This window comes from Lissotriton helveticus, chromosome 3_2 (assembly GCF_964261635.1).
Source record: "Lissotriton helveticus chromosome 3_2, aLisHel1.1, whole genome shotgun sequence".
NCBI lineage: Eukaryota > Metazoa > Chordata > Amphibia > Caudata > Salamandridae > Lissotriton > Lissotriton helveticus.
Genome location: NC_136062.1, coordinates 472,102,405 through 472,390,762, shown reverse-complemented (window position 1 = coordinate 472,390,762; position 288,358 = coordinate 472,102,405). Strand labels below are relative to the sequence as shown.

The window sequence follows — 288,358 nt, the reverse complement described above, 5'->3', positions numbered from 1 at the left end:
TTGAGTTTTGTGTCGAGTATGACACCAAGGGATTTTGCTCTGTCGACAATGATGGGTTTATTGTTCAGTAGATTCGTCTGGTCCATCCATAATTGAACCAGAGGAGGAGAAAGTGAGGAGGAGAGGAGGAGGAAGTCCAAAGTAGAGCTTAGGACGGAGAGATCATGAGTGAAGGCAATCTTGAGGTAGATTTGAGTGTCATCTGCGTAGAGATGATAGTGGACCCCAGATTTACTTAGGAGATTTCCCAGTGGTTCCAAATAGAGATTGAACAATGTGGGTGCAAGTATAGAGCATTGGGGAACACCTTGACCCACCGCCATTGGAGATGAAAGACTGTCCGCTATTTTGATCATTTGGGATCTATCAGAGAGGAAGGAAGCAAATCATTTAGGCACAGTGCCCTCCATGCCCATTCTCTATTGAAGAGTGTTGAGGAGGGTGTTGTGATTGACAGTGTCAAAGGCTGCAGAAAGGTCAAGGAGAATTAGAAGACAAGACCCCCCCACCCCCGAATCGAGTATCCGCAGCGAATCATCAATCACTTGCAGCAGGGCTGTTTCAGTGCAGCAGTTTTGGATGAAACCGGACTGAGCCTTTGTCTGCAGAGTTGCAGACAGAAGAGACCCATCAAGAACTCCACCTTTGCTGTAGTTCCTAAAGTAAGGGGTGGGGTGGGGCAGGGTTCACTATGCCCCTGCACATAGGCAATCTGAAAAAGTGGTAGGTATGAGTCATGCATGATGCATAGCGCCTGGACGTGAGGCGACTGTGACATGGTGTTGTTTTCAGAGCTTTAACTGGGATGAAAAAACTAAGGGGGCTCTCCAAAAGGGTGTTTATGTAATTAAGGTGCGTGATTTAAAACACCTGAGCTAAAAATCTGTGCCCGACTGGTATTTTTGTTGCTTCTGTCATTGCATCTAGATATATAATACAAGAAGTTACGTTACACCTTGAACAAGTAACATTACACCTACAACAAGCCAGGACTATTGGCTTTGTCAGTGGTTGTTAGTTGCATAAAATAAAATAGCAACAACCATAGCTTCCTTGAATATAATAGTCCGTTCTAAAATGACGAGACTCTGAAAGAATTATAATCCTTTCCTTTGAACTTGTTTCACGGCCTTCCTTCGACTAACTGGATTCTCAGGTAGCAGCTCATGGGCGTTTTTGCACTTCCTGGTGACAGAAAGCCCTTCCCTAGACCGAGGCTGGAGGAGGCCACCACATTCTGTGCCAGCCCAGACGGACCTATTGTCATTCTGTAGGTGGCATTCAGTCGCATACAGAATGATAATGGGTGGGGCGGGGTGCGGCTGCTCTGGTGCTCAGAGGAGTGTGAGCCGGCCTCATCAGGGAGCTGAGGCCTTTCACAGGGGAACAGCTCTGTTCCCTGAAAGGCCCAAAATTAAGGACAAAAGGCATCCGTAAAAAGGACCCTCATGGACAACAGAAGGGAGGTCCAATTTACGGACGGTCCTTGAAATTTACGGACGGTTGGTCATCCCTATCTCTGTGTGGACCCATAACCATCATAAAGAGGGTAGTCCTCCCCAGATTTCTGTTTCTATTCACAAATATTCTGATACTCCTGCCTAATGTTTTCCTTTGGACCCAGCGTGGCATACTGGTGAATTTGGCATGGGCTGGCAAGCAGCCACGCATGCGCTGGGATATGCTCACGCTCCCGTATGAAATGGGTGGGCTCAAGGCTCCAGGTCTTGAAGCCTACTACAGGGCAGCACAATGTATGTTTGTCTTACTGGCTTCATGTACCATTGATGTTACCATATCTTAGTCTAGAGAGTGATGTGGCATCCCTCTATCGTTGCCCCGGTACTTATTTACTCCATCGGTTTCACATGATCAACCTCATAGGTACCACACAGAATCTTTGGAGGACATTGATGGACCAGCTAAAAAGACCCTGGCTATACTCCCAGTAGCTCCCTCTGGAATGGTGTGGGTGACTCCCGTTGGGGCAGAGGCAACACGAGGTCTTGGAATACGCCACATGGGTGACTTCTTGAGGACGGGGTTATCTGTGGCTGGGCCTAGCTAGGTGCACAGCGCAGGGCACCGTCTGTACTTGCGCAAATTCATTATCATCAGGTGCACCACAAGATGCGTACATTATTGGATGACTCCCTTGCAGAACTGAACCATTGGAGCTCCTGGCTACAGGTGACGTTACCATTATGAGTGACCGTAACTCTCTAGTCTTTCTCACAGGCAAGGCCGGACTGGCCAGCTGGGCAAGTGGGCAAATCCCCGGGAGGCTGGAGCCCCAGGAGGCCGGTATTGACCCTTGGAGGCTGGTTTCAGCCTCTAGGAATGATTGTGCTCATTACCGATCGTGGCCGCAACTTGAATGAGCTGCTCTTGTTCTATCGCACATTAGCACATCTACCCATGCGAGCTGAAATGTACATTTTTGCCAGGGCTGTTTTAAGTTTCCAGTCCGGCCCTGGTCACAGGAGGCCTGATGGTCTGGCGTCCCCAAAACTTGCCACGTCTGCTTGAGGACCGAGGAATAGAGATTAGCGAAACACAGTGGGCCTACTAGTCTGCTGTAACTCAAACCCACTCTTTGAACGGTCGTCATCGACTTGTACACTTTAAATATCTTAATCGGGTATACTATACCCCGGTCTGCTTGTTTCTTTACCACTTGCACGAGGATTCCAGGTGGTCCCGCTGTGGATGGTGCTGGTTTCGAACCCAGGGGCATATTATCAACAACTAGCGATATTTATCGCTAAATAAGCTTAGCGACATTTTTTTTACCAAATGTACTTGCCGCTTGGGAGGAGTGACTCCAGTCTGGAGGGAGAGTTGAGAGTTACTGAATGATATATCCTGTGTACTGACATTACTTGTTTAATGTGTGCTGGTTTGTACGCTGTGTATGCAGGTCAGTGCAATCACAGGTGTGGCCCCCTGTCCCGACAACAAACTTTCATCCACATTGGGGCAGTACTTGCCAGCTCCCGGAGGAGTCCGGGTTATATGCATGCTTCGATGCTATTTTAACACCTGTGATGGCTGTCACATGCTACCCTCACCCTATATATTCCACCTATGCTATATATTGTACTAGATTTGTTCCTGTACTGCAACGGTATTTGCATATTCTATAGTCTTGCTATTTATGTTTATGTTTGCTAAAATTACAATAAAGTTAAAAAAACATTTTATCATTGTCACCTTAATTGACCCAGTTTTGTTAATATCCAGTTCATTTTTTCACACTTCAAATTAAACATAAGAGAATATTACAATCCAGTGAGTAACATTAAAAAAGAGAATGAAAAGAATCACAAAAGAGTAGACTCATGACTTGGATCTGTAGGCTTGTTCAAGAAGCTTAAGGTACAACCACATGGCCAGGACGGCAGGAACGAGGAACCCTTAAGGAGACATCAGTCTGGAGGAGCTTGATAAATCCAGAGTAACGCGAGGCAGTGACAATCGACCACAGGGCCAGGACTGCAGGAACGAGGAACCCTTAAACATACATCAGTCTCTACAGTAACACGAGGCAGCACCAATCGACCACAGGGCCAGGACTGCAGGAACGAGGAACCCTTAAATAGACATCCGTCTTGCGGAGCTTGATAAATCCAGAGTAACGCGAGGCAGCGCCAATCGACCACAGGGCCAGGACTGCAGGAACGAGGATCCCTTAACCAGACATCCGTCTTGCGGAGCTTGATAAATCTACAGTAACACGAGGCAGCGCCAATCGAGCACAGGGCCAGGACTGCAGGAACGAGGATCCCTTAACCAGACATCCGTCTTGCGGAGCTTGATAAATCTACAGTAACACGAGGCAGCGCCAATCGAGCACAGGGCCAGGACTGCAGGAACGAGGATCCCTTAACCAGACATCCGTCTTGCGGAGCTTGATAAATCTACAGTAACACGAGGCAGCGCCAATCGAGCACAGGGCCAGGACTGCAGGAACGAGGATCCCTTAACCAGACATCCGTCTTGCGGAGCTTGATAAATCTAGAGTAACATGAGGCAGTGGCAATCGACCACAGGGCCAGGACTGCAGGAACGAGGAACCCTTAAACAGACATCAGTCTCAAGGAGCTTCCTAAATCTAGAGTAATGTGAGGCTGCGCCAATCAACCACAGGGCTAGGACTGCAAGATCAAATAGCATTTAACCAGACATCAGTCTTGCGGAGCTTGATAAATCTAGAGTAATTCAAGGCAGTTACAATCGACCACAGGGCCAGGACTGCAGGAACGAGGATCCCTGAACCAGACATCAGTCTGGTGGAGCTTGATAAATCTACAGTAACATGAGGCAGCGCCAATCGAGCACAGGGCCAGGACTGCAGGAATGAGGGTCCCTTAACCAGACATCAGTCTGTCGAAGCTTGATAAATCTACAGTAACGCGAGGCAGCACCACTCGACCACAGGGCCAGGACTGCAGGAACGAGGATCCCTTAACCAGACATCAGTCTCACGGAGCTTGATAAATCTAGAGTAACACGAGGCAGCGCCAAACGACTGCAGGGCCAGGACTGCAGGAATGAGGAGCCCTTAACCAGACATCAGTCTGGCGGAGCTTGATAAATCTAGAGTAACGCGAGTCAGCGGCAATCGACCATAGCTTGAATCCAGTGGCAAGTCTGGAGCGCTGAAACTTTTCACACACTCACCCCCAGTCAAAGATCTGGGTTGAATCCATCATCATTCCTTAGCTCTCTTTGCCACCTCAGTTCAGACCCACCCATATGCAAATCAATCTTGACCCTGTGCCTCATGGGAACAGTCCAGCCCGAACTGCCAAGCCAGCTCTTCCCTGAACCGGAAACAAGCATCCTAGGACCGGTTTCTGGGTAATACTCTTCATCAGCCAGGCTAGCTTGAATCCAGTGGCAACGTGAGCAAGGGACCCACATCTGGGCATACCCTGCCAACTTAGGGTGAACAAAGCAAACACAAGGAAATGATGGACGGAGTGCTGAAACTTTTCAGGCACTCACCCCCAGTCACAGATCTGGGTTGAATTCATCATCATTCTTTAGCTCACTCTGCCACCTGGGTTCAGACCCAGTTATATGCAAATCAGTCTTAACCCTGTGCCTCATGGGAACAGTCCAGCCCGAACCGCAAGCCAGTTCTTCCCTGAACCGGAAACAAGCTTCCTGGGACCGGTTTCTGGGTAAGACCCTTCATCAACCCAGAATTGGTGTCTAGTTAAAGAGAGATGCATGTTTTGGGTACCACTGTGAAGGTAGTATGAAGTGATGTAATCACATACAGGCCACGAGTGTTAGCCGGAAGTGTTACAACGGGAGCTTAGCTGATAATAGTACAGCAGGTGCAGTGGTACCAGCGCTCAGGGATCTGAGGGACCCACTGCACCAAAATATAGCTGTGATTTAGTATCAACCCAGGGGAAATTGGGCCGATTTTCCTTTCTTACATCAGAGCGCATGGCTCCCCTGCTCCTTGCAGCAGAGTATATGGGGGATTTGAAAGGCCTCTAGTGTGAAACCCGGACCCGCCTCCTGTGTGATTGACAAGGACACGCAAAGAGTACGCTCGGGCCCCGGAAGAGGCTGACGGTGACGCACGGAGAAGGTCTCTTCTCCATCACAGACTGCATCCATTGGGCATCACCGGTGACATCACACCCACAACACACTGGTGAAATGTTTGCACAACAGACATGCCGCCGATGACAAACTTATAGCATATGGCCATGTCTTCCCTGGACCAGAATCAAGCATCCTAGGACCGGTTTCTGGCTACCAGCCGTCATCAGCCAGGATAGCTTGACTCCAGTGGCATGGAGAGCACAGGACGCACGTCTGAGCATACCCGTCCCTGAACTGGGGTGGTGTGGTGAGCAAAATAACAATGGATTAAACCCAGATCTGTGACTGGGGTGAATGTTTTGCCAACATTCCGTCCATCAATTGTTGTTTTTGCACTAGAAAGGAAATCGGAAGAACTGACAGACATCTTGGGGACCGTGAAAGGCTGAGAGGGCTGGGGATCAGTCAGTTACTGCTCAGGAGCCGATTGATGCTTCTAAACCAAGCCCAAAAGCCCCTCCTGAGCCGCAGCTCGTCTCTGCAATGATGGGCATGCTGGTAGGTGTCCTCCTTGTGCTGTTCAAGAGATGCTCTTATCAAAGGGGTTCTCTTAATTCATGATAATCGCCTTTAATCTGCAAAAACGATCGCAATCTTACATCTTTGTGTTTCAAGTGCTTTCAAGTCCTTTCCTACAGTTCTCTCTGCTGAGAGCCCCGGATGTGTCAGAAATGAAAGGTTCTTCCTGGAGGCTCTATGGCTGCAGCTGGGAAAGGGCACATTGCTTTGCGCTGCACCTGGGAAATGCCACATTGCCACACGCAGTGGACTGGGAAAGGTCACATTGCCACGCGCTGCAGACTGGGAAAGGTCACATTGCCACGCGCAGTGGACTAGGAAAGGTCACATTGCCACGCGCTCCAGACTGGGAAAGGTCACATTGCCGCATGCTGCAGACTGGGAAAGGTCACATTGCCACGCGCAGTGGACTAGGAAAGGTCACATTGCCAAGCGCTGCAGACTGGGAAAGGTCACATTGCCGCATGCTGCAGACTGGGAAAGGTCACATTGCCACGCGCTGCAGCTGGAAAAGGCCACCATTGCCACTCCCTGTAGCTGGGGAAGGTCATATTGCCACGCGCTGCAGCTGGGAAAGGCCACCATTGTCACGCACTGCAGCTGGAGCTGGGAAAGGTCACATAGCCACGCACTGCAGACTGGGAAAGGTCACATAGCCACGCGCTGCAGCTGGGAAAGATCACATTTCTATGGCTGCAGTTGGCAAAGGTCACATTGCCATGCGCTGCATCTGGGAAAGGTCACATTGCCACACACTGCAGCTGGGAAAGATCATATTGCCACGCGCTGTGGACTGGGACAGGTCACTTTGCCACTCACTGCAGGCTGGGAAAGGTCACACTGACACGCGCTGCATCTGGGAAAGGCCACTTTACCATGCACTGCAGACTGTGAAAGGTCCAGGTCTAGGATCCACTGTGTAAGGGGGGAGAACACTCTTTGTCTTTTGTTGCCCTCACACACCCCGAGAGGTGTTATGATTCATCATTGGGGCATTTGCTCCTCGTTGGGCCGGCGTTGCAATGCCCAACAGGTCCCCCAAAGGGTCGCTTTAGCAGAGATCTTTTAAGAGAAACAGCCGTTTGATGAGTGCGTGTGTGTAGGGGGGGGGTCCAATCTGCACCATGAGTGTGTGTGTGATAGAAGAAATCAATCAATCAATCAATCAAAGACATTTATAGAGCGCACTACTCACCCGGAGGGTCTCAAGGCGCTAGGGGGGAGGGGGGTGCTGCTACTGCTCGAACAGCCAGGTCTTGAGCTTCTTCCTGAAGGAGAGGTGGTCCTGCGTCAGGCGGAGGTGGGTCGGAAGGGAGTTCCAGGTCTTGGCGGCCAGGTAGGAGAAGGACCTTCCTCCTGTTGTCGCTCTTCGGATGCGGGGGACGGCGGCGAGGGCGTGGTTGGTCGATCGGAGGTGGCGTTTGGGAGCGTAGAAGTTGAGGCGGCTGTTGAGGTATCCTGGGCCTTGGTTGTGTAGGGATTTGTGTGCGTGGGTGAGGAGCCGGAAGGTGATCCTTTTGTTGATCGGGAGCCAGTGCAGGTCTCTCAGGTGTCTGGAGATGTGGCTTCGTCTGGGGACGTCGAGGATGAGTCTCGCAGAGGCGTTCTGGATACGCTGGAGTCTCTTCTGGAGCTTGCCGGTGGTTCCGGCGTAGAGGGCGTTGCCGTAGTCCAGACGGCTGGTGACGAGGGCCTGGGTGACCATCTTCCTGGTCTCGGTGGGGATCTACCGGAAGATCTTACGTAGCATGCGCAGGATGTTGAAACAGGACGAGGTGACGGCGTTGACTTGTCTGGTCATGGAGAGGGAGGAGTCCAGGATGAAGCTCAGGTTGCGTGCATGGTCAGTCGGTTTGGGTGCGGTGCCCAGGGCGGGGGGCCACCAGGAGTCGTCCCAGGCGGAGGGCGAGGAGCCCAGGATGAGGACTTCCGTCTTGTCTGAGTTCAGTTTCAGGCGGCTGGTTGTCATCCACTCGGCTACGTCTTTCATCCCTTCGTGCAGGTTGGCTCTGGCGGTGGCGGGGTCGTTGGTGAGGGAGAGAATCAGCTGGGTGTCGTCGGCGTAGGAGATGATGTTGAGGTTGTGTTGGCATGCGATGGCCGCGAGGGGGCTCATGTAGACGTTGAAGAGGGTGGGGCTCAGCGAGGATCCCTGAGGGACGCCGCAGATGACTCCGGTGGCCTCTGACTTGTACGGTGGTAGACGGACTCTCTGTGTTCTTCCGTCGAGGAAGGAGATGATCCATTCCAGCTCCTTCTCCTGGATTCCGACGTTGCTGAGGCGCTGCACTAGGGTGCGGTGGCAGACAGTGTCGAAAGCCGCGGAGAGGTCTAGGAGGATGAGGGCCGCTGTTTCTCCGTTGTCCATCAGGGCTCGGATGTCATCGGTGGCAGCGATGAGGGCGGTCTCGGTGCTGTGGTTGGCTCGGAAGCCAGACTGTGAGGGGTCGAGGGATCCATTCGTCTCGAGGAAGGTGGCCAGCTGTTTGATGACGATCTTCTCGATGACTTTGGCTGGAAACGGGAGGAGCGAGATGGGGCGGTAATTCTTGAGTTCGGTGGGGTCCGCTGTAGGTTTCTTGAGTAGGGCGCTGAGTTCGGCGTGCTTCCAGCTCTCCGGGAAGGTGGCGGTGTCGAAGGAGGTGTTGATGATGTCCCGCAGGTGGGGTGCGATGACAGCGTCGGCCTTGTTGAAGACGTGGTGAGGGCAGGGGTCGGTTGGAGATCCGGAGTGGATGGAGTTCATCATGCGGACGGTGTCTTCGGTGCTGATCGGAGTCCAGGCGCGGAGGGTGGTGGTGGGGGGCGGTGGTTCGGTCGTGGCGTGCGTCGGTTGAGTGCTGAAGCTGTTGTGTATGTCCGCGATCTTGTTGTGGAAGTAGGAGGTGAGGGAATTGCAGAGGTCTTGCGAAGGGGTGATGTCGTTGTTTTCGGCGTTGGGGTTGGAGAGCTCTTTCACGATGTTGAAGAGTTCCTTGCAGTTGTGTGCGTTGTTGTCCAGCCGGTCCTTGAATGCAGTTTTCTTGGTGGCGCGGATCAGTTGGTGGTGCTTCCGGGTGGCAAGCTTGAGGGTGGTCATGTTGTCCGGAGTTGGTTCCCTTCTCCAGTCTTTCTCGAGGGCTCTGCAGTTCTTCTTGGAACTCATGAGTTCGTCGGTGAACCATGGGGCCTTCTTGCTGCCGGGTCTGTTGGGCGGGGTCCTTAGTGGGGCGAGTTCGTCCGCGCAGTTGCTGATCCATTTTGTGAGGTTGTCGGAGGCCTGGCTGGGGTTCGCTGAGCTGGCGGGAGGGTGCTGGCTCAGGGAAGCGGCGAGCTGGTCGGCTGTGATCTTGTTCCAGCTTCTTCGAGCAACCTGTTGCTGGTGGTGGTGGATCGTCGTTCTTCTGAAGGTGAAGTGGACGCAGCTGTTGTCCGTCCAGTGGAGTCCGGTGGTGTGGCTGAAGGTGATGTCTTTGCTGGATGAGAAGACGGCATCGAGTGTGTGTCCGGCGAGGTGGGTGGGGGTGGACACCAGCTGCTTGAGACCGAGGTTGGCGAGGTTGTCGAGCAGGGTGATGGTGTTGCGGTCGTTGTTGTTCTCCAGGTGGAAGTTGATGTCCCCCAGGAGGATGTAGTCGGCGGAGGGGAGGGCGTGCGGGCTGATGAAGTCGGCGATGTCCTCGCTGAATTGTGTGCATGGTCCCGGGGGTCGGTAGATCAGGGTGCCTCTGAGGGTGGTTTTGGGGTCCATGTGGATCTGGAAGTGCAGGTGTTCGGCGGTTGTCAGGGTGTCGTCGGTGTTGGTCTTGATGCGGATGGTATCCCTGTAGATGATGGCGAGGCCTCCTCCAGTCTGGTTTTCGCGGTCTCTTCGAGTGATCTTGTAACCCTCTGGGATGGCGATGGCGATGTCGGGCGCTGAGGAGTCGTTCATCCAGGTTTCCGTGAGGAAGGCGACTTCAGGTGGGTGGTGCTGGTGTTCGGCTTGGTGGGTGCTGGTGTGGCGTGGGTCCGGTTGCAGGTGAACTTACAGGAGTGGCAGCTGAAGGATCCGTGGGTGCGTCTCGGTGTGGCTCGGTAGCAGCCCGGGGTTCGGCCGATGTTGAGTGCGTTGAGTTCGGTGGCGTCGTAGGTCCGGCGGGTCGGCTTCCGTCGGTGGGGGCCAGGGGTCCTAGCACTGGGCGCGGTCCAGGCGCGGACGGGCGCAGACGGGCTTACCTTTGGCGCACCTTTGGCGCTCATTCGGTGCTCCCGCTGCGCGCGTCCGCTGCGCGGTCGCTCCGGGGGCGTCATAAGAAGGGAGCCAGTCGGGAGGGTCTGCGGGGAGGCGGGAGCGGGCCGACCAATCGGCTGGCGGGGGGCGGGGCCGCGGGCTGGCAGCGGCGGGAAAACGGGAGGCCGAGGCTCCGAGGGCGGCCCTACGGCGACTGGGGCAGCGTCAGCGGCGAGGATCAGGAGCAGCGGGCAGCAGGTAGGCAGGTAGGCAGGTAGGCAGAGGGGGCGACCAGGCCAGAGGCGCAGTGGTCGAAATAAAAATGGCTAAAGGGTACCTAATAGGACAAAGTTTAATGTGTTGGTCCCTTTGCCATGTTAAAAAGCCAAAAGGTTGTATGTTACGACTCCGGGCTATAATGTGCCCAAGGTAACTAAAAAGGTCAGGTCAACATGTTTCGCGCCCAGATGGTCAGAAAGATCCTTGGAGCTTCCTCAGGACCAGAAATAAATAATGTAGTGCTAAGTGCAACCCACGCAGAAAGCAGAGATTGGCTTCAGTGCAGACCAGCAAGGTCTGAAGGACTCACCACTTGGTAGGGAGTCAGGGAACGGCTGGAGCAACCAGGGAAGCCCAAGGAAAAGTAGAGTTGCCTTCAAGGGGACCTACCAGTCGACAGACCAGGGATCGCGAAGGAGCCTCGAGCGGAAATGCAAGAAGTGGGCTCACGGAACACTCATGGAGAGTAGGCCCAAAATCTTCTGTGCAGATGATGCTTAGGGCTTGGGCTACAAGTAACCCAAAGCACAACTTCAGGAAAGCTCTGGAAGTCAATGAACTAGCAAATGTGCACGGTGTCCAGGAATTCCGGTTCCATGTCACTCGTGAGAGCTGCGTGTCTCAGCTTTGCTGGGGACTCGGGTCGGCCTTCGAGAAGTCTGGAAATCCTCTTTCTGGGCTGCAAATGCTTCGGAGTACGGTGGGAGCTTCGGAGGTGTAGATCGGAAAATGCTTTATTGGTGCCTGTTTGAACAGGGGAGTACTCCTTGACCCCCAGGGAGATTCTTCCGTCCTCTAGTATTTAGTAGAGCGTCGAAGTTCCAGGATTTAGTTTCAGAGTTTCGTCCAGGTTTAATTAAAGTCCTGTTGCCTGGGTTCCCTTACTTATACTAAGAAAAGGGGTTGGGCATACTCTGGGGACCCACCTATGGGAGGGTCTGGAAAGAGGGGTGGTTACACCCATTTCCTTTGTCCAGTTTCACGCCAGAGCAGGGGCTGGTAGCCCCTGCAACTGGTTTGAACAGGGCTATGCACAGGGACATCAAATGTACCCCCAGTGCTGACTTCAAAGCACTCTCAGGGTGCACCCACCCAGCCCTAATACACTAAAGCCTGTCTGGGGGGTGGCAGGAAACCTTTGGTCCAGGCCTCCCCTGCTGGAGTTTCGTCCAGCAGCAGGAGGCCAGACTCGTGTCTGTGGCTGCAGCATACATTTTGTGATGCCAGTGCTCTTTTAAACTATTACGGGTTAGACCAGTGTGTACATGTCTCTCCCTCTAGAAGGGTGGAATTCTACCCCCACCGCCAGGACTGGCGGGGGGTAGGATTCCAAGGTATGTGACACCAAACACAACATGTTTCCATGCAGCCATTCCAAAGTTAACATTTAACGCGAGGTTATAATGCACTTAAGCGTAGATGTTCTGGCTGCATCACAGAACAGCCTCAGAGAATAGGCTCTGAATGCTGCAGAGGGGTCCTGCTCATGCATGGGCACCCTCTCACACAAAACTAAGCACTCTGCCTTCAGGATTGATAAGGCCTGCCATAGGAGTGATTTATAGGTTTATATTCAGTGATTAAAGGTAGATATAGGTAACCTATATCTGAGCAAGGGGTGCATGCACCAACTTACCCAGGCTGCAGTATCAGTCCTGTTGTGTCATTTTGGAAGGCTTCCCAGGGGTGGCATAATACATGTTTCAGCCCCTGGTAGGCCTCTGGGGTACCTATGCCCTAAGTACCTAGTGTACCATATACTCGGGACTTACAAGGGTATCTCAGAAACAAACTGGAGAGTACCTAAAGTACATGCAATCATTTTAGAGAGGAAGCAGCTAGGCTGGGGTCCTGGATAGCAGGGCCCCAGCCAGACTAACACCAGCAAAAATTGGGGGTAACCAAAGTAAGCAGATCCTACTCTCCTACACTCATCTCCAGCACACTCGACTACGGCGATGCACTCTATGCCGGTGTCACCCAAAAAAAGCTCAAGACACTACAGAATGTCCAAAAAGCTGCAGCCAGAATGGTATTTGTGCAGGAAGGGGCACCTTCCCGTACAAAAACAGAGAAACTTTTCCTTCTTTCTAAAAAGAAAGACATTTCTTCTTGTTACGCCTCACCTGGAGAGGCGTACGATTTTGGTGCTTTCCTAGGTTTACGAGTCCTTAACAATCTGGGAATGTTTCAAAAGCCATGGGAGTTGTGTGGGAACACCCATCTCCATGTCCATGGAATGCATCCTTTGCACAGACTAAGGCAGCGCAGCGATTTGCGCTGCTTTGCGTTACTCCAGACCTTTTTTAAGCCAATTATCGCCGGTTTAGCTGCCGAAAACTGCTGCTAAAGCGGCGATAATGGGCTTGATAACATGCCCTGGAGCATTCCAATAGAAGTCCATGCTCTGGTGTGAACCTTGGCTTCTATTGGAATTCTCCAGGGCATATTATCAAGCCCATTATCGCCGCTTTAGAGGCAGTTTTCTGCCACTAAAACTGCGATAATTTTAACGCCATCCTTGATAATATGCCCCCAAGTGTGGTGTACATGTAACCAAGCCTCTCACAAATATGCCCCCCAGGGGAGAGTTGTGGTTGTAACAGTAAGCTCAAAGCCTATTCATGCACAGCGTTGGGGCAGTTACAGCCATTCCCTATGACTGCCTTTCATATTTCATGTATTTAATGCAGTGTATATATACCAAAAAGGCACGTGTTGAGAGCGCGCGACGCGGCAGCCAAGATGGCCGCTCCTTTTTGAGCTCCGCAATCTCGGCAGCGCTTCAGACACGGAGAACCCGCTTCTGAACGGCGTATCTCCCTAATAGCGGTGGATTCGGATGTCCGAAGTCGTCCTGTGACTCAGGGTATGCTTGCTGCTCTCTGAGCTTACTTCTTCATGATGTAACTGGTGAAAAACTGACTTCTTCGTCAACGGCCGCCATTTTGTTTTTTCTGCTTTTATTTCTGCACCTTTGATTGCACTTCAGGGACGGAGGAACCGCTTTAGAACGGCGTTTCTTTTCAATAGCGGTGGTTAGCGGTGGTTTCAAAGGATGGACATACTCATGTGAGCCTGCTGCTCTTTATTTTTACTTTTTCGCAGATTTACATGCGAAGAAGTGATTTTTCGACAATGGCCGCCATTTTGTCTTCCTCATATTTTCACAGTTTTTTTTCCCCCACAATATTGATTGACTCTTGCTTCCAACCATATTGCAATGGTCTTTGTGTCCTCCTTCCTACTCCATGCTACATCCCTCTCACTGCTTTTTATGCTGCATATGGCTTCTTGACGGAGTTATGTCCTCTTATACTATTCCAGGAGGCATTTGATTTTCTTTGAGGCACCTTGAGGAATTCTTGTACTATTTTTGCCGTCTGTTTCCTGCCTCTCCCATCTACCTCAGCGCTTGCCTGCTTGGTGTATCACTACTTCATTTCTGAGCGCCACTCTCTGCCACGGATGAGCATTGTTCTCTTTTGGGGGTGTTTCTGTCTTCACTTTTGCAGTTCACCTTGGATTTTATCCGCCCCCACTACCTGGTAAGCTGCCTTGTTCTTTCCCTCACGCTGCTTTCCTGTCTCCGTCACCATGCAGCAGGTGAACGGCGCTAAAGCCTCCACCGCAGCTTCTTCCTCACGCAAGGATCCTGTATCTATGGGCAAGCGTCTCAAGACGGACCCTCCATCTCCTTCTAAATCTCCGTCTCCAGTTACCCTGGAGGACCTCATGGAGGAACTTTGTCTAATCCGTCCCTTTATTGCGGATACTACTGCCACCCTGCATCGGTTAGACGACAAGTGGTCAAGCCTAGATCAAAGGGTCACCGACGTTGAACATAAAATCAGCGACGCTCAAGATGTTGTTGCTAAGGTGGCCAGCCTCACCAAGGAAGTTCAAGTACTCAAGAAAACGACCGAGGACTTGGAAAATAGGAATAGGCCCAATAACTTGCGCATTTATGGTGTTCCGGAGAATTCGGAAGGATCCGACATCATCCTCTTTTTGAAGTCACAAGTCCTGCCAATAGTTGGGTTGCCTAAACATGTGGATCTGAATATTCAAAGGGCGCATCGTCTTGGCCCAAAAATTCCTCTTCTTCATCAAAACCTAGAGGCATCATTGCTTATTTTCTTCTTTATTCTGACCTCATGTCTGTTTTACATTAAGCCAAACAACACAAGCAACTACTTTGGTCAGGCCATAAACTTTTTTTCTCTCAGGATGTCTCCAAACAGACTGCGACGCGTCGTAAGGAATTTCTGGATATGCGGCCCACACTTCGTTCCATGAACGCCAGATACGGACTTATTCATCCCTGTTTCTTCAAGGTCACATATAAGGAAAGATCTTATATCTTCGAGGATCCGGCAGATCTCCGCAGATTCATCCACTCCCACAGAGAAGATCCCATGAAACAAAGCAACTCTTAATTTCATCATGTCTTCTTCTCTGTTCTTCGCTTATTGTCCATACTTGTACTGTTTATTTGTTTCACTTCATATGATCTCATTTGTTTTTGTTTCCGCTGTTTTCTAGGTTCGTCACCCTATGTTTTGGTTGTATGCCCCTACATCGTACTGTGCTGTCTTTGTCTCCATTTTTCCAGTTCGCTGTTGTCCTTGCTTAACTGTTCGGTAAGTCTCCTCCATTTGTTTATACTGTCGAGCTCAGTCCCGGGTTCTATTTTCTTTATTCCCTGTTCTTCTTCTTGTCTCTCTTCTTCTTATGTTCCTCGGACTGGGTTTTTGACATTTTCCCTTCTGTGCGGTCGTCTTTTTTTGTTGCTCCCGCTCTCACTTTATTGTCTTTTTTTCCGTTAATTGTTCTGTATGGCTGGAACCGTTTTGGTTTCCCTTGCCATCCTTCTTTCTACTGTCTCTTTTCGGGTAGCGTTCAGCTCCCACTTCCTTTTTCCCCACTACCCTTTTCTTTACTTTTCTTTTCCTTTTTGGCTTCTCTCATGCTTTCCCGTTTCATTTATCCTTTCTCTGACATTAATCCTTTCTCTCATTTTGTACGATGGTTTTGGCTCCTTTTCTCTTCTCTTTTCTTCCAATTTCTCTCTCCCTCTACAACTTAACGTGGCAGTAATGTATTGTTTCTCCCTATTCTCTCTCATTCATTCCCCTAGCTGTTTATTTCTTCTCTCCTTTTATTTCACTGGGCTTGTTACTAGATACCTTCCTTTATCTTCTCTCCTGTATCTCTTCATAGCTGCTGTAATTTATTCTCTCCTCCTTCTCTACTCTCTTCCTATGAAAGGTTTTAGACTCATTTCTTGGAATGTTAAGGGTCTCCGCAACCCGATTAAGAAACAACGTGTTGTGTCTCACCTTGCTCGTTTACAATGCCAAATTGCCTTTTTGCAGGAGACACATATTACTGTAAAAGAGTTGTCTAAGTTACGCAGGCAATGGGTTGGGGAATTTTCTGTTCTCCGGCTGTAAATCGTAAAAATGGTGTTGTTATTTTATTTCATAAATCTCTATCTGTTCAAATACACAAAGAAACTGCTGATTCTAATGGTAGGTGGTTGCTCTTGGATTGCACTGTTATTGATGTTCATCTTTCCCTTTGTAATGTTTATGGTCCCAATGGTGTTGACACGTCTTTCTGGAATGTTTTTTCTTCCCTTCTCTCCTCCAATGCCTCTGAAGATTTGATTGTAGGGGGGATTGTAATCAATTGATGGACCCTTTCCTAGATCGCAAATCACAAGCACGTTATGTTCCTAACAAGATGCAAAAATCCTTTCACAGATCCATCTCTTCTAAAGGCTTAATAGATTCCTGGAGAATTTCTCACCCCGACTCTTTGGAATTTTCTTTTTTTTCTCCTGTGCATGCCTCCCATTCCCGTATTGATTATATTTTTCTTTCCCACCATGCTTTCCAATTCATGACCAATTCTGAAATAGGCTCCATCCTGATCTCCGATCATGCCCCTATTATTGTGGACATGGACTACCCCTCCCCTACTCCCAAGACCCGCCGATGGCGATTTAACAATTCACTTTTACTGACTCCCACCTTCACTGATCATTTCACACACTTTATGGATGATTTCTTTACTAACAACTTGAACACCTCTTCTGATTTCCACTTTATTTGGGATGCCTTCAAGGCTGCTGCTCGTGGTTGTATTATTGATTTTGTTGCTCGCAAAAATAAGAAGGCGTGTGATCAAGCATCCTCTTTTCTTAACCGCATTAAAGAGCTTGAACATCTTTATTTTACCACCAATTCTCCTGACTCTCTGTCCTCCCTTCTTAAAGCGAAAATGGAATTCAACAAACATTCTTGGGATTCCGCCTCTAATCAGCTTCTCCAATTTAACGCTAAAATCTATGGTGGTCGTAATAAGGCTGGTAGGGCTTTAGCGAATTATCTCAAAATCAAGAAACAAAAATCTAAAATTGTTACGATCAAGGATTCGCAGGGCTCCCTTCATTCCTCAGACGCCAAAATTCTTGACTGTTTTGTCCAATATTACTCTACCCTCTACATGCCTGAGTCCAATCCTTCCGCTACACAAATTGATTCTTTCTTTCACTCTATCCCCAAACCTTCTGCCCCTCTTGTAGATTTCTCTTCCCTCGATGCCCCGATCTCGGAAATAGAAATTCTTACGGCTCTTTCTCTTCTCCCTAAGGATAAGACGCCTGGCCCAGACGGCTTTACGGTACGGTTCTTTCTCCACTTCAAAACCGTTTTGGTTCCTTACTTGCTCAAATTAATTAACCATTTCCTTACTACCGGTGAATCAAAAGGCTCCTTTACACAGGCAATGCTTGTCCTTCTCCCCAAAAAAGATAAAGATCCTTCCCTGTGCAAAAACTATAGGCCCATCTCCCTTATCAACACCGATTGTAAGATATATGCCAAGCTCCTAGCTCTACGCATCAACTCCATTGTTCCTGACTTAGTCAATATTTATCAGTCAGGTTTTGTCAAAGGTAGGTCTATCACTGATAACTCGAGGACCCTTCTCAATATTATTCACCTTTCTGCCAAAATGGATACTCCAATAGCGGCTATTACCCTTGACGCTGAGAAAGCATTCGATCGTGTTAATTGGGATTTTATGTTTGGTGCACTCCGTTGGCACGGTTTTAGCCCCGCTATCCTCAAATACATTAAATTACTCTATTCTGGTCCCACTACTTCCATTTGGGTTAACGGTACTCAATCTCCTTTTTTCCCCTTAACAGCGGCACCAGACAGGATGTCCGCTATCCCCTCTCCTTTTTATTTTGGCATTGGAACCCTTTTTGGAGAAAATTCGACAATCCCCCGCCTATTCTGGTTTTATTTATAAGGATATAGAAATCAAATTCACTGCTTACGCGGATGATATTTTGCTTTATATCTCAAAACCTGTCGTTGCCCTTCCTGCTTTTTTTTCTTTACTACGGGATTACTCTTCTGTCTCCGGTTATAAGTTGAATATCGATAAGTCGGAGGTCCTTCCCCTCAACAAGTACTGTCTTCCTCATATGTTTCATGGCTCTAGCTTTGAGTGGAATCCCGGCTATATTAAATGTCTGGGTGTTTTATACGCTAACACCATTAGAGAAACCATTAAAATGAATCATTCTGACATCCTTAAGAAACTCTCCTCACTCATAGACCGTTGGTCTCCTCTTTTCCTTTCCTGGTGGGGTCGTCTTTCCACCATCAAAATGATGCCCCTTCCTATAGTCAACTTCTTCCTTTCCATGCTTCCTGTCTCCCTCCCCCTTTTCTTCTTTAAATCTATCAATGGTCTCTTCTCTAAATTCCTCTGGAACAAACGTAAAGCCAGGGTATCTCTACTTCGCCTCAACAACCTAAACATCTTGGTGGTGTTAACTTCCCCAATATCTCTCGCTTTCACTCTGCTTTTTCCCTCAAACAGATTTGGCCCTTTCTCCAGGACTCTTCTTCCCCACCTACAACGGCTTGGAGCTCTTTGGAATTGGCTCAACTTCTCCCCTTCTCGTTTTTTACTGCTACCAACCTTACCCAGCCACCTCAAAAGTTTTTCTCTCCTATCTTTAAACACTCTAAAACTATGACACATGCTCTTTTTCATTCTTTCTCTTCGTCTTCTGACCTTCATTTCAACACTCCACTCTGGTATAACAAATCTCTCAAACTCCATAATCGAGCACTTTTCTGAAAGGAATGGATCGATAAAGGAATTCTTACTTATAGGCATCTCCTTTCTAATGGCTCTTTACTAACCTTTCAGGAACTTCAGGACTCCTTTGGTATTTCCACTAAATATTTCTTGCTCTTTCACACACTTCTCCCTACATTATCCTCTCTTATTTTTCAGGATGTCCCTTCCTTCCCTTCCCCCCCTTTACTTACCTCTCCACCAAATTTCCATATCCCTTTTAAAGCCTCGGCTATCTACAAGTTACTATCTCCCTTTCTCACGGATAGGCCCAAAACCAACCTTGAACTTAGGTGGGAATCAGACCTCGGTCACACTTTTTCCCCGCTCACCTGGGACTCCATTTGGTCTAAAATCCACTCTGTATCTCGCTTGGCTAGCACCACGCAGACCTTTTATTTTTTTTACAACCGACTCTATTACACCCCCACTGACCTGTATAAGTTTAAATTAATTGACTCCAGAAAGTGCTGGTCTTGTTCTTGTTCTACTAGTGACTAAATATGTTTTTTCTCTGCCCTAGAGTTAAATTACTGTGGTCCAGGGTTTGGTCCACACTTAACAAAGTTCTGTCCACTGTTGTTCCTTTTGATATTGTTACTATTTTCTTGGGTGGTTTGGCCCCAATTTGGGATGTTCCGCAGCACACACGCAAATTTATCGACCTTTCTATTGCTATTTCTCTTCAAATTATCACTGCTAATTGGAAAGATACTACTAATGTTACTCATAATGCTTGGTGGAATCTACTCTGTCACCATCATAGATTGGACCGTGCATATGCTTCGTCAATTCCTCTATTGATAAAACGTGATTTATTATGGTCCCCTTTAACAGAATTTTTGTCTAGGCACTCCTCATGATCATCTTATGTTATTTTCTTGTTACTGTTCTCGCCTAATTTTGTTATGAGATGATGTCTTCCCTTATGCACCTCTTTCCCTTCTCTTTCCCCTTCTCTTCTCACCCTCCCCCTTCCTCCCTCATTTCTTTTTGTTTTTCCTTCTCCCCCCCAAAAATTGAAAAGTTATAAAAGCATTTCTCATTGGTATATTTTTTACCCCTTATTGGGGTTTACTTTTCCATTTGCAATGTTTCCGATCATTTTTTATCTATTTTTTGTTGTATTCTTCTCTGCCATTGTATGTCATGTTTTACATTGTATTAATCTAATCAATAAAGCTTTTTAAACTTTAAAAAGGCACATGTTATATGCATCCTATATTTACCTGCAGCACCCGGCTGGGCTCTGCGGGGAGTGACTCATATGTTTCGGCTGCGTGGTTCGTCTGATGAAACAATTTCTGACAAAATCAAATCTTGTTACCTAATTTGCAAGAATCTTTCAGATTAAGTAATGGCAAGTCGTAGAGTGTGAATCAAGTAATTACCACCTTTGCCTGACTTTGTATATAATAATGTGCAATGTTCCTGTACACGCATGACAGCTTCTCACATTTTATGCTTCTCACTCACTTTCTGTGCAGCGCCCTGGGCTGAGCGTGCTGCTGTTTGGAAGTGCTGGGTCCTGGGCTGAGCGTGCTGCTGTTTGGAAGTGCTGGGTCCTGGGCTGAGCGTGCTGCTGTTTGGAAGTGCTGGGTCCTGGGCTCAGCGTGCTGCTGTTTGGAAGTGCTGGGTCCTGGGCTGAGCGTGCTGCTGTTTGGAAGTGCTGGGTCCTGGGCTGAGTGGGATGCTAATTGTCCTGGGTTGAGTGGGCTGCTGCTGGGAAGTGCAGGGTCCTAGGCTGAGCAGGCTGCTACTTGGAAGTGCTGGGTCCTGAGCTGGGTGTGAGGCTGCTTGGAATTGCATGGTCTATGGCTGACCGGGTTCATGCTTGGAAGTGCAGGGTCCTAGGCTGAGTGAGCTGCTACTTGGAAGTGCAGGGTCTTGGACTGAGCAGGCTGCTGCCTTGAAGTACTTGGTCCTGGGCTGAGCGGGCTGCTGCTTTAAAGTGCAGGGTCTTGGGCTCAGCAGGCTGCTACTTGGAAGTGCAGGTTCCTGGGTAAGTGGGCTGCTGCTTGGAGGTGAAGGGTCCTGGGCTGAGTGGGCTGCTGCTCGAAAGTGCAGGGTCATGGGCCGAGCGGGATGCTGCTTAGAAGTGCAGGGTCTTGGCCTAAGAATGCTGATGCTTGGAAGTGCAGGGTCTTGGACTGAGCAGGCTGCTGCTTGGAAGTGCTGGGTCCTGGGCTGAGCGGGCTGCTGCTTGGAAGCACAGGGTCTTGGACTGATCGGGCTGCTGCATGGAAGCGCAGGGTCCTGGGCTGAGCGGACTGCTACTTGAAAGTGAAGGGTCTTTGGCTAAACCGGATGCTGCCTGGAGATGCAGGGTCCGGGGCTGAGATGACTCCTGCTTGGAAGGGCAGGCTGTTGGCCTGAGCATGCTGCTGCTTGGAAGTGCAAGGTCTTGGGCTGAGTGTGCTGCTACTTCCAAGTGCAGGGTCTTGGACTGAGCGGACTGCTGCTGGGAAGTGCAGAGTCCTGGGCTGAGCAGGCTTCTGCTTGAAAGCGCAGGGTCATGGACTAAGCGGGCAGCTGCTTGGAAGTGCAGGGTCCTTGGCAGAGCAGGCTGCTGCTTGGAAGTGCAGGATCTTGGGATAAGCGGGCTGCTGCTTGAGGTGCAGGGTCCTGGGCTCAGCAGGCAGCTGCTTGGAAGTGCAGGGTCCTGGCCTGAGCGGACTGCTACTTGGAAGTGCTGGATCTTCAGCTAAGCAGGATGCTGCTTGGAGATTCAGGGTCCTGGGCTGAGATGACTGCTGCTTGGAAGTGCAGGGTATTGGCCTAAGAATGTGACTGCTTGGAATTGGAGGGTCCTGGGATGAGTGGGCTGCTGCTTGGAAGTGGTGGGTCCTGGGCTGAGCAGGCTGCTGCTTGGAAGTGCAGGGTCCTGGGCTGAGTGGGCTGCTGCTGGGAAGTGCGGGGTCTTGGGCTGAGCGGGTTGCTGCTTGGAAGTGCAGGGTCCTGGCCTGAGAGGGCTGCTGCTTGGAAGTGAAGGGTCTTTGGCTAAACCGGATGCTGCCTGGAGATGCAGGGTCCTAGGCTGAGTGGGCTGCTGCTTGGCAGCGTAGGGTCTTGGACTGAGCGGGCTGCTGCTTGGAAGTGCATGGTCCTGGGCTGAGTGGGCTGCTGATTGGTAGTGCAGAGTCCTGGGCTGAGAGGGTTGCTGCTTGAGGTGTAGGGTCTTGGGCTAAGCGGGCTGCTGCTTGGAAGTGCAGGGTCCTGGGGTGAGCGGGCTGCTGCTTGGAAGTGCAGGGTCCTGAGGTAAGTGGGCTGCTGCTTGGAAGTGTAGGGTACTGGGCTGAGAGGCTGCTGCATGGAAGTGCAGGCAGGGTCCTGGGCTGAGCGGACTGCTACTAGGTAGTGAAGGGTCTTTGACTGCTTGGAAGTGCAGGGTCCTGAGCTCACCAGACATCTGGCCTAAGAATGATGCTGCTGGGAAGTGCTGGGTCTTGGGCTGAGCGGCTTGCTGTCCGGTAGCGCTTGCCCAGTTCCTTGGCTCTGTGAGAAGAGGTCTACCAGCGAAGACTTTGCCTCTTCGATGGGCAGGGTTTGCTCTCTGGGGTAGGGTGGTCTCAGCCGGCTCATTATCAGGACAGAGTTGCACTATGATAAATCCGAGCCTGCCAGAGTGTAAGCGCGATCATGAACGCTTCAAGACATCTGCGCATTATGGTGAAAACTGCACATTGAAATGGTGTGTTTCATATTATTGTTTAGAGCTTCAGATTCCCATAAAGTGTTCTGTGTTAAGTGGAACTCACCAGGCAAGCGTAAAATGGCGTAAGTTAATTTAAATGCTCCACGTTAATGTTTGTGTTCAAAATTATTTATTGAGTTTTGCAATAAAAAAGGACAATACAGAGAAGAGTCCAGAAATAAGTATCTTGAAGAATCTTTCTATCAAGAACAATAAATATGGATATAAGAGATACAATATGGTGTGAAGAATAACATATTAAAAGGAAGGGGAAGAAACAGAAAATAATATTATCATATGATACAATTTTCTTATTAACAGAGGTACATATGAATATCATATACACGTTATAATTAAATGAAACAATAAAGAAATTATAGGTATGAAGTAATATAATCATCAATCGGTTGCCAAAATGAATGATAAGAAGGATAATTATGAACAATACCAGATAGAGATAAATTAGCACCTTTTCTAGTCAAAATAATCCATGACCAACAAACATGAAATGATAGTAAGGACACATATTTCCAACATGCAGTAATAGATTTTAAAGCAGACGACAATAAAAAATTCTAAAGTTTACAGTTCAAGTCAGACAGCTTTGTAGAAATAGCATTCGATTTGCAAATCAAAATATTAAATAAAAGCATTTCAGAAAAATTGAATATTTTTTTATGACATCCCAAACTTCTTTCCAACATGTATGAACACAATTACATTTAAAAAGCATATGTTTGGGCCCTAGAGCCAGCCCAACTGTTTAGAAATGGGTCCGAGTTTAGTATATTGTAAAGAGCAGATGAGGATTTATGCAGAAGAATTACCTGAGGCTGCGCGGCCTAAGGACTTTTGAGCTCCGTTATCCATGTATCTGCTCGGAGACCCTGACTTGCAGCAAGCTTAATGTATAATTGTTAACGTTCAAAAGACTGTATGCCATAGATACTATTCAGGATGGTTGCCAAAACTGAGATCTGAAAGTTGTAATATGTCCAACAACCAGATATTGTAGATTGGGAAATGTTGGGAGGGGGTTCGGGTTCTGCTTGTTTCCTGTATTTTGAAAATGCTTGCATATTATATAGACATTATATGATGGCTGGGTTCCTCTTCCGGAACTCTGGGACTATGTGTTGCAAGTTGATAAATAAAATAAAAAATAAAAAAGCATATGTTTTAACAAGCCTAGAAATAATTTACAATGCCAACAATTCAAAGTAGGTAGAAGCTTAGCTTGAAATACCTTTAACGGAGTCCATAAGCAGTTAAAAAGAATAAAGGAATTTGTTTGATATAGTGTTACAGCTAACCAGCCAGAAATATTATTTAACCATATTTTCTTCCATGCATCATGTGAGAAAGATGTTGAGAGTTCATCATTCCAAAACAATCAAATAACCTCAATATTGTCTCCTTAAAAATGATTTCGTTTTTTTATAAATTAATGAAACTGCATGAGACGAAGAAGAAACTGCATCAATACAAGTTGTGGAATCTGAATTAATTTTTAATGGGAAATGATTAGGAAAGGAATCTAGAATAGAATTACATAAAATTTTATATTTAAAAAAATCTGAAGAAAGAAAGCTAAATGTGTTACATAATTCATCAAATTATAAGGAAGTATTATTATGGTATATATCGTTTAAATAAAAAATACCAGCTTTGATCCCGGAATTCCAAAATTTTACTTAATAGATTTAAAAATAAAATAATTCTTAAGAAATATTGATTCATTAGACATTGTTAACAAAGTAAGTAAATGGAATTGCTTTATAAAATTCTTTTCTATAAGAAGCCATGTAGGGGTATTATTAAGATGGGAATGATTAAACCAAAGAGTACTTTTTTAAAACATTTAATATGAATGCTTTATGACAGTGAAAAAAATGAGCAGACCAAGCCCTCCATTACATTTAGCCAATTTTAATTTTGTGTAGCCTATATAGGATGTTTTATTATTCCAAAGAAACTTAGGAAATTGTTGATCAATAATTATATAAAACGGCATAGGCAATTGACTAGGAATCATAGCTAGGGAATAAAAGATTTTGGGAGCTATTACCATTTTTAAAGAATCAATTTTTCCCCACCCTGACAGATGTAATGCAGACCATTTGGAGAATTTTTCTTTAATAAAGTTTTAAATAGATTTGCAATTTAAAGTAATTGTTTTTTTAATAGAATTATATATATCAAATCTTTATTTCGGCCACTGGCCATCAAAGATGTACAATAAAACATACACTAGTCACTGTAAAATCATCGTACACAATCAGTCAATACATACTTATTCAATGAAAAACCTTAAAATTGAGTACTAATAAAATTACATTTATAAACTATGGACCTTTACATTAGGAGGGAGCTTGGGTCTTCAGAATACGGGTGCGAGTGTGCCACACATTGATGAGAAATTTTGTTATTGCAAACACAGTTAGGGTTGAAATGTCCGTTTTTAAAATTCTGTACATTGGGAGATACTCCCTACAACCCAGATTTCTGATCAAAGGTAGGAGCCAATACTTCCTCGCAGTCTCATATACTGGGCAAAACATGACCAAGTGTAAATCGGTTTCATCCGCACCTGCACAGGCCGGGCACTGTTTTGTCGAAGGGGGTGCTGACCAGGAGCTGGTAAAAGATCGTAGGGGCAGTGTACCATATCTGCATTGGAGGAACAGCTTCCTGGCCAGCACGGGGGAAATATCATCAAGGACCCTCTCCAGCCTGTATGAGTCTTTACTTTGCACAAATGCCGAGGTAAGTGACCCTTCACCCTGGCTATCCAAGGCCATGACTAATTTTTGTTCATGGTAAGCAGCGGCAAGAGCTCTCTTAGAGATGTTTAGTGACGCATCGGCGGGATTAGACCAGAGGTCAGGGAACCCTAGGGTCATACAGGATTTGTGGATATATTTTATCCAGGGGATCGATAGTGCTTTCGGGTGGGATAAAAGCTCCATCAATACTACCCTGTAGGTAAGAAGTTCTTCACTGCTCCATAGCCTTCGCCAAAAGGCTATGGGTCTCAACCCTAATTCGTCCACTATAGGTCGTAGACCCAGATCCAGCCTCAGGGGGAGGAGGGGGGTGCTAGGCGGAAGTGCGACTATCTGCCTGATAAAATTGTTCTTGGTTGTTGCCAAGCTGCGGCAGGGTATGTGTCCCCACAATTCCGCACCATACATAGTAGCACCCCTCGCCTGTGCCTTATAAATCTGGATGAGTGGACCCAACGGACGGTATGTGGAGCCGTTCATCATCCTGGTAATACCCCCTGTGGTCTGTACCAATTTAAGATTAGCCCTATTCTGGTGTGGTCCCCAAGTCATAGATTCATTGAGAGTTACACCAAGATATTCGAAGGTGGAAACTCTCTCAAGCCGTGAGGCTCCCAATAACGGATTCGGCCGCAGTTTTTGCCTAGGGTTCAGCACCATAAACTAAGGGCCATATGTATCAAGCCAATTAGCATTTGCAAAGGCCGAAATTCTGCGAATTTCGGCCTTTGCGAATGCTAATTAGACAAATGGTATGTATCAAACAAGTTTGATGCAAAATAAGGAATAGCAAAATTTGCTATTCCTTATTTTGCGATTGCACTTAAGGAATTGCAAATTTTGCGATTCCTTAAATGCAATGTATCAAACAAAAAATATGCAAAAAATGCCATTGAGGATTCTCAAATTACCACCAACTTCTAGTTGGTGGTAATTTGCGAATTCTTTTCAAAAAGCTTTTTTACAAAAAAACACAGGTGCCATATGACGCCCATACATGCCCTTAGGGCATGTATGTGCGCCATATGCCCCCAAATGTCTTTTTCAGGGGTGCAGCAGGGTGTTCTTGAGACACCCCTGCACCCTTGAAAAAATTCCTAATTTGCGATTAGCTAATTGCTAATGCAAATTGCACTTTCATTCCTATGGGCCTCCTGGCCCATGGAAATGAATGGGTAATTTGCGATTAGCAAATTGCTAATCGCAAATTAGGAATGCTAAGGAATCGCTATTGAAAAGCGATTTTGTACATACATACCATTTTGCATTTCCTAAATAGCGATTCCTTAAAATTCGCTATTTAGGAAATGCAAAATAGTTTGATGATACATATGGCGGTTAGTTTTGGTTGCGTTGATTTCTAAACCCCTGTCGGTACAGAAGGACACGAATGAGTCTAGGACCTCTGTATCCCCATAGGAGTTTTGGACAGCAGCAGGGTGTCATCCGCAAACATAATTGCAGGCACCCTGCTGCCGTTCAGTTTGGGGGCGTCAGTGTATTCAATGGCATTTAAGTGGGCGATTACCCCGTCGACAAAGAGGCAAAACAGGGTTGGTGCCAGCACACAACCCTGCCTAACCCCTCAGTCAACGGGGAATCTGTCCGTTAATGCCCCGGACCTCCCACACCTAACTCGGGCATAGTTGTTTTGGTGTAATCTCTGTAGGATTATCAGGATGTCCGGTGGGACGCCCATCTCACCCAAAACACTCCATAGTTTCCCTCTCGGCACTAGGTCGAAGGCGGCACGGTGATCCACAAAAATAGTGTATAGGCTGCCGCCCTCGAATATCGCCGCCCTCCAGTAAATAATGTTTAATCTAAAAACCTGGTCCACTCAATAGAATTGGTAAACTGAATCCCAAGGTATATAATTGTATCCATTTGCCAAATTATTTCTTGTAAAGGTAACATATCAGGTGTACAGAGAGGATTTAAAGGAAAAAAATCAGTTTTCCTAGCATTTAATTTATAACCTGAAATCGGTGAACATAATGAAATAATATCTATTAATGGAGGGAAATAAGGATTCGGGATTGCTAATAAACAAAAGTATATCATCTGCATAGGCTATTAATGGTAACAGCCTTAATATTTATACCAGTGATATCAATACATTTTCTAATTGTAGTAAGTAAGGGTTCAATAACAAGGAGAAATAACAATGGTGACAAGGGGCAGCTTTGTCTAGAACCTCAAAAAAGAAAAAAAACGTATTTTAAATTTGACCATTGATGAATAGGCTAGCAGAAGGGGTAGAATAGAGAGCAAATATCATATGGATAGATAGATCTCCAACTGTTAGAACTGGGGGGCTCTAGTTGGCAAAGGTAGATACCATTGACCAAATAGGGACCCTTGCGTCTAGTCAGGGTAAGGGGGTACACTTCTAAAATAACTCCTGCTCGCCCCCTTGGTAGCTTGGCACGAGCAGACATGCTTATCTCAGAGGCAGTGTGTAAAGCATTTGTGAACACATACAGTGATACAGTGAAATCACTACATATGGACACCACACCAGTTTAGAAAAAAAAGTAATCTTTACTAGACTTAACACAAGACCAAACGACAAAAATCCACAATGCTGTAATAAAAATATGACTTTAAATTGGTAGAAATAGCTTTATTAAATGTAGATGGTAAATGCGACACTTTACTCTCAAAGTACCTTGGATGCGTCACCCAAAACAAACAAAAGGGTCACAGGGAAGTTGATGCGTTGGTTCCTTGCTTCGGGGGAGGTGATGCGTCGGTTCCTTACTGCAGCGCTGGGGAGGTGATGCGTCGGTTCCTTACCCGAGCGGAGGTGATGCGTCGGTTTCTTACTGTGATCCGGTGAGATGCGACTATATGGCGCCTCAATGCGATGCGACGATGCAGTGCGATGCGACAAAATGGAATCTTTGATGCGATGCGACAACGTGGATGCGATGCGTTCACACCCGACGGCTGTGCGGCGAAATCGATGATCTTTGAAGCCGCGACAGGCCCTGCAACATGCTTCTCCGGGGAAGCGATGGTGACCTCTGTGGCGGTGGCATGCTTCTCCGGTGATGCGACGGCGAACAGCTAGGGCAGTGGCACGCTTGTTCGGCAATGCGACGGCAACTGCTGCGGCGGTGACACGCTTCTCCTCGTTGCATCGCTCCTCCAGCTCCCAGCATCAAACAGTGTCTAGAGGTCCTATACAGCTGCAGGCTCCTCTCTGTAGGTTCGAATTCCCAGCAGTAAAATTCAGGGGGAGCTGATGGTGAAGTCCTTGTGTCCCTGAGACTTCAAAATAGGAGGCAAGCTCAGCTTCAAGCCCTTGGAGATCTTCATCAAGATAGTAAAAGTACACACAAAGTTCCTTTTCTCCTTTCGTTGGCAATAAAATAACCACTGCAGGCCAATCCCAAAAGCACAGCACAGGGGCAGTCTCCTCCTTCAGCTTCCTTGGTTCTTCTCCTTGGCAAAGGTTTGTCTTGATTCCCAGAATGATCTAAAGTTCTGGGGTCTCAGCCCCAATATTTATACTGCAAAATAATGTGTCTTCTGAAGGTAGAGGGTGACTGTGTCCAGCCAAAACCAGTTCTGGGTGCATTCTGCCAGTGCACAACTTCTTCCTTCGTCAGTGTGGGCCAGGGTCATCAGATGCACCACAGGAGGTGGAGCCAGCATTGTGGAAGGCAGGCACGGCCCTATTCAGGCCCAGGTGCTACTTCTCCCACCACTCCCATTACAGATAGGTCTATTCAGCCTTGTACTGACTCACCCTGTCTCCTGGAGCCCCCCAGCCCCTGTCACTCACAAACCAGACATGGAATACACAACCTAGCAGTGACAGGCTTGAATGGTTAGGCAAGAAAATACCTACTTTCTAAAAGTGGTATTTTCAAACACAGAATGTTAAAACCAACTTCACTAAAAGATGTAGTTTATCATTCTGAGTTCAGGCATACTAAACTCAAATTTCTACCTAGTTCCCAGAGTGAATTAGAATTATAAGATGTTATAATAAAAACTGCCCATTCTGGCCTACAATTAACAGGTATCCTTGCAATAGTTAAAAATAAAATTGGCTGTAATTCACTATCAGGACATGCTACACACATCAGGTGTGCACTTGCCAAGTCGACATGGCAGTCCCAGACTGCACACAGGCTCTGCAATGACAGGCCTGAGGCACATTTTACAAGCTGCTTCTGTGGGCGGCACAAACAGTGCTGCAAGCCCACTAGCAGCATTTGATATACAGGCCCTGGGCACACATGGTGCGCTGTACTAGGGTCTGACAAGTAAATCAAATAAGCCAATCATGGAGTCACTAATCAAATACAACAATTTACAATAGAGAGCATATGCACTGTAGCACTGATCAGTAGTGGTAAAGTGCCCAGAGTCATAAAACCACCAACAACAGGTAAAAACAAATACAGGAGGAAGGCAAAAAGTTCAGGGATGACCCTGCAAAAAGGGCCAAGTCCAACACCAGCATTAAATGCAGATAAGGTATTAAATAAAGTTTGCCAATGAACTTTATCGAAAGCTTTTTCAGCATCCAATGCAAACACTCCAGCCTCGTAAAGATAAAGAGGACCCTTGTTTAATAGCATGCAGTAAGACTCTACTGTTATTAACTGAATATCTATATTTCACGAAACCAGATTGATCAGGACTGAAGTCAATCTGGTTGCAAGAATTTTAGTGTAGAGTTTACAATCTTGATTTATTAAAGAAATGGGGCAATAATTCACTACAAGGGTGGGGTCTTTTTTACGTTTTGGAAGAACTATAATCAAAGCTTTAGTAAAAGAACCAGAAGTTGAGCCCAAAGCACCAAAACTGTAAAAGGTTTAAATAAATGAGGAATAAGTTGCAAGGGAAATTCTTTATAAAATTCTGCAAGAATTCCACGGGACCTGGAGATTTAGCCTGTTTAAGGGATTTAATAGTCAATTCAATTTCTTCCAAGGTTATTGGTGAGTCTAATTTGTCTTTATTTGACTGCAGAACCTTAGGTAATCCACATTTATGTAAAAAATGGTCAATCAGGGAGGGGTTTTCTAAATTAGGTTTATTATATATGGTTGAGTAGTAATTCCAAAATTCATTAACAATATCCATTTGGGATAATGAAATCTTCCCATTGGAGCCATGAATTGAATTGATTTGATTTGGGTTTTATCTTTTTTAATAGGTAAATAGTTTGCCAAGAGCCTGCCAGATCTATTAGCATTAAAGCAAAACTTGCCTTTAGTATTAGAAAGTTGTATATCAGCTCTTTTGCTTAGTATTGAGTTAAACTCCTAACACAGCTTTTGTAATTTTGTTTTAATTTGGGGATCAATAGATGGTATGAAAAGTTGTTAAAATGTTGCAATTTGTTTGTCTAATTTTTTAATTTTAGAATGGAACAATTTGTTTTCATGAGAGCTGGATGTCCCATCTAGTTACCAAGGATGTTGAGCCTTCTGGGTTAAAATCATAATAATCTTGAAGTGCTGATAACATTTTTGGTTTATTACATTCACTAAGAACAGTATGTATATTCAGTCAGTCAAAAAATAACTTTATTTGGTTTTCACAAACCATAAAGCATACAAAACACGTTTCATTTAAAAAAAAAACTTTTCAGTTCATAAAAATTCCACTTAGTTCCTTTGTGGCACCGAGCCTTCAGTCTTTGCCCACTTTTATAAGTAAGCTTTCTACCGCTATCATAAGTTTTATCCCCCTACATATTAAAATGTTTGATGCTGCACCCATCCAACTTGTCGCCGCCTGTCTGCAGGTGCGGATATTTAAATCATTAAAAACTGTTCTCAGCAGCTTCCTTCTTTCTGATTTCACAGATTCACAGACACTCAGCAAGTGGCTCAGAGTTTCAATGTGATAACCGCATAAACGACATGCCTTTGTTTGATGCTTATTTTTCCAGGTGGGCACCAAGTCTAATGAACAATGATCTCCAAATCTGTATGCCATGAATGAGTATGTATATTCATACACCATCTGGATTGAGCTGGTTTAAGTTGTATTAAAGCCATAGAAATAGAAGCACGATCAGAAATATCAATATTATGAATATGTGGTATAGTAACTGAGTGAATTAATTGATGAGAAACTAGAAAATAATCTAATCTTGAGTGTGAGTTATGAGGGTTTGAAAAAAAGATAACATTTTCTCAGTAGGATGATGCAGTTGCCAAATATCAACAAACAGTTGATTTAAATAAATACTATGATGTAAAATAAGCACTAGGGGGTCGGTATTTAATTTGGGATATTCTGTCTATTAAAGGGTCACACATAAGAGTAAAATCTCCAGCAACAATAATTGGAACATTGCCTAACTTGTGCACTTCTGTGGTAAAGAGAGACCAAAAATTGAGGTATTCAGTGGTCGGACCATAAACATTAATTGAAAACAGGACTATGTTTTGAATTTTGAGTTTCACTATAGTATAACTTCCTTCGGAATCCGAAGATTTGCTCAGTATTTGAAAATGTAGGTTTTTTGCATAATGGATTGCAACACCATTTTTCCTATGAACAGCAGGAGAAGATATCACAGTAACAAACAGCAGGAGAAGATATCACAGTAACAACCATTTTTTTTCATATAATCTACAACTGTATCATCTATATGCGTCTCTTGCAGAAATGTCCGCCTTATATCCTCATAAATAATCTAACATTTGTATATGTTTCATAGGATGTCTTAAACCTTTAACATTTAAAGACACAGTATTAATATTATTGAAATTAGCCATGTTGAAGAAAAGAAAATATAGAGAGGAGAGAAGAGATGCAAAAAACGTTAAAAGCATGAAGGGATGAAAGTAGCTCTACTAATGAACAACAAGGAAGAAAGGAAAGTAAAGATACGTACAAAGATAGAAAAAGACAACATTTAAGCATTAATAGCACTTCTGAAATCACACATGCTTAGTAAGCATGACCAGATCATTGGTGCCCTGCAAAAAATGTAATAGATAGGTTAAAATTAATATTCAGGTAGCAGTTTCATGTGTATCCATGGGAATCTGTGGTTGCTGATCTAAAACATGACAAAGTTCTTCAGGATGCTGAAAGGACTTTGAGAAACCGTCTTTCCAAATTTGCATAGTCAGAGGGTCAAAAAGACCATATTTGAAGTCAAGACTTTGCAATCGTGGTCGGAGATCAAAAAATATTTGCAAATATTAACAGTTTCCTTTGTGAAGTCCTGATGTATGAAGATTTTGTTGCCATTAACCATTAAGGAAGGAGTTGATGACTTAATACTTTAAAAATCATTTGTCGCGGTCTATTTTGGTGAGGAGTACGATGAGAGGGAGTCCTTTGAGCTTTATCAATTTCAGGTTTTTCAGGAAACTTTAGACGAAGGAGGCCAGGTATCAAATTCTCCAAGTATAATCTACAATAGTTACCTTCCACATCTTCTGGTAATTTAAAGATATGTAAATTATACTGTCTATTAAGGTTTTCCAATTCAAGAAGAAAATTAGACATAGTAGGTATTTTTGCAACAAACAATGAAAAACTATCAATTGTGGCTTTGTTATCCTGAATTTTGATTGCATTGTCAGATGTTTTCATTGATAGACTAGCCATGTCCTTTCGTATAATTTCAGAGGCAATAGTATCTGTGCTGGAGCGAATAGCTTGAATTTCATCCAGGTGTAAAGCCAAAGAAGGTTCACTCCACCTATTTTGACTTAACTGGAGGTGGGAAAATATTTTGCTTCCTTTTATTATGTTGAACATGTGTGTTTTTGAACTCCATATTTCCTTAAATCAAAATTCTGCAGTAAAATGTACTATGTACTATAAATTGCAGAATATGAGTATAGTAAGGTGTAGTGTAGTTCCTATTATCCCAATAGGCTCTGAGCATTGGAATAATACCTTCAATAGTATAGGCCTAGACCAGACGTTAACTAGGTCTTCTACTGTCGATATTAGACTTAAAGTTTTGGGTTTGCCAGCTAGCTCAGAGTTCACTAGAAACTTTCTCGAATAGGCAAGGAGGAGTTGAACCTCCCTGGATGGACAAGAAGGGATTTAGTTTCTGACAACCATAGAACATGACAACTTTGCTCTCCCCTAATCAAGAGTGTATCTCTAGAGTCATGTGAAAACAAAAGACAACTTATTTTACTCAGTCAGTACGTGCATTCTTAGTCTCACCAGATTGTAGAGAAAAGGAAGAGACGGGCGTGTTCAATAAAAGATGGTATTTATTGATCAGTCTCTTTTCTCATACAAGAGAAATGAATCAATATTATCGCAATACTTATGGTTAAGTAAAGTGCATACAATAAAAGCAGAAGTATAAAATAATACTGTAAAAACATTTATATGGTTTCTCGGCCATATGGTGGTTTAAAATGAATAAAATAGATACATACATATAAACATTTGACTAATCGTACTCAACTGGTGTTTCGAACTACGCCTACCCCAGTGTACCTGACCTAAGCCTAATACGTGGGCGGGAATAAAAAGTAGCAGTTTAAGTTAAGTTTGTTTTGCCAAGTGACTGACTCAAGAATTCTCTGCAAGGGGTTATTCAGTTCTGTACCTGGAATCTAGGATGAATGAGGGATGGTATCTCTCGTCTCTGGTCTCGATATTCCAGGCTGCCTGCGAGGGCTACCCGGAAGCGCCGGAGCTGGATTTCTCGGCAGGAGAAAGCAGCGTCTCGTTCTCAGCGCGTCAGGAAGGCGGGGCTGCGCCAGCGGGGTCTGCTCTGCTCTGGGCTTCGGCAAGTCTGGCTGCTCCGATCTCGTCACCACCGCGTGTGTTTGCTTAAGGCAATACCGGTAATATTTATACCTGTAAGGTGCCGAGATTGACGTAAGGATGGACATAGATACGTCAATAAGGATGTCATACGAGCTGGTCGTTAGCACATTCTTTTGCTGAAGTTCTCGGTGAAATCAAAACAATGGCCGCAGGGTTTTTCCCAGGTTGTCATAGGTTTGATTTGTTTTGAGAACTCCGTATGCCTTATCAGGGGCTGGAGGAATATCGCTTGTCTAATTAGATTGCAAGCGTTATGACCTAATCAGATAACACGTTCCTGTGCCGTAGTGTGGCTTCATCAGATAACGGTTTCTGCATCATGGGATGGCAGCTAGTTAACTTGTTAACCAGAACAGGGTCAGGAATAGGGGGATCGATACAGAACCTATAGGAATACATCACACCCACTCCACGCTAACTATGGCCATATTTACGAATCTAGGCATAGTAAAAACATACTGTAGAGTATCGTGTATACCTTACCACCCCAAAATACATATAATGCATTTCGAAATTATCTAATATACGGAAAAAGCAGTCACATGTATTATATGCACTCACGCTGTAGAATAATTCTAAAGTAATCACGCATATGTATACACTATTGCTAAGTTGTATATGAGAATTTACACATGAAATGGCTCTTAATACAGAAAAAAAAGTTCGAGACCATTTCATCACAGAATAAACATAATTATGAACATACCAGCGGGCAGCTAATGTCTATAAAGTTTCTAAAAATAGAAATTTTAGTTCTCTAAGAATAGTTCTTACTTTAAGCAGATGATTAGTGTCCCGAAAAATCGTAAAAATATTTTGGGGCTGCTGAAAAAATTGCTGTCCGTGAACTGGAGGGGAAATTGTTCATGTTACTTTATTATTAAAGTTGAAGGCCAAATTCAGGGTGTTGGGAACGCCGTGTGCTAGCTTGCTCAAAAGTCTCTATTTCTGCTCTGGTGAGAACATCATATCATTTAGACTGTCAAAAAAGCTGTCAACAGCTTCCTGGGAGAGTTCCACTAACTCGGAAAAAGGTGTAACCATGCATTCGTGCGCATGATTGTCTCCATTGACGTTTTGATTAGTATTGCTGACAGAAGGTCGTACCTGATCGATGCTGCTTTCATCTTGAACTTCACTACCCCTTAATCGTAGTGGTGAAGTTTCCACGAATGCCGTCATCAGGATTGGTAGCCGTTGAGGGCAGCACAAAGCATGAGCCTTTATCGGACTCAACAATGTTTCTGCATCCATTGGCGCATCCGATTGTAGCGTCAGACAGGTGTCCAACACGCATTCTTCTCCGCACAGCAAGCACCTTAATACAGGTAAAACACATCGATGCCACATTGGTCGAAATGAAAGAAACCAAGTCATGTTCAGGTCCCTAAGCCGGGATAGTCCCAGGATTTTTGATATCCGTTCCCGGTATCCAATGGCTCGGATTGTTTCTTCCCTTGTCGCAGGTGTTTTGTCTGTGACACGGTTTGCCATAACGAAATATAAGGACTAAGAATAGGATTCCTGCAATTAGTCCCAAAATGAGGGGAAGTCCGCCAAAAATCGAATGGACGAAATCTGGAAAAATACCCAGTATGGCTATGAATGGTGTTAATGCCATCGAAAATACTGTCTTAAATACTTTTGAGACTCCACTGGTATCAGAAATATTTAAGATTTCATTCAGGATTTCTGCGAAATGTATGGGGGAATTAGTTGATAACAATGAGTGAATCTCTGGAGTCGTCCTTGCGACTAGGAGATCATACGTTTCTTTTGATGACGTGAGCCTGGTCGGCGTCTGAAGAAGCACTGTTTTCATTCTGCTTAAAGTATCTATTCGAATAGAAGTAATTTTCAAGTTAGGCCATGCCCTTGCCTCCCTGTCTGGAAAGGAGCTGGGGAACAATAAGCGTCCACAGCACTTGACCTTCGCAGTCGTAGTTACGAGATAAGGAGTCCCGGGCATAAGACTACAACATCTGCGGTCCACAATTAGAATGTATCTCCCATTATAGAGTCTTTGAAAAAATGGTTCTATCTCTGTTGCAGGTGTGCCTAGCTGGTGACATGAAAGGTTATTTGAGTTCCCTTCACAGGCTCCATGCAAACTAATTCCATTACACAGAAGTGTACCGCTTAGTGACATCGCACAATTATTGCCACTAAGAAACACTTTCTGTCCTTTATTACTGACACATGCATGTGAATAGGGCAAATTCCATGTTGTCTTAATGTACCCTTTTCCCAGTTTTTCGTACATGCCAGCCTGTATATATTTTTGGCAGTATTGAAACCTGAAGGTTGATATTGGAATATTAATTATCCCATGTATTATCCATTCACTGACAGGTCGTTCTGACATTGTCACTGGTAATCTCTCGAGTTTCTCAATGCTCAGGATTGTATAATCAGCACCCTTCTGTGCCATACTGATTTGTTTATCAGTAAGGTTAAAGATATTGAATAGTGACGTTGTGTTGATTAAACGCCAAGGCACATAGCCTGAACGCAGATTTTGTAACGTCCAGCCAAGCTGTACAATAGAACGCAATTGAGACTGACCGTGTTGTAACAACAGTAAGTCTTGCGATATTATGTCGATTGCTGAAGACACAATGCTGTCCAAAGAAAAAATTCTGGAGGACAGAGTCATTAACCCATTGTCCACTACAGAAAGTGATTTTTCCAAATTAATACGGTCAATTTCCCGTATACTTTCTGCTGTCTCAATTTGAGTAACCTTCCAGGCCTCGTTGTAAGCTGCATATACAGAGGCTGCTATGAAGCGTTTTTGACGCCGTTTGCGTGGTCCCATAATGAAATCACGCAAGTCAGCACCATCAGTAAGTAAAGTTAGGTGTTGCTTAATTTTTGTCAGTGTGGAAGTTTGTAGCCATTGAAGGCATAATTTGCCCACACTGTAGGTGGTTATTATCCCTGGGTGTTGTCTTTGGGAATATCTAGGGTCTGGCCTGGTCAATGTGAACCCCTGTGTTTTGTTCAGGAATCTATCTTGACAGTTATTAGTATCTGTGGGCCAGATTAACCATTGTTTCCAATCAGGATGTGTTCTGTTTTGGTTTAATACATAGTTTACGTCTATCTCTTCATCTGTAGAGCTATTGCTGTTTATAGTTGGCTTTGGAATAGACGGTTTATTTAAGTCTTTGATTTTGGCTAGGCCAAGACAGGTAGTTTGTTGAACAGTGTCATTTAAAAATATAATTTGTTCTGGGATCATGCAGGCTCTAAACAATGATTCTATACCTTGTACTTGCCATTCTTTTGTACCCCAAACACTTTTTACTTCAACATTTTTGTCCCAATAATCAAAACCAAAAGTATTCATTTGTTCAAAAAATGAGTCTGAATATATCAATTTCGTGTTTGTTAGCATGGTCTTTGTCCCTGTCTTATTTGAAAATTTGAAATAAAATGTTTCAGCATTACTTGTGTTGAACCCTGAAAAGTATGAATATTTGTCATAAAAGGTTCTTGAGCTTCCTTTTGGAGGGGTTGCACAATGTTCCCATTGATTATAATTTAAAACATTTCTAGGTTGTGCCGATTTATGTAGAAAATGGTTACCATAGTGGTTGTAACAGTACATACTATCATAATTAGTCGAACCCTGCAAATAATCATGTTTGGTAAATTTAGCAGACATCACTAAGTCAGACATCATATTATTTATACTTTCAAAGTCCCAATCATCAGCAAATGAGCTTGCTTTTACAAAGTCACTTAACGAGATCTTGATTTGGTGTGGATATTTCAGGATTTCAACCGGACCATAAATTTCGTAGTCAGTATTGTCCCATGCTACCCCACCCGGTATAGGATTGGCTGTGAAGTTGACTGAAGAAAGTTCTCTTTTCTCGACGTGTGAAGATGTGTGTGGTTTGAGGATCAAGTTGATTTTCTTACTTGCTGTGTCCATTTTAGCATATTTTCCCTCAATGAAGCGTCCCAAAGTTAGTACCATGATGAGCCAAAGTATGAGGATAAATGCACCAAAGCCCACCCAAATTCAATCCATGGAGAAATTAGATATGTTTCTTTCAGATGTTTCAAAAGTTCTTTAGCTTTATCTTTAAAGGTTTTTGTTGATGGCTGTGTTTTTGATTCACTGAGGTCTTCAGAGGAATCATCGAAGTTTATGAAGTAGCCGGATGCAGTTCTGTCAATTGTTCCACTTGCTTCAGGATTACTGTTTCTTGCATATTCGTTTGTTACTTCATTGTAGGTTGGTGTGTCTCTACTAAATGTTTTTATTTGGGTTGTTAGAGGTCTAAGTTCCATTGCATTGTTGCACAGTCCTTGTTGTTGTTCTGTAGGCGTTTCGAATGTGATTAGCCTCTTAGATTGAACCTCTGTGTTTGTAGCAAATCTTGGTGTTCTACTACTTATCGGGAGTCCACTTGGCCTACTGTTTGTTATCGGCCACATGATTGTGGTTTTACCAGGTCGATGGATACAACTCGGTTCTCCTTTTTACCAGCAAGCGGCGGTAGTACAACTGATCTTGTCCCGTTGATAGACAAGACAGGAACTGCTTTTCTGTAAGAAGGCCCAAATTCCTTCTTTACCGCGATCTTCTCTATGACTAGATCCCCGACTTTTGGAATCCAGACAGGTCTTGCTGGGACAGGTGGTGGTTCTTCAGTGGTTGTTGGCTGCTGTTTCAACTTTATGTTGCTCAGGTTTTTTCTTGTTTTGTTTAAGTCCTGCAAAATAGCCAAACGATCTTTGATATCAAAGCATTTTTCCTTCACCACTGAAGTCTGACTGTCAAGATCTAAGACTAACATCCTAGTTCCAAACAATAATTCGTACGGACTGAATCCCTTCAGAGAATTTCTTGGCAGGTTGTTTAGACTACATAGGACACTTATTAGATGTTTGACCCACCCAGCTCCCGAACCTAATATCCTTTCCGTTATAGATAGCTTTATGCCTTGGTTTTTTCTTTACACCATCCCGTATCCCCCAGGAAGGAAGTGAGAAGAATCCCGCTTCGCTATGCTCATTTGGCCGTGCTTTCCCACAAGCTTGAGGGCTAAAGTGAAAACATTGGTCAAACGTAGCATGCTCCTAGCGTATATGCCATTTAGACTCTCAAATCTTTGTATAACAGTCCAGACGTCAGCCGGGTGCTGGGGATCTACATTATAAGTGGAAACTAGCCTGTATATGTTAATCGGACGCTTTGCTTTTTACTGTTGATCCTTTCTGGAGTGAAACGCCACGGTAGTATACCGTTTCTCTCACCACTGCGATCTCTGTTGCAGTTTGGGCAGTTTTTTACAAAAATGTTATGATGCAGGCTCATGCCTGGCCTCCAGTACACTGATTGTAATTCTTCCAGAGAATCTTTTAGTTTGAGGTGTCTGAGACCCTCACCCATATGTGCGTCTGCTATTAACAATGTTCTCCTGTCCTTGTTTGGAATTACTCTATCCCCCACTCCAGGGATTCGAGCAAAAGGGACGGAGTTTGCATCGATTATGTATGTATAATTGAGTGGATAATTGATCGGTAGCGCTGAACAGTCGCCTTTTGATGACGTTTTCACCACCAGCACCGTTTCGCCGTCAATGTATTTCACTGTACGCTTTTTCCTAGCTACGGAAGCCGATTTAGTTGCTACCGCTGTGGCTGTCTCAGCCAATGAATTCCCTGCAACGTGAACGCCATCACGCTGATGACTCAGTGAGTGTATCACGTGAGTCTTTGGTAGTTCTTTTTGTAACAGAACTATTTGTTCCCAAAGCAGTTTTTGCTTTATTGTTGCACCTGTGTCATCTTTGTAACCGTTTTGAATCCATGTCTGCAAGTCGTTGTTATATGATTTGACGCAGTAATATGAATCGGACACTATGAGTGTCGGGAATTCGCGATCTGCATTATCTAGCGCCATTTTTAATGCTATTATTTCAGTCTGTTGTTCTGAATTAGTTTCTACTGAGTGTGTTTTTGTTAATAGAGGTCTTAGTTTACCTCCGCGCCACACTTCTTTTATAATCTCACATGTGGGGTTGTATGCTTGTTCTCCCCAAACGTAGGGTTGAGCTTGTCCGTCTGTATAGATTACACAGGCGTATTGTCGTAAGGGCAGAATGTCGATTGGCAGAGGGAATGTTCTTTCATATTCTAGATTTTTTAATTCCTTTAGTTCTGGATCAAAGTAGTAGTATACTTTGTCCGTTGTAATTGAATTCACCCATTGTATCCACTTTGGATCGAATACTGTTGTTGGTAAATTACACGGGGTTGTTAATGCCTCAAAGGCTGATTCTGCTGTTCTGACTGTAATACGTCTACCGTCAGCTTTATCTTTTTCTCTAGCTATTGCGGTTTGAACTGCGTGAACAATGTTTTCTTTAATGTTGAACTTCTTTTCAGCTTCTGTGTACAAGTGTGAGTTGAATGCAATCGGTACCTTTTCTCCCTCATTAGAGGTCAGGTATGTGAATCCGCATCTTCCTGGGATGGCTCGAATCACAAGATTGCGTGTGTTATCACGTGTTTCTAATTTTGTTTTTATTAACATGTCTGTTTGTAAGGATCTCAGAATTTCTGTGTGTATTTGAGTCCAATTGGTTCTTTTAAAATCTGGTTTTATTAGATCATAAAGGGGCTTGACCCTTTCTGCGTAATTTGCAATGTATGTTCTTCCGAAATTTAGGAAGCCTAGAATTGACTGTAGGTTTTTTAGTGTTCTAGGTGCTTGGAGTACGGCACATTTCTCTAGGAAATTTTCAGCCAGGCTTTTGCCTTCACTTGATAATTCATATCCTAAGAACAGGACTGTTAGATGGGCAATTCTGGATTTTTTAAAGTTGAATTTGTAACCCTCTGCTGCGAACCCAAGTATTATGGTGTTCACTCTCTTCAAGTGAGTATCCAAGTCATCATCTGTTAGGTATATGTCGTCGACATAAGATAATGCTTCGTCATCATATGTTTGTAGTAACTCTGTTACTCTCGCTGAGAATAATCCTGGGCTGTTCTTGAACCCCTGGGGTAACCGACAGAATTGTTTTTGAGCGCCATTTATTGAGAACGCAGACAAGTATCTGCTCTCTGGTGCTATATTTTGACAAAAGAATCCATTAGAGATGTCTAATGTTGTTTTGTATTTTTTGCGCACTATGTTATTCATTAGTGCAGCACTATGCGAGTTTTGCACTGCAAAAGTTTTGCAACATGAGTTAAGGTGTCTGTAATCCAAAACTAGACGATATGAGTTGTCTGGTTTGGAGACAGGAAACAAAGGGTTGTTCATTTGTGAGGTGCAAGTTTCAATCACCCCCTGGTATTCTAATTGATCTAGGATTTCTTTTACCTGTTTTTTAGCTTCTTGCTTAATTGGGTACTGTCTTTGTGCAGTAGGTTGTGTTTTTAACTGGATTTTGTGAGGAGGAGAGTCCTCATCCCATCCTACGTGATTTTTATATAAAGCAGGAGCTTGAGCTACTGCCCACTTTCTAGCAAGTGTGTATTTTTTATGAATTGGGATATGATTTGAGAAGGCAGGCATAATTATTTCTTCGCCATGAGGGCAGTCCCTGACAAACTCTGGTGGCCAGTCTTTTTCAGCTAGAAGGATGTCATAGCCCTTGGAGAGATTATCCCAAAATAGTCCCCTTATTTTTCTAGTCTTATCCCCTTCTATACGTAAAGTTATTTCATATATTTTGTGAGGTTTGCTAACTCTGGTGTCTGCAGTTTCCACTTGAAGGTATTCATTCGTGTCCACTGTCTCCAGATGATTCATAAGGACTTTGCGAGCTATGCTCACTTCTGCTGCGCTGTCTAGCATTGTCTGAGCCCATTCTCCGTTTTTCAGTTGTGTCCTCAGTATTCTCGGCATTGTTAACTACTTTAATACTGGCTACCTTCTTTTTTGGAAATTGTAATTTCTTTTTTAGATGAGCAGGTTCCTTGTCTTTGGACTTGGCGTGCTCTTCTCTTTGTTCTGATCGTCCTCTTCTTTCCGATTTCTGCGAGGAAGTCTGAAAAGATTGAGAGGGGCGTGTATCAATTTCTTGATATCTATCAGGTTTCTTTATATTATCCCTATTTCTAAGGTTGTATTTTTTCCCAGAGGGCTCACTTTGGGGAGACCTGTGTCCTTGGTTTGGAGATTTTTCTCTCCACCGAGGAGACCTTCCTCTGGACTGGAATTTCTTTTCTTTAGGATTGGATTGTTTGTTTCCATCCCAGTTCTTTTTTTGTGATGTTAAATTATTATTAAAAAATACTTTTTCAGGACTTTCAATCAGTCGGGGTTTTACTGGTATTCCACCTAAACTATCTCTACCTAGTTCCTCATAGGATTTTTCTATAATTCTGGCAATTTCAGCTGGTTGGTCTGCTATATCTGTTTCTTTTAACCTTTGGCGGATCGCCACGTTTGCTGCTTCTCCCTTTATGTTGGCTAATAGTATTGCCGAGACCTGCTTGAAGTCTTTTAGTAATTTCATACCAAGAGTTAAAGCGGGTTCTGGACCGTATTCATCTTGAATTTGTTTTAGCACATCTGGTATTACCGAGATGGATGGAACACCATGCGTTTTTGTGTAAATGGAAGCAAAGACTGTACCCCAAGTGTCACAGTCCTCCACGTGTGGTGCGATTCCCATTGGAAGACAGATAGTCAGAATCCTGTGTTTTTCCAACGGGGTGGTGTCTGGAAACACCGCCTCTATTTGGGTGATTTTTTGTGCTAACCAGAATGGTATTTGTTCCCGTTTAGCTGGTACTTTACCTAGGCAGGATTGTATGTTCTGTGGTGTAATTTTATTTGTGTTCCCCTGATGAGGGGTCAGCTGTGGAATTTTAATTGCTGGTTGGATTGTTGAAGTCCGCATTACATATTGGACTAATTGTCTATGTACTTTTATTAATTGATTTAGTTGTATTAAAAGGTTTGCTGCAGACATCCCATCGATGTCTGGATGTGGTGTGTATCCGGCTAGGACCGGCCACGTTGCTCCTGGTCTACCTAATGGACCGAGCCTGGTGATGTGATTATTATGTTTTAGGGCGCCATAAAACAAGAGCAGGTGCTCTTGAAATTTAAGTGGTACTTCCACCTCCTCGAAAGGAGTGTACTCATTAGGAGGTTCCTCTGTTTTGTAATAGTGGAAGACCTTTGTTACAGCGTTTGCTGCTGGAAAGTGTATCCATGAATAGAACACCTCTGTCTGCCGATATTCGTGTGCCTCTATTACGAATATGACTGTGCCACCTCTAGGTGTCAGTCCATTTTCTATAAGTTTTAAAGTTATAGATTTTCTTATGTTGACCGCGATGAGTATTATATTCGGGTCTGTTTCTTGCATAGTAATATCAGCTGCTACTAGTTCAGCTGCTATTCTAGCTGCCTCTCTTTCTCCTTCGCTGTCTGACATTTTACTGTCCAGAAGGTTATTCCGTTTGTTTGCAGATCAGGTTTCTTATGGAAACAAAGATTAGATGCACAATATTTTGGAACAGTGTATCCTTCAACGTTGACTAAACCAAGAACCATACATAGGAGTTTCCTCCTGCGAGGTTTGGCGGATATGACCTTTCACCCACTCCAGACGTCTTTGGAGTATTATGGGAAAAAAGGGGTCTGAGTGAAAAAGCACGACTGAGTTACTCTAATGTCTTGCGTTAGTTTTATCACATTTCCAAACGTTTGGGCGCCATGTAGTGTAGTTCCTATTATCCCAATAGGCTCTGCGCATTTGAATAATACCTTCAATAGTATAGGCCTAGACCAGACGTTAACTAGGTCTTCTACTGTCGATATTAGACTTAAAGTTTTGGGTTTGCCAGCTAGCTCAGAGTTCACTAGAAACTTTCTCGAATAGGCAAGGAGGAGTTGAACCTCCCTGGATAGACAAGAAGGGATTTAGTTTCTGACAACCATAGATCATGACAACTTTGCTCTCCCCTAATCAAGAGTGTATCTCTAGAGTCGTGTGAAAACAAAAGACAACTTATTTTACTCAGTCAGTACGTGCATTCTTAGTCTCACCAGATTGTAGAGAAAAGGAAGAGACGGGCGTGTTCAATAAAAGATGGTATTTATTGATCAGTCTCTTTTCTCATACAAGAGAAATGAATCGATATTATCGCAATACTTATGGTTAAGTAAAGTGCATACAATAAAAGCAGAAGTATAAAATAATACTGTAAAAACATTTATATGGTTTCTAAGCCATATGGTGGTTTAAAATGAATAAAATAGATACATACATATAAACATTTGACTAATCGTACTCAACTGGTGTTTCTAACTACGCCTACCCCAGTGTACCTGACCTAAGCCTAATACGTGGGCGGGAATAGAAAGTAGCAGTTTAAGTTAAGTTTGTTTTGCCAAGTGACTGACTCAAGAATTCTCTGCAAGGGGTTATTCAGTTCTGTACCTGGAATCTAGGATGAATGAGGGATGGTATCTCTCGTCTCTGGTCTCGATATTCCAGGCTGCCTGCGAGGGCTACCCGGAAGCGCCGGAGCTGGATTTCTCGGCAGGAGAAAGCAGCGTCTCGTTCTCAGCGCGTCAGGAAGGCGGGGCTGCGCCAGCGGGGTCTGCTCTGCTCTGGGCTTCGGCAAGTCTGGCTGCTCCAATCTTGTCACCACCGCGTGTGTTTGCTTAAGGCAATACTGGTAATATTTATACCTGTAAGGTGCCGAGATTGACGTAAGGATGGACATAGATACGTCAATAAGGATGTCATACGAGCTGGTCGTTAGCACATTCTTTTGCTGAAGTTCTCGGTGAAATCAAAACAATGGCCGCAGGGTTTTTCCCAGGTTGTCATAGGTTTGATTTGTTTTGAGAACTCCGTATGCCTTATCAGGGGCTGGAGGAATATCGCTTGTCTAATTAGATTGCAAGCGTTATGACCTAATCAGATAACACGTTCCTGTGCCGTAGTGTGGCTTTGACAGATAACGGTTTCTGCATCATGGGATGGCTGCTAGTTAACTTGTTAACCAGAACAGGGTCAGGAATAGGGGGATCGATACAGAACCTATAGGAATACATTACAAAGGCAAACCTGTTGGAAGAAGAAGGTGCAGCATCTAAATCTGACAGTGGGAATGACTAGGACACAGCCTCGCCCTTTCTTGAATGTTGCTCAGCCCCCTCTGACTGGAAAACTCGGCTGTATCTGCTCCAGAAGATCGATGGGGAAGCAGGAGAGAAAATGGACACCTTCCGCTGTGCAAATGAAACAAACCAGCACTTACTGGCAAGCCAATGCTTCAAGGAACTGCTACCACCATTTTAAGGTAGAAAACGGCGCCTTAACATATGAAATCGTCAAAAAACGGGCAGACGCGATGAGGAGCTCACCTGGGGCAGCCATCATTGCTCGCGCGTGCGAATCATCCACGTTAATGTTTGCAGTCTTTTTACATGAATATTAAGTGTTCTAGGTTAATATAAGGCGGTCAGTATTAATAGAACGTGTCCTGGGTTAAAGCCCATTGTCCCAGGTCAATCTTGATTGTCTCAAGTTAATGATAAGTGTTCTAGGTTAATGATAAGTGTTTTAGGTTAAGATAAGTGTACCATATTAACAGAAACTCTCTTGGTGAAGCATTAATGAGAAGCTACTTGGGTAAATGTTAAGTTTCAAAAGGTCAGTGTAGAGTGTTACGGGTAAATGAACACTGTTCCAGGTTAATGAGAAGAGTTGCTAGTTAATCTAAGAGTTTTTTTATGTAAGGTGCTCTGGGATTATTTTGTTTGCACCAGGCTAACAATTAGTGTTTCTGATTAATCACTGTACCTGCTGAACGTGATATAAACTTGGGGGCATATTTACGGCCTCTTGCGCTGCGGTAGCGTCACTTTTTGATACGCTCTGGTGGTGCAAATTACAAAATCTCATCTATGAGGACACACGAAACCACTATGCATGGGTCTGGATGGCCTTATAAATCTAGAGTGAGACAAAGCAAAGCAAATCGCTACGCTGCCTTGGTATGCGACGTTTACGACGCAACCATTACAACGCCGTTCCATTACGACGCAGTCATAACAACGAAAGTTGTCACAACGAATTGCGCTGGGGGGGCGCTCAAGGATAGTAAATCATTTAACCCCTTCCATGCTGATGACGAACCCCAGCCGTCATGCACTACGGTGCTCGTGTGCTAATGACGGCTGGGGTTCGTCACGGCCCGCCCTGTTCGTTTGTGTACAGCACAGCAGGGGAATCGCGGCCGCATGGAAGGGGTTAATTTACTATCCCAACACCTTCCCTACTATCCACGGGGACTGGTGTTGGATAGTAAATAAAAAAAAATTAATTTGCGCCCCCCAACGCAAGTTGTTGTAACGACTTGCGTTGTTACAACCACGTTGTAATGGAACACGTTGTAAAAGTGTGCGTCGTAATGACGTACATCCCGCTGCCTTACTCTGTGCTTGGGAGGCATTGCATGGGCGTTGCAGTTGGTTTTCCCACACAACATCCATGGATTTTGACAGTTCCCCAATTTACACAACCATGAAACCCTGGGGAAGAGCCAAAACATATACCTCCCGAGGTGAGGCTTAACAAGGAGATATATCTTTGTTTTCCGTCGTTTTTTCCTCTCGGAAAAACGCCTCTCATGATTCTTTTGTGAATGAAGATGCCCCTTCCTGCTAAAAAACAATCATGCTGACCACACAGGACCCTTTGCACCCTGTGCAAGGGTGCATTTGTTGGCACTAGGCTGCCGTAATGGCAGCAGCGCAAGGGGAAACAACAGGATGCACAGTATTGCAAAAATACAGTGCATTCCCGCCATTTCAATTTGGCGTAGAGCAGCACAGCAAACTGACTTGCCATATCGCCAGCGGAATTTTGCCGAATCCGTGTTACACTTGTATCGCAGAACTGTGGCCAATTTCTACCAATCGCCACGTGCCGGCATTATTTTTCGCAGATGCACCAAAATGGTACGTTTGGCGGTGAGAGTTGGCATCCCCTAGCTCGTTTGTCTGACTCTAAGAGGACATTCAGCGAGATTTTTCCCATTCGGGCGGTCGCATGTGGTTGTGACCGTTCGCAGTCAGATGACTGCCAGTCGAGTAGAAACTCTCCTTGGTAAGCCACAAAACAACTCAAGTGGTGCAGTTTGTGCTGCTTTTCTGTGTGGAACGAGCTCCCGGCACTAAATTACAGTGTGAGCAGCGCAAAGTGCCTATTTCCATCCATTGCGGACCTCCACGGAATCTTGTGTTTTTTTAACACTGCTAAATTCTATGTATTCAAATTCCATACTGTTTTGCCCACCCCTAATATAAAGACAAAAAGACCTTATGCATGAATGTGTGTGTGTGTATGTGTGTGTGTTAGAACTTTATATAATGGTATATGTATAGCAAGACACTCGCTGGGAAACTGTGAACACCGAACAGTGAGCCTCTACGCTGAAATAAGATTTACAAATATTTACTGGAGGTACCTTTGGAACCTTTTGTCCTGGGTAGAGTTCTGGCTTTGTTAAGAGGCCAAACTTTGTGACCCTGGGCCTGAAACTACATCTACAAATGTCTCTTTATCTTTATATGTCAAGGTGTGGAGAACTTAGTGTATCATTTGAGCCAGTGGTTTCCTGTGCTCAGGTCCAGCACTTAATTGTCTACATCTGCACTTATGACAGTATGCCACATGGTGGCGCTGTTTATCTAATTTAACGCTGAGCACAACAACAGTTGTTTATTAATTACAATGACTAATACCTGATGCCCACACAATTGGTATAGCTTTGGGGCCTGCTCGAATAGTCTGAGGCATTACAACTGTGGGAGTTTGATGGTCAGTAGTTGTGTTGGTACTGTCATTGGCAGTGCTGGCAGTAGCAATGGGTGGTGCAAACAACAGCGGGCCCCTGACGAGGACCTTGCCACTCATTGTTTTATTTTTACTAATGAAGCATTGGAAGAACTCACAAACAGGCTCAATGTTTGAGTCTACATCATACAATAAGTAACACCCTGGCCTGCAATGGTGAGACTCTTGGGGTGAAGGACTCCCCGAGGACTCGCGAGGAGCAAGAATGATCAGCAGAGGAAGAAATGCTTTCCCTTTCACAAACCACTTGTTTACCTCTGATTGACGTCTACTTCCCAAGGCAGGTACATCATCCTCTAGTATGAGGTCAGTCTGTCCTTCTATCCACCCTTAATGGTTTAAATGTGGGAGGAACATCACAGTCATCTCCCAGCTGACTCTGCACTCTCACCATTTCACCTCCTAGGACTCAAGCGCACCAGACCTGGTATATCTGCATTTACCACAGAATAATATCATTAGTAGAGCTCCTACTACTACCATTACTACTACTGCTCCTTCTCTATCACTATTAATACTATAAATAATACTAGTATATGTCATCCTCTTTTTTTAGCATTTTTGAAAAGTAAATGTTTTTAGATAATTTATTTATTTATTTAGCATATTTGCACTTCCCGAGTATGGAGTACTATAGACTGCCATGAACTAACCCCAGCTACTTGTACTTTTCTATGATAAATTAACATGATGTACATTCTCTCCTATTTTTTTTATTGCTACAATTTTCAAATGCATTGCTATGTTCTATGATTGTACTTTTTGAGGTTATGTTAACCGAAATAAAGTTGTTGTGATGATGATGATGATGATGACTATAAATAATACTGCTTCCTACTTTTACCACTGCTACTTACAGATACTATTACAACTGCTACTTATCTATTACTACAACTATTACTACTTGATACGATTACTACTGCTACTTACCCCTACCATTAGTACTGTTACTTCATTATTACTATTACTACTATGGCTTTTACTACTTCCTACTATTACCAGTGCTACTTACTGCTAACATAACTACTGCTACTTCATGATTACTATTACTACTAAAGCTATTACTACTTCCTACTATTACAACTGCTACTTACAGATACTGTTATAACTGCTACTTATCTATTACTACAACTATTACTACTTCCTACTGTTACTACTGTTACTTACTCCTACCATTAGTACTGCTACTTCTCTATTACTACTATAACTATTACTATTTCCTAATATTACTACAACTACTTACAGCACTATTATAACTGCTCCTTCATTATTGCTACCACTATTACTACTGCTACTAACTCCTACCACTTCTGCCTCTTTATTAATACTTTAGCTATTACTACTTCCTACTATTACCACTGCTACATACTGCTAACATTACTATTGCTACTTCTCTATTGCTATTATTACCATAACTATTACTACTTCGGACTATACCACTGCTACCTAAAGCTACTATTATAACTGCTACTTATCTATTACTATGACTATTACAAAGGACTACTATTACAACCGCTACTTACTCCTACTATAACTACTGATACTTCTCTATTATTATTACTACTAAAGCTGTTACTACTTCCTATTGTTGCCACTGCTACTTACAGCTAACATTACTACTGCTACTTCTCTATTATGGTTACTAATATAACTATTACTAATTCCTACTATTACCACTGCTACTTACAGCTACTATTATAACGGCTACTTCTCTATTACTGACTATTACTCTGTCTTAATATTAACACTTCTACTTACTCATACCTTTACTGCTGCTACTTCTATATTACTATCACTACTATAGTTGTTTCTATTTCCTCCTATTACCACTGTTACTTACTGCTAGCATTACCTGCTGCTACTTCTCTATTATGGTTGCTAATATAACTATTACTAATTCCTACTATTGCCACTACTACTTACACCTACCATTAAAACCGCTACTTCTACAACTATTATGGCTTCCTACTATTATTACTACTACTTATTCCTACCATTACTGCTGCTACTTCTGTATTACTATTACTGCAATAGCTGTTACTACGTCCTGCTATTACAGCTACTATTTACTACTACCATTACTGATGATACTCACTATTGCTACTATAGCTATCACTACTTTCTACTATTGCCATGCTACATTCTACTACCATTACTACTGCTGCTTCTCTATTTCTACTATAACTATTACAACTTCCTACTATTACCACTGCTACTAACAGCTAGTATTATAACTGATACGCCTCTATTACTTCAATGATTACTAATTCCTACTCTTATTACTGTTTTTTACTCCTACTAATACTACTGCTACTTCTCTATTACTATTATAGATGTTACTACTTCCTACAATTACCACTACTTTCATTACTACTGCTACTTCTCTATCACTAATACTACTATAGCTATGACTACATGCTACTATTACCACTGCTACTTACAACCATTATTATGACTGCTGCTTCTTTATTACTACAACTATTACTACTTCCTACTAATATTACTGATACTTACTTCTACCATTACTACTGCTACATCTGTACCACTATTACGACTATAACTATTACTACTTTCTACTATTAGCACTGCTACTTACTACTACCATTTCTACTGCTACCTCTCTATCACTACTATAACTATTACAACTTCCTACTATTACCACCGCTAATATCAGCTACTATTATAATGGATACTCCTCTATTACTTCAATGATTATTAATTCCTACTCTTACGACTGCTATTTATTCCTACCAATACTACTGCTTCTCTATTACTTTTTTAGATGTTTCTACTTCCTACAATTACTACTTCTGTCTCTTTAATACTACTTTAGCTATTACTACTTCCTACAATTACCACTATTACCATTACTACTGCTACTTCTCTATCACTATTACTACTATGGCTATGACTACATGCTACTATTACCACTGCTACTTACAACCATTATTATGACTGCTGGTTCTTTATTACTACAACTATTACTACTTCCTACTAATATTACTGATACTTACTACTACCATTTCTGCTGCTACTTCTCTATTACTATTACTACTGTATCTGTTACTACTTCCTACTTTTACCACTACTATTTACTACTACCAATACTACTGCGACTTCCCTACTATTATAACTATTAGTACTTCCTACTATTTGTACCGCTACTTATTACTACCATTACTTCTGCTACTTGTCTATTACTACTATAACTATTACTACTTCCTACTATTACCACTGATATTTACTACTACTGGTATGACTTCTACTTCTCTGTTACTACAACTATTACTACTGTCGGCTATTACTACTGCTACTTACAACTACCATTACTACTGCAACTTCTCTATACTACTATAGCTATTACTATTTCTTACTACTATCGCTACTAATTACTACTTTAGCTCTTTTAATACCTACTACTATTAGTACTGTTACTTACTACTACCATTACGACTGCTGCTTCTCTACCACTATTACTACTATATCTATTAAAACGTACTACTATGAGTACTTTTACTTACTACTACCATTAATACTGCTACCTCTCTATCACTACTATAACTATTACTACTTCCTACTATTATCTTTGCTACCTACTACTATTATTATGACAGCTAGTTCTCTATTACTAAAACTATTGCTGCTTCCTACTATTACTACTACTAATTACTACTACCATTACTACTGCTGTTTCTATAGCACTATCAGTACTGTATCTGTTACTACCTTCAACTGCTATTTACTAATACCATTACTACTGCTACTTCTTTACCACTATTACTACTATAGCTATTAATACCTACTACTATTAATACTGCTACTTACTGCTATTATTACTACTGCTGCTTCTCTTTTCCTACTATAACTTCCTCTGATTATCACTGCTACTTGCAACTACTATTACTATTACTACTTCCTATTATTAGTACTGCTACTTTCTACTACCAGTACTACTGCTACCTCTCTATCACTACTTTAACTATTACTACTTCCTACTATTATCACTGCTACCTACTACTATTATTATGACAGCTACTTCTCTATTACTACAACTATTGCTACTTCCTACTATTACTACTATGAATTACTACTACAATTACTACTGCTGCTTCTCTAGCACTATCAGTATTGTATCTGTTACTACCTCCTACTATTACAACTGCTATTTACTACCACCATTTCTATTGCTACTTCTCTACCACTATTACTACTATAGCTATTAATACCTACTACTATTAGTACTGCTACTTCCTGCTATTATTACTACTGCTACTTCTCTTTTCCTGCTATAACTTCCTCTGATTATCACTGCCACTTGCTACTACTATAACTAATACTACTTCCTATCTTTAGTACTGCGACTTGCTACTGCCTTTACTACTCCTACCTCTGTATCAATACCATAACTATTACTACTTGCTACTATTATCACTGCTACCTACTAATATTATTATGACAGTTACTTCTCTATTACTACAACTATTGCTGCTTCCTACTATTACTACTATTAATTAGTACTATAATTACTACTGCTGCTTCATTAGCACTATCAGTACTGTTTCTGTTACTACCTCCTACTATTACCACTACTATTCACTACTACCATTACTACTGCTACTTCTCTACCTCTATTACTAATATAGGTATTACTACTTCCTCTTATTAACACAGCTGTTTCCTACTACCATTACCACTGCTGCTTCTTCTCTATTACAATTATAAATATAGCCGTTACTACTTTCTACTTTTACCACTGCTAATTAATAAATACCACTATTGCTGGTGGCTCTTCTCTGTTACTATTGCTGCTATTGGTGTCACTACTTCCTTCTATTATCCTTACTATTTAATACTACCTTTACTACTTCTCTATCACTATTACTACTATAGCTATGACTACTTCCCACTATGAGCACTGCTCCTTAGTACTACCATTACTACTACTTCTCTATCACTATTGCTACTATAACTATTACTGCTTCCTACTAAGAGCACTGTACCTTAGTACTACCATTACTACTGCTACTTCAATGTTAATGGTGTTACTATAACTATTACTGCTTCCTACTATTCCCACTTCTGCCATTACTACTATTCGTACTACTACAGTTACTATGACTTCTACTACTATTAATAATGATACTTATTACTACTAATAGTACTAATATGGTTACTACAACCATCAGTACTATTGCTACTACTATCAATAGTGCTAGTCAGTACAGCTTATAACAATACTACTATGTTTACTAGTACAATCACTAGTTCTACCACTACTAACTACCACTGCTACTTGCACTCCTCTTTACTACTGCTAGTGCTACAGAGGCATAGGTATCCTTCTATAGGTAGTGCAGTGAGTACTGGGGTGTTTGTCCCCCGGGGCTCTGATGGAATCCAATAGACAACGAGGGTGAACCCCCAGTTATCTGTGTTGCTAGTCTGAACCCGAGGGGGGAAACAGGCATTCGCTTTTGACCTTTGTATAACATGACGTTATGCATGACCCTCAAAATCACCGCCCCCCCCCCCCTATTCAAATGCTACACAGGAGCAGAGATGTAATGGGGGTACATGCCCTCTCCTTACTGTCCCAAAGTGGGAAAACCCCACCCCAGTCACCCTCTGTGCCCACAGCAGCCACCCTCTGTGCCCACAACAGCCACTCTCTGTGCCCACAGCAACCACCCTCTGTTCCCACAGCAACCACCCTCTGTGCCCAGAGCAACCACCCACTGTGCCCACAGAAGAAACCCTTTGTACCCTCCCACCACAGGCTCTCAGAGAGCTCCACCACAGCAGCAAGTCTCTGTGCCCTCCAACCACAGGCTCTCAGAGAGCCGGCCACAGCAGCCACCCTCTGTGCCCACAGCAGACTCCCTCTGTATCCTCTCACCACAGGCTTTCAGAGAGCCCTACCACAGCAGTCACCCTCAGTGCCCACAGCAGCCACACTCTGGGCCCACAGCAGCCTCCCTCGGTGCCCACAGCAACTACCCTCGGAGCCCAGAGCAGCCACACTCTGTGCCAACAGAAGCCATCATCTGTGCCCACAGCAGCCACCCTCTGTGGCCACAGCAACCACCTTACTGTCCCAAAGTGGGAAAACCCCACCCCAGTCACCCTCTGTGCCCACAGCAGCCACCCTCTGTGCCCACAACAGCCACTCTCTGTGCCCACAGCAACCACCCTCTGTTCCCACAGCAACCACCCTCTGTGCCCAGAGCAACCACCCACTGTGCCCACAGAAGCAACCCTTTGTACCCTCCCACCACAGGCTCTCAGAGAGCTCCACCACAGCAGCAAGTCTCTGTGCCCTCCAACCACAGGCTCTCAGAGAGCCGGCCACAGCAGCCACCCTCTGTGCCCACAGCAGACTCCCTCTGTGCCCACAGCAGCCACCCTCTGTGCCCACAGCAGCCACCCTCTGGGCCCACAGCAACCACCCTCAGTGCCCACAGCAACCACCCTCGGTGCCCACAGCAGCCACCCTCTGTGCCCACAGCAGCAACCCTCTGTATCCTCTCACCACAGACATTCAGAGAGCCCTACCACAGCAGACACCCTCTGTGCCCACAGCAGCCACACTCTGGGCCCACAGCAACCACCCTCGGTGCCCACATCAGCCACACTCTGGGCCCACAGCAACCACCCTCGGTGCCCACAGCAACCACCCTCAGTGCCCACAGAAGCCACACTCTGTTCACTCTCACCACAGGCTCTCATAGAGCTCGCCACAGCAGCCACCCTCTGTGCCCACAGCAACCACCCTCAGTGCCCACAGCAACCACCCTCTGTGCCCAAGGCAGCCACCCTCTGTGCCCATAGCAGCCACCCTCTGTATCCTCTCACCACAGGCTTTCAGAGAGCCCTACCACAGCAGTCACCCTCAGTGCCCACAGCAGCCACACTCTGGGCCCACAGCAGCCTCCCTCGGTGCCCACAGCAACTACCCTCGGAGCCCAGAGCAGCCACACTCTGTGCCAACAGAAGCCATCATCTGTGCCCACAGCAGCCACCCTCTGTGGCCACAGCAACCACCCTCTGTGCCCACAGAAGCCATCATCTGTGCCCACAGCAACCACACTCTGTGCCCACAAAAGCCATCATCTGTTTCCACAGCAGGCACCCTCTGTGCCCACAGCAACCACCCTCGGTGCCGACAACAGCCACAGTCTGTTCACTCTCACCACAGGCTCTCTGAGAGCCCAGGCACAGTGGCCACCCTCTGTGCCCACAGCAGTCACCATCTGCGCCCTCTCAACACAGGTTCTCAGAGAGCTCCACCACAGAAGCAACACTGTACCCTCTCACCACAATGCTCTAAGGCCAGATGTAGGTAAATCTCATTTACCGATCCATAAATACCGAATTTTACCGATTCTGTATTTATGAATCTGTAAATGAGATGTAGGTAAAAATTCGGTATTTTTTACCGAATCGGTAAGATTCGGTATTTACCGATTCGGTAAATACCGAATCGGTATTTGCTATTGAATCCTATGGGCCTTGAAGCCCATAGGATTCAATAGTAAATACCGATTCGGTATTTACCGAATCGGTAAAAATACCGAATTGCTAAGGGGGACAGGGTGTCACTTTGACACCCTGTTGCACCCCTGTAACTGGCTTTTGCGCCATATGACACACATACATGCCCTTAGGGCATGTCTGTGTGCCACATGGCACAGGTGTACATGCACAGATGTGCATGTACACAAGAATTCGTAATTTACCATGCAATTGTATTGCATGGTAAATACCGAATTCTTAAGGCCCTGTAGCACTGTTAGAAGTGCTACCTACATCTCGAAATACATATTCGGTAATTTTACCGAATGGTAATTTTATCGAATCTGTAAACTTTACAGAACCGGTAAATTTACCGATTCTGTAATTTTACCGATTCGGTAAAATTACTGATTCGGTAAAATTACCGAATATGTCCGTTTTTTGTGCCCCTACATCTCCATAGCCCTTTACCGGTCAGAAACGGCCGAAAATCGGTATTTTCGGCCGATTCCGACCGGTAAAGGGCTACCTACATCTGGCCCTAAGAGCCCAACCACAGCAACCACCCTCTGTCACTTTCACCCCTCTCGCTCCCTCTCTCTCATCTTACTCTCATGTGAAGTCCCTTCTCTCTCCTCCTCTCTCACTTGCCCCCTCTCTGTCCCTCTCTCTCATCTACTCTCGTGTAAAGTCCCTTCTCTCTCCTCCTCTCTCACTTGCCCCCTCTCTGTACCTCTCTCTCATCTACTCTCGTGTAAAGTCCCTTCTCTCTCCTCCTCTCTCACTTGCCCCCTCTCTGTCCCTCTCTCTCATCTACTCTCGTGTAAAGTCCCTTCTCTCTCCTCCTCTCTCACTTGCCCCCTCTCTGTACCTCTCTCTCATCTACTCTCGTGTAAAGTCCCTTCTCTCTCCTCCTCTCTCACTTGCCCCTCTCTGTCCCTCTCTCTCGTCTACTCTCATGTAAAGTCCCTTCTCTCTCCTCCTCTCTCACTTGCCCCTCTCTGTACCTCTCTCTCATCTACTCTCGTGTAAAGTCCCTTCTCTCTCCTCCTCTCTCACTTGCCCCCTCTCTGTCCCTCTCTCTCATCTACTCTCGTGTAAAGTCCCTTCTCTCTCCTCCTCTCTCACTTGCCCCCTCTCTGTCCCTCTCTCATCTACTCTCGTGTAAAGTCCCTTCTCTCTCCTCCTCTCTCACTTGCCCCCTCTCTGTACCTCTCTCTCATCTACTCTAGTGTAAAGTCCCTTCTCTCTCCTCCTCTCTCACTTGCCCCCTCTCTGTCCCTCTCTCTCATCTACTCTCGTGTAAAGTCCCTTCTCTCTCCTCCTCTCTCACTTGCCCCTCTCTGTCCCTCTCTCTCATCTACTCTCGTGTAAAGTCCCTTCTCTCTCCTCCTCTCTCACTTGCCCCCTCTCTGTCCCTCTCTCTCATCTACTCTCGTGTAAAGTCCCTTCTCTCTCCTCCTCTCTCACTTGCCCCCTCTCTGTCCCTCTCTCATCTACTCTCGTGTAAAGTCCCTTCTCTCTCCTCCTCTCTCACTTGCCCCCTCTCTGTACCTCTCTCTCATCTACTCTCGTGTAAAGTCCCTTCTCTCTCCTCCTCTCTCACTTGCCCCCTCTCTGTCCCTCTCTCATCTTACTCTCGTGTAAAGTCCCTTCTCTCTCCTCCTCTCTCACTTGCCCCCTCTCTGTACCTCTCTCTCATCTACTCTCGTGTAAAGTCCCTTCTCTCTCCTCCTCTCTCACTTGCCCCCTCTCTGTACCTCTCTCATCTACTCTCGTGTAAAGTCCCTTCTCTCTCCTCCTCTCTCACTTGCCCCCTCTCTGTCCCTCTCTCATCTACTCTCGTGTAAAGTCCCTTCTCTCTCCTCCTCTCTCACTTGCCCCCTCTCTGTCCCTCTCTCTCATCTACTCTCGTGTAAAGTCCCTTCTCTCTCCTCCTCTCTCACTTGCCCCTCTCTGTCCCTCTCTCTCATCTACTCTCGTGTAAAGTCCCTTCTCTCTCCTCCTCTCTCACTTGCCCCCTCTCTGTCCCTCTCTCTCATCTACTCTCGTGTAAAGTCCCTTCTCTCTCCTCCTCTCTCACTTGCCCCCTCTCTGTCCCTCTCTCATCTACTCTCGTGTAAAGTCCCTTCTCTCTCCTCCTCTCTCACTTGCCCCCTCTCTGTCCCTCTCTCTCATCTACTCTCGTGTAAAGTCCCTTCTCTCTCCTCCTCTCTCACTTGCCCCCTCTCTGTCCCTCTCTCATCTTACTCTCGTGTAAAGTCCCTTCTCTCTCCTCCTCTCTCACTTGCCCCCTCTCTGTACCTCTCTCTCATCTACTCTCGTGTAAAGTCCCTTCTCTCTCCTCCTCTCTCACTTGCCCCCTCTCTGTCCCTCTCTCTCATCTACTCTCGTGTAAAGTCCCTTCTCTCTCCTCCTCTCTCACTTGCCCCCTCTCTGTACCTCTCTCTCATCTACTCTCGTGTAAAGTCCCTTCTCTCTCCTCCTCTCTCACTTGCCCCCTCTCTGTCCCTCTCTCATCTACTCTCGTGTAAAGTCCCTTCTCTCTCCTCCTCTCTCACTTGCCCCCTCTCTGTCCCTCTCTCTCATCTACTCTCGTGTAAAGTCCCTTCTCTCTCCTCCTCTCTCACTTGCCCCCTCTCTGTCCCTCTCTCTCATCTACTCTCGTGTAAAGTCCCTTCTCTCTCCTCCTCTCTCACTTGCCCCCTCTCTGTCCCTCTCTCATCTACTCTCGTGTAAAGTCCCTTCTCTCTCCTCCTCTCTCACTTGCCCCCTCTCTGTCCCTCTCTCTCATCTACTCTCGTGTAAAGTCCCTTCTCTCTCCTCCTCTCTCACTTGCCCCCTCTCTGTCCCTCTCTCATCTACTCTCGTGTAAAGTCCCTTCTCTCTCCTCCTCTCTCACTTGCCCCTCTCTGTCCCTCTCTCTCATCTACTCTCGTGTAAAGTCCCTTCTCTCTCCTCCTCTCTCACTTGCCCCCTCTCTGTCCCTCTCTCTCATCTACTCTCGTGTAAAGTCCCTTCTCTCTCCTCCTCTCTCACTTGCCCCCTCTCTGTCCCTCTCTCTCATCTACTCTCGTGTAAAGTCCCTTCTCTCTCCTCCTCTCTCACTTGCCCCCTCTCTGTCCCTCTCTCTCATCTACTCTCGTGTAAAGTCCCTTCTCTCTCCTCCTCTCTCACTTGCCCCCTCTCTGTCCCTCTCTCTCATCTACTCTCGTGTAAAGTCCCTTCTCTCTCCTCCTCTCTCACTTGCCCCCTCTCTGTCCCTCTCTCATCTACTCTCGTGTAAAGTCCCTTCTCTCTCCTCCTCTCTCACTTGCCCCCTCTCTGTCCCTCTCTCTCATCTACTCTCGTGTAAAGTCCCTTCTCTCTCCTCCTCTCTCACTTGCCCCCTCTCTGTACCTCTCTCTCATCTACTCTCGTGTAAAGTCCCTTCTCTCTCCTCCTCTCTCACTTGCCCCTCTCTGTCCCTCTCTCTCATCTACTCTCGTGTAAAGTCCCTTCTCTCTCCTCCTCTCTCACTTGCCCCCTCTCTGTCCCTCTCTCATCTACTCTCGTGTAAAGTCCCTTCTCTCTCCTCCTCTCTCACTTGCCCCCTCTCTGTCCCTCTCTCTCGTCTACTCTCGTGTAAAGTCCCTTCTCTCTCCTCCTCTCTCACTTGCCCCCTCTCTGTACCTCTCTCTCATCTACTCTCGTGTAAAGTCCCTTCTCTCTCCTCCTCTCTCACTTGCCCCCTCTCTGTCCCTCTCTCTCATCTACTCTCGTGTAAAGTCCCTTCTCTCTCCTCCTCTCTCACTTGCCCCTCTCTGTCCCTCTCTCTCATCTACTCTCGTGTAAAGTCCCTTCTCTCTCCTCCTCTCTCACTTGCCCCCTCTCTGTCCCTCTCTCTCATCTACTCTCGTGTAAAGTCCCTTCTCTCTCCTCCTCTCTCACTTGCCCCCTCTCTGTCCCTCTCTCATCTACTCTCGTGTAAAGTCCCTTCTCTCTCCTCCTCTCTCACTTGCCCCCTCTCTGTACCTCTCTCTCATCTACTCTCGTGTAAAGTCCCTTCTCTCTCCTCCTCTCTCACTTGCCCCCTCTCTGTCCCTCTCTCATCTACTCTCGTGTAAAGTCCCTTCTCTCTCCTCCTCTCTCACTTGCCCCCTCTCTGTACCTCTCTCTCATCTACTCTCGTGTAAAGTCCCTTCTCTCTCCTCCTCTCTCACTTGCCCCCTCTCTGTACCTCTCTCTCATCTACTCTCGTGTAAAGTCCCTTCTCTCTCCTCCTCTCTCACTTGCCCCCTCTCTGTACCTCTCTCTCATCTACTCTCGTGTAAAGTCCCTTCTCTCTCCTCCTCTCTCACTTGCCCCCTCTCTGTACCTCTCTCTCATCTACTCTCGTGTAAAGTCCCTTCTCTCTCCTCCTCTCTCACTTGCCCCCTCTCTGTACCTCTCTCTCATCTACTCTCGTGTAAAGTCCCTTCTCTCTCCTCCTCTCTCACTTGCCCCCTCTCTGTCCCTCTCTCATCTACTCTCGTGTAAAGTCCCTTCTCTCTCCTCCTCTCTCGCTTGCCCCCTCTCTGTCCCTCTCTCTCATCTTACTCTCGTGTAAAGTCCCTTTTCTCTCATCCTCTGTCTCTTTCACCCCTCTCTGTCCCTCTCTCTCATCTTACTCTCGTGTAAAGTCCCTTCTCTCTCCTCCTCTCTCACTTGCCCCCTCTCTGTCCCTCTCTCTCATCTTACTCTCATGTAAAGTCCCTTCTCTCTCCCCCTCTGTCACTTTCACCCCTCTCTCTCTCCCTCTCTCTCATCTTATTCTCATGTGAAGTCCCTTCTATCTCCTCCTCCTCCTCCTCCTCTGTCACTTGCACCCTCTCCGTCTCTCCCTCTCTCATCTTACTCTTTTGTAAAGTCCCTACTCCCTCCTCCTCCACTCCCCTCACATAGCGCCTTGTCTCTTCCTTCTCCTCCAGTCCCCTCATATAGCGCCGTGTCTCCGCCCTTCCCCCTCTAGTCCCCTCACAGATGTAGGTAATTGTAATTTACTGATTCAAAAATACCGAATTTTACCGATTCTGTATTTTCGAATCGGTAAATGCAATGTAGATAAAAAGTCGGTAAAAAATACCGAATCGTCAAGATTCGGTATATACCAAATCGGTAATTACCGATTCGGTAATTGCCATGAATGTCATTTACCGAATTGGTAAATACCTATTCGGTAAAATAGGGAAAGAGTCATGGGTGGCAGGGTGTCCCTTTGACACCCTGTTGCACCCCTGAATAGTGCTGGTGTGCACATGTGGCATAGATACATGCCCTAAAGGCATGTATGTCTGTCACATGGCACAGGTGTAAATGCACAGATTTGTATTTACAGAGGAATTCCTTATTTACCACCAACTAATAGTTGGTGGTAAATCACGAATCCTTAAAGCACAAAAGCACTCTTTAAAGTGCTTCCTACATCTCATTTACTGATTCGGTAAATACCGAATCGGTAAATGATGATTCGGTAAATACCGAATCGGTAAATACCGATTCGTTATTTACCGAATCGGTAAATATACCACCTACATCTGAAAAGGCTATGGCCCAGATGTAGGTAAAATAGATTTACCGATTTTTAATTACCGAATCCTATCGATTCGGTAATTAAAAATCGGTAAATCTAAGGGGTGGATATGTAGGAACATTCAGATGTTCCTTTTACCGAATCGGTAAATATCTGTATTTACCGATTCGGTAAATACCGACCGGTAATGCCCCATTCATTCCTATGGGCTTTGAAGCCCATAGGAATGAATGGGCATTACCGGTCGGTATTTACCGATTCGGTAAATACCGATTTTGACAAGGGTGCAGGGGGTGTCACTTTGACACCCTCTAGCACCCCCAAAAAAGATTCGGGGGCCATGTGGCAGGCATACCTGCCCTAAGGGCAGGTCTGCCTGTCATATGGCACAGGTGTGCTGCACACATGTGCATGCACACCGGAATCGTTTTTTTACCATGAAGTTGGATTTCATGGTAAAATACCGATTCTGTAAGGCTTGTGGGACTCAGAAGAGTCCCACCTACATCTCATTGTTACCGAATCGGTAAAAATACCGATTCGGTATTTTACAGATTCGGTAAATTTACCGAATCTGTAAAATATGTGGCCCTACATACCATTTTGTGAATCTCGGTCGGTAACGGCCGAAAATACCGATTTTCGGCCGTTACCGACCGACCTACATCCGGCCCTCTTACCGGCCGGTAACCGCCGATTTCTGTCCTTGTCTCCTCCCTTCACATAGCGCCTTGTCTCCCCTCCTCCTCCAGTGCCTTCATATAACGCCTTGTCTCCTCCCCCTCTAGTCCCCTCACTTAGCGCCTTGTCTCCTCCTCCAGTCCCCTCATATAGCGCCTTGTGTCCACCCTTCCTCCTCTAGTCCCCTCACATAGCGACTTGTCTCCTCCTCTAGTCCACTCATATAGCGCTTTGTCTCCTCTCCTCCTCCTCCATTAGCCTCACACAGCGCCTTGTCTCCTCCTACACTCCCCTCACATAGCGCCGTGTCTCCTCCTTCTCTATTCCCCTCACATAGCGCCTTGTCTCCATCTCCTCCTCTAGTCCCCTCACATAGCGCCTTGTCTCCTCCCCTCCTCCATTCCCCTCACATAGCGCCTTGTCTCCTCCTCCTCCATTCCCCTCGCATAGCGCCTTATCTCCTCTCCTCCTCCATTCCCCTCGCATAGCGCCTTATCTCCTCTCCTCCTCCATTCCCCTCACATAGCGCCTTGTCTCCTCCTCCTCTCCCCTCACATAGCACCTTGCCTCCTCCCCTCCTCCTCCCCTCCCTCTCTCCTCCCTCTCTCCCCCTCCTCCGTCCCTGCCTCTTCTCTCCATGTTTTCCTCCTCTCTCTCTTCCTCGCTCATACTCCCGCTCCCCTCGCGCATCCCTGTCTGTCTCCCCCCGCCCCTCCCCCTCCGTGCCCCCCTCCCTCGCTCCTCCCCCTCCCTCCGTGGCTTGGCGCACCGGTGGCTGAGAGGCTGCCCTGCTCCAGCTCAGACTGGCACCAGCGCAGCCGCAGGCTCCGCGGCGGAGGCGGCTCTGTCGGTGCCCCCGGGAGCTGTGGAGGCAGCGGGCAGCGCCCTGGAGGTGCCAGCGCACACGTGCCCAGCGGTGCCATCGACTCATCGCCCAGTGCTGGCATAGAGGCATCGCCCAGTGCTGGCATAGAGGCATCGCCCAGTGCGGGCATAGAGGCATCGCCCAGAGTGGGCACAGAGGCATCGCCCAGTGCGGGCATAGAGGCATCGACCAGCGGTGGCACAGAGGCATCGAGCATTCGTTCCATCGACTCATCGCCCAGCGGTGCCATCACAGCATCGCCCAGTGGTGCCATCACAGCATCGCCCAGCGGTGCCACCACAGCATCGCCCAGTGGTGCCATCACAGCATCGCCCAGTGGTGCCATCACAGCATCGCCCAGTTGTGCCATCACAGCATCGCCCAGCGGTGCCATAGAGGCAACGACCATTGGTGCCATCACAGCATCGCCCAGTGGTGCCATCACAGCATCGCCCAGTGGTGCCCTTAAGGGAACGCCTAGTGGTGCCACAGAAGCATAGCTCAGTGCTGTGGGTTCATCCATCGCCCAACGCTGTGGGTCTACTCTTTGCCCAGTGCTGTAGGTCCATCGATTTTGCCCAGTGCTGTGGGTCCATCGATTGTGCCCAGTGTGCCAGTGGTGTCGGCCCACGCATCGCCAAACGGCCCCTACATACGGATCTCGCCACGGTGCACGGTGGACGGTGGCACAGATTTGGCGGGTACAGCTGGGCACCCCTTTCCTTGGCCCGGACCCCTGATCCCTCTGCCATTCCCACCACAATCGGCTGGACCCGAAGAGTTCTTGGAAGGAGTCAATGTGAGGATCCAGCGGGGGGTCGCAGCCTGGCTAACATCACCCAGGAGGGCTTCTGAACCATTCGCCACCCCCAGGAAAGGGAGTCACCTGGAAGGGTCCCCGATAGGCACTGACAGGCAAGAACTGACCGACAGGGACACCCTGGTAAGGCCTCATCGACAGGCACTGACAGGCAACAACTGACTGACATGGACTGCCTGAAAAGGACTCACCGACAGGCACTGACAGGGACTCCCTGGCAAGGACTCACGACAGGCACTGACAGGTAAGAACTGACTGACAGGTACTCTCTGACAAGGACTCACCGACAGGGACTGACAGGCAATAACTGCCCCACAGGGACTCCCTGACAAGGACTCACTGACAGGCACTGACAGGTAAGAACCGACTGACAGGGATTCCCTAACAAGGACTTACCCCCAGGCACTCCCTTCCAAGGACTCACCGACAGGTACTAACAGGCAACAACTGACTGACAAGGACTTCCTGACAAAGACTTACTGACAGGCACTGATAGGCAATACCTGACTGACAGGTACTCCCTAACAAGGACTCACAACAGGCACTGACAGGCAAGAACTGACCATCAAGGACTCCCAGACAAGGACTCACCCACAGGCACTCCCTTCCAAGGACCCACCAACAGGTACTAACAGGCAACAACTGACTGACAAGGACTCCCTGACAAAGACTCACTGACAGGCACTGATAGGCAATACCTGACTGACAGGTACTCCCTAACAAGGACTCACAACAGGCACTGACAGGCAAGAACTGACCATCAAGGACTCCCAGACACGGACTCACCCACAGGCACTCCCTTCCAAGGACCCACCAACAGGTACTTACAGGCAACATCTGACTGACTGGGACTCCCTGACAAGGACTCACTGAAAGGCAATTACTGACTGTCAGGGACTCCCTGACAAGGACTCACGACAGGCACTGACAGGCAAGAACTGACCGTAACGGACTCCCTTACAAGGACTCACGACAGGCACTGACAGGCAAGAACTGACTTACAGGAACTCTTGATAAGGACTTACCACCAACTACCGTTCTCCAAGGACACACTGACAGGCACTAACAGGCAAGAAGTTACTCAACGACACAGGCTCACCAAAAGGAACTCACTGGTCAGGACTCACTGGCAAGTACTTACCACCAGGTGCTCCCTTCCAAGCATTCACCGGAAGGGACTCACTACCAGGGACTCACCCTCAGGGATTCAAGTCACAGACCCATCGACACAGACCCCCCACCGCCCGGCGGTGGCCCACGGAGGCGGCTGGAGCTTGAGGGAGTGTGGAGAGACGATGCATCCGGCCCAGAGGCGGCCGCCGCCAGCGCTGCCCAGGAGCTGACAAGGTATAGGGGCGGCACACGTGCCTGGGGGGCTGGCAGGGTTCGAGTGCTGACACCAAGATCACACACCGCAGCCACAGGCTCCTGGCACAAGAGAGACACAAACAGGCACGAGCGAAGGACGGCTCCAGCGCTCAGAGTGACCACGGGGCCCCCGCCCAGGGCGGGCACTAACAGGGGCGATGCTGGGGCTTTAACAGTGGGTAGACTGTGATATTAACAGTGGGTATGCTGCCCAGGGCTGGCAATAACAGGGGCGAAGCTGGGGCTTTAACAGTGGGTAGACTGTGATATTAACAGTCGGTATGCTAACCAGGGTTGGCAATGACAGGGGCGATGCTGGGGCATTAATATTGGTACACTACCCTGGACTGGCATTGACAGGGGCGATGCTGGGGCATTAATATTGGTACACTACCCTGGACTGGCATTGACAGGGGCGATGCTGGGGCATTAACAGTGGGTTTACTACCCTGGACTGGTATTGACAGTGGGTGTACTGTGATATTAACAGTGGGTATGCTGCCCAGGGCGGGCATTAACAGGGGCGATGCTGGGGCATTAACAGGGGCACACTACCCTGGACTGGCATTGACAGTGGGTGTACTCTGGTATTAACAGTGGGTATGCTGCCCAGGGCTGGCATTAACAGGGGCGATGCTGGGGCTTTAACAGTGGGTTTACTACCCTGGACTGGCATTGACAGTGGGTGTACTCTGGTATTAACAGTGGGTACGCTGCACTAGGTTGGCATTGACAGGGGCGATGCTGGGGCATTAACACGGGCACACTACCCTGGACTGGCATTGACAGTGGGTGCACTGCAGATATTAACAGCGGGGACGCTGCTTGTACTGTAAACTATGGTCTTAGCTGTGGGTCTGCTGCTCAGTGTTGACATCTATAGTGGGTACACTGGCATTAACAGCGGGTGTACTGCTCAGTACTGCCATTAACAGCGGTACACCGGGCCATTAACAGCGGGTATATTGCAGAGGGCTGGCATTATTGGTGGGCACACACTGGCAATAAAGGTGGATATAATGCTCAGTGCTGGTACTAGCAGTGGGTGCACGGTGGCACGACCAGCGGTTATGCTGCTCCAGGCTGTTATTAACAGTCCTTTGCTGTGGCCTCAATAGCTGCTGCAGATTGGCATTAACTGGGGTAAACTGCTCAGTGCTGGGCTCAGCAGCTGGTATACTGTGCCCCCCTGCCGAGAGTTGGCAGTGTGTGCAGTGGGCACACAGCTCTCTGCTCAGTGTTAATGGAGGTGGCACTGCTCAGAGCCTGCAGTATATGCAGCGGTCACACTTCTCAGTGCCCACTGTGTTATCCGTGGGTGCACTGGTCAGGGCTGGCAGTGTGTGCAGTGGTCACACTGTTCACTGCTCACACTGTTATCCATAGGTGCACTGCTCAAGACTGGCAGTGTATGCAATGGTCACACTGCTCCGTGCTCAGTGTTAATAGAGGTGGCACTGCTCAGAGCCTGCAGTGTATCCAGTGGTCACACTGCTCTGTGCTCAGTGTTAATGGAGGTGGCACTGTTCTGGGCTGGCAGTGTATGCCACTCTTGAGCAGTGCACCTATGCTCACACAGCTCTGCAGAGGTGGCAGTGTTTACAGAGGGTACACAGCTCTGCAGTGGTGGCAGTGTTTACAGAGGGTACACAGCTCTGCAGTGGTGGCACTGTTTACAGAGGGTACACAGCTCTGCAGCGGTGGCAGTGTTTACAGAGGGTACACAGCTCTGCAGTGGTGGCAGTGTTTACAGAGGGTACACAGCTCTGCAGTGGTGGCACTGTTTACAGAGGGTACACAGCTCTGCAGCGGTGGCAGTGTTTACAGAGGGTACACATCTCTGCAGTAGTGGCAGTGTTTACGTAGGGCACACAGCTCTGTAGTGGTGGCAGAGTTTGCAGTGGGCGCACAGTTCTACAGTGGCGGCAGTATTGGCTATGGATACATATCTCTGCAGTGGCGACAGTGTTTGCAGTGGGTACACAGCTCTGCAGTGGTGGCGGTGTTTACAGAGGGTACACAGCTCTGCAGTGGTGGCGGTGTTTACAAAGGGTACACAGCTCTGCAGTGGTGGCACTGTTTACAGAGGGTACACAGCTCTGCAGTGGTGGCAGTGTTTACAGAGGGTGCACATCTCTGCAGTAGTGGCAGTGTTTACGTAGGGCACACAGCTCTGTAGTGGTGGCAGAGTTTGCAGTGGGCGCACAGTTCTACAGTGGCGGCAGTATTGGCTATGGATACATATCTCTGCAGTGGCCACAGTGTTTGAAGTGGGTGCACAGCTTTGCAGCGATGTCAGTGTTAACAGAGGGCACACAGCTCTGCAGAGGTGGCAGTGTTTTCAGTGGGTAGACAGCTCTGCCGTGGTGGCACTCTTTACAGAGAGTACACAGCTCTGCAGTGGTGGCAGTGTTTGCAGAGAGCACACAGCTCTGTAGAGGTGGCAGTGTTTACAGAAGGCACACAGCTCTGCAGTGGTGACACTGTTTGCAGTGGGTGCACAGATTTGCAGCGATGTCAGTGTTAACAGAGGGCACACAGCTCTGCAGTGATGGCACTGTTTACAGAGGGCACACAGCTCTGCAGAGGTGGCAGTGTGTACAGAGGGCATACAGCTCTGCAGTGGTGGCAGTGTTTACAGAGGGCACACAGCTCTTTAGTGGTGGCAGGGTTTGCAGAGAGCACACAGCTCTGTAGAGGTGGCAGTGTTTACAGAAGGCACACAGCTCTGCAGTGGTGACACTGTTTGCAGTGGGTGCACAGATTTGCAGCGATGTCAGTGTTTACAGAGGGCACACAACTCTGCAGAGGTGGCAGTGTTTGCAGTGGGTAGACAGCTCTGCCGTGGTGGCACTCTTTACAGAGAGTACACATCTCTGCAGTGATGGCACTGTTTACAGAGGGTACACAGTTCTACAGTGGCGGCAGTATTGGCTATGGATACACAGCTCTGCAGTGGTGACAGTGTTTACAGAGGGTGCACAGATTTGCAGCGATGTCAGTGTTTACAGAGGGCACACAGCTCTGCAGTGGTGGCAGTGTTTACAGAGGGCACACAGCTCTGCAGTGGTGGCAGTGTTTACAGAGGCCACGCAGCTCTGCAGTGGTGGCAGTGTTTGCAGAGGGCGCACAGTTCTACAGAGGTGCAGTGTTTACAGAGGATACACAGCTCTGCAGTGGTGGCAGTGTTTACAGAGGGTACACAGCTCTGCAGTGGTGGCAGTGTTTACATAGGGCACACAGCTCTGTAGTGGTGGCAGTGTTTACAGAGGACACGCAGCTCTGTAGTGGTGGCAGTGTTTGCAGAGGGCACACGGCTCTGCAGATTTGGCAGTGTTTACAGAGGATACACAGCTCTGCAGTGGTGGCAGTGTTTACAGAGGGTACAGAGCTCTGCAGTGGTGGCAGTGTTTACAGAGGGTACATAGCTCTGCAGTGGTGGCAGTGTTTACAGAGGGTACAGAGCTCTGCAGTGGTGGCAGTGTTTACAGAGGGCAAACAGCTCTGTAGTGGTGGCAGTGTTTACAGAGGGTACATAGCTTTGCAGAGGTGGCAGAGTTCACAGAGGGTACATAGCTCTGCAGCGGTGGCAGTGTTTACAGATGGTACACAGCTCTGCAGTGGTGGCAGTGTTTACAGAGGGCACACAGCTCTGCAGAGGTGGCAGTGTTTGCAGAGGGCGCACAGCTCTGCAGAGGTGGCGGTGTTTTCAGTGGGTACACAGTTATGCAGTGGTGGCACTGTCTACAGAGGGTACACAGTTCTACAGTGGTGGCAGTATTTGCAGTGGGTGCACAGCTTTGCTGCGATGTCAGTGTTTGCAGAGGGCACACAGCTCTGCAGAGGTGGCAGAGTTTTCAGTGGTTACACAGGTCTGTCATGGTGGCAATGTTTACAGAGGGTACACAGCTCTGCAGTGGTGACAGTGTTTACAGAGGGTACACAGCTCTGCAGTGGCGGCACTGTTTACAGAGGGTACACAGCTGTGCAGTGGTGGGGTGTTTACAGAGGGCACACAGCTCTGCAGTGGTGGCGGTGTTTACAGATGGTACACAGCTTTTCAGCGGTGGCAGTGTTTACAGAGGGTACACAGCTCTGCAGTGGTGGCAGTGTTTACAGAGGGTACACAGCTCTGCAGTGGTGGCAGTGTTTACAGAGGGTACACAGCTCTGCAGTGGTGGCACTGTTTACAGAGGGTACACAGCTCTGCAGTGGTGGCAGTGTTTACAGAGGGTACACAGCTCTGCAGTGGTGGCACTGTTTACAGAGGGTACACAGCTCTGCAGTGGTGGCAGTGTTTACAGAGGGTACACAGCTCTGCAGTGGTGGCACTGTTTACAGACGCCACTTGTGATTCTAAAAACGTGGTATACTTACTAAAATGCACATGCGGACTCCCATATGTAGGAAAAACAGAGAGGAAGATAAAAACACGCATGACTGAGCATAAAAGCACTTTAAGAAACAAGACCACTAAAGCCCCGGTAGCCGCACACTTCATCTCTAACAATCACAATATCAGCCAGATCCGATTCATGGTTTTGGAGTGTGTTCCTGTGAAACAAGGTTTAGACAACAAGAAAAGACTGCTTCAGCGTGAAATGTTTTGGATTAATAAATTGAACTCTTGCAACCCAACAGGGTTAAATGAACGGCTTGAATAGAGTTGCTTTCTATAATTTCAATAGATGGAGCTTTCAGACATGCATTCATGATGGTTTGTATGACTCTCACACAGGTTGATCAGGTATCAACATTACAATATATTATCATGTACATAATATTCTTTTGCTTGTACACTTTACACTTATTTAATTTCAGTTTCCTTACGTTCTTTATCCACATTATGGGTGTTAGTTCGGCAGTGCATCCCCTCACATTTTCTCTCAACATGCACTTTGGTTATTATGGTCCTCATTCTAGTACCACACCCTTACAATATGGCCGCCACATTTACACACTATAACTTCAAGTTGGTGGTAATTTGCGAATTCCTTGAAAAATGCACTTTTTTGCATTTTTCTAATTGCAATGTGAGGCACATACATGCCCTAGGGCATGTATGTGCACCCCATGTGCACCCATGCTGATTTCAGGGGTGCAACAGGGTGTTCTTTGGACACCCCTGCAGCCTTGAAATTATTCTCAATTACCGAATCTCAAATTGCGAATCGCAAATTGAGAATAACTTCCCATTCATTCCTATGGGCCTCCTGGCCCATAGAAATGAATGGGAAAGTATTCCTTAATTGAGATTCACAATTTGCGAATCGCAATTAAGGAATACTAAGAAATCGCAAAAAAATTGCGATTTTGTACATACATCCCTATTTGCGATTTTCAAATAGCGATTTTTAAAAAATCGCTATTTGAGAATCGCAAATCAGTTTGATGATACTTGTGGCCCTAAGTGATTTGCCCAGAATCACACGATGTACAGCGTCATTGCCAAGACTGGAACCCAGTTCACCAGATTCGAGGTCGACCGCCCTAGCCGTTAGGCCAACTCCTCTTCCCGGCTGACCTACTGCCCCACACTGTACTCTGTAGTGGGCGAAGGAAAATGTGAATGACACAACAATAGACCAATGGATGAAGAGAGATGGCTGAAACCCCCTTTAAGTGTATTATACATATGTTTTAGTTACAGCAAAAGGTCTTGGCTAATGCCAGGCCTAGTAAGAAGCAATGATTTTGTTGTGAATGAGTAGAATTGAAAGTGTTTCCGTTCTGAGTAAGCATTGCTAAGGTTTCAGGAAGGATGAATGGTCTTTGGACTGTCTCACTCACTTCTGAACTACCCCTCACATTGATTTCCTCTTCAGTCCCTCGTTATGTTAGACACTAAGGACTAGATGTATGACTATTCCATTTTGCGAGTCGCAAATAGCGTTTTTTTGCGACTCGTAACTTGCAACTCGCAAAATGGAATGTACAACAGTGTCTGAGACACTGTTTGTAATTCTCAAATGGTATGCAAGGAACCTGCCTCATTAATATTCATGAGGCAGGTTGCAATTTGGGAATGACCAGCACTCACAGAGATGGTGGCCTGTTGGGGTCAGCAGACTACCATGTCTTTGTCGAATTTTTAAATAAAGCATTTTGTTTTAAAATGCAGCCAGATTTCCTTAAAGGAAAACAGGATGCATTTTAAAAAGAAAAGGAAAAGTTTCTATTTAATTTTTTAAGAGTAGGCAGTGGTTGGTTGGACCACTGCCTGCTCTTAAAAAGTATTTTCGCTGCCCAACCGAAAGGGGAAGGAGTCCCCTGGCGACCCCTTTCCATTTGTGAGTGGCTTATCACCTACTTGAAGTTTGTGGTAACTGCGGTCACAAAACAATCTACATACCAGTGCGACTCACTATTAAAAAAAAAAAAAGTTTGTATTGTTATCCTCTGCTCTTTTTGCTTGAAGTAATGTGCCGTGCCTTGTACGTAACAGTAAAAATCTCTAATAAAAAGATTTAAAAGATTTAAATAAAAAAAAGGAAGTGACGCCCTTGGCACCCCTCTTCTTAATAGTGACTCGCAAACCCTATTTTGAGAGTCTGTAATAGGTCATTGACTCGCAAAATAGGATTTGTACATGCCACTGACCTATTTAGCAAACGCAAACGGCCCAATGAGCCATTTGCCCTTACTCCCTTTGCTCCGCACTCATTTTTTAATTCCTCTATGTGCATATTTCAGACATAAATCACTCCTCTTCAGCGCATCTTTTCACTCTTCTTCTGCACCTCCTCAACTGCACCCCGACACACCTCACTCAAGCACCTCTAAGCACTGCATTTTCCTTTGTTGTGTACAAACCTCAGTTGCACACTTTCCCACAATTACAAATGGCACACCTATAAGACCTACACCAAACACGCTCTTCAGAGAGGCCAAGAATTGGATTTACTTGCTGTCTGTCAATCAATCAATCATTTGTAAAGTGCACTACATACCCGTGAGGGTCTCAAGGCGCTGGGGTGGGGGGGGAGGGGTGCTACTGATCGAACAGCCAGGTCTTGAACATCCTCCTGAAGGTCAGCAGTTCTTGGGTCTATCGTAGGCTCAGTGGGAGGGTGTTCCATATCTTGGTGGCGAGGTGGGAGAAGGATCTCCCACCGGTGGTTGTTCTTTGGACGCGCGGGACGGTGGCGAGTGAGAGGTCAGCGGAGTGTAGCTGGCGGTTGAGCATGTAGAAGGAGAGCCGTCTGTTGAGGTAGGCTGGGCCGGTCTTGTGGAGTGCCTTGTGTGCGTGGGTGAGGAGCTTGACAGATATCCTCTTGTTGATGGGGAGCCAGTGCAGGTTTCTCAGGTGGGGGATGATGTGGCCGTGGCGTGGTACTTCGAGGATCAGTCGTGCCGAGGCGTTTTGGATGCATTGTAGTCGTTTGATGAGCTTGGTCGGGGCTCCCGTGTAGAGGGCGTTTCCGTAGTCGAGTCTGCTGCTGACGAGGGCCTGGGTGACTGTCTTTCTTGTATCTGTCGGGATCCATCTGTACAACTTGCGGAGCATGCGGAGGGTGTTGAAGCAGGAGGAGGAGACGGCGTTGACTTGCTTGGTCATTGAGAGCGTTGAGTCGGGGATGATTCCCAGGTTGCGTGCGTGGTCGGTGGGGGTCGGGGCTTTCCCCAGTGCCTTTGGCCACCAGGAGTCGTCCCAGGCTGATGGGTTGGAGCTGAGGATGAGTACCTCCGTCTTGTCCAAGTTCAGCTTCAGATGGCTGATCTTCACCCAGTCTGCGACGGCCTTCATTCCTTCATGGAGGTTGGCTTTGACGGTGAAGGGGTCCTTGGTGAGGGAGAGGATCAGTTGAGTGTCGTCAGCGTAGGAGATTATGTTGAGGTCGTGCTGTCGGGCTACGTGTGCGAGCGGTGCCATGTAAATGTTGAACAGCGTCCACCTCTATGGTCCACTGATAGGCACTGTGAGAATCTTGCATTGTCCTTAAGCACAAGCTCCTGGGCTCCTAATCGTGCCCGCCATAAATACCCACCCACAACCTCAACTCACACAGAAACCTAGAGCAGACTCCGTTCACAGCATACGCAAGAGTCGTATGTTGTTTGAAAAAAAACTAGAGAAACAGATCAGGTGGAGAAAGCAAATGCTCTTACAGAATGCAGAATGATGTAAAACGTGAAATATAAGCTGACAGGGATACATTCAAGGGGTTTACAGTCACTGCTGAGAAGTCAATATTTTGCCGATAAAGTCAAGGACATGAATAAAGGGTCTGATAGGGACCAATTTCATAGAGTTTTTAATTACTGTCAGGTTTGAGAACCGTCTGGACCCGGCCCACTTAAAGCCCTGGGTATACTTGTCAGTAGCGGGCATACTGCTTATTGATGTCACTAACCGCGAGTAAACAGTGCAGAAGTGGCAGTGTTTGCAGTGAGTATAGAGCTTTGGGGGTGCATGAACAGTGGGTATACTGCCCAGGGTTACCGTTAACAGCGGGTGTACTTCTCAGATATGATGGTGCCAGCAGTAGACATAGTGCTCAGTGCTGCCTTATACACTGCACATCGGTGGCAGTGTTTGCAGTGGGTGCACAGCTCTGCAGGGTGGCAGTGTTTGCAGTGGATAAACAGCTCTGCGGGGGTGGCAGTGTTTGCAGTGGGTGCACAGCTCTGCAGCAGTGGCAATGTTTGAAGTGTGTACATAACTCTGCAGGGGTTAGCAGCAGTGGCTACTCCACTAGGGCAGAGGGGCGTCGCCCCACTGCTTTCTCGCAGTGTGAGAAGCAGAAACATAAAATGATTATAACTAGTATTTTATACTCGCTTGCAGCATTGTGTTTGGCTTAGGGGTGGGAGCCTGGATGCCTGCTTCCTGTTCCTGCTTGAGGCAAGAGAGCACGAGAGGAACAGAGACGGCGCGGGACCCGGCCGGAGGGAAGGAAGTTTAACTTTTTTTATTATTTAATGAACCCCCCCCTGCGTGACCCCCTTCCCTGAGAGACCACTTGCCCCTCCCCACCGCGAGTCATGCCGGCAGCGACTGCAGGGGTGGCAGTATTTTCATTGGGTACACAGCTCTGAAGTTGTGGCAGTGTTTGCAGTGGGTACACAAATCTAGGGGTGGAAGTGTTTGCCGTGGATAGACAACTCTGCGAAGCTGGCAGTGTTTGCAGTGGATAGACAGCTTTGGGAGATGCATGAACAGTGGGTATACTGCCCAGGGTTACCGTTAACAGCAGGTATACATCGGTGGCAGTGTTTAAAGTGGATAAACAGCTCTGCAGGGATCTCAGTGTTTGCAGTGGGTGCACAGCTCTGTAGCTGTGGCAGTGTTTGCTGTGGGTACACAGCGTTGGGGGTGCACGAACAGTGGGTATACTGCCCAGGGTTACCGTTAACAGCGGGTATACTTCTCAGATATGATGGTGCCAGCAGTTGACATAATAATCAGTCATCTACAGGGCCGGGCCTGAGATGCCACCTTTGTTCAGACACTGCAGCAAGATGTAATGGGCTACAGTGTCGAAGGCGGCACTGAGATCAAGCATAGTTAGAGCCATGGTGTGCTGTGCCCGCATCAGCCCCCTGCCTGATGGTTTCAGTAGCACGTAGCAGGGCAGTTTCCGTAGAATGCCCTGCCCGAAAGCCAGATTGTGACGGATGGAGGAGACTCGCGTCTTCCAAATGCGTCATCAGCTGGTGATTGGCCACCTTCTCTGCCACCTTTGCCATAATGGCAAAAGCGAAATGGGGCGCAAGTTCTGTAATTTATCGGGACTAACATTGGGCTTCTTCATGACATGGAGAACAATTGCCCGTTTCCAGTTCTCTGGCAGTGTGTGACTACTGAACAAGACATCTAACACATCCCTAATGAAAGGCTCCAGGGTGTCCAAGCTTTCCACTTTTCCTTTCATTGAGTATCAGCCCCATCTTGCTTTCTCCCATCTGTTCTTCGAAATCCGCATGTTTCATAACAGTCCGTGAGAAAGATGAATAGATAGCCTTCACCTTCTCCGAAAAGTAATTCGCCACACGATTGCATTCCTCAGCAGAGCTCCTGCTCGGTACAGCCGTGACCGCCAAGGAGGAGATTTCCTTATATATTTAAAAAAGTTCTTTGGTGGAATTATCCGCTGTTTTGATTCTGGCTTTAGCCCGTCTTAGCTGCCTTGATATTTCCTCTGTACCTCCCTGTATGTCAGTCTATCCTGGTTCCGGAAACCTTTCCTCCATTGCCTCTCCAAGCGTTTACATTCTGCTTTTACCCGATGTAAAGCGGGGGTAAACCAAGGGGCCGATTTCTGCCCTCTGCCCTTACCTTTGTTCAAGAGCAACGGAGCCACCTTATTGAGGGCATTAATTATACGCCCCTCCAGGTTCTCAGAGGCCGTATCACTCTCAAACCCATCCGGTGGGCCATCCGCGCTCAGCTCTCTATTAAAATTCACCTGTACAAAATTTTTCCACCTCCTACGAGGTTGGTTACCCATTGCTACAACTAGATTTTCACTCTCAGGCAACTTTATCACAAAAGGCACCAGAAAGTGGTCCGACCAGGGAACAGGGAGAGGGGTAAACACTTCAACATCCTGCCAACTCACAAACACCGGATCAAGTAGATGCCCTTGCTGATGGGTAGGAGAGACTGATTTCATGCCTAGATGTAGTGACTGCAAGTCCTGGTGGAGATCAGCTGCCTCCTTATTCATAGGGTCCTCCAAGTGGAGATTCAAGTCTCCCAAAACCAGGAGTTTATCATGCCTTATGGCTAAGTGAGCAATGCCCTCCAGCAGACTTGGCAAGAAATGTATAGGGGAACCCGGGGGTCTATAGATCAAAAGCCCGTTCACCGTAAGGTTAGGGCTTATTATGAGCGAAAAAGATCCTGCTTCACTATCACATATTGTGATGGGTTCCAAGATGCATTTAAGGGATGATTTAAAGAGTATCGCTATCCCCCCGCCTCTGCCTACCGTTCTATCAATTGTAGTAATAGAGTAATCGGGTGGGAGTGCCTCTAAGATATCGGGATCAGAATTGGCATCCAGCCAGGTCTCAGTAAGAAACAAGAGGTCTATCTTAGTGTCCGTAAGCAGATCAGCGATTCCAATTTGGTGTTTACTTAGGGATCTGCAATTTATTAGACCCCCAGCAAGTGATCCTCTTTCTCCCTGTCGAAAGTGGTCCGTACTTCAACTAAATTGAACAGTTATGACATGTGCTTGCTTGAGAGATCGACATGCTATGTCTGCAAGCCTTATCCATTGGGGGGCAGCACGCCACCAGTTCTTCCCTGCTATTTGCACCGCAAAACGACCAAGGGTTCTGGCCCCGGTCCCGGTTCGGCCGCAGATGGGCGCAGACGGGCTTGCCTTTGGCGCACCGGCGGCGCGCCCGCTGCGCGGCCGTTTAAGCATTCGCCTTATATGCCTCAGGACTAATGCAAGTATGTCGACTAGAGCGCTAACTGCCCACCCAACCAACTGGAAGTACCAGTCTCTACCCTTCCACGCCATCCGCGCAACGGTGCTGTTCACCGCGTCGGACCGGGGCAGGAAGGAGGACATCAGTAAAGCCCCCCAAGCAGTAAGTGAAACGCTATTCAAAAATTAAAGTGCAAATGTAGCAGCTTCCGTTTTAAAATGAGATTAAAAATTAACCTCGAGTGACAGTTCTCAGCGCATTCAGTAACATAGCAAAGCGGTCAGAGGCCCTGCCACAACCCACTCACCACCTCTACACAGCTCTGCGGGGGTGGCAGTGTTTTCAGTGGGTACACAGCTCTGCAGGGGTGGCAGTGTTTGCAGTGGGTGTACACAACTCTGCAGGGGTGGCAGTGCTGGCAGTGGGTACACAGCTCTGCAGCTCTGGCAGGGGAAACATCCTTTACATCGCAGTTATTACACCACAATGCATTTAGAACGCAGCCGTTACAACGCAAGCGTTACATCGAATTGCGCTGGATGGCGCTATAACCTAAGGAATAGTAAGATTTACTATTCCAACACCTTCCCTACTGTATGTAGACTGGTGTTGGAATAGTAAATCTTACTATTCCTAAGTCCAGCGCCCCCCAGCACAAGTCGTTTTAACGACTTGCATTGTAAAAACTGCAATGTTACATACCGCAATCATTTTGGTTGCGTTGTAACATCACATATTCCTATGGCAGTGTTTGTAGTGGCCACACAACTCTGCAGTAGTGACAGTGTTTGCAGGGGTACACAGCTCTGTAGCGGTGGCAGTGTTTGCAGTGGGTACCAACATCTAGGGGTGGAAGTGCTTGCAGGTGGTATACATCTTTTCAGGGGTGGCAGTGTTTGCAGTGGATAGACAACTCTGCAAGGCTGGCAGTGTTAGTAGTGGGTAGACAGCTCTTGAGGGGTGGCAGTGTTTGCAGTGGGTATACAGCTCTGCAGGGATCTCAGTGTTTGCAGTGGGTGCACAGCTCTGTAACTGTGGCAGTGTTTGCAGTGGGTATACAGCTTTGGGGGTGCATGAACAGTGGGTATACTGCCCAGGGTTACCGTTAACAGCAGGTACACTTCTCAGACATGATGGTGCCGGCAGTTGACATACTAAACAGTGCTGCCATATACACTGGATACACTGCATGGGGCCTGCAGCATTAGAAGTGGCTCTGGGTTAATAGTAACGGTAATTCCCAGGAGACAGTTGCATTACGTGGGCGTAATCCCACATAATTTTAGACTAGATATATGAAACTCCCAAAATTATATTATTATCCCACATCACGTAATTACTAGGTATGGGGATAGCTCATGTAATTCCGTGTAGTGTAATCACATGGAATTACCTAAAAAATCAGAGAGTTTACGTAGAATTATGTGAGTATTTCTGCATTTAGTGCTATTTTCTTAGTGCAAAAATGCCTCCCCGTGTCCACAATTGGCGCAAAAGATGCATTTTGTGCTACAAATTAGTGCTAAATACAACAGAAAAAGTATATCAGCTAAATGTGCTCTCGCAGTAGGAATTTTTTCCCAAAAATTACACTCAATTATGCCACCAGGCGTAATCACATTATAATCTGTAATTCCTCATCAAAGAAACATGTGGAATTACTGATATGAGCCTTATTACTGCGAAGTAATTCAATTTACTCCCAGGCCTAATTATCAGGTATCGTTTGTGGCAAAAATTCCACGCGTAGATGGTAACAACAATGACCAGAACGGCGCGTGTGTTTTTTGCGTTATTTGTTTTGGAATTGTCCTCACATCCAAAATGGAGGAGTGGACGCATTTCACAATAACATATGGCAACAAACGCTCGTTGTGCATTTTGTGCAATTACACATAATTTCATGTTGTTTTTCAAGAAGTTCACGTAATTACACAAAAGCAAATTGTTAGCCACGTTTTAGAACATTGTAGTTGTAAATTAGTCGCCATAAATGACGTCTGGGCCATATATAGAGAATCCTCGATATCTCCGGGCTCAACCTCTAGCAAATTTTGCCAACGATCAATATGTTTGGTCAGGTCGTCAGGTAATGAGTCAATTAACATTTTATACAATCCCCTTAAAGTGCTAGAGCCTTTAAATAATTCATCCATCACCTCACCCTGGAGAAGCCGGAGGCTCCCCCTAGCTTTTTGCTAATAAAATCTCTTATTTGGAGATATTTAAAGAACTGTCTATTTTCTAGCCCAAACTTGTCCCTTAAGACATCAAACAATAACAGGTCAGACTCATTTATAAGATCTCCAATTCTTCGTACACCTTTATCATGCCAATGCCTCATATGACCATCATTGAAGATATGCGGAAAACAATTATTCTTATATATAGGGGTATAAGCATTAAAGCATCCGAGACCGACTTTTTTCCATACCAAAGTCCAGACCTTAAAAGCACAGATAAAAGGTATGAATTTAACAAGTTTGAAGAGGTTAAAGTTAATGTGCCATAAAAGGCACCCCTTAGCCTCAGTTCCCAGAATCAGCTCATAGACGGAAACAGAAGAACCTACCCTCATTATATCATCTCTTTCATTGAGTAGTATCCCCATTTTCTTCGCCTGCGTTAATAATAGGTGATAGCGATGTTAGCGACTGCTTTCAGTCGCTACCAGGTTGGTTACGCCTACTTTGCATGTCATTAGCGATAAATATCGCTGACATGCATAGCGGGCCCTAAACCGGTCGCTATCACCTACAAGCTGTCGCTAACTGCTGAGAACGACAGCTTGCTAATAGGGCGATAAAATTATTGCCACTTTCGCGGGAAAAAGTCCAGCTAAAGCGTCCTTCTACGGCAAAAAAATCATTTTGATGACATTGCATCTCCCTACCATCGTAAGCTTGAGATTCTCTAGACAGCTGAATTCTGCTTTAAATTTAAAAATTAAAGCATTTAAGTTGTTTTCCATGATTTTAGAAACGTCTGCCATGATTTCTGCCCCTAGATAAACTGCTTTCTGGACCTCTCGTGCATCATTTATCTGAATACCATTACCAGTCAAAATCTGAGTTTTGTTCTGATTCAGTCGATAGCCTGATAGTTTCCCAAAGCTATCCGCTTCTTTTTCTATCTCGATTACAGCATTCGCAGGATTGGACGTAATGATGGCAAGATCATCGACGTACGCCAATTTTTTTGTACTCCCCTTATGTTCCGTACTCCGGCAATCAAATTGTTAGCTTCAATCCTTCTAACCAGCGGGTCTATATAGAGTGCAAACAGTAGGGGTGAGCAGGGGCACCCCTGCTGAGTCCCTCTACTGATAAATATAGGGTCTGACAACTCCCCCATAATTGAGATGGGGGCGGTCGGATTTCTATACATTGATTTCATAGCCATCATACATTTTTCTCCTAATCCTCTTTCCTTTAAGGTTGCCCATAAAAAAGACCAGGAGACCCTATCGAAGGCTTTCTCTGCAGCAAGCAGGATAAACCCGATAGGGTCCTTGGTTATTGCTGCCGCGTCATAAAGGGTAATAACCCTTTGGATGTGATCTATTGTGCTTCGTCCAGTTACAAATCCATGTTGGGTTGGGGAAACTAATCTCTTAATATGAGCTGCAAGCCGAGTAACGAATATCTTAGCATATATTTTAATATCACTATTAATTAAAGTAATAGGGCGGTATGACCCCATTTCATTCGCTGGCTTTTCTTTCTTAGGAAAAGCAACTATATTAGCTGCTTCCCAAGACTTTGGGACCCCTTGATCATTATGTGCGTTCACAAACACATGCTTCATTATTTCTTGTAGGGAAGAGGCAAAGATTTTATAAAACTCACCAGGAATAGCATCTGGCCCTGCTGCCTTACCCCTCACCAATGAGCAGATGGCACCGTGGAGCACCTCTGTTGTTATTGGAGATTCTAAGGCTTCTCGCTCTTCTGGAGTTAATTTCTCCGCTGGAGCGCCAGCCAGAAAATGTTGTACTGTCTCCATAGCCATACTAATATCCTCAGAATAGAGGGGCATATTATCAAGCCAGGCGATAAAATTATCGCCGCTTTATCGGCAGGAAACTGTAGATAAAGCGGCGATAATGGGCATGATAATATGCTCTATGGAATTCCAATCGAAGCCCATGTTAGATGTCTTCAGCACGAATTTCGCTGGGTTCTGTAACCGACCCTGTACCAGGATCTTCTATTGGTGAGATGCCTCCTTGGGTTGTGCGTTGTCTCGCCCGCATTGCTAGCACGTGACCCGCCCTTTCCCAAGAGTACAGTTCTCAGGGCTGCAGTGGCAGCAGAGGGTATAGTTCTTGCATCTGCAGCATTAGGAGTAGGCATGGCTCTTCATGCTGGCTGTGTTGGCAGTAGGTGCAGTTGTCAGGGCTGTGGTGTTGGTGGAGGGTACAGTTCTCAGGACTGGCAGTGTTAGCAGAGGGTACAGTCTTAAGCACTATAGTGCTAGAGGGGCTACACTGCTGGGCACAAGAAGTGTGAGCCGTGGTTTTACCAACAAAAATGAGCATTATTAGCAGTGAGGCTGTTTACTATGTTTTCCCTTTTTATGGAAGCTGTAGATTAATACACAGAAGTGCAGATTTGTGCCTATCTGGGTGTTTGTTTTGTTTTTGAAAAATGCCTACAATTGGGAGGATCACACGTGTTGAAACGTGGCCAGCAGATGCCACCAGTGGCCCATGAGATCAGGGGCCTCACCGCATGATTGTGGACTCCACACACTGAGGCTTGGGCTCTACAACATATCCCCCACCAGCCCCCAGGGCACCGGTCCAGGGTGTGGGGCAGTATGCCACATTACCCAGGGCACTAAGCATGCGGGGGCAAGTGTAGGTTTACTATTGTTAACTTCACAATATGTTGGTGGTCGATATAAGTGCCGGTCAAACCTCAAACTTTGATACAGTGATCAAGGCCGGACTGGGAACCAACAACGGCCCTGACAAAGTGCGCGGACGGCCCCCCGGGGGGTTGGGGGTGCGGCCAAGCTATTTGCCCTGGCTGGTTTCCGCCGATTTTGTTACAGGGAGCGTTATTGCAGCTAGGCTGCGAACCCGGTCCAGTCACAAAAATGGCCCCCCAGGGGCCCAAAACCGGCCCCCACCCTGGCGGCTTACTGGGGAAATGCCCGGCGCCCACTACGGCCAGTCCGGCCCTGACGGTGATGAATCGCTTGTTAGGGACTGGTACAGGAGTAAACGATACCACCTGGAGCAAATCCTGTGTGAGTCACAATAAAAGCATCATCTAAGGAACCCTCCTCCATCCAGCTGTGAAAGCATCTCCGCGACCCACACGCGGTGTCACATGTGAGAAGTTCGCCCCTCGTGTATCTGGGCCGACTCACCCCTGGGAAAAGTACCCCTCCGCGGGCAGCAAAGACGTGGTACTGGGCCAGCCGAGTCGTCCAGCATCCCCGCTTATAGCAAGACCGGATTAGGACCAGATTTAGATCTTGGCGAATGGGTTACTCCATCACAACGCTGACGGAGATCATGTCCGTTAATCCCATAGGATATAATCGGATTTATATTTCGGCGGACGGATATCCATGACTGAGAAACTCTCTACAAAGATCTTAATCCGACCCTCACTCTCCTAATTCACTATCTTGATTAAGACTCGCTTCAATCTGTCTCCTCGGTCACTTGAATAGTGATTTTCTGCCCTATGAGAGACGGCTGTCGCAAGGATGCTAAGCAGTAAAAATTATTAAGCGTCCTTGACGCAATTTTTTTGGTCTCACTTTTCTGAACAAAACTGTAAGATAAAAGGTCAGTGCCCATTAGGAGGGAGCACATGACCTCCGGACACGCATCAAGACACCATTTGCACGAGGGCCTGATCGCACTGCACTTCATTCAAAATTCCATCACGGTCAAACACCGGACTCTTCAAGCCAGGGCTCGAGTCGGGGTACCACGCGGGTGGACGGCGTCCCCCCACTTATTTTTTAGGACTTGTGCCCTGCTTCTAGCAGTCCACATTGGGAAGACTTAGACTGACGCTTCAACACAGTCAAGAGAACCGTACACCAGGCAGTTTAAACAGACTAAATTGTCCAGTTTGGTCAAAGGATGCTGCCTGTCCGCGGGATGCTTGTCCACCTGAGCGGAGAGTCGCACGGGTCTTCAAGCTGTGAAGTTAGAGAGGTTGTAGCTTTACGGCTAGAGCGGTTGACGTGGAAGCTGGGAAACTGGGTTCGAGTCTCGGCAACGACGCGCAACATCCTGTGATTCTGGGAAAATCCCTTAATCTCCCAGTGCCTAACAAAAATGAATGTGTCCTCATGTAATGTAACTGGTGCTATGTAAAGCGCTCTGATACCCGATATCTTCGGGGCTAGTACGCACTATATAAAACTAGAAAAAAAAAACCTACATCTTGCATTGTTAGTCCCTTTTTCTGTTTCCATTTTATAACTTTCAGAGTAGTGCTTAGGCATGGGTTTTCAGTGGTGAAATTACAGTACAGAAACAGTAAACATTACAATGTTATATCTATTTGGTGTTTAATCAAACAATGAAATGTATACTCAAATAGCTATACCCTGTAGAACTGATCCTTTGCCCTCTACCAGTATTTTAAAAAGTTTTAATGATTGTATCTGTTTCATAGTTTTACTGCAAAGGTTTTAATTAACTAAGCACTTAAATAAAAATAAACTTGAAACTTATCCTCCTGTAGTGTCTGTGAAGAGCACAGTACCTTTAGCGTTAAACCCTGAGTGACACTGGATGCTGGCCGCTCTTTAGTGCCCGGCGGCCCATAGGTGCTCGGTCGTGGAAATCCAGAGGTGACATGCATGGTGTGTCACTATAGGTGATCATCTTCTAACATTAGTGAAATATTGGCGTAGAGCTACATAGACCTCATAGATTCCCCACCCCTTATAGCGCCCTTATCGGTGCCCAATATCAGCGCTAGACACCTCCTCCCGCCGCAGCTTAACCGAAAGGACAGACTTCAGAAGGCTCAAGCTGAGACTCAAACCCGGTTCCCCAGATTTGAGGTCGACTGTCCCTGCCTTTAGGCCAACTCCTCTCCCCTAATGCTCCCCCTGATATTCGCCCTGTTGCTAGAACCATTTGCGTCCTGGATCCGAATGGACCCGATAATATGGGGGATCCCATTTTGGGACAGTTGGGAGGAACGAATCTCCCTCTACATCGAAGACATATTGATGTATGTCTCTGGTCCGTATTATTCGATAGCTAGAATTTGCCATGTTTTTTAACTCTTCGGCAGCTACTCTGGATACAGAATTAACTGGGCCAAGTCTGTGGATTTTCTCCTGTTGGGTCCTCCCCCAAGACTCCAGGCAGGATGTGCAGCCCGATCGAACCAGTAGGCTTTAAGTACCTCTGGAGCTTTGTGACTCGAGATCAGCAGCAGTTCATCAGGCGTAATCTTACCCCACAGTTAGACCGGCTTCGGGCAGATGTGAAGCACTGGCGTTCCCTCCCTCTATCTCTGATAGGGAGGGTGGCTTTATACAAAATGATGTCCCTGCCACGCTTTTTATATGTCTTACAAAATACGCCATACCCCATTCCATCGGGCTTTTTTAAACAGATAGATCAAGAGCTCAGAACATTACGGTGAACAGCAAAACACACAAGATGATGGACGGAATGTTGCACAAAGGCAAAACATTCACCCCCAGTCACAGATCTGGGTTTAATCCATATTTATTTCGCTCACCAAGCCACCCCAGTTTAAACATGGCCATATGCAAATCAGTCTTGACCCTGTGCCTCTTGGGAACAGTCCAGTCCGAACTGCCAAGCCATGTCTTCCCTGGACCGGAATCAAGCATCCTAGGACCGGCTTCTGGCTATCAGCCGTCTTCAGCCAGGATAGCTTGACTCCAGTGGTGTAGTGAGCACGGGACATTACGGTGGCAGGAAGGTGTGCTCCGAATTGCACTGAGTAAATTACAGAGGGGAGTTTCTGACGGAGGTCGGGTGATCCCAGACATTACAAAGTACTATTGGGCTTCACAGCTTGTAGTGATCAATGACAAGGTGTATTAAGACTAGGACGAGCTGCCCTACAGGGTGGGCAGGGATGCGATGCCCACTGATAACTATGAAACGATCCTATACTCCCGCCGTAGGAGGGAGGGTTTCCCAAGGCACACGTCGACTGTCATTGAGTGCTGGATGGGGGCTGAGACCTACCTGGGATGGCATGGCACGCTGACGGACATGACACCCCATGGCAAAGCGATCGATTGAAAGAAATATCCAGCCTGCTGTGTTTTTTGGGGAGTGCAAGGATAGGAATTGAACATTTGGGAGACATGTGGAGGAATGAGGCATTTATCGCCTTTGACACCCTTGAGCAAGAATATGACCTTGTGACCTCCCAAATACTTCACTACTACCAACTCAGGCATGCTCTCAGAAGGGGGTGAGCCTGGCAGACTCCACCCCCCTGGCACACCTTCTGCTCACAGAAACCATCCCACATAAGGGAGTGTCAGTGATTTATAAAAGTTGATTAATAACCCCCCAGACCCCCCAGATCCTCTGGGTTGTCTGAAAAGGGCCTGGACTGCCTTTCTAGGTGACACGGACGATGAGGAATGGGTTGAAGCACTCCAAAGACCAGATATTGCCTACTCAGAGATATTCTCCAATATCCCGAATTTTAGAGCCTCGTATTCTTGAGGAGGGACTAAAAGGGAGAAGGCAAATTTCCTAAGAAGTCAAGTAATTGATGACATTTTACTGCATTTGGGGGCACACTAGCAACGCTTTGCGATAACTATCACAAAGCGCGCTTAGCGCTCATTTTTCTAACTCCGGCTATCGCAGGTTTTTATCACAGAGATATCGCATTATTAGCACCGCGTTACTCGAGGGCGATAAAAATTCCTGCGATAGCGGGGAAATCTCCATTTTGCAGGGAACATCGCTGGTTTTCCAGTGATGTTCCCTGCAAAACGGCGATAACCTTGCTGATACGACCCTTTGGTCATATCAGCATAATCCACCCCCTATGTTAGGGATAGCTAAGTCAGGATTTTAGCAGACGTTAGATTTTGGCGAAAACCGCAATTTTTGCCAAAACCTAACCTCTGCTAAAATCCTGTGGGCTGCCTTGTAAATATCGCGATGTGAACATCAACAATATTTTACAAGGTAGTCCATTGGGGTACGCCCAGTGACGCCCACTTTGCATCTCATTAGAGATGTAAAGGGAGGCGTCGGGTAAAAGGGTGCTAACATGCGATTATGCATGTTAGCCCCCCCTTGTAAATAGGCCGATAGTTTTTTCTCCGCTTTATTGGCTTTTTAAGCAAAAAAGCAGCGATAAAGCTCTTGTTAATATGCCCCGTACTTCTTTATGACCCTGTCTCTGTTAGTGTCAGGAAACCAAGAGATAAAATTGATCTTTACAAATGAGCACATGCGAAGGAGGGCTTGAATCAGAAGATTGTTGCTTACTTCTAGGAGCTTGAGTGCTCAAAAAAGCATTTGACATTTCATATCGTCATCCACAGAGTCGGGATAAGTAGAAGTGTATCGCAGTAAAATGGGATCAACAACATGGAGGGAATCTGACAGGGGGGTGGGGTTTCTACTGACACACAATTAAACTGAGTTTTGGGGGGCGCTCAAACAGAGCTCATGGAGCACCCATAAACATGTATGTGGTTCACCCTGACAACACTTGTGCAAAAGCTCCTAGAAGGGCTGGTGTAAGTAGGTGTTCTTGAGTGGCAATCGGTGGAAACAATATATTCCTTCTTATATTTAAAATGAAAACATTAAATGAATAAGTGCGCATTTCTTCAGATATGCATTTTCTACTTTGAGGAAGAAGTGTATGGTAAATAAAGGCAAGTCTGTGTACTCCTGCAAATTTACGATGGCTGTGAATTTCCAAGATTGCTCTGGAGATGCTTGGGAATCTCCAGTGTGAAATCTACTGAAAATGTAGGAGCAAACCCCTAGAAGTAGACTTCAGACTTTTTAAACAGAGATGTGTGACTCAGGCAGCTCCCTACACAGTATCTCTCGCCTTTAGAGTTCAAGTTCAAGTTTTTATTCTAATGTTTAATCTTTTTAAAACCATTACGCTATATGTCAAATATAAAAACATATAAAAAAACCTTCATAAAAACTTTTGTGCACTTGTTTTACAAATTCTTTTTTTTAAATAAGTATAAATATACTACAAAATTCATAATTTGCTCTCATTAAAATTCATAATATGCCTCACATATCTCTCATGCGACAGAACTTTGGCAAACAAAGTTTCTTTACAGTCGGAGCAGGATACAAAGCGATTCCTTTTTTCTTTCAGAGTTTTTGTTTGAACTGGGATTATTATTTGCCGACAAGATCATTGTTTGTAGTTAATTTCAATATTGTCCTTTATCCAGAATTGTTCTTCTTACTGGGGAACCATCTTTCATAATTTAATTTAGGATTGCTAAACTCTTGGTCAATTAAATGTAATCCAACTGAACTTTACAGGTGTACTTTTTATGTTATTAATCCTTTATTCAGGCTATTTCTTTTAAATTAAATTTTAAAAATGTTACCCCTCTGCAGACAAGTGGGATTGAGATGGCTCCCAGCCAAGTTGTTACCACTTGCCTGCAGGTTCGGATTTTTAGTATTGTAAAGATTGTTTTCAACAGTTTTTTCCTTTCTAATCCAAACTTTGGACACACACAGAGGATATGCGCTATAGACTCTCGCCTTTAGTGGTTGCACATATTATGCCGAAAGATTGAAAATATCCTGTAGTTGAAGATTCCATAATAAATCAATGAATGTGCTTCTTAGGGCTAGTGAATCTTTGCCCCCAAAATCTGATCAAAGTCAGGAGATTTCGACAGTGACTGCAGCTCAGAATAATATCAGGGTCAATGCAATATCCAATCTACAAGCCACCCTTTAAAATAGGTACTGAAGATTTAAAATGTATGACATTGCTTTGTTTAAAAAAAAAACATATGCTTCTGTAGCTAAATTTGGTTTTCCAGTATCTCACATCATTGTTTTGACGCACGCGCATGCCTCGTATATTAAAATCTTGAGTACTACCAGCAGTAGACTGGTTTGAGCAGAAAATGCCTCTCGGAGAGATTTTTTTTTGTATAAACGAGTTTCTGGCTGGCATCTCGAGAGACTTTTTCTCACAAGGTGAGTGCGGTAAGAAAAGAAAAAAAGTTATGTGACTTCATATAATGCGAAATTTTTAAAATTTCATGAATTCCGTGTAACACACGTTTTAGGAATGTCGTGAATTTTGCTAAAGTAATAAAAATGTTGCCCAGGCCTTAGGATCAGAAAGTGTAGATACGATAAAGGTGCCTTTAAAGAAATCTAAATATTTCCTAAAGGAATGATCAGGAAGGTATGGGCATTATATAACATGTAAAGAGAAGACCTGGATGGGCCGAGGTTTAGAAATTGCTGCATATTTCTAATTTTTAGTCTCAAAATGAGCAGCGGAAATTAAGGGGTTCGCGGAACACTCAAGGGGCCATATTATCAAGGACGGGCGATACATTGTCGCCACTTTTATCAGCAGGAAACTGCCGCTAAAGCGGTGATAATGGGCTTGATAATATGCCCTTGTGAATTCCCAGGTTAACACCAGAACCTGGCTGCTATGGGAATTCACAAGGACATATTATCAAGCCCATTATCACCGCTTTAGCGGCAGTTTCCTGCCGATAAAAGCGGCGATAATGTATCGCCCTTTCTTGATAATATGGCCCCCGATCTTTAAGTAGAACCTACTGTTCCTGTGGTCCTTGCTGTGATTTTCCAGCCTGTAGAAAGTGACCGCAGTTCTTTGCAGGTTTACATGGGCATCTGGAGGACATTAGTGGCCGAAAACAAAACTACACCTAGAATGTGTTTATATTTGCACAGCACTGACTCTTCCAATGGTCTGCATTGGTGACTCTGACCCAGGTGTTCAAAGTCTCCAGGTTTTATTAAAGGGTTTCCAAAGTTTTACTTTAAGCAAGTTCTGCCAAGTGAAAGTCTACCCAAGGTGGGCGTTGTCAGTACCTGTTTTATGGAAGAGCTTTTACCTGCCGTGGAAGATGCTTCACGAGATGGGTCATAGGGATCGCGATTGCATTGAAGGACCCTTGAATATTTCCAGTGCACCCTGTTAAACGCCTTTTCAGCATCTGCGGCTACATTGGCATGTTTTAATGTAGGCAGTGTCCATAGCTTATAATACCTAATCAGTCCAGGTATAAAAAAAACTACTGGGAATTAAATATAAAGTAGGCCTGGGTGAAATGTAAATTACGGCAGCATAATTCATGTAATTTTGGAAATTTCATGTTTCTTTGGTACATGAAATTCACAAACTGACACCATAACACCACTTTGCATAATTATGTGCTAATTGTGGAAAGAATTTACAGCAAACACACATTTACCGTGAAGTCACTGGAACAACAGATTACAAGCGTCTGTTGACCGCAGTGGCCGGAGAATGATACTCACAACGCTTCTTACATAGACAATGACGCTTTGTAAGATCTCTTTATTGGATGCTCAGTCCAGGTATCACCAGCCAGGTTGAGTGCTGCGATGCACTTATGCACTTATGCATCCGCTCCAGGGATCCATCTCTGCCCCCCATGGTCCCACGGTTTAAAACCCGGTGTCCACTCAGCCTTTCATCCTTCCAAGATCAATGAATTAAAGACCAATGGGAAAGTAACAATAACCACCTGTCAAATGTCAATAGGGTCTGGAGACCTGTGGCTGTAAGCACAAATACCGACCCTGGGACAGGGAGCGACAGACACTCACAATGGGACAGTGAGGCCAGACACTGAGAAGAGCCCCCATCACTCATTGCATAAAACTACTTACACTGCAACAGCTGGGCACCACAGTCACATCTGGAAAGTAGTGGACGGTTACTAGGGCAGGGAAAGTCTGACAATGGAACCAGGAGACATGGACAATAACGCTAGAACAGAGTGACCCGTACTGGAATTGGCAAAGAGACTCACTGAACCTTGGACAGGGAGACATTTTCAAACAAACTGGACACAGGGAGGTGTCTGCATTAAAACAGTAATAAGAGACACCATGTGATGGAGACAGTGAATCTACTACCGGGTGAGACGTGGATACAAATCTGTATTTGTAAAGCGTGAACTACTCACCCTTACGGGTCTCAAGGCACTGGGGCCACCGTGGAAATTAAGTGAGCTATTGCCCAGAGTCACATGGTGCTGAGCTGAGCTGCCGCCGGAGCCGGGGATCGAACCATGAACCCTGTGCTCTGGAGTCAGCCACCCTGGCCGCTGCCCCACACCTCTCCACCGCCACTGGGCACAGTCTCCTCCAACAGCACATGGCATATTTTGACATCACCTGGCATGTACACTAATAATGGCCGTCCCCTATAGCTGCCATCTCATGCTCACCTGACACAAGGTAGCCCCCATGACCCAGATTGGGATGTGTTCCTCACTTTTCCTAGAGAGGCAAGCTGCCTCCAGCCTCTTACAAGCGTCTATTACCTCTTTAAATAACCCTCTCTGAAGTGGTTACAAATGACCCAGTTCACTCACAGATTGTTACAATTACTCCCAAATGTACTCAAAGTGAAGGCAGAGTTTGAAAATCAAACTAAAATAAGGACTCCCACTCCCAATTACTGAACAGCTCCAATTATTAATAATGAGCCCATTAACCTTAAATCTTCTGGAAATGGATTGAAACATTAAACCGGGAACGTCAACATCTCCATTAGCATTCAGTATCAAGTAATGGTCATTTACACTGTTGCTAAGAAATTTCACTTTTTTACTCATTATATTAATTATCACTTTTATTTCCTTTCATCAGCGGCATTCCTAGCCCAAGATCGCACAGAGGAGGAGGTGATGTTTTAACCCCTTCGCTGCTGGTGGGATTCCCCCGCTGTACTGGGGGGGCACGCGCAGCGCCCCCATGCTCATGACAAGGTCAGCTTGTCATGAGCCACGGCGCTCCGGTGCTCATGACGAGCTGAGCTCGTCATGACCGCGCCCGTTCCAATGGAACATTCAGCACAGCAGGGAAATCAGCCCAGCGTGCGAGCGTTCCAAGTAACGGGTGCGGTCATGACGAGCTCATGAGCACCGGAGCGCCGTGGCTCATGATGAGCTGAGCGGGTCATGAGCATCCAAGAGGTTAAGACACATAGGGCCATATTTATGACCCGGTCTGCGTCGCTCTGGTGGTGCAGTAGCGATGCAAGCCTAGTGTCATATCACTAAAAAACCCTTTTCCTGGCATTGAATAGCTTCAAAGAGACAGAGTAATGCAATACAGCGCAAATCGCTGCGTTGCATTACTATGCGTAAGTGATGCATTCCATAGGCATTGTGTGGGTGTTCCCATGCAACTCCCATGGATTTTGATACATTCCCAATTCACTAAACCTGGAAAACCTCGGAATGAGCCGAAGAGATATGCCTCCTCCGGTGAGGCGTAACAAGGAGAAATATCTTTACTTCTCCCCGCATTTTTCTCTTTCTAGGTGTGCTGCATTCTGCGAGGGTGCCTGCATTGGCGCTAGGCTGCCAACACGGTGCCAGCACAAGAGGAAAGACAGGAATGTGCCGTATTGGATAAATAAAGTGCTTTCCTGTTCTTTCCCTGTGACGCAGGGCAGTCCCAAGTACGACAAGGGTCATAAATATGGCCCGTAATAGTGTAAACGAAATGCTCGTATGGGTATCCCAAAATTATCAGTCCAGGATCACAGGCAGATGCAGCTAAACTAACTTCATGACGTCACAGACTCTGTGAAGCAGGGAAATCAGAACTACAGCATAGAAATCCCAGATTCAAGGCGCTAGACCTCAGCACCTTCCTCCCCAGCCAGCCATCCTGATCTCAACTCGCCTTATTTGCATAGTAGCAGCAAAGGGTGCTGTGTGACCATTTAGGGGGCCTTGATGAGTAGAAGGAAGGCTGTGTTTATTGCAGATGTACTTTTTTGTAAATGTGCACGGTTCCAGAGGGTTACACTCAAGTTTCAAGTTTCAAAGCTTTATTCGATTATTAAAAGAAACAATCATAAAAGCATACAACACATGTACATTCATATTGTTACACTCTAATGGGATTACCCCATAAAAAGCAGGTTAGATGCAGCTCGATAATACAATAAAACAAAATGATTAAAAGACCATACTTTTCCTTGCGGCCACAGATTTCAGAATAAACGTGGCTGTGTGAAAACAAATGTCAGGGTCATCTAAGGAAAACAGCAGCCTCATTGCCGAATTTACCGTTGTAATTGCCCGTTTTATAAATAATGGTTTTAAATAGGCAACGCGAAGATGTTTATAAAGGTCACACAGAAATAAAAAATGCGCAGTACTCTGTTTGGTGACCCCGTCGCATGTGCATGGTATAGAGGGATAGTTTTTCATAACTGGGAACGCGACCAAATGGTGGACAATTCCGAGTCTTAGTCTAATAAGGACAAAACGATGAGATGGTCTGGTGACAACCTTTAAGTATTTGGAAAAACCAGATGAATCCGTATTGGAGTGGTAATACTGAGGGATGGTTAACTGCGTAGTAGAGTCTCTACACACTTGGGCTTTCTTATGTAAATATGAAGACTTTAGCTCTTTCTTTGAACTATCAGAGAAGCTCTCCTGATCAGCCAGGAGATTAAGATTCAATAAATCCCTAGCAGTTGTCACAACATAATTAATCCATGGGATCAGTGAGCTTTTGTCTAGGCGGAGACAATCAGTAATAATGCTCCCCGTAAAGCTAGTTTCTTTCTTATGCCAGATTGCTCTCCACACCAACAATGGTTTTAGACAGATTAAATCTGATAAAAACTCCAGACCCAATTCCTGGTGTATTATCAGAGTGGAGGCAGACGTGGGCAGGCATAACAATCTTTTTAAAAAACTATTTACTTCTATTTGCAAATCCCCATGGCGACAATGCCCCCCCAAACACCGGATCCGTAGAGCGCAATTGCAACGCATCTACAGCGATATATGTGTAGCATGTCATATATAGGGCGGTCACCACGCTTATTTGCAAATTTGAAAACTCCATGAGCACTTTTGGACATCTTGGCTTGTACATTAGATATCTCCTGTGACCACATACCGTTACTACTAAAAGTAATGCGCAAATAACAAAATTTATTTACAATTTCTATTTTTTGTCCCTCTATATGGAAAGATTTCAACTTCCTCATTTTCTTTCCACATGGCATAATAAATGTTTTGGTATCATTAATTTGTAATTTTTTTCCCTTGATGAAACCCGCAAACTTGTCCATCAGTTTCTGTAAACCTCAGGGGGTTCTGGATAGGAGCACTGAGTCGACAGCATAAAGCAGGATGGGAACAGCCTGACCATCTACGAGCGGTGCATCAGAGTTAACCTGCTTAAACTCGTTGTCTATTGCATTAATGAAGAGGGAGAAGAGAAGGGGCGCAAGGACACAGCCTCGTCTAATGCCTAACTTCACACTGATACAATCGGTACATTCCCCCCCCTTGACCATATCTAATGCAGGCAGAAAGTTTAGAACATAATCTGGCCAGGAAGTTAATGATCTCTGCTGGGGCACCTTGTTCTAATAGGGTTGTCCATAGCAGCGCGTGATCGACAAGATCGAACACGCTGCTTAGGTCAGCAAAGCAGAGAAAAAGCGAGCCCTGCTTGACACAGGTATACTTCCCTATTTGGAGGTCTAAATTTATGCATTGTTCTACGGTACCAAGACCCTTTCGGGATCCGAATTGGGACCGCCCAAGAATACCACAACCCTCGGCCCACTCTTCTAACCTGGCCAACAGCACCCGATTCATGGTTTTTAGTGATGAATCTAAAAGGGAGATAGGGCGGTAGTTTTTGGCATCCGACCTGTCCCCCTTTTTATATATCGGAATGATTACAGATTCACCCCAAATAGGCGGAGTGCTTTCCATGACTGCCGCATTAAAGACCTTAGTCAAGACGGGGCCCCACAATGGTGTATCTGCCTTATACAGGTCTATGGGCACCCCATCAGGACCAGGGGCTTTCGCTCCCTTGCTAATTCTAATGGCAAGATGTACCTCCGATACTGTAATACTTGGAGGGACAATTGGCCATGGATAAGCGTCCGCCAAAGGTGAATCCACTAAATACTAGTAAAGTGAGTAACCCAGGAATCCTCGCTAACTTGAGCAGCGAGGACTGGAGTGTTATCGCTCTTGAGAAAGGGACAATTAACCGTATCCCAAAACAGTTTGCTGTCCGATAGTTCAACGGCCTTGGTCAAATTGTCCCATGCTTCTTCCTGCAGTTCCAACTTTCGACGTTTGAAATGCCCCTTATAGGTGGCCCTAAGAGTTATGATACTCAACCTATCTCTGGGCCTACTAGATAAAGCCCTCTTAAGCTTCTGCAGTGACTCGGTGCACAAAGAGTCAAACCAACCCATCCTTGGTTTACGATTAGTATGCTTGGTAGAGGTCAGGGTGTTTTCGACTATGTTATTCATCCTATTAAAACTAGTTAATATGCCACGAGAATCTATACTTTCGTCCAGACAAAAATACAAATCGGGCAAACAAGCCGCGACAATTTTAATCAGCACATTTTCGTAGTTACCACCCTTCCATTTTATCCTATGACCATTTGGTCTACAAGGGGCGATATCGGTGACAACAGTTTGGGCTGCTGGTGCTTTATTACCCCATACAAGCAGTGTTACTGTGACACAATTATGGTCACTGATCGCAAGATCCAGTACGACCGGAGTGTCGCAATACATACAAATAACATCTGAGACCAGAAGATGATCAATGACTGTAGCTGTATTCCTCCCTGTGAAGGTAGGGACGGGATTTCCATGACCATCTCCTGCAGGTTGTAACACAACCAAGTCAAATTTTGCAAGGGCAGAGTTCGGGGACTCTCCGTAAAAGCTATGCTTAAAATGAATATACCCTTCTCCTCTATCATCATATACCCCGCACACCTTAGTTAATGATAAGGGACACAATGGAATATTAAAATCCCCACCCCACAAGAATACAAAATTAACACGATTAGCCCAAACAATCCCATCCAGAGCCTTAACGACCTCGCTAACCGCGGTCAATCGCATAGAATCAGGCAAATTATTATAAAAGTTCATCAGTAGGACATTACGGCCATTCTTATGTCTCAACCACAACAATTGGGAGTGACTTCCAATCATTACATATCTTATAACATGCACAGGCAGGTTAACAGAAAGCAAAATAAGTAAACCCCCTTTAGCTCTACCCATATTCGAACCTTGTGCTGGAAGGTTATAAGCGACATAACCGTCATAGGTGATGTCATCTATACTCCAAGTCTCTTGAAGGCATAAAATGTCGTAAGATTCCAAAATTTCTTTCCAGCCCAGGACACCCAGTTTGCTATTCCAACCCGCAATGTTCCAACTTGCTAAATTGTACCCTCTTCTATCTTTTTGTATCCCTGCCTCGGGGGTAACATCCCTATCCCGGTATGTAGCTTCTACAGCCTCTATATTTGCTAGATTGAGGATCGGGTTACTACATCCTTGCTGATGGAATGGACACGTGCTATTTATGTTTCCCTGGTCTACATACTCGTATGGCACTAGGTCTTCATCTCCAATAGGGTCACAGTCCTCGATGATATTTGGTTGTACACAGTCTAGCAACTTAAAGGTGTCCAGAGATCTTTCTTCTGCTCCCCCCTTATCCTTGAGGATTCCTTGTTCATAAATAGGAAAATGCAGTCAATCTACTGCCACAAGACAACTGAAACGATTATAGTTAAGGAGGTGATCCGGGATGTACATAGGGATTGGTCTACCCCATGTCCCCCTATTCCCACCCAGCCTTTCCACTCTCGTCCATTCATTGAGCCTCCCCATGGCTTCCCCTACTTTGAGTGGCGGATAAAAATAGGTTAATGGTAATGACTGAATAGTAACGTCCAATACTTGGTTAGGCCAAGCGCATATATGGGAGACAGTATTAGGGTCTCTAAAAGTGACCACTAGGCAATCCCCGTTAATGTTTTTGATCGTTCTGCATATCCACGGAACTCTCCTTACCATTACAATCTCGCTCGAACTTTGGGGTGGCAGGGGTCTATTTAGGTTAAGCCAATTGGTTACCTTATTTTTCAGAGCGGCAAAGGGTTCCTTCACCTGCTCTTTCAGAACTGGGTCTCCCGCTAATATAACCACTAAGGGGTTCGCTTCTGGGGGCAGATCTGGTGTCAATAATCTGCCCTTCATGTTGTTATCTGCTTGTGCTTTTGCCTTATCTAGGACACCTGGCTTCATGGAGTTGACCTGAGCTGCCGTTGGGGGCCCGACAACTATATCTCCGCAGACCTGGGGTAAGACTACGGCTGGGGTTGCTTTTACAGGTTTATCGTTTGGGACGGGTAAAGCTACGTGTACATCATTATGAGTCCTCCGAGGCTGGCTGACAGTCACTGATACCTCAGTAAGCTTCCTAGTTATCACCAACCTATCCAGAGTACTAGAGTTGGCTTTCACCAGATTTTCCAACTGATCTAATTTGTTGTTAATCATTCTGGTTCGTTCTAATAAAGGGAGCATGAAAGATTTCAGAAAGATTTCCATTTTGCCCAGGAATACATCATTTGTAAAAGAATCTGTGGTAGGGTTGACATTTAAGGGGGGCCCCATGAGTAGACAGGCATACTGGGAACTAGGATCCAGCACTGGGGGGTTGGGTTTAGAGATTTTAGCCACATTCCCCTTCTGGGAAACACCCTCTCTTTTCCTTTTACTGTTATTGTTATTCATTTTAGGCCTAGGGTTGCTATTATCTTTTACAGCTAAATTGTTTTTTTTTTCAAAGGGGCTTGGTGTAGCATGAATAGGGGAGGAGGTATTAAGTAAGGAATGTGACCCAGAAAGTCCACTGATCGTGGTAGAATTTAACGTGGCCTCTACTATATCTACTGGGCCCGGCACTACTATTATGGGGCCTGTTTCAGGGCGCTGGGCAGAAGTTAAATCAGAAGAATCTCGGTTAGGGGAGACAGCAGCCCCTATAGCACCCAAGGACGAGCGCTTTCCTGTTACAAGATCTAGGGAAAATCGTTTTTCTGTCAGGGCTATTTCTTTATCTAATAAAGCTGTAGCACGTGTTAGAAATTGGTCAATCGTTCCAGTGACTATCCCATCGGTAGTCGTGGCTATCACCTTTCTCCCTTTTCCGGAACGGAGAACCATAGTGCCAATAATAAACAGTACAACAATGTCCTTTAAATATAATGCACAAACCACACAAAATTTAAAAGAGATGGGGCCCGGCCCGGCCTCTGCCGACCTCGGACGGCCCCAGACGGCCCGCCCTTTGCCCGGGCTTCGCCCGGCGCACGCCCACGCGCGTCCCGCGTTCGCGAAGGGGGTGGAGACTAAATAACGGAAGGTAGGCGGGAAGACGACCAGCTGCGGCCGATCAACAGCCACTCAGCATGCTGGTCCTCGCAGTCCCGCAATAGGTGTGCAGTTCAAGGGCACTCCGACTCCGATGCTCACCACCAGGATACCGACGCTTAGCAGTCCACAAGCCCCCCTGGACGAGCGGCTACCGCGCAGCGGGGGCCGCGAGAGGTGGTGACTTTTCCAAACTGGAATCCCCGCAGTAACTGGCTCTCCCTCTCGGCAATGAGACAACACCAAGTATGCAGCGTTCACAGAGGGCTTTATCCAGGCAGAAGGTAAGGCGGGAAGAGGACCCGCTGCGGCCGATCACCAGCCGCTCAGCATGCTGGTCCTCGCAGTCCCGCAATAGGCGTGCAGTTCAAGGGCACTCCAACTCTGATGCTCACCACCAGGATACCGAGTCTTAGCAGTCCACAAGCCCCCCTGGACGAGCAGCTCCCGCGCAGCGGGGGCCGCGAGAGGTGGAGACTTTTCCAAACTGGAATCCCCGCAGTAACTGGCTCTCCCGCTCGGCAATGAGTGTTACACTCAAAGTCTACGGCATCAGTAGATTTTCAGGTGGGATCTCAAACTTTCTACCAGCCTGGGGATCAGACTTTGCATTTTCGCTGTGCAAAATACCCCATTAAATATGGCAGGTGGAGGGAGCCCTCCCTTTCTCGCCCCAGTGTCACACTTACTCCTCCCTTTTGCAGAAGAGGTTTCCATATGCTTCCAGGATGGTAAGTGAAGGTGAAAATCATTTTGAATTCACTCAGGCCCTAATTTATGGGATTTTGGCGTAAGGTAGTGCAGCAAGTACCTTTCTGCACTGCCGTACGCCAACGTGAAAGAGCAGGAATGCACTGTATTTACGCAATATAGACCAATGCTATCCTTTCTGCCTGCGTTGGCGCCGTTTTGCCAGCCTAGCACCAATGTAGGCACTCTTGCACCCTGGTGCGATGGTACCTCCATTGCAGGCAAGATTGTTTTTGCACAGAAGGGGGCAACTTCCTGCACAATAACGATCCAAGCAGGTGTGTTGCTCTACCTATGAACACAGAAAGCTGAAAAAAACCGAGGAGAAATACATTTCTCCTCGTTACGCCTCACCTCTGGAGGTGCAAGGGTTCGGTGCTTCCCCAGGCTGACATGATCTTGTTAATCGGAGACGCATCAAAATGCATGTGTTTTGAATGAAAAAGCCCACCGCAACGCCCTTGGATCACCTCCCCAGCGCAGGGTAAGGGAACTCAGCGATTTGCGCTGCCTTGCCTTACTCCTTATCTATGAGGCCATTCAAAGCAACGCATTGTAGCGTGTCGTGGCCTCATAGATACGATTTTGAAATCTGCGGTGCCGGAGTATCATAAATAAGCCCCTAAGTTTGTGTGTGCGAACAAGAGCGATCACTAACGCCCCTGCCTCATGATACCCTTTTCCCCTCTTCCATCGTTGACACAGAATCCTCTGCGCATGTCCTCTGAGTGAGAGAACGTTTGCAACTCAGGGGCAGATCTAATAGAAACTAATGCAGCGCGGTGACGCAAGTAATTTTGCTGCACCCGCTGCGTTAGTTTCGAAGCACTGGGATGCAACATAGTTACAACAATATGTTGCATCTTGGTACTTCTCCCTGCGCTGGCGCACAAACTGTTGCCACGCGCCGGCACAGGCACCCTTGCACCATGGTGCCAGGATACCTGCGCCATGGGGAGATTGCTTTTGTGAAGGAAGGGGCCCCTTGATGCACAAAAGCAATCACTGCAGGCCTTTTCCTCTTTCAATGCGTGCTGTAGAATGCAGCACGAATTGAAAGAGGAAAAAACGAGGAGAAATGAAAACATTTCTCCTCATTTCGCTTGGCTACGCCACCCCCATGGTGGCGCAGCAAACTGACACATTTCCAGGTTTACGTTTTCTCGTGGGCATGGGTGTTGCGTGGGAACACCCACAGCAACACCCATGTCCCGCCCCTAAAACGCAAAGTGCTGCATGAACAGGGGTGATATTTACAAGCACAGGTTAAGTCACGCAGGGTGACTTTACCTGTTCTTGTAAATATCACTTAGAAGATTGTGCCACTGGTGCATCACACAGCGTGATACACCGGTGACGCGAGGGGCTTGCAAATCTGCCCCTCAGTTCAGTGATTTGCATTTAGAAAAAACACAGATCCTGATTCTCTGAACACCGGTTCCATTTTACGACCACGAATCCCAATTATTGCAGACTTACATTACACCTAGCTGTGCAGCGAGCTTATTTCATCACGCCCAGAATAACATGAAAATAAAGACTTTACAGAAACTTTCTTTTTACATTTTTGCCCTTTTATTATGATGGAGATATTGTCAGATTATACATGCCAACCCCTGCCTGGACAATGATATTCCTATTCACTGCCCAGTGCTATTCATAAATTCATTGATTTTATAGATAGTGCTCACACCCAAGAAAAAAGGGAATATCACAACACATTTTGACATCAATTTGTTCCGGTATATCTATTAAGCCTGGAGGATAAGTCCTCTTGTGAAAAATATTTGTGCATTCCTTGATCAGAACAGAACCAAAATACACTTGTTTTATGGGATTTAGGGTTCTATAACATAGGTATTGTGAGAAAATATGGCTTATTATATGGTGTGGTTGTGCGACCTCACCACGTGGTAAAGGCACAAGCTTGTATCAGGTCTAGTCAGGTTTGTGTGTGAAACCTTAGATCAGTCGTGTCAAGCTGTGGCACAGAGCAGTAAGGCTTTGTGAAGGAAACAAGTAAAAAGCATTCGGAAGTATTGAAAGAGTGAATAAGAAGGGAGAGCTACTTAATACAAATATAGCACCAATTTATAAAAATAGGTTGTATATTTATCTTTAAAGAGACACCTCAACAAAAAAAATCCACTGGAGGTTTCCAGGCGCATTAATTTTTTAAGAAACAATAAATCACTGCTTTTCACTGAATGCAATAAATCTTTGCAATCTAACGCAATTGTGGTTTATGGTTAGCCACAACACGTTAGTTGAAAACAGCTATATGGGTGCTCTAGGGGATGTCAACTCCATTAGGGAGAAAGGCACAGGGACCGGTCAGGTCAAGGGGGACCATTACCTGATGGCGTTAGCAGTTTCCAGGCCAGTCTATGGTCAAACTGGCATTGAAGGCAACGGAGTGGTCCTGATGCAAGGGTGAAGGATGCTGAAGAAGTTCATAGATGCTGAGGATGTGTAGGAGATCTTCCTGTTACCACCCCTTTGTCTGCCGGCTTGGGGGGGGGCGACTATGGCCTCCATGGTTCCATCTTTCACAGAGTCCAGGTGAGGTCAAGCACGTGACCAGTTGCCATTGGTCTATTGGTCTACTGGTCTCCAGTTACATCAAAAACAGCAGTTTCCTTCGGTTGGCAATAACGTCCTTGCTGGGTGACCAAATGGCACAACATCGATAATCCTGGAATCAGCAGACTTGAGTGCAACGTTTATAGTTGGGACTTGATTTCACTGGCCGCACCTTGGTGTCCAATAGTCATCAGGGTGCTCGGGGTTGGACTCTCATGGGTGCAGGCTTCTCAGTTTGTATGGCCCTGTAGCTGTACCAGGGAGTCAGCCAACTGACCTTTGGAGTACCGCTCTTTTCGGCACACATGGTTTATTGTTTTCACCAGTGGGACACAGCAAGTAAAGTCCTCTCTTTGCTAATCCAAAGGTTCAGCAGGTGCAGTCCAGTCTTGGTTTCAGCCTCTGTTTGCCAGGCCCAGGAAACAGCAGTTTGGGTCTTCTTTGGTCCTCTCTCTGGTGCAGATGTGACCTGAGGTCTGGGTGCCTGGGGTGCCCCTTTTATGTCTACTTTGAGTATAGGGGGATGTGGCGCCTAGCCAGTGGGCTCCTTGGTCCACTCGTGTCTGGTGATGATTTCTTGCAAAGTGTGGAATCTAGCTATCCCAGAATGAACTATTTTGCCCACTCCCAACATGGGAGGACCCTTCTCTCGGTGTGGAACTCCCTAGCACAACTCAGAGGTGTGACTACCAGGAGGACACACCTTCCTAAAAAATGGCTTTACAACGGCGTTTCTCTCTCTCTGCCCAAATACAAGTCCATCTGCCTAAAAGAAATAGCAGCCCCTCCTAGTGTGACTACCATTTGCCCTTCAAAGGCAACTTCCCCTTTGAAGCTCACATTTTGGGCTCACACCCCCTGTGGCCATCCTGCCAAGAGGAGGTCACAACTCTTCCCTCACCAGGGGGCATATTACCAAGCAATAGCGATAATTATCGCTATTGCTTGGTTAGCGATAAAAATTTACCGCTGAGCTCCGACGATTTTTATCGCAGATAAACCTTGCTATTATCAAGGTTTATCTCTGAAACAATAACAATCGGCCGAAATGCATGAATATCGCTGAAAAGTCAGCGATATTCATGCATTACCGAGCGAATGCTCTTAGCCATGTTATCCACCTCCCATTGGATAACATGGCTAAGAACTGCTCAGGGGCAGGTGTTAGCTTTTGGAGATATTCACGCGTAGCGAGAATATCTCCAAAAGTTGGTAATAGGAGATAGCGATGTTAGCGACTGTTTCCAGTCGCTAACATCTTGGCACGCCCACTTTGCATGTCATTAGTGATATATTTCTCTGACATGCAAAGCGGGGCCCAAGATGGTCGCTATCTCCTACTAGCTGTCGCTAACTGGTGTTAGCGACAGCTAGGTAATAGGGAGATAATTTTATCTCCGCTTTCTTGGCTTTTAAAGCCAAAAAAGCGGAGATAAATCCATTGATAATATGCCCCCAGATCCTTTGTTCCTCATCCTGAGAGTTGTTTTCACGTCTCCTCAAGAGGGAAGAAGGCTGTCTCGAGAACAGGAGCTTGTGCAACCGAAAGCGGCCACTAGAAACGTTAGGCAACAAAGTGACAATTTTCTAAAGTTGTTAATTATAAAATAGTTAGATTAAATTCGACTTGAGCAATGATACAGGTTTAATGCAACAATTCTCTTGGTACCTTGAAGAACAAATATTTAGAAGTATTTTGAAGTTAGCACTGCTGTGGGTCAGTGTGTAATTGCATACTAGCCAAGGAGGCTACTAGCCTTGCAACTGTACAAATGACAATGCAGGGATTTTATTGTCAAGACATATGTTATGTTAAGCATTTTGTAAAGCGCAAACAGCTGCCCCAGCAACGGGGCGTCCCGGCGCTAGAACCATAACACAGACAACTGAGTAAAGAACAGAGGGAGACCTACAGGGGGGGAAAGAGATGGGTTTTAATAGCTCTACGGAAAGCTAATAGGTTGTCGATGCAGCGGATGTGGAGGGGGAGGGAGTTCCATAACTTAGCCCCCAAACGTTTGAAAGAACGTCCACCGATGCGACAGAACTTGATGAGGGGTACCATGACTAGATGTTGCCCCTTGGACCGGAGGTTGCGTTGTGGGTTATAGGGCATTAGCAGCGGGCGGAGGAGCTCTGGACCCTCGTTATTCAGAATTTTAAAGGCAAAAGTGAGGGCCTTGAATTGGATGCGGGCTTCCACGGGCAGCCAATGTAGTCTGTGAATGGTAGCTCTCGCTGAGCACCTTCTAGACAGGCCTACTATTGCCCTAGCCGCCGAATTCTGAATCCGTTGGAATCTCTTGATTTCAGCTTTGTTAGCTCCTAACAGCAGGACACTCGCGTAGTCCAGTCTAGCCAAGATGGTCGATTGTACAATCAGTTGCCGCGTTTTGGAGTCAAAGTAGCCTAAAACGGGGTTGAGGCTTCTCAATAGTCCAATACAGGTTGCAGCAACTTTTTTTGTATGCGACTGGAAGTTTAGTGCAGAGTCCAGCCAAACTCCTAAGTTTTTAGCCAGAGTTTTCGGTGGAGGGGCTGGGCCTAATGAGTGGGGCCACCAGAGGTCACTCCAGCTATTCGGGTTTTTCCCCAAGATCAGCACCTCGGTTTTGCCACCGTTGAGTTGGAGGCAGTTTGCTGTCATCCAATTAGCAACGGCGGTCAGTCCATCCCTGAATCTAATAGCATCGGGAGAGGGCACCTCAGTGAGGCTTATGACCAACTGAGTATCGTCGGCATACGCCACCATTTTAAGGTCCCATTTTTTGGCAACCTCCGCCAGGGGTTGCATATATAGATTAAACAGGGATGGACTGAGGGCAGAGCCCTGCGGGACTCCTTGTCCTATGTCTTGGGGTTGGGAAATAAACGGAGGGGCAGATACCCGGAAGGATCTGTTAGTCAGAAACGACCGGAACCATTGAAGTGCCGAGTCAACGATCCCGATGTTTTTCAGGCGTTTCAGTAGGATGGCATGGGAGACCGTATCAAAGGCCGCGCTGAGATCGAGCAGTATCAGCGCGGCACTTTTACCGGTGTCCATAATTTCCCGTAAGTTTTCCGTAGAGATAAGGAGCACGGATTCCGTGCTATGGCCCGGTCTGAACCCATGTTGGGAGGGGTCCAGGATGTTGTTTTTCGCCATATGATCGGTGAGTATTTTATTCGCATGGGCTTCCGCTAATTTCGCCACCCATGGAAGCAATGAGACGGGCCGATAGTTCTCCGGTTTGGAGGGGTCTAGGGAAGGTTTTTTTATAATGGGAGTAACCCAAGCCTGTTTCCAACAGGTAGGTACCGTAGCCGAGGCAAATGAGAGATTGAGGAGCGAGATCAAGGATGGGAGGAAAATTTCCAAGGCTCCCAGGAAGTGGATTGGCCTCATCGGATCTGTGGGGGCGCCAGATTTCACCTTCCTGCACAGTTTGGTAAGTTCCTCGCCAGAGATCGCAGGTAGGCAAGTAAGCCTGGAGCTTTCAAAGGTGGCGTAAGGGGAGCTGATATCCTCCAGAATGGTCTGAGTGAAGGAATTGTAAATTTTCTTCACTTTTTCCGTGAAGAAGTTCGCCAGCTCTTCGCACTGCTGAGTAGAGGTGATATGAGAGGCAGGCTTGTCTCCGTTTTGCAATTTTTAAACGATACGAAAGATGGTTTTCGTGGGGTTGGGGCTAGCTTTAATCTCGTTAGCGTAGAAGGCTGCGCGGGCTACACGTGTAGCTTTGTGGTAGGTTCTAAGCACAGCCAAGTAAGCGTTTTTATCCTCCTGCTTGTAGTCTTTCCTCCATTGTCGCTCCGCTTTTTTACAAGCTTTCCTCAGAATTTTGAGGTTCTCATCGTACCAGGGGTTGGAGGGGGTGTTCCGTCCTTTCGTCCACTTGGCTGGTATAATAGCGTCCAGTCCTTTGGTGATCCATTCCTGGAAGGACGCATATGACGCTTCAATGTCGTCTGTATCCTCCAAGCTGGGTTCACCTAGGCTGCGAGCAAGGTCACAATGTTGGAGTTTGTGCCAAGGTCGTTTCAGGCATGAGATGGATGCCTTTTTTACGGGAGGGGAGATGCTCGGGATAGAAAAAGTTATTAGCGAGTGGTCAGTCCAAGCCATGGGTTTAGGGTCGTCGGCTCTGGCTTCCGGGATATTAGTGAACACCGGGTCAAGTAAATGTCCTGCGACATGTGTGGGGGTTAGGACAAGCTGGGTTAGCTGTAAGGCGGCTAGGTCCGCTAAGAAGTTGCTGATCTTAGCATCCGAAGAGTCATCTAGGTGGAGATTGAGGTCTCCTAGGATAGTAAAGTTAGCCGAGCCGGTGATCATTACATGAGATAACATACTACACCCTGCCTTTAGGGCTCAGTAGGCCTTCTGCCGGAGTGACTTATAAATAATAGAAAGGAAGGCTGGGGTTTCTCCATTGGTTTAAAAGTCAAAGTCAAGTTAGCAGTTTAAAAAACACGGTGCAACCCTGCAAAGGCATACTCGGAGTTGTGCTTTGGTTTGTCCCCTTGTGGTGGCACAATAAGCGCTGCGCAATCTACAAGGGACACTTAACTTACAGGCCTTAGGTACCCCTGCCACCATATATTAGGAACTTATAAGTAGGTTAACTTAAGCCAATTGTGGATAAACCAATTAGACATATAGGGCCTGATTCACAAAAGTAAATTTACATTTTCTGTGTAAGTTTATGATTTTTTGGCAATTCACATAGGAATTTCTATGAGTAGTATCTATGCGACTGCAGAGTCTCCACAATGGTGCCAAAGAGTCCGCACATAAAAAGATAGGAAGCCATAAAAATGCTACTCAAAAACCATAAACTTATAAAAGAAATTGTAAGTTTACCTTTGTGAATCAGGTCTATATTTTAAAGGGTGAGAGCACTGGCCATGAGGTCTGATTAGCAGGAGTCGGTTCACTTTTAGAGTTGAAAACCCAGCAGCATCAGTCCAAAGGTTTGGGGGTGATCACACAAAATGAGTCTTTTCCTTGCAGGTATCTTGTGCGGGATTTAATTTGGTAAAACACCAACTATTTACCCCTAGGCATATTTCAATAGCATTATGCCGCTTGTTCCCAATGCGTACAAAAAGTTCACCAATATCTGGACAGAAGTTTTACTTGTATAAATAATCAGTTAAGCATTTATATACTGAATATTTTTCCAAACACGTCCTGAATTTTTCAAAATAGATCTAATTTTGTACACATTATAACTTCATTGGTACAAAAATGTATTCATTAACCCCTTCCGTGCTGCCGTGCTGGCCAACGGTCGTCGCGTGCACTACTTGTGGGGTGCTGCGCATGACCGTTGGCCGATGCAGCCCTGCCCACCCCATCGAACGCCCCCACGCGGGGGAATTGCCGCCGCGGTAAACGGGTTAATACAAAAGTTCACCCATTTATAAAACTACACAAAAATGTGCACAAACACAATACGCAAGTTTTCAAACTCTACACTCATTTTGTGAAACACTCATTCGCCTTTGCACAAACATTTTAGAGATTTTCCCAAAGGGATCACATATTTTGCTGTACAAGAGCAAACAACATGGCACTGGGAGGCAACTATTTTCAACCACAGTTCCATTCTAGGCATCGACCCACATATGCAAATGGGTCTTGATCCTGCCCAGAGTGCCAGGGGAGGTCCACCCCTCCAGACGGGAGGACAGGCAACCCCAGACCACTGAGGCCTCATCAGTGGCAGACAGTTTGGATCTTGTGGTGCAAAGAGCACAGGACACACGTCTGGGATACGAATATATAGGTTTAGTACGCATGCTTTACATTGCATGCCATTACAATGCAGTCGTTACACCGCGTTGTTGCAACACAAACCATTACATCATAAGTCATTTCAACGACTTGCTGTAGGGGGCGTGTTGGGCTTAGGAATAGTATAATTTACTTTTCCTACTCCAGTTTGTGCAACAGCAGGGAAGGTATTGGATTGTAAATCCCAACACCTTCTGCCCCTACAGCAGTCATTGTAACGACTTGCAATGTAATGGTTTGCCGTGTAACAACGCGGTCGTTGTAACGACCGCGTTGTAATTGTATGCGATGTAAAGCTTGCAATCTAAAGGTTGTTTCCCCTGGGAGACTCTTCGCACTAAGGGTGTCACTATGAGCAAACCAAGACGGTGACGAAGGATGCTTGCATTAATCTCAGCTACTGGTGATCTATCAGGGTCTCCTTCCAATCCATTGTTTTTTGCTCACTGTGCCACTCTAGGCAAAGACTTGCCATATGCAAATATGTCTGGTGTGGTAAATAAATAAATAATACCTCTATTTTTGAATGGATAAATGAATAACAGATAGCTCAATAAATAAGAGTCAAGATTCGAGGTAGTAGGAGTTTGCAGGTTTATTACAGCATATAGGACAGGAACAGGACAACCTGCACAAGAATAGGATGGCAGAGCCCGGCAGCTGCCGGGGCTGGATCTGGGATGAGCGCGCTAACATTTAATAACAATACACGATCATATATACTAAAACAGTTGCATTACAATACATACGATAGGCGGAGCAGTGGGTGGAGCAAAGGGTGTGACGCGTAGCAGTCGCGAAAGATAAGGGTGAAAGTAGGTGTAACAGGGCGTCTACATAGACATGTGATGCAAACGTAACAGAATATGTCATGAATGGGGCGGAAAACATGGAGGGGGCTACCTAAGGAGCCGGGACCTCTAACCTGGTGGTGCGCGCAAACTGGCAATGACGTGTTACTAGGGGAAGCTGGGGGCTATGAACTCTGTGCTAGGAGCAGAGACTGAAGTCTGGAGAGTCAGGGCGACATGTACCTAAGCAGTATCTAGTATCTGATGTTTAGAGAACATGTTGATAGAATCCAAAAGTTATCGGGGTAAAGGCTAACAGACTCTAAGACTGGAGCATGCATTATTCTACATGTAGTGCGTGATGAAGAATATTAAATGACCATAAATACAGTATTTCTCTTACATGGAGACGTAAAGGCTAGACAATGACGGAAACTACTGATGCAGTTCAGTAGCTTAGGAATGCAGAGAAGGAGGACTGAACTGATAACTGGAACCATAACATACTCTTGGCAGACTCAGAGGCAGAGCCAGGCTGAACCGGGCACTGCTAGGCAGGAAGTAAGTGAAGGGTCAGGGATACAGGTGGGGGCTGTATCGCTCCTTAGCGAGGGCTCAGGAGACAGGAGCTGAAATCTGGTGTCCAGGCCCTTTTGAGGCCTAGGAACGGGGACTTTACAATGAAATAACGTGCACACTGAGAAACGTGGCAACGTAGCTTTACATAGGCCTGATATTCGTAGTATTCACGAGGACTGGAAACTGACATACTAGAGATGGACACAACTGTAATTGCGTCTTTAATCGAACATGGGGAATACATATGCATATTAATCATGCACACATAACATATGATGGAGGACGCGTAGGGACACAGAACATGGCAGAATTTACTTTTCCACATTCCCTCCTTGTCACTACGTTTCCATCAGGAAACATCAATATTCATGATACCATCTATCATTTCATACAGTATCATTTGCTCGTCTCGAATTTTCTTGGAACGGGATTTAGAACGGGGCTTGGGACTAGGAATACAAGAGGTAGCACAAATGCCGCAAATCGCAGGGCCACATTGTATACAGAGGCAGCAACTGAATATGATCGCTACTGCAATACCTAGAAAGGACAATACTTTCCATCCCCAGGCGGAAATTATATTCCAGAACCAACCGGACCATGTCCAGGTGCCTGGATCTTGGTGTAACAGATGGGCAATTTTATGGAGTCTGGTTATAGCTGAATAAACAGACGGCGCGTTATTTGGAATGAAAATGCAGCAACTAGATCCGATGACTCTACATGCCCCGCCCCTATCGGCCAGTATGACGTCAAGGACGAGACGATTCTGGAGCACGACAATTCTCATAAAGGATTGTTCTTCGGTTAAGTTACCTAGAGCAGAAGTAGTCTCAATCACTACTGCTTCAAGGGTCCTCGTTAACCTACGTATCAGTTTACTATTTACGACAGTACCTAAGTAGGGGAAGACACCTTTATTGATATCTATGTATTGTTCTAGAGCAGTTTCAGTATAATCGACAATCGGGAGATTTCTCTTGTGTCTAGTATGTACTAGGTGGGAATTTCTATGGTAGTCAGGTGGGGCTAGAAAAACTGGTGGCAGTAGGAAGGCAATGTAACATGTTCCCTCCCAATCGAGGGGCAGACGAACATATGCCGTCTGACCACAAATAAAATAAGAATGACGTGAAGCTTTGAAAATAGATTTCCTACTGTCACTATACTTGACAATAGTAGTACAATCACTATGTCCTACATGTACGGAACCATTATTTCGGACACATAATTCACCTTTGACTGGTAGTACTGAAATAGCAGGTAAGTCTGTAGTAGTATCAGACTGAACATTCAGGACCATAAAATTCGAAGAATAATTACTTAAGTTGTAAACTTCATTTTCTAGATCTAAACCTGTTCTGTGGGGGAGACCTTGCTTGTCTGGGAAACATGTACTGTTAAGAAAAGACATATCTGTTGAGGATGACGTTAACGTGGACCATGCTCCACACGAACCATTATGTGAAAACGGATAAGGAAAGAGTGGCAGAACTCCCTTCGGTGTCTGAAAAGGGGGGAGTCGACCACACACCCAACAATTAGTGGCATTGCTGGTCTGGTGTGAATAATGTAACATGCGGATGAAAGAATTGTTACGCATAGCGAGGCGATAAGAGAGTTCATGAGGAGGCAGATTACTAAACGTGTGCTCTACTGTAACATTAGAAGACTTATTTACATGAGGAACTGGGAAATACAGGTAAAATGCATAACTGGTGCAGGAAATCATAATGCTGAGAAACAATATGAAACTTAGAAAAACGATACATCGGATTGAGTTTTGACTAACTCTCTCACTATGGGGGCCTATTTTATACATGTCAGAAACAGTCTAACCGTTTCACCTAGGGGAGGACTTAGACAATCAAACTGGCTGACTTATTTTACTAGACCTTAATTTCAACTTATACTCCTGCTGCGGAGTTTTCTCTAACAGGGAGGGTTCAGTATCATTGTTCTTTGCGGGACAGTCCTTAAGAATAGCACTTTGGCAGTCCTTAGAATCCTCGGAAATGTTCTTTGAGACAGGTTTCAGTCCATAAAACTTTTTAATATGCGAAAGATGCACCCAGCCTTTGCGTCCCTCCAACTTCACGGCTGTACGGGTGGCGAGGAGGACCTGTCGGGGCTCCTTCCAGCGAGGCTCCAGCGGACTTGAGCGATCGAAATTTCGCACTAGGACCATGGATCCGGGAACGATTTCATGCGGTGCCACCTCGGTATTGTCTGGAAATGCGGCGGCAACCTGTGAACGACAAGAGTTGAGGGCAGACATCAAGGAAGCTAGGTAATCTGTCAGCATATTACTTGAAACATCGGTAATACTTCGGGGTCTAGGTGTACCCCACATATTTGGGGGGCGGCCGAATACGACCTCATACGGGGACAGACCTGATCTGGAATGTGCGACCATACGCATGTAAAACAGAGCAACTGGCAGAGCTACTAGCCAGTCTACACCTTTCTCTTGACAAACTTTTGCAATACGGATTTTCAAAGTCTGGTTATGTCTCTCTACGAGACCGGCTGCTTCAGGATGGCGTACACAATGGAACTTCCACTGGTACCCTAACAGAAGGGAAACGTGTTTCATGAGCTCAGATGAGAATGGCTGGCCGTTGTCAGAATATACGACTCTAGGGAGTCCATAACGGGGGAAGAACTCACGAACCAACTGCTTGGCAGTGGTCGCGGCTGTGTAGTCTGGAACTGGATATGCCTCCGTCCACCTGGACAAAGCGCATACAACTACAAGGACATACTTGAAACCTCGACATCGCTCCATCTGAATATAATCCATCTGGAGGACTTCAAAAGGGTGGTCAGGGGGCTGGAATCCACCTTGTTCCACCGGGACACTTTTACCTGGATTAAACTGGCAACATATCATACAGGTACGGACTTTCTGCTTGGCTGCAGCTCGTAAATACTTGTTGAACCAAATGTTCTGGATACTGTCTAACATAGCTTTCTCTCCTAGATGTGCTGGACTATGTGCGGTATTGATAATGACTTGAACCATAGAGTCGGGGAGAAACCATGTGGCTCTACCCTTCGTTAACCATCCCTGATCTGTCTAGACCCCTCCTTGTTCGGACCATTTCTTGATTTCTTCGGGAGTAGCATGGGACTGGATATCTATGACATCTTGAGTGGGGTCCTTAACTGTCATACATGTAGTCGGATCTGGAGTATGTGTCTGTGTCGGATTAACTGGAATGTCTGGAGTCTGTGCTGTAAGCTTGGCTGTGCGATCTGCTAGATCGTTACCTTGAGAAATAGTGTCAGTAACTTTCGTATGTGCTTTGCATTTCATGATAGCAATGGATGTTGGTAAGTGTATTGCATTTAACAGAGCTTGAATAAGGAGACCATGCTGAATCTTGGTTCCATGAGAAGTCATGAAACCTCTCTCCTGCCAGAGCACTCCAAAGTCGTGTACGACTCCAAATGCGTAGCGTGAATCTGTGTAAACATTAACATTCTGGTTCTTGGCATGTATGCAGGCTTGTGTCAGAGCAACTAGCTCTGCTGCTTGAGCAGACAGAGTGTCAATGCGGTGTGCTTCTATAACTTCGGTGTCAGTAGTCACTGCATACGCGGCGACTAGTTCTCCTGTACTTGTTCTCATACATGAACCATCCACATAAAGTGTCAGGTCGGGATCTGGTAATGGAATATCTGTCAGATCTTGTCTTGGTTTTGTCGTAATGTTGACTACTTCCACACAATCGTGTGCGGCAGAATTCGGATTAGCTGATGGTAACAGTGTAGCAGGGTTCAGGACGTTGCAGCGTCTGATTTCTATGTGTGGCTGTAACAGTGTCAATTCATAACCTGTTAAACGTGCAATTGTCAAGTGCTGAGTCTGTGTTCGGTTCAGAAGAACTTCCACGGAGTGTGGAACTTGTACTGTCAGGGAGTGTCCTAATACTATGGAATCACTTTGTCTGATGGCTAGTGCTGTGGCTGCAACTGACTTGAGGCACGCAGGCAGAGCCTGGGCTACAGGATCTAATGTGCTCGAAAAATAAGCACAGGGCTTGTATTGTCCTGCTTGATCTTGTGTGAGAACAGATAATGCCGTACCTTCACGTTCAGTGACGAAAAGTGTAAAAGGCTTACTGTAGTTCGGCGTAGCTAGAACTGGAGCTTGGCATAGGGCTTTCTTTAACTCATTGAAACTAAGTGTATGTTCAGATGTCCAAGGGAGGACAGTCGACACGGCTGCCTCCTGTGTCGTTAACTGTATCAGTGGTTTAGCTAGAAATGCATACTGAGGAATCCATTCTCTGCAATAAGAAGTAAGGCCAATAAAAGCACGTACCTCCTTCTGGGTCTTGGGCTGAGGAAGACTCGCTATTAACTGGATACGGTCTGGTGTCAACTGCCTACCCCTCTTGGACAGTAAGTGTCCTAAGTAGATCACTTGCTGGACACAGAATTGAAGCTTTGAAGGGGACACCTTGTGCCCCATCTCGGCTAGGAAATACAAGACTGTAAGAGATGCTCGCTCGCAAGCACGTTCAGAACGGGCTGTGATCAGTAGATCATCGACATACTGGAGCAGGGCAGTGTCAGTGGGCATGTGAATGTTGTCTAGTTGTCTCTTAAGTGCTTGACTGTAAATACTAGGACTTTCTGTGAAACCTTGAGGAGCTCGTGTGAACATATAGCTCCTTCCATTTAAACAAAATCCGAAAAGAAACTGGCTGTCTGGATGAATGGGGACACTGAAAAACGCATTCTTGAGGTCTATGACTGTAAAGAATGAAGCTTCGGAATCAATGGCTGTCAATAGGGAAGAAATATCTGGGACAACTGGGTACTGAGGAATAATACATTTATTAAGTTCTCGAAGGTCAATCACTAATCGATATACTGGGGGCGCATTTGGATCAGTACGCTTCATGACTGGAATGATCGGAGAATTGCATACATTGGAGTCAGTTTCTATAATTACTCCTTGAGCCATGAGCTCGTCAATAATTTTGGATAAGGCTGCTACAGCCTCCGGTGGCAATCTGTACTGTCTGATTCGTGGCAGGACTACACCTGGCTTGAGAGTCACACGATGGGGTGTGATTTGCATAAAGCCAACATCAGTTGGACCTTGCGCCCATAGATGCTGCGGAACATTAGACAATCTCGGATCAAAATCTCGTAATACATAGTGACCCTTAAAGTCACGTAGGAACAATCGTATTCCCTCTGGGGAACAGCAAATGACTGCACCTAACTCTTTCAGTGTCTTAATGCCTAATAGGTTTTCTGGACATGACTTAGTAAGTAACAGATCAGTAGTGCGGGACAATGGACCTACTTCTAGAGTAACTGGCTTTGATATTTCATTTACAATAGGCTTTCCTGAAAATCCAAGGGAAACATTTCTAGAGCCTGAGAGCGGAGCCCCTGGAACTTCGGCGTGACTAATTGTGGTCCTACTTGCCCCTGTATCAATCAGAAACTTTCTGTCTTTCCCTAATACTTGACTGTGAACATAGGGACCTTCTTGATCTACAGGTATCTCGATGAGAGGCAAGCCTACCTCCCTCTCTAGGCTGTTTCATGAATACGGTTGGTACTCTGGGTACTCGGACTGAGCATACTGGTACATCTGCTGTGTAACATGCTGTGTTGCAGCGATGGGCTGCGGTACAGTAACTGTCTGTGGTGCATTCTGTGACTGAGGAGTCTGTGAAACTTGCTCTTGTCTAGGCGGACGTGGTCTTTCTTTAGTCTTACCGGTAGCTATGTTGTGTTTCAGAACAGCACACTCGTTTATAAAATGACCTGGCTGTTTACAATAATTGCAGTTTCCTTTAACGGGAGCTGCAGGATGACTGGCTTGATTCGGACCCCTCTTCTGACTATCTTGAGGAACAGATTGTGCAACTAGTACTTTCATTTTCGTGTCTTTCATACGTTTTCTTTCATGTTCTTGCTCTTCTCTGATTCTATTCTGGTGATATTGAAGCATCTGTAACATCTGGGACGGGGTACTAGCTTGCCAGGTACTTTCGACTTTCAAAACTCGATTTCTAACTTGTGGGCTTGAATTCTCGACTAATTTAGTAACAAAAAGATGAGGGTATGACTCACTACGGGTCTTGAGGCCACTGTTTATGATAAAACATTTCTCAAATCTAGAATAAAAATCACTAGTATCTTCATCTTGTTTCTGTTTACAGGCTGAGATTGCATCCCAGTCTTCCTTTTTAGTTGTTAATAATCTGGGTAAAACTTGAATCAATAATTCTGGTAATTCTTTACATTTATCTCCAAGACCGGTACCTGGTACTCGTGCCTTATCTTCAGCTTCTAGAACTGCCCAATCGATCTTTTTCTCTCCCACCTCCCATTCTTTCTCCTTGAGCTTTTCATACACCCCTGCGGGCAACAGGACTTTTAACATTTTAATAACGTCTGGATACGTATATTCTCCCATACGGAGCATGTCTTTTAATTCTCGGTGGAACCCTGCTGGATCTTTATCATGACAGGGAATTAATTTTTTCATCTCTAAGAGTTCCATCTTTGTGATCGGAGTGTAAACAAACACTCGTTGCATTTCACCAGCTGTTGTCCTGACTGGATGTACTTCTCGTAACGGATTCTGTCTGTCCATGTAAAAGGGTTTACTTTCTGGGGGTGAGACATGAACAAAATGCGGGTTCAGAAACGTTCTGTATTTGTGGCGCTGTTCTAAAATGACACTAATTAAATCGGTACCTAGACCTTTCCATCTATACTGGAGTAACTCGTTCAGGATATCATGTAACGGACCCGGATCAGAGTGCTGACCCTCATACAATGTGATGAGGTGCTGGATCATATACATACCCGCCAGTCGCTGCTCGGCTGGGGGCAATTTCAGAAACATTTGTGCCACTATTTCGTCTGGAAAAGTGGTAGAATCAGTAATCCATCGGACTGCTGATCGGGCTAGTTCTTGTTCATGCATAGTATTTAACTCACTATAACCGATTCGTGATTTCAGAATATGATCGGTAGCTTGGAATACTTGTTCTAGTGAACCTTGTTCTGGTGCGGGATGATGGAAAGTAGACTTGTGTTCTAGGCGTAAATGGCGATCTGGAAATCTAGATTTTCCTACATACGCTATTCTGGCGGAATTCTCGTCCTCTACCTCTTCCGTAGAGTCATTTTCTTTTTCGCTTACTTGTGCTGCCTTCCGTTGATCATGTATCCTTATTATTTCTTTACGAATCTTCTTGTACATACTCTCTATACAACTGATGGTCTTATGCTTACCCTCGGCTATATTATCACTCCACTTTGTCAGGATTCTCATTTCAGCCGGATCTTTGGATGGGTAATCTTGTTCTCTTATTAAACAATTAATCAGAAACTTTAGTATCATGAGCTGGATCTCAGCTTTCCTTTGAGACATGGCTTCGCCAATGCTTTCTGGATCATCCCCTGTACGGATGAAACGATATATTCTGTCTAGATCTTCTTTCATATTCGGTAGGGTGACTAGATACTCGGTCACCTTTCTTACGCGTAATGAATATAAAACCATATTATCCTCGCCTGGGACTGGATCATAGCCGCATTCGGTAAGGGCTTTTCTTATTTCTGCTACAGACTGATATCTGGGCGTACGCTGTGACGCTTGTGCATGTAATTCGACTAACGTTAAACGCTTGTGTGGCGGCGGGGTCTGAGGAGGACCTCCTCCTGCGGCCCCTAAACTAGAATCGTCAACTGATGCTCTTCGTCCTGGCAGAGTGGGAAATAGAAATGCAGGCTGGACTTGTATGGCGGGCTGGACCTGGGGGACCGTAGCAGGTACTCCGGTGTCTGGAGGAACGGGAAGTGCCTGATTTACAGGGACTGGCAGAGCGGGAACAGGATTTGCATATTCTGGGACTGTGTCGTCCAAATAGGACGAAATGAAAATATCAGCTGCGGTCGGTTTGTGACGTAGCTTGGTCGGAACTAGTGGTGGCGGAAAGTTACTGGATGCCTCCGGGGTCGCTTGTGGCAAGCCCTCGGCAAGAAGAGGATACATACCCTTAATAAGAGCATGCCTCTGTCTGTCTGACTGTTCAGTTCTGACTCGTTCACCTATCTCGATTAATTCTTTTTCCTGGGCTCGCTCTAAGGATTCTCTACTTAATTCTGACTTTCTGATTTCTTTTTCGGTTCTTTTATGAGCTTCTTTGCGCCATAACTCGATGGCATCTTTCTGTGATTGTCTGGCTTTCTTTTTCCATAATGCCTCTTCTACTCGCATGATGCACTCGGCATCCCACGTACCTGATACGGGCCATCTATACTTTTCTTCTAATTCCTTGGTATACTCTACCCATAAATCTAGATATAATATGGCGCTTATGCCATGCTTCTGATACATAAAATGACCTGGACTGTCCCTAGGTGGGACAGGAACTGCTTCTTCTAACAGACCCTTTCTAGTTTTTAACTGACGTAATCTCGAAAAGAGAGACATTGCAAACTTGAATCGGAACACAATACAATACACGAGGAACAATAACAATTGGGAGAACAATTCAGGCATACCACGACATTGGAAATACATTGAACAACATCATAACATAACAGTTCGGACAGAATATTACCTGGAATACTGAGAACAGAAACACAAGAATTTCTCGAGAACGGAACAGACTAGAGTTACTGGATGCACTGCTGAAACAGTACGGAACATACCGGTCCCATAAAGGGACGCATCAAGACCCGTATCCACCTAGGTGAACACTTCGTTTGTGGGTCTGTGTACCACCAACCCACGGACCAGAGTCAATTTAGATTGACCCTGTCTAGATACTACCCCAGCAACGGTACTCACCGGGCAGCAAGAACGGAAGGCCTCGGACTGGACTGGACTGCTACGACGACGGACGACGAACTTCGGACTTCAGTTACGGGTGGGCCTCCGGATACCTCGGACCTTGGACTCTCGGCTTGGGCTCTGGTCGGGACTCGCCGCGTTCCTCCACCGTCTCGTCTGGATGCTGGACCGCCTCCTCCGTCTCCTCCGTGGGCCTGAGGGATACTTGAAGCAGAAATATCTGCCGGTGCGCAGAAGAGTTCCGTCACGACTGCAGAGGGTCAGGGGGTCGGCGTGGCTTCACCGACGCGTGGGGAAAGGGCAAGTCCCTGTTCGGGCGCCATTATGTGGTAAATAAATAAATAATACCTCTATTTTTGAATGGATAAATGAATAACAGATAGCTCAATAAATAAGAGTCAAGATTCGAGGTAGTAGGAGTTTGCAGGTTTATTACAGCATAAAGGACAGGAACAGGACAACCTGCACAAGAATAGGATGGCAGAGCCCGGCAGCTGCCGGGGCTGGATCTGGGATGAGCGCGCTAACATTTAATAACAATACACGATCATATATACTAAAACAGTTGCATTACAATACATACGATAGGCGGAGCAGTGGGTGGAGCAAAGGGTGTGACGCGTAGCAGTCGCGAAAGATAAGGGTGAAAGTAGGTGTAACAGGGCGTCTACATAGACATGTGATGCAAACGTAACAGAATATGTCATGAATGGGGCGGAAAACATGGAGGGGGCTACCTAAGGAGCCGGGACCTCTAACCTGGTGGTGCGCGCAAACTGGCAATGACGTGTTACTAGGGGAAGCTGGGGGCTATGAACTCTGTGCTAGGAGCAGAGACTGAAGTCTGGAGAGTCAGGGCGACATGTACCTAAGCAGTATCTAGTATCTGATGTTTAGAGAACATGTTGATAGAATCCAAAAGTTATCGGGGTAAAGGCTAACAGACTCTAAGACTGGAGCATGCATTATTCTACATGTAGTGCGTGATGAAGAATATTAAATGACCATAAATACAGTATTTCTCTTACATGGAGACGTAAAGGCTAGACAATGACGGAAACTACTGATGCAGTTCAGTAGCTTAGGAATGCAGAGAAGGAGGACTGAACTGATAACTGGAACCATAACATACTCTTGGCAGACTCAGAGGCAGAGCCAGGCTGAACCGGGCACTGCTAGGCAGGAAGTAAGTGAAGGGTCAGGGATACAGGTGGGGGCTGTATCGCTCCTTAGCGAGGGCTCAGGAGACAGGAGCTGAAATCTGGTGTCCAGGCCCTTTTGAGGCCTAGGAACGGGGACTTTACAATGAAATAACGTGCACACTGAGAAACGTGGCAACGTAGCTTTACATAGGCCTGATATTCGTAGTATTCACGAGGACTGGAAACTGACATACTAGAGATGGACACAACTGTAATTGCGTCTTTAATCGAACATGGGGAATACATATGCATATTAATCATGCACACATAACATATGATGGAGGACGCGTAGGGACACAGAACATGGCAGAATTTACTTTTCCACACTGGTCCCATAGGAAGATTCCATTCCGAACTGCCAGACCAGGCTCTCCGATCCCGTCCACTCCTCCCTCCCCCATAACATGACCAACCCTGAACAGGTGTTGACCATTTTGAAGCCCTCAGAGTGTACAGGTAGTTTTCCAATGTATTCAATGATTCACCCATTTGTACAAACACATCAGTTATTTGTATAAAAATGTCACTACGAGTGGTAAAAATGTGTCTCCTATAAAGTGGTGTATCCCACATATTCATGAATAAAGAACCCGGCACCAATATCGCTGAACCGCGCTGTTGGTGCCTCTGGTTTGGCAGTCTAGTATAGGGTTGTCATTGTTTTCACAAGACTTTGGCCTTGTTTTTGCAATTTCTGAAGATGGCAGTCATGGTTGTCCCACATTTATACAAAACATATCTAATGTTTAAAAAACGATCCGCCCACGAGTGCAAATGTGGGTGTAAACTATTAATGCTGATGAAGAAAAGTGCTGCCCCATTTGCACAAACGCTTCATCCATTTGCAAAATCATGGCTAGGGTTTTTACAAAATCTTCTCACATTTGAGAGAACAAACTAGACATATGTAGAAAGCACACCTTGCAAATCCAGTTACTTTTTGGTGCACTCAGCAGTTGGACTCCTGCAGGAAAGGAGAGAATGTTCTTCTGAGCCGCATAAAGTAAAGAAATACTAACAGAGGACCTAGGGGCATATTATCAAGGACAGGCGATATATTATCGCTGCTTTTATCGGCAGGCAACTGCCGATAAAGCGGCGATAATGGCCTTGATAATATGCTCTATGAATTCCAATCGAAGCCCATGTTAGATGTGTTCAAATTTAACATGGGCTTCGATTGGAATTCATAGAGCATATTATCAAGGCCATTATCACCGCTTTTATCGGCAGTTTCCTGCCGATAAAAGCGGCGATAATGTATCGCCCTTTCTTGATAATATGGGGGATAGTCTCTTTGAGGAGGAATGTGCATGCACCAGATAACTTCGAAATAAAAAATCTGCACATAATCCACAGAACTGTGCTGTTTTATGTACACTGTTTGTCAACATACTTGTAGTTTTCTCATTGTCTACACAGCAATTATCCTTGTTTTTGCAGTTATTGAAAGTGGCAATTACGGTGTGAACTTGCCCCAAAACACTGCAATCTAAACCACAAGAAAGTTGAATTGCACTCTCTGTCCTCCACTCTCACCGCAAAATGCAAACAGATAAGAAAAAAAGTTACAGTTACTTTTTTTCAGTATGTAAAATGTGATCCTGTGATGATATCTCCTTTTGCCAGTGCTTAATTTGTAAAAAAAAAAAAAAAAAATTGCGCCCTCGTCAGGAGGCCACTTCCGCTTGCACCGCCCATCTGCCAATTACAGTCTGAATACAGCTGCTAAACATACAAGTGTGACAATTTGGACTATTCCAGGCCTCCAAAGTTTTAAGAATGTCTTTGGCACCAAGTATTACTCATTTTTAATGTATAGTGAATTCATAAAAAAATTTTGTTGTGCTTGTCTTTAAATTAGACAAATAGCGCCACCTTGTGGCAGACTGTTATAAGTGACAGTGTTGACAATTAAGTACCGGAGTCTAGCACCAGAAAGCACCGTCTCAAATTAAGCACTGCCTTTTGGTCCTTCATCTTTTTGAGAACTTGCTCCACAGCTTGTGCCCAACCTAAGAAGGAGCTTCCAACTCTGCAGAATGTTTTAAAACCAGAAAGTATTAGGAGGGAACCATTCTCACAATGAGGTTTCTACTATGGCGATCCAATCTGAGTTCAAACTGTAGGAGAGTTTCTCAACTCCCATCACTGGCTGGCGTGCCATTCAGAGGGCTCTGAATGCAATTCTGATTGCGAACGGCACTGAGTTTAGCACCTGGAGTGAAGGGGTAATATGACCCAATCCGCCCATGCCTAAAACTTGTCTGGAAGGAGCATTCTAGATTCAAAGTAGCTTGCAGAATAATTATAACAAGCATTTGCAATGCAATAGGTCTCGCATTTGCTAGAGTTTAAGCTATTGACATTGTAAATGACAATGACTTTTATTTATCTGTTTTGAAAACCAACACATAAGTAAAAGGCATTTTCCTTTACAATGCTAATAGCTGAAACTCACTCTACGCACATTGAAAGGGAGGGGGTGGGGTAGAGAAAAGCAGTGGTGGGTGAGGTCTGTGTGTTTAATGGCAGTGCTTAGCTGGGTAAGGCAGCGACACTGAGAAAATGAATACAACATTGCGTCTAAAGCACGGGACGCGGCCGCCATTAAAGTGAAAGCGTGGCCTGGGGAGCTTTCACAAAAAAAGCATTTTGTTGTGAAAGTGCCCCATGTCGTGCTTTCATTTTAATGGCAGCTGCATCTCTTTCTTTGGACGCGGCTTGCTGTATTGAGCTTGACAATAAGCTGAATACGGCGAGCATAGTCTAAAGAACGGGGCACGGTCACCATTAAAGCAAAAGCGTGTAATGGCGTGCTATAAAACCAAAAAATATTAAATAGGCGAGCCCTCATAAAGGAAGGCCAGAGGAAATAAAAGGCACAGTGCTGCTACAGTAAAAGCGTGCAGCGCTGCACAAAAAAAATTTCCATTGATAAAAATATGAAATGTTGCCACCATTGTAAATAGAAATGTAAAAGTGTGCGCCTGCTGAAACCTAAAGTGTGGTACCTGGAGACAAAGCGGGCACCCTTGCCTGCAATAGGAGAAAATCATTAAAGAAAAGAGTGCTCAGAGACTGTAAATAAGACATACCGTGTAACAACACAAGTATAGGGGCCAGTCCTCATGGGAGGTCACAAATGAAGAAAAGGCGGTACTAAGGAGGGACAATTAAGCCTATTCATGAATCAAAAGCAACCATTTAGAAAGGACAGTAACAGGAGCCAATTGATAAGATGGGCAGAGAGTGGGCGGAGCTTCAAGTCCATACCTGAGTACAGCATGCCTCGCAGAGCAGCGCTTGCGCTGCCCGGGCTCGACCTAAAAAGTGCCAATTGATGTTACATAGATGTGGTGTCACTTGGGTATCCTGAGAGTAGGAACCCTTCTAAGTTAGGTTCTTATTTAACCCTTTCACTGCGGCGGCTATTCCGCCGCAGTGCTAAGGGACGGGGGGCCGCGCGGCGCTCCCGCGCTTGTGACGGAACCGCTCCATCACGCCCCTCGGGTGAGCAGTGCTTGTGACGGAACGGTTTCGTCACGGCCCCGCCCGCTCAATAGAACGCTCAGCGCAGGCGCAGCGAGCGGGCCGTGACGGAACCGTTCCGTCACCAGCACAGCCCACCCGAGGGGCGTGACGAAACGGTCCCGTCACAAGCGTGGGAGGGGTTAATAAGAGTCTTTCCTCACTTGGTTGAGCGGTTTCAAGTGAGAGGTTGGAATCATGATCATTCGGAGGAATTTCACCTGCTTTGATCTGGCCGGCGACTGCCCCATCCCCAAAGGATATATGTTTATATGTCATACTTAAGACCACATCCACAAAACAGCATTTCAGTTTTGGAAAAAAAACTTAACTGTAGGATAATTCTTCAGCATCCACTCTTTATTTTCAGTAGACAATTGCCCAGTCCACATGTCTGGACCTCTTGTGGTCTTTTCAATTTCATGATGACTTGAGGGGCGTCAGCAGAGCTGCAGCAGGGGAGCAGGAAGGAGGTCACAAGGCGGAAAGAGAGGGCGGACACACATTGAAACTAAGGAACCTCTGTCGAGCCCTACAGGGCACCGCACCTGCTGACAGGTGAAAGGTGGAGTCGAACAGATCTTATGTGGCAATTTTGGATCTATCATTAAGTTATGGTTGAGACTACCAGTTTTCCGTTTTTTCTGATTTTTACAGATAAATTAAGACAGAAAACAATGTGTTTCTTGTCTATATTCAATTTTACAAGCAGGAAAATACAGAAAAGTGTGATTCTTGGGAGGGGCATTCAACCACATCCTTCCCTGAGCAGATGGACAGCATGGAGAGCTAAAAACCAGGATGAGATTTCCTTAAATACAGGCATATGTTAACATATATTTGTATGTAATGCTAATATTTACATGTGGGTGTAGTGTTTTGCTACATTTGCTGCTTAATTTGCTAAAACGCAACAGGCAACAAAGTATGAGTTCTTGTTCATTAGTTTGAAAAATGTGGAAATATGCAATGTTAACACTCTATTTTTTCTTATAACACTAAATAAATATGGATTAATTCCAATAAGATGATCAAAAAATAATTATGGATAAATACAGATGGAAATGTTAAAAAATAAATCCTATTAAACCGGGAGCACTAGTTATGATTTTATCCATTTAAGGGTGTACACTGTTTCCCTTTCTCATACAGTGTTTGGGCCAGTAGTTGGTGGCGGAAGTGTCCAGTGGCATCAACAGAGTTCTTAATGTTTTAAAAAAAAAAATGTTAATGTCCTCTCCGACTGATTAGCAGTAGATCTCTTTACTTGATATAGCATAAAATCTGGAAAATCTAGTTTTTGATGGATGTATGACATAACAACGCATGCTTTTACCACGCATGCCTATACATCGCAGTTTTTACAACGCATGCGCTTAGGGGTGCTGGATAGTGAATAGTTTAATTTACTATTCCAACTCCAGTCCCCGTGGATAGTAGGGAAGGTGTTGGATAGTAAATTAAATCCATTCCCTATCCTAGAGCGCCCCCCAGCGCAATGCGTTGTAATGACATGCGTTGTAATAGTCGCGTCGTAAAGGCACTGCATGGTAAAAGTTGCGTTGTAAAGGATGTTTCCCATTTTGGATGACTTTAGCCAAATGTAATGCATTGGTTGCTGGTCTGCCGTTGTAGAGTCAGCCTGGTCAAATCCCTGTTTCTTCAGGATATGTTTGGTGTAAGATGGTTTCTGGTCACTTGGGATCCTTTCATTTAATTGGGAAGAGTTAAGGATGATTTTTACTCAGCTGAGGATTGTAGGAGGATGATTCCTTGATAGGATGTTTGATTTCTTTCTGTGTTAGCTGGTTGAAGGAGCAATGCTTGGCAGTGCTTATTTTGTGAAATAATAAGTGTCAGGGTCCTTGTCAGGAGGCCACGGCAGCGTGCACCACCCATTGCCCCTGCCAGCGCTGCAAATGCCATGTCAACATAGCTACTGACAATTACACTCACATTTGCAGATTGTTGTGTGCCCCCAAAATAATAAAAATGGCGTGGGCAGCTGGTATTAGTCATTTTTAATGGATATTTAATTAACAAAGTACGGTTGTTGTACTCATCTTTAAATTGGTCAGACACCGCCACCTTGTGGCAGACTGTCAGACATTCCAGTGTTGACAATTAAGTGTCGGTGTTGGGTACCAGAAACCCCCGGCTCAAATTAAGCACTGGCTTGGACAGGGTGGTAGCCTTCTGTGACAGGGTTGGCAGTGGGAGTCTGCAGGGGGCTTGTTTCATAAAGGAAGAGTCACTCGAAGTTATCAGCTGTTCAATGTAGTTTTGGCCAAAGGATTGGCAGAGTTCTTAAGAGTGTTTTACCGAAAAGAGTGACTTGTGGAATTCAGTAAATATTTTGAAGAGCGCTTTGGCTGCGCATGTAGTACGAGAGATGTGCTTAGAGGGATGCTCTCTCTCGGCTTTTGTGGCCTCAGTTCAGTGCCGTTCTAATGCAGTGTTTAATCTTTGAGGTTGCACATTTGCCCCATTCTCTTTTGAAGGATCTGGCTTCTGTTTCTAAAAGTTGTGCATGCAAGTTGAACCAATGCACCCTTGTCCAGTGCCACCAAACCCGTGCTGGTTTGCAGAGGACCACCTTGTCGCAGGACCCTAGTAGGCAGCGGTGGAGTTGTTTATGATGAGAGCGAAGTCCATTATCCTGTATAGAAGGAGTATGAATTCAATCCATCAATCAATCATTACATTTATAGAGCGCGCTACATACCCGTGAGGGTCTCAAGGCGCTGCGAGGGGCTGCTACTGGTCGAAGAGCCAGGTCTTGAGGAGTCTTCTGAAGGCCAGCAGGTCCTGAGTCTGTCGTAGATTAGTAGGGAGAGCGTTCCAGGTATTGGCGGCGAGGTAGGAGAAGGATCTTTCTCCTGCTGTGGTTTTCCGGATCCGAGGGACTGTGGCGAGGTTGGCTAAGCGGAGGCTTCGGGTGGGGGTGTGGAAGCTGAGTCGGTTGCTGAGGTAGGTGGGTCCGGTGTTGTGTAGGGCTTTGTGTGCGTGGATGAGGAGTTTGAAGGTGATACTCTTGTTGACCGGGAGCCAGTGCAGACCTCTCAGGGGGGGGGGGGTGATGTGGCTGCAGCGGGGGACGTCGAGGATCATTTGTGCCGGGGCGATAGAGATTAGACCTCGAGGGGCAAATATAGCATCCATGGTGAGGCTGGTGCACGGGGAGGGGGGGCAATGACCAATGGCTAAAAGTCAAGTGATCAAGGTAAGTGAGTCGGCATGAAGTTTGGGGTAAAGCCAGTTTGCCACGCCCGAGGTTGTGGTCTTCAACGATACAGAATTTGTAAACTTCTTGAAATCTCCGATATTACCTACCCTAGAGCACCTTTGAGACGAGCATTGAGTGGGGCTGGCAGAAAGATGAATAGGGCGATGGAAGAGCAGGGCAGGGAGGGTGGGTGATGAGCAAGTAAGTGGTTATTCACTCGCCAAGACTGTGCAGTCCTTGATGGCGAGGATGCTAGGGTAGTCTTAGGAGTCACTGGTTGTCCTCCACTTTTCCTATTCAGTCAATTTCCGAATGTTCCTAGTCATTGATGTGGGATTGCCTCATGTGATGGAGGTGTACCTCCATCACCTACCCCAGTTCCTGTCAAGAGAAGGCCAACGTTGCCGTTCCTCAAAAGGTCATAGAGATAGAGTTTTATTATTTTTATACTTAGCGATCTGGCTTAGATTAGCGTGTGAGACAGGTGATGCTGTAATGCCAGGTGATGCCAGGTGATGGTGTATTGTGATGATAACTGACAGCACCGGGGCTTTAGGGGACAGATCTGGATCATTGACTTCTGGTGAGCACTCTGTTCCCTCCGCCAGCTGGAATGACATGTGGATTGGTGCTGTTAGACCCTCTTGTCTGATATGTTCTGGCTCATTCTACTGATGCTGGCAAATGTGCCTTTTGTGGATTCCTCTGGTGGGTGCAAGAATAGGATTGCTGGTTCTTCTTGTGTGAGCTGTTGTAGAATGGATATGGTTTAGTTGGTCTACCTCTGCTGCTGGTGGATGTTGCTGGAGGGATGGGATTGCTGGTTCCTCTTGTGTGAAGTCTAGTGGAGGGGATATGGTTTAGTTGAGTGTACCTCTACTGCTGGTGGATGTTGCTGGAGGGAGAGGATTGCTGGTTCCTCTTGTGCGAAGTCTAGTGAAGGGGATATGGTTTAGTTGAGTGTACCTCTACTGCTGGTGGATGTTGCTGGAGGGAGAGGATTGTTGGTTCCTCTCGTGCGCAGTGTTGTGGACGGGATATGGTTAGTTGAATGTATCTCTGCCGCTGGTGGTTTTGCTGCAGGAATAGGATTGCCAGATTCTCTTGTGTGAAGTCTGGTGGAGGGGGTATGGTTTAGTTGAGCACATCTCCACTGCTGGTGGATGTTGCTGCAGGGAGGGGATTGATGGTTCCTCTTGTGCAAAGTCTACTGGAGGAGATATGGTTTAGTTGAGTGTACCTCTACTGCTGGTGGATGTTGCTGGAGGGAGATGATTGTTGGTTCCTCTCGTGCGAAGTGTTGTGGACGGGATATGGTTAGTTGAATGTATCTCTGCCGCTGGTGGTTTTGCTGCAGAAATAGGATTGCCAGATTCTCTTGTGTGAAGTCTGGTGGAGGGGGTATGGTTTAGTTGAGCACATCTCCACTGCTGGTGGATGTTGCTGCAGGGAGGGGATTGATGGTTCCTCTTGTGCAAAGTCTACTGGAGGAGATATGGTTTAGTTGAGTGTACCTCTACTGCTGGTGGATGTTGCTGGAGGGAGAGGATTGCTGGTTCCTCTTGTGCGAAGTGTTGTGGACGGGTTATGGTTAGTTGAGTGTATCTCCACCGTTGGTGGTTTTGCTGCAAGAATAGGATTGCCAGATTCTCTTGTGTGACGTCTAGTGGAGGGGATATGGTTAGTTGAGTGTACCTCTACTCCTGGTGGATGTTGCTGGAGGGAGAGGATTGCTGGTTCCTCTTGTGTGAAGTCTAGTGGAGGGGATATGGTTAGTTGAGTGTACCTCTACTCCTGGTGGATGTTGATGGAGGGAGAGGATTGCTGGTTCCTCTTGTGTGAAGTCTAGTGGAGGGGATATGGTTAGTTGAGTGTACCTCTACTGCTGGTGGATGTTGCTGCAGGGAGAGGATTGCTGGTTCCTCTTGTGTGAAGTCTACTGGAGGGGATATGGTTTAGTTGGTCTACCTCTACTCCTGGTGGATGTTGCTGGAGGGAGAGGATTGCTGGTTCCTCTTGTGTGAAGTCTGGTGGAGGGGATATGGTTAGTTGAGTGTACTCTACTCCTGGTGGATGTTGCTGGAGGGAGAGGATTGCTGGTTCCTCTTGTGCGAAGTCTACTGGAGGGGATATGGTTTAGTTGGTCTACCTCTACTCCTGGTGGATGTTGCTGGAGGGAGAGGATTGCTGGTTCCTCTTGCGTGAAGTCTACTGGAGGGGATATGGTTAGTTGAGTGTACCTCTACTCCTGGTGGATGTTGCTGGAGGGAGAGGATTGCTGGTTCCTCTTGTGTGAAGTCTAGTGGAGGGGATATGGTTAGTTGAGTGTACCTCTACTCCTGGTGGATGTTGCTCGAGGGAGAGGATTGCTGGTTCCTCTTGTGTGAAGTCTAGTGGAGGGGATATGGTTAGTTGAGTGTACCTCTACTGCTGGTGGATGTTGCTGGAGGGAGAGGATTGCTGGTTCCTCTTGTGCGAAGTCTAGTGGAGGGGATATGGTTAGTTGAGTGTACCTCTACTGCTGATGGATGTTGCTGGAGGGATGAGATTGCTGGTTCCTCTTGTGCGAAGTGTTGTGGACGGGATATGGTTAGTTAAGTGTATCTCTGCCGCTGGTGGTTTTGCTCCAGGAATAGGATTGCCAGATTCTCTTGTGTGAAGTCTGGTGGAGGGGGTTTGGTTTAGTTGAGTGCATCTCCACTGTTGGTGGATGTTGCTGCAGGGAGGGGATTGCTGGTTCCTCTTGTGCAAAGTCTAGTGGAGGGGATATGATTTAGTTGAGTGTACCTCCACTGCTGGTGGATGTTGCTGGAAGGAGAGGAGTGCTGGTTCCTCTTGTGCGAAGTGTTGTGGACGGGATATGGTTAGTTGAGTGTATCTCCGCCGCTAGTGGTTTTGCGGCAGGAATAGGATTGCCAGATTCTCTTGTGTGAAGTCTGGTGGAGGGGGTTTGGTTTAGTTGAGTGCATCTCCACTGTTGGTGGATGTTGCTGCAGGGAGGGGATTGCTGGTTCCTCTTGTGCGAAGTCTACTGGAGGGGATATGGTTTAGTTGAGTGTATCTCTACTGCTGGTGGATGTTGCTGCAGGGAGAGGATTGCTGGTTCCTCTTGTGCAAAGTCTAGTGGAGGGGATATGATTTAGTTGAGTGTATCTCTACTGCTGGTGGATGTTGCTGCAGGGAGAGGATTGCTGGTTCCTCTTGTGCAAAGTCTAGTGGAGGGGATATGATTTAGTTGAGTGTACCTCCACTGCTGGTGGATGTTGCTGGAAGGAGAGGAGTGCTGGTTCCTCTTGTGCGAAGTGTTGTGGACGGGATATGGTTAGTTGAGTGTATCTCCGCCGCTGGTGGTTTTGCGGCAGGAATAGGATTGCCAGATTCTCTTGTGTGAAGTCTAGTGGAGGGGATATGGTTTAGTTAAGTGCATCTCCACTGCGGGTGGATGTTGCTGCCAGGATGATTTACCGGTTTCTCTTGTGCGAAGTGTTGTTTTGGGTTTATGGTTTAGTTGAGTGCACCTCTACTGCTGGTGGATGTTGCTGCAGGGAGGGGATTGCTGGTATCTTTTGTACGCAGTGTTGTGGAGGGTGTGTGGTTTAGTTGAGTGCATCTCCACTGCTGGTGGATGTTGCTGCGGGGGGGGGGGGGGGATTGCTGGTACCTTTTGTACGAAGTGTTGTGAGGGTGTGTGGTTAAGTTGAGTGTATCTCCACTGCTGGTGGATGTTGCTGCAGGGAGGGGATTGCTGGTACCTTTTGTACGAAGTGTTGTGGAGGGTGTGTGGTTTAGTTGAGCGCATCTCCACTGCTGGTGGATGTTGCTGCCAGGATGATGTGCCGGTTTCTCTTGTGCGAAGTGTTGTTTTGGGTTTATGGTTTAGTTGAGCGCATCTCCACTGCTGGTGGATGTTGCTGCCAGGATGATTTGCCGGTTTCTCAGGTGCGAAATGTTGTTTTGGGTTTATGGTTTAGTTGAGTGTACTTCCACTGCTGGGTTCACAGGGAAAGGCTCGCAGTTTTCCGAGATGCGGTTGCTGGAGAGCCATGTGCCTGACTAGGCCCTTGAAAGGCCTCGTGGCTCTGGTAACCTCCACCGAACCCCTTCCTTCATCAACTTCCCGAAGCAAAACCAAACGTCTCAGAAGCTCAGAGTGAGACATACATTTTGCAAAAATAAAAGGCGGAACTTGAATAAGGTCCTATTATAGAAAGAACCCTGGAAATGATCATTCAAAGAAGGGCGGTGTGGTAGGTGTGTAAGCAGGAAAGGTAGCTCAGTGGGTTAAGATGCCGCTGTCGAGATCTATGTGTTACCTGAAGGCAATTCTAACGCTGATAGAGGACGCTCATCCTTTGCGTGAGATGGGTATTGCTGGCACGTGATCTTAAAGTACCACAAGCATGCTCCGTCGCAATGTGCGCGCTGAGACAAGATTCATTATTATTCAAGGCGCTAGAAAAGCGCGGGGCCATCTCAGGTAAGGCCTGTCGCTCTCAGGGGCCGGGCGGAAATGTATGGCCCGTGGTGGGAACGCAGGATTCGTGTTGTGCTTTGAAGAGATCTAAATATTAAAGCCCAATTCATTATTCAATCCGCAGAGCCTTTTATCGGCCGCAGGCCGCCGCAGCAGCCGCCTGACAGGAGGGATGCGAGAGCGCGGTAACCCCTGGGTACCAAAGATGCTGCTCCGGGCTCAAGGATGCTGCCAGTAGACGGGGCTCTGTCTGTCAGGAGGGATGCGAGAGCGCGGTAACCCCTTGGGTACCAAAGATGCTGCTCCGGGCTCAAGGATGCTGCCAGTAGACGGGGCTCTGTCTGTCAGGAGGATGAGGGTGGAAACGCCAGGGTGGAAAAAGAGTTTCAAAAGTATAGCTTGTAAAATATAGACGGATAAAATGACAAAATCACATATATGTCGTCATACAAACATTGTGGTCGCTAGTTAATTCATAAATCCAGTCACACGCCATCCCCACATATTTTAGGGCTGGATTAAGCTACTATTTTCGGGTTTCAAATATTTTCGATTCAAGCGTTTAACGCCTGAGTCTAAATTTGTGGACGGCAATGTACACATTTTCAACAAATTAGGGGGCATATTACCAAGGGCCTTATCGCCGCTTTAGCGGGAATTTTTTCCGCTAAAGCGGCGATAATTTTATCGCCCTATTACCTAGCTGTCGCTAACACCAGTGAGCGACAGCTAGTAGGAGATAGCGTTCATCTTGGGGCCCACTTTGCATGTCAGCAATAATTATCGCTAATGACATGCAAAGTGGGCGTGCCAAGATGTTAGCGACTGGAAACAGTCGCTAACATCGCTATCTCCTATTACCAACTTTTGGAGATATTCGCGCTAAGCGCGAATATCTCCAAAAGCTAACACCTGCCCCTGAGCAGTTCTTAGCCATGTTATCCAATGGTAGGTGGATAACATGGCTAAGAGCATTAGCTCGGTAATGCATGAATATCGCTGACTTTTCAGCGATATTCATGCATTTCGGCCGATTTTTATCGCTTAGGAGATAAACCTTGCGAGGCTCCTACGCGATAAAAATAGGCAAAGCACGGCGATATAATTATAGCCGCTAACCAAGCTTAGCGATAATTATCGCTTATGCTTGGTAATATGCCCCTAAGTGTTGGTAATGGTGGGTGTAAGGATCCGTGGGCTAACTTTTTCATAGCACGCTCTCCCGGCGTCAACCTGCTATAAATAAAAGGAGCTACTTTTCTCCAATTTATAGTAAACTATTTAGCGATTTCATTATGATGAAAGGCGGTCGTGAACGTGATGTCACAACACTCAGAGTCACTATGAGCACCGTTCCTCTGTTTGGATTGGCTCTGGTTTCAGATTTGAGAAGTGACTGGTAGATTCCTGGGGCTATATTGTGGAAACACACTGTGCCCAAGATCACATGTCTGCTGCACAACCTGAGCTCGTCCCAGTCTTGCACAGCAGCAGCACTGCCACTCTAACTACCTCTACCTTTTGAGGTGGTCATGGCGAAGTTGGCGCGCAAATCTGTATCACTTTGACTTACCCTGTGCATGCCAGCGGGTTGGACCAAGAGCGATATAATCCCTATATGGACTTTGGTGCTCCCCGATTGGACCCATCTCTTCCTTTTGTGAGACTCAGTGATGAAGCAGGGCTGTGACATTCTCAATATAAATGACCGACACAGGTCAAAGTTCAAAAGGCCATGTGTATCATTCAAAATGTGAGTTTGCAATCGCAATTTAGCTAAGTGGGATGTATGAAAGGAAAACAGCTTCGCAAAATAAGAAATCACAAAATTTACGATTCCTTATTTTACTATTGTATTTAAGGAATCGCAAATTGTGTTTCCTTAAATGCAATGTAAGAGGCCCAGAAAAAGTGCAATTTGGCCTCAAGGAATGGCGAATTACCACCAACTTCGAATTGGTGGTAATTTGCGATTTCTTTGAAAATTGCACTTTTTTGCATTTTTCAAAGTGCCATGTGGCGCACATACATGCCCTTAGGGCATGTATGTGTGCCACATGTGCACACATGTACATTTCAGGGGTGCAACAGGGTGTCCTTTTGACACCCTGGCACCCTTGAAATTGTATTCTCAATTTGCGATTCTCTAATTGAGAATCGCAAATTGAGAATGTCTTCCTATTCATTCCTATGGGCCTCCTGGCCCATAGGAATGAATGGGGAGGTATTCCTTAATTGCAAATTCGCAATTAAGGAATATGTAGGATTCACAAAATTATTTGCAAATCCTACATACATAGCATTTTGCGATTCTCAAATAGCGACTCTCTAAACATTCGCTATTTGAGAATCGCAAAACCTAAGTTTCATACATGTGGCCCCTAATGAGGAAAATTATGGAGCAAAATACATGAAACAGCATTGGTCAGGTTAGCAGCAGGAATACAGATCATAAGTACGAAGAACTCCATAAAGTTTATTAGTACATCCAGCATAGATTTACCTTCTAAGATGGGGGTTCCATCAGCGTGAAAAATGCAGATCCTATTTATAGGACTTTAGACAAAGGATTTTGCACATTCCTATGTGATTAGGGGGTACTCGGGATATGCACATTTTACTACAGAATACATTTAGAGATTCTCTCATTACTATTACATTTGATACAGTGGCTCCCAGCGATGGTTTCCAGAGTGGGTACAGGTGACATGAACTGTAACAGTGTATACAGAGCAGTCAGAGACAGCCAGTTGTACTAGGTTAGGTACATCTTAATCCCAAAGACCGGGAAAGCTCGCAATTCTCAGAGCAAAAGCAAAGACAACAACAGTGATCACGCGCTGTAGTGCAGTGTCATTACAAGATGGAAGGTAGTCCTCTTTCGGTTATCTTAGCGAAAGCTTGATTTCAAACACGATTTTGAATCGTTTTGGCCACCACATGCGTGGAAGGGTATGCTCAGACATGAGTCCCTTGCTCACTGCACCATCAGGATTCAAGCAAGCCGGGCCGAAGACGGCTGTAATGCCAGAAACCGGTCCCCGGAAGCTTGTTTCCTTTCCAGTAAAGAATTGGCTTGGTAGTTTGGTCTGCCCTGTTCCCCTGATGCACTGGGCCAGGGACAGACTAATTTGCATGTAGCCAGGTTCTGAACTGGGATGGTGCAGTGAGCTAAAAAACGGTGATGGATCAATCCCTGATCTGTTGACTGGGTAGGAGTGTTCTGATTAACTCAGATACTCTGTCCATCACCACCCCCCCCCTTTTTGAATTGATTTCAAACACATCGGAAGCTTATGTTATGTTACTATTTGGTAGAGCGCGACAGCTGCCCCAGCAAAGAGGCGTCCCAATGCTAAGGTAAAAGGTAAAAGAAAAGGTAAAGGTAAAAGAAAAGGTCAAATAATGTTCACAACCCCACTCTGATGATTTCAAAAGCATCACATCTATATCATTATTACAATACAGATCTCATTGTTTTTTTTCCCTTCAATTCTCCTAAATCTTTCATAATTTTGTGAAGTTCACTTTGCATCAATTTAACATTTACGTCAATCCTCTTCCTCTTTCTTCCTCTCATTGCTGACAGCTTCTTATCCCCACAACCAAGCCCATTGCCCGATAAAATTCCTTTTCAGAATTTTAGGAGAAAGAGCGCACACGGAACATTGTTTAGTATAATCAAGAGAGGACTTAAAAGTAATTTCAGTATTCTTCCAGCTACGCTCCCTAGCCATTCGCCTATCTTAGCCAATCCCCTTCCAATAGATCTGAATACTGAACCGATTCCTTCCAAGGCACCGGACTCTTCCAAGTCAGTTAATTCATGTTTGATATCTATAATGTTAGTGACATAGATATTAAGCTGGTTATCTATTTTTGTAATGTATGCACAACATTCCCTTGCGTGAAATGTCCTGTAGACTCCGCCTTCTTTTGCAAGTAGCAAATCAAGTGCAAGGCGGTTCTGCATGATCATAGCACTTATAGCAAGTAATTTTTATTAATAACTGTTAAGGCCCCTGCAGTATGAGGGCTCGTTTATCTACCATAGTCTACAGCTTTCTAATCTTAAAGTCATTTAATGCAACTCCTACTAAGAGAATTAATGCTACAAAGATATTGCGAAGAATCTGCTTGAAATCACACATAGTTAATTTGATATAGAAGTGATACCCTTGATAATACTTCTAATTCTGCAAAGGTTCTGCTTTTAATAGATAACTATGTGAATATTCACTCCAACCCTCTATCTCAACGGTCTCATTCCTCTCTCATTTCCTTATTATGCACAAAATTACATTCCTAGCAAAGAAAATGGTTAATCTTTGGGGCAACTCCTTTCAAAATTTCCAATAACATGCACTGTGTTAACTTCCATGCCCCCCTTCTCTTCATCTAGTCTTGTCCTTTCATTTAGTTCATCTATAAAGACACTTTCATCCTCGTTAATTTTAAAGGTTAAATCATACATGCTTTCATTAGTAGCACGTGAGTACGACACATATGTATCGAATTTCGGCGATTGAGAACGCATTAGTGCAAAATGGTATGTATCACAGAAATCTGCGTGCAAAATAAGGAATCGCTAAATTTGCGATTCCTTATTTTGTGATTGCATTTAAGGAATCGCAAATTTTGCGATTCCTTAAATGCAATGTATGAATCATAAAAAAAAGCAAATTGACCTTAAGGAATCGCAAAATTACCACCAACTTCAAGTTGGTGGTAATTTGCGAATTCCTTGAAAAATGCACTTTTTTGCATTTTTCTAAGTGCAATGTGAGGCACATACATGCCCTAGGGCATGTATGTGCGCCACATGTGCACCCATGCTGATTTCAGGGGTGCAACAGGGTGTCCTTTAGACACCCCTGCACCCTTGAAATAATTCTCAATTTGAGATTCTCAAATTGCGAATTGCAAATTGAGAATAACTTCCCATTCATTCCTATGGGCCTCCTGGCCCATAGAAATGAATGGGAAAGTATTCCTTAATTGCGATTCGCAATTTGCTAATCGTAATTAAGGAATACTAAGAAATCACAAAAAAATTGTGATTTTGTACAGACATCCCTGTTTGCTATTCTGAAATAGCGATTTCTAAAAAATCTCTATTTGAGAATTGCAAATCAGTTTGATGATACATATGACCTTTAGTCACAGGGATAAAGCATTTCATGATATACTCATGCTGATCCCCTAGTTTAAATGCCTTAAGTTTAAAAGCATGTTTAGTGGACCACAAAGACATATTTGCATCAGTTACCATTGGTACATTTTCTAATAGTTCATCATAGTCAGTATATGTTGGACAGGCCGCATGTTCGAGCTGTCCCCCCTCCCCGCAATGGGACCAGGACCCTGGCTCTCCCTGCATCCCCAGCCAGAGTCCACAAACGACCACCCGAAGTACCCTGCAATCCCTCCACTACAAGACACCAGCTCCGGACCCAGCTGGCCCGGGTCACCATCTACCCCACGACATCGACCCGGCCGCCATCTTGGGGCACTGCAGCACGAGGCCGCGTGGCCTCAACTCGACCCTAACCCCGGGCCCGGCCGGTCCCGACATCGAGGCCCCACCATCCTCCCAGGAGGCAGAGTGATCACTTGGCGAGTCAATGGGAGAAGGAATCGTCAACGGCTCTCCTCCGCCAGGTGTCGATCACCCCAGGCCGCCTGGGCGCTGGCTCCACCCCCCTGCTGGGTGTCTGGACTCCCTCATCCCGGACCTCCCGGCCCCCAGGCGCGAGGGTCCGGACATCAAAGGGGACCAGACCTATAACTGGGGCAGGGCCAGACCAGGAAGGCAGTTGTATCCTGGAGTCGAGAGACCCGAGAAGAACTCATCCGTGACTTGGCCTGCTGGCGCTGCCGCGGCCCTCTGCCTCGTGAAACCATCGTCTTGGCCTGCTGGCGCTGCCGCGGCCCTCTGCCTCGTGAAACCCTCGTCTTGGCCTGCTGGCGCTGCCGCGGCCCTCTGCCTCGTGAAACCATCGTCTTGGCCTGCTGGCGCTGCCGCGGCCCTCTGCCTCGTGAAACCATCGTCTTGGCCTGCTGGCGCTGCCGCGGCCCCCTGCCTCGTGAAACCATCGTCTTGGCCTGCTGGCGCTGCCGCGGCCCTCTGCTTTATGAGACTATCACCTTGGCCTGCTGGCGCTGCCGCGGCCCGATCCACAGACCCTCCAGCTCGAGGATTGTGAGCTCGCCTTTTACCACAACCTGTACCGATCCGGTACCAAGACTGTCCCGCTACCCCCTTTTCCTACAGAGACTAGAAGTGAGAGGACCCCCGGGTCCAAGTTATCCTGTATCGCTGATATCCTTGCCGTAAGAACCTTATATAAAGCCTTGAACTCGACTTGGTGTGGTGCCTGTTTGTGGGGAGGGAGGGTACTTGTCTGTACGATCGCCGGAGACGGTCCCCCTCGGGGATCTCTCCCTCGGTATCCGGCCGACCCTCAGGGTCCCCGTCTAACAGTATAGGACAACTTAATGGAGTTGTGCTGATAAAATAGATTAAGGAAAACAGCACATGAGACGGAGTATGACAAATGCAGATGTCATTAGGCAACCGCCTCCGCAGCGGAGGCAGGGACATAAGAGCAAATAAAATAGTTTTCCACCGGCATGATTTTCACATATTCAGCTACTATCTGGAAACAAACATCATAGCTATAAATACTTTCAGCATGAGGAACGTGTATACACGGCTTGAATAACAATAAGGTTGTATTTACAGTAGTATGGGAAACATTTCCACCCAGTAGATGAACATCTAACATCCATCCATGTACTGAGACAGAAATGCCAATTGCTAAAAATACAAGCTGTCCTAACAGTCGAGCGTGTGGCTCTGGTATCTATCAAGAAGGACACAGGATATCTGTTGACCTCTCAATCTACATATGGGCCACACTGATCCGCTTTCGGGACTGTGCCAAGTATGCACTTCTCCTCTCCCCTCAAAAACCATCATTGGGAGTCTGTCAAACTTTCGAACATCATGGGAATTGGGACAGTCTGAGGTGTGAATGGGCAATGGGGAACTCTGCGGCTGGGTTAAAAGTGGGGATTTCCTGCCTGCATCTGTACGGGTCAAGAATTCTGCAGCATACCTAAGTTCGGGACCTTTGAAGCCTGCAAATGAGGAAGTTCTCCCTACACTGTGAGGTTTTGGACTTGGGCATTGAGCATTGCTCAGTCAGGATTGTAGCGACATTCCTAATTCCAATGTCCAATTTTGTTACAAATGAGAAAAAGGGTAACTTTCTTTAAGGCATTTATTTTGTTTCCTGGCACATTTCCATGACCTCTTCAAATTCCTGGGGGTTAGTTCTGCATGCCATTGTGGCTCACTGCATATTTATTCTTGTAATGGGGTCAAAGTTAAGTACTTGAATGAGCAATGTAGGCTTGTTTCACCTCCATTCTGCCCCCACTGAGTCTGTGCAATAGTGGACGTTTCTTTCAGTCCTTAACGTATAGCCTCTAACATATCACTGCAATGTTTGGCATATTGCAGGATCTCGTCTATATCCTACTCTGCCACCAAATAAGACCCTGTATGATATGATTCATAATTTCAGGTTGCAGTCCTTGCATGATGGGGTGATGCACCCTTCTATGTTGTCACCGAGTGGGTTGTTTAGACTGCTATGCTCCCTGCAAACCTGCATTAGCCTCTCAAAGTATGGATGTACAGATTCCTTGGGTTCTCTGGATGTTCTGAAGAGTTTGGGGAAATTCATCTCCTTTGTGTGGGACCTTAGTCTATTGGTGGTTAATGACTGCATCATATTTGGTCTTGACCAAAGGTGAAGGTGCTTTTGTAACTGCTACCCTGGGGGTTCCTGCATCGACCATTCAACTGGTCTCCCACATTCTGCCCACAGGTCCTTTAAAACCGTCACTTCAAGTACCACATCTAAATCTTCCCATAAGCCTTTGAAATGGTATCTGTCTGCTCTATCTGTGTGTACCACTTTCCAGGATTTTCCCTCAACCTGGTGAGATGATTTGTGACTTCGCCCCTCCTTGGTAACTTCCTTTTTCCATCTTACTTTGTCCCTCTCCTTCTTCAACCACTACTCCCTGGACTTTTCAGTCTCGCCTCAGTCCCTGATGTTCACAATCAAATCCCTTACATGCGTTCTTAGCCCTCCCTGCTTCAGTAAATTCAACTCCTTGTCATCCATCGTCATCCTGACATTCTTTAGCAACTTCTTTCTTTGTGTTAAATCAAATCCACTATCGTTATGTTATGGAGTTTTGTAAAACGCGCAGCTGCCCCAGCAATGGGGCGACCGATGCTATAATTAAGCAAACCAGAAAACTCACAGAAAGCAGTTATGTGGCGAAGAGGTGAGTTCTGATGGCTTTACGGAAGGGAGAATGACTTTGGATCATCTGCCACTCTCTCTATCTTTGCATATGTCTCTTACGCCACCCTCTCATCTTCCTTTCTCATGTAATAATAATAATAATCCACATTTGTAAAGCGCTTCAATCACCCGTAAGGGTCTCCAGGCGCTGGGGGCCGCCAGGAAGATTAAGCAAGCTAATGCGCAGAGTCACATGGTGCTGGGCTAATCTGCCGCCGGTGCCGGGGATCGAATCGTGATCCCCAGATTCCAGCGTCAGTCGCCCTGGCCTCTCCCTCCCTGTAAAGCGTCTCCATCTCATCACAGTGTCCTTTGAAGTCCATCCCTACATTACCCTTAACAATCTCATCAAACTCAGCTTTCAGTTGGATGCCATTTAGCCATTTGCGGGGTTTGTCCACCACTATGGGGTTTGACTGGTATAGTCACAGTGGTCATGTGACCTCCCACCACAGTGGTTGTCAAAGCCTCTCCCTTGGGTGCTCCTGACACTGTGATATCCTGAGGGGCGCTAGAAAGGGTCTCTCTCTGGGTCATGTTAACGGCAGTCGCAATAGGGGAAACATTCAGGGTTACTGATGAGTGTGAAGTACTCATTGCTACAGGGGTTGAAGTCTGAGCAGGAGATGGAAAAGCCATCTTTGATTAACTTCAGGGCGCTCTAACTTCCGGGGCGGCCACAATGGGGCCAATTTACAGAACTAACATGAGACAAAATCCTAAACTTACTAATTTTGATATTCACAGAAGGCATTTAGTAGTAGTAAAGTTAGTATTTTGTCTTAAGTTAGTATTTTATCTTAAGTTAGTATTTTGTCTTCAGTTAGGATTTTGTCTTAAGACCAAAATTTACGACAAAGTCCTAATTTAAGACAAAATCCTAACTTAAGACAAAATACTAATTTAAGACAAAATCCTAATTTAAGATAAAATACTGATTTAAGACAAAATACTAACTTAAGACAAAATACTAACTTTACTACTACTAAATGACTACAGTGAATACCAAAAGTAGTACGTTAAGGATTTTGTCTCAGATTAGTTCTGTGAATCAGCCCCATTGTCTGAGATGGGTTCATCAGCTTGCACCTTAGCATTTCGTACGGTTGCTGCTTTATATGGCGGGGAAGTCTTATCCTATGGAGCTCGTTTATGAAGGAATTTTCCTCCTCACTCTCTACTTCTGCCTCATCCTTAAATTTCTTTTTCTCGTTAGGGTTTTCCTTTTCTATGTCCTCACTCTCAATTAGAGGGTAAGCAAGCTCCAATTGTTTTAATTACTTCTTCCATCTATTTATCTTGCCTCTCATCTTCCTGAGCATTCATCCTTGAATAAGCCTTGTGATGGATTTTTAATGCAAACGTCTTTCTCTTTTTCTCGTTTGTGGTTTGTTCTCAAAGATTCAGGGCATCAAACTTTGTGGGTAGAGGCTAAGGTCTCATGACATACATTGTCCAGCTTAAATTTTCGATTTTGGGAATGTAAAAGATTCCGCTCAAAGGGAATCATAATTCCCCATCTTTGAACATATAGTTGTGCCGTTGGCTAAGGCATATGCACATCCCTAGCTGGAGAACTATAGAGTGGGAATTTATCTATCCTTATTCACAACTTTCTCTTTTTCTGAAAAGGGATTTTGCATTGTGATAGTGTTTTCAGTCACTCCTTACTCAAATCTCAGGCTTGTTCTGTACAATTGTAATCACAGTCTGCCGACCAATAGCAGTGCGTCTCGATCGGAGGTCACTATCGTACGGCTTCAGCGTCCACCAGGTAATATCTGTGCTCACCAAATGACGTAAACACCTGGCTATTGCCAAGCTCTCCTCAACTCCGTTCACCACAATAAACGTCAGTGCTGAACCTTTGTGAATCATTGAGTTTATGGGAATGTATTCCTTGGTGAGGAGTATAGAGAGAAGCGCTGCCTATCGCTGGATATTTTAGCGGAGAAAATATGCTATTAGCAATGTTTTTCTCCATAGCGCTAAAATATCCAGCGATAGCGGCGTAATGCGAGAATATCGCTAAGAATATGGCGATATTCTCGCATTAGCGACGAAATGCTATTAACCATGTTATCCACCTCCCATTGGATAATATGGCTAAGAACTGGTCAGAGCACGCATTAGTTTTTGGCGATAGCGGGAATATTTCCATCGCTACGCAGCCTTGTGAATAGGCGATAGCGACGTTATCGACTGCTTTCAGTCGCTAACGGGTTGGGTACGCCCACTTTGCATGTCATTAGCGATAAATATCGCTGACATTCAAAGCGGGCCCCAAACCGCTCGCTATTGCCTTCAAGCAGTCGCTAACTGCTGTTAGCGACAGCTTGAGAATAGGGCGATAGAATTTTCACCGCTTAGCGGCCGAAAACGACTGCTAAACCGGCAACAAGTGCCTATCACCCCCCCTTGATAATATGGCCCTATATTTGTCAGGTGCGGATCTCGACAGCCCCTACCCTCAGTCTGTCCAAATTTCCATTCACCACAGTAAACGTTTTGTCTTCTTGGCCTAATCTGAAACCTCTACAGATACAAGAACACTATTCACTTTCACACACCATATACTCTTGACCTGAGGAAGTTGCTGTACTCAGTGTGTTCACTCCTGTGCACCAAGGAAAGAACTACCACTGAGTTCAATGAATGCACTCACAGACAATAATGCCATGTCCCTATCTTGGTGTAGCTGATAGAGCCTCACACAACACCACGCTTAAGCAGACAAGTTCAACAATTCAGCAACATCTAACTGAGGTATCTCTTTTTTACTTTATGTTGAATACAGCTAATAAATTAAAAATCGAAAAATTTCATAAAAAATGCAATAACTGTCTTCACTTCAAGTCCAAGAACGAATACCACATAGTAATTAAATCCACGGTCTGTCCACTGCATTCCACCGCAAGGCCCTTACTACAAATCCCAACATGCACTGCCTTAAGGCTCACTGCTCATTCACCCACCACACGCGCATATGTCCCAATGATTCTCATGTCGCCCGCCTTCTGGTTACTGCTACCTCACCTCACGAACCAGGATTGGCAAGGGTCAGTTTGAATCTCAGAGCAAAACTGCTGAACCATAAAAATACAGTTGTATGTTCTATAGCCAAATGGGGAATCACCTACCTATTCATTCCTATGGGATTGGAGGCCCATAGGAATGCACAGTAATGGAGAAATTTAACGAGTTTTACCGTTACCGACCGGTATTGGGCCACCTACATATGGCCCATAGTCCCTATACGTACTTTGGTGCTCCCCGACTAGACCCGTCTCTACCTTTTATAAGACTCTGTGATGAACTAGGAATGTGACATTCTTAATAAGAATGACAGACACGGGTCAAAGTTTAAAGGCTTAATGAGGAAAATTATGGGGCAAAATACATGAAACAGCATCGGTCAGGTTACAGATCATAAGTAAAAAGAACTCAATAACGTTCAGCAGTACAGCCAGCATAGATTCGCGACCTAAGAGTGGGAACACGGCCGTACTATCACCGTTGGAAAGGCAGGTCCTTTTTATAGGACTTTAGACAAAGGACTTCACACATTACGACACATACACACGGTGCTCAGGATCTGCACCAATGAGGAACAGGCAACAAGAAACATTTTACTACTGAATATATTTTGAAGATTCTCTCATAATACTATTACATTGGATTCAATGGTTCCCAGAGGGGATTTGGATGGCTTAAATTGTAACTTTGTATACAGAGCGGTCTCGGAAGGCCAGGTTGTCCTTGGCTAGGTTCATCGTAATCCCAAAGACTGGGATAGTTTACAATTCTCAGAAACAGCAAAAGCAACGACAACAGCAATGATCACATGGTGTAGTGCGGTGTCATTACAAAATGGAAGACAACACGCCTTCGGTTGTGTTTGCACAAGCTCGATTCCAAACTGATTGGAAGTTTAGAAAAGGTGAAACAATGTTCACAGGGATGCCCGCCAAGGTGAGTGACGTCTTCAACAGCACCTTTCTTCGTGTGGGCCATTAGACCCTTCCCTCAAGCACAGGTGCAGTATGAACAGGTCCACAACCGGCCTGTGTGACCTTGTGCGTGTCACCTGGGTTGGAGCTTGTGCATAAAACTAAGTGTGAGCTAAGCCAACAACCTGCATGCACTTCTCCGTATTGGGGGATGGACTCCTTTGGGCCTAGAGAAGGGGTACTCACTTCCCCATCCCATGGGTGGTGTCTTGGCCTCTATCTATTCCATTATTTGTAAGTGGTCAAGTGTGGATATCTGTGTATAAGACACCCTCCTAAGCAAAGTACATTTTTCCCCATTCATTTAGTAAGGATGCTGATAAAGCAGTCGCACATTGAGTACTACAGAAAGTCGCACGTTTTGTGTAGCCGTGAGGATGCGTGTGTACTACCACACCATGGCCTTGGCACTGCAGTCAGTACAAAGTCCTGCATGTGAAGTGGCCACAGATTTATATAGTGAAGTCAGAAGGCATTGGAGATGGATCAATCAATCAATTATGTCACTTGTAACGAGCACAACTTACCCGTGTGGGTCTCAAGGCCCTGGGGGTGGGGGAGGGGGTTGCTGCTACTGCTCAAAGAGCCAGGTCTTGAGGAGTCTTCTGAAGGCCAGCAGGTCTTGGGTCTGTCGTAGGTGGGTGGGGAGGGTGTTCCAGGTCTTTGGGGTGAGGTTTGAGAAGGATCTGCCGCTGGCAGTTGTTCTTTGGATGAGGGGACAGCGGCGAGGGTGAGGCCGGCGGAGCGGAGCTGGTGGGTGGGGGTGTAGAAGCTGAGTCGTCTGTTCCGGTGTTGTGTAGTACTTTGTGTGCATGGATGAGGAGCTTGAAGGTGATCCTCTTGTTGACGGGGAGCCAGTGCAGGTCTGGATGAGGTGGGGGTCAATCTGTTGGCCCACGTCTCTGTGCACAAGGTATTGGTTGGGTGGCTTTGTGTGGTTTTGGGATGGCCGGTGTGCAGTACACGTGCGGGGCTTAGTTTGACTGTATCTTCGGCACTGTTGCCATCAGATGAAAGGCTTCATCGTGGGATGGTGGGTTCCACCTTATACACACCTGAGAATCTGTCTCAACATTTCAGCAGTCAAGGCGAGTGGTGAGATAGAAAGGGTCTGTGGCAAGAGTGTGGTGCTGAGGTCAGAAGCAAACAGAATGGGAGGGACTGGTGAAGTAAGGGCAAGAGGCTTGACGTGGGCAGTGCACTCCCCGCTGAAAAACACAAGCACCATGACACTGAGCCTGAAACTATCTGTAGTGAGACAATACCAGTGCTACCACTGGGCTAAACTGAGGACACATCCTTTTGTATTAAAGGGCACAATTGTGCTACTGAATCGCAACCCCAAGATATCGTGGTACAAGAATATTTTGTGTGGTACAAGAATATTGAGAACAGAATATCAAGGGACAAATTATCGAAAGTTTAGTGCATATCGGGAAGTATAGATTTACTGACTCGAACACCACATTTGTGTACGTTGAGATATATGTCCTGTGTAGGTACATATATGCAGGGCCACTGGAATTATGCATAGTTATAGAGCTACCGCATTTGCCACATAATCCATCAACAGCTGCATAATCTGGAGATTAAAAAAAATATTGTTTCCAGCTCAAGTGGTTCAAAGGTTACTAAAAATGCAACAACACTTGTTGCGGACAGTGGAAGGCACTTTGCAAAGCTGGGCTGCTCACCTGCTCACCTCCCTTATTATATTTGGGTTTTAATATGTTGCAACCAATGCCCAGAGAGTGTTACTAAGTATAAAAATGTCAAAATGATGAAATAATACTATTACAAAATGTGTCACAATATGCCGCATAATTTGCCTTTTCTTGCTGCATAATTTACAAAACCCTGCCGCAAAATGTGGCCCTCTCCTGCCTCCTATTTCTAGTGGCTCTGCATATATGTAGAGATAAGAATAGAAAATCTATGTTTACTTACCTGTCAATATTTTTTTCTATATTGTGTCCTCTATAGTCTCTCATCGATATTCTAGGGTCATAATTCAGGGGTGTGAGTAAAGATGTGCATTAGAGGGCATACAGATGCGAATGTGAGAAGGAGACCTTTAACCCCTTTGGTGCTCAGGACGTCCCTTGGCCATCTGACATCACGGTGGGCGTGTGCTAAGGACGGCCAGGGGCCGTCCGAATCCCTCACACTTATAAATTCTCCTGCACAGTGGGAGAATTCGCACAGGTCCGAAGGGGCTCGAATCACACAGGAGAGAAAGGACATTTTGGAAGGTGAAAGAGAGGCTGCAGAGATACTCATTGACACAAACTCACCCAAGGTGGCATCTCTGCTCATGGACCGAGCTTCGGCCTAAGACACAGAGGACCAGTTGTATGTGTTGGTGGGGAGGCGGCGGAGGAGGGGCTTGCTGTAAAACAGTCAAGCCTAGTCTGAAGGTATTTTTATATCACACATAAGAAGATATTAACACATTCTGCATAAAGAGTGGCCCCAGGGTTGTTTTCCACCACAGGTGTTGGGTCACATTGTAAACAACAGGAGATCGATAACTGATATTGACTGATGTATAAACAGCACACGGCGGCTGTCTGCAGTGTCCCTCGACACCATAGTTGGGAAACCTCTAAGTGCTTATTTATTTATAGCGCCGACCGGACCAGTAGGTGTCGCAGTGCGTCACATAACAGAATTAAGAGACCTGGGGCCATATTTGTGACCATTATGTTTTACGGGTCGCAAATTGAGATTTTATACAACTCGCAAAATGGAACATACGAATGTGTCTTAGACGCCTTTAGGGATTCTCAATGGGGTTGTAAATGACCTTCCTCATCAACATTCATGAGGCAGGTCGCAATTTGCAACCCATTGGGGGTGGGCAAGAACACAGGGATGGCGGCCTGCTGGGGACAGAAGACCACCATTCTTATATTTGCTTTTGAAATAAATCAACTTTTATTTTTTCAAATTCTGCCCGTCTTCCTTAAAGAAAAACAGAATGCATTTGAAACAAAACAAAAAAATTAAGGGCAGGAAGTGGTCCGTGGGACCACTGACTGCTCTTAAAAAATGTAATTTTATTTTACATACATTCACAAAGGGGAAGGGGTCCCCTGGGGACCCATTCCGGTTTACCACTGGCTTACCACCTACTTGAAGTAGGTGATAACTGCATTTGTTTGGCGACTGCTTGTGCAGTTGCAAAACAATCGTACATACCAGTGCGACTTGCGATTAGAAAGGGACGCCTTTAGCACGCCCCTTAATTGCAACTCGCTAAATAGGGTTTATACGTGCTATAACACTTCTCAGTGGCCGCAAACGGCCAGATTTTCCATTTGCGACTGCTAAAAAGAGTCATACATCTGGCCCCAAGAGACATGAAAATGACAATCTACAGAGTATATCACAGCAACATGCAGGGATTTACGGTTAACATTATCCATGACAAATGGTCTTCCTGACGCCCCCAGATGCCCCCATGGAGGAAGGAGAGGTGCTGGTGGCTGCAGACCGGGGGTGTCTCTGAGATTACGGATCACTGGCGTAGTCCATGGAAGGCGTGGTTTATCATATCCACCTCTTTGTAATAGAAACTCCATTCTCGCTTCACTCTATGAGGAAAACACAATGTGTGGTCGCATCTGCTGGGATTATGGCCTGGGACTGGACCCATGTGCAGAAACACCTGTCAACTGCACCCAAACATCTGCACAGTGCGCCCTAACTAGGGACATTTTAAGGATTTTGGGGCCCTGGGACAAACTTTTTCTGAGGGAAGTGTTTGGAACAGCTTTGAGTTTGTGGTCCGGTTTTAGCTCTTTCACGCCCCCCTCTGGCCAGGTCACTGACAGTGCACACTCATCCAAATTCTAAATGTGTTCACATCTAATATGCTGGGATAGTGATGTATGTTTTCAATATTGTAAAACAGCAGCAGCTCACTGGCATTACTGGGAATAATCTTTATGACACCTCCAGGTTCTGATTTGTTTGGTCTTGTTTTGATCTGAAAGAAAACATTTCTTATGGATGTTGCATAAAACATAAACACAACATTGGGGGCCAGATGTAGGTAGCCAAATACCGGTCGGTAACGGCCGAATTCGGCCGTTACCGACCGGTATTTGGCTTTTGACATGTAGGGGGAAGGAAACAGGCCAATTCGGTAATTTTACCGAATCGGTAAATATACCAGTCGGTAAATTTACCGACCGGTATTTTTACAGAATCGGTAAAATTGATATGTAGGTGGGACTCTTCTGAGTCCCACAAGCCCTACAAATTCGGTATTTTACCATCAAATTCAATTTGATGGTAAAATACCGATTCAGGTGTGCATGCACATGTGTGCATGCACACCTGTGCCATATGACAGGCAGACCTGCCCTTAGGGCAGGTATGCCTGCCACATGGCCCCCGAACCTTTTTTGGGGGTGCTAGAGGGTGTCAAAGTGACACCCCCTGCACCCTTGTCAAAATCGGTATTTACCGATTCGGTAAATACCGACCGGTAATGCCCATTCATTCCTATGGGCTTCAAAGCCCATAGGAATGAATGGGCATTACCGGTCGGTATTTACCGAATCGGTAAATACCGATTTTTACCGATTCGGTAAAAGGAACATCTGGATGTTCCTACATCTCCCCCCTTCTTATTTACCGATTCTTATTTACAGAATCGGTAAAATTCGGTAAATAAGAATCGGTAAATTTTCCCTACCTACATCTGGCCCTGGGTCTGCAATAGACTCGCACACATCAACCACATTAATACTGGCTCCTCCACAGATCCTACTGGACGCCAGACCGCCTGGCGGCCGTTGGGCTCCGGAATAGCGATCTGTGTTTGAACTGCCACAAGGAAAAGGGAGACTTAGCGCACCTTATCTTGTATTGCCCTAAAGTCAAGACGTTCTGGCGGAGGGTACGTGAGTTCATACATAACGTAACTGGGTACTCCCACAACCAGACTTCCTGGGTTTAGTCACCGCCTTCATGGCTCCAGAAATTTTGACAAAAACGATAGATAACTGATCGACCTCCTGCTCACAGCGGCTGTTAAGACTATCCTGGATAACTGGAAAGACACGGGTAAGGCATCCTTCAAAAGTTGGTTCAACTGGGTCCCTTTCCTAAGAGGGGCAGACATCATAACACAAAAACAATCACCAAAATGCAGCGCAAAACGCGAGATGTGGCACTTCTTGGACAAATACCTGGGCTCGCACAAACCACCTTAGGCAGCCCACACGTCTCGGTACCCTGCCCCCAACGGCCGTCCACTGAAAACCCTGGAACAATGCCTGCTAACTAACGCGCCGCCCTTACTGTCCTCTCTTCTCTTTTTTTCTCTCCTTTCCCACTTTCGCTTCCCTCTCACGAGGGCAATACATAGGCCCATCAAGGCTGCAAACGCCACAGATCGTAAATGCCTACCCAACGTGTAAATACCCATCCATATATAATGTACGCGAAGTGTAACTCCAACGACGTTATACCATGACCAGTATTGCCTTCATTCTCTCTGTACTGACTATGTTAAAAAAATTCTAAGAAAATCATTTGAATTAAAAATAAATGAATAAATAAATAAAGAAATAAATGAAAGGAAACCACTATTGGATGGACTTGATACAACGTCTGCACCTGCGCGATCGTTTCGTAACTTCCGGCAAGTCGGAGGAGGGAGGGTCATTGCACTCTTTGGAGGCTCTGTACGTAGATGCTGAAGCTGTCCCCCTGTCCCTGATTGGGGCATCATTCGGAGCACAAGGTGACCACCCAAGTGCCCAGGAAGTTGAGGCCTCGGTGTTGAATGAAAGGTGTAGGGATGGGGGTGGGGGAAGGCTTAGCTGCCGAGGTTTCAGATTGCCATGTGTGACACTTTCAGCATTTCAGTGTAATTATGAGTGACATTCCAATGTCCAGGAGTGACACTTTCTCGCGTGCAAAATCACACAATAAAGACGAAGGAAACATATAAATACCAGAAATTACACCCATTTTATTATGGGGAAACTCTAAGAAGATCAACTGGTGCAAAGCAACTGATCTTTGCAGCATGCATGTTAACCCAGTGCGCTATTTTATGGAGAGTCAGGACTGCTACTAGACAAGTAACTATCGAGCAGGGGCTTTTACACCCATGTCTGTGTCCATCATCCCGTCTCCCAGTTCAGCTGCAATGCGGCTGACCAACAAGTAAGTACATTATCTCTGTCGCAAAAGCAATAGCCCACTGAGCGGTCTACATAAAATACAGGTCCTGATGTCAAGGTACACGAGTCTCCAGCAGGAACTTTTATACTCATGCACACCACCCCATCTCCCAGCTCAACCACAGTGCGGCTGGACCACAAGTAAGAAGAGGATTGTCATGGCTAAAGCAAAAACCCTCTGCGCTGTCTACATAAAATACAGTTCGCGATGTTGTAATGTGAAGCTACACGTTCTTTGGTGTCTGCACTACTATATGGTACAACTCATAGCTGCCACTCCGACTTCCAATATTGGTACATAGTAGCGTGTTAACTCCGCCAGTCCCCAAGCCTCCAGGGAGCAGCGCGCTCGCTACGCCAGCTTAATAGTTTCACTTTGACTCAGCATAGCCGCGCTAGGTCTTGACTGTCAAGGCAGGCACTATGCACAGACACTTTGCTTATTAAGCATGACTTTGCGTTTCAGTGCAGTGATGCGGATCACTACACTGAAATGCGTTAGTCTAACGCCTGATGTGTGATACTTGGCAGGGTTGGGGGTGGGGGGGTTGCACTGCACCTGCCTGTGACGCCTTAGTTGTGAATGAAAGGCACAGTAGTCGCTATACATCGCTCACCTAGGACTAGCTCAGCGGGGGCTGAGTGAGGGAGTCCGCAGGGAAACCGAGAGCGTCAGGGAAGGCTGCCGCCTCTTTCTTCGCAGCCACAGCGGTCCCCCAGTACGATGTGCCACTCGGCGCTGGTGCAGTGGGGGATGGTCGAACAACATCAACCACAAGGTAGTCGGAGCGAGAACGCAGCGGGACACCTCTCAACCAGCCACCTCCAGATTAAAAGCGGGGCTCACCTGGTCGTGGCAGTTCCTGGGTCCCAGGCATCACCGGCCTGTAATGGTTCGTGGGGTGCTCTTTAGTGTCTGTGCCCTGGGTTACTGCCGACCAGCGAGGATATAGATGGGGGTGCTCCAGGGCTCGAGTCGGGGTACCACGTGGGTGGATGGCGTCCCCCCACTTATTTTACCGGGAGCTCGATAACTGGAGCAAATGGACCCACACATTCACTCTTTGGCCTCTCTGGGGCGAGATCGGAGCTCATTAAGAACGCTGCTCACGCGCTGGTTTCACTGATGCAATCGTATTTAAGGAGTGAGCGAGGGGAGGCAAGGAGTCTGATGGTGCAAGCCACCTTTCGTGACGTCACTTACTGTCGTGACGTCAGCGACCCCCACTTCTTTTTTTAGTGTGCCCAGGGAGGCTCCCTCCTGGAATTTACGCCATATGGCGATCTCTAGTCTGAGGGCGCCTGGGCTGGAGCACTTAACACTCGCCCATCTAGGTTACTTCTCTCCTTGCTCCACTTATTCTCTCATTCCCCTTTCTTTAAAGCACGCCATCGAAAAGGAAAGCTTCTTTGGCTCCCTTAAGGATCATTGCAGCCTATGAATAAAATAATTACCGTAATAATGCATCTTATTGGGAAATGTGTCCATCTCTTTGCATATGTAGGGTTTAGTTTGTGCATATTTATGGCCATGTGTCAAATTAGAACAGGAAATGAAACAACGTGAACAATGCTTCACCCTGCAGGCACATGCCCTTATGAGTGCACGTCACGATTTACGCATGTGCACGCATCATGTGCGCTGGCGGCCATCTTGGATTGTTTTTGTTTAATAGTAAACCCATTGCAAGATTGTCGGCCATGTACGTGCATGCGTCTTGATGCATACATTCACCTGAGAATGTCTAAAGGTATTGGCAAAGCTAAGTGCTTGACCTTTTAGAGCAAGACCTCCCGGCTCTGCCAATGCTTATTGATTAAGGTGATGGATATCCTGTTTGCCGTATTACAAAGGTCACAGGTTCTGATGTAATTGTACAGTATGCAGATGGGACATCGGCCAAGGTTTTGATGGACTGTCCCATCCACCAAACTCTAAGCCAGGCCCTGAGGCTTTACCTTTGAACCCTGAAGAGCGATTGGCTGCCTTTCAGCCTATTATCTGTGTGCTTTTTTTAAAGAAACAGTAGTCTGGCTCTACAATTAAAGCTGTATCAAAGTCCAGACCTAGAAGCAGCATAGACCAGTTCTTTCAGTCCCAGTAGGCAGCATACGATGTCTCTTTATTTTCTTCTTCAGTAGCTATTGCACTCCAATACAGCATGTTGTACATTCGTATTCAGCCTGTTGTAGTCAACATACAGCCTGTCGTACACCAATATACAGCCTTTTGTGGAACAGCATACCGGGTGTCTTACACCAATATACAATGTGTTGTACTCCAATATATAGGATGTCGTGCACCAATATATAGTCTCTTGTACAACAATATGCAACATGTTGTACTCAAATATATCTTCTATATATATAAAAACGAATGTATGTCTGTCTATTTGTCCTTTATGCATTACTACACCATTCATCCAATCGCCATGAAACTTTGGGAAGTTGTTGAGTACACTCCCGCGAAGGTTTCTGGCATAATTTTTTTTTTAATATCGGCCCCCCAGGGCCCTCATAATCTTACGAATACTGATAAACGTTTACAGTTTCCGGTACGACTCGCTTTTGCAATAACTATCAACAGAGCACAAGGACAATCGCTGCAAGTGTGTGGACTAGATTTGGAGAATCCGTGCTTCTCACATGGACAACTGTATGTGGCCAGCTCACGTGTCGGAAAACCTTCTGATTTATTAGTGTACGCACCAGACGGAAAAACAAAAAATATCATGTATCCACAAGCACTCGAATAAATAAATAGAATTAAAACGACACTTTGAAATGTTTTCCATATTAAAATAAATAAGTTTCAATAAAAATGACACAATGTAAATTGAATGTTATCATAACAAGTTTCCTTGAATTTCCTTTCTTATGAGATCGCAGCAACGAGCAACGGGTAAGCTAGTATGTATATATATATATATATATATATATATATATATATATATAAAGGCACCTGAATCTTACCAGAAAGAAGCTGCTGGTTTGCCTTGTATTAAATAAACCCTTGGTTTGGAGTCTGCTCTGTGTACGGCCTGAAATGCATCGGCAACTTGGTGAACATATATATATATATATATATAAATATATATTTATATTTATATTTTTTTTTACAGAGCTTTTTATAGCGCAAACTTGATCCTAAGGTATCAGGTATCAGATCGGTTTACACAACCTCAGTTTCGTTACATAAGGACACAATCATTTTTGTTAGGCACGGGGAGATTAAGTGATTTGCCCAGAATCACAGGATGTTGTTTGTCCTTGCCGAGACGTGAACCTGGTTCCCCAGATTCGAATTCGACCACCCTAGCTGTTAGGCCAGCTAGTCTACCCAATATATAGTATATTGTACACCAATATATAGTCTGTTGTACACCAATATACAGCCTGTTGTACACCAACATATTACAAACCAATACACAGCCTGCTGGGCAACAACATATTGTACACCAATATATAGTCTATTGTACACCAACATATTGTACACCGATATACAGCCTGTTATACACCAACTGTTGGAAACGGGATCCCTGGCTGGCCAGGGCTTTCGCCAAAGTCAGTCAGAGACCACCACTCCCAAGTCAGGGCAAGGGAGTTACACGCCAAGATAACCCCTACTCACCCTCTAGGTAACATGGCGCGAGCAGCAAGGCTAAACTTGGAGGCGATGTAAGTTAAGTATTTGCGCATGCACCCCAGCAACAACACCCAGGACCCACCACAAAGGAAACTCCACACAAGGTTATATAAAAAATAGCCTTTGTATTACACCAAAACACATTTAGATAAACCACACACTTTACAATGTGCCAGAGGCACGGGCAGAATTTACAGGGGATATTTACAAGACAGGGCCACCTGGACCACTGTCAGGAATCAGCACTTTTAGAAGTAACAATACAATACTTGTAGGCCTAGAACTTAGAACATAGCCTATCAGACAGTACCTTCCATCCTGGTTGCACGGGATAATGCGAGTGACCTCCTTAGTAAACTTGAGCGGGCGGCCCAGCGAAGCGGCGCGACTCAGGGGAGAGCGGCGCGGCTCGAGGCTTGAGCGGGCGGCCGGCAAGGTACAAGCGTTTCTCTGGGGCGACCAATGTGTGCGGCTCAGAAGAGGAGGGGAAGGCAGGATGCGGGCGACCCAGCGAAGCGGCGCGGCTCAGGGGAGAGCGGCGCTGCTCGAGGCTTGGACGGGCTGCCGGCACGAGCTGCCGAGGGGAACGAGCGAGGCACACTTCAGCGAGGCCCCAGGGGCCAAGGGAGATCAGACAAGTCCCAGCAATTTGGCAGGGAAGGCACCATAGAGTCCACTGGTCCTGGGACTCTGGTCAGGGGGCAAGCTTAGTATCAAGCCCTTGGGATCACTTATAACAGAAGACCACTGTAACACAAAATAGGACATAAAGCACACAACCAGTACCCACTGGTAACTGGTAAGTCCCCCCTACGCAATCCTAACCACCCTAGGAACAGGTCACGCAGGGAACCAGGACCTTACTAGCACCACCTGCACTAGCAAGAACAACCACCTCAGTATCACAATACAAGTAGGGGCATAGACCTGGGGACAAAACACATGATGCAGAACCTACATTCAGCGGTGTAAGGAACACATGGCGCATCAACACACGTTCAGCGGTGTAAGGAACAGGGCACATAATGTATCAACAACACATTCAGAGGTGCAGCAAAGAGCACTTTGCAGAAATCACAGTAACATGAACTTACATCAAAGTCCAGGGTCCAGGTTGCGCCACTGCGCCAAGACCTAAACGTAGCAGCTGCCCACTACTTGCTGGGCAGCTGAGGGACAGAACAGGGGGGCCTAAATGCTGCAGCTGGCACTAAGTGCTGCGCAGCTGGGGAGAGGCCAGGGATGAAGGAGTGTGCCTCACTCCTAAAGTCCAGAGTACATGTCCCTAGAAGAGAAACCTAAACGGTGCAGCTGCCCACTAATTGCTGGGCAGCTGGGGAACAAATCTGCAACAGGGGCCCTCACTGGCCCCTCAGGACAAGGGCTGCGCCCAACTGAGCCCTCTGGCTCTACAAACAAATATGCCCCGGGTGGGAGTCATCTAGGCTCAAGAAACACTACTGCCCAGCGTGGGGGCCCTCAGGCTTGGCAGTACATACCATGTCCCAACACGTTGGAGCCACGGGGCTCAACACGGGCTCCTCGGGCCCTTTAATTTGATACTGTGCCCTGGGGAATCATTAGGAAACGTTGGGGCGGCCCTCTACCATCCGGGGCCGCCCTGAAGGCACCTCTCACCTTGTGGGGCGCACGGACCCCGAAGAAAACGTTATGCCCCCACCGAGCCCTCTAGGCTCAAAGAACAACTACTGGGGGCCGTTGGAGCGGCCCTCTGCCAAGCGGGGCCGCTCAGCGTTGCGAGGGAGATCCCTCGCGCACTCTCGCCACCCCCCCACCCCCCCGGGGCAGCCCTACTCACCGGCTGCTCTCCGGAGGCGGAGGGGGACGCAGTCTCCTGGCAGCAGTCTGCCGGGGCTCTCCCTCGCTCACGGGGGCCTCGGCGGACATCCTCTGGCAGCGAGCGGGGCTCTCCCTCAACTCATGGGAGTCCCGCCCGCTCTCTCTTCATCTTCACCCGGTCCCCCATCTCGGGACCGGGGCTCAAGGGGGAGCTGCAAGGCTCCGGGCCAAACTCCTCTTCCGGGCGCGCTGGCCAATCACAGCGCGGCGGCGGGCGGGACTTCCTCCGGCAAACCGGAAGTCCCGCCTACAGTCAGGCGCGATGCTGCCTGACTTCCTGGTTTTGCCCGCGGCTGCGGCGGTGATTTCTCGGGGCCATAGCGAGGGGTTGGCACCCTCGAAATACAACGTAAATAGCGGGGTGGCACCCGCTAGGGCTCTGATAAGCGGGGTGGCACCCGTGCATGAATATCATGAAAATCGGGCAAAAGTAAAAATAAAGCGCTCCGAGCGCTAGGGAACAACACAGCGCTTTCAAGCGCTATAAGGCAATAAAAGCGCTCCTTGCGCTAGGAGGGGAAAGAAAGGACTTTCAGGCGCTTGGAGGGTAAATACAGCGCTCCCAAGCGCTATGGCAAACAAAGGTCCAGCAAAAGTCCCTGTGGCATCCAGGAGCTTGGCAGGGCAAAGAAGCCCCACAAGTTCAGGGACAAGCACAGCAGAGAAAAGTCCTCCAGGGCATCAAGGCAAGGCAGAAAGACCCCAGAGGGAGAAGGCATCCAGGGGCTGGGCAGGGCCCAGGGAGGCAAGCCTTCCCCTGGGCCCAAGCAGCAACACGCCCCTGGTAGTTTCAAGTTGGCAAACAAGAACATTTTTCAAGAGGTCACAGCCTCTTTTTATACAGAGCAACCCTTTGTCTGTAGGTGCAGGGTGGGGGCAGAACCAGTTGCAGCTGGTTCTGGAGCACTCTTGATGGCCCAACCACCCATTCTATTCACTGGCAGGGCTTGGGTCATCAGTCACACCACAGGGGGGCGGAGCGAGCATTGTGTGGGGAAAACCCAGCCCATCCAGGACACAGGTACACTCCTCCCCCACATCACTCATGCTAATCTCACACTCACCACCGGGCAGACCCATCCAGACTTCCTGGAGCCTGGCATGCCAGCCAGCTCCAGCCAATCTCGCTCCAGCACCCTCACAGCACACGCACACATATCTCAATGTCCAGAAGTAGCACTTCCCTTCTAGACACATACATGCCGCAGACACCATCTCGCAGCATTCACTCTCACGAGTTTACACATACTAAACTCGAGCCTGCACTCCCCACGCATCAGGAACTACTAGGGACGCACACATTCCAATGCATTCCTATGGGAGGGCAGGCCAGCCATACTACACGCACGCACTTTCACTCTGGGACCCAGGGGAAAGTGCGCAGAGACCCAAAAATCACTGACACAGGGTCACACATAAGGCAAAAAGTTTTAGGGGTGAACCTGCCACAAGGCCCAAGTCCAACACAACCCCCTTCCAGCCAAAACGCAGGGTAGGCCAATCACCACCGTGATGGACTTCCCTGCTTGGGGCGATAGAACACGGACGTGGGCCCGCACTGCAGGGATACCCTCCGGTTCTATGCCAAGTTGATCTATAAGACAAGCACATCATTAAAAAAAAACACAGGCCCAACTAGGCTACCCCACTGGTACTCCTTAGCTGTCCACGGCTAGGACCAGGCCCTAGGCCACCCAGATACCACTGGTCCATGCCCATCCACAGAGTGGGGGGTAGTAACCCCTGGCCTACAATAGCCATTCTCCACTCCCTTTCTCAGTGTAGTTCCAAACTACCACTGATCCTTCCACCTAGGGTCCGCACCCTCAGGCTGACCAGAGGTCACGGGCAAGATTGCCCCACCCTGCCTCTACTTCTGAAGCACCCTCCAGAACACAACTCTCCCACCTGGGATCCACATTCACCGGATGCACAGGGGTCAGACTCCCTCTGACCCCCTTCCAAAGTTCTGTACCCTCCCACTGTAGAACAGGGTCTCTCCACTTAAGGTAGGCCCCACCTGCTCTCAGGGTAGTACCACAACACTCAACCAAGAACCCTAAAGATCCCTGCTAGGCCTGTACCACCCCTTCTGGGAAACACAGGGTCTCTTCACTTAAGATGAGCCCCACCTGTGTTCACAGGGGTACCCCTAGAAGACAAACCGGCCAGGACACTGGCTGCAGTCGCCCTGCCGTCCAGGTCAGGCAACACCTGAACCTGGCTCCCTAACCTAGGGACGCTACCCTTTGGTTAGATGCCTGGCGCACCAGGACTTCTACAAGTTGAAAACAAACATCTAAGACTTTCTCTCCTCCTTCAGCAGCAAGGCAACCACTGCAGGTCAATCCCCCATACAGCTTACCCGGATCCTTCTCTTCAGGCAGGAGTTCCCTCTTGTAACTTCAGGACACTACATACAGTTGCCCTTACGTCCAGATCCGGAAACACCGGCTACTGGCTCCCCAACCGAGGGACGTACCCTTTGGTCAGATGCCTGGCGCACCAGGACTTCCTTGAGGGTGACACAACTAATGTGTCGTGTACAAGTCTGCCTGACACTCAGGACAGAAGTGGCATCACCATGGTCACTACCTGGCGACACAACCCTTCTGGCTGGCCCCTGACCCACTGGCTCTTCCACTGGGGAACCTATCCCCCTCGCACCCCTCCATCTGGACTTCTGCACCCTCCCAACTGGAGCGGTACTGCCAGACACCAGAACTACTGGAACCCTGGTTACAGAGGTTCCACGTTCTCCAGGCACTCTGGAAGATCCTCCTCAAATGACCTATTGGTACAGCCTAGGACCCCGACCTGATGTTCCCTTCAGAAACAATCCAGGCCCTGACACTGGGTTTCGGGCACCTGGAGACACGCAGTCCCACCCACTCCTTCTCCTCTTGAGACAGGACGTGGGCCCCTACACCGAGACCTAGCTGGGCTACACTGAACCTCCTCCACCACGCTGGGCTGGAAGACACCTCAGACACTCCTTTTGGAATCACTCCATCCCATATGCCTCTCTCCTCCCAGAACATTACCAACTCCAAAATTCTGTCTCTCAACAGACCACAGAAATCAAAAAGCAGGCTCCACTATCTGCAGACGTTCTTGGGAAAAGTTCCACACACAGGACTTAGGTATCTGAGCAAAACAAGCATTCAGCAAGCTCCCCATCCAGAGAACTCACACACACGTCCAGTGCCACACACCATTCATCCACACATACCCCTCCCCAGACTGGTAAGGCAGTTTCTACCACCCCTGACTTCTCAACCTGACCACACTTGACACAGGTACCATTACTCCAGGGCAGGGACGGGGGACACATGCACTGGACACACTTATGCTGCCACCACTGGATCCCACCTTTTTGGTGAATCCAGAAAACACACTGCACATAGGGGGATGATCTACCCTCCCGAGCTAGGGACACCTAACTCAAAGTGCACAAGAAACACATTTCCACAGAAATGACATTTTCAGCAAACTCCATACAATAATCCCCAAAATGTTTTTATCTAAAACGCAGAGTTTTGTGGTGCAGCCAGCTGCTACTAAGGTACAACGCAAACACAAATCCTTATCCTCACCGCTTGCCGCCAATGTTGGAAACGGGATCCCTGGCTGGCCAGGGCTTTCGCCAAAGTCAGTCAGAGACCACCACTCCCAAGTCAGGGCAAGGGAGTTACACGCCAAGATAACCCCTACTCACCCTCTAGGTAACGTGGCGCGAGCAGCAAGGCTAAACTTGGAGGCGATGTAAGTTAAGTATTTGCGCATGCACCCCAGCAACAACACCCAGGACCCACCACAAAGGAAACTCCACACAAGGTTATATAAAAAATAGCCTTTGTATTACACCAAAACACATTTAGATAAACCACACACTTTACAATGTGCCAGAGGCACGGGCAGAATTTACAGGGGATATTTACAAGACAGGGCCACCTGGACCACTGTCAGGAATCAGCACTTTTAGAAGTAACAATACAATACTTGTAGGCCTAGAACTTAGAACATAGCCTATCAGACAGTACCTTCCGTCCTGGTTGCACGGGATAATGCGAGTGACCTCCTTAGTAAACTTGAGCGGGCGGCCCAGCGAAGCGGCGCGACTCAGGGGAGAGCGGCGCGGCTCGAGGCTTGAGCGGGCGGCCGGCAAGGTACAAGCGTTTCTCTGGGGCGACCAATGTGTGCGGCTCAGAAGAGGAGGGGAAGGCAGGATGCGGGCGACCCAGCGAAGCGACGCGGCTCAGGGGAGAGCGGCGCTGCTCGAGGCTTGGACGGGCTGCCGGCACGAGCTGCCGAGGGGAACGAGCGAGGCACACTTCAGCGAGGCCCGAGGGGCCAAGGGAGATCAGACAAGTCCCAGCAATTTGGCAGGGAAGGCACCATAGAGTCCACTGGTCCTGGGACTCTGGTCAGGGGGCAAGCTTAGTATCAAGCCCTTGGGATCACTTATAACAGAAGACCACTGTAACACAAAATAGGACATAAAGCACACAACCAGTACCCACTGGTAACGCAATCCTAACCACCCTAGGAACAGGTCACACAGGGAACCAGGACCTTACTAGCACCACCTGCACTAGCAAGAACAACCACCTCAGTATCACAATACAAGTAGGGGCATAGACCTGGGGACAAAACACATGATGCAGAACCTACATTCAGCGGTGTAAGGAACACATGACGCATCAACACACGTTAAGCGGTGTAAGGAACAGGGCACATAATGTATCAACAACACATTCAGAGGTGCAGCAAAGAGCACTTTGCAGAAATCACAGTAACATGAACTTACATCAAAGTCCAGGGTCCAGGTTGCGCCACTGCACCAAGACCTAAACGTAGCAGCTGCCCACTACTTGCTGGGCAGCTGAGGGACAGAACAGGGGGGCCTAAACGCTGCAGCTGGCACTAAGTGCTGCGCAGCTGGGGAGAGGCCAGGGATGAAGGAGTGCGCCTCACTCCTAAAGTCCAGAGTACATGTCCCTAGAAGAGAAACCTAAACGGTGCAGCTGCCCACTAATTGCTGGGCAGCTGGGGAACAAATCTGCAACAGGGGCCCTCACTGGCCCCTCAGGACAAGGACTGCGCCCAACTGAGCCCTCTGGCTCTACAAACAAATATGCCCCGGGTGGGAGTCATCTAGGCTCAAGAAACACTACTGCCCAGCGTGGGGGCCCTCAGGCTTGGCAGTACATACCATGTCCCAACACGTTGGAGCCACGGGGCTCAACACGGGCTCCTCGGGCCCTTTAATTTGATACTGTGCCCTGGGGAATCATTAGGAAACGTTGGGGCGGCCCTCTACCATCTGGGGCCGCCCTGAAGGCACCTCTCACCTTGTGGGGCGCACGGACCCCGAAGAAAACGTTATGCCCCCACCGAGCCCTCTAGGCTCAAAGAACAACTACTGGGGGCCGTTGGAGCGGCCCTTTGCCAAGCGGGGCCGCTCAGCGTTGCGAGGGAGATCCCTCGCGCACTCTCGCCACCCCCCCACCCCCCCGGGGCAGCCCTACTCACCGGCTGCTCTCCGGAGGCGGAGGGGGACGCAGTCTCCTGGCAGCAGTCTGCCGGGGCTCTCCCTCGCTCACGGGGGCCTCGGCGGACATCCTCTGGCAGCGAGCGGGGCTCTCCCTCACCTCATGGGAGTCCCGCCCGCTCTCTCTTCATCTTCACCCGGTCCCCCATCTCGGGACCGGGGCTCAAGGGGGAGCTGCAAGGCTCCGGGCCAAACTCCTCTTCCGGGCGCGCTGGCCAATCACAGCGCGGCGGCGGGCGGGACTTCCTCCGGCAAACCGGAAGTCCCGCCTACAGTCAGACGCGATGCTGCCTGACTTCCTGGTTTTGCCCGCGGCTGCGGCGGTGATTTCTCGGGGCCATAGCGAGGGGTTGGCACCCTCGAAATACAACGTAAATAGCGGGGTGGCACCCGCTAGGGCTCTGATAAGCGGGGTGGCACCCGTGCATGAATATCATGAAAATCGGGCAAAGTAAAAATAAAGCGCTCCGAGCGCTAGGGAACAACACAGCGCTTTCAAGCGCTATAAGGCAATAAAAGCGCTCCTTGCGCTAGGAGGGGAAAGAAAGGACTTTCAGGCGCTTGGAGGGTAAATACAGCGCTCCCAAGCGCTATGGCAAACAAAGGTCCAGCAAAAGTCCCTCTGGCATCCAGGAGCTTGGCAGGGCAAAGAAGCCCCACAAGTCCAGGGACAAGCACAGCAGAGAAAAGTCCTCAAGGGCATCAAGGCAAGGCAGAAAGACCCCAGAGGGAGAAGGCATCTAGGGGCTGGGCAGGGCCCAGGGAGGCAAGCCTTCCCCTGGGCCCAAGCAGCAACACGCCCCTGGTAGTTTCAAGTTGGCAAACAAGAACATTTTTCAAGAGGTCACAGCCTCTTTTTATACAGAGCAACCCTTTGTCTGTAGGTGCAGGGTGGGGGCAGAACCAGTTGCAGCTGGTTCTGGAGCACTCTTGATGGCCCAACCACCCATTCTATTCACTGGCAGGGCTTGGGTCATCAGTCACACCACAGGGGGGCGGAGCCAGCATTGTGTGGGGAAAACCCAGCCCATCCAGGACACAGGTACACTCCTCCCACACATCACTCATGCTAATCTCACACCCACCACCGGGCAGACCCATCCAGACTTCCTGGAGCCTGGCATGCCAGCCAGCTCCAGCCAATCACGCTCCAGCACCCTCACAGCACACGCACACATATCTCAATGTCCAGAAGTAGCACTTCCCTTCTAGACACATACATGCCGCAGACACCATCTCGCAGCATTCACTCTCACGAGATTACACATACTAAACTCGAGCCTGCACTCCCCACGCATCAGGAACTACTAGGGACGCACACATTCCCCATGCATTCATATGGGAGGGCAGGCCAGCCATACTACACGCACGCACTTTCACTCTGGGACCCAGGGGAAAGTGCGCAGAGACCCAAAAATCACTGACACAGGGTCACACATAAGGCAAAAAGTTTTAGGGGTGAACCTGCCACAAGGCCCAAGTCCAACACCAACATATTGCACACCAAATACACAGCCTGTTGTACACCAATAACAGCCTGTTGTACACATACATATCGCACACCAATATACAGCCTGTTGTACACCAATATACAGCCTGTTGTACACCAAGATATCGCACACCAATATACAGCCTGTTGTACACCAACATATTGTACACCAATATATAGTCTGTTGTTCTCCAACATATTGTACACCAATATACAGTCTGTTGTACACCAATATACAGCCTGTTGTACACCAACATATTACAAACCAATACACCGCCTGCTGGGCAACAACATATTGTACACCAATATATAGTCTATTGTACACCAACATATTGTACACCGATATACAGCCTGTTGTACACCAACATATTGCACACCAATACACAGCCTGTTGTACACCAATAACAGCCTGTTGTACACATACATATCGCACACCAATATACAGCCTGTTGTACACCAATATACAGCCTGTTGTACACCAAGATATTGCACACCAATATACGGCCTGTTGTACACCAACATATTGTACACCAATATATAGTCTGTTGTACACCAACATATTGCACACCAATATAAAATCTGTGGTACACCAACATATTGTACACCAATATACAGTCTGTTGTACACCAACATATTATACACCAACATATAGTCTGTTGTACTACAACATATTGTACACCAATATACAGCCTGCTGTACGCTAACATATTGTACACAAAAATACAGCCTCTTGTACACCAATATACAGCCTGCTGTACGCCAACATATTGTACACCAATATACAGCCTGCTGCATATTGTACACCAATATACAGCCTGTTGTACACAAACATATTGCACACCAATATACAGCCTGTTGTACACCAACATATTGTACACCAATATATAGTCTGCTGTACACCAACATATTGCACACCAATATACAGTCTGTTGTACACCAATATACAGCCTGTTGTACACCAACATATTGCACAACATTATACAGCCTGCTGTACACCAACACATTGTACACCACTATATAGTCTGTTGTACACCAACATATTGTACACCAATATATAATCTGTTGTACACCAACATATTGTACACCAATATATAGTCTGTTGTACACCAACATATTGTACACCAATATACAGCCTGCTGTGCATCAACATATTGTACACAAAAATACAGCCTCTTGTACACCAATATACAGCCTGCTGTACGGCAACATATTGTACACCAATATACAGCCTGCTACATATTGTACACCAATATACAGCCTGTTGTACACAAACATATTGCACACCAATATACAGCCTGTTGTACACCAACATATTGTACACCAATATATAGTCTGCTGTACACCAACATATTGCACACCAATATACAGCCTGTTGTACACCAACATATTGCACACCATTATACAGCCTGTTGTACACCAACACATTGTACACCAATATACAGCCTGTTGTACACCAACATATTGTACACCAATATAAAGTTTGTTGCACACCAACATGTACACCAATATATAGTCTGTTGTGCTGTACACCAATATATTTTACACCAATATATAGTCTGTTGTACACCAACATAAACATATTGTACACCAATATATGGTCTGTTGTACACCAACATATTGTACACCAATATACAGCCTGCTGTACACCAAGATATTGTATACCAATATACAGCCTGTTGTACACCAACATAATGTAAACCAATATAAAATCTACTGTATACAAATATATTGTACACCAATATACAGCCTCTTATAAACCATTATACAGCCTGCTGTACGCCAAAGTATAGCCTCTTATACACCTACATACAGGCTGCTATACACCAACATATTGTACACCAATTACAGCCTGCTGTACACCATGTTGTGCACCAATATATCATCTCTTGTACACCAATATACAGCCTGTTGTACACTAACATATTCTACACCAATAGACTGCCTGTTGTACACCGACATATTATACAACAATTTACATCCTGAAGTGCACAAATATAGGGACTGCTGTACACCATGTTGTGCACCAATATACAGCCTCTTGTACACCAATATACAGCCGGTTGTACACCAACATATTCCACACCAATAGACAGCCTTTCGTACACCGACATATTGTACAACAATATACATCCTGAAGTGCACCAATATAAGGACTGCTGTACACCATGTTGTGCACCAATATACAGCCTCTTGTATACCAATATACAGCCTGTTGTACACTAACATATTCTACACCAATAGACAGCCTTTTGTACACCGACATATTGTACAACAATATACATTCTGAAGTGCACCAATATAAGGACTGCTGTACACCATGTTGTGCACCAATATACAGCCTCTTGTACACCAATATACAGTCTGCCGTACACCAACATATTGTAAACCAATGTATAGTCTGCTGTACACAAATATATTGTACACCAATATACAGCCTCTCTAAACGTTTATGCAGCCTGCTGTACACCAAAATATAGCCTGTTGAACACCAATTACAGCCTGCTGTACACAATATTGTGCACCAATATACAGCCTCGTGTACCCCAATCTACAGCCTGCTATACACCAACATATTGCACACCAGTATGCAGCCTCTTGTACACCAATATACAGCCTCTTGTACACCAACACATTGTACACCAATATACACCCTGTTGTACACAGACATATTGCATACCAGTATTCAGCCTCTTGTACACCAATATACAGCCTGTTGTACACCAACATATTGTACACCAATCTACAACCTGCTGTACACCAACATGTTGCACACTAGTATACAGCCTCTTGTACACCAATTTACAGCCTGTTCTACACCAACACATTGTACACCAATATACAGCCTGTTGTACACCAACATATTGTACACCAATATACAGTTTGTTGCACACCAACATGTACACCAATATATAGTCTGTTGTGCTGTACACCAATATATTTTACACCAATATATAGTCTGTTGTACACCAACATAAACATATTGTACACCAATATATGGTCTGTTGTACACCAACATATTGTACACCAATATACAGCCTGCTGTACACCAAGATATTGTACACCAATATACAGCCTGCTGTACACCAACATAATGTAAAGCAATATAAAATCCACTGTATACAAATATATTGTACACCAATATACAGCCTCTTATAAACCATTATACAGCCTGCTGTACGCCAAAGTATAGCCTCTTATACACCTACATACAGCTGCTATACACTAACATATTGTACACCAATTACAGCCTGCTGTACACCATGTTGTGCACCAATATATCATCTCTTGTACACCAATATACAGCCTGTTGTACACTAACATATTCTACACCAATAGACTGCCTGTTATACACCGACATATTATACAACAATTTACATCCTGAAGTGCACAAATATAGGGACTGCTGTACACCATGTTGTGCACCAATATACAGCCTCTTGTACACCAATATACAGCCGGTTGTACACCAACATATTCCACACCAATAGACAGCCTTTCGTACACCGACATATTGTACAACAATATACATCCTGAAGTGCACCAATATAAGGACTGCTGTACACCATGTTGTGCACCAATATACAGCCTCTTGTACACCAATATACAGCCTGTTGTACACTAACATATTCTACACCAATAGACAGCCTGTTGTACACCGACATATTATACAAAAATACACATCCTGAAGTGCACAAATATAGGGACTGCTGTACACCATGTTGTGCACCAATATACAGCCTCTTGTACACCAATATACAGCCTGTTGTACACTAACATATTCCACACCAATAGACAGCCTTTTGTACACCGACATATTTACAACAATATACATTCTGAAGTGTACCAATATAAGGACTGCTGTACACCATGTTGTGCACCAATATACAGCCTCTTGTACACCAATATACAGTCTGCCGTACACCAACATATTGTAAACCAATGTATAGTCTGCTGTACACAAATATATTGTACACCAATATACAGCCTCTCTAAACGTTTATGCAGCCTGCTGTACACCAAAATATAGCCTGTTGAACACCAATTACAGCCTGCTGTACACAATATTGTGCACCAATATACTGCCTCGTGTACCCCAATCTACAGCCTGCTGTACACCAACATATTGCACACCAGTATGCAGCCTCTTGTACACCAATATACAGCCTCTTGTACACCAACACATTGTACACCAATATACACCCTGTTGTACACAGACATATTGCATACCAGTATTCAGCCTCTTGTACACCAATATACAGCCTGTTGTACACCAACATATTGTACACCAATCTACAACCTGCTGTACACCAACATGTTGCACACTAGTATACAGCCTCTTGTACACCAATTTACAGCCTGTTCTACACCAACACATTGTACACCAATATACAGTCTGTTGTACACCAACATATTGTACACCAATATACAGTTTGTTGCACACCAACATGTACACCAATATATAGTCTGTTGTGCTGTACACCAATATATTTTACACCAATATATAGTCTGTTGTACACCAACATAAACATATTGTACACCAATATATGGTCTGTTGTACACCAACATATTGTACACCAATATACAGCCTGCTGTACACCAAGATATTGTACACCAATATACAGCCTGCTGTACACCAACATAATGTAAACCAATATAAAATCTACTGTATATAAATATATTGTACACCAATATACAGCCTCTTATAAACCATTATACAGCCTGCTGTACGCCAAAGTATAGCCTCTTATACACCTACATACAGGCTGCTATACACCAACATATTGTACACCAATTACAGCCTGCTGTACACCATGTTGTGCACCAATATATCATCTCTTGTACACCAATATACAGCCTGTTGTACACTAACATATTCTACACCAATAGACTGCCTGTTGTACACCGACATATTATACAACAATTTACATCCTGAAGTGCACAAATATAGGGACTGCTGTACACCATGTTGTGCACCAATATACAGCCTCTTGTACACCAATATACAGCCGGTTGTACACCAACATATTCCACACCAATAGACAGCCTTTCGTACACTGACATATTGTACAACAATATACATCCTGAAGTGCACCAATATAAGGACTGCTGTACACCATGTTGTGCACCAATATACAGCCTCTTGTACACCAATATACAGCCTGTTGTACACTAACATATTCTACACCAATAGACAGCCTGTTGTACACCGACATATTATACAAAAATACACATTCTGAAGTGCACAAATATAGGGACTGCTGTACCTCATGTTGTGCACCAATATACAGCCTCTTGTACACCAATATACAGCCTGTTGTACACCAACATATTCCACACCAATAGACAGCCTTTTGTACACCGACATATTGTACAACAATATACATTCTAAAGTGCACCAATATAAGGACTGCTGTACACCATGTTGTGCACCAATATACAGCCTCTTGTACACCAATATACAGTCTGCCGTACACCAACATATTGTAAACCAATGTATAGTCTGCTGTACACAAATATATTGTACACCAATATACAGCCTCTCTAAACGTTTATGCAGCCTGCTGTACACCAAAATATAGCCTGTTGAACACCAATTACAGCCTGCTGTACACAATATTGTGCACCAATATACAGCCTCGTGTACCCCAATCTAAAGCCTGCTGTACACCAACATATTGCACACCAGTATGCAGCCTCTTGTACACCAATATACAGCCTCTTGTACACCAACACATTGTACACCAATATACACCCTGTTGTACACAGACATATTGCATACCAGTATACAGCCTCTTGTACACCAATATACAGCCTGTTGTACACCAACATATTGTACACCAATCTACAACCTGCTGTACACCAACATGTTGCACACTAGTATACAGCCTCTTGTACACCAATTTACAGCCTGTTCTACACCAACACATTGTACACCAATATACAGCCTGTTGTACACCAACATATTGTACACCAATATACAGTTTGTTGCACACCAACATGTACACCAATATATAGTCTGTTGTACACCAACATAAACATATTGTACACCAATATATGGTCTGTTGTACACCAACATATTGTACACCAATATACAGCCTGCTGTACACCAAGATATTGTACACCAATATACAGCCTGCTGTACACCAACATAATGTAAACCAATATAAAATCTACTGTATATAAATATATTGTACACCAATATACAGCCTCTTATAAACCATTATACAGCCTGCTGTACGCCAAAGTATAGCCTCTTATACACCTACATACAGGCTGCTATACACCAACATATTGTACACCAATTACAGCCTGCTGTACACCATGTTGTGCACCAATATATCATCTCTTGTACACCAATATACAGCCTGTTGTACACTAACATATTCTACACCAATAGACTGCCTGTTGTACACCGACATATTATACAACAATTTACATCCTGAAGTGCACAAATATAGGGACTGCTGTACACCATGTTGTGCACCAATATACAGCCTCTTGTACACCAATATACAGCCGGTTGTACACCAACATATTCCACACCAATAGACAGCCTTTCGTACACTGACATATTGTACAACAATATACATCCTGAAGTGCACCAATATAAGGACTGCTGTACACCATGTTGTGCACCAATATACAGCCTCTTGTACACCAATATACAGCCTGTTGTACACTAACATATTCTACACCAATAGACAGCCTGTTGTACACCGACATATTATACAAAAATACACATTCTGAAGTGCACAAATATAGGGACTGCTGTACACCATGTTGTGCACCAATATACAGCCTCTTGTACACCAATATACAGCCTGTTGTACACCAACATATTCCACACCAATAGACAGCCTTTTGTACACCAACATATTGTACAACAATATACATTCTAAAGTGCACCAATATAAGGACTGCTGTACACCATGTTGTGCACCAATATACAGCCTCTTGTACACCAATATACAGTCTGCCGTACACCAACATATTGTAAACCAATGTATAGTCTGCTGTACACAAATATATTGTACACCAATATACAGCCTCTCTAAACGTTTATGCAGCCTGCTGTACACCAAAATATAGCCTGTTGAACACCAATTACAGCCAGCTGTACACAATATTGTGCACCAATATACAGCCTCGTGTACCCCAATCTACAGCCTGCTGTACACCAACATATTGCACACCAGTATGCAGCCTCTTGTACACCAATATACAGCCTCTTGTACACCAACACATTGTACACCAATATACACCCTGTTGTACACAGACATATTGCATACCAGTATACAGCCTCTTGTACACCAATATACAGCCTGTTGTACACCAACATATTGTACACCAATCTACAACCTGCTGTACACCAACATGTTGCACACTAGTATACAGCCTCTTGTACACCAATTTACAGCCTGTTCTACACCAACATATTGTACACCAATATACAGCCTGTTGTACACCAACATATTGTACACCAACATACAGTTTGTTGCACACCAACATGTACACCAATATATAGTCTGTTGTGCTGTACACCAATATATTTTACACCAATATATAGTCTGTTGTACACCAACATAAACATATTGTACACCAATATATGGTCTGTTGTACACCAACATATTGTACACCAATATACAGCCTGCTGTACACCAAGATATTGTACACCAATATACAGCCTGCTGTACACCAACATAATGTAAACCAATATAAAATCTACTGTATATAAATATATTGTACACCAATATACTGCCTCTTATAAACCATTATACAGCCTGCTGTACGCCAAAGTATAGCCTCTTATACACCTACATACAGGCTGCTATACACCAACATATTGTACACCAATTACAGCCTGCTGTACACCATGTTGTGCACCAATATATCATCTCTTGTACACCAATATACAGCCTGTTGTACACTAACATATTCTACACCAATAGACTGCCTGTTGTACACCGACATATTATACAACAATTTACATCCTGAAGTGCACAAATATAGGGACTGCTGTACACCATGTTGTGCACCAATATACAGCCTCTTGTACACCAATATACAGCCGGTTGTACACCAACATATTCCACACAAATAGACAGCCTTTCGTACACTGACATATTGTACAACAATATACATCCTGAAGTGCACCAATATAAGGACTGCTGTACACCATGTTGTGCACCAATATACAGCCTCTTGTACACCAATATACAGCCTGTTGTACACTAACATATTCTACACCAATAGACAGCCTGTTGTACACCGACATATTATACAAAAATACACATTCTGAAGTGCACAAATATAGGGACTGCTGTACACCATGTTGTGCACCAATATACAGCCTCTTGTACACCAATATACAGCCTGTTGTACACCAACATATTCCACACCAATAGACAGCCTTTTGTACACCGACATATTGTACAACAATATACATTCTAAAGTGCACCAATATAAGGACTGCTGTACACCATGTTGTGCACCAATATACAGCCTCTTGTACACCAATATACAGTCTGCCGTACACCAACATATTGTAAACCAATGTATAGTCTGCTGTACACAAATATATTGTACACCAATATACAGCCTCTCTAAACGTTTATGCAGCCTGCTGTACACCAAAATATAGCCTGTTGAACACCAATTACAGCCTGCTGTACACAATATTGTGCACCAATATACAGCCTCGTGTACCCCAATCTACAGCCTGCTGTACACCAACATATTGCACACCAGTATGCAGCCTCTTGTACACCAATATACAGCCTCTTGTACACCAACACATTGTACACCAATATACACCCTGTTGTACACAGACATATTGCATACCAGTATACAGCCTCTTGTACACCAATATACAGCCTGTTGTACACCAACATATTGTACACCAATCTACAACCTGCTGTACACCAACATGTTGCACACTAGTATACAGCCTCTTGTACACCAATTTACAGCCTGTTCTACACCAACACATTGTACACCAATATACAGCCTGTTGTACACCAACATATTGTACACCAATATACAGTTTGTTGCACACCAACATGTACACCAATATATAGTCTGTTGTGCTGTACACCAATATATTTTACACCAATATATAGTCTGTTGTACACCAACATAAACATATTGTACACCAATATATGGTCTGTTGTACACCAACATATTGTACACCAATATACAGCCTGCTGTACACCAAGATATTGTACACCAATATACAGCCTGCTGTACACCAACATAATGTAAACCAATATAAAATCTACTGTATATAAATATATTGTACACCAATATACAGCCTCTTATAAACCATTATACAGCCTGCTGTACGCCAAAGTATAGCCTCTTATACACCTACATACAGGCTGCTATACACCAACATATTGTACACCAATTACAGCCTGCTGTACACCATGTTGTGCACCAATATATCATCTCTTGTACACCAATATACAGCCTGTTGTACACTAACATATTCTACACCAATAGACTGCCTGTTGTACACCGACATATTATACAACAATTTACATCCTGAAGTGCACAAATATAGGGACTGCTGTACACCATGTTGTGCACCAATATACAGCCTCTTGTACACCAATATACAGCCGGTTGTACACCAACATATTCCACACCAATAGACAGCCTTTCGTACACTGACATATTGTACAACAATATACATCCTGAAGTGCACCAATATAAGGACTGCTGTACACCATGTTGTGCACCAATACACAGCCTATTGTACACCAATATACAGCCTGTTGTACACTAACATATTCTACACCAATAGACAGCCTGTTGTACACCGACATATTATACAAAAATACACATTCTGAAGTGCACAAATATAGGGACTGCTGTACACCATGTTGTGCACCAATATACAGCCTCTTGTACACCAATATACAGCCTGTTGTACACCAACATATTCCACACCAATAGACAGCCTTTTGTACACCGACATATTGTACAACAATATACATTCTAAAGTGCACCAATATAAGGACTGCTGTACACCATGTTGTGCACCAATATACAGCCTCTTGTACACCAATATACAGTCTGCCGTACACCAACATATTGTAAACCAATGTATAGTCTGCTGTACACAAATATATTGTACACCAATATACAGCCTCTCTAAACGTTTATGCAGCCTGCTGTACACCAAAATATAGCCTGTTGAACACCAATTACAGCCTGCTGTACACAATATTGTGCACCAATATACAGCCTCGTGTACCCCAATCTACAGCCTGCTGTACACCAACATATTGCACACCAGTATGCAGCCTCTTGTACACCAATATACAGCCTCTTGTACACCAACACATTGTACACCAATATACACCCTGTTGTACACAGACATATTGCATACCAGTATACAGCCTCTTGTACACCAATATACAGCCTGTTGTACACCAACATATTGTACACCAATCTACAACCTGCTGTACACCAACATGTTGCACACTAGTATACGGCCTCTTGTACACCAATTTACAGCCTGTTCTACACCAACATATTGTACACCAATATACAGCCTGTTGTACACCAACATATTGTACACCAACATACAGCCTGTTGTACCAACAAAGAGCCTGTTGTAGACCAACATATTGTACACCAACATACAGCCTGTTGTACACCAACAAACAGCCTGTTGCACACCAACATATTGTTCACCAATATACTGCCTGTTGTACACCAACATATTGCACACCAGTATACAGCCTCGTGTACACCAATATACAGCCTGTTGTACACAAATATACAGCTTGTTGCACACCAAAATATTATATACCAAGATACAGCCTGTTGTAGACCATATTCTGCACCAATATACAGCCTCTTGTACACCAGTATACAGTCTGTTGAACACCAAAATGTATCCTGTTGTACACCAAAACACAGTCTGTTATACACCAATACGGAGTGTGCCCTACACCAGTACAGAGCCTGTGGTACACCAATGCACAGCATGCTCTATATACAAACATAAAACTGTGCACCACGCGGTGTGCACCAATACACAGTGCACTGCACACCAGTATCCAGCCTGTTGTACACCTGTGTACAGCTTGAACTTGTGTGCCACAATGAACCGCTACGGGGGCCATTTTGACCTCATCACAGGGTAAGCGCAGTGGGGAAACTATTCTCCATTTTTGGTGCACAGATTGTTTCTCACTTGACTGTTGCACCATTAGCCACTCACGCTAGAAATATGGTGATTATGGCTTAATCTGACTCTGCGCATGCTAGTTCTAGTGACAGTACAATTTTTTTTAATTGTTTTTCTTTCAGATTTACAAGATTGAACCTTTGTAAACGTGGAGTGTGAATATATTTTTACCCCACCAAGTGAAACCCTCTCACCGAAGTGCGGTAAGAGTGGAGCCCGTTTTTATCAAGCTCCTGATGAATGCCGCGGACCCAATTGGGCCTACAGGCAGAAACATGTTGACCTCACATATATCCCCATGACACCGATTACCTTATTTTAACTACCATATGGATGCCGGCACCATTAAAACATAAGCTGACACCCATAATGGCCTTTTAACTCACTCTTTATATTTCTTTTCGGCCCCCACTTAGTTTAGAAGTGCATCCCTGTCGTCAGGTGTATGCCCGCCCTCTATCAAACCAAGTTTTTAGAGGGCGAGAACTGGTCAATGATGAAGTATGACACCCGGTGGTGTGTGAGACCAGTCCTTCACTTTTTGTGAGATGCCTGCACTCACAAAATTAACACTGCACTTACACTAGCAACATTAAGACTGGTAGCGGTTCATTGTGGTACACAGTTTATGTTGGAGGCTGCCGTCTACCAGTACCCCGTGCCTCTGGTTCCCTCAGCCCAGATTTCTGGCTTTTGTGGTTATATATACAGCTTGAACTTCACTGGTGCAGTGTGTTGTCCGACACTATGGGCCTCATTTATGAGAAATGACGCATCACTGCGTGAAAGCAGCTATGCGTCACTTCTCGGTGCGCACTCCTTGCGACATACCTGATACATCATATTTACTGTATGACGCATCATGTCGCACGGAGTTACAGATACGTCAGTATTTCTGACGTATCTGTATGGTGCAAAAGTGACGCATTGCTGGAGTGTGTCACAAAAGTGTCGCAACTCCAGCAATTTGTCCTTTCACATGGGGCAAGCCCCATGCGAAAGGCCCTGTGTCAGTCTTACGCCTACTGTGAGACAGGCGTAAGATTTTGATGCAACAGCTTCCTAGAAGTGACGCAGTAAAATCTCTTAGATTTCACTGCGTGACTTCTACAAGGCTTTTTGCGGGGGAAAGCCCCCCCTGCATACATTATACCTGACGCAGGTATAATGTAGCGCAGGGATTTACAAAGTGACGCATCTGCATAGATACGTCACTTTGTAAATAGTATGCAACAGGACGCATGTTTTACACTGCTGATGCGTCACAAAAAGTGATGCATCGGAAGCGCAAAACTGACCCAAGGCCTCATAAATGAGGCCCATATGGGCTCTGCTGTACATAAAAAGGTAGCATGTTGCACACAAACACACAGTTTATTGTACACCAATGCACAATATACCGTACACCTAAATACAAGTGTTGTGCACCAATAAACAGCCCGCTGTTCTCAATACGCAGCATTTACACAACAATATACAGCCTGGTGTGCCCCAACAGACAGACAGTTGTGCAACAACAACAGACTGTACAGGAGTACAACTGCAACTAACTGAACAAGGAAAACCGATGCATTGTACTTAGAACTAGACTATTGTGTGCTTTTTTATTTTTTTTATTGAGAAGGTGAAACTGTCGTCTGTAAAAACTGAAGACAGACTAAAGGATCATTGTAGGTTCCTGGGGGCATATTATCAAGAACAGCAATAAAATTATCGCCGCTTTAGCGGCAGGAATCTGCCGCTAAAGCGGCGATAATGGGCTTGATAATATGCCCTTGCGAATTCCCATAGGAGCCCAGGTTGACACCAGAACCTGGGCTCCTATGGGAATTCGCAAGGACATATTATCAAGCCTATTATCGCCGCTTCAGCGGCAGTTTCCTGCCCCTAAAGCGGCGATAATTTTATTGCTGTTCTTGATAATATGCCCCCTGGTTTCTACACCTGGTCCCAGGTACAACTGAGTGAAACTATTTGTCACAAGACGATTGAGGGTAAAATCCCTATTTCTTGTAGTTCGCCCCTGGAGCCAAAATGGATAGAGATCTGCTTTTCAGGTGAACTAGAAAAATATACAACTTTACAGCCTGACCCGCCTGAGCCATCCAACCCACCTGAACCACAAACAGGTAATTTTCTGACATTACCGCTTATAGTTCACCTGTCGCTGCTCCTTGGAGGTGGATGTGAATCTAGTAAAATAGGCAGATGTTTGCATTGGTTCACATGCCAGTAGGGAACAAAATATATTGAGCCCAGTCCGGGCGCCATGTATGCGCGGTGTCGACTGTCCGCAGCGTACGCTCTGGCACTGTACGCAGTGCACTCGTGTAAACGATGCTGGTAAATGCTGTCGAGTGTGCAATACAGTAGACAGCACTTTAGCTGTCTGCAGGCCAGAGCCTACTGGAAACCCTACCAGGGACCTACAGTGGCCTTCGGGCCGCCCACTGCTTACCCTTGGTTGACTTTTGTGTCACTCTCATTCGCTTGCTTCTTACTCAGTTACTTGCCTTTGTCTTCTTACAGCCTCACTTCTTCACTGCCCCTTTCTTTGGCTGACTTGTATCCTTCCTCTGCACACATTGAGGGAACTATTTTTTCTTTTAGCTTCTTCACTGCCCCTTTCTTTGGCTGACTTGTATCCTTCCTCTGCACACATTGAGGGAACTATTTTTTCTTTTAGCTTCTTCACTGCCCCTTTCTTTGGCTGACTTGTATCCTTCCTCTGCACACATTGAGGGAACTATTTTTTTTCTTTTAGCTTCTTCACTGCCCCTTTCTTCGGCTTACGTGTATCCTTCCACTGCTCACATTGAGGACATATTTTTTTTATTTTTTGGTTCTTCACTAACCCTTTCTTTGGCTGACTTGTATCCTTCCTCTGCTCACATTGAGGGAACAATTTTTTTATTTTTTTGCTTCTTCACTAACCCTTTTTATGGCTGATTTGTATCCTTCCTCTGCTCACATTGAGGGAACAATTTTTTTTATTTTTTGCTTCTTCGCTAACCCTTTTTATGGCTGACTTGTATCCTTCCTCTGCTCACATTGAGGGAACAATTTTTTTCTTTTAGCTTCTTCACTGTCCCTTCCTTCGGCTTACTTGTATCCTTCCACTGCTCAAATTGAGGGAACTTTTTTCTTTTCTTTTCTTCTTCACTGTCCCTTTCTTCAGTTGACTTGTATCCTTGCACTGCTCAATGTAGGGAACTGTTTTTTTTTCTTTTTTGTTCTTTACTGTCCCTTTCTGTGGCCGACTTGTATCCTTCCACTGCTCACATATAGGAAAATATTTTTTCATTTTTGATTAAGTAGTCCAGATGCGTGCCTACACTATTCGCTGCCTCTCCCCGCACTCGGTGTTGCTCTCCCCCTGGTGGCATTCTCCTTCAAGCACCCCTGTGTTGCTCTCATCCTCATATGCCCCCTCCCCCACTCCCTCCGTTGCTCTTCCCCTCCTGTTGTATTCCCCTCCTCCCAGCTTTATTTTTATTTTATCCCCCATTTCCCTTCCACCTGCTCCTCCATTGCTTCCCTCCACCACAGCGTTCCTTTCTTTTTAATAATGTATTGGTTTGAGAGGGTCAGGCAGCAAATCGCTGCCATCCATACCTCAACTCCTTCGGTGCTCATGACGAGCCCAGCTCGTCACAACGGCTGCACGCTGCCCGCGCACGAATAATTCCCCGCCTGTGCGGTAAACTTAATCAGTGGGCGGGGTAGTGAAGAGCCCAGCTCATCATGAGCACAGCTCCACTGTGACTCAGGACGAGCTGGTCTCATCACGAGCACCGCGTTCACCCACCTGCCCCCCTGCCCTGTGTTGGGGAATTACCCCCTTAGCGAAGGTGTTAAGAAAGCAATTTCGTGAGACTTTAGTTCCATTTTTTTAATTTACTAATTTATCTTGGACGGCTAAATAAAAAACAATGGTGCCCACGTCCTTTTGTAGACATACAAAAATGTATAGAACACATCTGTATTCCTAAAAAATAATATAGCAGCCAGCAGTGGTCGTGTCATCATAGCAAGTTAGCCAATAGATCCCAGAGGCTACATGTAGTATTTTAGTTCATACATACATGAAGAGATGTAGTCGAGGCAGATGAGGTAAAGTTGTGAAGTAGGTTTATTCAGCCATATTCAGGATATTAGGAAGTATAACTCTGGAACAAGCAGCCCCACCAGGAGCAGCCTCCTAGCTACTCAGCCCATACTCCAACTGCCAACCCTCAAACCAGTCACCCAAGCATTTCATCCATGTCAATCACACTCACATTCTAACCTGGAACACTCACACTGGCTGAGTAGCTAGATGCAGAGAAGTGCAGTAACATAAACACTAAACCCAGAATACTACACAACACTCACTGTATTTGCCAATATTTGTTATTCTGACAATGCTACATAGGTTCTGCAATAAGCATTTGCAAAGCTAATTGGTGGCAAAGGTGAGATCTATTGGACTTGCCAATGCTTGTTGTCTGATATGCACCCGAGATAAAGCACAGAAGTTATCAGTAGATAACATGTCTGAGCAGAAGAATTGGATGGGCCTGCAGTCTGTTTACCTTAGATAACTTCTGCAAGGAGTTACACTACATTAGTCCCTTCCACCCTACATTAACCTGGTGATTCGCAGTTATGAATGCTGTTTATGTGGCACACGTAACATGCCTGATCAGAAGCATGGGCTGCCTCAGGAGTGTCTCTCTCTGCAGGCAAACACATAGACGACATAGGATACCCCCTCGCCAGATTCAAGCTGGACCCACTGTTCTTCGCTGAAGCCGCTCAACTCGCCTTTGTAGTCCATCCTCCACCCCACAGCGACTAAAGACACAATGTATTATTGACCCAGCATGCTCCAGGCCCTCTTAAAACTCATCCCTGTAACTCCTCACCAGTCACTTCTCCACCTCTGTCTTTCTTACATCCTCCATCAATCTGAGGTAAAGTCTCTGGAACACCTCAACAGCTCTATCGAGAAATTCGTATACGTCACCATTAACTCTCCTGTCGGTGACAACAAAAATCACTGTCTTGAGGACTTTAAGCTACCAGGGGAAGATTCTAAACTCCTTAAATATTGTCATTCAGAATGTCAATGACCCTGAACAAATCCTACACAACGCTCTTCACCCAAACAGCATCCCTATGCCATCCATTCCACATCAAATACCAACACAGCTTCACTGGCAGGCCACCTCACCGCCCTGTCATCCATTCACCACACACCAGCTACCACATGGTCAGCTGGTATCATTCAAGCAACAGCAGTGCTGTAGCAAGACCTGCTCAACCTATCAAACACCAAGCAACTCACAGCAACCATCACTCTCTTCCTGTATACTTCAAAATGATGCAATGAACCTCACAATTACAAAAATATACTCCTTCATGCAGGGACTCACCAACAACGAAAGCCCAGTCAACAAACAAAAAAAGAAATCACACAAACAACAACCCTAGGTTGGCTTGATAGAGCTCAAATGTCCCACATAAACCTTATTAATACAGTCAGAACCACCCACTACACGGGTGCAATCACAAAAGGCGGTACAGAGGGCAGGGTCAGAGGGCAGGGTGCAGTGTATTTAAAAAGTTGGACTAGTACTTTTAAGTTTTACATTTCCTGGTAGGGAAATCTCCTGAGTTCGTTTTTCACTACTGTGAGACGTAGTCTCACATAGGATAACATTAGGTTATCTCATTACATTTAGTAAATGATAACTTTCGGGAGCATATGGGAGCATATGGGAATATAATGTTTGGCGTCTCAGAAATTGTAATTAAATATCCTCTGTAATGATAATGTCAGATTTTAATTAACAGTTTTGAAAATGCCACTTTTAGAAAGTTGGGATTCTTCTGCCCTACTTGGTGCCTGAAGTCTGTTCCTGGGTTAAACGACTGTGTGTAGCTTACAGTTTGCCCTTGTATGCACAATAGATGGACCAGGTGGGCCTGGATGGGCCATCAACTGACAGAATGGCATCAACTCTTTCAGCTTAACCTGGTCCCTCTATCTGGCCCGTGCTTCATTGTGGTCGACCTGAACTTGTGACTTTTACCCAGTCAAATAGCTGAGAGTAGCACTTTGTGCTTTTAGGCACTTTACTTAGATGAAATATTTAAAAATTGCATATCTCTGGTTCTACTGATACAATATTTTCTGTTTGGATGCCAAATAATTGATTACATTTTACTCTATGTTTCTGAATTAGTGTATTATTTTTTTCTTGTGTTGTGTTTTCACTGTATTACTGTTTGAGGTGCTGCTTAAATACTTTACACATTGTCTCTAAGTGAAACCTCACTCCTTTTGTGCCAAGCTACCAGAGGTTTAAGCACAGGTTAATTTGGGGTTTGCTTGTGTTTCACCCTGAAGGAGATTGTAGTTGCTGCTTGAGAAGGATTTCACCCTCCTTAACCTGCAAACCAACCTCCAACACAAATTAAGCCAGATTTAAGATGCTGGTAAATGCAGTCCTCTGTGCCTCTCATAGCTTTCAAGGAAGCTTCCAATGAAAACAGCTCCCTTCCCTCTGCCATCCTGAAATCCCTCACTGGAAAAGCACCCAAACCACTTCTGTGTGAAAGGTGTGGCGCAGCGGCCAGAAGACTGACTCCTGGGCACGGGGATCCCAGTACGATCGCTGGCTCAGCTCAGCATCATGTGACTCTGGGCAATAGCTCACTTCATCTCCCTGACAGCCCCCAGCGCCTTGAACTCTTAAGGGGTTATATGTTCGCGCCTTGCAAATATGGACTATTAAGCTTCTCAATAAAGTGAACACCTCGTTCACGCACCAGGACTTTCACATACTCTCAAAACAGCACAGATGCTACTGCTGCTAACAAAATCCAAACTTTACCCTAACAACCAAGTCAAACACTCACCAACCAAACATTTACCATCCATCAAAAAGATAACAAAACAGGCATTGGCAAAGCCAATATATATGACTTCTGTAAAAGGAAGAAATTGGTAATAGTTTGGGACTTTGTATATGTTGTCCCCAGCTGCCCTAGAAAGAGACTTTCATAATGAAGGAACCTCTTGGGCTACAATAATCTGCTGCTGGGAGTGGAGTCCTGCTGAACAGGCTGCATTAGCAGAGTTAGGTTGAACCCTCACACAAGAGCGTCATGAAAGAGTCAAAAGATAAACAGGCATATGCATCTAAGTACATACCGGTCGCAAATGGGCAGATTCTCAGAATCTGCCCCTTTGCGACCGGTTATTTTGCATTTGGGATACATCATCCCAAATGCAAAAATCATTGAGATTCCTTAAATTGCGATTGCATTTAAGGAATCCCAAATTGAGAATCCTTAAATACAATGCATGAAAGTAAAAAAAATAGCGAATTCTCTAATAGGAGTAGCAAATTACCATGATGTTGAACTTCATGGTAATTTGCTAAAACTTTGAAAAAAGCACTTTTGTGCATTTTTCAAAGTTTCATGTTGCGCCCACAGTTGCCCTTAGGGCATGTGTGTGTGCAACATATGTGCAGAGATCAATTTCAGGAAGTGCAACAAGGTGTCATTTTGACACCCTTGCACCCTTGAAATTGCATGAGCAATTTGCGAGTACCTACTGGTACTCTCAAATTGCTCATGCAATCTCCAATTTATTGGAATGAATGGTACAGCATTCCTTAATTGCAATTTGCGAGTAGCAATTAAGGAATGTTTAGGAATCGCTATTTTAATAGCGATTCCTACATGCCTTAAAAATTGGTATTTAGGAATCGCAAAAGGCTACGTTGATGCATCCGCCAGTAAGTGTGTGTTGTAAGCGGTGAACAAAAAAACATAGAAATCAAAATAATACATAGTGCATGCTTTTAACAGAGGGTCAGTGTTTTGCTTGAATCTTCTGAATCTTTAGGAAAGCCTGTGTTTGTGCATATCTTTACTTTATGAGCAAAAAGTCATGAATCCATGATCATATTGTCACAACAGCTAAGAAAAGCAGCAACCCAATGCTTTTTACTCATCGTCCTCATTTATGGCAGCCTGAAACATCCCCGCAGCAAGCAAGATGCAAACATTAAATATGTAAATCAGTAACCACAATTGTGTTGTCCCATCAAAGTAAATACACCAAGGAGCACATTGTGGGCCTTGAGCTACCGGTGGCCTCTGCAGTCTAACATTACTTGAGCTCCATCAACAAAACCTAATGGGATCATAAACAGGACAATTTAGCCGCCCTTCGAATGCCGCAGCCTTGGTGGGCAGCCTGGCCAGGAAAATACAAACCATGAAAAACCCATGAATGCCAATGGTTGAAAGGGGTCGACCCAAATCACACTCTATCACTGTACGGGAAACATCGTTAACAACGCAATATTTATACCGCACGACCGTTACCACGTAGCCATTACAACGCAAGTCATTACTACGACTTGCGCTGGATGGCGCTCTTGGTTAAGGAATAGTGTGATTTTCTATTCCAACACCTTCCCTACGGTTACGTGGGCTGGAGTTGGAATAGAAAATCATATCAATCGTCAATCCAGCGCCCTCCAAAGCAAGTCGTTAAATTACTTGCGTTATGAAACCCGCGATGTAAAGTATTGCTATCAAAATGATCGCGTTGTGCTGTCGTACATCCCACTGTACTTCTTTTTATTGCTTTTTTCAAGAATTGATGACATGATGCCATTGAGACATTTTAAGCTTTTCGCAGCAGACATAGAAATCAAGCACCATCAAGGAGCAGCTCAGCACAAACCACCTTCTGTGTCACCATCACTCCACCTTCAGACCATGCTGCTCCACCGACATCATCACCGTCCAGGCTTGGTTGATGACTCTATGATCTTGGAGTAAGGATAACACCTGACTCCTTGGCCTACCTGACCTCTCAGCAGCCTTTGAGACTGGTAACCATCATGACTTCATCAACATCTTCTCAGCACCTGTGGAATCAACCAGCACCAAACTTCTCAGGGTGTCTCCCAATAACTTTGAGAGAAACCCACTTGTCGAAAGAGTCACCTTCAGATCCCAGCCTCTGTCAGTGACCTACCGAGTCCTAAAAGGTCCTGCCCTCTCTCGTGATGGTCACCTTGCACATGGATCCCCTCATGGTCTATGGATTCAAGATGCACTTGTGAGTATCAATTGACACCCATCGGAGAGTCAAGGACAACAACATCCTCGAAGACGACAGCTCCATCGTACAAGCGTGGTCACCAGGCACCACGACTGGAAGTGACACCAGACCAACAGCCATGCGACACCAGATCCATAGCTTCTGCCTCGCATGAACTTGGATGGGTTCACAATACAACTAAACAGGAACTCAAAGCCACTCAGATTCATCGTTGACTCCGACCTCTCATTTACAAACATGATGACGACACAGAGTGAAGCGATACATCCCTGATGGGATGCCCAGAGCCACTCTCCAAGCCTAGCCCTCTCCCAACAGGATGGCAAAGGTTCTTCTATGGTTTTTTTTCTTTGGCCGCAGAAAAACGTTGACATTCTCTTCCTCACAATATCAGTGATCTTCAGGAACACAACAGCTTTTGGCAAGCATTTGAGACCCGGCTTTTCATTCTTTAATTAGTCTAACCATGGGAGCTGTTGTACCTCTTGTTGGTTTGGTGCTGCATCGAGTTGTCGTGGAGCAGCAAGTCAACAAACTGGAGTTCACAGGATTGGTGCCTGTGATGTGCAGGAGAGTGATACCTTCACTCGAAGGGAGGTTCATAGCAATTTCTTGAAGGCTGGAAGTCCTTTCAGGTTTCAGGAGGACACAGCAGCAGTGATTGTTGAGTCCTGGGAGCAGCTGGCAGGGTTTGGCGACTTTTTAGGCCGAGCCTGGGCAGCCCAAGCACTGCTCTGCGAGGCATTCTGTACTCAGGTATGGACTTGAAGCTTCCACAACTCTATGCCCATATTTTTGATTGGCTTGTGTCATTGTCCTTTATAAATGGTGGCTTCTGATTTATTGATAGGCTTAGTAGGCCCTCCCTAGTACCTCCCTGTTTTCTGTTGTTACCTCCAATTAGGGCTGGCCTTTTTACATGTGTCTATCTCAGGAGCTTTCATTAGAAGTTTGGGGTACTATTTGCTTAATTAATATAGACAGGACTTGCGGGACACAAGCAATGGCAGCTGATTCTATGTATTAGCAGCGTGCCATGCGCGCTTTCACTGTGGCTGCCCCTCCTCCCCAGCACTCGCGGAACTTCAGCAATGGCTCCCGCTTCTATGTATTAGTAGCACGCCAGGCACGCTTTCACTGTGGCTGCCCCCGTGCACTTGCCGGCTGCTGCTATATAATAGCAGCGGGTCATGCAGATTTCACTGTGGCTGCCCCTCAGCACTCTTGGGACACCGGCAATGGTATCCGCTTCCATGTATTACCAAGCGTGCTTTCACTGTGGCAATGCAATAGGTCTCGCATTTGCAAGATTAGTATTGTAAATGACAATGCCTTTTATTTATGTGTTGGTTTTTAAAATAGAAAGAAAAGGCATTGTCATTTACAATGTGAATAACTTAAACTCTCGCAAATGCGAGACCTATTGCATTGCAAAGGGTTGTTGCTTCTGCAGATGGCTTCAGTTCTCGATTAGCGGGACTTCTTTGTCCTGGTTTCTCTTGTCTGTTGAATCTGATGTTCAGGTCTCGGGGTGCCACCTAAATACTGAATTTTGGGGTAGTATAAGGGGAGACCGGTGGCAGACAATGGGCTACTTATTTATGGGTGTCTACACCCTCTAGTGATCACTTCCTGTGTGAAGAGTCACTACCCTAGCAGTGATTGGAAGTCTCTCCACCAATCCAAGGTGATATCATTTCAGTAGAGGGGTTCACATCACCTGCCCTGCCTTCGGCTTAGCATAGGCTAAGTGGGGAGCCTCCTCCTCATCTAACTAATTTCCCTGCGTTTTCTCCCACCAGAAGTGGAGCAGGAAAGGGCTTCGCCTCCCCAACTCTCTGGAGATTTCTGGGCTGGATTTCAAAGTCTTGCCTTTGAGGTTTTCCACCCAGAAAGGCCCTCCTGTCCTGGGGGAGGTGTCTAGCACCTCTGCCCAGAGCAGGCTTTGTCTCTGTCCTCTGAGAGAGCTGGCTCTCAGCCCATTACATCAGAAACAGGTCTGGTAGTGGCAGGCTGACGAAAACAAGCCCGGAACCACACCTGTGATTGGTAGGTTTTCAGGGGACCCGCTAAAAGGGTCTTCTTTATACATTTTTTTATAAACCAGTAGCGTAGCAAAGGGGGCCGGCGGACTACCCCTGGGTGGCGCAATCTTTGGGGATGGCAGCCTACCCGCTCTTACCTGCGACCATTATGGGGCGGTAAGGGCAGGAACCACCAGCACCCCCCCCGTACATGGGGCATCGGGTTGCAAACTCAGGGACCCCCATGGGCCGCAAAAGGTCTGGCTATGCCAGTGTAATAAATCCATCCCTGGAATGAGTGAATAAATGAATGAACGAATTCAGGTTTTATAAAGCGCATGGCTACTCCTATAAGAAGTGTCACAGCGCTGAGAAGTCAGAAGCAACTGAAGAAAGCAGATAAGGTGAGGAGCCTAAACAAACTGGTCAGATATTTGCAAAACTGAGGCTTTGACAGAGAATGCCTCAGTTGCAGTGGAAGAGAATTTCAGAGTTAAGATGCAAGAAAGCGAAAAGATCTTCCAACAGAAGGAGCTTTCTTGACTCTGGGCACCTGCATTAATAGTGCCTCTAACAACTTGAGGCACCTCCTAGGAGAATAAAAGCCAGAAGAGGATGCAGATAAGTTGTCCCAATCTTCCTTTGAACCCTTTAACACTTAGAAACACCTTTAAAAGAGAGGCGCCTATCCACTGGGAGCCAGTGCAGTTTCTGAGGATTTCTTAAAACAGGATGTTTGGTTCCAAACATCTCAGAAATCAGTGAAGCCATCCTGGAGCCCGGAAACTCCTGATGACAAGTATCCAGTCCATGTATTCTAGATGGCTTCCCTGTTCACTTACAATATCCCAGAATAGACTGGACATTATAGAGGCATATCTGCTCATGCTGGAATGCCCACACAAAGGATATTGTGCACCCTGCCTTAGGGCAAAAGACCTGCAGTAGGGGTGACTTACCTATATCTTATGCAGTGCATGGGAGGCATGGCACACAGCGCTGTGTGCCGTGTCGGCTCTTCGGATTTTCCTGCACCAAGACACGCAGCCTGCAGTGGCAGAGAGCATCGCCTTGGCGAGGGGTCCCTGGGGAGGCACAACCAGTGCTGCAGCCTAAAGGACCCTCCTCAGTACCCATGCCCCGGGTACCAGAGGTACCATTTATTAGGAACTTACAGGGGTAACTGAAGTTGCCAATCGTGGTACAGATTTTGGGGAAAGAAGACCGGTGGAGGGAACCTGGTTAGCAGGGAGTCAGTACTTTACAGTTAAAGTTGCATCACAATCCAGCCAAAAAGTGGGGTAGGGGGGGTCCTGCTACAGAAAGCCACTCCCTGCAACACCCTTTGGTAATTGAATGCTGTATAAATCTATGTAATTTAATTTCATTATAATGCTATGTTATTCCCTGCCACAGTAGCAGCCCCCACAACCCGTGCAGTGTGGGGGTGCCCTGCTCTCAGGGGGCCCCCTCCGGCACTGGCAGATGCCTGGCCTGAGAGCTCCGTACTGGCTCCGGAGGGTGGGGGGCCTCTGCATGAACTTTGAAGGGGGGCCCCCCTCAAGTTTCCTTACACCACCAGCCTGTCAGAATTCCTAAACACTGCCCTGGCTCCAGCAACACCAGGACATCTTCAGGAGACAATCTGAAGCAAGCAGCCAGGACATGGCAGACTCAGAGTCGAAATATGCAACAAAGGCAAAGCCTTGGGACAGGTCATCTCCTGAATGGACTCAGAATGGGGACCAACTTCCCTCCTGTGGCTCATAAACAAGCTGAAGGCATATCCTGTCAAAAAATGTCCTTTCCTTCTAAGATTAGGGGTCACCACTGCCCCTCCCGAAAGGCCCAACAATGAAAACATAACATAACAGTCAAAGGGTATCTTGGCACTGAATAACAGATGTTTATTGTTACCCATCTCAATGGTACTCATTTTATCGACCTCAGAAGGATGAAAGGCTGAGTAGAACCACCGGGATTTAAACCTGTGACCATGAGGGCAAATACAGGCCCCTGGATTTCCTGTATCTGTGATAACATGGATCAGAAGAGAGATAGGCTGGACCCTGTATTGCTTGTATCCATAAGACCGTGTCCCAGAAGAGGGATAGGCCGGGTCCTGGATTCCTTGTATCTGTGATTAGAAGTGTCAGAAGAGGGAGAGGATGGGTCATGGATTCCTTGTATCTGTGTTTACAAGTGTCAGAAGAGGGAGAGGATGGGTTATGGATTCCTTGTATCAGTGATTACAAGTGTCAAAAGAGGGATAGGATGGGTCGTTGATTCCTTGTATCTGTGATTGAAAGTGTCAGAAGAGAGATAGGATGGATCATGGATTCCTTGTATCAATGATTACAAGTGTTAGGAGAGGGATAGGATGGGTCGTTGATTCCTTGTATCTGTGATTCAAAGTGTCGAAAGAGGGATAGGATGGATCATGGATTCCTTGTATCAGTGATTACAAGTGTCAAAAGAGGGATAGGATGGGTCGTTGATTCCTTGTATCTGTGATTGAAAGTGTCAGAAGAGAGATAGGTTGGATCATGGATTCCTTGTATCAGTGATTACAAGTGTCAAAAGAGGGATAGGATGGGTCGTTTATTCCTTGTATCTGTGATTGAAAGTGTTAGAAGAGGGATAGGATGGATCGTTGATTCCTTGTATCTGTGATTAAAAGTGTTCGAAGAGGGATAGGATGGATCGTTGTTTCCTTGTATCTGTGATTGAAAGTGTCAAAAGAGGGGTAGGATGGGTCGTTGATTCCTTGTATCTGTGATTGAAAGTGTTAGAAGAGGGATAGGATGGATCGTTGATTCCTTGTATCTGTGATTAAAAGTGTTCGAAGAGGGATAGGATGGATCGTTGTTTCCTTGTATCTGTGATTGAAAGTGTCAGAAGAGAGATAGGATGGATCATGGATTCCTTGTATCAGTGATTACAAGTGTCAAAAGAGGGGTAGGATGGGTCGTTGATTCCTTGTATCTGTGATTAGAAGTGTCAGAAGAGAGATAGGATGGATCATGGATTCCTTGTATCAGTGATTACAAGTGTCAAAAGAGGGATAGGATGGGTCGTTGATTCCTTGTATCTGTGATTAGAAGTGTCAGAAGAGAGATAGGATGGATCATGGATTCCTTGTATCAGTGATTACAAGTGTCAAAAGAGGGATAGGATGGGTCGTTGATTCCTTGTATCTGTGATTAGAAGTGTCAGAAGAGAGATAGGATGGATCATGGATTCCTTGTATCAGTGATTACAAGTGTCAAAAGAGGGATAGGATGGGTCGTTGATTCCTTGTATCTGTGATTGAAAGTGTTGGAAGAGGGATAGGATGGATCGTTGATTCCTTGTATCTGTGATTAAAAGTGTTCGAAGAGGGATAGGATGGATCGTCGTTTCCTTGTATCTGTGTTTACAAGTATCAGAAGAGGGATAGGATGGATCGTTGTTTCCTTGTATCAGTGAATACAAGTGTTAGGAGAGGGATAGACTGGGCCCTGTGTTCCTTGTATCTGTGATTACAAGTGTCAGAAGAGGGAGAGGATGGGTCGTTGATTCCTTGTATCTGTGATTGAAAGTGTCAGAAGAGAGATAGGATGGATCATGGATTCCTTGTATCTGTGATTGAAAGTGTCAGAAGAGAGATAGGTTGTAAATGTAAATGTAAATGTATGTAAATGTAAATGTAAATGTAAATGTATAGGCATTTATATAGCGCACTACTTACCCGTAGGGTCCCAAGGCGCTTCGACCGCTGCGAAACCCTTCCTGGCTTCCCTGAGAGATGGTCCCTTAATGGGTATCTCCAGGGTGAGACCAGGCATCCCCGGCGGTCTGGTGGGGCCGTTAGTGAAGATGAGGCAAGCTAATGCCCAGAGTTGCCGAGTGTGAACGCTGATCAGAGTGGGCACCGAGGCGAGAGAATTATCGAGTCCGCTGACCCTGGTCCAGAAACCTGCCGCGCCGGGAATCGAACCCTGGTCCCGGGCCGTCCTCTGCTCTCGGGTCTGCCGCCTCTAACCAGTGAGCCATGATCATGGATTCCTTGTATCAGTGATTACAAGTGTCAAAAGAGGGATAGGATGGGTCGTTGATTCCTTGTATCTGTGATTAGAAGTGTCAGAAGAGAGATAGGATGGATCATGGATTCCTTGTATCAGTGATTACAAGTGTCAAAAGAGGTATAGGATGGGTCGTTTATTCCTTGTATCTGTGATTGAAAGTGTTAGAAGAGGGATAGGATGGATCGTTGATTCCTTGTATCTGTGATTAAAAGTGTTCGAAGAGGGATAGGATGGATCGTTGTTTCCTTGTATCTGTGATTGAAAGTGTCAAAAGAGGGGTAGGATGGGTCGTTGATTCCTTGTATCTGTGATTGAAAGTGTTAGAAGAGGGATAGGATGGATCGTTGATTCCTTGTATCTGTGATTAAAAGTGTTCGAAGAGGGATAGGATGGATCGTTGTTTCCTTGTATCTGTGATTGAAAGTGTCAGAAGAGAGATAGGATGGATCATGGATTCCTTGTATCAGTGATTACAAGTGTCAAAAGAGGGGTAGGATGGGTCGTTGATTCCTTGTATCTGTGATTGAAAGTGTTAGAAGAGGGATGGGATGGATCGTTGATTCCTTGTATCAGTGATTACAAGTGTCAAAAGAGGGATAGGGTGGGTCGTTGATTCCTTGTATCTGTGATTGAAAGTGTCAGAAGAGAGATAGGATGGATCATGGATTCCTTGTATCAGTGATTACAAGTGTCAAAAGAGGGATAGGATGGGTCGTTGATTCCTTGTATCTGTGATTAGAAGTGTCAGAAGAGAGATAGGATGGATCATGGATTCCTTGTATCAGTGATTACAAGTGTCAAAAGAGGGATAGGATGGGTCGTTGATTCCTTGTATCTGTGATTGAAAGTGTTGGAAGAGGGATAGGATGGATCTTTGATTCCTTGTATCTGTGATTAAAAGTGTTCGAAGAGGGATAGGATGGATCGTCGTTTCCTTGTATCTGTGTTTACAAGTATCAGAAGAGGGATAGGATGGATCGTTGTTTCCTTGTATCAGTGAATACAAGTGTTAGGAGAGGGATAGACTGGGCCCTGTGTTCCTTGTATCTGTGATTACAAGTGTCAGAAGTGGGATAGGATGGGTCACTGATTCCTTGTATGTGTGATTAAAAGTGTCAGAAGAAGGATAAGCCAGGCCCTGGATCCTTGTATCTGTGATTAAAAGTGTTCGAAGAGGGATAGGATGGATCGTTGTTTCCTTGTATCTGTGTTTACAAGTATCAGAAGAGGGATAGGATGGATCATTGTTTCCTTGTATCAGTGAATACAAGTGTTAGAAGAGGGATAGGAAGGGCCATGGATTCCTTGTATCTGTGAGTACAAGTGTTAGAAGAGGGATAGGTCGGGCCCTGGATTTCTTGTATCTGTGAGTACAAGTGTTAGAAGATTAGAAGAGGGTTAGGAAGGGCCATGGATTGCTTGTATCTGTGATTACAAGTGTTAGAAGAGGGATAGGAAGGGCCATGGATTCCTTGTATCTGTGATTACTAGTGTTAGAAGAGGGATAGGCCGGGCCCTGGATTCCTTGTATCTGTGATTACTAGTGTTAGAAGAGGGATAGGAAGGGCCCTGGATTCCTTGTATCTGTGAGTACAAGTGTTAGAAGAGGGATAGGAAGGGTCATGGATTCCTTGTATCTGTGATTACAAGTGTTATAAGAGGGATAGGAAGGGCCATGGATTCCTTGTATCTGTGATTACAAGTGTTAGAAGAGGGATAGGACGGGCCCTGGATTCCTTGTATCTGTGATTACTAGTGTTAGAAGAGGGATAGGCCGGGCCCAGGATTCCTTGTTTCTGTGATTACTAGTGTTAGAAGAGGGATAGGAAGGGCCATGGATTCCTTGTATCTGTGATCACAAGTGTTAGAAGAGGGATAGGCCCTGCCCTGGATTCCATGTATCTGTGATTAGAAGTGTTAGAAGAGGGATAGGAAGGGCCATGGATTCCTTGTATCTGTGATTACTAGTGTTAGAAGAGGGATAGGCCGGGCCCTGGATTCCTTGTATCTGTGATTACTAGTGTTAGAAGAGGGATAGGCCGGGCCCTGGATTCCTTGTATCTGTGATTACTAGTGTTAGAAGAGGGATAGGCCGGGCCCTGGATTCCTTGTATCTGTGATTACTAGTGTTAGAAGAGGGATAGGAAGGGCCATGGATTCCTTGTATCTGTGATTACTAGTGTCAGCAGAGGGATAGGCTGGGCCCTGGATTCCTTGTATCTGTGATTTCAAGTGTCAGCAGAGGGATAGGATGGGCCATGGATTCCCTGTATCTTTGATTACAAGTGTCAGAAGAGGGATAGGATGGGCCCTTGGGGGCATATTACCAACAAATTGCGATATTTATCGCTAAGTAGGATTAGCGGCAATATTTTTATCGCCGCGCATCACCGTTTTTTATCGCTGAGATAACTTGCTACTAGCAAGGTTTATCTCAAAAGCGATAAAAATCAGGCGAAATGCGTAAATATCGCTGAGAATACAGCGATATTCACGCATTAGCGACAAAATGCTCTTAGCCATGTTATTCACCTCCCATTGGATAACATGGCTAAGAACTGGTCTGAGCAGGCGTTGGTTTTTGGCAATAGCGGAATATTTCCATCGCTACGCCTGCCTTGCTAATAGACGATAGCGACGTTAGCGACTGCTTTCAGTCGCTAACTGGTTGGGTACACCCACTTTGCATGTCATTAGCGATAAATATCGCTGACATCCAAAAGCGGGCCCCAAACCACTCGCTATCGCCTAAAAGCTGTAGCTAACATCAGTTAGCGACAGCTTGCTAATAGAGCGATAGAACTATCGCCGCTTAGCGGCCGAAAACGGCCGCTAAACCGGTGATAATTGACTATCGCCACGCTTGATAATATGCCCCTTGGTTCCTTGTATCTGTGATAAAACGTGTCAGAAGCGGGATAAGCTGGGTCATGGATTCCTTGTATCTTTGATTACAAGCCTTTTCACCTTCCAGCTGGTGCCTCTTCCCCCGGCGGCCGCGCCCCCCACCTGCTGCCTATTTACCTTTCGCGACACCCGCTCCGCGGGTGCCGCTCACTTGGTTCTGACTCCTGCCATTACGAGGAAAGGATTCACGCTGTCTAACGGAGGGTGCACTTTGAATTCAATACTTATTTGGGAGGTCGCGCCGCTGGTGGGAGCTTCTCCGCAATTGGCGGCCTGCCTACACGCTCCCAGCGAGCGCTTGACCACAAAGCCAACAGCTGCCTTCACCGGGGGACTGCGAAGACCAGCAGCCTTTTCACCTTTCAGCTGGTGCCTCTTCCCCCGGCGGCCACGCCCTCCTGCACGACCCTCCCCTTTAATTGAATAGTCTTTACCGCAACGCGGGACGCGCGCGGGACAAAGCCCGGGGCAAAGCCCGGGCCAAGGGCGGGCCCGTTTAAGCCCGTTCAAGCCAGGGCAAGACTGGACTGGGCCATCTTATTTCTCGCCTCCTTTTCTCCCCTTCAATATAGCGGTTTCTGCATAAATTAGTAATTAACCTCTTCAACTTGTTCTTAACATTTTTACTATTTGTATTTCATCACCAGCCACCGTACATCATGTCTCCTAGAACCACCAGAAACACTGTAAAAAAACAGGCCCAGTCAGCTACTGAGGTCATTGGGCCGATAGACCAATTCATAACCAAAGCCAACGTTGCCATTGAGCAGGGTATCATTCTACTGGAACGACGAGTCTCCCAGGACCTGGCTATTGCAAGACGCTCTTCCATGGGCTTGCTGGCTACCGCAAAAACTCCTCTGCGCCCTGTAGAGCTACCGCCGCCAGTGTCAGTGCATGCAGAGGTGCATACTGTCCCTCGTACTGTGGACCTTTCAGCAACTCTAGATTTATCTGCATCCCACTTGTCACTTGAAAAAACCCCAGTCATTTTTGCTAGTCACACTGACGCTGCCCCATCCCCAGTTACAGAAAGGGGCTTACGCGAAGGTGCAATTCCCCCAAAAAATAAAAGGAAAACTACCAATCTACAATATACTACTAATTCCCCTCCCACAACTATCCCTATAACCCCTTCCACTTCACATCTCCCCTCTCAAATCATTAACCTTGCCTTAACTCCACATCAACCACCCTTCCCCGCGATAGCAGCTGCAACGAACCCTATCGCAGGTAACCTGAATCTTAGTTCCAGTAGCTCTAGTAGCGATGACAGCGAGGGTAGTTTGGTTGATAATGGTAACCTAACTACCAATTCCTGCGGTAATGATAGCTTACTGCTTAGCAAAATTGGTGACCTACTTAAGACATATTTAAAACCTATAGAAAAAGCACTGTTTCAGGTCCAATCCCAACTAACCCAACTGTCTTCAGCCCTGAATTCAAGTAAGGGTACTATTAAAGATCCAAATTTAGCCCAAGGGAAGCCCCTTCCTAACAACATTAAAACAACTAAGTCTGGCGTGGCCAAACCGAATTCCTCCAACACGAACTCTATTCAAAAGGCCCCCCAGAAATCTTTCCAAAAACAGCCACCACCAGCTGTAAATAAGCCCCAAGCCCCTCTCAAACCACCTAATCTTTCATCAACTCAACCTCTGACTAACTCCAAGGATCAGCTGTCTAACCAACAAAAATCTTTTCCTCCTCCTGCCCTCCCCACCCCGGCCCCTACCCTCCACAATCAATCAGATGGATTTCACACCATCCCGAGAAATCGAAAGAGGAGGGGCCATCCCATTCATCTCCCGCCTGAGGCATCCCCTTACGTAGTTATTATGACAGGTGTCCCGGAACTCCCCCCCAACCACAATGAACCAATCTGGTCATTAAAAAACAAAGTTATATACTGGTTGTCCAACAATAGACCCTTACCACCTTTCCTGGACAACAGAGTCACCACCGTGCGCAGAGTGCCATGGCTTGGTACTGAGCGGAGCATTCAGGGTGACTGCGTCATAGTGAACTTTGCTGACCCTAATACTGTTGAGCATATTTGCTCCTGGGGAGACCACACTTCCACCGAAGGGATAGCTACCCATAATCTGTCATATTTCTACCCCCCGGTACCTCGACACAACGCTGGTCCCCCCTGGAGTTGGACGAGAGTGGGCAAGTGGGATGGGAATAGAGACCATGACCGAGGTCACTGGGCAGGTTACGGTTTCCCCAACTCTGCCTCTGGTCACTTTACCAACTGGAGAGGACCTCCACTATCCAACAGATACGAATGCTTGGACATGGTCGACTGACCACCAGTCCCCCTCGTCGACATCCAAGCCACTATCACCACTCAGATTCACTCCAATCTCTCCCCTAGAAAAACTTTGCTGGCAGGGCCCACCCAGTCCTCTCCGCCTGGCTCTCCCACCGAGCCCTACACCTCCCTGCCAAACTTATTCACGCAATCGCCAACTCCATGGGATCACGATCCCAGCACTGCCGTTTCTACCCTTTTCAAGGAGACACTCATGAGGCAACAAAATATTACATTAACCTCCAGTGATGCAAAAATCACCCCCTCTTCCCTTATCCTATCCCCTCAGTCTTGTGATCCACCACCCTCTGTCAATCTACCGTCTACAACTCTCACTCCTCCGACAACTTGGGATTTCCCAGTCATTTATTGGAACGTAGCGGGCCTTAGATCCAAGATACATCTACAGTCTTGGACCGACTTGGTTATCAGGCACAATATAGTTTGCCTCCAGGAAACCTGGGCTACTGAACCGATTCACATCCAGGGCTTTAAAACGTTACATATGTCTGCTAGTCCATCTGCACATGGAAGACCCAAGGGTGGTCTCGCTATTTATGTCTCTAACCATATCCCATTTACTATTACTGAAGTATACCCAGTGTCAAGTTAGTCCCCGATAAAAGTTCCATTTATTATTTTATTAATATGTATAATAACTTAACACCTGCTGACTGTGTAAAGTCCCTGACTGAAATTACTTTATTTCTGCACGATCAGAAAGTCAAAAATTTGCAGATACCATGTTATATTGTGTGGGGCGGTGATTTTAATGTTTATCTATGTAGTAATTACAACAAAGGTATTTGCGGCCTCCAAGATGAGCATGATTTCCCCATCACCCACTTTGCTCTAAATAATTGTCTATTCTCACTAGAACTTGAATTTGCGAACGAATTAGTGCGTCCAGCCGTCGATTTCAAGTCAACCTTTCACGGAAGAGGATTGTCGTCTACCATTGACTATATCCTGTGCTCGCAAACTCTAGACAATAGACTAAAAAACTTTATAACTAGTTCAGATCCTTCCAGTGATCATTACCCCAACAGTATCACCATCATATTTAATAATGCTCCTTTATCTCATTCTAAGCCTAGCCTTTTAACTCAGCAAACCCAAGAGATGGGTAAAACTAACGGCTATACAGTACAATGGTCGAAGATCAACCCCAACGAGGTCACCGGTAGGATTATCCAACAATCCCTTCCTTTAATATACAACTGTCTAGAGGTGACTTCATCCCCCCAGTTGATCCTGTCTAGTTTCGTTAAGATTCTAGAAATCATACGGCAGGAGCTTACCCGCCAACATAAGAAGCGCGATAGAGAAACCCGGGGGTGGTTTGATTCCCATTGCCGTAAAGCCCTTAGCGCATTAAAACGAGCTCTCCATAGCCAAGACAGGGATACGGCCTTAATTGCCCTACTAAGAAGGCAATATAAATTGGCCCTAAAAGCCCGCAAACGGGAAATAAAAAACAACCTCTGGGCCCAACTTCACGAGAGTACAAGGTCCAAGGACAGTACATTATTCTGGCGAACAGTCAAGTCCCCTTTTTTAGCGGACGCCACTGCCCCTTCTCATCTAGATGTGGCAGTTCCCGCAGAAAAATGGGTATCCCATTACTCTCAGATCTTCGGGGACTCCATTCCAACGACCGAGGTCACAAGACTTGGGGAGGTAGCTCCTATCAGTGACAATATCTATCCTATCGACCTTCACTTCAATTTAGGTGAGGTGAACGCAGCACTGACTTCCTCAAAGACCGGGAAAGCTCCCGGTCCAGATGGAGTCCCACTTGACATTTTTGTGAACAATCCAGAATTATGGTCCCCAGTAGTCGTGCAAGTTATGTCTGCAGCTTCTCAGGTCGGCCTAATCGATTCTTGGTCTACCTCCGTGCTTCTCCCCATTTTTAAAAAGGGAGACCGCGATAACCCAGCCTGCTACAGACCAATTTCCCTCTTGGACTCGCTGGGCAAGGTCGCTGGGAAACTCATTCTGGAACGTCTCCAGGACTGGGCAAAGGAGAATAAGATCATTACCGACCTCCAGTTTGGGTTCCAAGAGGGATTGGGCACTGTGGAACAGGCTCTTAACCTAACACTACTTATGGGTAAATATGTCCGTGCCAAAGGTGGTAACCTTTACCTGGTCTATGTGGACTTAAGTTCCGCATTTGACTGCGTAATCCACTCCAAGCTGTGGGAGATTCTGAGTAACTTGGGAGTAGATCCTCCAATTCTGAAATTTCTCCGCGAGCTCTACTCGGATGCCAAAGCACGTGTGAGATATGGCACCAATGGAGAGCTATCGGACTCATTCAGCATTACAAAAGGCGTCAGGCAGGGGTGTGTCCTTGCTCCATTTTTATTTAATATTTACACAAATGGATTGGAACAAGCAATGTTGGCAGGCAACAAGGACCTCCCTTGCATAAGTACCCGTCCTATCCCTGCATTATTATATGCTGACGACTCTGTTATTTTAGCGAGGACACCCAACCAGCTCCAGCTACAACTGGACAAGTATTGCCAATATATGCTTTCTCTTGGCCTAAAAGTAAACAAATCCAAGACTTTTGTTATGCATATTGGCAAGAAAACGCAGAAATGCAAACCCCTTTATATTGAGACTACTAGGTTGGAAAGTGCTAGGAACTATCCTTATTTAGGAATCCTTATTGATGACCAACCGCTATATGTATCAACAAACCATTTTGCATTTCCTAAATAGCGAATTTTAAGGAATTGCTATTTAGGAAATGCAAAACGGTATGTATGTACAAAATCGCTTTCCAATAGCGATTCCTTAGCATTCCTAATTTGAGATTAGCAAATTGTCATTCGCAAATTACCCCTTCATTTCCATGGGCCAGGAGGCCCATAGGAATGAAAGTGCAATTTGCAATTAGCAATTTGCTGATCGCAAATTAGGGATTTTTCCAAGGGTGCAGGGGTGTCTCAAGAACACCCTGTTGCACCCCTGAAAAAGACATTTGGGGGCATATGGCGCACATACATGCCCTAAGGGCATGTATGGGCGTCATATGGCACCTTTGTTTTTTTTCAAAAAAGCTTTTTGATAAGAATTCGCAAATTACCACCAACTAGAAGTTGGTGGTAATTTGCTAATCCTTAATGGCATTTTTTCCATAATATTTGTTTGATACATTGCATTTAAGGAATCGCAAAATTTGCAATTCCTTAAGTGCAATCGCAAAATAAGGATTAGCAAATTTTGCTAATCCTTATTTTGCATCAAACTTGTTTGATACATTCCATTTGTCTATTTAGCATTCGCAAAGGCCGAAATTCGCAGAATTTCGGCCTTTGCGAATGCTAAATAGCTTGATACATATAGCGGCAAATGTCCTGGAAACCTGCCATTTCCAGTAAGAAACTGCAGTTTCAGCGCACTACAACTGCGCTGACCTCTTTTTCAAGAAAGCTGGGCAAGCCCGCTCCGGCTGTGATTCTGAAAATCTATCAAGCCAAATGTTTGAGTGTGGCGACCTATGGAGCAGGTGTATGGGGCTACACTCCTACTACCGAGCTTCAAGTAATCGAAAATGATTTCCTGAAATATGTTTTAGCTCTCCCTCGTAGCGCCTCCAACTACGTTAGCCACATAGAGCTCGGCTGGGACTATCTATCTGACACCATTAGGTACCAGCCGATCCTCCTCTGGCACCGTATATGGACTAAGGAGCAATGTCTCCTCACTCGGTCGCTAATAACAGACTGCCTGTCACTGACCCACTGGAAAAAAATTCCCTGGCTATTTTATGTTTTTAACTTTTTGAATGATTTGAATAGATCAGTGTTTTTTACCGATCCCGTTTCACTAATGGCCATACCCAGAAAGACCCTAAAGAATTTATGTGTGTCCCATTTAAGAGACCTACGCATGTGTTCTGAAATTGGTAAACAGACAACCACACACTTAGTGATGATTCAATCCTCGTATGGCATTCAACCCTATCTGTCTTTTTATTTGTCAAATTACGATAGGTATGTCTTAACTAGATTTCGTTTCGACTCATTTTATCATCTTGTCTCGTTCCCTGAGCCCTCTGACTGGTCCCGCGAATTGAGTAAATGTCCTTGCGACAATTGTTCCTCTCAGTCTACTTTGCATGTAACTTTATTTTGTACTTTTTACGAGACCCCACGCAAAAGTTGGTTGGTCCCACTGTTAAGACAAATAGGACTGAGTAGATGCAGACCGGCTCTTTTGGTACTACAGCGTCTAGACTTCCCTTTTGTTGCCAAATCAGTGGCTTGCTTTTTAAAGTCTTGCATGAAAATTTGTTCTCAGCTAGCAGCTTCTGCATAGTAAATCTTTCTTCCGTCTCTGTGCATATAACTTTTTTCTTATTGTTATTTAGGGTACCATTGTATAGTCGACTCTTTTAAAGATTGATCTAATGTTTACTGTACTACTTAGTCAATTTTGCTTTCATGGAAACTTTTTTATAAATTGTTGTAAATATTTTTCTACAATGTACTTTTATGATTGTAAATTCAATCGAATAAAGTTTCTTGAACTGAACTGAACTGATTACAAGTGTCAGAAGAGGAATAGGAAGGGCCATGGATTCCTTGTATCTGTGATTACAAGTGTTAGAAGAGGGATAGGCCCTGCCCTGGATTCCTTGTATCTGTGATTACAAGTGTCAGAAGAGGAATAGGAAGGGCCATGGATTCCTTGTATCTGTGATTACAAGTGTTAGAAGAGGGATAGGCCCTGCCCTGGATTCCTTGTATCTGTGATTACAAGTGTTAGAAGAGGGATAGGCCCTGCCCTGGATTCCTTGTATCTGTGATTACTAGTGTTAGAAGAGGGATAGGCCGGGCCCTGGATTCCTTGTATCTGTGATTACAAGTGTTAGAAGAGGGATAGGCCCTGCCCTGGATTCCTTGTATCTGTGATTACTAGTGTTAGAAGAGGGATAGGCCGGGCCCTGGATTCCTTGTATCTGTGATTACTAGTGTTAGAAGAGGGATAGGCCGGGCCCTGGATTCCTTGTATCTGTGATTACTAGTGTTAGAAGAGGGATAGGCCGGGCCCAGGATTCCTTGTTTCTGTGATTACTAGTGTTAGAAGAGGGATAGGAAGGGCCATGGATTCCTTGTATCTGTGATTACAAGTGTTAGAAGAGGGATAGGCCCTGCCCTGGATTCCTTGTATCTGTGATTACAAGTGTTAGAAGAGGGATAGGCCGGGCCCTGGATTCCTTGTATCTGTGATTACAAGTGTTAGAAGAGGGATAGGTTGGGCCCTGGATTCCTTGTATCTGTGATTACTAGCAGCCGCGGGCCGTGGAGGGAGTTGCGGTGGGGCAGGGAGGCGGGGAGGGGGAGGGGCAGGGTGGAGGGACCTAAAAACTGGCATATGGATAATTGCAGGTAAGTACACAATTTAATTAATAAAACGGAATTCGTAGCGCGCACAGTATCGCATTTTGCAAGTGTCAGAAGAGGGAGGGGATGGGTCCTTGATTCCTTGTATCTGTCATTACAAGTGTCAGCAGAGGGAGCGAATGAGTCCTGGAGTCCTTGTATCTATGATTACAAGTGTCAGTCAGAAGAGGGAGAGGATGGGTCATGGATTCCTTGTATCTGTGTTTACAAGTGTCAGAACAACGAGAGGATAGGTCGGTGATTCCTTGTTCATGTGATTACAGGTGTGAGAAGAGGGATAGGATGGGTCATGCCTTCCTTGTATCTGTGATTACAAGTGTCAGAAGAGGGAGAGGATGGGTCATGGATTCCTTGTATCTGTGTTTACAAGTGTCAGAAGAGGGAGAGGATGGGTCATGGATTCCTTGTATCTGTGATTAGAAGTGTCAGAAGAGGGAGAGGATGGGTCATGCCTTCCTTGTATCTGTGTTTACAAGTGTCAGAAGAGGGAGAGGATGGGTCATTGATTCCTTGTATCTGTGATCACAAGTGTCAGAAGAGGGAGAGGATGGGTCGTGGATTCCTTGTATCTGTGATTACAAGTGTCAGAAGAAAGATAGGCCAGGCCCTGCAATCCTTGTATCTGTGATTACAAGTGTCAGAAGAGGGAGAGGATGGGTCATGGATTCCTTGTATCTGTGATTACAAGTGTCAGAAGAGGGAGAGGATGGGTCATGGATTCCTTGTATCTGTGTTTACAAGTGTCAGAAGAGGGAGAGGATGGGTCATGCCTTCCTTGTGTCTGTGTTTACAAGTGTCAGAAGAGGCAGAGGATGGGTCATGCCTTCCTTGTATCTGTGTTTACAAGTGTCAAAAGAGGGAGAGGATGGGTCATGGATTCCTTGTATCAGTGATTACAAGTGTCAGAAGAGGGAGAGGATGGGTCATGGATTCCTTGTATCTGTGTTTACAAGTGTCAGAAGAGGGAGAGGATGGGTCATGGATTCCTTGTATCTGTGATTACAAGTGTCAGAAGAGGGAGAGGATGGGTCATGGATTCCTTGTATCTGTGTTTACAAGTGTCAGAAGAGGGAGAGGATGGGTCATGCCTTCCTTGTATCTGTGTTTACAAGTGTCAGAAGAGGGAGAGGATGGGTCATGCCTTCCTTGTGTCTGTGTTTACAAGTGTCAGAAGAGGGAGAGGATGGGTCATGGATTCCTTGCATCTGTGTTTACAAGTGTCAGAAGAGGGAGAGGATGGGTCATGGATTCCTTGTATCTGTGTTTACAAGTGTCAGAAGAGGGAGAGGATGGGTCATGCCTTCCTTGTGTCTGTGTTTACAAGTGTCAGAAGAGGGAGAGGATGGGTCATGCCTTCCTTGTATCTGTGTTTACAAGTGTCAGAAGAGGGAGAGGATGGGTCATGGATTCCTTGTATCGGTGATTACAAGTATCAGAAGAGGGAGAGGATGGGCCATGGATTCCTTGTATCTGTGATTACAAGTGTCAGAAGAGGGAGAGGATGGGTCATGGATTCCTTGTATCTGTGATTACAAGTGTCAGAAGAGGGAGAGGATGGGTAATGGATTCCTTGTATCTGTGTTTACAAGTGTCAGAAGAGGGAGAGGATGGGTCATGCCTTCCTTGTATCTGTGTTTGCAAGTGTCAGAAGAGGGAGAGGATGGGTCATGCCTTCCTTGTATCTGTGTTTACAAGTGTCAGAAGAGGGAGAGGATGGGTCATGGATTCCTTGTATCAGTGATTACAAGTGTCAGAAGAGGGAGAGGATGGGCCATGGATTCCTTGTATCTGTGATTACAAGTGTCAGAAGAGGGAGAGGATGGGTCATGGATTCCTTGTATCTGTGTTTACAAGTGTCAGAAGAGGGAGAGGATGGGCCATGGATTCCTTGTATCTGTGATTACAAGTGTCAGAAGAGGGAGAGGCCGGGAACTGGCCTGATCCACGTCAATGAAGTCGCACAATCTCATCATTGGCCTGATACACATCAGCAGTGTCTCACACACTCTCATTAATGGCTTGTACACTTCAATGGAGTCTCACACACTTATTACTGCCCTCATACACTTCAATGGAGTCTCACACTCTCACCACTGCCCTCATACACTTCAATGGAGTCTCACACTCCCGTCATTGGCCTCATACACAACAATGGAGTCTCACGCACTCATTACTGGCCTCATACACTTCAATGGTGTCTCACACTCTCTCATCACTGGCCTCATACACTTCAATGGAGTCTCACACTCTCACCACTGCCCTCATACACTTCAATGGAGTCTCACGCTCTCTCGTCACTGGCCTCATGCACTTCAATGGAGTCTCACACTCTCGTCATTGGCCTCATACACAACAATGGAGTCTCACGCACTCATTACTGGCCTCATACACTTCAATGGTGTCTCACACTCTCTCATCACTGGCCTCATACACTTCAATGGAGTCTCACACTGTCTCATCACTGGCCTCATACACTTCAATGGTGTCTCACACTCTCTCATCACTAGCCTCATACACTTCAATGGTGTCTCACACTCTCTCATCACTGGCCTCATACACTTCAATGGTGTCTCACACTCTCTCATCACTGGCCTCATACACTTCAATGGAGTCTCACACTCTCTCATCACTGGCCTCATACACTTCAGTGGAGTCTCACACTCTCTCATCACTGGCCTCATGCACTGCAATGGAGTCTCACACTCTCTCATCACTGCCCTCATACACTTCAATGGTGTCTCACACTCTCTCATCACTGGCCTCATACACTTCAATGGAGTCTCACACTCTCTCATCACTGGCCTCATGCACTGCAATGGAGTCTCACACTCTCTCATCACTGGCCTCATGCACTGCAATGGAGTCTCACACTCTCTCATCACTGGCCTCATACACTTCAATGGAGTCTCACACTCTCTCATCACTGGCCTCATGCACTGCCATGGAGTCTCACACTCTCTCATTACTGACCTCATACACTTCAATGGTGTCTCACACTCTCTCATCACTGCCCTCATACACTTCAATGGTGTCTCACACTCTCTCATCACTGGCCTCATACACTTCAATGGTGTCTCACACTCTCACCACTGCCCTCATACACTTCAATGGAGTCTCACACTCTCTCATCACTGGCCTCATACACTTCAATGGAGTCTCACACTCTCTCATCACTGGCCTCATGCACTGCAATGGAGTCTCACACTCTCTCTTCACTGGCCTCATGCACTGCAATGGTGTCTCACACTCTCTCATCACTGGCCTCATACACTTCAATGGAGTCTCACACTCTCTCGTCGCTGCCCTCATACACTTCAATAGAGTCTCACACTCTCATCACTGGCCTCATACACTTCAATGGAGTCTCACACTCTCTCGTCACTGGCCTCATAAACTTCAATGGAGTCTCACACTCTCATCACTGGCCTCTTTCACTTCAATGGAGTCTCACACTCTCTCGTCACTGGCCTCATACACTTCAATGGAGTCTCACACTCTCATCACTGGCCTTATACACTTAAATGGAGTCTCACACTCTCTCATCACTGGCCTCATGCACTGCAATGGAGTCTCACACTCTCTCATCACTGCCCTCATACACTTCAATGGTGTCTCACACTCTCTCATCACTGGCCTCATGCACTGCAATGGAGTCTCACACTCTCTCATCACTGGCCTCATACACTTAAATGGAGTCTCACACTCTCTCATCACTGGCCTCATGCACTGCAATGGAGTCTCACACTCTCTCATCACTTCCCTCATACACTTCAATGGTGTCTCACACTGTCTCATCACTGGCCTCATACACTTCAATGGTGTCTCACACTCTCTCATCACTGGCCTCATACACTTCAATGGAGTCTCACACTCTCTCATCACTGGCCTCATACACTTCAATGGTGTCTCACACTCTCATCACTGCCCTCATACACTTCAATGGTGTCTCACACTCTCTCATCACTGGCCTCATACACTTCAATGGAGTCTCACACTCTCTCATCACTGGCCTCATACACTTCAGTGGAGTCTCACTCTCTCATCACTGCCCTCATACACTTCAATGGTGTCTCACACTCTCTCATCACTGGCCTCATACACTTCAATGGAGTCTCACACTCTCTCATCACTGGCCTCATGCACTTCAATGGTGTCTCACACTCTCTCATCACTGGCCTCATACACTTCAATGGAGTCTCACTCTCTCGTCACTGGCCTCATACACTTCAATGGTGTCTCACACTCTCTCATCACTGGCCTCATACACTTCAATGGAGTCTCACTCTCTCGTCACTGGCCTCATACACTTCAGTGGAGTCTCACTCTCTCATCACTGCCCTCATACACTTCAGTGGAGTCTCACTCTCTCATCACTGCCCTCATACACTTCAATGGTGTCTCACACTCTCTCATCACTGGCCTCATACACTACAATGGAGTCTCACACTCTCTCATCACTGGCCTCATACACTTCAATGGTGTCTCACACTCTCTCATCACTGGCCTCATACACTTCAATGGAGTCTCACACTCTCTCATCACTGGCCTCATACACTTCAATGGTGTCTCACACTCTCTCATCACTGGCCTCATACACTTCAATGGAGTCTCACTCTCTCGTCACTGGCCTCATACACTTCAGTGGAGTCTCACTCTCTCATCACTGCCCTCATACACTTCAGTGGAGTCTCACTCTCTCATCACTGCCCTCATACACTTCAATGGTGTCTCACACTCTCTCATCACTGGCCTCATACACTTCAATGGAGTCTCACACTCTCTCGTCGCTGCCCTCATACACTTCAATGGAGTCTCACACTCTCATCACTGGCCTCATACACTTTAATGGAGTCTCACACTCTCATTACTGGTTTGTACACTTCAATGGAGTCTCACGCACTTATTACTGCCCTCATACACTTCAATGGAGTCTCACACTCTCATCACTGGCCTCTTTCACTTCAATGGAGTCTCACACTCTCTCGTCACTGGCCTCATACACTTCAATGGAGTCTCACACTCTCATCACTGGCATCATACACTTTAATGGAGTCTCACACTCTCTCGTCACTGGCCTCATAAACTGCAATGGAGTCTCACACTCTCTCATCACTGCCCTCATACACTTCAATGGTGTCTCACACTCTCTCATCACTGGCCTCATGCACTGCAATGGAGTCTCACACTCTCTAATCACTGGCCTCATACACTTAAATGGAGTCTCACACTCTCTCATCACTGGCCTCATGCACTGCAGTGGAGTCTCACACTCTCTCATCACTGCCCTCATACACTTCAATGGTGTCTCACACTCTCTCATCACTGGCCTCATGCACTGCAATGGAGTCTCACACTCTCTCATCACTGGCCTCATACACTTAAATGGAGTCTCACACTCTCTCATCACTGGCCTCATGCACTGCAATGGAGTCTCACACTCTCTCGTCGCTGCCCTCATACACTTCAATGGAGTCTCACACTCTCATCACTGGCCTCATACACTTTAATGGAGTCTCACACTCTCATTACTGGTTTGTACACTTCAATGGAGTCTCACGCACTTATTACTGCCCTCATACACTTCAATGGAGTCTCACACTCTCATCACTGGCCTCTTTCACTTCAATGGAGTCTCACACTCTCTCGTCACTGGCCTCATACACTTCAATGGAGTCTCACACTCTCATCACTGGCATCATACACTTTAATGGAGTCTCACACTCTCTCATCACTGGCCTCATGCACTGCAATGGAGTCTCACACTCTCTCTTCACTGGCCTCATGCACTGCAATGGTGTCTCACACTCTCTCATCACTGGCCTCATACACTTCAATGGAGTCTCACACTCTCTCGTCGCTGCCCTCATACACTTCAATAGAGTCTCACACTCTCATCACTGGCCTCATACACTTCAATGGAGTCTCACACTCTCTCGTCACTGGCCTCATAAACTTCAATGGAGTCTCACACTCTCATCACTGGCCTCTTTCACTTCAATGGAGTCTCACACTCTCTCGTCACTGGCCTCATACACTTCAATGGAGTCTCACACTCTCATCACTGGCCTTATACACTTAAATGGAGTCTCACACTCTCTCATCACTGGCCTCATGCACTGCAATGGAGTCTCACACTCTCTCATCACTGCCCTCATACACTTCAATGGTGTCTCACACTCTCTCATCACTGGCCTCATGCACTGCAATGGAGTCTCACACTCTCTCATCACTGGCCTCATACACTTAAATGGAGTCTCACACTCTCTCATCACTGGCCTCATGCACTGCAATGGAGTCTCACACTCTCTCATCACTTCCCTCATACACTTCAATGGTGTCTCACACTGTCTCATCACTGGCCTCATACACTTCAATGGTGTCTCACACTCTCTCATCACTGGCCTCATACACTTCAATGGAGTCTCACACTCTCTCATCACTGGCCTCATACACTTCAATGGTGTCTCACACTCTCATCACTGCCCTCATACACTTCAATGGTGTCTCACACTCTCTCATCACTGGCCTCATACACTTCAATGGAGTCTCACACTCTCTCATCACTGGCCTCATACACTTCAGTGGAGTCTCACTCTCTCATCACTGCCCTCATACACTTCAATGGTGTCTCACACTCTCTCATCACTGGCCTCATACACTTCAATGGAGTCTCACACTCTCTCATCACTGGCCTCATGCACTTCAATGGTGTCTCACACTCTCTCATCACTGGCCTCATACACTTCAATGGAGTCTCACTCTCTCGTCACTGGCCTCATACACTTCAATGGTGTCTCACACTCTCTCATCACTGGCCTCATACACTTCAATGGAGTCTCACTCTCTCGTCACTGGCCTCATACACTTCAGTGGAGTCTCACTCTCTCATCACTGCCCTCATACACTTCAGTGGAGTCTCACTCTCTCATCACTGCCCTCATACACTTCAATGGTGTCTCACACTCTCTCATCACTGGCCTCATACACTACAATGGAGTCTCACACTCTCTCATCACTGGCCTCATACACTTCAATGGTGTCTCACACTCTCTCATCACTGGCCTCATACACTTCAATGGAGTCTCACACTCTCTCATCACTGGCCTCATACACTTCAATGGTGTCTCACACTCTCTCATCACTGGCCTCATACACTTCAATGGAGTCTCACTCTCTCGTCACTGGCCTCATACACTTCAGTGGAGTCTCACTCTCTCATCACTGCCCTCATACACTTCAGTGGAGTCTCACTCTCTCATCACTGCCCTCATACACTTCAATGGTGTCTCACACTCTCTCATCACTGGCCTCATACACTTCAATGGAGTCTCACACTCTCTCGTCGCTGCCCTCATACACTTCAATGGAGTCTCACACTCTCATCACTGGCCTCATACACTTTAATGGAGTCTCACACTCTCATTACTGGTTTGTACACTTCAATGGAGTCTCACGCACTTATTACTGCCCTCATACACTTCAATGGAGTCTCACACTCTCATCACTGGCCTCTTTCACTTCAATGGAGTCTCACACTCTCTCGTCACTGGCCTCATACACTTCAATGGAGTCTCACACTCTCATCACTGGCATCATACACTTTAATGGAGTCTCACACTCTCTCGTCACTGGCCTCATAAACTGCAATGGAGTCTCACACTCTCTCATCACTGCCCTCATACACTTCAATGGTGTCTCACACTCTCTCATCACTGGCCTCATGCACTGCAATGGAGTCTCACACTCTCTCATCACTGGCCTCATACACTTAAATGGAGTCTCACACTCTCTCATCACTGGCCTCATGCACTGCAGTGGAGTCTCACACTCTCTCATCACTGCCCTCATACACTTCAATGGTGTCTCACACTCTCTCATCACTGGCCTCATGCACTGCAATGGAGTCTCACACTCTCTCATCACTGGCCTCATACACTTAAATGGAGTCTCACACTCTCTCATCACTGGCCTCATGCACTGCAATGGAGTCTCACACTCTCTCATCACTGCCCTCATACACTTCAATGGTGTCTCACACTGTCTCATCACTGGCCTCATACACTTCAATGGAGTCTCACACTCTCTCATCACTGGCCTCATACACTTCAATGGTGTCTCACACTGTCTCATCACTGGCCTCATGCACTGCAATGGAGTCTCACACTCTCTCATTACTGCCCTCATACACTTCAATGGTGTCTCACACTCTCTCATCACTGGCCTCATACACTTCAATGGAGTCTGACACTCTCGTCACTGGCCTCATACACTTCAATGGAGTCTCACACTCTCTCATCACTGGCCTCATACACTTCAATAGAGTCTGACACTCTCGTCACTGGCCTCATACACTTCAATGGAGTCTCACACTCTCTCATCACTGGCCTCATACACTTCAATGGTGTCTCACACTCTCATCACTGCCCTCATACACTTCAATGGTGTCTCACACTCTCTCATCACTGGCCTCATACACTTCAATGGAGTCTCACACTCTCTCATCACTGGCCTCATACACTTCAGTGGAGTCTCACTCTCTCATCACTGCCCTCATACACTTTAATGGAGTCTCACTCTCTCATCACTGGCCTCATACACTTCAATGGAGTCTCACGCTCTCTCATCACTGGCCTCATACACTTCAATGGAGTCTCACTCTCTCATCCCTGGCCTCATACACTTCAATGGTGTCTCACACTCTCTCATCACTGGCCTCATGCACTGCAATGGAGTCTCACACTCTCTCATCACTGGCCTCATACACTTCAATGGAGTCTCACTCTCTCATCACTGGCCTCATACACTTCAATGGTGTCTCACACTCTCTCATCACTGGCCTCATGCACTGCAATGGAGTCTCACACTCTCTCATCACTGCCCTCATACACTTCAATGGTGTCTCACACTGTCTCATCACTGGCCTCATACACTTCAATGGTGTCTCACACTGTCTCATCACTGGCCTCATACACTTCAATGGTGTCTCACACTGTCTCATCACTGGCCTCATACACTTCAATGGTGTCTCACACTCTCTCATCACTGGCCTCATACACTTCAATGGAGTCTCACTCTCTCATCACTGGCCTCATACACTTCAATGGTGTCTCACACTCTCTCATCACTGGCCTCATGCACTGCAATGGAGTCTCACACTCTCTCATCACTGCCCTCATACACTTCAATGGTGTCTCACACTCTCTCATCACTGGCCTCATACACTTCAATGGTGTCTCACACTGTCTCATCACTGGCCTCATACACTTCAATGGTGTCTCACACTCTCTCATCACTGGCCTCATACACTTCAATGGAGTCTCACACTCTCTCATCACTGGCCTCATACACTTCAATGGTGTCTCACACTCTCACCACTGCCCTCATACACTTCAATGGTGTCTCACACTCTCATCACTGCCCTCATACACTTCAATGGTGTCTCACACTCTCTCATCACTGGCCTCATACACTTCAATGGAGTCTCACACTCTCTCATCACTGGCCTCATACACTTCAGTGGAGTCTCACTCTCTCATCACTGGCCTCATACACTTCAATGGTGTCTCACACTCTCTCATCACTGGCCTCATACACTTCAATGGAGTCTCACTCTCTCGTCACTGGCCTCATACACTTCAGTGGAGTCTCACTCTCTCATCACTGCCCTCATACACTTCAGTGGAGTCTCACTCTCTCATCACTGCCCTCATACACTTCAATGGTGTCTCACACTCTGTCATCACTGGCCTCATACACTACAATGGAGTCTCACACTCTCTCATCACTGGCCTCATACACTTCAATGGTGTCTCACACTCTCTCATCACTGGCCTCATACACTTCAATGGAGTCTCACTCTCTCGTCACTGGCCTCATACACTTCAATGGTGTCTCACACTCTCTCATCACTGCCCTCATACACTTCAATGGTGTCTCACACTGTCTCATCACTGGCCTCATACACTTCAATGGTGTCTCACACTCTCTCATCACTGGCCTCATACACTTCAATGGAGTCTCACACTCTCTCATCACTGGCCTCATACACTTCAATGGTGTCTCACACTCTCATCACTGCCCTCATACACTTCAATGGTGTCTCACACTCTCTCATCACTGGCCTCATACACTTCAATGGAGTCTCACACTCTCTCATCACTGCCCTCATACACTTCAATGGTGTCTCACACTGTCTCATCACTGGCCTCATACACTTCAATGGAGTCTCACTCTCTCGTCACTGGCCTCATACACTTCAATGGTGTCTCACACTCTCTCATCACTGCCCTCATACACTTCAATGGTGTCTCACACTCTCATCACTGGCCTCATACACTTCAATGGTGTCTCACACTCTCTCATCACTGGCCTCATACACTTCAATGGAGTCTCACTCTCTCGTCACTGGCCTCATACACTTCAATGGTGTCTCACACTCTCTCATCACTGCCCTCATACACTTCAATGGTGTCTCACACTCTCATCACTGGCCTCATACACTTCAATGGAGTCTCACACTCTCATCACTGGTCTCATACCCTTCAATGGAGTCTCACACTCTCTCGACACTCCCCTCATACACCTCAATGGAGTCTCACACTCTCTCATCACTGGCCTCATACACTTCAGTGGAGTCTCACTCTCTCATCACTGCCCTCATACACTTCAGTGGAGTCTCACTCTCTCATCACTGGCCTCATACACTTCAATGGAGTCTCACTCTCTCACCACTGCCCTCATACACTTCAGTGGAGTCTCACTCTCTCACCACTGCCCTCATACACTTCAATGGAGTCTCACACTCTCTCATCCCTGGCCTCATACACTTCAATGGAGTCTCACTCTCTCATCCCTGGCCTCATACACTTCAATGGAGTCTCACACTCTCTCTTCACTGCCCTCATACACTTCAATGGAGTCTCACGCTCTCTCATCACTGGCCTCATGCACTGCAATGGAGTCTCACACTCTCTCATCACTGGCCTCATACACTTCAATGGTGTCTCACACTGTCTCATCACTGGCCTCATACACTTCAATGGAGTCTCACGCTCTCTCATCACTGGCCTCATACACTTCAATGGAGTCTCACACTCTCATCACTGCCCTCATACACTTCAATGGTGTCTCACACTCTCTCATCACTGGCCTCATACACTTCAATGGAGTCTCACACACTCTCATCACTGCCCTCATACACTTCAATGGAGTCTCACACACTCTCGTCACTGCCCTCATACATTTCAATTGAGTCTCACACTCTCATCACTTGCCTCATACACTTCAATGGAGTCTCACACTCTCTCGTCACTGCCCTCATACACTTCAATGGAGTCTCACACTCTCTCGTCACTGGCCTCATAAACTGCAATGGAGCCTCGCATTGGGCGTCACTGTCCTATTTTATATTATAATGTCTTTTTGCAATGAATGGACGCGCAGCAGCCGCTGTCGCCTCCTGTCCTTTCATCCCTCTGTCTTTGCAGTCCTGGGGAAACGGAAGACAAAAGCCCTAAACCCGGAGCCCTGAACCCAGCGCTGCGGCCTCGACCCCGCCCTGGATGTGTCCGTGATTGTTGTGTTTATTCAGGTCACAGAAGTGGTTCAAATCTCACGGTACCGACTTCAGGCCTATATGGGTCAGGGCCAGGGGAGGCCCCTGGGGAGAAAGGGGCCCCTGATGACGGCCTGGGAGCGAGTAGCCCCCGGGGCAAGCCAGCGACTCCAGGAGCTTTCACCAGGTATGGGGCAATCTCACACCCCTCACATGAGAGCGCCCTGCACTACTGGCAGCAGCACACTCACCTCTCACACACTGGTACTCACACAATACTCACACCTCTCACAGACTGGTACTCACATACTACTCACACCTCTCACACACTCCTCACACCACTCTCAACTGACACAGAGTAACACCCTCACACCCCTCCCATGAGAGCGCCGTACACTACTGGCAGCACACTCACCTCTCACAGACTGGCACTCACACACTACTAACACTAATCACACCTGACACAGAGTAGCACTCACACCCCTCACATGAGAGCAGCGCTACACTACTGGCAGCACACTCACACCTCTCACACTGGTACTCACACACTACTAACACTAATCTCAACTTCCACAGAGTAGCACTCACACCCCTCACACGTGAGCAGCCCTACACCACCGGCAGCACACTCACACCTCTCACACACTGGTACTCACACACTACTCACACCTCTCACAGACTGGTACTCACACACTACTCACACCTCTCACACACTGGTACTCACACACTACTCACACCTCTCACACACTGGTACTCACATACTACTCACACCTCTCACACACTGGTACTCACACACTACTCACAACTCTCACAGCCTGGTACTCACATACTACTCACACCTCTCACACACTGGTACTCACACACTACTCACACCTCTCACACACTGGTACTCACATACTACTCACACCTCTCACACACTGGTACTCACACACTACTCACAACTCTCACAGCCTGGTACTCACACACTACTCACACCTCTCACAGCCTGGTACTCACATACTAGTCACACCTCTCACAGACTGGTACTCACATACTACTCACACCTCTCACAGCCTGGTACTCACACACTACTCACACCTCTCACAGCCTGGTACTCACACACTACTCACACCTCTCACACACTGGTACTCACATACTACTCACACCTCTCACAGCCTGGTACTCACACACTACTCACACCTCTCACAGACTGGTACTCACATACTACTCACACCTCTCACAGCCTGGTACTCACACACTACTCACACCTCTCACACACTGGTACTCACACACTACTCACACCTCTCACACACTGGTACTCACATACTACTCACACCTCTCACACACTGGTACTCACACACTACTCACAACTCTCACAGCCTGGTACTCACACACTACTCACACCTCTCACAGCCTGGTACTCACATACTAGTCACACCTCTCACAGACTGGTACTCACATACTACTCACACCTCTCACAGCCTGGTACTCACACACTACTCACACCTCTCACAGCCTGGTACTCACACACTACTCACACCTCTCACACACTGGTACTCACATACTACTCACACCTCTCACAGCCTGGTACTCACACACTACTCACACCTCTCACAGACTGGTACTCACATACTACTCACACCTCTCACACACTGGTACTCACACACTACTCACACCTCTCACAGACTCGTACTCACATACTAGTCACACCTCTCACAGACTGGTACTCACATACTACTCACACCTCTCACAGACTGGTACTCACATACTACTCACACCTCTCACACACTGGTACTCACACACTACTCACACCTCTCACAGACTGGTACTCACATACTAGTCACACCTCTCACAGACTGGTACTCACATACTACTCACACCTCTCACAGCCTGGTACTCACACACTACTCACACCTCTCACAGCCTGGTACTCACACACTACTCACACCTCTCACACACTGGTACTCACATACTACTCACACCTCTCACAGCCTGGTACTCACACACTACTCACACCTCTCACAGACTGGTACTCACACACTACTCACACCTCTCACACACTGGTACTCACATACTACTCACACCTCTCACAGCCTGGTACTCACACACTACTCACACCTCTCACAGACTGTTACTCACACAGTACTCACACCTCTCACAGCCTGGTACTCACATACTACTCACACCTCTCACACACTGGTACTCACACACTACTCACACCTCTCACACACTGGTACTCACACACTACTCACACCTCTCACAGCCTGGTACTCACACACTACTCACACCTCTCACAGACTGGTACTCACATACTAGTCACACCTCTCACAGACTGGTACTCACATACTACTCACACCTCTCACAGCCTGGTACTCACACACTACTCACACCTCTCACAGCCTGGTACTCACACACTACTCACTCCTCTCACACACTGGTACTCACATACTACTCACACCTCTCACAGCCTGGTACTCACACACTACTCACACCTCTCACAGACTGGTACTCACATACTACTCACACCTCTCACGCACTGGTACTCACACACTACTCACACCTCTCACAGACTCGTACTCACATACTAGTCACACCTCTCACAGACTGGTACTCACATACTACTCACACCTCTCACAGACTGGTACTCACATACTACTCACACCTCTCACACACTGGTACTCACACACTACTCACACCTCTCACAGACTGGTACTCACATACTAGTCACACCTCTCACAGACTGGTACTCACATACTACTCACACCTCTCACAGCCTGGTACTCACACACTACTCACACCTCTCACAGCCTGGTACTCACACACTACTCACACCTCTCACACACTGGTACTCACATACTACTCACACCTCTCACAGCCTGGTACTCACACACTACTCACACCTCTCACAGACTGGTACTCACACACTACTCACACCTCTCACAGCCTGGTACTCACATACTACTCACACCTCTCACACACTGGTACTCACACACTACTCACACCTCTCACAGACTCGTACTCACATACTACTCACACCTCTCACAGACTGGTACTCACACACTACTAACACTAATTTCAACTTCCACAGAGTAGCACTCACACCCCTCACACGTGAGCATCCCTACATACACTACTGGCAGAAGCACACTCACCTCTCACACACTGGTACTCACATACTACTCACACCAATCACAGCTGACACAGAGTAGCGCTCTCCCACTCCTCACATGCGTGCAGCCCTACACCACGGGCAGCACACTCACACCTCTCACAGACTGGTACTCACACACTACTCACACCTCTCACAGACTGGTACTCACACACTACTCACACCTCTCACACACTGACAGTCACAGACTATTCACACCACTCTCACCTGTCACAGAGTAACACCCTCACACCCCTCATATGCGAGCAGCCCTTTACTACCGGCAGCACACTCACACCTCTCACAGAGAAGCTGTCTCACAATACCTGCTGCACTCACACACTGCTCACAGGCAAGCGGCAAAGCCAAGAGGTCTGGCTCATAATTGCCTGAGCCTGTCACTTACTGGTGATTTTGTTTTTTATTTTTGATGCACAACAATGCGATAATGACTCAATGGGAGGATAAATAGATGCATGAGTGTATGAATGATGAGTGACTGCTTACATAGATTAAAGGCTAAGAGACTGCATGCAAGGATCAGATTATAACACGCTATTGTAAAATGAACTCAACTGGCCATAAAATAACACCAGCACAAGTTGTCTTCAATCACACAGAATGAGTGCTTCAGACATAGGTCACGGGCTCCACTCCTGACATCAGGCAGCAGCCCTGGAAACAGCAGAGGCGAGTTCTCCAACTCCAGGCATCTCCATCTCTGGAGAATGGGAGGGGGAGTTCCCTAACTCCAGGCATCTCCATCTCTGGAGAATGGGAGGGGGAGTTCCCTAACTCCAGGCATCTCCATCTCTGGAGAATGGGAGGGGGAGTTCTGGATCCTAGAAAGTCTGAGCTGCTTTGGCCTCAAAATGAAAGGATGTCTTCCCAACCCACACTATTCTCAGCCGAACAGGTTATCAGATAGAGGCTGACGACTAGGACCACCAGATCACACCGAAGCTGCTGGACCTCCTCTCAACTCCTTGGACAACTCTAATTCCAGGTTGTCACTCACCACTCCCAAAAGATCTTCTTGAGGTCTTAAGCCATATGCCACAATTTGAGGCCCATCCTGAACGCCCGTCCTGAGTCTACCAACCTGCCCATCTTCATGTCCACTTGAACTGTGATGTAGGGGTGGGGGAAATTTGCGTAGTCGCGCAACGCAAAGCTCTGCGAAACGGTAAAAAATATCCACGAGCATGCAGAGTTCCGTGAACACGCGGAATTGCTTATTCCGCCCATTCATGATGCTTTTTTCCTGTTCGCGAACGCTGTTTGCGTGTTCGGGGGGAAATATCTTGCGAACTCGCATTTTGAAAGAGCGAACAAGCCAAATTCCACAAAACCGCGGGTCGTGGAATTTTTGGCAGCTACGCGTTCTCTGCGGAACGCAAAATTACCCAAATTCCGCTAGCAGAACAAAATTTACCGCCCAGTACTACTGTGATGACATAGTCCAGGCCCTGAACTCCATTCAGTAATTTGTCTTCCTTCAACAGCCTGGAACTTCAAGGCCTCCTCAACCACTCTTGAAGAGCTCCTGGACTCGGCTCTCACCAGCCTCTGTTCCACTGGTAAACCCCTCTCAGTAAAACTGAGTCCAAGGGACATCACCGCTTCCCTCACAGACCGTGCTCTGGTGTTTCCAGCAGGACCACCGGAGTACCAGAGAACTGCGCCTTTTATTGAAAACGCCTGTCTCTCTAATTCTCTGCACCTCTGGTGAAACGAAGCATGCACGATTAACTGAGTGAAATAACTATCTATTGTTTCCTTGACTCTAGAGATATATTTCTTATTCTTGGGAAACAAAGTTGTCATGTTTTAAGCAGTTGCCAGAAACTAATCCCTTCTTGTTTATTCCAGAAAGTTTCTAGTGACCTCTGAGCTTGCTGGCACTCACAATTAAGTCTAATATATACGATAGAGACCTAGTTGACTTCAGTCCTACGGGATACTCTATTCCAATGCGCAGAGACTATTGGGAATATAGGACTACACTACAATTCACTGCAACAGCAGCTCAGGGGAGCTGCAGGCTGGAGTGAGCTGTGGGTCATGGACAAGGAGCCTTCAGGAGGAACCAGCACAGCCAAAGCCACCCAGGGACTCCTGTCTCTACCACTGAATGCAGCAAGCATGTGCTATGTGTGTGCTGGCACCCTGACAGGACACAGAGAAGGGGCTGAGAAATGTGTGAGGGAGATGAATGCATCCAGCCTGTGCTCTGTCAGCTGCAAGAACATGTGAGGGGTGCTGAAGAAAGTGTGTGAGGGTACAGACACCCTGATACTAGGTCAGAGATAGGTGATGAGATATGTGTGAGGGAGATGAATGCAGGTATATGAACATGTGAAGGGGCTGAGGACAGGCGTGTGCAGGTGCAGACACCCTAACAAGAGATGCGTGTGAGAAATGAATGCAGCAAGCATGTGCTCTGTCAGGTATGCAAGCATGTGACGGGGCTGAGGACAGGCGTGTGTGGGGACAGACACGCTGATTGGTGTTCCTGTGCTCCTGCTGTGGTATATTTGTGCCAAATTACTCATAATTATGAGAACGGGCATAATCAGGTAGGGACAGATTTACAAGCCCCTTGTGCCACTTTTGCGGCATTTTTAACATGGGAAAAGTGACAAAAAAGTGGCGCAAGGGGCTTGTAAATCTGCCCTGTATTTTCGGTAATTTAATTTCAAAAGCAAAACTTGAAATTACCGAAATGACTCCTGTGTAAAAACAAATCACCCAGATTTAGCCACAAGTTGGCATGAAATGACCTACTGCTTCTGCCCTCTCTGGGCTCTTCCCAGCAGGAAGTCGACCTCCAGCTGTGAGAAGCTGGTACACCCTTCCATTGTGGCAGATTAGGAGGAAGTGAAACTTGATTACTGAGATCCAGGTGACCCACTTCACACATCCAGTTCCAGTTATTGCTCCACTTTGCAGGTTTATCTCTTCTGCCTTTGTTGACTCTCAGTCTGTTATTGGCGACTCTGTACTATGACCACTCGCGTGATGGGCAGGCGTGCCACGGAAATAGCCCCATGTAGAGTATATGTGCAAAGTTCTGACCTCCCAGTATCCACCCCTCCGCAGTATATGCCAGATCACTAAACTCTGTGAGCCACTAATCATTCACAACCAGCAAATGAGCTGCCCAGAAGTATAGGAGCATATCCGGGGTGGCTAATCCACCCTGAAGGGCTGGGATACAGCCCTTTCCAAGGACTATACGCTGCATTCCGCCCCTCCAAGGCAGTGAACCTAATGTGGCCATTGATGTATCTAAAGAATCAACTTTTAATCGGGATGGGGTGGTTCTGCAGATGATAAAGGAGGCGTCGTAGGGCAACCATCTTGAAGATGGCCGAGCATCCCATAAGAGATGGGCCAAAGCAGACCAAAACTTGACGTTCCGTCCAAGGCCCACAAGCTGCGGCACCAGGTTCTGTTCATAGGATCGTGTCCCGTCGGCAGTGATGTAAACCTCGAGATATTTAAGTCTATGAGGAGCAACCTGCAACCCCGACAGCCATGGCAAACCACTGGAAACCCTCCATGAGCAAGTCCGCTCGCACCCAAACAGTCAGGGACTCTATCACTAACTCAAAGAGCAAAGGTGAAAGAGGACAACCCTGGCTAGTGAGCCGTTCCACCGGGAACCAGTCCGATGCACCTCCCCCGACCCTTACCCTGGCCACCAAGTTAGTATAAAGAAGCCTAACATATCGTATGAATTTGGGACCAAAGCCAACCCTGGACAAAAGGGCAAACAGGAATTCCCAATCCATCCAGTCAAAGGTCTTTTGAAAATCAATAGATAGACGGGCCGATATCTGAACTGTGACCCGCTCAAGGCTATCATGTTATGGACTCTTCAGATATTGTGCCGAGTAGCACGCTGGGGCATTAACCCAGATTGATCCAGATGGACTAATCGAATGATAATGCCCGCCAAGCAGGTGGCCAGCACTTTGGCCCAATCTTTGACCTCTGTGTTTAATTGTGAAATAGGTCGAAATCACCACAATGTATGCCCTCCATATCTGTAATACCAATATCTCAACGGTATGGATGTTGGGGTAGTTGTCCCTTCTCCAAGGTCTCCTGAAAAGAATGTATCAGCAGCGGGTCAGTCTGCAGCACACCTGATGCCAGAAGTTAGCCGGTTACCCATTAGGTCCAGGCGCTTTACCAGTGTTAAGCTGTGCTCTAGGGCAACACACAGCTCGTCACCTGACACGTCCACTCCGCCAAAATAAAAAATCTGTATTTGTAAAGCATTGAATGAAAGGTGAGAACGGAAGGATGATGGAGTTATGTTGGGGGATACTAAAATCTGTTTCGAAATTAAGAGTAGCTAAGAATTTTTTTGGTAAACTGAAATGATATTATGATTCTGTTGTATTTGTAAATGTGAACTCAATACAAATTATAAAAAGAGTATATGACAATATAGAAATATACATAAATATAAAAAAATATTTTTAATAAATAAACAAAATAAGAAAGAAAAAAGCAATCTTTGTATTGAGACTTTGTGCCATGGGGAAATGTCCAGTTTGAGTAATCACCACTGTAAAAACTAGATAGGCCAAGTTCCCGTTGTATTACAAATCAGGTAGCACCAGGGATGCGTATTACTATTTTTAATGCCTTAGTGCCAGGTGTCTTGCAGCTATAGGGTTATGGCTTACCCATGTAGAGGTATTCCAAATTGATGAAGCCTTATTAACATTACTGCCGGCTACCCTGCCTGATGTGATCACTGCTAGTCATCGTGCATAAGGAAACCAGTAATGTGATCTCGTCGGATATGGACACTATGATAACACTAATAATATTAGTGGCTCAGGAGGACTTTCTTTAAACGTAAGAAGCTCTTATTACTGAACTGGTTGGAGATCCCTGCCCTAAAAGAACTAATATTGTAGAAAAAGTGAAAATTATTTTTGAAATTTGATTTGCATGGACAATGACACTGGAGTCAGGAGGGGCCGCCTGCCGGTCCAGCCTCCCTGACTCAGCTCATGAGCTGGCTTTGGTAATGACCGTAGCCCTGGCGGTCACCGACTATCACCCGCAGTGTTTTTGGGGGGTGGAGAGAGCTGTAGAAGAGGAAGGGGTTGCACAACCAAACTGAAATCTATGGCTTCACCTGGTTACAAAGCCTGGTGGAGTTCTTTACTATTACTCCTATGACTTACCTCCCTTAAGGTACAGTAACGCCTACTGTTTAAGTGAGATAATGTATTTATTGATAACGTTTTGTATAGCGCAAACAAGATCCTAGAGGGTATCAGAGCGCTTCACATAATAGGGCAGGTAGGATACAGTTGTAAGAAAAGACATTCGTTACATATATCGGAGTTATAAGTTACGGTATAACTTGTAACACGCGAACAACCTGGGAGAGACCGCCACAGCCCCTGTCTAGAACTGTTTCCTCAGACTGTCCATCCTCTTTGCTGCATCATGTTTTTGCAGATTTTAAAATCTGTTTTATGCGTTATTTTCAAGATAGAAAAGACCATTCGCAGCCTTCCATTTGGAAGATATTTTCCCAAGGGAAGGAAAGTATTTGTACTGGGGAAACATGTTTAAAAGGATCAGCCTTTACATCAAATGGAATTGGGTGCGTCACCAATAAATGTATATTCTTTACATAAGGACATCCAAGCGTGAAGGCAAATTCAATTTTTTTTTTGTGAGAAACACATGGGGGGCCCGTGGCACGTGCAACTTAGGGGCTGAAGTCACGTGTGCTGGTGAGTGCCCATTCACAGGCTGAAGCAGAGGAGACGATCTCCCTATAACTGAGGCCACCCGCCTTGGCAGCTTCACAATTCTGGCCTCAACATCTGCATGAGCGGGGGCTTCTGGGTACTGGGGGAAATTGGAATATGTATTTTTTTTCCTCTTTTCAAATTCTTGCAAACCTATGTCTTTTTGCCCACGTGCTTCAAACATGAAATATGAAACATAAAATGTACGGTTCTGCCTCGAATTCCCAATTTGTTTTCTTTTTGGGGGGGGGGGGGGAGGTGGAATTTCCAGTCTGGAGGAAAGGCCGGGCTTCATCTAGGCAGAGGGGCAGGATCATCATTTTTGCCAGGGCTCCTTTCGGTTCCAGTTCAGACCGGATCGAACCCTCCGCTGCTCCGATCTACAGCACATTGCCCACTTCATTAAAGCCACTTCAGGGGGAACCGAGCTCATCAGCCTGGTTCTTACAGCACATCGACTATCCAGGCTTGGCTGATCCATCACCATCAGTGGTTGCAGCGCGTGTGTAGAAAGCATTGATCCTTAGTGCAATGGGGCGGGGCCAGTGATTGTGGGCGTGGCCAAGGCGTGGCTCAAAACAAGTTAATATTTTGCAACAACTTGGTTGGCCTTTCACCTTCCGGTAAGTCAAAGTGCATGTGAAATATAACTCCCACACCTTAAATAAAAGTGAAAGTAATCAGTGGCAAATGAACCCGTCTACGTTACGAAAGCTTGATTGAAATGCAGCGTCTTGATTGAAATGCAGCGTCTTGATTGAAATGCAGCGTCTTGATTGAAATGCAGCGTGTGCAGACACTGAGGGCAGTAAACCCTGGGTGACGCTGTCAGAATAGTGATGTGTATAGTGCTACGAGGTCCTAGCCTGGGGCTGAAAGCACTTTGCATATTCAAGTCTTACACACAGCCTAAGATATGCTTTATTTGTAAAGAAAAAATATATTTAATTAATTTAAGTTAAAACTCTATATAACGTTTAGCATTTTTAGTACGTAATAAATAAATACATCTAAACATTTTAAATTAGGTGGGATTTTTAAAATTAAATATTTATTTAATAATTTTAATAGTATTTTTAAATTAATTGATATTTAAGCTGATAGCTCTGAGGCATTATCCTCATTTCAATCAATCAATCAATTAGGGGGTTTATAGAGTGCGCTACTTGTGAGGGTCTCAAGGAGCTGGGGGGGAGGGGAGGGGCAGCTCCAGATCACATCAGTTGAAGAGCCAGGTCTTGAGGTCCTTCCTAAAGGTGTGCAGGGTCGGGGAGCATCTGATGTTCACAGGGAGCTCGTTCCATGTCTTGACTGCGATATAGGAGAAGGATCTCCCGCCAGCTCTGTGTCTGCGGATGTGAGAGCCCTCTGCCAGGGCGAGGTCGGCAGAGCGGAGGCTCCTCTTTGGTACGTGGAAGGAGACTCTCGTACGAGGTATTTGGAGTACCGATGTTTTTGAAGGATTTGTAGGTGTGGATGAGGAGCTTGGAAGTAACCCTCTTCTCGACGGGGAGCCAGTGGAGGTCTCGTAGGTGTTGGGTCATGTGCTTGTGTCGTGGTGTTCCAAGGACGAGTCTCGCAGCGGCGTCCTGGATGGTTTGGAGTTTGTGTAGAAGAGTTATGTTTATTCCGGCGTAGAGGGCGTTGCCATAGTCCTGTCTGCTGGTGATGAGTGCAATCGGGGGGGATCCATTTGAAGGACTGGTGGAGGATGTGGAGACAGTTGAAACTGGTGGAAGCGACGGCATTGATCTGGGGGTTCATGGAGAGGGAGGAGTCGAGGATGATGCCGAGGTTTTGTGCGTGGTCTGAAGGGGTGGGTGGCTTCCCGACAGCAGAGGGCCACCAGATGTTATCCCAGGCGTAGGTGCAGAATCCGAGGATGAGGACCTCGATTTTCTCTGAAGTTGAACTACAAACAGCTGTCTTTCATCCAAGCTGCAACGTCGTTCATTTCTTCGTAGAAGCAGTCTGGTGTCTTTGGGGTTCTTCATGAGCGAGAGGATGAGCTGGGTGTCATTGGTGAGGATACAATGCTGAGCCCATGCTGTTTGACAATGGTGGCGAGGGTGGCCATGTAGATGTTGAAGAGCGTTGGGCTGAGCGACGATCCTTAGGGTACTCCGCAATTGATGTCGGTGGGTTTAGAGAGGAAGGGAGGGAGTCTGACCCTCTCTGTTCTACATTTAATATATTAACTAATTTGAATTACCATTTAACATTACAATATTTGCATTAGCTTTTTTAAACTTATAAACTTAATAAAAGTTAACATTGTTCCCTATAATTATAAACATATAAACGTAATAAATATTTACTGTTTTCCCTATACTTTACCACTCGGAGATCTTTTACCCAGTTGCGGATATCTACACCAGCGTCTGAAAAGTTTCTAACCGCAAATTCACACTCATACCTTTGGCTCCATCCCCTGTGTTCAGGGCGAGGGGGCATGTAAGTCTACTATTTGTAGTCGATTTACACTCATACATGGTGAATAGCCAAAAGTAGTACATTTACTACAACGTGTAAAAGCAAACTCACGCTTGTAGTTTTACTCATGTGTAAGGTTACCTTTTGTGACTAGTTACCTTAGTATTTAGGATTTTTTTTAAAGAGCATTAAAAATATATATATTTAAGTAACACACAATCAGACTGTACCTATTGTAATCCTTTTTTTAATATGTTTCTATTAGAAGAAAGCAAAACAGAACTCATCCTTACATTACCTCGCAAAAAGAATAGTTTGTTGCCTCTGTGGAGCCTCAAATGACTCCATCAATTAAAGCCATTCAAAGCTCCGAAGCAGCCTTTCGATTTGCTGATTACCTAATTGCACACATTTGCATTTCTTTCTTGCAGTAGGCACCCTGGGGAGAAGGCTTGTTTATTCTTTCACTGGCTGTCTCTCCCTGGGCTTCAAAGCACAAGAGACCCCCCCCAGTCCCTTATAGTCAGGGGTCCACTGCCCCCACTGCTCACAACAGTGCTAAAAAGATGGACAGGTCTCCCCGTACCACCCATCAATGCCAATTGTACATTTTTCAGTCTGGTCAATAACATGTATCAGAAAAACAACCATTTCCGCCCAGCACGACTGTAGCGTGCAGGGCAGGTGAAAGGGGCATCTGCCGTCCGACTCAGCGCCTTGACGCCTTTGGGCAATTGTTTGCGCTCTATGCGTTTGATCCATTTAATGTCCAAGAGGGCTCCCTGTTGATGGTGTCGTCGTCGTTGATGTTGGTCCAGGAGAGCAGACGGTTGGTGTGGATGGTGGTCGTGGGGGCGGAGGTCTCAGTGGTTGTCGGGGCGGTCGTGGCATTGAAGCTGTCGTGGATGTCTGCGATCTTGTGGTGGAAGAAGGTGGCCAGCGAGTCGCACAGGTCTTGCGAGGGTGGGATGTCGCTGGTGTTGGAGCTGGGGTTGGAGAGTTCCTTCACGATGTTGAAGAGCTCTTTGCTGTTGTGCGCGTTGTTGTCTAGATGCTTTTTGAAGGAGGCCCTTTTGGCGGATCTGAGGAGGTGATGGGGTCTGCGGGTGGCGTTGTTTGGGGCTGGGTGGCTGTACGGTGTTCGTTAACGGAGCCAGATCTTCTCCAGCTTTCGGCAGGTTTGCTTGGAGGCCCGGAGGTCTTCAGTGAATCAGCTAGCTTTCTTGTTGGTGTGACTGATGGAGGGTTTTTTGATCAGGGCGAGGGTGTTGGCGCAGTCATTGATCCACTGTCTGAGGTTGCGGCCGGCGGTGTCGGGGTCGTTGGGGGACGGCGGGTGGGCTCTGGGCGAGGGTGGTGATTAGCTGGTCTTTAGTGACTTTGCTCCAACAGCGGCGAGGCATCTGTTGGGTGCAGTGGTGCGTGGTGGGTTTCTTGAAGGTGAAGTGGATGCAGCGATGGTTGGTTCAGTGGGGTTCGGTGGTGTGGTTGAAGGAGACGTGGGGGCTTGCGGAGAAGATGGGGTCAAGCGTCGGGTCAAGCGTGTGACCGGCGGAGTGGGTGGGTTATGACCATCACGCAGGACTGCTTCACAACTTCTAATGCCCCTAACTACAGACCCTGTGTCGAGAAGGCTGAAGAATACTGTGAGTTTCTGAGAGTGGTTGTTGATGGAGGTGGGTAGGTACGTGTTGGTGTTGAGCAGTTTTCCTGTAGGATCACCTTCATTTGGGATAGCAGGAATGGTCCGGGGCGGGTCATTGCTGTTGTGAAGGGGTTCTGTTTACTCTTTGTAGGATCATCCTAATTTTCGTAGGTTACATTTTTTTTTCACTTCTTGACGCATTGTGCAGCATTGCGAGATGGAGTGTTGAGGTGTATTTGTGCACTGCGAGGAGAACTTGTGCACTGCAGGGTGTATTTGTGCACTATGGCAGTGTACTTGTGCACTGTGGGTTCTACTTATGCACTTCGGGAGTCCAATTGTGCACTCTGGGGGTATACTAGTGCCCTGCAGCGTGTACTTGTACACTGTGGTGGTGTACTTCTGCACTGTAAGGCTGGTCTTGTGCTTTGCGGGGTGGACTTGTGCATGTGGGGTGTACCTCTGCACTTTAGGGGTGTACTTCTGTGCTGTGGGGATGTAATTGAGCACCGTGGGGTGTAGTTTTGCACTGTGGGTGTGCACTGTGGGGGTGTCCCTGTGCTCTTTGAAAGTGTACATGTGCTCTTTAGAGGTGTGCGTGTGCACTGTGGGGTCATACTTGTGCACTAGAGGGGTGTATGTATGCACTGTGTGGGTGTTTGTTTGCTCTTTGGTGGGGCATTTGTGCACTGTGGTAGTGTATGTGTGCTCTTAGGAGGTTTGCCTGTGCACTGTGGGGGTGTAGTTGTGCACCATAGGGGTGTACCTGTGCACTGTGGGAGAGTTTTTGTGCAATGCAAGGGTGTACATGTGCACTGTGGGGGTGTATGTGTCCTCTTTGGAGGTGTACGTGTGCACTGTGGGGGCGTACTTGTGCACTGTAGGGCTATATGTGTGCACTGTGGGGGTGTATGTGTGCACTGTGGGGGTGTTTGTGTGCTCTTTGGAGGTGTATGTGTGCACTGTTGGAGTGTAAGTGTGTTCTTTGGAGGTGTATGTGTTCACTGTGGGGGTGTTTCTGTGCTCTTTGAAGGTGCACGTGTGCACTGTGGGAATGTATGTGTGTTCTTTGAAGGCGTACGAATGCACTGTGGTGGTGTTTATGTGCTCCTTGGAGGTGTACGTGTGCACTGTGGGGGTGTTTGTGTGCTCTTTGGAGGTGTATGTGTGCACTGTGGGGGCGTTAGTGTGCTCTTTGGAGGTGTACATATGGACTGTGGGGGTGTTTGTGTGCTCTTTGGAGGTGTACGTGTGCACTGGTGGACTATATGCATGTTCTTTGGAGGTGTATGTGTGCACTGTGGGGGTATTTGTGTGCTCTTTGGAGGTGTACGTGTGCACTGTGGGTGTGTGTGTGCTCCTTGAAAGTGCACGTGTGCACTGTGGGAGTGTACGTGTGCACTGTGGGGGTGTTTGTGTGCTCTTTGGAGGTGTACATGTGCACTGTTGGGGTATATGTGGGCACCGTGGGGGTGTTTGTGTGCTCTTTGGAGGTGTACGTGTGCACTGTGGGGGTGTTTGTGTGCTCTTTGGAGGTGTACGTGTGCACTGTTGGGGTGTATGTGTGCACCGTGGGGGTGTTTGTGTGCTCTTTGGAGGTGTACGTGTGCACTGTGGGGGTGTTTGTGAGCTCTTTGGAGGTGTACATGTGCAATGTGGGGGCGTACTTGTGCACTGTGGAGTGTTAGTGTGCACCGTGGAGGTGTTTATGTGCTCTTTGGGGGTGCACGTGTGCACTGTGGGAGTGTATGCATGTTCTTTGGAGGTGTACGTGTGCACTGTGGGGGTGTTTGTGAGCTCTTCGGAGGTGTACATGTGCACTGTGGGGGCGTACTTGTGGACTGTGGGGTGTTAGTGTGCACCGTGGAGGTGTTTATGTGCTCTTTGGAGGTGCACGTGTGCACTGTGGGAGTGTATGCATGTTCTTTGGAGGTGTACGTGTGCACTGTGGGGGTGTTTGTGAGCTCTTCGGAGGTGTACATGTGCACTGTGGGGGCGTACTTGTGCACTGTGGGGTGTTAGTGTGCACCGTGGTGGTGTTTATGTGCTCTTTGGAGGTGTACTTGTGCACTGTGGGGGTGTTTGTGAGCTCTTTGGAGGTGTACATGTGCACTGTGGGGGTGGATGCGTGTTCTTTGGAGGTGTATGTGTGCACTGTGGGGGTGTATGTGTGCACTGCGGGTGTGTATGTGTGCACTGCAGGGGCGTTAGTGTGCTCTTTGGAGGTGTACGTGTGCACTGTTGGGGTGCACGTGTGTACTTGCTGTGAACCTCTGAGGGGACCGTTTTATGGGATGTGGAAGAGGCCAGGGCGGTGCACCCATCCTTTCTTAGGCCGCAGCGCTGAGCAGTTATTATTTAAAACACTTGTTAAGCGCACTGTCACCTTGCAGGCATCCTGGCGCTGACTAGTTCAGAGAAGGGGACGGTAGCAGAAGGAGCGTGACCTTTCAGGGAGTTGCCTTGGGAAATAACCATCTTTTAATCTTTCTCCTGAACGGGAGAAGTTCCGTAGTTTGCCTAATCTCATGCGGGAGCAGATTCCAGAGTTTGGCAGCTGCCACCTCGAAGGATCTGCCCCCAGCTCTGGCCTTCCTGAATCTAGGTACCTTCACCAACTTGGCCCCAGAGGATCGGAGCTGCCTGGTTGGAGTGTACCAAACAAATTTCGATTGCAGGGGGGGCGGGCGATTCCATGGATTGCCCTAAAAACTAAGCAAAGGGCCTTAAATTGTATCCTCTGCCTCACCGGCAGCCAATGCAATTTCCCAAGGGTGGACGGCCCATGTGCTCTTCTTGGAAGCCCCAGAGCCAACCTAGCAGCCGCTGATTGGACCCTTTGGAGCCTGTCCAACAAAAACTCAGGGGACCCCAACAAAAGGGCATTGCAGTAGTCCAGCCTGCTGAGGATTGTACACCTTACCACTTGAGCACGAGCTTGAGATGGTAAAAGAGGCAAGACTTTCCTCAGGGAGCGTAAGATGGCAAAGCAACAGGCAGTCGTCTTTTTTACATGAGTCTCCATACTAAGCCTTTGGTCTAGCCTGATGAGGGGTGGGTTTGAGAGAGGAGCAGCGCCCTCTGGCGGTGTCAGCTGGCTGGGCTTGCTGTTTCGTGAAGATTACGAAAGATTTTCAATCATCACTTCGGCCCTGAAAACTTTCCATCTTTTGAGTCGTAGTCTGAATTACATACGGGCGAGTGATCCAATGTCAGCTCTATGTCCTGCACATCTAACCTGGGCTTCTATTGGAATTCTATAACGCATATTAGCAAGCCCACTATCGCCGTTTTAGCGGCAGTTTCCTGCCGCTAAAACGGCGATAATTTTAACGAGGTTCTTGCTAATATGCCCCTCTCTTTGGGGCATATTAACAAGGAACAGGGAAAATTAACGCTAAGGGCGCTTAGCGTTATTTTTTTTAACGCCTGCTATCGCTGGATAATATCGCCTGGTTATCGCGTTATTAACTACGCTAACCGCCTAGGCGATACAAAATCCAGCGGTAGCGGCATTTTGGGAGGTTATCGCTGGTAATGCAGCGATAAAACTACAAGGATGGGGATATCCTTGTTGAATGCCCATGGTGGATTTAGCCATGTAATCCACCTCCCATTGGATTACATGGCTTAGTCTGAAAATTAGCAGACGTAAAAAAGCAGTGTTACCGTGGTTAGCGCTGCTTTTTTTTGTCTCTAACAAGGTTAGCGTGAAGCTTGAGAATAGGAGAAATGTCGCTTAGTGACATTTCTCCTATTTTTTTGCTCTGGAACGCCCACTTTGCATCTCATTAGAGATGCAAAGGGAAGCGTAGTGAAGAAGGGTGCTAACATGCGATTTTGCATGTTAGCACCCTGTTGTTGATAGGGCGAAATTTTTAACTCTGCTTCTTTGGCTTTTAAAATCAAAAAAGTGGAGATAAAGCCCTTGTTAATAAGCCCCTATGATCCTGTGTGTTTGTACTAAGTTTTTGCTATGTGAAATTACACAACATGGTGTAATAGCACAATGTTGTCAATTTCCTATAAAACAGGTATCATATAATTACCGAAATGACGTGAGATCATGATGTCATAATGGGACATTTTGCCTAGTTGGGCGCATCTGGATGATGTGTGTCATGTGATGAGTTGGGGTGCGGTGCCTTTTTAAAATCTAAAGGCGTGTGAAGAGACTGGGCGTATGTTTGTTGGACGCCTCCCAACTCTTTGTCTCTTGGAAGAGGTGCTTACATGTCTTCTACTTTGAAAGGTGTCATCCCGGGAGGACAATATTTCTCACTTGCATTATATGGGGGGAAAATGTAATTGTATTGTATTGTAATTGCATTTGTATAGCGCTTACTACCCCTGACCAGGCGTCAAAGCGCTTTTTTCAGTGAGTAGCACACTACTCTGGGACCCACAGAGGATTAGTGTTGAATTAGTATAGTGAAACATGCAAGTACATTTTAGGATTGTAACTTTTTATTGATTTCAGAATGGAAAGGGGTAGGGCACAACACCTATCGCCTACATCCATTGGCCGGCGAGGAGTAAGCAGTAGAACTTTTAAATTCGTGTTACAGCATCCTGCACCTGCATCCCTTGGCCGGTGCGGTAGGCATGTCAACAAACAGAAAATATTGGGCGGGGGGGGGACGGAGGAGAGGGAAAACGGTTTCCAAATTCACTGCCAACTTGGAGCAGTAACAGCATGTGCTCATGGAGCTAATGACCAGACTTCAATTCTTCTTCTCCCCTGGATCTACTGGGGGTGCGGGTGAAGTAATCTGCAATATGCGTACGTATATTGAGCAGGTTAATTGTCGAAATTCTCCCGAGAGGTGTGTAATACAAGTGCCCCATCTTTTATTGAACTTGGGTAAGGTGTGGGTAACTGTAGCTGTCAATTTCTCCATGCCTAAGAGGTCCCAATGGTTATGGAGCCAGAATATGTGGTTAGGACCCACATCAGTGTCCCACTGAGCCAGCGGGACCTGTTTCACCGTACACAGTGCCAGTGTAATGGCTTTGCCCCGTTCGGAGTGTAGTGAATAAGTTAAGGGCTTTGGCAACCCTAATAGGACAGGCCGGGAAGCAGGGTATTTCGGTGTTGAACATTGTGTCAATGTCAGTCAAAACTTCCTTCCAATACCTATGGAGTTTGGGGCAGTGCCACAATAAGTGGGTAAGTGTGCCTGAGTGAGTGCAGAGCCTCCAACATTCATCCGGCCTCCCCTTCTGCCATTAAGCCAGGCGAGCCGGGGTGTGATACCGGTAGTGTGCCAACTTCAGTAGAGTCCTTTTGCCTGCGGCACTCGTCGCAGTTGTGCGCGCACGGTGTAGGACATCTAACCACTCTTTGTCTGTAAAACTGCGTTCGCATTCCCGCTCCCACCTCTTCCTAGCTGGAGTGTGTAGTGGTGTAAGCAGTGTATTTAAAAAGGAATATATATCGGACAACAGACGAGAATCATCTGCCCGAATGAAAAGCCAGCTTTCGAACGGCGTTAGTTTTCTACTAGCATGGAGCTTAACCGTAGGCAGAGAAACCCAGTGTCGGACCGCTAAATAATGCCAGTATTCTGAGTCAGGAAGCATAAAGGCCTGCCGGAGGGCCTTAAAATCCAACAGGCCGTTCGCATTAAACAGGTCCCCAATCCGTTTACATTGCGCCTCCTACCAGGGTGCAAACACTTTCTTGGGCATGGCCTAGGGAAAATCTGATTTTCCGATAATCGGCGTAAGTGGCGAGATGCATGTGGTTAGCTGGTCGGCGGAACACACCCTATCCCAAACCCCAACAGTTGCTCTGACCACTGCAACCACGGGATCTTCCAAATATGGATGCCCGCAACAGCCTGGTCTAGGAAGCACCTATGTTTTTCGGTCATCAGGCGCTGCCATTCAATGATATATCGAAGCTGTGTGGCCTGATAATATTTCTTCAGATTGGGTATTCCCAATCCCCTTTGGCCAGCGGCAAATATGTACACTCCTTCGCCATCCGAGCCCGCTTATGCAGGATGTTATTCATCCTTACCTGCGCTTTGGGATGCACATACCCCGCCCCGACACACCCCCGGACCCGGGGTCCGAAGCCCACTTTCTCCAGTATGCTGTACAAGAAAGGCCAATGCACATGGTCAAAAGCCTTTTCGGCATCGAGGGATAGAAACAGCATCGGGACTCGAGAGCGGTGAGTCTTATCTAGTAGATGAAAAAGCCGCTTGTTATTATCGCTGCATGTTCGACCAGGTATAAAATCAGACTGGTCAGGCTCTATCAAGCCCGACATGTTCCTGCCCACTCACCTGCTAGCATCCCAGTGAATATTTTAGCGTCAACGTTCAAGAGGTAGATGGGGTGGTAGGAGGCACACAGTTGGGGGTCTTTCCCCGGCTTCGGTAATACCGTGATGATTGCCATGCGCATTGATTCTGCGAGTAAACCCGAGGAATTATAAAGGCGGGTCAAAATGGGGCCAACAAAGTCACATACTGTTTATAAAAGGCCACTATAAATCCGTCAGTCTATGCGCCAATAATTTCCCTGCCTTGTTACCCACCGCAGAGTACTCCTGTTGTGTTCGCAACAAGGCATACTAAGCCGCATCCATATCTAGCGCTCTAAGCTGTTTCCGCGCTACATTCAAGTGTCGCCTATTTTTATGTGTGGCCACATGCCTGTGCTCCTCTTCCAGTTCTTTTACACTAGCTTTAAGTGTGGTCCGCTTTGTAGCTCGCTTGATCAGTTTCGGTAATGACTTCATGTAGATGTTGAAAAGCATGGGCGAGATGATAGAACCTTGAGGGACCCCTGCTTTTGTGGCGTACGGTTTGGACGAGAAAGGTGGGGTATGGATGACATTAGTTCTGTTTTGAAGGTAGGACGCAATCCAGTCTAGAGCAGTTTCCTCTATGCCGGCTTCATAGAGTCTTTGCTTCAGAGTGTCATGGTCAACCATGTCAAAGGCAGCCGAGAGGTCCAAGAGGAGTAGCGCAGCAACCCTGTTGCGGTCAACTGTATTCTTCAGGTCATCCCAGATGGCAAGGAGGGCAGATTCAGTGTCTCTTCCCTGATGGATTCCTGTTTGGAAGTCTGAAAGTATGTCATTCTCTTCAATGAATCGTGACATCTGGCCGAACGCTGCTCTTTCTATCAGTTTGCCCAGGAAAGGTCCATTTGTAATGGGTCTGTAGTTGTCAGGGTTCAGCGGGTCCAAGTTTGTTTTCTTCAGTAAAGGGCGTATGCATGACTTTTTGAGTTCTGGAAATATTCCGATAGTTAAGGAATCGTTGATGATTCTTCTTACTGGAGTGGCAGCAGAGGTTGTTAAAAGAATTGTCTTGAAAGTTTGTGGTGGACAGGGGTCAGAAGGGCTGCCGACAGGCCTGCTTGCTTTGATCAGGTCCATAAATTCATCGTGTAAGATGTGTTGGAAGGAACGGAGAGGCTTGGTTAGAGTATTCTTGGATTGTTGTTTTGTACAAGGGTTAGTGCCGGTGCTTTGTTTCTGTTTTACGTACGAGTCCAATGTGTCTGCTTTGTCCGTGTAATGATTTGTTAGTTTGTCTGTGAAATCTTGAGCAACAGGATGAGTTCCTACTAGGCAATTTTGTTTGTGAAATGCATTGAGTATTTTTTAGAATTCTTTATTTGCACATTTAGCTTTTTGAATTCTGTCTGAATAGTATCTTTTATTAGCTTTTTTGATAGCCGACTTGCATAATCTGTTAATTTTTTGTAGGTGAAGTTTGTCTTGTTTGGCGTTTGTTTTGAGCCAGGTACGTTGCAGCTTTCTAATTTGTTGTTTTATGTCTTTTATTTCTATGTTTCTCCAAGGCGCTTTTTTTCTTTTGTTCTGTTGTGTGGTTTTGAGGGGTATCAGGATATCAAAATCTTTCTGTAGCCGCTCATATAGATTTTGGACAGAATTTATTGTTTTCAGATTTGTACTGGATGATAGTTGTGTTTCTAAGTGTTCCAAATTGAGTTTGTTCCATTGCCGATAGATGGATGGATTTAAGGTAGTTTTAGGTAAGTTGCTTAGAGTTGTTTTATGTTGGAAAGCAAGCAAGTAGTGGTCTGACGCTGTGACCGGAGTTATAGTTTGAAAGGTAACTAGTTCAGTATTAGCAAAAATGACATCTAGGTTATGTCCAGAGATGTGTGTGGGTTTGTGGACAATCTGATGCCGGTTTAGTGCGTCTAGGCCAGTGATTATTGTTTTTGTATGGGTCATATTGGGTTTGTTAAACCAAATGTTGAGGTCACCCAGAACGCATAGGTTGGAGTGTTTTGTTATCAGGTTTGAAACTGTGTCTAGAAGTGCATAAAGCTAAAACCCATTCCCGCTTGCAGAAGCCCCTGACAGCAGTTGCATTTTGCAGAGTTGCTGTTGCAGAAATGGAAGAAAAAGGCGACACACTTGTACTGGCAATATATCATAAAGTGTATTAAGCATCACCGGGAGGCCAGCCAGCTCCAGGAAATCAACATCTGAGCTTCAACTTGCAATAGGCGGCCTGACTTTTTTATACACTAGATCCAAGCGTAAATACATCACATATTTGCATTTATGTAACACATCCGTTCAAACACAACACCGTATTACAAGTATTACTTTTATAAAAACAGCACATCACATGATTAATGGAGGCGATTATTTTGCACGTGTTAGCTAGGTACATATCTACGCTACCGCTTGTACTACCAGTCGTCCTGGGCTTTTCTCTTTAAAATCCAACCACGCTCTACTCCCTTCACGACTACCGCTCCTGCACGGCCTGAACTCCCACCCAGTCTGTGCCCTGTGCTACCTTGTCTGCATTTCTTAAGAGCGAGTTCTCACAAAGAGGCCTGAAACTTTCCATTCCACTGAAGTCTGCTTCTACTTTCTTCCCCCAAAACCTGACTCCATTTTGTGCTGCCTTTAAGTGGTGTAACGAAACTTGAGGGTGCCCACCTGAAAGTTACATGGAGGGGCCCCCATGTGCCGGGCCCATTCAAGCCTGCCACAGGTGCACAGTGCCGAAGGGGGACCCCCATGGAGCTCGGAGGCCTGTACGTACCACGTGGACTGTTGGGATTATTGGTTTCTGCTGCCTTTCTATTCTATTACTACAGACAACTTACAGGCATCTGCATCAAAGTAAATACCGGGAGCAAATGGGCAGATTCTCAGAATCTGCCCCTTTGCTCCCTGTATTTTTGCATTTGGGATGCATCATCCCAAATGCAAAAATCGCAATTTAAGGAATCTCTAAATTGAGATTCTTTAAATTGCGATTGCATTTAAGGAATCCCACATTGAGATTTCTTAAATGCAATGCATGAAAGTAAAAAAAATAGCGAATTCGCTAATAGGGGGAGCAAATTACCATGAAGTTGGACTTCATGGTAATTTGCTAAAACTTTGAAAAAAGCACTTTTTTGCATTTTTCAAAGTTTCATGTTGCGCACACACATGCCCTTAGGGCATGTGTGTGTGTGCAACATATGCGCATAGATCAATTTCAGGGGTGCAACAGGGTGTCATTTTGACACCCTTGCACCCTTGAAATCGCATGAGAATTTTGCGAGTACCTACTGGTACTCGCAAATTGCTCATGTAATCTCCAATACATTCCTATGGGCCTCTAGGCCCATAGGAATTAATGGGACAGCATTCCTTAATTGCGACTAGCAATTTGCGAGTAGCAATTAAGGAATGTTAAGGAATCGCTATTTTAATAGCGATTCCTACATGCATAGGCTTTTGCTATTCCTAAATAGCGTTTTCTTAAAAATCGCTATTTAGGAATAGCAAAAGGCTACGTTGATGCATCTGCCAGTATGCCCTTTATTTCTCTTTTAATACGTATATCTGTACATGACTTTCTACTGATGCTGACATTGACATCATTGGGCTTTCATCATTTTCTACGTTTACGATAACATTACTGTAGAAACAATATATACAACCAGAAATGTCAAACTGTCACCTATCTCTTCACAGCACAGTAAGAGAGATCCCGCCGCTGCTCTAGTGGCTTTTACACACTAGCCATAAATAAATATGAATGGATAACGGATAATGGATCATGTGCAGATTCTAGAAAGTGAGATTACAGTTTGCAGGAAAAGGATGAGAGAATAGATGCAGGTGGGGACAAGACGGCACTGTGAGTGTTTGTGAGGAGCCATGTTAGGATTTCTTTAAGCATCATAAACACAAAACAGGCACCGTAGAGCTCTCTGAGGTGTGGGGTGATGTGAGTGTGGGTGGGAGGTTGAGGGTGAGCCTTGCCGCAGAGCTTGGTATGATCTGAAGTCTTATGGTCAGTTTAACTTTAATTCCAGCATAGAGTGTGTTGCCGTAGTCCAGCTTGCTAGGGATGTGAGCGTGCGTGGCGGCTCTGCAAGTGTTTATGAGGGGTAATGTTAGATCTCTTTGAGCATCTTGAGGTTAGGGAAGCAGGTGACAGGGACTGCATTCACTTGACCAGTCAAGGTGAACTATACTCGTTCTCTTCATGCTCTTGCAGCCTGGCTCCTCCTGAGATATCTTTTCTCTCTCTCTCTCTCTCTCTCTCTCTCTCACTCTCTCTCTCCCCCCCCCCCTTCCCCCTGCCCTTCCCCCCACCCCCGGAGCCAGGCTCCCTCTGAGACATCTTCTCTCTCTCTTCCTCTCTCCCTCCCTCTCTCTATCTTTCTCCCGCAGCTCTGGGAGCCCTGCTCCCTCTGAGACATCTCTGTCTCTTCCTCTCTCTCTCTCTCTCTCTCTCTGTCTCTTCCTCTCTCTCTCTCTCGCTCTCTCTCTCTCTCTCTTCCTCTCTCTCTCTATCTCTCTCCTCCTCTCTCCCTCTCTCTCTCTTTGTCTTTGTCTTTCTCTCTCTCTCTCTCTCTCTCTCTCTCTCTTCCTCTCTCCCTCCCTCTCCTTTTCCCCCCGCCCTGGGAGCCAGGCTCCCTCTGAGACATCTTCTCTCTCTCTTCCTCTCTCCCTCTCTCTCTCTTTGTCTTTGTCTTTCTCTCTCTCTCTCTCGCTCTCTCTCTCTCTTCCTCTCTCCCTCCCTCTCTCTATCTTTCTCCCGCAGCTCTGGGAGCCCTGCTCCCTCTGAGACATCTCTGTCTCTTCCTCTCTCTCTCTCTCTCTCTCTCTCTCTCTCTCTCTCTGTCTCTTCCTCTCTCTCTCTCTCGCTCTCTCTCTCTCTCTCTTCCTCTCTCTCTCTCTCTCTCTCTTCCTCTCTCCCTCCCTCTCCTTTTCCCCCCGCCCTGGGAGCCAGGCTCCCTCTGAGACATCTCTGCCCCTTCTCTCCGCCCTGGCACTCAAGCTCCTTCTGGGAAGCAAGTAATGTAAAAAGAAGAGCGTGTGATCTGATCTGCTGGGGACTCACACTGGCTCTTTCTTCCAGCACATCTCTGAGCTCCCGAGGCGCACACTCGGCGCTCAAAGTGGTTTTGGTGGCTGCCGCTATGCCACTCCAGGGCTTACACAAGGGACTGCTCTGCCTGTGTTGAATAAATGTCACACATCCGCTTCTCATTTCTCTCCATCTCTCACAGGTGACACAGCATCAGCATGGCCTCATCCTTCCTTCGTTAATCCGATTCTGTGGTCCCGGGAGCAGCCAGGACGATACCAACATAAACAAGGAAAGGAGAGCAGAGGCGGCTGGCAAATCTTCTTCATCGCTGGATGGCGCATGGACCTTCATTGTCTATGGTGAGTGACACTGCTCCAGGGCCAGTGTGACTCTTGTTGGGGTTTTAGCCCATCAAAGTAAGTCAACTGGGAATTACGTGTATGTCAAGGAAGATGAGTGCAGCTCTTGCTAAAACAATCCCACCCTCGTCGCCAATGTTGTAGACATGAAACATCCTCGTCGCCAATGTTGTAGACATGAAACATCCTCGTCGCCCATGGTGTAGATAATAAAGCTGCATAATGAGAATGTAATATCCTGAATTAACCCCAGGGTAGCAGAGCTATCTGAGGCAGGGTAGAGCCCGCAGGCCTGCTCCTCCCCTACCCACGCTTCCACTGAACAGCTGATATCATTGGCCTGCCTTTGAAAGATCCGTGGGGAGCTTTCCCTGGAAGGCAGAACTTATGTAACAGTAGCAGACCCCTGAGCAAAAGCCTGTGAAATGCATGGTCCTGAATCCCCCCTACTTCTAGTGGTAAGAGGCTTTCACCTCCCCCTCACCTTCATCCATGCAGCCTCACCACAGCATCCATTTCCAACTGTTATACCCTCAGAAAGCCTTCGGTTTGTATGCTCTGCCCTACCTACCCCTGCTTTGTAAAAAGAAGCCACCTGAGGCCTTCTTCCTGCCCCTTGTGCAGATTCGTACTACAGAATGAGCCACGAGCTGCTGTGGCGCGTAGGCAGGGTCTTTCAGTTCAACAATATTCACACCTAGAATTTCATCTCTGGAGTATTGCCTCATCAAGAGCTATCTGAAAATAATCTCCTTTTGATAAAAAGTATTATTGGCTGTTGTTTTACAAATTAGTCGACATTGGACAATGTTGTACTGTAGGTTTCCCCTTAGATTTCGAAATTGAGAAAGGCTGCTGCAGAGGTCACACCTGAGATCTGACACCCTCCCAGAGTCCCAAGAGTGTGTGTGTGTTTTTTATATCCATATACGTCACCATTGATATTGTGTAAACACAGCACAACATATTCAAAAGATTTTTTTTCCTGTGAAATAACTCTTTTCCATCGGTCACCAATTTGTTCAGAGTTCTCTCCCCATTACCACCCAGGACACAGATTTACTCCTGCCCTTGACAGGAGTAAAACACTGAGTGGGTGGGTGTGAACCATCTTCCAATTCAAGGTACCCAGAAGATGGACCTGTCAGTGTCGGACTGGCCTCAGTGCCGCGTAGCAGGATTTGGACTCTTTTTTTATCCTGTGGGTGATTGGACCAAGAAAAGATGCCACTGAGTGACCCTTCAAGCTGCCCCGTCTGTCGGTGCCGGACAGCCACACTGACCAGCAAGCCAGTCCAAAACGGCGTCCCACACTCCATCACCCTTACCAGCTTTGCTCATAAAGGGCCATATGTATGAAACTTTGGTTTTGCGATTCTCAAATAGCGATTTTTAGAGAATCGCTATTTGAGATTCGAAAATGCTGTAGGATTTACAAATAATTTTGCGAATCCTACATATTCCTTAATTGTGAATCGCAATTTGCAATTCGCAGTTAAGGAATACCTCCCCATTCATTCCTATGGGCCTAGAGGCCCATAGGAATGAATGGGACGATATTCTCAATTTGTGATTCCCAATTAGAGAATCGCAAATTGAGAATGCAATTTCAAGGGTGCCAGGGTGTCAAAAGGACACCCTGTTGCACCCCTGAAATGTACATGTGTTCACATATGGCACACATACATTCCCAAAAATGCAAAAAAGCGAATTTTTCAAAGAAATCGCAAATTACAACCAACTTCAAGTTGGTGATAATTTGCGATACCTTAAGGCCAAATTGCATTTTTTCTGTGCTTCTTACATTGCATTTAAGGAATAGCAATTTGCGATTCCTTAAATGCAATCGCAAAATAAGGAATCACAAATTTTGTTATTCCTTATTTTGCAAGGCAGTTTTTCTTTCATACATACCACTGAGCCAAACTGCGATCGCCGCAAACGCCGAGATTCAGCGAATGTCGGCATTTGCAATCGCAATTTGGAATGATACATTTGGCCCAAAGTGTTTTGCACAATGCTGATGTGACTTTACGTGGGAGTAAACCTATTTCCAAGTGTAGATTCACGTTTTGTAAAATAAGCCATTTGAAATATGGGTCCTACTGTTATGTAATGTTTGCCCCAGCCTCTCATTCTAATTTAAAATATATATATATTTTTATTGGTTCTTACTGAACACAACAAAAGAAACAAAAAAACAAAAAAACGATGGTAAACTCATTTACTAAAGTAGTATGCAGTTCAGAAACTGTAATCCTGCTAAAATAGCACACTGCATCTAGGAGTGAGGCTCCCAATAGCTCCCAGCCAGGATACTCCAACAAAAGGAGGCCTAACGACCCCTAAACTTCGTCCTTTGTTATGGGCCCAGCTGGAATCTGATTGACCCCCTCCCCGCCTGCACATTGCTGCTCCAAACAAAAGCAGACAACGCAGACAACGTGTAGATGCTGCTGAAATGTCCTAGTGTGTGAAAATCACACGGGGACACATTTTACATATTTCTATGGAGCCCAACCTCCTGACAGGCTGGATGGCGTCCACCCTGTGAAAATAGTAACCTTGGGCGGTGAATTCCGCTCCGATTTTGGAGTTTGCCGCACTCCGCGTTACGCAGAGTTCCAAAAAACTCCGCTTCACGCAGCGGAGCAGAGTTTTTTTCCTTGCTCGCGTTCACCAACATCAAGTTGGCGAGCGCGAGCGAGGAAAATCCACCTCCCGTATACATTTTTCCTTGTTCGCGATCGCCATCATCAAGTTAGCGAACGCGAGCGTAGAAAATAAACCTCCAGGCGAGATTTTTCAGCGCTGGGGGGGCAGGTTTCTAATTGTGAGAGGTCGCGTATGCTCGCAACCGCTCGCTTTGAGAAACTGCCCCTTCACGTTGAGAAAGCTGCAGCTCAAGTAAAAATCTACTATGAGCGGCAGAAAAGGTAAGCTTGAGCTGTGCATGGTGCTGTTCGCAATGATTGCACAGTGTGGACAAGCATCGGCACTGTGCAATCAACGCGAACTGCATTTTTCTACCGTACTCCACCGCTTGTGGAGCTTCGCGTAGTGCAACAGAGTTTTTTTGCACTTCTCGTAGCTCCGCGTAGTGCAATGCTGCAATCTTTGCCCAGGGTTAGAAAATAGAAGATAGACACCACCTACCCACGTGTACCATCGACTCGTGCTCTGCTCTTCCCAAAAAGAGTGGTACGCAGAAAATTCCCATAGGCTATGGAAAAAGATTCCATTGGCTCCATACCCCTCAAGACACAACTGTGGCCGTGCACCCAATCATGCATAACTTGGCATGGTGAAGTTTACTATTGAGCACTTCAGGTTAACTTGCTGACACCAGTTTTTGGTTCTACCCCCGTTCCTAGTTGACCAGTGTGCCCAGGCCAGTCTCGTCATTGTTTCTGAGATGGTGTAACCGTCAGGAGTGTTGTTGACCAATGTTGTGCGTGTTGTAGAGCCGGGGCCTGAGACTATCTGTTTCAAAAGGTATGCAGCCTTTACACTGTGGTCTTTACCTCACACAACATTACCAAGCATGCCTTTCCCACTCAGGTAAGTGACATGAAGGCCTTTATTGGTACTTTGCCACTCAGTACTTTACCATGCAAGGAAGTATTTTTTTTTTAAATTGCATAATATGTATGTCTTTTTAAAAAAGAAGTTGAGGGTTAAGGCATTGGTATGGATTCAGGACTGTAAGGTTTCCAAAGGGGTTTCTAGAGTCCAGGGGTGGCTAATTCTAGGGGATATCAAGGGTTTTCTAGGTTTTTATTAAGGTTTAGGGATGGTAAGGGTTTGACAGGGTTTTATTTAGGGTTAAGTGATGGGAAAGGGTATGAGATAGTAATGGCTTTTACGGTTCATCAATGGATAAGGGTCATTGGATGGAAGATATGCACAGAAGGAGGAGTAGTAAGCTGACAACGAAGGGCGAACGACAAGTGTCAAGACAGGAGACCCTCTGGTCAATGAGCAAGGTGCAGGACATAGCCGATGCTTAGTTGGAGTTGACGGCTGGCAGTATGTTGGGCACTGGGCTAATGCACGACTGCTGAAGGCCATGCACAGCACAGGCTGGGCGTCAACGGGGGGGTTGGGAGCATTTTCTGGACAGATTCCAGGCCCTTTGGTCAACCTCCTACTGTGCACGGCCCATCGCTGAGTGTAGCAAGGGGTTGGTCACCTATGAGTGGTGGCTCTGGGACAACCCCTGCTGTGCTTGGCCTAATGCCATGCACAGTGGGGTTGTTGGCTAAATATGATCAAAGACCCACAGGAATTTACTGAAAATGGTTATACAATCTTAGCTTCTGTTAGGAAAAACAAAGAAATTCACTGAAAAAATCAAAGGTTACTGTGAACCTATAGTTACTTGGTGAAGTCATACACAAAGTAACAGTTAAAAAAAAAACATAAAACTACTGAAAATCACCAATTATAGTTCAGTGACCTAACTATATCTTTCAAACCCGTCATGCGCTGCTTATGACCTTACATTTCTCATGTTGAATGACATCAGTGATGACACCACTGATGATATATCTGATGACATCATCCAATGACTATGACAGTTTGCTATACCTTTTCATAGTGGAAGTTATTCCGCAAGCTACACTAGTTTCTGTCACCTCTGTTCATGAGTGTAGCCTTTCTTAACATCCAGGACAGGAAGCATGTCTGTGAAATCACCCACATTTAATAGGTATGATGCTTTTTTTACTGGGATTCCAGTTTGTAAGAAATGTAATGTCTCCATATAAATTAATGTAAACAATAAGGGCCCATTTTATATCTTGGTGGTAAGCTAACTCTGCCGCATCAGAAACTGAGTATGTTTACTGCTTAGATAATGGTCCGCCCACCCAATTTAGATGCGGGTGGACCACAGATTTGGCTATGGGAGTAACTTCTCCATCACGGCCATAGTCAAACTTTTTGGACAAGCTGACGGAGTAAGTGCCGTCGGAGAAATGGCTATATGCCCGCCCACCCAATTGGGATGGTTGTAAATGTAGCCATTTTGTTATGTTCGGCACCACCAGGCAAATCCAGGCGGTGAGGGTCATTAAAAAGGAATTTTTTCCCCCTGGAAAGGGGGGCATTTTATTTTTTATTTTCAAACAGAAAATCCTCTTTTAGGACTTTTTATATGAAAATAAAAAATGTAACTGTTTGAGGCAGGGCTCTGTCATTTAGCCTGAGCCGTTCACCAAATAGCAAAAAGCAGTGACAAGAACCACCATGACAGTGGTTCCTGACAATGATTTATAAATAACCACCAGCTTGCCAGTCATTTATAAATTTGGCAGGTCGTCCCTCCACAAGGGGGACATAGTAATCTACTCCATCCCCCTGGCGAACAATGGGCCATCTGCCGACTCAACAATCAGGCCTCAGGCCCTAGTCTATTAAACCTTCAATACCGTTAAAAAAGTGTTTGGTCATTATTTTCCTTAATGAAATGTATCTGCTAATATCTTATCCAACAGATAATTTAAAGTCAACAGCTTCATTTCTATGTATTAGCCAATGATAAGGCATGCACAAAAAGGCCCTATGGACAACGCTGCGTGTCTTACACATATTCCTGAAATAATGGTGTACACCATTAGAACAACGCTTATATAACGCTTAGCGCTTGGACGCCTCCGGGCAGCAATTCGCGCTTTACAAATACACATCCAATCCAATCCAATCCAATCCAATAAGACTGCAAATTAAACTGTCTGTAAGTTAGTCGCCCATACATTACATAAGTCAGCAATATATTATACATTCTTCAACAATGCATAGTGTGTCAAATTTTTCACTTAACTTCAAGAAATAAACATCTGCACCCTATAAATCTCCTGTTTATATAGAAATTGTCTATAGTATAACATGGCAATTCTTAATAGCTGGCGTGCGCACAGAAATCCACAGGTCGATAATGGATTGTGATGAGAAGCCTTTGTTTTTCCCAATAATTTTTGGCAAAAGGCCTTTGATTTGAGCCGCAACCTACTTGAAACGTACATCTGAATCTGACTTGTCTCTGGGACGACAATATTTCCATTTTGTACATACAGCACACATATAAATATAGTTACAGTATGCTGTATATGTTTGTGGGCCCTTTACTACCTACCCCGTTTCTTAAAATGATCCAGTGGATTAAATGGTAATTTGAGGAGCAAAGCTTGGATGATGTCATCACAGATGTCAATTGAGATGTCATCAGTGATATCACCAATGCGTCATTTAACATGTCATGAGTGAGGTAACATGTGAGATCATAAGCAGTACATGGTGGGGTCACAAGTTTTAGTTAGCTCACTGAACCATAACAAACCCATTGCAGTGTTTGTTTTTTAAATGTTATATTGTGTGTGCCTTTGTCACCCAACAATAAGTATATATTTTTAGCGAATATATATATTCACTATAAAAACAAAGGTTACAGGGATGTTATAGTTAGGTACATATTTCACACACACAAACCATAGAAATTCAGCAGTTATAGTTATAATTATTGCAAGAAATTATAACTAGTACCCTAAGGTAACTATAACACGCGCCCCCGCCATGCACAGTTTTCTCATCAAAATTTTTATTTGAAATGTAATTTTGATATTATCAATGATTTCATAAAAGATGTCATGACTGATGTAATATGTATGATAATTAGCAGTACATGGCAAGGGAGTGAGTTATAGTTACCTTAGGGCACTAGTAATAGTTTCTTGAGATAAGTATAACTATAACAGCTGAATGTCGATGGTTTTGTGCGTGTAAAATCTGAACCTAACGATGACATCCCTGTAACTTTTGTCTTTTTAATGAATTTCTAAAAATGTTTTAAATTCTATTTCTCACTATAACGTCCATATAACCTTTGTTTTTTTCAGTGAATTTCTAGAGTTCTATTAATGTAAAGTCATTTAATTTGTTTTCATGTTATTTCCTAACTATAGTGTCCCTGTAACATTTGTTTTTTTTCAGTGAAATCCAAATTTTTTTAATGATATTTCCTAACTATAATGTCCCTGTAACCTTTGATTTTTTCAGAGAACTTCTAGAGTTCTATTAATGTAAAGTAATTGAATTTCCTATACATTAATTTAACTGCTGGTGTGCATGGCCGTTCTCGGTGGGGGGTTGGCCACAGGGCCTTGCCTGCCACCAACCTTCCGCATGCAGCCAACCTTACACCGTGCATGGCTTTTGGCTGTGTGCACTGGGAGGTTGCCCGCACGACTTGGCATGCAGCCTTACCCTGCAGCTAACCTCCCGCATGCAGACAACCCCACACTGCGCAGGACGTCTTGCCATGCATGGCGTGGGGTTGGCCGTATGGCCTGGCTGCAGGGCTAGGACCTGTGGCCAACCACACAAAGGCAACCAACATGGGAGGGGAACCCATCTGCCCGGGCTTGGCCACATTGTAAATGGTGAGTTGGGCAAGCCACAAACTCCCAGTGATGATTTCAGCCCAAGGGACACCATTCTCCATGAACTACAGTAGGTAATATAGATATATATCAAGAGATAGTATGAAGAGCTGTGGACCAAGACAGAACTTTGCCACATCCCTCATCCTAACTCAGTAGACCCCGTTGACTCTCATGGTCACAACTACTACTGTGTGGAGCAAACGTTACCCACCATATGTACTGTCGGCTGCAGTGTTTGAATCTCAACAATCTTGTGATGGTTGCCACTGCAGAGAGCCGTACAGCTTTGGCGTCCAATGACAGCACCACAAGTGGTTCGTTTACTCTCTCCAACTGAGCTAGACACTTAAATAACCTAAGTAGTTTGAGTCCTCGCATAAAACCAGACCCGTTCCTAGTGTATTGTGCCCTTATGTGAGTTTAGGATACTGATTTTGAAAAGCCTTTCGCTTCCATATTCAGCAGTGAGATGGGACGATACAGGATACAGAAATACCTGGGTTTCTCTTTCTTGCATACTACATTATGACCCTCGACCTCAGGCATTCTTCCAATCTCTGATTCAACACAAGAAAATATCTAGGAGTCTAAAAGCGAAATCAAATCACAAGACCCTGTTGTCGTGACAAACAAAAGAAAGAGGTGGCAACTGCATTAACCAAAAGCCCCACGTGATATAATGACACCACATTCACGTGAAGCACATACTCTAGGTGAGAATTTTCCCATCAGTTGTCTACCTGTTCCGCCACTCTTACATCATTTGGGTTCTCCTTACCCAGCAGTCAGTGCAATCATAGTCACACAAGATGGAATAAAGGTAAGAAGACCCACCGTACTTATCTGGTGGTCGGAAAGAGTGTAAAAGGACAACTGAAAAAAGCAGTGCAAAAAAGTGATTAGTGAAAATATAAAATTAGATGAGACTGAGTAGAAGAAAGACTTTAATGTTATCTCTCAGCCCCCTAACTCTAAAAACAACAAATGTGAAAGCAGATTTAACAGAATATCTGCTCAGCGAGTGGTCAACATGTTTCTGCATATAAGGAATTCCCCATGCATTCTTCAGGACCTAGTTTGTGCTGCTGCTGTAGAATTAGTGATACAAAATAAAAAGGAATCATGTCACCTGATCTTCAGGCTCAGATGCTCCACCACAATCCAATTAGTGTGGGGATCGCGCCTCACCTCACCTGGCTGCAGCTCAGGTAAATGAGGAGCACCGCTCTCTCCGTCGGTGTCACGGTGTCGGTGTCACCGACAGAGAGAGCGGTGCTCCTCATTTACCTGAGCTGCAGCCAGGTGAGGTGAGGCGCGATCCCCACACTAATTGGATTGTGGTGGAGCATCTGAGCCTGAAGATCAGGTGACATGATTCCTTTTTATTTTGTATCACTAATTCTACAGCAGCAGCACAAACTAGGTCCTGAAGAATGCATGGGGAATTCCTTATATGCAGAAACATGTTGACCACTCGCTGAGCAGATATTCTGTTAAATCTGCTTTCACATTTGTTGTTTTTAGAGTTAGGGGGCTGAGAGATAACATTAAAGTCTTTCTTCTACTCAGTCTCATCTAATTTTATATTTTCACTAATCACTTTTTTGCACTGCTTTTTTCAGTTGTCCTTTTACACTCTTTCCGACCACCAGATAAGTACGGTGGGTCTTCTTACCTTTATTCCATCTTGTGTGACTATGATTGCACTGACTCCTGGGTAAGGAGAACCCAAATGATGTAAGAGTGGCAGAACAGGTAGACAACTGATGGGAAAATTCTCACCTAGAGTATGTGCTTCACGTGAATGTGGTGTCATTATATCACGTGGGGCTTTTGGTTAATGCAGTTGCCACCTCTTTCTTTTGTTTGTCACGGCAACAGGGTCTTGTGATTTGATTTCGCTTTTAGACTCCTAGATATTTTCTTGTGTTGAATCAGGTTATTGGTAGGGGCATGTATCTAGTAAGAGTCGGTAAACCAGCCCTTAGACCCCCTTCTATGTAGTTTGTGAATTGATTCTTCCAATCTCAGCACCACTTTTGCTGAAAGAAACATGTCGGCCATACGGCTCTTGACATGGCTTGCTGATGAATTGTAGTGGGACCTCATTTGAGCCACGCATTGTATAATTTCTGCCTCCATTATTTAATTTGCATAATATCACTTTCCAACAGCAATTTGTCTTGAAGATATACATTTGCTAATGTATTTATTTGAATTTTGTTATAGTGCAGTCTAGACCATATGTAGGGCTTCCAAACCCCAATGTGGGAAGGGCTACTTCAACAGGCCCTGGTTTACTGATGATCTTCAAAAGCTGCGGAAAACCTGCAGGGACAAGAACTGAAATGACAATTGAATAGCGACCCTACTGATAAAATAAGTCACAGAGGTCTTATTCATCAATATTAATGAGCTATCAGCCATGCTAGATCCTTCTACTACACAGACAAAATTAGAATGGCAGGTAACTCCTCTAAAGAACTCTTTAGAGTTGTTAAAAATTGTCTCAGCCGTCTACTCTCAGTCTTATTGATCCTTCGCAAGATTTTTGCAACAGAGTGGCCACCTACTGCAGAGACAAAATTCTTAAGGTCTACTCTGAATTCCCTCCATCTGTTGAACCCAGTTCTTTTATTGAATCATTGGCCTTCTCCACTGAGTCCTCCAAGCTCTTTGCTCTCCCTCCTATTTTCGAGCAGAAAATCAAGGAGCTTCTCGTGAGTTTTATATCAGGGTTCACGGAGGACCCCTGTCCACCTAACATTCTGCAACTGGCACCTGATTGCATTGCCGAAACTTTACAGCATGTACTCAATCATGTCCTTGATTCTGGGACTTTCCTTCAACCTTGTAAGGAAGCTACTATTATCTCTCTTCAAAAACAGCCTTTCGTTGATCCTGATATGAAGAATTTTGGTCTTATCTCACTTCTACCTACACCTGCCAAAATCCTGGAGAAATACCTTAATCAGAAATTATTGAAGAACATTGAGACATATGACATTCAGGACACTTCGCAAAATGGCTGCAGAAGTAGTCATAGTACAGAAACAGCGCTGGTGGCCTCCACGGAGTGAATCAGGTGCCAGGTGGATCATGGAGGGGCGGCTGGATCTGTCGGCAGCCTTTGACACCATCATGTCTAGATTGGGGTGCTCCACTGATTGGGGTTCCTGCAGCATTGATACCTGCAACCAAACTGTAGGTAAGCTCCTCCGTCCCGTACTGACTCCAGGGACATTATCAGGATTTTTGGGGCCCTGGGCCACATGTATTCTGGGGGCCCTTGTTCGAAAGATCTTTGCTTTTTTAAACTAATTTCGGCACTCGTATGCCCTCTTTGGTCAGGTCACTGACAGTGCACAGGTGCAGTCTTCCCAATGTGTTTACTTCTAATATTCAGTATTAGAACACAACTGTAGCTCACGAATAATACGGCAAATAAGCTCTTTGGCACCCCCCATTTTTTCATACGTTAGGTCCTGATTTTATCGAAAGGAATTTTTTTTATGATTATTGTTTGAAACATAGGCACACCATTTCTCTGCTAAATGTCTGCAATAGACTCTCACATATCACCCACATTAAACAAGCATTTGCAATGCAATAGGTCTCGCATTTGCGAGAGTGTATGCTGTTGGTATTGCAAATGACAATGTCTTTTATTTATTTGTTTTGATAATTAACACATAAATAAAAGGCATTGACACTTACAAAGCCAATAGTTCAAACTCTTTAAACTGCAAGACCTATTTAATTTCAAAGAAGTCGCCTCCATTGTCCCAGGCTGCTTGGAAAGTAAAAGCACGTATGGCGCAGTAAATGTTGCAGGAAAGCATTTCGTGACTACATGCCTGCAGTAGGAGAAACTCGTTAAAGAAAATAGTGCTCACAAACTAAATAAGACATACCATGTAACAACAGAAGTAAACGAACCAGTCCTCATGGGAGGTTACAAATGAAGAGAAGGCGGTACTAAGGAGGGGCTAACAAACCTATTAACGAATTAGAAACCAGCATTTACAAAGGACAATGACACAAGCCAATGAAAAATGTGGGCGAAGAGTGGCGGGGTCCCTACACGAATACAGCATGCCACGCAGAGCAGCGCATGTGTTGCCCAGGCTGTACCTAAAAATAAGTGAAAAGATAATGGTATTTAAAACAATAATCTGAGAAGTATTCAAGGTCACCAGGGCAAGACTGTCTGCAGAACAGGGGCAAAAACAACAGTTGATGGACAGAATGCAGAACATTGTCATACATTCACCCCAGTACAGAGATCTGGGCCTAAATCCATCGTTTTTTTGCACTCCACACCACCCCAGGTCAGACATGGCCATATGCAAATCAGCCTTGACCCTGTGCCTCATGGGAACAGTCCAGCCCGAACTGCCAAGCCATGTCTTTTCTGGACCGGAATCAAGCATCCTAGGACCGGTTTCTGGCTATCAGCTTAGGCCCAGATCACTGTACTGGGATGAATGTATGACATTGTCATACATGTCCATTCTGTCCATCACCTGTTGGTTTTGCATTTGTCGCCCCAAGTGGGATGGGTATGCTCAGACGTGAGTCCCAGGCTCTCCACACCACTGGAGTCAAGCTATCCTGGCTGATGATGGCTCATAGCCAGAAACCGGTCCTAGGATGCTTGATTCCGGTCCAGGAAAGACATGGCTTGGCAGTTCGGGCTGGACTGTTCCCATGAGGCACAGGATCAAGACTGATTTGCATATGGCCATGTCTGAACTGGGGTGGTGTGGAGTACAAAAAAACGATGGATTTAAGCCGAGATCTCTGTACTGGGGTGAATGTATGACATTGTTCTGCATTCTGTCCATCACCTGTTGTTTTAATGCATTTGTCTGCAGAACAGAGCTGGCTGATATCAGGGTCCCCCACCTCTGAAAGGCTGGGGGCCAGGACCACACTGCCCATGCCTTAAAAAGTCTCTGCCTGCTCTTTGTCTGCATCAACATACCCAGCATGCACCGCGCAGGCTTGGCACATCAGATCCCATCCCCCCTTCTGCATAAGTTAAGCAGCACTACCTCTCCGGTGTCCAAAAGGTTCCTTTAAGAAGTATAAATATAAATAATGTGAACAGGGGCCTCTTTAAAACCAACGCCCAGTGGCGACCACGTCCGGAGCGGGGCCCCCGCCAGGAGCACAGAGGGTGCAAAAAACACGAAAAGAATACAAAAACAGCAAACAGAAGTTACTGTAAAGAAAGCCGTCGTTTATAAGCCGCCCCTGGCACCCTGGCTTTCCACACCCTCCGGCCAACTTCTCTTGCGTGTTTATCCCGCGGATTTTGAGAAAGAACACGTGAAAAACAAGCTGAGACAGACAGACGGACGGACGGAGTCAGCGCCTGGCACGCGTCCACGGGCGCGGTCTGTCCGGAGCCAGCCGCAGGTCTGGGCATCTGAGGGCAGCGGCGGGTCCAGGGGGGTCTGAGCCTCTGGCATGGGCTTCTGTGCCCGCTGCTGGGCAGCGCACCTGTGCTGGGGCCAGGGGGGCACGGGAACTAAACTGGGACGAGGGAAGGGGCCAGGAGGGGGTGGGGGCACAGCAACTAACCTGGGACGGGGACAGGGGGCACAGAAACTAACCTGGACAGAAGGGAAGGGGCCAGAGGGCACAGAAACTAACCTGGCCAGAAGGGAAGGGGCCAGAGGGCACAGAAACTAACCTGGCCAGAAGGGAAGGTGCCAGGGGGCACAAAAACTAACCTGGGACGGAGATAGGGGGAACAGAAACTAAACTGGACCGAGGGAAGGGGCCAGGGGAGGGGGCACATGAACTAAACTGGGCCGAGAGAAGAGGCCATGGGGCACAGCATCTTACCTGGGCTGGAGGGACGGGGCCAGGGGGCAAATAAACTAACCCGGCACGGAGGGACTTGGCCAGGGGGGCACATAAACTAAACTGGGCTGGGGGACAGAGCCAGGGGGCACATAAACTAAACTGGGCTGTAGGAAGGTGACTGGTGGGCACAGAAACTAACTTGGGCCGGGGGACAGAGCCAGGGGGCACATAAACTAAACTGGGCTGAAGGAAGGTGGCTGGTGGGCACAGAAACTAACCTGGGACGGGGACAGGGGGCACAGAAACTAAACTGGACCGAGGGAAAGGGCCAGGGAAGGGGGCACATGAACTAAACTGGGCCGAGAGAAGAGGCCATGGGGCACAGCATCTTACCTGGGCTGGAGGGACGGGGCCAGGGGGCACAGAAACTAACCCGGCACGGAGGGACTTGGCCAGGGGGGCACATAAACTAAACTGGGCCGGGGGACAGAGCCAGGGGGCACATAAACTATACTGGGCTGAAGGAAGGTGGCTGGTGGGCACAGAAACTAACTTGGGCCGGGGGACAGAGCCAGGGGGCACATAAACTCAACCGGGCTGAAGGAAGGTGGCTGGTGGGCACATAAACTAACCTGGGCCGGGGGACAGAGCCAGGGGGCACATAAACTAAACTGGGCTGAAGGAAGGTGGCTGGTGGGCAAGAAAAATTAACCTGGGACAGGGACAGGGGGCACAGAAACTAAACTGGACCGAGGGATGGGGCCAGGGGAGGGGGCACATTAACTAAACTGGGCCGAGAGAAGAGGCCATGGGGCACAGCATCTTACCTGGGCTGGAGGGACGGGGCCAGGGGGCACAGAAACTAACCCGGCACGGAGGGACTTGGCCAGGGGGGCACATAAACTAAACTGGGCCGGGGGACAGAGCCAGGGGGCACATAAACTATACTGGGCTGAAGGAAGGTGGCTGGTGGGCACAGAAACTAACTTGGGCCGGGGGACAGAGCCAGGGGGCACATAAACTCAACCGGGCTGAAGGAAGGTGGCTGGTGGGCACATAAACTAACCTGGGCCGGGGGACAGAGCCAGGGGGCACATAAACTAAACTGGGCTGAAGGAAGGTGCCTGGTGGGCAAGAAAAATTAACCTGGGACAGGGACAGGGGGCACAGAAACTAAACTGGACCGAGGGAAGGGGCCAGGGGAGGGGGCACATGAACTAAACTGGGCTGGAGGGACGGGGCCAGGGGGCACAGAAACTAACCCGGCACGGAGGGACTTGGCCAGTGGGGCAATTAAACTAAACTGGGCCGGGAGACAGAGCCAGGGGGCACATAAACTAAACTGGGCTGTAGGAAGGTGACTGGTGGGCACAGAAACTAACCTGGGCCGGGGGACAGAGCCAGGGGGCACATAAACTCAACTGGGCTGAAGGAATTTGGCTGGTCGGCACATAAACTAAACTGGGCCGAAGGAAGGTGGCTGGTGGGCACAGAAACTAACCTGGGCCGGGGGACAGACCCAGGGGGCACATAAACTAAACTGGGCTGAAGGAAGTGTGGAAAAAGGGTCAGGCAGATCAGGTCGATTACCCCTTTTCAAGATTTGCCCGGCGTTAGCCGCCTCTCACCCAACTCACTGTTACCAAATAAAGAGGCAGGCGCTGGAGACTGGAAGGCAGTTAACAGGAGTTTATTCCGACGGAGCAGAACACGTCAAATCAGACAACAGGGTATCTTCTCGAGGTACTCTACCAACATCTCTGAGGCCTGGCCTCTTATACACTGGTTTATTACTTTATTACATATAACACATTCTTGGTAATGCTTTGATGTACGGAAAGACATTCCCGGAAACCCCGCTTCAGGCCCATTCCCACACATATCTACAGCAGAGGTCCCCACCCAACCCTCAGCATGATGGCTGTCGCGCAGCTGGACATACCGCTGGGAACAGGAATGCGGGCGGTCGGTCGGATCTAGGGTTGTGAAGGCATTGATTAATCACCGTTCCTCTGATGTCAGGCGAGGTCCTACTGTAAGGAGCAAGCAAACTGCATCTGTTGGGCTAGGTGATGGCCTGGGATCAGGCCGGGCAATCTGACAGGGAGGAAGAGATTATCAAAGGGCCTGTTCTAAGGGTGGGATGAAAGAGCGAGGGGGTAGGGGTTTCAGCACGGGATGTGGCTCTGAGACAGGGTCGTGTTTAGAGGTGCGTTTATGACCCAAGCAGGAGAGACCGGGGGCTGTCAGGGTGCGGGGGAATACTTGCGAGGCTGGGGAGTGAGGGGGAGAGATGCGCAGGCTATTGGCAGTGGGCAGAGAGGTCATGACACACAAAATGGCTGCTATCTATGTTCGTGATGGGGCCTAAAAAGGGGACAAGATGGCGTGGCCACTGTTTCGTGACTTTCGCTTTACTTTCAACAGTGGCGAGGGTGAACATAAATGAACGACGCTTATGTACATATACATTGTCATTTTCCACAGTCGCCGCTTTTTAACATAAGTCAGTTCATTTCCGTGTTTATCATAACTGACGGGGTGTACATATAGTCGTGTGTGGTCAATGAGATAGCGTTTGTCAGTACTGGCGGATTGCATATAACCATGTGTAGTCGATGCGACATACGAGGTGGAATACATATGAATTTACATTTGTCGTGTTTAAAAGTGACCGATGAAACATTTTGAAGGCAACAAAAGTGGTTGAGGGAGGAATTTAGTCCAATACAAGCAATTAGTCAGGGGGGGGGGTAGAAAGTTCAGAAAAAGGGGGGGGGGTCTTCGCCACAGTGTCTTTTTAGTAGCGAGCCATCACTGGTAGGCTCTGGTAGTTCGTTTTCTTCCGTTGGCGCTGTTGAGCACCGGCGGTGGAGCTATAGGTCCAGCTCGGATCCTTCTTTACACGTCGCAGGGTGCGATCTGTCCCCTGCTGTTAGACCACAGTCCTGTTTCCCAACTAATCTTTTTAAGGGTGCCTCATGCTGGGCACCTGCATTTCTTTCTCCTTCCGCGGCAAACCCTATTCTACCTAAATGCTGTTCTTCTTCTCTGAGTCAAAATCCACGTGAAAAGAAAAAAGGGGGGGGGTTTGTCGGATAATCGAGGGAAGAGAGGGCGGAGTGGGACCAGATCTTCGAGATAAACCAAGGGAGCAAAGGGTGATGAGCAGGCAGGTCCATCAATCGGGCTCAAAGGGGCGGGGACTTCTGGCACGCGTGGGTCAACAAGCAGAGGGCTTCAAGGCAGCCCTCCATCCTTTCATTTTCCGCGTTTGAGAGTGGTGCCTTGTCCCGCGTCCCGTTGCTCTGCGGCTCCACCTTAGGTCGAGGTCACACGTGCCTCATGATCTGCGGCCTGGCTGTGCGTCACGTCCGGCCCCTCTCCTCCGGTGACTGTGTATCTTTGAATGGGTACAAAACAGGTTTTAGAGAACTGGCAGGAGAAGACATTTATACATTTCAATTCCGCCCCAAATCTAAGTAGTTGGGGGTACGTTCATCGGTCACGGTCAGAAGTTATCACTGTGGAGCATGTATACAGGCATGTCTACTGAGTTTGTACTAAGTCTATTTGGCGTTCATTCATGACGTATAGGGAGAGAGGTCAGACTCCTATCAACTGTGTATTCCATCAAACTCGAAATTGGATCCTTCGGTAGAGACTCGTCTCTCTAACCCAAGCCCTGGCAGTCTTCTATCATCATGAGAGAGGGGTAGAGGCTAAACATTCTTTTCTCGGGGAGCAACAGTTAATCAGGGTCATCAGTTATACTTCGGGATATGGAGCTGGGGTCAATCGGGAGAAACAGGGACGTTTTGGACATCCGTACTTGGGTGCAGAGAGGTGGGGCAATCTGGGCATTGGAGATTGTGTTGCTAACGAGCTGAGAACAGAAGGCCACTGACATATAGTCCCCCTATGAAAAGGGTCAGATTAGGGGACATCAGTCATCTTACCTGTCCTTTCCTTCTTAGCCAATTCAAGTTCTATCATTTTACAGAAAGGAGAGGTAGTAATATGGCAAATTACAATTGTTTTAGTTTCTGTCAATTTGTCGAACACCTTTGTGTTCAAAAACCAATTAGGCTCGTGCCGGCGGGGCACAACGTTACCACACAAAGGAAGAGGGAACAGGGGGACCCTCGGAGGGAGAGTCGTCCGCATTTTAAATGAACTATTCGGTACACGTACGACATGGAGAGAGAGAAAGAGAGAGAGAAACGTGTACAATAATAGGCCATTTAGTGCGCACACAACACAAAACAGTAGGGGTCATGATATATAGAAACACAGACTGAGGGACGACGTAAATCCATACACTACGTACACATGAATTCAGGCGGGGGGTAGTACATGTATTATATACAAAAACCCAAGACAAAACATGGAACAGTACTTTGCCAAAGAGATTTCCTCCTGCATGCTGCGCATCCTTAGTATCCTATTTAATTCACCTGGCTGTCTTTTGCTGTTGGCCTCGGTTGCAAATACTTACACCTTTGTCAATTGTTCGGGAACTAACCTGGTCGGGCTAATACTCACGGTGGGATCTTCGAATCGTTTTTAGCGAATGGGTATCCAGGCTGAGGCAACGGAGGGTGTCAGTCGGGAGAACAATGGGCAGCTTTGAGTTTCACGTCTATGAGGGTGCAAGAAGGAGGTGGTAAATCTTAAACATTGACAATATTCCTAGTCTTCCAGGAGGAGGGTACTTGGGTAAACCTCACCCCGGAATATTCCTGAACCTTCCCCTATTTAGTTACCGTATGAATCTACTCATAGGTGCACGTCATGCTTGGTTGCATTATTTGAGGTGCCGGTTGGAGTCATATTTTTGTCATACTGCAATAACCCGCCAAGTTTCTGCTTCAGGCCACCCTTCCAGTCGCTGGGTTCAGAGAGAGAGAGACAGTCGTTCCTAAGTAAGGGAGTGTTATATCTTTGTTTGTTCGTCGTGTATAGGCACCATGTTCAGACCCCTTTTCCCCATTCCATCGGCCGTTTGATCATCACTCAAGTCATACATAAAACATCTCTCTTATCAAGTCAAACGTGTGCAACGTGTATCCAGTCGAGTTATACACATCCGGGCATACACGCGTGCATTCATATCACACACATTCGTCACGTTCTCAGGGGCAGTCCCCATAGATAATATATAATTTTTCCCCGCGGAACCATGGCGTGTTGCTTAGGTCTTCTCCATTCTTTAGTCGATGTTCCGATGTGACCTGCAGAAAGAAGGGGAAAAGAAGGGGTGGGGGCAGCGTTTTAAAACACATCCGCGCGCATAAACCCGAAAAGGCTTTTACTTACCACATACTCGACCTATCTCCGCGGGATGCAGTCCCTTTCATCTCGGCGTTGTAAGCCCAGAGGGACTGGTAGTGCGGGAGAGATAATCATTGATGGACTGTGTATTGCATAGATCGCCCAAGTGTGGTATTGCGGATCGTGTGTAGGGGAGGGTCAAAACAAAAGGGCAGTCAGTGTAAAGTGGGGGGTGAACTCGTGCTCTCCTTCGAGGAGGAGGGATGGTCTACAGTGGTACAGGGTCTTTTTTTGTTCATCAGGCACGGAAACTAGAGGGGCTAGGTGGCATTCCTTCGGAGTGGCTTAGGGGCATCTGAAACAACTTCCCTGATATATGTGGCATATAAAGTAAAGGCTAAATACCGGGACCTTTATCGATTGCTTTACGTTGCACAAAAGTAAAAAACACACGCAACAAACCTGGACCATTCACATTTGCAGTATTTCTGTGTACTTTGCTTTTTAACCTTTAAGTAATCGAATTGCTTTATTTCACCTGTATTTTACGTATATCGGAAACAATGGCCATTTATTCGAAACTTACCAATCCAAGTGCTACAACTATGTTTGCTTTTCACAAAAAAACTTTTATTTAAAAATGTTGGCGTACAAATGCGGGCCTACAACCACGTGGGCCGGCCACGGAGCAGACTGGAACTGTACATGAGGGCATATTTATTTGCGGACAACGTAACGGAGTCGGTGGTCGTTGATTTTATAAAGGTACGATAAGTGCAATAAAATCATATCGAAAATTCATTGTGGGCAAGTACCATAAGTGTCGAAAAATCGAACTTTCAATAATACTGTAATCAATGACGCATCAGAACTTAATATCAATTCCTTGTCCGAATGTTCAATCAGTACCCATCCCCTCCCGCCATGCGCTTCAAAAACTGCATACATATCTCATGATATCAAGGCTGAGCATCCGGAACACAACAGGGAGTTGCGAGTTTCGTTTGTACCGGCTCCATTTTGGGTGGGGTCAGGCAGGTCCATGTATAGTCAAAATGTCTCCACCAACTCATGGTTGGACCAGAGCCTCTTTCGGCAGTCCAAAAGTTTCGTTAAAGGGCAACAGAAGGGACCGGTGACATGAACCATCAATCAAAAAAGGGGGGGCAACAATCTTTCCTACCGGGTCATACTGGTGTTCCACAGGAACTGATCAAATCGGTAGTCTGCAGTATTTTTGGTAATCCAAACTGAGGCTGGCGCCAGCATGAGGACGCCAACGTCTCGTGGCTATGTCTTGGTCGTTCTGCGGGCAATCATGGCAGTCGTTCCCCATCGGGGGGCCTGGGGCCCCTGCAGTTCTCGTAGAACCTTCAAAGCTGAGGAGAACGCTTCTGGACGGGGGACTCGTTTTCTAGCTGGCAAGCGACCAGGCCATCCTTGCACGCCAGGCCCATTCCTGCAGAGTCGACCGCCATTTTTAGGAGTTCTGCAGCTACCGGCAGTCACTGGGTCGCAAGAGCAGACGGACTCCAGCCTGTCGGGCGAAGCGGAGTTGCACCGCCACAGTGGACGAGACCCTGCTGGGTGAGTGGAGCGTCGCTGCACCGCAAGAGTGGACGAACCCTTGTCGGGTGAGTGGAGCGTTGGGGGTGCAGCTGAGGGGCCTCCACCTGGGGAGGTGGGAGAGGCTTGTGCGCGCCGCCTCTTCCTCCCAGTGCACCCCACGCCGTCTCGCTGACATTCGTTATGGCTGGACCAGGCGATGAAAGAGGGGGGGGTCGGAGGCATAAGCAAGACATCCCCCCCCCCCGTGGCCTGCAAGGCACCGGAAGAAGAAGGGAATGGGAAGACTAGTACATTCCGGGCCGGGCCATTCACCCCACGACTTCTCCGGCCGATGGCGGCCAGCCGCTCTTTGCCACGGCCACAGGAGCGGGTCCCCCGGTCAGCCAACCGCGGGGCTCGTCGAGCGGAACGCTGATATATCCTGGGGGCAGGCCTCGGCGCGTGGTGTCGCCTCCGGGCTATTTGCGCAATGGTCCTCCACCCCAGGCCGCCACCGACGCTACCTCACCAGCTGATGGCTTTTGTAGACTTTCTAACGCCCAAAAACCTACTAAAAAGTAGCCCAAAGTAGCCCAACATTGCTACTTTGAGGAAGGAGGGACAGGAACGGCGTCAAGCAGACGGCGAAATGCATTGTGGGTTTGTTGTTGCTGCCGTTTGCCATGTAAATAGTCGCTTAATATATAGTTGTACAATGAAACGTTTTAACATGTTACTTTGCTGGAGTGTTGTACATTTATAATATTTGCGTAGGGTTTGTCGTTATTTGGGCGTGGTGGGCGGTGGAGCCGGGCTGTCTTGCAGTCATCATGGCGTTGAGTTCGGCTCTTCTCACTAGTTTCATATTTCTCCTGAGGGGTTGTTCCTAATGTTTCTATTTCAACGAGGTCAAAAAAAAAGGGAGATCTCATCAGTGGCCTACTGATTTTGCTCGATTCCTTTTGTTTTTCCTAACGATTTTTATGTTATTGTTTGCTAGCACGATACAGCGGCTAATCCGCATTTTTTTTTATATATGTCCTTTTTATTAGGGGTGTCCTCCGGTGGAGCCAGATGATCTACCTCTAATAAATGGTCCGGGCTGAACCAACTACTGAACAATGGGGAGAAGATAGGCATGACGGGTTACAACGGGGACAAAAGTCTGCACTACCTATCCTTCACTACTTTGCGGAGACTAGATAGTATATTTCTATTCTACAGTATTCGCAAATAGGGAATACCCAAAGAGAGAACCAATTCCAAACAGTCAGTGTTAGGACAAACAATCAATCAATCAAATGAGGAATAAAATAGGCGCGACGGGTTACAACGGGGGCAAAAGCCTGCGCTACCTACCCTTCACTATCTGCAAAGAGAGAGATCTTCCTGTTCCTCCCTGTTTGTAGGCAGAGAAGATCCTTTCAGAGAACCAATTCCGAACGATCAATGTCCGGTCAAACAATCAATCAATGAGGGATAAAAATAGGCACGACGGATTACAACGGGGGCAAAAGCCTGCGTTACCTATCCTTCACTATCTGCAAAGACTAAACAGAGTATTGCGACTCTGTGCTTGTTTGCAAATAGAGAATGATCCAAAGAGAACCAATTGCAAAACAATAAATGCTTGGATAACAATCAATCAAATGGAGAGGGAAGTAGGCGCGACGGGTTACAACGGGGGCAAAAGCCTGCGCTACCCACCCTTCACTATCTGCAAAGGGAGAATACTCCTATCCTTCCCCGTTTGTAGACAGAGAATCTCTCAGGACAAAACAATCAAATGCGTAATACTAGTATTTTCCAATGACAATCAAACAATTAATTCGCAATTCGTCGTGTTACACGACCTTACCCGGACCGTATGGACAGTTTCTCGTCTTCCGCTTCCAGCGCCCGATCGTCCTCTATTCTCCGTAATTGCTGTGGCACTCCTGATGGTTCCCAGTCAGGACCGTAGATCACTCGAGAGAGGTCTGCTCGGAACCAGTGAAGTTCGGATGATCGGCTGCCAGACAAGGGTCTATCGGGCAGGAGCTCTTCCCGATCGTTGCAGTCGTTCACTCTGTCGTTGGGACCTCACCCACTGGATCCACGTGTCGCTGATGGGCCCCACGTTTGGGACGCCAATTGTGGAAAAAGGGTCAGGCAGATCAGGTCGATTACCCCTTTTCAAGATTTGCCCGGCGTTAGCCGCCTCTCACCCAACTCACTGTTACCAAATAAAGAGGCAGGCGCTGGAGACTGGAAGGCAGGAAACAGGAGTTTATTCCGACGGAGCAGAACACGTCAAATCAGACAACAGGGTATCTTCTCGAGGTGCTCTACCAACATCTCTGAGGCCTGGCCTCTTATACACTGGTTTATTACTTTATTACATATAACACATTCTTGGTAATGCTTTGATGTACGGAAAGACATTCCCGGAAACCCCGCTTCAGGCCCATTCCCACACATATCTACAGCAGAGGTCCCCACCCAAATCTCAGCATGATGGCTGTCGCGCAGCTGGACATACCGCTGGGAACAGGAATGCGGGCGGTCGGTCGGATCTAGGGGTGTGAAGGCATTGATTAATCACCGCTCCTCTGATGTGAGGCGAGGTCCTACTGTAGGGAGCAAGCAAACTGCATCTGTTGGGCTAGGTGATGGCCTGGGATCAGGCCGGGCAATCGGGCAGGGAGGAAGAGATTATCAAAGGGCCTGTTCTAAGGGTGGGATGAAAGAGCGAGGGGGCAGGGGTTTCAGCACGGGATGTGGCTCTGAGACAGGGTCGTGTTTACAGGTGCGTTTATGACCCAAGCAGGAGAGACCGGGGGCTGTCAGGGCGCGGGGGAATACTTGAGAGGCTGGGGAGTGAGGGGGAGAGATGCGCAGGCTATTGGCAGTGGGCAGAGAGGTCATGACACACAAAATGGCTGCTATCTATGTTCGTGATGGGGCCTAAAAAGGGGACAAGATGGCGTGGCCACTGTTTCGTGACTTTCACTTTACTTTCAACAGTGGCGAGGGTGAACATAAATGAACGCCGCTTATGTACATATACATTGTCATTTTCCACAGAAGGTGGCTGGTGGACACAGAAACTAACCTGGGCTGGGGACAGAGCCAGGGGGCACATAAACTAAACTGGGCTGAAGGAAGGTGGTTGGTGGGCACAGAAACTAACCTGGGCCGGGGGACAGAGTCAGTGGGCACATAAACTAAACTGGGCTGAAGGAAGGTGGCTGGTGGGCACAGAAACTAACCTGGGCCGGGGGACAGAGCCAGGGGGCACATAAATTCAACTGGGCTGAAGGAAGGTGGCTGGTGGGCACAGAAACTAACCTGGGCTGGGGGACAGAGCCAGGGGGCACATAAATTCAACTGGGCTGAAGGAAGGTGGCTGGTGGGCACAGAAACTAACCTGGGCCGGGGGACGGAGCCAGGGGGCACATAAACTAAACTGGGCTGAAGGAAGGTGGCTGGTGGGCACATAAACTAACCTGGGCCGGGGGACAGAATCAGGGGACACATAAACTAAACTGGGCTGAAGGAAGGTGGCTGGTGGGCACAGAAACTAACCTGGACCGGGGGACAGAGCCAGGGGGCACATAAACTAAACTGGTCTGAAGGAAGGTGGGTGGTGGGCACAGAAACTAACCTGGGCCGGGGGACAGAGCCAGGGGGCACATAAACTAAACTGGTCTGAAGGAAGGTGGGTGGTGGGCACAGAAACTAACCTGGGCCGGGGGACAGAGCCAGGGGGCACATAAACTAAACTGGGCTGAAGGAAGGTGGCTGGTGGGCACATAAACTAACCTGGGCCGCGGGACAGAGCCAGGGGGCACATAAACTAAACTGGGCTGAAGGAAGGTGGCTGGTGGGCACAGAAACTAACCTGGGCCGGGGGACAGAGCCAGGGGGCACAGAAACTAAACTGGGCTGAAGGAAGGTGGCTGGTGGGCACAGAAACTAACCTGAGCCGGAGGGACGGGGCCAGAGGGGAACTGACACTAACAAGGGCCGGAGGAAGGGCCAGACTCAGGCTTAACGAAACTTGCGGGGGGCCCCCCTGCAAAGTGCAAGGAGGGCCCCCCAAACTCCGGAAGCAGTCAGGAGCTCCCAGGCCTGGGGCCTACCGCCACTCACAGTGCTGGGGTCAACTCCACACAACAGGGCCCCGGGGGATATTATTACACCACTGACATACCTACACATACCTTCCTACATAGGGCAGGGGCGCCTTCATAACCAATACATTTCTAATACTGAATATGAAGAAAACATGCTCTAAAATACATTTCCTTCCAAAAAGCTAAGACGTTCAGCTTGTCACCTCCTAAGTAAACTTAAGTAAATTCCCTACAATAAAACTCGCTAGTGGGTGCTGCTGTGGGTCCGCCCCAATACACCCCCCCTCACTAGACAACAAGATCAGTCTTGAATCTCCCCAGGCTCCCATCTACCTCACAGGACCTCCACCGGTTGGGTCTCACCATGGTCTTCACAACACGGCTCCCCCCCAAACTACCTCTCTGTAATGCTGAGTCAGTGGATTCTTACTTGCAGCCAACACTCAGACAGAACCTATTGCGCTACAACCAAACCTGCTAGTGAAGAATCCAACAGGCACAAGCATCAATATTGCATTTTGCGATTCCTTAATTGCGAAAAATAAGGAATCGCAATTAAGGAATTGCAAAATGCAATGCATCAAGAAATCGCTAAATAAATTGCGATTTCTTAGTATTCATTAATTGCAACTCGCAAATTGCGAGTCGCAATTAAGGAATACCTCCCCATTCATTCCTATGGGCCTAGAGGCCCATAGGAATGAATGGAAAGACATTCTTAATTTGCAATTCATCATTAGAAATTTGCAAATTAAGAATGCAATTTCAAGGGTGCAGGGGTGTTCAAAGGACACCCTGTTGCACCCCTGAAATCTGCTTAGAAGTACATTTTGCACACTCACATGCCCCAAGGGCGTGTGTGTGTGTAAAATGGAACTTTGAAAAATACACTTTTGTGCATTTTTCAAAGTTTTCGCAAATTACCATGAGGGTCAACTTCATGGTAATTTGCGCCTCTTATTTGCGAATTCGCAAATTTTAAAAGTTTGATGCATTGCATTTAAGGAATCTCAATTTGAGATTCCTTAAATGCAATCGCAATTTAAGGAATTGCAATTTTTCGATTTCTTAAATTGCGAAAATTGCAAAAATGATAATGCATCTCAAAAAACGGAAATTGAATTCGCAAACGGACGAATTTTGCGATTCGCACCGTTTGCGAATGCAATTTCCTTTGATGCATGTGCCCGCAGGTCCAGTCCCTGCAGTTACTGGGGGCCACTAAACAGGAACTCTCTTCCACCCGAAACATCTGCACTCCAGCCTTTCACTTAAACTATCTATGCAGAGAGCAGCAGTATGTCATGTTTAATAAATATTTGCTCTGTGTTCTTTTCCTTTTCATGCGCAACACAATATAGCAATGCGGCATTGCGCCTAAAAATTATAAATCTTCCCCCAAGGCCCTTTTCATGCTGGAAACACGTTTACAGCGCCAAATTGCACAATCACAAACAAGCAATAGCATAATATTCACAAGTTAGTAGGTGTGCAAACTCTGCCCAATTACACACAAATAGAGAATAACAAAAATAACAAATTGTTAGTCCTCATTCCTGCATATGCAGGCAACACGTGCAACATTTGCTCCTGCTATTTACATCAGTTTTTATCTGCTACAAATTATGGGTCTAAACTCCCACAACTTGAGGACAGACTGTTTTATGCACAAATAGAATTTAGTGGCTCAGTAATTACACATAACCACAAAATGTTCTAAAATGATGCCAAAGCAGCATGCTGCCATATATAGGGACTTTACAAGACAAAGCACTTTGGCCAGAGTTCCCAACACAACCCTCGTGACAATCTGTAGCTGAAAACAGTTATAGAGTTTGCAGCTGACGGTAGATTATACACCATCGTTTCATGTATCGCTCAAGCAATTTATACATTCATGTTTCGAAAGTTTGAAATAATTGAAAAGAAAGTTACAGGAATCCATCTTACAACTTCCATGCAATGCTGCTTCATCAGACGCTGCAGCATAGAGGTACTTTAGAGCAGTCCAAGTGCCAGATGCACACAACTGGCTTCTTGCAGCACATTCATTCCACTGAACAGTGACAAGCCTCTCCCTTTGCAGAGGGAGCCCCTTGCAAACAAAGAGGGCATTTTCACAAAAAAGCATGCCCACCTTAGTACTAATGAGCAGGAATCAGATTGTGACTATGTGAAAACTAGCATTGAAGGGTTGCCCCCTCCCTAGTCTCAGGGGCCTGCATAAAACCTCTGCCATGGACATGGGGTACCTTTTGCTGGGCCTCTGTCTGGCAGTGGTGTTACAGGAATAGTGTTGCTTTTCTGTGTATTTGTTTCTGCTTGGGAAAGCAGAGGGGCGTTCCTGAGTGTTTAAAGGTTTCATATTCCAAGCCACACTGCACCATTCTGTCAGGCATGCAATGGCATGCCTTAAGGGCTAAGGGGACCCACTCCAAAACAAGCAACTATGGGGCCCCCCGCACCGCGGGGGCTGCGGGGGCCTCCATTACACCCCTGTGGTGGGCACTTAAACTAACCTGGGCCGGAGGGATGGAGCGAAGAAAGATGGCTGTTGGGCACATAAACTAACCTGGGCCGGAGGGATGGAGCGAAGAAAGATGGCTGTTTGGCACATAAACTAACCTGGGCCGGAGGGATGGAGCGAAGAAAGATGGCTGTTGGGCACTTAAACTAACCTGGGCCGGAGGGATGGAGCGAAGAAAGATGGCTGTTGGGCACATAAACTAACCTGGGCCGGAGGGATGGAGCGAAGAAAGATGGCTGTTGGGCACATAAACTAACCTGGGCCGGAGGGATGGAGCGAAGAAAGATGGCTGTTGGGCACATAAACTAACCTGGGCCGGTGGGATGGAGCGAAGAAAGATGGCTGTTGGGCACATAAACTAACCTGGGCCGGTGGGATGGAGCGAAGAAAGATGGCTGTGGGGCACATAAACTAACCTGGGCCGGAGGGATGGAGCGAAGAAAGATGGCTGTTGGGCACATAAACTAACCTGGGCCGGAGGGATGGAGCGAAGAAAGATGGCTGTTTGGCACATAAACTAACCTGGGCCGGAGGGATGGAGCGAAGAAAGATGGCTGTTGGGCACATAAACTAACCTGGGCCGGAGGGATGGAGCGAAGAAAGATGGCTGTTTGGCACATAAACTAACCTGGGCCGGAGGGATGGAGCGAAGAAAGATGGCTGTTGGGCACATAAACTAACCTGGGCCGGAGGGATGGAGCGAAGAAAGATGGCTGTTGGGCACATAAACTAACCTGGGCCGGTGGGATGGAGCGAAGAAAGATGGCTGTTGGGCACATAAACTAACCTGGGCCGGTGGGATGGAGCGAAGAAAGATGGCTGTTGGGCACATAAACTAACCTGGGCCGGAGGGATGGAGCGAAGAAAGATGGCTGTTTGGCACATAAACTAACCTGGGCCGGAGGGATGGAGCGAAGAAAGATGGCTGTTGGGCACATAAACTAACCTGGGCCGGAGGGATGGAGCGAAGAAAGATGGCTGTTGGGCACATAAACTAACCTGGGCCGGTGGGATGGAGCGAAGAAAGATGGCTGTTGGGCACATAAACTAACCTGGGCCGGAGGGATGGAGCGAAGAAAGATGGCTGTTGGGCACATAAACTAACCTGGGCCGGATGGATGGAGCGAAGAAAGATGGCTGTTGGGCACATAAACTAACCTGGGTTGGAGGGATGGAGCGAAGAAAGATGGCTGTTGGGCACATAAACTAACCTGGGCCGGAGGGATGGAGCGAAGAAAGATGGCTGTTGGGCACATAAACTAACCTGGGCCGGAGGGATGGAGCGAAGAAAGATGGCTGTTGGGCACATAAACTAACCTGGGCCGGATGGATGGAGCAAAGAAAGATGGCTGTTGGGCACATAAACTAACCTGGGCCGGAGGGATGGAGCGAAGAAAGATGGCTGTTGGGCACATAAACTAACCTGGGCCGGAGGGATGGAGCGAAGAAAGATGGCTGTTGGGCACATAAACTAACCTGGGCCGGAGGGATGGAGCGAAGAAAGATGGCTGTTGGGCACATAAACTAACCTGGGCCGGAGGGATGGAGTGAAGAAAGATGGCTGTTTGGCACAGACTAACAGAGGCCGGAGGGACAGAGTCAGGGGGCACAAAGGCCTAACTGGGCCGAAGGGAGGGAGACAGGAGACACAGAAACTAACCTGGGCTGGAGGAAGGAAGAGTGTCTGGGGGCACAGGAGCCAACCATTGCCGGAAGGACGCGGTCAGGTGACACAGAAAGTAACCTGGGCCTGAGGTACCGTGTTGGTTGGGGCCCGGAATCAAGAAGAATAAGTCTGCCCTATGTATTTTATTTAAAGGCTCAAATAGAGTCCAGAAATATTATTAAGTCAACACAACTTTGAGCTCACTGTCAATAAGTACCGCTTACTGTGACTCAGACACGAGATGAAAAAATATATAATTTTATTTTAGTAAATATTTTTCACATGGTATATTAAAGCGTAATTATCAAAAATGTACACAAATAACAATAATTCAATCACATGGACTTAAATAGAACGCCCAAGTCTCCCATTCATCTTTCAATCATCATCACAGACATTCTACTAGTCTCGCATCACACATTCCAACATTCATATTCATTTCATGCACTCCAACACACTTCAGTACACATCGTACACAGATACACTGAAGTTATCCTGCGGCGTCCTCTCAGCGACTTGCTGGGAAACAAAGGTGGCACTAGCAGGACATAACGTAACCATGCCAGGCCTGAGGTACAGGGTTGGTGGGGGCCTGAGGTACAGGGTTGGTTGGGGCCTGGGCCTGAGGTACAGGGTTGGTTGGGGCCTGGGCCTGAGGTACAAGGTTGGTTGGGGACTGGGCCTGGGGTACAGGGTTGGTTGGGTCCTGAGTTACAGGGTTGGTTGTGGTCTGAGGTACAGCGTTGGTTGTGGCCTGAGGTACAGGGTTGGTTGGGGCCTGGGCCTGAGGTACAGGGTTGGTTGGGGCCTGGGCCTGAGGTACAGGGTTAGTTGGGGCATGGGCCTGATATACAGGGTTGGTGGGGGCCTGAGGTACAGGGTTGGTTGGGACCTGAGGTACAGAGTAGGTTGGGGCCTGAGGTACAGGGTTGGGTGGGGACCGGGCCTGAGGTACAGCGTTGGTTGGGGCCTGGGGTACAGGGTTGGTTGGAGCCTGCGGTACAGGGTTGGTTGGGGCCTGAGGTACAGGGTTGGTTGGAGCCTGGGCCTGAGGTATAGGGTTGATTGGTGCCTGAGGTACAGGGTTGGTTGTGGCCTGGGCCTGAGGTACAGGGTTGATTGGGGCCTGAGGTACAGGGTTGGTGGGGGCCTGGGCCTGAGGTACAGTGTTGGTTGGGGCCTGAGGTACAGGGTTGGTTGGGCTGAGGTACAGGGTTGGTTGGAGCCTGAGGTACAGGGTTGGTTGGGGCCTGGGCCTGAGGTATAGGGTTGGAAGGGGCCTGGGCCTGAGGTACAGCGTTGGTTGGGGCCTGAGGTACAGGGTTGGTGGGGGCCTGGGCCTGAGGTACAGTGTTGGTTGGGGCCTGAGGTACAGGGTTGGTTGGGCTGAGGTACAGGGTTGGTTGGGGCCTGAGGTACAGGGTTGGTTGGGGCCTGGGCCTGAGGTACAGGGTTGGAAGGGGCCTGGGCCTGAGGTACAGCGTTGGTTGGTGCCTGGGCCTGAGGTTCAGGGTTGATTGGGGCCTAGATACGGGGTTGGTTGGGGTCTGAGGTACAGGGTTGGTTGGAGCCTGAGGTACAGGGTTGGTTGGGGCCTGAGGTACAGGGTTGGTTGGGGCCTGGGCCTGAGGTATAGGGTTGATTGGTGCCTGAGGTACAGGGTTGGTTGGGGCCTGGGCCTGAGGTACAGGGTTGATTGGTGCCTGAGGTACAGGGTTGGTTGGGGCCTGGGCCTGAGGTATAGGGTTGGTTGGGGCCTGGGCCTGAGGTACAGTGTTGGTTGTGGCCTGAGGTACAGGGCTGGTTGGGGCCTGAGGTACAAGGTTGGTTGTGGCCTGGGCCTGAGGTACAAGGTTGGTTGGGGACTGGGCCTCAGGTACAGGGTTGGTTGGGTCCCAAAGTACAGGGTTGGTGGGGTCCTGAGTTACAGGGTTGGTTGGGGCCTGAGGTACAGCGTTGGTTGTGGCCTGAGGTACAGGGTTGGTTGGGGCCTGGGCCTGAGGTACAGGGTTGGTTGGGGCATGGGCCTGAGATACAGGGTTGGTTGGGGCCTGAGGTACAGGGTTGGTTGGGACCTGAGGTACAGGGTAGGTTGGGGCCTGAGGTACAGGGTTGGGTGGGGACCGGGCCTGAGGTACAGCGTTGGTTGGGGCCTGGGGTACAGGGTTGGTTGGAGCCTGCGGTACAGGGTTGGTTGGGGCCTGAGGTACAGGGTTGGTTGGAGCCTGGGCCTGAGGTATAGGGTTGATTGGTTCCTGAGGTACAGGGTTGGTTGTAGCCTGGGCCTGAGGTACAGAGTTGATTTGGGCCTGAGGTACAGGGTTGGTGGGGGCCTGGGCCTGAGGAACAGTGTTGGTTGGGGCCTGAGGTACAGGGTTGGTTGGGCTGAGGTACAGGGTTGGTTGGGGCCTGAGGTACAGGGTTGGTTGGGGCCTGGGCCTGAGGTACAGGGTTGGAAGGGGCCTGGGCCTGAGGTACAGCATTGGTTGGTGCCTGGGCCTGAGGTTCAGGGTTGATTGGGGCCTAGGTACGGGGTTGGTTGGGGCCTGAGGTACAGGGTTGGTTGGAGCCTGAGGTACAGGGTTGGTTGGGGCCTGAGGTACAGGGTTGGTTGGGGCCTGGGCCTGAGGTTTAGGGTTGATTGGTGCCTGAGGTACAGGGTTAGTTGGGGCCTGGGCCTGAGGTACAGGGTTGATTGGTGCCTGAGGTACAGGGTTGGTTGGGGCCTGGGCCTGAGGTATAGGGTTGGTTGGGGCCTGGGCCTGAGGTACAGTGTTGGTTGTGGCCTGAGGTACAGGGTTGGTTGGGGCCTGCGGTACAAGGTTGGTTGGGGCCTGAGGTACAGGGCTGGTTGGGGCCTGGGCCTGAGGTACAGGGTTGATTGGGGCTTGAGGTACAGGGTTGGTTGGGCCCGGGCCTGAGGTACAGGGTTGGTTGGGGCCTGAGGTACAGGGTTGGTTAGGGCCTGAGGTACACGGTTGGTTGGGGCCTGGGCCTGAGGTACAGGGTTGGTTGGGGCCTGAGGTACAGGGTTGGTTGGGGCCTGGGCCTGAGGTACAGGGTTGGTTGGGGCCTGAGGTACAGGGTTTTAAGGAATCGCTATTTAGGAATCGCAATTCCTTATGCATGTAAGAATCGCTAAATACATTGCGATTCCTATATATTACCTAATAGCGATTCGGAAAGTGTGAACCGCTATTAGGTAATGTCACTCCATTCATTCTTATGGGCCTCTAGACCCATAGGAATGAATGGGAATACTTTCGCAAATTGTGATTACCAAATTGGTAATCGCAAATTGCAAATACAATTCCAAGGGTGCCAGGGGGCCTAAGAACCCGCACTGTTGTACCCCCCCAAAAAGGGTGAGGGTTCACATGTGCAGCACACACTTCATTAGGCACCCCTTTCCACCCTTACCTTTACCCGTCCCTGCTCTGTAGACCAGTTTCGATCGTTACCGATACCTGGACCCTCCCCTGTTTTATCTGACTTGCTTACTCTTAGTTTTGGCATCCACTTAAGAATCTCTTCTCCATGCCCGATCTTCCTGGCTTGATACGTACCCTTGACCTTTTCTTTCCCCCTTCTCCAGCTTTGCTCCTTGGTCTTGTTTTCCATCCTTTCTGTTGCTCTAAAAAACTGAATGATTATTTTATCTTGTGCTCCATTTTAACAGATGTATTTTAGAACCATTGGTCGATGCCCGGTGGAGCTGTCCTATGCAGCTATAGAGGAGTCTGGCTAATGCTCATCCCCTCGGGAAACAACCTTTACAACGCAACTTTTACAACACACTACCATTCAAACGCATTCATTACAACGCAACATCCCTTACAACGCATGCCATTACAACGCAACCATTACCACGCATGACACTACAACGCATACAATTACAACTCATGTCATTACAACGCATACAATTACAATGCATACCATTACAACGCATACCATTACAACGCACAGTACCCTTACACTATCCAACACTTACCCTACTGTTGCACCCCCTGGAGTTAGAATAGTAATTTTTGCCCCTACACTATCCAACACTTACCCTACTGTTGCACCCCCTGGAGTTAGAATAGTAATTTTTACCCCTACTCTATCCAACACTTACCCTACTGTTGCACCCCCTTGGTGTTAGAACAGTCATTTTTACACCTACACTATCCAATACTTACCATACATGCAATGTAATGGTATGCGTTGTAATGGTATGCGTTGTAAAGGTAGTATGCGTTGTAATGGAATGCGTTGTAAATGTAGTTTAAAAAAATGTATTGTAATGGCATGCGCTGTAATGGAATGCGTTGTAATGGATGTTGCGTTATAAAAAATGCGTTGTTAAGGTATGCGTGGTAAAAGTATGTGTTGTAACGTCATACATCCATCCCATCGGCCGTCACCTACCCAGCCAGACTTCGGACATTGTTTCAACCGGTTCCTCACAGCTTTGTCTACCTTTCACATTGACTGCTTTAAATGCTCTATTCCTCCTGATGTGATTTCCCCCTTCTGGTCTGCCTTACTCTATCTACTTTACTTTCCCCCACTTTTCCTCTCCACCTCTTCCTTCCATTCCCCCTAAGACGAAAGTCTCGGCTATGCAACGCGCTAATAACTTTTTAATTATGTATTCTCATGTCTTTCTCCTATGCCTATACTTGTAGTTGTAACTGATGTAACTTATGTAACCTTTAACACACTGACCCTAATGTAAAGCGCTCTGATAACTGCGGGTCTAGCCAACGCCATGTAAAACTCTTCAAATAAAAATAAATAAAAAACACATGCCCTAAGGGCATGTCTCTGCTGCACACCACTTTGAAAAATACACTTTTGTGCACTTTGAAAAATACACTTTTGTGCACTTTGAAAAATACACTTTTGTGCACTTCGAAAAATGCACTTTTTTGCATTTTTCAAAGCATGGGCAAATTACCATCAACTTCAAGTTGATGATAATTAGCGTTTCCTAAATGCAAAGTCGCTTTTAGCAAAGGCTTGATGCATTGCAATTAGGGAATCGCAAATTACGATTCCATAAATGCATTTGCAATTTAGGTAATCACAATAAATTGTGATGACCTAATTTGCAAATCCAAAGCCTTTGATCTATCTTTTCTGTTTGCAACTTTGCGACCGGAAAAAAGCTTGATGCATGTGGCCGAATAGATCTCCAGCAAGAACAGCTAAACAGTGTTTGTAGGTGAGACTGCGGTGCTTTAAATGGGCCAGACCTGTCCGGTACTGAGTACCAGCACTTTTTATTCTGAGAGGGTGAGTACCGGCACTTCTCAAGAGAAATGCAATACTTTTGATTAGAGAGTACCAGCACTTCTCAGAAACGAACAGGTACTCTGGTACGGAGTACCTGCACTTGTATTTTTCCATTTTAAGCAGAGGTAAGAAAGACAAGTACGTACAGCATACTAGACCTCAGAACTGACAAAAAGCTAAGACAGACAAGTGCAGGGGTCTAAAGCAGTGATTGCCAGCATTGCTTCTAGGCCAGTGTTGATTTTATTGCAGTCACATTCATTCTTGAAGCTTCTTACCAGGCAAATAAAACTGTAGCTCTACATAAATGTCCAGTATGCGACTGTAGCAAGGAGACACACGTCATTTAAAGAAATAACAGACCCTGGAAATGCAAATAAGACAGCACTCACCTCTGCGTATACGCAGTCGGAGCATGGCCTGATCCCAGTCTTTTTCAACCCTAAATCACTTCAAGGTCAGGATTGGCTGGTGTCTCATCCATCAAACGGATCTGGAGTATCACCTTCTGGAAACAGCACCAGAACAGTGATGCACAACAGGTGTTATTCATCGGGTCCCCTGATAAAGGGGAAACATCCTTTACAACGCAACTTTTACCACGCAGTGCCTTTACGACGCAACTTTTACAATGCAAACCATTACAACGAATTGCGCTGGGGGGCGCTCTAGGATAGGGAATAGATTTAATTTACTATCCAACACCTTCCCTACTATCCACTGGGACTGTAGTTGGAATAGTAAATTAAACTATTCACTATCCAGCACCCCAAAGCGCTATGCGTTGTAAAGGCATGCGTTGTAAATACCGCGTTGTAAAGACATGCGTGGTAAAAGCATGCGTTGTAATGTCATACATCCCTGATAAAGACACCACCTTCTGCACACCTGCCGTAATTATGTAGCACATATCTCAGGGGACCAGTAACTTTATTAGGTGGTACCCTTGGATAGGGTTAAAAACTGAGAGGACTTGGGGTTCCGAGCAAAAATATCACGGCGTAAGCCTCCTTACACGTGGTCCTGGTGAGAGTCTCTCGCCGGGACCCTGTGTAAGGAAGCTAACTCCGTGTAGCCGATGCCTTGTAGTACCAAAAGCCGAATGTGGCCAAGGGGTACCTTGCGGCAATAGAGAGGTAGAATCTTATCTCCTCCATAAGATGGATGTGGTGTTTTAACCACCCATTATTTCCGTGATAACAAGTGGACACGCCCAGTATAACCATCTGATTAATTGACTTTAACTTCATTTGTGCAGAGTGACTTGAAATGTCTACTGGTCCTGATGAATGCCTAAGAACTCCTGTTGGAGTCTAACACAGGCCGAAACATGTTGACCACTAGGGGTGGTATTTTTGCTTGGAACCCCCAGTCCTCTCAGTTTTTAACCCTATCCAAGGGTACCACCTAATGACGTTATCGGGCCCCTGAGGTAGTATTAACTGATCCGTTGTTTTGATTTTGCACTCTGCCCCTCCCTTACCCATTTGCCTTGGGTTATCCCCCATTCTAAAACACCTCAGCTCCTCTCCACCCTTTTACCCTTGACATGGTGGAGAGTCATAGCTCACATCCGGGACCTTGTGGGCCCTATGTGAGGAGGGAGCCCAATGATGAAGCATGTCACCTTCAGGTGAGTGAGGGCTCTCGTCCTTAAAAAGGATCACTTTTGGTCTTCTTCTTTTTTCTTTAATACACAACCTCCGGTTCACGAGAGACATATTTTTTTGTGAGTTCCATTCATAGACAGGGAGTGATACGTTCTCCTCTTGGACTATCTCCCTTGGATCCTAATTGTGTTTTTTGACGTAGCTAGATATTAAAAATAGTTTTCTGAAGTTCAAATAAAAAAAACTCATTCCCACCTAAAAAAAAAACCATTATGCACCTTAATGATATATAGAATGAATTAAAATTAATGTAATTATTTTTAAATAAAATGTATTGTTACATTATTTTTAAATTCAAATAGAGGATGAAAATACTTTTACATTAAATAATTCATATATATTACTTTTATATGTTTTTTCATGTAGTTACATGTGTTAATTTTTGTAAACTATTTAAAATAATTATATTTAATTTAACATTGTTACGCATGGGTTTTTATTTCTAGTATTTCTAGTGGCTACCTCCTTCCTTTTCTACTGGAGGGTGCATGTGCAATACTGGGGTTACTGCTGCTTTTTCTGTTGTTTAGTAGTAACTTACACTCAAGTTTGTGAATACCAACAAAGCACTAAACTTAATCAAAAGCATAAACTTACTCAAAAACGTAGGTTGCATTTCTGAATCATGCCCTCACAGTGCACAGGCCCTCACTGGTAGCTCAGTGGAATAATGCACTCACTCCATTCGAAACCGATGGTGGACGTCCATGTTTTTTTCCCTTGACAGGAGCAGCCATGACAGCAGTTCCTGTCAAGGTACAGCGATCACCACAAGACCAGTAGTAATCTGTACATTTGACGGTTTTTAATGTGGCAGGTGTGATGTCAGAAGCCACCCTGAGAATGAGTACCCTCCGTCAAACTCTAGATCTGGCCCAAAGTACTTAGTAATAAGGCAAAGATGCCTGAGGCACTCATAAATGACTTTTAACCAAAGTCTGGTTGAATATTAAGAAAGTGTACATTTTTGCTTAAAGGACATATACTATCAGACATATCATTAAAAATGTAGCATGTTTGAGTTGGAATGGGGAATCCTTTCAGGAGCTTAAGCAATTTATAAAGGTTGCAACATTGAACATAGTTGACTTGACACCAAGAGCCAAAGGTTGTTGACCAATGACAGCAATGTCCATATGTTGGAAGCGGAGTTAACATAAGAAAATAATGTCGAAGGGAATTCCATCTTTAGTGTTCAGAGCTTTGATAAACATTGAACAAAAATGCTGTAGGATGGGCATCGCTGGTGCTGGATGAGGCTTCAGCGCATTCGAAATATTAATCTGCAGGTTGTCCAGGGAATGTTCAAATGGGCAACCAGTTCTACACCTCAAGGTCAGGGCAGGCTGTACCAAAGTTTGATAAGAGTTTGGCAAGAGCACAGCATAACAACTGTAGTATGAAATATTTAGAATGAGGATCATTGTCAAGAAGAAACTGGTTGAAGATAGTGGTTTGGAGGATTAAGGGATGGGAGGGAAGGTGATGAATACGGTAATACTTGTATTTGGCAGCAAACTGTTGAATGTGCCCTATGTTCTAATGTCACCTTGGTATATTAATCAATTTCTACATCCATGATCTGTATCACTCGAATGCCAAATGTCCTGTGTTGTTATCGATAGAAACTTTAATAAAAAGTAATTAAAAAAAAAGAAACTGGTTGAAGAAGGCGCCTCTAATAGATTGTGAAGATTGAGTCTTGTTGTGGATGTGAAATGACATGTAGCTATTGTTGAGAACACTACACAAGAACGACAGAGATGGGCGAAAGTATTTGGAAGGTAAATTTGTGTTCATTTGCTGAAGGGCCCTCCACGGCAATGGATCTGTATGGCTATTCTCTAGTAAAAGATACATTGAGAGTGGACAATCTAGAAATGTTTGAAGTAGAAAGGATGGTAGTGGCAAAATCTCAAAATCCATGGAGCAGCAGTTCAACCAGTAGCCTATAGCCGACACTTGGTAGATGTATACAAGAGAGAAGCATGCACATGTTGTGTTGGTGCCTGGGAGGGACAAGCGTGAGATATTGGTAAAAGACTGAAGAATGGTTACTTCAGCTAACTGAACATGGGTGTTATCAATGGAGGCCATTGTCCTTTTGGAAATTCATGTAAAAAGATAGTGTAAGGGGCATTGCCAGTACAAGAAGAAGATCTAAGAGTTGCTTGTTTCTCATTTACACCCTTACCCAGAGGCCAGGAACAGAGCCTGTGAGTACGAAGAAAGTAATACAGTCCGTTTATACATTTGTAGACGAGAAGGGAATCCTGTAATGTTGATTACTTACAATGCTGGTGACACATATTTATTTGAGAGGGAGAATTTTCTGGGAAAACAGGGATAGTTTCCTAATGTACAGAGCGTATAACTTTAAGGCAAATGGTTTGGTTGAAAGAACCAATTGAATTATCAAAGAAAGTATTGGAATTGCTTCGGTGAGTGGACGGCTTGGTAAAGGAGGTGGTGGGAAAGTGCTTTACTCTAGGAAAAGGGACATTGGATTTCTTGAGGAAATTACAAAAAAAGTACAAATTAAGTCAAAATTGTGGTTTAAAGATGAAGATGGAGGACTAGGACAACAAGGGTGGTGTTATGGTGAAGACGCACATGCTTCATAAGGGGATGAAGGCAAGATCAAGACAGTGACTCCCAGAATAACTATGGAGGTAGGCATGGAGTATCTCATACCGGTCAATGAATAACGGTATAACAAGGAAACGTTTCTTAGATCAGTAGGCCCTGGTAATAAGGGAGGACCTGGCACATCTGTTTATAATACAACAGAACAAGAGAGTCTTGTAAGAGGAAGAAATAGGCTGGACTCCCTTAGGAAAAGGAGTGCAACGGTGTAGGTTACTCTGGCATTATGTAGAGTGGATGGAAGTTACTCTTTCGTAAAGTAGATATTGTATTTCCTTCTCATTGATTTAGAATTGTAACAAGAGAACTGTTGTAGTTTATACACAGCAGCAGTATCATCCCCTGTAGGGAACATTTGTACAGAGGTTTATGGAGATCAGCTGAAAGATGATAACAGTCCTATGAGGAGGTTGACACTTGCTTAGCTTCCCTTCCATCTTGTTCTTTATATGCTTGACTGGTGTTTCTACATTAACTAACGGTTGAATTTGTTTTGCGTTACAGATACACAGAGGGCCGAGAAGAAGCTTCATGACGGCGCCCAGCCATGCAATGTTCCTGGAAGGCTGTCCTCCTACTAGCCTTGGCTTCCATTGCAATTCAGTACACCGCCATCCGCACTTTTACCACCAAGTCCCTTCACCCGTGCCCCAACCCTAATCCAACCAACTGTAGTTTGGGCCAAGACACGGATGGTCTGTGCGAGGAAAGCCCAACCTCAGCTTATAACCTCTCCAAGAAGACCCACATCCTCATTTTGGCAACCACCAGGAGCGGATCCTCGTTTGGTGGGCAGCTGTTCAATCAACACTCAGACATCTTTTACTTGTTTGAGCCACTGTATCATGTCCAGTACACACTGGTTCCAAAGTTGTCCCTGAGTAAGAGCACCGCTGACAGACGGGTCATGCTGGGAGCCAGCAGGGACCTTCTGAGAAGCTTATATGACTGTGATCTTTACTTTTTGGAGAACTACATTAAGCCACAGCCAGTAAACCACACAACGGACAAACTGTTCCGCAGAGGTGCCAGTAAGGCCTTATGTTCTCCACCAGTTTGTGAGGCTATGGGACCAATAGACGTGAACATTGAAGAAGGAGACTGCATGAAAAAATGTGGTACCTTGAACTTGACATTGGCCACCGAGTCTTGTAGAGAGCGTGGCCATGTGGCTATCAAAACAGTGCGTGTTCCTGAAGTCAATGACCTTAGAGCATTGGTGGAAGACCCCAGGCTGAACCTGAAGGTCATCCAGTTGGTGAGAGACCCCAGAGGTATCCTGGCTTCCAGAAGTGAAACCTTCCGGGACACCTACAGGTTATGGAGGATTTGGAGAGCCACAGGTCGAAAGCCCTACAACCTGGACGCCACCCAGCTCACCACCGTCTGTGAGGATTTCTTGAATTCCGTCTCGACTGGGCTGAATAGGCCAACGTGGCTGAAGGGCAAGTACATGTTGGTGAGGTATGAAGACCTGGCCAGGGATCCAATGAAAAAAACAGAGGAGATCTATGCCTTTCTTGGTATACCCATAGATGGAACTGTCGAGCGATGGATCATGAACAACACCAGGGGGGACGACTCTTCCGCAAAGCACAAATATGGAACTGTGAGAAATTCTGCAGCAATTGCTGAGAGCTGGAGATTGACTCTGTCATATGAGATTGTAGAGTTCACCCAAAATGCATGCCAACAGGTGCTGGATCAACTGGGCTACAAAATGGTGGGCTCTGTCCAGGAGCTCAAAAATCTTACATTCAGCCTAATAGAAGATAAGACCTTTTCACCATTTTTGTAAGCAGGGAGCTGTTGGGTGCACACTCTATTTTTGATACAACATTTAACTACTGCCTTAGACTTTCAGCCCTAAAAATTGCACTAAATTCTTCAGGAGAATCGGGACTAGGGGTAAATCTCATGCTGGAAAAAAATGAAAATTCAGAGACATGCGCTTAAAGGGTTTTCGCATTCTGGGCAAATTATGGATTTCTGGTTCTGGCCTTCGTTTGATCTTCCGGGAAAATATTTCCATATTTCCATGTTTTGGTTCCAGGAGGTTAGTGTATGCATTTTGCTCTACAACAGGTTCTGAAACGTGGACATTTTCTACACAGGTACATTGCATGAGTGATGAGATGCAATGGCTGTCGGTGAGACACATTTATGAGAAATGGGTGGCTGGCTTCCTTTGCCAGTGGGAGATACTCCAGTCTAAATTTACTTCATGGACAAGTCTGGATTCTCATAGGAAGGGAAGACAGTAGAGCTGAGGAGATCCCATATATCTACCTTCATCTGATTACCTTCTAAAAGGCCCATCAAGGCAATGCCCCTGAGACAACACATTTACTTGAGATGGTTAAGGAGAAAGGGGTGGCCCAAAAGCAGCAGAGGAGAGGGACGTCGGACAAAGCTTCACGTTTGCGCAGCAGCAGACCAATCAAGGGGCAGCAGCAGATGTAGTTGCAATGGCTGGGTAATTCTATGTGGTGGAGCAATGGAAGCAGTAGTCTATTTGCTAAACAGAATGTGATGGTGCAAAGGACAGAAAAGGCAGGAGGATGGTTGGATAGTACAAGATGGTCTGATATACACCAATGGTTTATCAGCAAAAGATGGTGTGAGGGTAGCAGGTATTTTGGTCTTGTTGGGCTGCAGCAGTGTTTTGAGAACCAGCTGTATAATTTGATAGCATCAGAAAGTGTAAGGCCAGCACTGTTTCTCTGGTTTAGCAGCAGTGATTTTGAGAAGGTGAAGTGAACACCCCATAGTTTGACAGCAGTAGATGATGTGGAGTCAGTGGGGTTTTTGTTGGGTGGCAGCAACTACATGTGGTTTGAAGAGCAGCATTGTAGGTCAGATGGTTTAACAGGAGGAGATCTAGTGGTTGTGTACTGGGAGATGATGTGAGTAACATAGGTGAGAGTCATGCGGTCAAGAGCAGGAAATGGTGTACTGGAAGGTTATGCAAAAGAAGGTATTTCAAAGCAGGCGGGATCCACTGGGCAGCAGAAGATGTGCGGGTCGAAGTTAAGAGTTGAAATTTTGTGGGTCAGCAGGGGAAGATGTATGGGAAAACCCTAAGAGTTTGAATAGTGTGGAAGCAAGGGAAGGTGTGTGCAAGAACCTAAGAGCTGGTCCAAGTGGAGAAGCAGGGGAGGCTGTGTAAGACAAAGCTAAGAGTTGGAATAGTCGGGAAGTAGGGAACTGTGTGTGCGACAAACCTAGTTGTAAGGTAGGGTCAGCAGGGGAAGATGTATGGGAAACCCTAAGTGTTAGGATGGTGGGAAAGCAAGGGGCGGTGTGTGGGACCATGCTAAAAGTTGGAAGGGCGGGTCAGCAGAAGATGACTGGGAGGCTCCTACCTGTTGCCTTTTTGGCCAAGCACCCAGACCCAATCCCCAATGCAGAGGGCACAGGCCAGAACTCAACAGGTCGTCTTTTTGCGCACAGAGTTTACAGCACAAGTACTGCGAGCACATCCGGACCCTGCAGGACAGACCGGACAGGGAGGGTCTTGGAGTAAAACTATAGGGGAGTTGATGTTTACAGACTAAAACAGAGAAATGCAAAATAAGAAGTGACTCTAAAGATATATCTTGACATTTCTCCAGCTTTCCAAAATGAAAGGGAAGGAGGGTGGTGGAGACACAACAGCACTGTTTTCTTTTACCATGTAAGAGAATTAACAAAAATGTAAAGTACAACACTCTAAAAATGGACTGAAATGTTCTCATTGAGGAAAGTGCTGTTGAGCAGTCAAGAACAACAAATCCATTGGTGATGAGCATTTCCTGTTCTGTGAATGTATTTTTCCACGTGGCCACATACATTTTTTCTCTTGGGTCTGTTTCCTTTTGTTCTCTAGGTGTTGTTTGGCCCAGAGGTCCATTTGATTCTCGTTTCGGTGCACTTGTGGCATTTCTTTGTGTCAAATTAAAAAAACAAATAAAAATAAAATAAAAAGTATTTTACATTTTCTGTGCTCTTAAACCCGGAAGCAAGTTATTCTCTACTTTACAATTTTAATAAATCGATGAATGAGTGATCACTGGCCACTTCATGCCCAGGATCAACAGTTCGGCTGCGGTGTGTTGACCGAGGTGTGGTGCAGTGTGGTGCAGCGCGGTGTGTTAGCTGCGGTGCTGTGTGTTGAGGTGCGGCATGTTGACTGGGGTGTGGTGCGGTGTATTGAGCTGTGGCATGGTGTGCTGAGGTGCAGTGCAGCATGTTAACTGAGGTGTGGTATGGTGCAGTGTGTTAAGGTGTGGTGTGGCGTGTTGACTGGGGTGTGGTGCGGTGTATTGAGCTGTGGCATGGTGTGCTGAGGTGCAGTGCAGCGTGTTAACTGAGGTGTGGTATGGTGCAGTGTGGTGAGGTGTGGTGTGGCGTGTTGACTGGGGTGTGGTATAGTGTGGTGAGGAGTGTTGACAGGTGTGGTGCGGTGTTTTGAGGTGCAATGTGGTGTGTTGTGGTACAGTGTGGCGTGTTAGCTGGGGTGCGGTGCGGTGTGTTGAGGTGGAGTGAGGTGTGTTGACTGAGGTGCAGTGTGGTGTGTTGATTGTGGTGCAGTGCGGCATGTTGACTGAGATGCAGTGCAGTGTTTTGAGGTGCAGAGTGGTGTGTTGAGTGGGGTGTTATGCGGTGTGTTGAGGTGCAGTGAAGTGTTTTCACTGGGGTGCAGTGTGTTATGGTGCGGTGTGGCATGTTGACTGGGGTGCAGTGTGGTGAGTTGTGTTGAGGTGTGTTGACTGGGGTGGGGTGAGGCGTGTTGACTGGGGTGTGGTGCGGTTGTTTGAGAGTGGTTTTTACCACATAATTTAGCACAGAGATGTGCTATCTGAAATAATAGGCAAAAGGAACAATTGATGGACAGAATGCTGGACAATGCAAACATTCAACCCAAGCCACAAGGATATGGGTTAAATCCATCATTCTTTTGCTCACCAAACCACCCCAGTTTGGACCCAGCCATTTGCAGATCAGCCTTGACCCTGTTCCTTGTGGGAACAGTCCAACCCAAACTGCCAAGCCAGAGCCTCCCTGGACTGGAAACAAGCATCCTGGGACCAGTTTCAGGGCATTACCCTTCATCAGCCAGGTAAGCTTGAATCCAGTGGTGTAGTGAGCACGGGACCCACATCTGGGCATACCCTTCCCACTTAGGGGGAAATATGCAAAAGAAACAACTGATGGACGGAATGCTGGACAATGCAAACATTCACCCCCTGAAGAACCGGGTCTTTTTCAGAACCGGCGGTGCCAGGGACACACCCGATGTCTTCGGATTCACCTGTCTTGGCAAACAGAGACACGGAATACTTCTAGGTGGCGTCAGAGATCAAATTTATTAGCTGCAGCTAGTAACAGTGAACCAAGCAATACAACACGGTGTACAACTCAGGAACCTGCTCAATTTGTGTCAAGAGCAAGACATCTTCTTTTATGCACAGTTTCAACCCATTACAAATGCACACTCATTGCGGCAAATTCTGACCAATAGAAACACATTTCTATGCATTATCACATTCCAAAAAGCTCACTTTACATTGTACCAACCCCACAAGTTAATTATTAGGACTGTCCCAAAAATGATTACCAAAAGCCGGACAAACCCATAATTGAAAGCACTATCCATGTAATGAAAAGACATAAAGGAAAGAGCAATTCAGATGTAGAGTAGGATAAGATATGTGCAAGAAACTAAAGGCTAACGATATCCTGAACAATGATTGGATTTCCAGATTACTATCAGCTAACGAAACTAGTTTCGTAGAAGGGTCAATTTCAGGTGAAGGGGTCAGCATCTTGCAGTTCACTCGCAAGTCGAAAAGGCCCACGTTAAATTGTACATGAACAACGAGGCCCATGCAACTTCGTTCGTTCGTTTACTACTACGGCCTACGTGAGGGCAACACAAAATGGCGTCTCGAAAAATGCAAAACAAAATGGAGTCCGGTCCCAAAAACCCACGGAACCTCAGGCCCTCCTTTTGCCATTACGTAGGCAATGACCTAAACTCACTTCAATCCAGGTCTATATCTATTCTCATCAGATCATCAAGTTGTTGCTGTAACATCATCTTATTCTCTTTCACTTCTCTCGAAACGGGTCTTCTCACACAGATCGTAGCACAAAGGCCACAAATGGCGGGACCACACTGGATGCATAAGCAACACGAGAAAAGGATTGCTAAAGCCATACCAAGAAACATCAGAATCTTCCATCCCCATTTGGACAGCAGTTCACAAAAACATCCCATCAACGACCAGTTACCTTCGTCTACGTGTATAGACTCAGCAAACTTATGCAACTTCTGGATGGCTTGGTACACCGTCGGGGCATTATCTGGTATGAAAACGCAGCACCTAGATCCGATCAATTTGCATACTCCACCTCTATCTGCCAGTATAATATCTAAGACAAAGCGGTTCTGTAATGTCATAAGGCGATCCGCTTGAAGCTCAGCCGTAATATTACTAAGGGCACCTACAGCCTCATTTATAGTGGCCTCAACCACTCTTGTAAACTGACGAATATTCCTACTATTAGCCATAGGACCCCAAAAGGGCAGGAAACCCTTAAAGAAGTCTCCAACTTCTTGTGCGGCAGTATCTTCCACATCGATAATACCTCTACCAAATCTTGTCTTGTGGTAGTCGAAATCAGCTGTATATGTAGGGGGAAGCAAAAACGCTACATAACATGTGCCCGAAAAATCAGACGGCAACCATGTATACGCTCTGTCATAACAAACAAAATACGTGCCTTTGGCTGGCACAAACGGAGGAGATTTCTGGGACGTATAAAAGTATGTGTGAACCCACACACTCTTACCAAGCTGAGCTCTCGGATTCTGACCATTACCTTGTAAACAAAGATGACCCTGGTGGGGTACAATCCAAATAGGAGGAGATCTTCGCTGTCTCTCTTTCTCCGTCAAGCTAACACTATATGTCGTCTTATTCCAACCGACATATGCTCGTACCTCATCTTTGGGGATACGAGATTATACGCGTTGATATCTCTAATCATATCGACTATTCCCCGTACCAAAGCATTCTTACTCACATTATCCTTAACAGAACGCACTGGAGAGGCTTCATTCGCATAGATAAACATCGAGTGGAGTGCCCAAACTGACCCATTAGGTGAAAAAGGCAAAACCAAATATGGCATTCCCTTATCTGTCGTATGTGGCATAAGACCACACACCCAACAATTCGTAATATTCACAACTAGCTGATGCTGATGCAACATCTGTATAAACGAATTGTTCACAAATTCTGATCTACGTGTCTTTTCATGTTCAGGTAACGTATGAAAGTCATGTGGAGAAACAGTAGAAAAAGAAAGAACAGGTTGGGAGGTAGATGTAAGCGGCTGTTGTGTGGCATAGAAAATCAAACCCACACAAGCTAACGTAACATTCAAAAGCATTAGAAAACACATTATTAAAAACATTTGCTACAAACCAATATACATATTCGGACTTTAGAATCCACTTTCCTAACACTCTGGTCAGACTCAGAAAACTCCATCCTCTAACGTGCTGCCCACGGTCGTTACCTTCTTCACTTAAGTGTGCGCCAAGATCGCACTAACGACCCTGGACCACAGACCTTTCGTCAATACGTGGCTCACCCCTTAAGAACTTCCTACCGTGACCCTGCAGCAGAGTTCGGATGGTGACTCGAAAAAGGAAAAAGAAAAAAAGATTCCTGATATGACAAGGTGTAAATTCACTATCTAAATTTTTTTTCCAGTTTCACGTTTTATTTGTCCATATGTACAAGCTTTCTTGGTCTGAAATCGTAGCGTTCTTTATCAGGCACAGTAGGATCTTGAAAGAAAAGTTCCGGATTGGTGGTATCAATCTTCAGATGTGGAGGCACAGCAGCTTGCAGAAAATCATCATCCTCGCGTTCTGAACGAGTCCATGTCAAATGAGCATCACTAAAAGGAATGAATCTAGGGACTCGCTCACATTCCGAATCAGCTATACCATCCTTCACCCACTGATCATATGGTACGGGCAAAGGAACTTTTTTACAGTGGGTGGCATGCACCCAGTTCTTTTTGCCAGCTACTCTAACAGCGGTTCTAGTAACTAAAAGCACCAAATAAGGACCAATCCATCTTGGTTCCAAGTTCTTGGTGCACTGGAAATTCTTGACGAGAACATAATGTCCAGGTTCGATGGAGTGTCCTGGATCTGTAGTAGCTGTCGGCAGACTGTCATAGACCTGTCGGTGGAGAACACGTAATTTAGCAGTCAAGTCATGTAATAATCCACCACCATAGGGTACTCAATACTGCTGTATTCTTTTGGACGAGGTACACCCCAAACATTCACCGGACGACCAAACACATTTTCATACGGACTAAGTCCCACTCGAGAATGCACAGTCGTCCTTGATGACAAAAGAGCCAACGGCAAAGCATCCGGCCATGTAAGACCAGTGTTCGCTTGTACCTTAGCTAATTTCAGCTTCAAGGTACCATTGTAGCATTCAACAAGTCCAGCAGACTGGGGGTGATTCGCTGCATGAAACTTCTGCCTTATCCCTATTCCAGCACACACTTTCTTCATAATTTGACCCACAAATTCACTCCCATTGTCCGACCATACAATTCTCTGCAAACCACACCTATGAAATACTCTCTCAGCAAAACCTTGGCTGTAGACAAGGCAGTAGTATCCTTCAAGGGGTAGGCCTCTATCCATCTGGAAAAGGCGCAAACAACCACAAGAACATACTACAGATTGTTGCATCTTTCCATGTGAATGTAATATAGCTGTATCACCTCAAACGGATACGTCGGAGGAGCAAAATGACCAGCTGGGGTTGGAGTTCCCTTACCAGGATTATACTTCAGACAAATCATACAATGTTTCACCACGTTCTCAGCACATTTCGGAATTCCAGCATTCTGCCAAACCGGAGCCAACAACTTGCATATCCCTTTTACACTGATATGAGCCATTCCATGAGCCATCGTAACCACTGGGAGCACATACGCATCTGGTAACAACCATCGCTGGTGTTCTGACAACTCAATCCAACAACCTGTAGAATCCAACAAACCCGTACTTTCTCTCCACGTACTCACTTCCTTCTCTGTAGCTTCAGCCTGAATCATCTTCACACTTTCTATTGTGTCTTCACACATTCCACCAGCCATAACCCAATTTGCAGGGCCTGCAACATACATACGGCTCATCATGTCTTTCGCCGTTTCCTTCGCAACTTCACCCGCAAACGCATTCCCTCGACCAACATCGTCCACAACTTTCTTATGCGCACTACACTTCACAATTACAATCTGCTCTGGGAGAGTGAGAGATTCCAAGAGCTCATTCACTAACTGCCCATGCTGAATTTTCGTGCCATGGGAAGTAAGGAATCCTCGTTCTCTCCACAAACACCCAAAACTGTGAGCAACACCAAACGCATATTGGCTATCGGTATAAACATTCACTCGCTTTCCTTCCGACAACACACACACTCGTGTCAATGCAATTAGCTCTGCCGCTTGAGCTGAATTCTGTGGTATGCGTGCTGTCTCAACAACTGTATGTAAAGTTGTGATAGCATACGCTGCAGTCGTTTCACCATTCGGAAGCTTAAAGCACGAACCATCAACCCACAGAGTACCATCAACATTCTCAAGAGGCGTATCCTTCAGATCAATCCTAGCTTTTGTTTCTTCCTCTGTCCGAAGAAAACAATCATGCTGTTCCTGAGCATCCGACTCTGTAGAGATCGGCAACAACGTAGCTGGATTCAACACATTACATCTCTTAATATGAACATGGCTAGCCAACAGTGTCAACTCGTAACCTGAAAGACGTGCACTAGTAAGGTGCTGTGTCTTGATCCTATTTAATAAGGTATCCACTGCCTAATTGGCTCCAGATTGGACTATGCCAACGTCCTCTATTTGGGTCTTCCGGACTATCTTGTACAGCGGCTGCAGGTTGTGCTATCTTTGGCCTCCATAGGCGAGCTAGAGTGTCCGGTTTGGTGCAGTCGCTTCATTGGCTGCCCATCCGGAAGCGAATTATGTTCAAAGTGTTGACCTTGGTTCACAAAGCGCTTTTTGGCTCTGGAGCAAAGTACTTGCAGCGCAGGCTTGTCTTCTACCGCCCGGCTCGATCTCTGCGGTCTGAAGCCTTGTTTTTGGCCGTGGTTCCCCGAGTGATGAAGGCTCGTATCGGGGGGCGCTCCTTCAGTCTGAGGGCCCCACAGCTCTGGAATACTTTGCCTCTGGCCTTGCGCGGTACATCTAATCTTCTTTTGTTCAGGAAGGGCCTTAAGACCCGGCTTTTTAACCTCTAGTTTGTTTTCTGTCTTCTGCTTAGCTGTGTTTTTTTATGGTGTTATGTTCTTTCTTTCTGAGCTGCCAAACAAAGCGCCGGGCCACTCTTATGGAGTAGCCGTGCGCTATAGAAATTAAATTTAACATAACATAACATAACTGCATGCGGAACCATCACAATCAACGTGTTATCCAGTACCAAACCAGCAGACTGTCGGATAGAAACAGCAGCTGCCGCTGTAGCTCTCAGACAACTCGGCAACGCTTTAGCTACCGGATCTAACATCGCTGAAAAATACTCACATGGACGCTACTTGTCCCCAAAAGGTTGTGTCAACACTGACAACGCACAACCTTCTCTCTCGTGTACGCAAAACGTGAAAGGCTTGCTATAGTCTGAAGTACCCAACACAGGAGCCGAACACAATGCATCACGTAATTCAGAAAAACTTTTCTGACATTCGTCAAACCAAGGAAGAGGATACGGAGTATCTTTCGTAGTCAATGCCAACAGAGGTTTCGCAAGAAGAGGAAAATTTGGGATCCATTGTCTGCAATACGAAGTAATACCCAAAAAAGCACGAACTTCTCTCTGTGTAACTGACACACTCATTTGCGCAATCGCTTGAATTCGTTCTGGGGTTAATCGCCTTCCCTCCTTCGACAAGAGATGACCTAAGTAGGTTACTTCTTGGCGACAATATTGCAACTTTGAAGGTGACACTTTATGATGAAGGTCAGACAAATACCGCAACAACGAAAGAGTAGCCTCTTTACAAATCTTTTCGTCATCAGCAGTAATCAACAAATCATCAACGTACTGAATAAGAGTAGCACCAACAGGTAACACAAAACCATCAAGCTGAGTTTTCAACGCCTGACTATAGATTGAGGGACTTTCACAATAACCTTGGGGAGCTCTCTTAAACCGGAAGCTTCGTCCTCCTAAAGAGAAGCCGAAAATATCCCTACTCTCCTCGGCAATCGGAATGCTAAAGAAAGCATTCTTTAGATCAATCACAGAAAACCAAGCTGCCGAAGCAGGGATCAGGGTCAACAAAGCAGTGATATCAGGGACCACAGGAAACTGTGGCACCACAATCTTGTTAACCTCTCGAAGGTCGATCACAAACCTATACACAGGTGGCTTAGAAGCATCAGTACGCTTAAGGACAGCCAAAACAGGACTGTTACACACATTTCCTCTCGTTTCTTCAACTACACCCTTCTCAACCAGATCATAGACAATCGCCAAAAGAGCTCTCTCGCCATCGCTCGATATTTTATACTGTGGAATACGAGGTAGCTTAGCATTCGATTTGAGCGTAACAATATACGGTGGAATTTGCAAAAGGCCCACATCATTTGGACCCGTAGCCCAAAGCGTATCAGGAAGCGAACGCAATTCCAGTGGCAAACAATCTTTAGACAAATACATTGGAGAAATCACTTTCTTACCAAGAGTAAGTTGTACTCCTGAAGGAGAACAATGCAATGTCGCATACAATCTTTTCAGCAAGTCCAAAACCAACAGATTCTCATTACAACCAGTCGTTAGAATAAGTGGAGCTTCCAATTCACAAGGGCCAATGGAAAGGGACAAAGGACTAAAACCGGATTACGAACTGGGGCGCCTGAAAATCCTACTGAAACATTGGTCAAGCCAGACAAAGGTGCGCCAGGGAGTTTAGAATGCATAATAGAACTCTTTGTCGCACCAGTATCCAAAAGAAAAGGTTCTACCACACCTGATGTAATCACTTCAACATAAGGTCTACTCTGATCTACTGGAACTGACACTACTCCCTCTCTTTGCCCATGGCTGTCCTAGCTATCATTATAACAAGAACTCTCACCTTCGACATAGTAATCCTCAACATAATACTGAGCAGACTGACCACTCAGAACATTCTGTCTGTCAAAATAATTTGCAGAATTCTGAAGGAAGGGAGAACGCTCATTCTGGGGAATCACACCATGTCCCCTACTCCTAGGGGTTTGCTGAAAACCACCACGACCTCTCTGACCAGGTGCACCATTCGTACGTTGCAACAAAGCCGGGCAACTATTCTTGAAATGACCTTCCTCTCTACAATAAGCACACTGATTAGGGCCAGGAAAGAATCGCTGAACATAAGGCTCAGGCTTCTGTAACAATCTCTGAAATTGTGGAGGTTGCTGAAACTGAGGCTGATTTTGACGAGGCGGATAAGCTTGCTGCAAAAGAACTTTCGTCTTTAAATCTTTCGTTTTCTTCTCCGCTTTATCCTTCTCATCTTTATCCCTATTCTCATAGTATTGGGCAGTAGCCAATATCTGGGCCGACGAAGAAACAGCCCATGAACTCTCAGAGTCCTTCAGCTTATTAGAGAGTTCGGGAAGCAAATCAAAGACAAATTTATCCACAAACAACCTTTGACCACCTTCCGTACTCAAGTCCTGACCACTATGATCAATAAACGTCTCTTCAAACCTAGTGAAGAAATCAGACACACTCTCATCTTTCTTCTGCTTGCATGCTGCTAACTTATCCCAATTCACTCGTAACGCAGGCATCATCATTTTCATCAAATTAATAATTCTACATGGCAATTCTGAAACTAAAGGTTCAGGTTTAGCACCTCCCTCTTGTCTAGCATCTGCAGCAACAATATTCGCCCACGTATCTCCCAACTCTTGCGCATGATTCTCGTGACGAATCTTCGCCCACAAAGGTTGCGGAACTACATTACCCATCAACATGTCAATATCAGCTAAATTCATAATACACGCATCTACTGTCTGGGAAAATTCTTTATAGTAACCAGCAGGATTCTTGCAAGGTTCAGGTAAGGTCTGCTTAAGAGCCAAGACCTCTGCTCTCTTCCAAGGGACATGTACCCATACTCGCTGAAAATGTGCCGGAGCGGCAACAATACCCTGATTCGCATCAGCCTGAACTGCTTCCTTCCATACAGGAGGAACTTCTCTCATGGGATACTGTCTCGCTTTTCTTCTAACAGAGGAATCAGGTTCGTACAATGTCTGAGGCCGAAGTCTAGACCTAAAAGCCAGTATCGTCTCTACGGCATCTGTAACATCAGATTCCACTATCATCCCTTTAGCAAAATCTGACTGAACATCAAGCACATCCTGCGGAATCTGACCCAACTCATTATCTTCCCATTCCTGACACAGAAAAGTACACATCACATCGAAAACATACCTTTGCTTAGGCGGTTCCCACTGAAAGAAAACATCCATAACCGCTGGCAAATTATACCTTGAAGCATTTATTATCCATCTACGAGCCAACAAATCCAACACAGCCCGTTTCCCCGGAACTGGGAAGCTGACTACGACTCTGCTTACGTTCCGAAACAGGGGTCATATTCAGTGACCCAAACAATGGAGACAACAGATTAGAAACAGTCTCTGTCATTCGTTTTCGAACAGAAGGAGAAGAAGCAGACATAAGAACAGGAGAATAAGTATTTTGAGGCAAAGAAGGTGTAGGAATAAGAACAGTAGGAGTCTCAGATGCAGAAGTAGAAGGCAAAGGAGTCTGAGGCAAAGCTGGTAGCAAAGCTGGCGACCCTAGAGCGGGTTGCGCAGGAGGAGGTAAAACCATCTGTGGAGTACCAGGTGGCTGAACAACAGCAGGAGGTTGAACAACAAAGCGTGGAACAACCGGGGTAATAGAGGTGCAGTAGCACCCTGTACATAAGGGGGTAGCAATCTCAGTAAGTGAGAGATCAAAGGATCTTTTTCAAGATCTTCAATCGCTTTTGGAGGAGGAGACGGCAAGGCCGGATAACATTTATCTATGGCCATACGACGCTGCCTATATAGAACTTCACTCGCTCCTCCTCTCCATCATCCCTATACTGCCTAGCAGCTTGTAGTACTGACATATCCTAATCCTTCCTATATCTCTTAGCTTGTTTATTTTCTTTCTGTTTGGCTTCCTTTCGCCAAAGGCGGAAAGAGTCAAACATTACCGGCCGGGCTTTCTTCTTAAATAACGCAACTTCCAGATTATCTAAAATATTTGATTCTAAACTACCATGTTGGGGACATCGTAAGACACCATCTTTTCTAGTATAGCGGACCCATACTTCATTATAAGTAATAGAACCCACTCCGTGTTTTGAATAGAGCTCATAAGTCGGAGTTCCAACCGGAGGTATCGGACACGAATCCTCTAGTCGGGAATCCTTGTTGCAACCACAACTAAACCATTTTCTAAGTTTGCTAAGACCAGGCATCTTATAGCTCACTAATCTAGCTTCCAACTTCAAGGGGTTATCGACTATCGATACTCTCGCAAATATACGAGCCCCTCGGCTTCGATTACTGCAGTGACCGAATCAACCCAATACCAAGAACCAAACAAAGATCGTGGGAGCGACCCACTTATACTTAACCAAAATATCTGTCATGCCACCAGAAGACTGTCTATCGTCTCGCTCTACAAAGGATCTATCGAGGGTCCAAGACAGGGCGACAGTCAGGGCAGCAGTCCTTCGTAGCCGTCGGAAAGCGGGAAGCCTCGCAGAAAACACCTTTGGGTCTACGTCGACATGCAGGGGTCGATGAAGTGGCGGCCTTCCTCCAGAATTTCCTCACGTGGCTCCTCACGATCCTCGGGCTTGGACCGGTACTGATGAAGTTGCCTCACGTTGGGCGCCAACTGAAGAACCGGGTCTTTTTCAGAACCGGCGGTGTCAGGGACACACCTGATGTCTTCGGATTCACCTGTCTTGGCAAACAGAGACACGGAATACTTCTAGGTGGCGTCAGAGATCAAATTTATTAGCTGCAGCTAGTAACAGTGAACCAAGCAATACAACACGGTGTACAACTCAGGAACCTGCTCAATTTGTGTCAAGAGCAAGACATCTTCTTTTATGCACAGTTTCAACCCATTACAAATGCACACTCATTGCGGCAAATTCTGACCAATAGAAACACATTTCTATGCATTATCACATTCCAAAAAGCTCACTTTACATTGTACCAACCCCACAAGTTAATTATTAGGACTGTCCCAAAAATGATTACCAAAAGCCGGACAAACTCATAATTGAAAGCACTATCCATGTAATGAAAAGACATAAAGGAAAGAGCAATTCAGATGTAGAGTAGGATAAGATATGTGCAAGAAACTAAAGGCTAACGATATCCTGAACAATGATTGGATTTCCAGATTACTATCAGCTAACGAAACTAGTTTCGTAGAAAGGTCAATTTCAGGTGAAGGGGTCAGCATCTTGCAGTTCACTCGCAAGTCGAAAAGGCCCACGTTAAATTGTACATGAACAACGAGGCCCATGCAACTTCGTTCGTTCGTTTACTACTACGGCCTACGTGAGGGCAACACAAAATGGCGTCTCGAACAACGCAAAACAAAATGGAGTCCGGTCCCAAAAACCCACGGAACCTCACCCCAGTCACAAGGATCTGGGTTAAATCCATCATTCTTTTGATCACCACACCACCCCAATTTGGACCCAGCCAAACGCAAATCATCTTGACCCTGTTGCTTGTGGGAGCAGTCCAGCCCGAACTGCCAAGCGAGATCCTCCCTGGACCGGAAACCAGCATCCAAGGACTGGTTTCAGGGTATCACCCATCATCAGCAAGGCTAGCTTGAATCCAGTGTTACATTGGAACATTGGCTCTTCTGCGCCTTCCTTAACTCTATATACTCTCCGTCATGTATGTCAATGAGGGATGTATATGGGGATGGTGTAGGTGATGGTGGATCTATATTTAAATCTTATCTCAGTTGGTATCTACCAGTGGTGAGTTGGGGGCTATTGACCTGGCTCTGGGTAATGGTAGCAAGCTGCATTGAGTGTAGTGCTGTTGTTGCTAGTTCTACTACATCTAGAGTGCTAAGTTATCCGCCTTCCCTGTTCTATCCTTCTTCTTGTGTATAGGCTTTCTGAATGTTCCCTATTCCGACATAATTCATACCTACTACTCTACTACCAACATTTTTTAGCAAAACGACAGAACAACTGCATGGGACAACAGAGGAGCAACAGCACACCAAAAACCGGTAACAAATTTTTTAGAAAGGTAGACAAGCACGAAGGCATCCAGCCACAGTTCAACTAATCAGTGGCTGTATCTGCTATAGCACCTCCTTCATGAATCATTTTCTTTTCTATGCTGTTCAAGTCCTCAGTGACCTTGGTGATGGAGCCTTTTTTCTTTATTTTTGGCAGACACAAGGGGGTCGATCAGGATGGCGGACGGAAGAGCCACCGCGGCCCTGGAGTAGGCGGAAAAAGCCTTTTCCGTGTCCGCCTGCCGCGGATACTCCGTCCGCCATATCAGGATAGGAAAACGTGTCAAATTTCCGTCCGCGACGGAAAAGCACGCTCCGCCGGCCAACTACACACGACCACGCGGCGGACGGAACACATCCGGACGCTCCGCCGTACGCACTGACGTCTAAGACCGTCCCCCAAATCAAGATGGCGGAAAACACACATAAAACCGCAGCGGAAAAACAACCTGTCTTAACACGGCGGAATCCCCACAGCGAACATAGGTGACACAGCCGAGATACCCACCGCAAGCTGACCACCACCATGGACCCGGCGCTACACGCTTTCCCGATGCTCTTCGCGATCCACCACGTCCTAGTCATGGCCTACTATGGACGACGACGCAGGTAAGGTACAAACCATTGGCTGTCTGGAGGGGAATACCAGCAAGGGACGTGACATAGGGAGGGGGAGTGTCATGTTACCGAAACCACTGATGAGAAGCATATACGAATACACATTTGCAGTACGCAAGCAGGAATGGCAACGACAGACCACGAGACTTGATAGACTACCTTTATTGTCCAAAATAGGGGTCAAATCACAGTGTATGCGTGAGCATGGGCAAAGTGGGCACCAGAGCAGGTACAACATAGCAGGCAACGAGAGGGCAGCATGCAGTATCAGAGCATCAACAGGGCATTGTGCAGTACAGAGCAGGTACATCAGAGCAGGTAACGAGAGGGCAGCATGCAGTATCAGAGCATCAACAGGGCATTGTAGAGTACAGAGCAGGTACATCATAGGCAGGTAACGAGAGGGCAGTATGCAGTATCAGAGCATCAACAGGGCATTGTAGAGTACAGAGCAGGTACATCAGAGCAGGTAACGAGAGGGCAGCATGCAGTATCAGAGCATCAACAGGGCATTGTGCAGTACAGAGCAGGTACATCATA

The 288,358-nt window shown here is 46.4% G+C and overlaps 1 protein-coding gene across 1 annotated transcript; it reads left to right on the top strand.

The window, feature by feature from the left end:
* Positions 1 to 64,597: 64,597 nt before the first annotated feature.
* CHST1 (carbohydrate sulfotransferase 1) lies at positions 64,598 to 274,778 on the top strand. Its single transcript, XM_078684696.1, has 3 exons — positions 64,598 to 64,701; positions 232,672 to 232,831; positions 271,324 to 274,778. The coding sequence occupies exon 3, from the start codon at positions 271,367 to 271,369 to the stop codon at positions 272,615 to 272,617; it is 1,251 nt and encodes a 416-aa protein (XP_078540822.1). The 5' UTR covers positions 64,598 to 64,701; positions 232,672 to 232,831; positions 271,324 to 271,366; the 3' UTR covers positions 272,618 to 274,778.
* Positions 274,779 to 288,358: the final 13,580 nt, after the last annotated feature.

What these genes read in the sequence shown, in the direction of transcription:
- CHST1 (XM_078684696.1), top strand. Translation starts at nt 271,367, where the DNA reads ATGCAATGTTCCTGGAAGGCTGTCCTCCTACTAGCCTTGGCTTCCATT.